We start from the raw sequence: 288,358 nt of genomic DNA on the forward strand, positions 1-288,358 counted from the left end.
TTCCTCCCCTAAGGATTCACTCTGCAAACGTGCCTGCATCATTACCCAGCACCAGGACCTATCCTCCCCTTGGACCAAGAGCTGGTCCTACACCCACTCGGGCAATATTTGATGCAGAAACCCACCCCTCTATAAAATCTGCACACACCCCATAAATTCAGTACATTAAAATAAATAAAAAAACCTTAGCAATGCAAACCCATGAAAATTACGAAGAGTGCAGCTTTCTCTCTCCTGGCCTCCATGATGCAAAATGTACCAAGAACAAATGGGGCAGAACAGCTGTTCTTTTAGGAGGTGTTCCACAATCCCCACTCTAGTCTCTACTGACAAGGCCTTGAATTATGTACCTCCATACCACTTCCCCAGAGGGCACCACATTATTAACCCCACAAAACACCATATTGGTTTCCCAACAGCAAGTGCAATGACTGGCACTGTTAGAAAAGGTACATGGATCTCGTTTCCTCCCTGCCCTCTCACCCAGTGGACATTAGAGAGGCTCTGACAGCTTTACAATCTGTTAAAATCCCCTCGTTTCCCAACATGGGTGCCTATCCTGGCAACTTGCTGATGAATTTAATCTCTTTTTGTTGTTTCCATTGCTAAAATGTTTACCAAGCTTCAAAACTAAAGCAAATTAATTTAGGTTATAGCAGAGTGCCACCTAGTGCTAAGCAGGTTTGACTTCAAAAGGCATGCTCTTAACTCTAAGACAATATTGACTGGAAATTCATTCTTCAGTTGTACTGGCAGTGTAAGACACCCTCTCTTAGATTACAATGAATTATAAAATTAGTCTGTGCTAATTATGTTCCTTGTAAAGCTGACAAGGCTCTGCCACTAGCGACACTCTGCAGTTCTAGGCGAGTGCATTTTCCCAGTTACATGTGCTCTGGATTGATTTACTTTTTGTCCCACCAAGAGAAAATCTAAACCCCATGGCTTAAGTGAGGACATCACACATGCCAGGAACATCTTCTGTATTACAGATGAAAGGCATTTACTGACCCCAGTAAACATCAGCCAAAACATTTATATGTCCCACAATTCCCTGAAGAGATATGAGGTGAAAACTCTGCTTGTGGGCTCTGAAAATGGGCAAGGACATAAACAGAGATGAGGGGCACAAATGTTTCCACTCCCTAAATGCATTTACTGGTGTTCCAAAGGGAGCTATTAGGTTGGCAGAATGCAGGAGCAGGAAGAAGTTCCCTGATAAGTCCAGCAGAGATTAAGCATTTCCTACTGTTAAGCTAGAGAAAATATTTCCCTGGTTTAGGATGATGTTCCCATGCTGAGACCAACAAAGGAAAAATTAAGTGTCCTTTTTTTTTCCTAAACCTTCAACACACCCAACAACAGGTGTTTTGTAAAATGAGATTTCCCAGAAAATGATACCCAGAGTACAGAAACATCACGCCCTTCTCTGGTGAGGGCTACATGTGGTAATGAACAACCAGCTCAGACAGATGGTTGGGGTGGAGCACAGATATTTCCAGGAAAACACAGTCTGAGGTAAAGTCTGTTTGCTGCTCAGTTCTGTCTTCCTCCTTGGGTGTGTTTGAGAAAAAGTTGAGATTAACTGACATTTATTACCAAAACCACGGCCTATATTTAGGCTAAAAGAAATGGGCAGAATGGAGCAAGAAATAATTCAATGAATTATTCTGAATCGCTTTTCCAGCTCTTGTCTCATCCTGTTCAGTGCTTTCCGACTCCAGCAAAGTCACAAAACGCCCCTGTCACTGTCAGCCTTGGGAGTCTGTCATAATTTATACTTATGGACCGTGGCATAAAACTTATCAAATCCTTCTGTTTCACAGGACCAACAAGACTTCATGGCTGTGTAGTAAACATTTCTAAATACAAAAAAATACACCCTTGCAGAACACGATTTGAGGAGTTGCTGCTTTTTTTTTTTGTTAAAACCAGTTGATTTTGAGAGGGATGAAACACAGCAGTGTAGGCATTTGAACCCTTTGTCTGCTGTGCAACTGCTATAGGAACAAACTGAACTACTTTCCTTGTGTGGCAACCAACAGCCACCTGCTCTCACCCAAAAGCCTCAAAAGATGTGAGAGGTGCCACTGTGCTGAGACAGTGCCCATTTTTAAGCTGTGGAAGAACTTGGTGCAAGACCAGCAGTGCTTTAGCAGGGTGTGGGGATGCCTTGAGGCCAGTGGCCTTGGGCAGACTTGCTCATAAGCACACTTTTGAAGCAATGAGCTGATCCCACTGCACACCTTTCCACCACACAAAGCTTGGGACAGGTGGCTCCAGCCAGCAAAATTTTTGTGCACTTGCACACTGTTCATACTGCACTCTGTGTGACAGAGCTCCTACCCCATGGATGTAGGGTATGAAAGTGCCCTGTCTTTTAAGTCTTAAAAAGTCCCCTCACTCAAAACCTAAAACAATAATTAAGATGAAAAATGAACTGTGGCTGATTCTAATTATTTAAAAAAAAAAAAAAGAAAAGAAAAGAAAAAGGCAAGGATGCACTCTCCCCACCGTTTCAGGATTACACCAGCATCCCCCAGAGAGCCTGTATGCTTCCCTAACCTCAGCAGCCCACCATCTCCAGCACGCTGCAAGAAATGAAACCTCCACAGCTGGTTCAGCTCTCTGGTCCTGCAAACCCTGCTTGAGGCAGAGAGAGGATTAACTCCATCCCAGTTAGAGTAAAACGCAAAAAGCTCCATCTCCTCCTACAGGATGCCGAGAAGGAGGCAAAGTGAGGTGCTGCTGCTCCCACATCCCCATTTTACTGAGAAGGAACCCACATCAGCCCAAGTGCAGCAGGTGCCACCTGCTCTTTCACCATGTGAGATTCTGTCCCACATGCTGGTGTGCCACGGAGAAACATGTGTATCTTTGCAAGTACGTGTCATCGTCACCACAAAACCTATTCTTACATGTTTTAGAACATATGAAGTAACATTTACCTTTATATCTATATGTATCTGGCAAGGCAGCACACCTCAGTTTTACAGAGGTGAGATGCCCTCAGGCTACCCACAGGGAAACCCACATGGGTGAAGCCCTTTGGGGGAAGCTTCCCCATTGAGCTGGGAGCAGCACTGAGGTCTCCAGCCTCCATCCAAAGTGTCTCCCCCCAGCCACAGTGCTCCCCATGGGGGCTCCTGAAGCTCTCTTTGCACAAGCTCAGCCACATTGAGCTGTGACTCCAGTTTAACACAAGCTCAGCTGCCTACCCAGGGCTCTGGTTTAAGAAACCACTCTCCGTAGGGAAGCTTCTGTTCTAACCAAGGACCTTTAAAACCAATCCAGCAACCAACAAAGAGTCCCATTTTACAAAACTGCACAGACAAAACAAAGGGACTGCGCCCAAACTCCCTGCCTGGTACCCACCAGTGGAATCCTCCTCCTCGGGATACTGCATTTGAACTGCTCCGTGAGAAATGCAACGCTCAGCTGTAAAATATTTTCTTTTTGGCAGCTCACAATCTTGTTCCAAAGGCACATGTGAAATACATTCCTGGGTAATCTTGGAGTGAAGTGGGCCAGATGGTAGCAGTCAGATGTGACCCAATTCTTCTTAAGCTCTCATATTTTCATAAATGTGTGCTTAAAGCCCTCGTGCTTCTCTCCCACAACATGTATGTATTTCAGACCTTGTTTTGGGGCAGCTGCAGACACATACAGAACTGTCACCTTCTGGCAGCCCGTGCCTCGGGGGTGAAGGAGCTGTGCACATCTGTAATGGAACAAACCATCCCCTTGCAGTTTTCATCCCATTTCCCATGGATCAAGGGGACATCAGGCAGCCTCCTGGTTTAAGGAGGGTGAGGGAGCGGAAATGCTTTCTTCAGACTTTACTGAAAGGAAACAGATAAAAGAGGGGTGGGAGTGGAAACTGGTTCCATTTGTTATATCAGCTGGAGGGGAGGTAATGGCTGTCAAAATGGCTGAGGGAATGGCTGTAGAGTCTTTTATCTTAAGGCTTAGGCTTGTTTTTCTCAGAAAGACTAAAATGCCTGATTTTTGTCCTATTAAACACGCATGCAGGCCCTCCCCTCCTTCCGGACGGTTTCCTTTTGGTTCTTATTTTATTTTCACTTATCTAGCCCAGGCATCTGAGTCATATCCCTGGTGTCTAAATGTTTCAACATTGACTCCAGTGTGGCAGAGCTGAGGATGAGTCCGTGTGGTTCTCACTAAAACCCATCGCCGCAGGAGGATCACTACTGAGGGTAGGACAAGGAAAATCCCTGCCAGCCCAGATGGCAGCTGTCAGAGCAGGGCTAGGATGGTCCTGGCCCTGCTGTGTGCAGGACTCCTCAGCCACCTCACAGCAGTTTAGGATGGCAGCTCTGATTTCACACGTTCATACAGACAGACCCCTCCATAAACCTTTTTTCCATGAAACTACAGTTTTTCAGGGCTGCTCTCTCTGACAAGAACCTTATTAGTACTCAGCCATTACAACCTCACATAATCATGGTCCCTACAGAAGAATAAACCACTTAATTCAGTAACAAGCCTGTCTTTCCCAGCCAAGGAGAAGCAGAGTGAGAGTTGTCTGTTAAAATGGCTTTTCTGCCCATCAGAAGAGTTCAGCAAAGGAATTCATACAAGCCTCCCTCCAAGGGCCTTGGCTAAAAATTTTATAGGTGCAGTATATTAAGAAGAAAACACACTATGTTCAGCAGGTACCTACAGCCTGCCCTGGCAAGCATGCCTGTGGAAGGTCTGTGTCTGGATTTTGCATTTGATGGGAAATGGGATGTTGGCAAACAGAGCCCACACACACCCGCTCCTGTGCCCTGCAGCCTCTCTCCTGGGACACCCCTGCACAGCCAGCAGCACCAGCCTGGCTGAAGCTGGTGCAAACCATGACAACATGGACATGAGCACATCTCACTTAATTTAGAGGGCCTAGCCTTCCTCCTTCAGTGGAAAAGCTGAATGGAAGCAACTTGTTCATTAGAAGTATATTGCATAAAGAAAATTCCAAACCAGCACAAACATTTGGCCCCACGCGGCGGATGATCAGTCTGAATTTAACTTCCACGGCAGAGTTCAGCCTCCCTGGGGGTGACTGGGAGCAGCTGCTCACTGTGGAAGGGCTCACACTGCACACACACAAGCCAGCTTTGGCAGTGAAGTACGACCTGAGGATCCCACACCTGCACCTCACCAGGGTAATGGTTTTTCATTGTCTGCAAGGAAGAGGCAACTGGAGAAAGAGTTTAGCCTGGAGAAAATAAAGCTCAGGGGGGACCTTATCACTCTCTACAACTGCCCAAAAGGAGGTTTTATAATGAGGTGGGGTTTGGACTCTTTTCCCAGGGAACAAGTGACAGGACAAGAGGAGAAGGCCTTGAGTTGTGCCAGGGAAGGTTTAGATTGGATAATAGGAAAAATTCCATCACTGAAAGAACTGTCAGGGAAGTGGTGGAGTTACCATCCCTAGAAGCATTTAAAAGATGTGTAGATGAGACACTCGGGGACATGGTTTAGTGATGGACTTGCAGTGCTGGATTAATGGTGGGACTCAATGGTCTTAGAGGTCTTCTCCAACATAAATAGTTCCATAGTTTTAGGAATTGATATGTTGCTGAAAGTATTTTTTGAGATTTCTCTTGCCCTTCGCAGTTTCTTGGCAAAGCTGGTTGCAATGCAGAGATTGGGCTGGAGAGAAGTGTTTGCTCACAAGCCAATGTGGCGACAGAACATGGTCAGTGCTAGCAGGATACCCATGGCATTCCCTCCCAGATAATGAGCAGCTGAAGCCTGAGAGACCAGCTATGTCAAAATACAACTTGCTAATTAAAAAATCCAACAGCAACAGCAAAAACCCAAGCCACCACCGTCACCACCACAAACAGCACTGCCAAAACCCCGTCTCTAAATATTCTTGAGTGGCAAAATCCTATTTCCACACATTCACGGTTTACTCCGGTGAAAAAGAGAAAGAAACACCTTTTTGGCAACTGTCTGAAGTAGAGATCCTGATAACTGATACCATTCACCATGGGGTCAAAGTTTTAGTGGAGAGATTATAAAATCAATTTCTACCTGAAGCAAATTAAAATACCAGATGTTCTGCAAGTGAATGAGAAATAAAAAATATGAAAAATATATGCAGAACATGATATATATATTTTTTTGAAAATACTTCCCAAGTTAAAATGTAACTGCGCAGCACTGCTTAGTTTCAGTGTTAGTACAAGCCTACAGAGGCAACTTAGGTAATCACAGCTGTAACAAAGGTACTGTAAATTAATCCAAGTATTTCACCAAGAATGGGAAAAATCTAATTTAAAAAATTTCTGGAATGTGTTTGTAGATGTAGGGTTTCCAAAGCTCCAACATGAGGAAGAAGATAGTCTTCCTGCATATCCTCCTGTCGTCAGAGGGTAAAGGCACTTCCCAGGTCTATGTTGGGAGGTGTGAGCATCTTTCCACCCAGGCAGATTTTCACCTTCTGGTAAGACAGACAGCAACACAGCCAGTCATCAGCCCAGCTCCAATTTGTACTGAGCTGGTGGTCAGAGGTGAATTAGGGACACTATAACACAGCTGGAAAAACGGGAGTGGTCACTGCTACAGAATGTCCAGGATCTCATGGGTGAAGGTAACCTGCACAGCCTGTATCACAGATGGGATGTTCAGGAGAGCACTGGATGAACAAGTCCAAAGGCTTGAATATGTGTTTCCTTTAAGGGCAATGGTCAAATTAACCATTATTAGTTTCTGTATGTTAAGGAAAGTGCTATAGCAGAGCCACAGAATACCTGAGGGAGGGAAGATATTTGAAACCTGCTTGAATAGAAAAGGAAAATAATGAAATCCAAGTCTCCCACAGGGTGCAAGGAAGGGAGAGGGTAGGATTTCTGAGGAGCAGAGGGCTTGTATCCACAGACTGACCCCACGAGCTCTTTTTTTAATAGAATATATTCCTGGATGGATATAAGGGAAATCCTTCAGGAAAGTCTGCCTTGTAACAGGTTGTGACAAAACACTGCCCAACATTCTTCCTACTACCTCTTCACTACTAGAAAAGAAAAGACCCTTTTGAAAGGTCAGATTCTTGTAGTTTAGAGAATGAGCATCACAAACCCACCATCTAGCCTGCAATGCACTGTACTGGCGAGCACACTCCTTTGCCAAGAGAAGTAGGGTAACCCATCCATGCAAACCCTCTTTTACAGCTTTCTCCCTCCTTTCAGTTTTCAAATTACTCAAGAATTTCAAACTACTCATTAATTTTATTTCCTAGAACATAATCACTGTTGAACCAACCCAGCTGCCTATGCCAGTGTTTGGAAACCACTTGTCTGCTATCATTAATAAAATCCAGGGGTATAAACCCCTCTTTTTCGTTTCAGTCCTATGAGATCACATATTTCCTTCCTGTAATCAACCTTTCCACTTCAAACTTAAGTTGGTACCCAAGACTCTTTTTTAATGCTGGATTAGAATTTGCTTGGTGTGAAATTTCCATATTCATGATAAGAAAGGGAGGATCTTTTTCCAAATGAACGTCAACAAAAAGCTGCAAGTTCCTGTGCAGCACTACAAGTCAGGGGGCAAGAACTGTAATTATATTAATTTACATTGTATATATATACATGGGCAGTGGTTGGTACATGTGAACCAAAGAGATACAACAATCAACATTACTCAGCCAAACAAGTGCTAAAGCCAAATGAGTGTAATCATCACAGCTAAATACTTGCAGCAGAAACGGTGTGCCTGTACTGCACTGGGCTTTTAGCTGGCACCACCATTTTGATGGGCTTTTTCTCACAACCATATCCAGTAACTGTGGAGCCTCACTCCTGCAGTGTTTCATCAAACCATCACCTGTAGCTGGAGTGATCCTGGATCACAGGACAAAACAATGCTATGTTTTACTGCTGTTTAAATGGGGCTCTGCCCTGAAAACCACTCTGAACTGAAACTCCTTGAGAACTACTGGGAACAAACCTCATGAAGGGCCTTTGAAAATGTGAAGAAGCAAAGCAAAACAAACAAATCAGGATAAGGGTAACAAAAGGGTTGCATGTTGGGCTGATCAAAACCTTGCTTATTCCTTTGAACACATGATACTCATTCCTTCTGTTCCACACACATTCCACTGAACACACATTTCAAAGCGACACGGCACATCAGATGTGCAGCAAGACCACGTGTACAGAGCACAGCAGCCCCAGGCCAAGCTCTCTGCGAACACAGCTCCATGCAGATGCATCCAGCCTGAAACTCATAAGCCGATTCCCATGATTTCCAGCGAGACAAGTTTTCAATTCAGCAAAAAGCTGGACTGTCAGCTAAGCCATTTATGGCAGCTCTCCCCATCTGCAGCCCTTCCCCCCTGCACAGACCCTCCTTCTGCTCTTTGCTGCACAGTTATGATCAGTTCCCACAGGGTGATTCTGGGGAGACAGTGCTTGCAGCGGGAGATATTATAATTGGCAATAATTCAGGACCTGAAAATGGGACACAGGCCATAGTTCCCCTTGGTCTTTTCTTACAGCACAGCTAAGCCAGAATTTCTATCACGCTATCTGTGACATTAAAATCTGTGACGTTGGTCAGGCTCCAAAGAGATGGGGGGAACTTAAGAATAAACTTTCCAGTCAAACCTGCGTCAGTCTTTGTGTCAATGTGTTCCTTCACTCATTTCCAGTCAAACAGATTTAAATCCATGGAAGAATGAAAGAAAAAAGTAATATCAAAGCGGTTAATGAGAAGGCTGCATACCAAACCCTCTTCTTCCCTTTCCGAGAAATTGATGGATTGCAATAGCCTGTGTGCTGCTGCTAAACTGCAAATACTCCAGGAGAAAGTAATCCAAGGAAGTGAAACTTCTGCAGGAACACCACTTACATTGGCAGTGATGAGGTATCATTTGGCAAAGCTCACCAAAACACCGTGACCTGGACAGTGCTCGGTGGAGCGGTGGGTGGGAGAGTCTGCACAGCCACCTCCTGCCACTCCCAAAGGGGTACACACCAGCCTGTGGACACAGCCAGCCCATGGAGCCTCCAACTGCAGCATCAGCACAGAGAAACATCACCTGGACAGCTGAAACCTTGGTCAAAAGTTCCAGAGACATGAATCCTAGGCAAGCTGAAGCTTCTCTCCTGTTAGGGAGAACGAATCTCATATAATTGCTGGAAATAACCTGGAAGGTTGTCCTGTTCTTAAGAGAGAAAAAACATTCTGAAACATTATGTGTAATTGAATGAAAAATCTATCAAAGCAAGAGGTCTACTCAGGGAAAGACGTTTCAGAGGTACAACCCCAGGAAAGCCACTGAGAGAGCAATTTGGAAGATAATTACTCAAGCAGTTTGTGTGTTTTTGTCTTTTTCCCAAAAGAATTATTTAGTCTAATACAAAATACTCCAACATAAGCAGAACTTCTATGAACACCCCCACAAAACACAATGTAAGCAGATCCATATGGTCCTGGCAAAGGGTGGAATGGACATCTGTCCTGAAAAATCCGTCATAGGTATGCTTTTTTGAAAGTTTAAAATGCTTCACATCTGTTTCCTTCCCAGCTGGCAGAAAACCCATGGAACTGCAGACCTCCAGATTTGTGAATCAATCTAAAAATGCATTACAGCTTTTGACATAAGAAACCCAGCTTTACATGCTCAATTGACATTTCATTTTCCCTTTGCCAGACTTGGGGCAAATGGGATCCTTTCAGGAGCCCTGTTTATACAACAGCCATTTCACATTAGACAGTCATGAAAATCTCTGTTTAGCATTAGCAATGGAGGACACCTGTGTCTGGACAAGATGTTGACTCTTCCTCTGCTCTCAATTCTGTGTTGTCTGGTTCTTCACGTAAAAATTCTAACCAACACAATGCTGAAAACAAGGTTTTCCACAGAAGTTCTGCCCAGGGTAGAGTCTGTAGCATCACTAGGAAAGAGAATGCCCACCCATAGATGGGTGCTGCTCATCCCCACCTCTGGACCAGAGGAAACGTAGCACAAGCATCTTTGGCATACAGTGGGCTACTCTGTGCACATGCTCCATAGCTCTGCTCCCTCCGCTTTTGCTGTCAGATGGAAAACTTTTTGCCTGCTTTGCTAAAGCCAAAAGCTTTGGCTATGATTTTGTTTGTTTGTGGGGTTTTTTGGCTTGTTTCCCTGAGCTATGAGGTGAGCCCCCAGGCCTCCCTGATGTAGCAACACCACCAGATTTGTTCCAAGTTCCTTTTACTTAAGACATACATAGTTTTGTAAATTCCCAGTTCTATCATCGGTGTCCCCCCAACACCAGAGATACTCACCGAGAGAGTATGAAATGCCAGGGATTTTCATACTTACATCCTGGATAGTGTTTGAAGCTGTATCCATTGTGTGACATACACAGCTTAGGACTTTCCTCTTCCAGGATTTTCCTGTATGCAGCTATAGGTGCATAGGAGGGTGTGAGACTTAAAAAGGAAAAAATTATTGCCAGTGCAAGGACTGATCTCTGTTAGAGCTGGGGGGGGGGGGGGGAGAGGGAAAGGGGGACACACACACACACACACACAGATGCTAAGTGTATTGACAAGAGTGCATTTAAAGGAAGCTGAGATAATTCTAAAGCAACATGAAAAGCAGATGTCACCTCTTGCTTGCAGCCTGGGAGGGCAGTGATGAGGGTGAGGAGCCTTGTGCTGTGTGAGAGAGGATTCAGAGCAAGGTCACGCTGGCAACACAAGCAATGCACGACAGTAACACAGCACTGCTGAAACACCCACAGAGGGGAACAGAGCAGATCAAGAGCTCTCTGGAGCACTTGTTGGGCTCACCAGACAAAAGCATGTTCTAGAAATAGTAACAACCTAAAGGCACTTACCAAAAAATTAGGCTAGGACAAGGTAACTGACTATGATTCAGGCAGCCTCCAAGAACTTAGAGGAAGTTGGTTTCTTTTACAAGGAACCAACAAGTGTGGTGGTTATCTGAGAGCAAAGATAATGTGACCCCCGCAGAGCTACACAAGAGAGGCTGCTAACAAGGCATGGACCTTGCTGGCCCTGCCAGAGATCACTTGGTTGGTGAGAGCTGGGAAGTGTCCAGAGGTGCCCTTCTGAACAGGATACTGGGCTGTAAAAATCACAAGGACATACATACCCCTTGGAGATGTAGACCATTTGTAGATTTTGGTTCCTTAGAAGAACTTTTTGGAAGGAAGCTGTTTTCTAGAATTGTTTGGTAAAACTAAAACCCAGCCAAAATCTCCATAAACTTGCTTCCTCAAAACCACCTTTTAACCATCCAGTACATCCAACAGAAGTGAAAGCTTTTGCAGGCTTTAGCACACAGACAAAACCTAGTGAGGGAAATTTGGCATGTGTGGTGAGGAACCAGTGTAGGAAACAGCTCTGGTAAAACCAGTTCCACCAGTGCCCCTCCTCTCCCAATCCTCTTGCCTTGCCATTCTGTTGGGAACGATTTTTACTCCGTGCTCCTAAATGGTCTTAATTGACTGTGAAGTCATCCACACCTCTCTTTCAAACCACAGAAAAAGAAAAAGGCCTAGAGCAGCCATATCCATTTGATGCTTGCATATGTGTATGTGCACACAAAGCCACACCATGCACGTTAAAGACATTAAAATGTGTACACAGGCCAGGGTTCTAAATGGTATAATCCTACTGTAAGCAGTTTTTCAGTCTCAGTTGATTAAAGTATTAGTACATAAAACATCTGTCAGAAATAAAGATTAGGCAATGGGCTCGGACTTGTTCAGGAGGAAAGCAAACATGCAGCACAAATATCACTCAAGGAAAATCCACCTCATGTAGTATTAACCCTTCCACTGCCAAAAGCCCACATTTTATTGGCATGAGGCTGTGGAAATGACAATTTTTTGTTTGGTTGATTTGGCCAAGCCTAAATTTCACAAGGACATTCTACTTACTTCATCCTGATTCAACTGAAATTCTGCACTGAACTGAAGGAAACATAAAGGGACGTAACACATCTTATGTGGTGAAGCACAAAGCAGAAAATACAACATACTGTTCAGCATAGACTGTAATCAATATAGCAATCAAAATATAATTTTTGCTTCCTCATTTTCATGGACAAAATCAGAATCTATGTTTTCTAGGGATGATTTAAAAAAGAAAGAGGCTAGAACTTGACATGCATCATACATAAAAACTAGTTCTTGTTATTTATAATGAGAATTCCAGCAAGATCAAACCTAAGAAACTCATTGTTCATCACTACCCATCCACATCCCCAGTCTGTTCCTCACCTATCCTGAAACTTCCATTGGAAAAAAACCCCATATGGATATGTGGTCATATCCACAAAACCCAGTACCACATGACATGATTCACCCCATAGGGACACAGACTGCAAGACTCCATAAGCAGGGCACTCCACAACTTTCCAGTATTTTACTACCACACTATACAAACATTTTAATGCAGACTTTGAATTAAAGTTTTCCATCATGTGAAATGGGATGTTGTTATAGTTTTACACCCTCAGTGGTGCTTCCACCCTGAACTTCATCTCCACAGAACAAATACCATCACTGCAGCTTCCTGAACTGACAGCAGCTGCTGCTGTCCCAGGTGACGAGAGTGAGGCTTGGAAGCCCTGTCCTGCCCACATCACATGAGAGGACTCAAAGACCAGCTTACCTACTCTTCAGGAAGACTCCTGCCTTACTGAGAATTCCAGGAGAAGAGGGAGAAAAAGCATCGAGCTGGAGAGAAAGGGAGCGGAGCGTACAAAAGCACAGCACTGCACAGCTACAGGCGTGCTGAGAACAGCACAGCAAGACCTTAGGACATCTGCTTGTTGCTCATGGTAGAACATTCTCCTGGCATCAGCATTCTCCTGACAGTTTGGTGGAAAAGAAGAGCCAAGGCTTCCAGACAGACTCAGGGTAGCAAGGATGGTTTTTGTTTGCCTTTCCTTTAAGTGAGGATAAACAGGAGGCATTTGTCTAGCTTGCAGGTTTCTTCCTTCTGTACCTCACCCCTCTCTTTTGTGAAGGACAGAAACCAGATGCAAGAAATGCAAATGATGCAATGCTTTTGAAAAGACAGAATCTCTCACAAGGAATACATTCAGCATATTGTGACCTTCTGCATCTGCAGCTCAACAGAGACTATGAGGAACGGGGAAACATTGTGGCATTTAATACATTATGGCCAAAATAAGCTTGTACTTCCCTCATGACTTCCAGAAGAAAGCTTCTGGGCAGAACCCTGGAAGGCAGACTGCACTTTGCAGCAGGACAAAAACCTATTCACAACACTCTGCCATCATCAATTAGCTACAGAAGGATAATGCCAGTAAGCTGTTCATTGAAAATGGAAAGGGGAAACATCATAGAATTTTTGAGACATAAACAAGAGTAATATTCAGGTCTGCCAACACATTCATGATGCTGAGTTAACTTAATTTTAGACAGCTTGGGAGGTTATCAAAAAGCACACGTTGAGAAAGTTCTTTCAAAATCACAGACCCAGACAGCAACTGTGATGACAGAATCCATTTTATGTGCAGAAGAAACCAGAACAGATATGGAGAAAGACACTGCAATATTTTATTTTTATTATTTTATTTTTTTTAATCTTCAAAGTTTTCTGCCTTGAGACAGGAATGCATGATAGATAGAAATGGCTCAAACATCTTCACATGAAACACTCTTAATCATAATTCATTCACAATTATTTTTCTAAAACATCTACAGTTACATAATCCCACCCATTTCCATCCATTATCACAGATTTAATTATTTGTTAAACAGTAGTTGCCAGCAATTGAAAGCTGTAAGGCTTTTTGCATATTAGTAGAGTCTTCTGAACTACACAAGAATATCACAACTCTAACTCTCACTTACATGGCAACCCCAGGTGACAGATGTTCCAAAGAGAAATGTGTCGCTTATGTGGAGTTCATAAAAATGACAGAGAGCTCTCTGTGCCTCGTTAGCTCTACTATCCTCTCTCCTTTACTAAGATTGTTTTCTAAACCTACAGCATATTCCTCATTTGTAACCAAGAACTTTGATGAGCTGATGAACTTTATCTTCCACTGCTGCTATTTGGCAAATTTGCAAGTCAGGCATACTAGAGCTCTCCAGTAAAACTCTTTGTACAGAGCACAGTTTAAACAGATGGGTTGCTTGGAATCCATATCTCCCTCCATCTGAAGGGAACTACTTTGAGGTTCTCTGGAACTGTTGTAAACAAGAGGATATTTTTTTTCTATATATATATGTGTGTGTATATATATATTTATATATTTTATATATAAATGTTCTAAATGTCCTTTGGGAGTCCATTTGTTTTTGTCTTTCCAAATGATGACTAAATACCTGATCTGTAGCATTTCTCCTGAGAAGATACTAGTAAGGGAATGACAGTTTTGATGCACTTTGGAATGGCACAATCACGTAAACGCTTGCACAATTAAGACTTATGAACTCATCCAAAGTTTCTAAACATGATATTCTAACTAAGAACTAAAATACCAGCACAATGCAGCAAGTTAAAAAAGAAAATTCTATGTAATCAAAATATAAACAAGTACATAGGAAATGGATATCTGCTAGTAAATCTATATCTTTTTTAAAGTAGGAAATGTATGCACTTAAGAAAAAATGTAGCTATCTGACAAGCTTCGTAAAAAAAGTACTTTCCAAATGCATAACAAATGCCAAGATATCCCGTAACTGGCCAGGTATAGCCACATGAGAGCTGCATGGCTTAGAGCAACCCGGGCAGGGGTGGGGTGGGGTGGAAATCAAATCACAAAAACAATAGATCAGCAAATCTAGGGAAAACAAAAAAATCACATCATCATCATCTAAATTACTGTATGCTTATATCACAACTGCTAAAGGAGACGGGAAAAAACAGAAAGTAAAGATTGCAGTTTAATGATTCTTAAGAATTACCTCTAAAAATTCAGAAGAAAAAAATTATCAACTTACTAATTCTAAGCACCAATTTAATAATTTAAGTTAACTGTATTTATATTTTTCATACTAGGGATGGAGCAAGTTCTGCTTGAAGGCTTAAAGTTTAACTCTGGAGCCCATCTGACTTCTGTGTTCTTGTCATGCTTCCTCTGCTGTTCACATCAAAGTCACTGTACAGATTCTCTCAAGTTTCCAACTCTCTAGGCAAGCAATTCTTTGAAGAGACAATTATGTCCTACAGTTTAAGTCAACTTTCAGGTCATGAAAAGTGAAACACCAGTATTTGGTTAGTCTGCTACTAAAGAGTCTGTGAAAATGGAATAGCCGACACCGTTCCTCGACAGGATTTGCCTTAGAACTAGCAGCACCCAGGGCAGACCAACTTTGAACACATCCAGACTCCAGGAGGAATTAGTAGTGTTAGAAAATTGCATATGTGTTAGATCAAGAAGGCATCGCCATACATGTGGCATTGTTACATTACTTTTCCTCTATTTTTCTCAAGAAAAAACAAAGGAAAACAGCCCTACAAAGAGCTTTTTGGTTGGTTTTTTCATTCTGTTTGTCTTTGCACCTGGAAAAAGCAGCACAGTGCTTCCCAGCTGGAACAGCTCAGCGTTCCCCATGAGCTCAGTTCTTCTAGAAAGCACTTTCACATAGTTAAGGTGGTCTACTTCAGCTAATTCTCAGAGCTAACCTTTTTTCCAGTATGTATTTCATGCCACTTCCTGACAGCAATTTCAGAACTGAAATCGAAATGGATCTATGGTAATGTCCACTACTAACTGCGACCAGATCTTGCTACAGACCATCAAGCCAGGCCCTTGGGATGGTTCCACACATTGAACTGAAGCTCAGACTAAAAATCTCACTGAAACTCAAAATCTGGAGTGGTCATGAATCTCAGCTACTCTTCCCTATTTGAACCCTCGCCCTTGTAATGAAAGCACGCACACCAAGGGAAAAGAACAACCGCCTGAGCTGGGAGCATTAAGACACCGGTGAGTTATCTTGCTGCTCTTCCGTGAGCGTGGACTCGCTGCGCTCCTCGCTCAGCTCGTTGGAGGGCTCCTCGTAGCTCGGCTCGGCGGGATCCAGACTGCTCCCCTCGCTGTGCTCCTCGCTGTGCTCCTCGCTGGCCTCCGCAGACTGCTCCAAGTTGCTTTCCAAGGAAGCCGGAGAGCTGCCAGTTACGCTTTCATTTTGGTTCATTTCGTTAAAAGGCTGTGGGAGGTGTGCAGGAGACTGCACAGCGTTTTCACTGGCAGGGATGGGCACTTTGGTGGCACCAATATCCAGGACAATGTCATTTGGTGGCAGAGTTACCTTCTCCACAAGTTTCCACTGAATTATACTCATGTCTTTCCCTCCAGTTGAAATCAAGTGACCGTCGCTGTGAGTGAAGCTGACATTTGTCACATGACTACTGTGAGCACTGTATTTGTGACTCGGGGCCTATTGAAAACAAGCAGAAAGATAAATCACATGTTGACTAGAAGAGATCCACGATACGGAAATTTAAAACTACTAATACTATTGCTTAGCCCTTCCAAGAGAGATCTTAGCTCACAAAAGAGTAAAGAATTATATTTATATTAGATTTTTCACCACAATACTTCCTCTCCTCTTTGCAACTTGGAACAGATTTAGATCTTTATAGAGAAAGTAATGGACCTAACACTAAGGCCAGCAGAGACAAAGCATCAGGCCTCCTCTCCAGAATTTAAGGATAACTATTGACACTTCACTGTTAGGTATATTGTTTTATATTTATATTGTTTTACACTTTCTATTTTATATGTAAAATTAATGGGGGTTCTTGGATATAAAAGGAGCATTTGCCTGCCAGGTTCCAAAAGCAATTGTGCTGGAAGCATGGAAAGCTTCAGGTAGTGTAAACAAGCACCTGGACTAGACTGATCTAGACTTACCTTTGGCTTGGAACAGGGATACTGAAAGAGATGGACCTTACAAAAATCATCAGCAACTGCTATCACTTTTCGGTTATGGGATCTGACAAGGGCGTTTATGTCTGTCCCATCTGATCCTTCAGGCCAAACTCCTAGAAAGGAGTACAGCAGATATTCAGTAATGGTGGTTTTGGAAACAAATCAACGGGTAATTCATGAACAAAAATAAAACCTATAAAGCTGTGAGAAAAGGCAAGATGAACAAAAGGTAAGACAGAAATTCTGCTAGAAAATGGAATTAAATGCATTAAATGTCATTAATATTTTGTTAGTCTAATGCTGCTTCCCCCACCTTGTTCTCCCAAATCCTGAGTTTCAGCCAGGATAATATCTTGAGCTTAAGATATGTTTCCTGTTCAAAACCTCAGTCTTGTTTAAACCTTATCTTTAGATTAAGTTTGCTGCTTAAACTGGTAACTCTTGATACTGTCATTCATGCACAGACATTTTGAAAGCAGCAGTGATGCTGAAGCATGGAACAAACCCAGGTACTGCACATTATGGTTCTACTGGTTTCTTCTCTGGTTTAATTCATTTCACTTCTTATATTTTAAATCTTAGTATTTGTGTAACTCAAAGAAGACATCTGATTGATGATACTCTGCAAAGAAACCCAGCCCATGCAAGTTTCATAGATGTAAGTGTTGTCAAGTGCTTAAGTACAATTCAGTCTGGTTTTAAATCAAAAGAATGACACAGATACGTCTAGACAAAAGAATAACAATGTTTGCTAGATGAAAAACACTGATCAAATTTGGGATAGGGGAGACTCTTAACAAAATTTTTTAAATAAAACATAAAGACCTTAGAGAGTCCCATAACAAAACGGACAATTCACATCTGGAAGGAAAGCTGAACAAAAGGTAAGCAAGGGATTTTAAGATATTAATTTATGCCAAAGGTACCATGTTTTTAAGCTCAGACTTGGGTTTCTGATTAGGTCTAGGAGTTACGAGGAGTTTTCCCCTCTCATTTTTCACCCCCGCCCTTAAAAACGCAATCGACCAAGAGGGATGTTGAGTATCAGATATGAAAATATCTTTTTCCTCCCTTACAGCCACTGACTTCAGTAAAATAAAAACCATATGCTGTCTATTGTTTTATACAGCACAAAAAGCCAGCTCAGAATTGCCTTATCTTCTTGTTTTTAAGCAAAATGGCAAATAGCATTTAACTTTAAAGCTGTTTTTTCCCATTCTTCAGTGGGTGGAGTAAGAACTTTATTTTCTCTGAAGAATAACAAAGGCAAAATTGTTGTTAAACTTGTTACAATGCCAGTAAGATGCACTGTCAGTAATTTACTACATAAAGATTTGAAGTGCTAAGGAAAGTATTCAGAAACATTTTAGTGTTCTCACATCAGTGAAATTAAAGTGAAAAAGATATACTATTTAAGAATTTTCAAGTAGTTCAACATGAATGAATTTTACCTTTCCTCATTCATTCTATATATGAAGTACTGTCATCATGTGGGAGTAATAAATGCCTGAAGTTTCAGCTACCACCTTAGGCAGACTCTGACAAAGAACTATGCAATTTCCTCTTATTTTTAATTTCCTCTTCTTTTTAATTTAAGATTAAAAGGACTAATATTCAAGATTGAAGCTTTTATTAAGCATCTTTTATGTTCACAAAGTCCTTTAGCAGCTCCAAAGGTAAGGCAACCTTTTGTCATGACAGCAGGATTTGCTTTCAACGCATCAGGCAAACAAGAAAAAAATCCAAGACATTAATATGGCTGAGTCTTGAGTTCTTAATATAACTGCAAAAATTCTTAATAACTGTAAAAATAACAAAACCCCAAAAATAATAGGACTTTATTATAAGGCACGAAAGCAGCACTTCAATTTTAATAAATTCTGCTAGACAGCAGTAAGCCTCTCAAAAGAATCTGTTCAGACAAAACTGTGGGAAATGTGCAGCAAACCAGAGAGTGACTTCAAGTGTTTGGGGTGCAGAGTGCTGACACTGCTGAGCCAATAGTAATAGCAGCTGCCAAAAGGAGGGATGCTATGCTCATCCAAACCACACTCTTCCATCCTCTTCCTTCTGCTGACAACAGCACAATGCCCGGTCCTATGGCACGATACCCACAGAGCTGAATTGTGGAACACATACCCCCCACCAAAGCCCAGATCCCACAAACTTAACCCTCTCTCTTGAATATCAGTGAGCAGCCCCTGGCTTGCCTGGATCCCTGAGCCAGCTGACCTTTGGGTCAAAGCCAGACTAGCTAATACCTGATAGGTTGGCTTAGCTGCACTGTCTGATTTAATGGGAAAATACTTCCCTTTGTCTGAGGCAAAACCGTAATTTTAAGATTCTGCAAAGGGTGTCAGACTAACAGACAGTACAAAATTAGGGCGTGATGAATCTTGGCTAGGAAGTTTAAATATATTCTGTTCTGCCCAGAATACCACTACACTATCAACTTTATCTACTTTATTCCCAAGTCCTCCAGCACACTGAAGATTTTGAGACTAGTTGAGACTAATTAAAAACTTAATTCAGAGTGGTTAAAGTTTGTATTAATCCAAAAGAGAATGCACACAGGATCAGGAAACTTACCCACTTTCTAAAAGCAAAAAGTAAAATGGGTTTTCAAAACAGTGGTTATGGGAGCTGTTCAAGCTCAGCCTGGCCCCAGTCAGTAATAGCAGCTTCTATCTAACAGCTGTTAAAAAGACAAAGCCAGTGGTCTAGATGTGAAACCAAACTCTTTCTGCACTCCCACATCTCACCTTCTCATGTCAGGAGTAAAGGACACTTCTGGGAAAGCCCAGGGATTCTGCTCTACCACCAAATGTAGTGGTAAAAGTTCAGCTGTAACAGAGTGTGCTACCTCCATGTTTCTGATAGATTTAAGTACTCTGCAAAAGACTGTAAAATGTTTCAGCTCCAAGCCTATTCCAGAAGGAATATGCAGTCCTTACAAAGTGTTTTCCTTGCCCCCATAGAAGTACATCATATTAGCATCAGTTTTGCTTTTCACTTTCTGTGGCATCTCCTGAATCTTCTGATACTCCATTTTAAAAAAGGCTTTTGTGCTGCACTATTATTTCAGTCACAGTAGCAAAGCCAGTGAAGAAATGACTGCTGTGGTCCAATTCCTTGTTAGCCTAGGCTAACATGAACAGAGCATCAGGAGGATACACCCATCCACCTTCTACTTCACCCAGACACACTGAATAAAAACACCTACAAATACACAGTCTGGTTCACAGTTCTCAGGCTAATGGAAGCCAATATTTTCATCAAACTAGCAATAAGCAACAGTACTCAGCTCCAGAAAGAGCATGCTCATGTTTATTTCTGCTACCTACCAAGCTCCAAAGAACTCAGAAATATTTATGCAGTCTATCAACTAGCCAGCTTCCTTCTCTGATCCCTTTATTTTTCCTACTCTGTCTCAAATCTTTGGTATCCAAAAAGGAAATCATGTCTGGTTATTAAGCAACAAATGCCCTCCACCCAACCAGTACGCCACACAAGTGTGCCAGTGTTAGCCCTCACACCAACTTCAATCCTTGCCCTTGAACATGCACGAGAGGGGTCAGAAGCTACAGAAAGGATTCACACTTCACTAATTTTCTTCTACCCTACATGTAAACTGGTATACAAAGTTGAACTCCTAGTAGCTGTGAAGAGAAGATTTGTAGACCTAATCCTCACCTCTAAAGGATTTGCTAATTCACTTGCTTTTGGTATTTCCATTAACATGAAGAACAGAGGCAGGTGCCTAATCTCAGTGGTGGAAGAGATGTTCAGCACCCTGCTCACACAACTTCACTGGGAGGCTGAACCTTACTTTTAAACCCCTCACAGAGGGGGTCCTCATTTATGGCCAACAAAGCTGCCTTCAGCAAAAGCAATTTGAACTGTTTTGCCACAGTCTAAAACAGTACTATTAAAACCAGATCTGTCAGCTTTTTAAATTGTGTTTGTACATTTTAAAAATAAACTACTAGGTAAAAATCTGTTTAAAGCATTTTTACTCTTTACGAACAGAGTATATTACTCACCTTTGACTACAGGTATCAAAGTGCTGTCATGATTTTAAGTTATGAACTATAACCTACACTCATACACTCTTGCTCCTGTCCCCAAACAAGGTAAGCAAAGGAGAATGCACATGTGCCATAAAACCTTTTTGCTTCAGCTCCTCCAACACTGGTAGCCAAAAATGACTGTGGGAGAGTCAATCCCCAAACTTCAAGAACTAAACAGAAATCAATTGTACATTGTCTATAGAACACTTGGTGCACTTTATCACAGACAAATATTGTGGTCAGTCACTTTGGTCTGTGATCTCAGCACCATCCCTTAATAATCATTAACAGTGTACTTCTAATGACAAACTGAAGCAAACAAACACAACAGCATAGCGTTAGTAGCTTAAAAGTAAGTTAAGCAGTGCTTACCAAACACCTGGAAGCCTAGCACACAAGTGTACGTTGTCCAATCTATATCCTTACAGTCAGAACGATTCCTGATTAGCTTACAGCCACTTGGAATGTCCCCTATAAAAAAAAAATGAATGATGAGTTATGCAATGCAAAATTTTATTTACATATGTGCTCTTTGAAGAGATGCTAATGGAGAAAAGAAATGCATCTTAAATCCAACCTGGAATTACATTGTAGGAGCGAAGACAGACCAGCACTCTTTTATCAAACTCCAGATACTTGAAGCTTTACTTGGTTTTTATGAGTCATATTTACTTCTCATTTCCTTCTTCTGATAGCATAACCTCAAAAACACTTCCCTGCAATTTAAGTACTCTGCTACTAACTCTACAAAATGCTTTAATAGAGTCTTTAATACAATAATTTCTTCTTCCTACCAGCTCCACTGATGTGCTAAAATTCAATAAATCATTCAGGAAGCTGTGCTTTTAAAACAGTGAGCAACTACTGCCAGAGAAGCCTTAGAGTACTTTTCAACTTTTAACTAGAAAAGGAAAGGTTGTCTTGCAATACACCAAGCCAGTAATAATGGGTCACGGTTCTTTCCTTCCCTACACATGAAATTATAAGCACCAACACTTCCTTTTGATAGTCTGCACTATCTAGATTTGAAACCTAAGTTTTTACAGGCAGAAAAACCATGTTAAGGTGACAGACATTTAAACTGCTGGCTATTCTTGCCTGTACAGGGAAAATACTACAATCCTCTTGGATCTAGTTAAAGCCATAGGAAGACAAGAGTAAAAAAACAATTTAAAAGCAGACTGACATGCACTACTCAGGTTGAACTTCTGGCATAACCACTATGTGTTATATTCATGTTTTCACATATTAAAAAAAGACAAACACAAAAACATTATTACCACTAACTCATTAAACTCATTACTGCTTTTCTTAGTTTCCACCACCACCAGCCAAGACAAAGTTTCAAACAAGAAACCCCAGAAGAGAACTGTGGCACAGGCCCACTGATTTTATTCCCCCAAAATAACTGGTATTGTTGACACTAATTAGACAACTGTATATATTATTTTCAATCTACAGAACTTTTGGCCAACATCAACCCGTAGAGCCACTTGTTCTGTAAATTCTATGCTGTTAAACTGATTTATGACCTTGTAAAGAAGTAAGCTATATTTGGCATTGCCATTAGGTAATACACAGCTCTGAATAACATCAAGATATCAGGTTACACAAGTTCAAATCAGTCCCTTTGTCAGTAAGCATTTTGTACAGTCGTGATCAAACACACTTTTCTAAATACTCTGACAGCTAATACATATTTCTGTTTCCAGTGTACTTAATTTCATACTTACAGTATAGTATTTCATAGTCTCCTGAGTTTGACATTATATACTTGTTGTCCGGGGACCAGTCAAGGTGTGTAATATAGCTGGAATGTCCCTGAAGAAGAATACAGTAACACCAGTGTGAAACACTTGATTTTAAAGTGAAGCAGAAGTTGCCCCCACAGATGGGACAGCTAACAGCAAAAAAAAATCACCTTCCCACCAACTCCAGGTCTGCTGCAGTTCACTTGTGCTCCTTTAAAGGCTCCTTACTCACAGTGCCACACTGGCTAACAGCTAAACAAAGGCAGGCTGGGCATCGTGCCTCTGCCACACTCCCTTGTAAATCCCAGCCCTCCTGGACTACAGAATGATTTACTCCTAGAAGGCATGATGCTAAACTACGGATGGACTCCACTTTATACTGGAATTAGGAACATAAGACATTGCTGCTAATTGAGAAAAGCAAGTAACTTGCACAGGATCAGTTTTAGATCCTAACAAAGAAGTGACAGATAGGACTTTCTCTATCCATTTAAAACAACTTCCATTAAATGCACACTCAGGCAAATAACCCTTGCTCATCCTAAAACCTTAGGATACCTTGGTTAACAACCACCATGCAGAAGTACAAGATCAGGGACTGGTGTTACAAGAATACACTTCAAAGCTTGGTGAAAGTTTCTGCTGTGCTTTTTACACTGCAACATGTTAGCACCGGCTTTGAAAGGTGTCTGTCCTATAGGAACTGGGTCATCTATATTAAGAATTAAAACCCTTTGGTCTAGTTGTTTAGTTATCACCATCAAGAGCACACTGAGGGTTAAACACCCCGCTTTGGTTTTGAGGAAGATGATAAATGCAGCTGGACAGAGTATTTTTTCTGTGCCCAGAAGTTTTTTGAAGGAAGTAAGAGTAATAATAATAGTAATAATCAAGCTATGAAAGGCTCCAGAGAAGCCACAAATTGATAAAAGGTAGACATCATGTGTAGGGAATTAAAAAAAGTAATGTCCATGTCACTCTTCCACCCTTCTGTTTCTTCTCACTGCTCCTTTTCCCCTTGCAAGACCATCCATTTTCTCCCCTTCAGTCATTCTGCCAGGCAAACAATTGCCACTTTCTTGACTGACAGGTGTCAATCCATGGCCTTCCCTCAGTGGGCATTATGAACAAGGTGTCCTTCAACCCTCACAGGGTCTCTTGGCCCAGCCTGCAGTAGCCACGCCAGGGCCATGCAGAAGCTCTGCCCTGGCTGCTGTGCCACCCACCATGCCAACTTCTTCCTCAGAGAACTCTAAGAGATCCTGATTGCTTCCAGAATTACATGGAGAAATATACCCCTGTCCCATCTCCCCAGGCCCAGATACTCTGTGAGAGACTGCAAAAACATTTAGGAGAAAAACTGCCCTTTATGATTTGTTTACTTATGAGGTAGCCTCTGCCTCAAGCAGAGGAATTGTGTATTGACATAACTGGTTTGCAGTCAAGGGTGACACACGTGATACTGACATGCAAACCTGGTATTAAAAAAAAGAAGTGCACAATTGGCTAGGATTTTCCTCTCCCCCCCTTATTTTCCAAGCCTTCCAATTTGAAATCGAACTCCAACATGGAAAAGAATTGGTCAGTCATTTATTAAATCCTGCCAGACATTTGGCAGCTGTTAAAATTCCTGGGGGCGGCAGTGGGGGGAAGGAACAAAGCAATTGCCCAGGGGGCTCCAGGCTGCAAAATCCCTTCAGGCAAGTGATCACCATATGATGAACTGGAACACAACATTGTTATCATATTTTCAGTAGGAGGATCCCGTTTTCTATTAAAATCTTTCTTTGGCAGCTGCCCACCAATAAGGCAACATTTTAGTCTCTCCTTTTCTGTACCTTTATATACAATGAATACAATTATTCATATTATCACCAGCTAAGAAAACTATCTGACTAAATGGAAACTCTTTCCTCCATTGGCAGTGTTTATCTGTTTCAGGCTTCAGTGCTGCGAAGTTCAAAATGCCTACAGCCTCTAGAACAGGCACACTGATCATTTCAGGTTAAATCCAGCGTACCAAGTACTTCAGAGTGGCTGTCTGTGTGGCTTTCACCCCACAGCCCTCTGAGTAAATGCACAACACTTACTCCTCCTTTGCTAAAGATATCTCTGATGCAAGGCAAACGGAGAGAGCACCAGCTACCGGGAACTGCTGACGTGCTGCAAGTTCAGCCCCAGCCCATACCTTCACACTGCTGACTGCATAGCTGGAGCCCTCAAAAAACAGCTGCACTAGTCAAAATGGTTGTTTTGGCTCATCTAAAGTTCTGATCATAGCCAACACTATCCCTCACTGTGGAAGCAGGCCCACAGGTCACAGATTTGCCTCTCTAGCAGCAGCAGAATGCCTGGTTGTGACTGAGAGGGGATTTAAACCTAACAGGGGGCATACAGCCCTTATGCACCAGCTAATGCTGGTTCAGTAGATAAAATCCTTCTGAAAGAATTCAAATAATGTATTCAAGCTGGAAGAAGCAACCAGAAGTTGACTACCAGGAGGACTGAGTCATACTATCTGGAGGTCACCCGTGAGGCTACTGAATGACAGAATGCCAGAAGGATGCAGTGCCAGGAGAGCGCTTCGGGTCCCGAGCATGCCTGGTTGTCTCCCTGCTTAGCATCAAGCTGGTATGGACCCGCCAGATGCTGGCAGGGAGCACAGGGGAGGCTCAGGGCAAGCAAAATGGGATCACCAGCCTCGCAGTGAGCTCCAGGCAGCTCCACGTGGCTGCCTTCTGCACTGGCTGGGAGGGGCAGGGAGCTCAGCTCTGACACTAATCATGCTGCTGCTTCTGTATTCTACATGCAGTCACTCACACTGAAATGAGAACGATAACAGAAATCTGCTCTGAAGCCTGGACACTTCTGCCTGGGTATAACAATGCTCAGTTCTCCCACACCAGTTTTTACAAACCCCTTTCCTGCCAAGGCAACGGGATAGAGGGACATACAGATGTTGGTTTAAATTGCAATATGCTCTGTCCACATGCATAATAATGATCTTATACGTCTTCAAAAAACTCACAGAGACCTTGAAATACATAGCAAGCTAAATATTATGTATGTTAGGATTAGCTATCTCCAAGTGATTTTATATTCTGTGGTTAAAAAAATAAGTGATGAGGTGAAATGCTGTACTGAGGTGCAGACATCCACTGCCATCCCCACCAGCCCTACTGGGGCCCTGGTCTGAGCTCCCTGTGGGCTCTGCCTTTTCCCCACTGCGTGAGCTCAGGCAGGGATAGGGCAAACCCAGTGCTGCTGCCTGCCCTGGCAGCCCTGTGCCCCCCACAACAGCTGCACACAGGCTGCTCCAACCCCAGTGCTCTAGCAACATGTGTCACACTTCAAAGGTGAACCTATTCTTACGATATAATTTGCAAATCCCATTAAGTTTCACTTTTTCGTTATGTACATATTTCTACTAACCTAAAGAGACGGCTGAACTTAAGGCCAGAATGTTAGATAACTAAACACCTATGGAAAAAAACAGTACGTCTTTTTAGCACTCAGACAACCTCATCCAAGTGTAACAATAACAACAAACTCCATTACCTGTGCTACACTTCGATCTATTTACCCTGGGCCATATCCCTCAAGTTCAAATTTTGTAGTAAGAATTACAACTGAAATCAGTGTATATTTGCAGCCTCCAAGACTACACATTCTAATGGAATTACACCACCCTAATATTATGTTGGTTCAAAAAGTACTTTACCAATAGGAGGAAAATATCCCCAAACAAATGTAGTATTTTCCTTGAACAAGTTGCAGCATATAGGTACAAGGCATTTCTCCAACTTACTGCTAATTTCCCATTTCAGAGAAAAAAGGCAATAGTCTGATAAATTAGTTATATCTGATGCAAAAGCAATCACTGCACACTAAGAGCTGCAGCACCCATCAGAGACTGAAGTTTAAAATCAATCAAATTCTGAAAAAACCCCTATAAAACATATAACCAAAAGGGAAAAACATCAATCTGGAGAGAGTTTTCACTGCTTAACATCTAAATGTATGTGTAACAGCAAAATGCATGTACATGATGCAATGATCATGTAAATGATTATACATGCTCCAAAACTTACAGTGCATTTTCCATATCTGCTATACTTTCTTCCATTTTCTGTTACTACGTAGAGGTAAATAAAGTTGTCGTGGGATCCAACTGCAAGTAAGGTGCCATCTACAACACAGAATATTTGATATAAATAAATAGAATATTTGCCTTGTGAAGTTTAATTATTTAAGGTTTATTGCTAAGACAACAGTCTCAGTTAAACTACTCCTTATGAATTGTACTGAAGGATTCATAGCTGTTTACACTACGTTGCTTTTCAGCTGTATCTGTTTACTTTGTGGGTATGTGTTTTGGACAAGTTCTTTCACTTCTGCTGTTTTCTAGAATAAGTGTTCAGTGGACAGGATATAAACCCTCAGACTGCATGGGATTTCTGAAAGCTGTTGACAAGAGGCAGACTTGAGTTTTATGCATCATAAAAATGCAGAAGAGTATTTACGGATAGCTTAACTTTGGAGGTGTGGACTGCATATAAATCAGCACTAGATGCCTAAAGATGTGGAACATTCAAACATTATAAGCATTTTTCTATTCTACTTTGTCTCCTTTTAAAAAATGTATGTGGACAAGAGCTGCCATAAATTACAATCAAACACCTCTAGTGTCAATGAACATCAGTGATATAAAATAAATTGCTGTGCTTGGCACATGTGGCAGCAGCAGAGGAACATTTTGCTCACTGACACGGCATGTGAGCCAAAAGCAAACAAGAAAAAGATTTACAAGGGTGTTCTTCCATCCTGTTTTAACAGAGAGGAGTCAGCCTCTGCTGATTTGTCATGTCACATCTAAAGAGGAGACTCAACAGTGGTTTGGACTCCATGTAATCCCAGAGCAAACACTTGACAAACAGCTCTGATTTTCAGACAGACACGAACTTAGTTTTATGGGTTTGCATTATTAAATTTGAAAATTAACTGAGAAGGATATTAAAATTTCACTGAAATATTAAGCTTTTTACAGACCTTTCTGCTAACCTATCAACCATTTAGTTGAGAACTTTTTTTTGGGGGGGAGCAAAGCTAACATTTATAATAACAGCAGAGTTTAACATGAAGAAAAGGCTGAGAAAGGTGATGGTGATGCTTGCAGTTACAAAATTCCAGGATTTAGCCCACACAAACAAATCTGCAAGCAAATCCTCAGTTACATATTAAGCATCTGAAATCATTTTTTCAAAGCTGTGTCTTTTCTAATGCCTGGGGACTAGTTTAAAACCATTTAACAGAACATCCATCTGGTTTATCAGAATTACTCTGACTGTACAAGTCTGCCTACCTACTGAGTAGCGCATCACTGAAAGCTGTTCGTTGCCATCAGTGTGTATTGAAACCAGATCCCTCGTTTCTGCATCCAAAACAAACCACCTAGAGAGAGGAGAATTCCAGTAAGTACCACTTCCACTAAACAAACAAAAAAAAATAAACAAACAAAAGAGCCTGCCTTCATCTTCTTATGGTAGCCCCTCAAGGGCAGCAGAGAGAACATCTGTTTTTAATGGAACACTTTTCTGGTTCACAAAGCAATACAAGTTTCAGTGAACAATACATAAAAGATTCTAAATACCATTCAATTTTTATCCCTTCCCTGAACACTGTAATAATCACCAAAATGTCCACTGGATAATAAACATGCCACTAAACAAATAATATGACTGCATCTTATCATCATTCAGCCTACAGCTGAATTTCATTCCACTTCTTCCCTACCTTGAAGATAAGTTTTTATATCAAAACTGATCTTTCAATTTTCATAAAGGAAAGTTAAAAAAAAAAATAGAAGTAGTAGATGGAAGTGTAAAACATTTCCATACTCATTGTAAACACAAATTATATTCTAGTCTGGTATTTTTCTCTCAATCCTTTTCATTTCTATGAATAATTTTATTAACCTAAGAAGGAATAACCAACCATTCACTAGAATTTGATGGTTAATAAACTAGCATTTTATTTTCTATTTCTTGCTTGGATGATTACTAAGGTGATTAATTGCATTTTTTATTATTTAACAATAACTTTTAACCTGCAGTTTATTACTTATGAGGCATACATGAAACGCCCACAGATGCTTACAAAAACTTACTGGCACATAGACCAAAATGGACAGCAAGATCTGCGAGACAACAGAACCTGAGCATTTTACCATGGGTCTGATGCCCACCTAACTCCTGAATACAGTGAACATTAGCAACACAGAGACAATGACAATTTAATAAAAATATGCATTCATACATGCAGATCACAAAACCAGGTGTCAATATGGCTGAATACATTGAAGCTGTACTCAGAATTTAATCTCTTTGCTCCAAACCTCTGGTCTCACAGCCATGTACATATGCCACAGGCAGGTTTCTATCCCTAATGGCAAATGGCAAGCTCACACACTGTGGAAATGAGCAAGGGGATTCCACCCTCTGTCTCCTAGTGAACTCAGTGGAACATTGCTAAACCTAGGACCGTTTATCCCATAACAAAGCTGTAAAATGAACTCCGGGAACAACATCACTCATTGCTTTCTGTGGGTGGGGATGAGATTCCAGCTTGTGCTCCTCCGGTGTCCGACAGCTAGGCATCTGGAAAGCAGCCTGGTCCCAATGGCTTAAAACCAGCTTGTGGTTAGAGAACCACATGAAAGAAATCAAACTGAACAACCATAAAAACACCCCAACCCCACACGCCACAGACTGCTGAAAGCAAGTAATGTGTAGCTCTATAGGCCTGGCTTACCTCCTTGTGGCTCTGGCTTACACTAACCTGGCCCTTCAGCCTTCAGTTTTCTTACCAAATGTTAGCACTTCTGTTAGAATCTTGTTAGTCTTTTTTTCCACAGTGCCTTTGAATACTAATATGCTTAGTACTCTAGATATTCTACATGATTAGACACAGAAAGGTCTACTTCCCTGCAAATAGTGCCACTGGAAGCATGGCAAAAGGATCTGAATACTGCCTTGAAAAAAATCTTTTTTAGCTTTCCAGCTGTGCCTTTTCAGCAAGCAGCAGGATCCACAAAAAATAATTAGTACTCCCAAACAACTGATGATCAGGTCCACAAGTGGGTATTTAAAGAAGTGGTAACAAAACTTGCAGTAGACCCTTTGCAGACAGCCCAAAAGGGGAAATGATACTAAAACATTTATCATGGGAAGAGATATGTGAAAAACCCACCAAAAGCCTGATGCTTGGCTGATAAAAAACACACTACTGTGAAGCAACAGACAAGAATGGGAAAAAAGGTAGAAAATTCAGTTTTCTTTTGATATCACAATTTTAACCATCAAACCCAACTTTCTTAGTGCTCCATTCCTTGCCCCTGTCTTACTGACCTCTGTACAGAAAGCTGAGCAGCTCTAGAATGGTAACAGACACATGCAAGGTTTGGGTTTACTGAGTTCTAAATAGATTAGACTCATTTAATACTTGCTTTAAGATTTTTAGGCTATTAATAAAATTATTAAAAGATGTGTTATGGGTTTGAGATTATTTTTTCCTATGTTAATCGAGATATATCATGCAGCCCTCATTCCTTGGGAAATAACTCCCTTGGACCAGATTTTCTGGCACAGAAAGCACTGCATGATGCTGCTGGGTAGGCAGTAATTTTAAAACTGTTTTGTTTATCTTGACTCAACTCCATTTATTTCTCATCCACTTATAAACTTACCAGGTCTCACTCCAGTTCAGTTTCATTTGTGTATCTCAAACCCATCATTGAATCATACAATTTCAGAACACACTAAAATATAATGGTGAAAATATAACTGCTTAAAAACCCTTTTTACTGAGAGTAAAGAAAACCCAAAAAAACCCCAAGGCCATCATCATAAACTTCTTGAATACAGTATAAACTGGTTGCCTCAAGTAAATTAAAAATAAGAATTTAAACTGAATGTACCAAACTTAAAATATAACACTAAATGCTCCAGGAGAGGGGAAAAAAAGTCAACCAAAAGCAACAGACTGAATGCTCTGGCCATGCAATGTGGCCTTGACTGTGCTTTAATGTAAGTTCAAAAGTGGCTGAAAACTCTGAAGAAACATAGCCTGACCTTCTTTTCCCTGTTTCAAGTACTCTTAGGCCTGTATCTTCTGCTCTGTTTAATGAAGATAGAAACACGTGTTCAATTTAACGTTTATAATTGTAAAATGGAAAGGTTCAATGTGGTAATCAAACATACAAGAGCTCAGCAAGGTTTTTACTAGAAGGTAAACTTGGTTTTATAGCCTGATATTATACCTAATGAATTTAGTGCAGATTGCATCTTCATCTTGGAGAAAAAAAAACCCTAAAAACATTTAGCATTTCTTTTTTTCCAGGAAATTTTAAGAGTGTTGCATATGCTCAGCAGTTTCTAAAAACCAAACTTCAAATGGTTTTCAGGCATGTGGTTAGGCATAAAAAACCTTCTAGTTGGCGAATTAAACACACACAAAAAAATCCCGATTTTCTTACATGCATTAGGCATTATTTTATCATCAAGATGTCAACCATGAGGTATAACTGAAAAACAGAACAAAAATGCTAGTAGCTTTAATATGGGCTCCTCTCACCTTTCTAATGCTAAGAACATCCTGTTTTTTCTTTTAATTGGTACATTGGTACTCCCTTCCTGGGAGATTTTACCAAGCCAGAGTTTGACTGTGAAATAACTTTTTTCCCCCACTGTAAGAAGCCCAAGTTAAAATGATTCAGTTTGTGCTTTGAGAGCTTGCAAAGGCACAATGACTTCAGGAAGAATAGGGACAGTTCAGTATCACTTCAGTGCAGCAATGTGCCATGCTGAACTCTGTCTTACACAGAAATGAAAATACCAGTCTGTTCACTTGCCTCTCCACCTCAGTTTAAAAGGTTGCAAGTGTTTGACCTGGGAAAGACAAGAACTGTACTGTACCTGTCTTACAAAGAAATGTAACATGCACATAACATTGAAATATAGGATACTTGGAAAAGACAACAAGGAGTTCTCATGGAAATCACTGCAAAAAAAAATGGTTTAAAAAAACAAAAATCAAGTTCTGGGCTTTCATTTAAAGAGTTCTTAAAAAACCAAACCAGTTTAACAATAATCAAACAATTCTTCTGTCCTCATCTAACGCATACAAGATGCTCTCCCCCTTCTGCCATGCTTTTTAGGTTCCACAACCTCAAGCAGAAAGAATAAAAAGCAAATGAATTCCAATTTTAAGGTGCACTGTATTAAACTGTCTCCTTTACACTTCCTGTCATCACAGCTCAGCTGGAAGTGGCTTACCTGCCCGAGTGTGTTCCTATGGCGACCACTGCTCCGCTGGGATGGAAATCTGCACAGTGCCCCGGTTCCTGAACAGAGAGGGGCACACACATTATTCCCCCACTGAGGGCCAAATGCTCCTTACACCAAAGCTATCCTAAAGTCTGAGCTGAGCTGACACAGGAAAACCAATCACTTAGCAGCACACTAATCCTCAGGCAGCTCATCTCTCAGTGCATCAGTGACATACACTGCAAGACCACCTTGTGAGTGAAAGGCCTAAATTTCTGTGTAAAAATAATTTTGCTTGGATATTAGCAGAGGACTAGCCAAACTATGAAATGAATGACAGTAAGGAAAGAACATCTAAAGCCAAATCTATGATACCCTCTTCAGATTGTTTGAATAACAGGGGAAAAAAAAAAACCTGTAATAAGAATAAAGGACTAAGATTTATTTGAGTTGGCTTGTCAAAATAACATCAAGCAATGGTAAACAGATTACATCTAACACAATGTCTGATGAGCCTTGTTAAGTTTATCAAAGCTTCCAGATAGCTGTTTTTAAAAGCATAACTATAGGATTTTTGTTTGCAATCAGGCAGGACAAGAGTGTTTCAGAAACTGAATGCTTTTTCCTACTTTCTAGCTTCATATTTAAATTAAAGGATTGACATACATCTAGCAGCCTGGTCCATTCCAGTGTGTGGTCCACAGAGTTCCACATACAAACTTGCCTATCTTGGGCACATGTTAAGAATAAGTCTTTGAAAGGATGAGATGCCAGTCCCCAGAGTTCATCTGTATGTCCCTAGGAAGAAACCACATGTGATTTAACAATGAATAAAATGAAGAGTCTCCAAATAACACACCAGCAGAAAAAACCTTTACATTTTTGGGTTATAGTTTAAAAAAACAAGTTATGCTCACCTGTACCTCTACTACGAAACCATCATTAAATGTTCCCCTCAAAACAAAGTTTCGTGAAGTACCCACTAAAAATTGATCAGCTTTTCCTTCTGCTACTGCTCTGATCGTTCCATACTGGTCAGGAACCTGGGAAAAGAAACATCTGTCAAACCACATCAGCCATCTTGATAGGTGCCTAATTTTGGCGGCCACAAAGAGCACAGCGACAGTACCAGAACTGGAGTTGTCGCAGCAAAAAGGAACAAGCCAACCATGTATAACATCAATCAGGGCATGACCTGAAACCTCCCTCATCTATTTGTTCAGTACAGGCATACAAGAAGATCTTACTCCAAGACAATCACAGTTAATGTCATTTAAATAACCTCAGTAAAAAAAATTACAACTTCTATTACATAGCTTTTAAGTGTCAAATTCACTAAACAAATGCACTCCACAGCCTTACAACTCATCTTAAAAGGAAAGGAATAATACACAGTTACTATTTACTTTCCAAAACACACTTTGAAAAACAAGAAGAAACTTGTAGCACACAGTAAATGCTTCCTGATTTTCTTAATGTTTCCTGATTAGCCTGAAGTAAATGTTCATATGCCCTATGTCAGCAATGACTCTAAATTTTAATGACTTTGTTTATTGCAGGCTTGATTTCTAATACACTGCTTTATTTTACAGTGTGCAATTGTTTGTTTTCTAAATGATTTATCTGAGAAAATACACTAATATTAGCCACATAAGATAGAAAAATCAATCTCTCAGGGTTCTGGTAACATAAAAATTAGCTTTAAAGTAACATTATTAACAAAAGGGAAACAGAGACACTGATATGAACAGAGTGTGTTCCTTAAGCCTAAGAATTGTATATGATAGTCAGTGCTCACTTTCTCAGCCATGTTTTCTAAATGTCAGCATTGGATTCAAGTCAGTAGCAAATTCTAGACTGAACTTACATAAGTGTTAAGAAAAAAATGCTGCTATAAATGGACAATAGGTAAGTGGAGTAAACCAGTGTTTAAGGAACTGTTTAAGGAGAACACATTATTTCAAGATAAGGGAAAAGAAAAAAGTTTTTTAAAATCCAAACTACACAACCTTTTCCAGTTCATCCCCACTGACCTAGCACTAGCATATAGTCAAATCACAAAGAACAGACATACTCACTGAACACCTGGTTTAGGATAAATTTAAAAGAAGTTCCTCATCATAGCTTATTAATAATTAATTACAGAATTCCAATATGTATCCTACCACTTGTTTACCTTATGTCAAATATTCTACTAAAAGCCTCAAATGCTGGTGATATTGTCTTTCACCAGACATGTAAACTTTAAAAAAACACAGGGGATACTGACATATATCCTCAAACATCCCCCCAAACCGGACGAATTAAAAAAACCCCAAAAAACAACTAAGGAAGGGTTTTGAAGAAGGAAAACCCTTAAAATTTCTGTTCGATTTAAGCACAGGAGAACTGAAGCCTCATATAGGCTTATTTATAGGCTAAAATTTAAACACTTTTCTAATAAAACATTGTGACCTACTTAAAAAACAGAAACCAGAAGGAATTCTTTCATCCTAACTACTAAGGGCAGGGAAGGCTCTGTCTTGCTAGCCAATACCTTGTTCAAGGCAATTTCCTTGTCACTTTTGCTTTCTTACCTCAATTTCCCTTTCAGGATTCAAATCATGATCCCACAGGATGATCTTTCGGTCTTTCCCACCTCCAGTTAGCAGCATTCCATTCCTCATTTGACAGAGTGTGAACACACTGCCATCATGAGCTTTGATTTGTCTGCTTATCTGGTATACTCCTATATGCACAAACAGAAGATAAAAAAGAACACTACTCATTTTTTTCACCTAGGGTTTATGAGAAGCTTTGCCTTTAGGCAGAAGAACAAAATAAGTATCTAATAAATACTTACATTTGGGCTGTCAGGCTCTTATTATTGCAAACACAAGGTGGTAGTGTTTTCTTACAAGATAAAAAGATAAAACAAAGGGCCTGCCTGCCTTTCTGAAGAAAAACCTTTTTGAGATTGACTGTCCTACAAAATGTGAAGGCAAAACCAACAATTGGGAAAATGCTTTCATTTCTCTGCTTTCCAAAGGAACACAGTTTTTCCAGATGCAAGAGAAACTGTCTTTTAGAGTCAAAAATATTTAGCAAGTCATTATTAAAAAAGAAGCAATGCTACTTTATTAAAAGAAACTAAAAGACTTGTTGTCTGTAGTCTTTCGGGAATAAAAAGACAATTATTTATAGCAAGGTTTCCAGGATGCATGAACCTAATATCTAATGCTGGATGTTGCCACACATAAAAATAGCACAACCAGCATTTGGCATCTATCAAGACAGCAGTCTACCCAAAGGAAAATACTTGGAAGAATGAAGGAGATGAAAAAATTAAACAACAAGGGTAGCAAAAGAAGCCTTTTGCATCCTAATCGGGTCTTCACACGAACTGCTGTTGGAAAGTAACTAAAAAAACCCAAACAAAACAAGATTCTGGTGCTGCACATTTTCAAACAGCAATCGCAGAAAAAGCCTAAAACACCACCCAGCTAAATATGAGCTTAACTTTGCTGACTCTGCCTATGGCTCAAGTCGCTTCAAATCAGCGTGCTCTCACACTGTGAGAGATGTGAGATCAAATCCTGTGACCAGTCTAATGTGATAAATCAACTAAAAACCCCACATTTAGTTAAGCCAACATAAATAAATATTCTATTTGATAACGTTTAGGATTATACTGGAAAAAGGTTATTTTTACACAAGAAATTAAAAAAATTAAACATCAGATAATTTGTTAAATTACTTTTCCATTGCAGTTAGCTTGAAAGACGAAAAAAAGATTTACCTACAAAATCAGACTTACTGTTAAAAATGTACTTTTTACATGAATGTTTTCCTGGCATACCAATTTAAACCAGAGCGTTTGAAATAGCTGCCAAGTAAAATGAATTATCATTGAATTTATGAGTTACCTTAGGGCTCAACTGTGCCAGGTCTGCATATGTTGGGTAACAAATAATTTTCCTTTCTTTTTTAAAAAAGCTTTGCTCTAAAGAGTTATTTTAATTTCAAATTTCAATTTTTTTTTTTTAAAGTATATCAAGATTTGAGCGTCTGCTAAACCAGAAACTGTTATTCATGTTATTCAACTGATACAACTAAGCACTGTAATTGTGTTTCATATACAGGTCCTACTAATGTCAGCTTCACCACTTAATGGTATTCCTCTGAGACTAAGCATGGTGCAATGTAAGCCTTAAGAGGCAAAGGCATCCTGCAGAATCCCCAAACTGATCCTACAGCCTTTTTCAAATCACCAGATCAAGGGAAAGCTGATTAACCACATTTTTTAAAAATGCAAAGCATTTAGATAAAGCTTTCATTTATTTCATGCACAGTCTCATTAATTATTAAGAAACTCCAGACTGCTCTTAAGTCAGCAAACTCATAGGACTTGCAGGACTTAAGTACCACCTGTTACTGATAGGAAGTGCATGCTCTGAGTCAGACCTGTTTCTCTATTCCTTCCCTAACGCCATCCTTTATGTTCGTCTTCTACAGACTATGTAAAATCTGTCATTAACTCCAAACATATCCTACCTTTAGCTCCTTTTCCTGGAGTAGCTTCTACAGTAGTTTTGCCCCATATAAGTATTATCCCACCTGAGTCTCCAGTGAGCACATCACCATTTCCCAAGAAAGCCAAGCACTGAACAAATTTGGGTTTCTCGTATTTCTGAAACAAAATAAGCAAGAGAAAGGAATAATTGCTTGTACTTGTTACGTAATTAGAACACTGCATCCACATTCTTACACCCTGCATACACACAAGCAGAATTTAGCCCTTTTTTTTGTATGTTTACCTCTCTGATCAGACAGTACATGGTAACAATGAAGCAAATGTATAGAAAACGTGATTTCCATTGATTTAAAACTGTCCTGGTATCAAGACATTATTACCCCAAATATCCCTTGCTTCCTTGATAATGAATTGCCGCTCCAGGTCCAGAAAAATATATGAGATTTGCCACATGTTATTATGGTATTTGCATCAGTGGGATGGAATTCTACAGCAAGAACAACTTCGTTTGTAGTCTGAAATAATAACAGAAATAATATTTATTCAGAGAGGACATTAACTACTAGAAATACATGCAAACCCCCACGTTTTAGAACAGAGATATGAGAAACTAGATAGCTCATTGTATGCTTGGAAGTATTCCTAAGTGTTCTGTGCTAAGTCAGCTATCTGAATGACTGTACATATAATTTTATATATATACTGATTTTTCAAATTCATAAGAGATCTTCATTAAACTTCAGTACACAAGTTAGGGTTTTACATTCCCTTTTAAATCACAAAAGCTTCTGCTCTCGAATAGCTAAGACTTCTGCCAAGGAAAATGAATAATGTATAAAAGACACTTTTTTGGACTGAAAACCCTGCTTAGTTTTTACAAAGACTGGTTTGCTATTCTGGATAACAAAGCTATGACAGAGACAAGTAAGACAATGATAATATTGTAGGATTACATCCATCATTCTCTTTCTGAAATTCTATAAAAATTCCTTTGAGTTCTTTGTTTTCCTTTCCTCCTCACAAAGAGGAAAAAAAAAGAGAAGCCTGCATAACTCAAAACTTTGAAACATAGGGTTCCACCTTTGGATTTTTACTGGCTGCATATACTGTTACTGAATTACCAACACCTTAAAGTATTCCATCCTTTACCAATAGATTTTACAAACATAACAAACTGACTGGTCATTTACTTAACTTCTAATGCATATGGAACCAAACTGTCCCTGAAGACAGATCTCCTGCAGGCAATGACCACAAAACAAGAAAGTAAATGCATTTATTTCTAGGGGATTTCAAAACAGGCTGCCCAGAGGGGTTGTGGAGTCTCCTTCTCTGGAGATACTGAAAACCTGCCTGGGCACAATCCTGTGCAACCTGTTCTAGGTGAACCTGCTTTGGCTCAGGGGTTGGATAGATGATCTCCACAACTGCCTTCCAACCCCAGCACTGTGATTTAAGCCCATGCTTTAAAGCACTATACAGAAGAGTGCTGTTAAATCACATCTTTGGGAGAAACTTTTCCTACTTCACCACTTTTGGCTTACGTTAGGAAAAAATATTCTTAAGTTTCCTTTTTTTTTTTTTCATGGCCATATTTATTGAATTATGTTTCTCACACAGTTTTCACATGAGCAAATCTGCTATGTCAAAAAAAATCATTTGGAACTTAAGGACTGAAAACATTAATGGAGTTCAGCTGAGAAAAGCCTTCTGTTTTGCACTTCAGCTCAAGGGATGCAACTCTGCTCACACCATCTTCCATGGAAGGTGCTTGAGATACTGTGAGACCAAGTCCCAGATGTGAGTAAGTACTGAAGGGCGAGCTGTCCCTGCCAAATAGTTTTTAGTCAATTCTGAAACACCAAGGAACTCCCCTGAGAGCAAAACCAGTCAAAACATAATGTCAGTGAAGGGGAAATACAAGGCGTGCACCAAATAGTTTCACATAAAATATCAAAAAGGAAATGAAAATACTGTCATAGAATTAAATTACAACTTATAGAATAAAGTTAGTATTGGTCAACATAATCTAAAGAAAACGGGTCAAACCAACCTGATTTTGTTATCTGAAATGGCAAGTTTGAAATGATATAGACATATATATGCTTGTAGAGCATGCTTTATAAAAATATACAAATACTCAGTTCCACATGCATGTAATATTTGCTTGCTTGATATCGGATAACACGAAGGATTGGGTGTTCCCAGTGAAATCAGCTTTACACAAGCACTGAGTGCAACACCTCTGAACACATCTCATTGGTCTGAAATTAGGAAAGGTTCAAAAAGAAACAGAAAGGCAGACAAGACTGCAATTTACAAAAGTACATACTGATAATCGATAATCAGAATTTGATTCAGACAAATTCGAAATAAGGAATGCCTAAAAGTATTTTATTTCTTTAAACTCCGACTGACTTAATCATCAGTTTAGTTTCTTAATGTTTCCAGGATTTATTTTTTTTAAATAAAGAAAACATTAGACAATTGCTTTATTTGCATTGGATCTTAAGGATGAGTAAAATGTCTTTACAAACCCTTCAATATGCAAAACCCTTCTGGAAAAGAAGTGAAGAATACATTTCTGTGGAACCCTTAAACAAGCCAGCAGTATTATACAGTTGCAGTTTCCAAGTAAGATCAAAAGTGTGTCTCACAAACTTATATTTATGGGAATAAAAACCACTTGTATTTCAGAATATTCATGTGCAAAAATTACCTTTATCTCTGCTATTTTTGATTTCCTCTGCCAATCCCACACAGTAAGCATATGCTCGTTAGAGTCATCAATTACACACAAATGAGTACCAGAATCCTAAAGGAAAAAGAAAAAAAAAAAAAAAAAAGTACTGACAAAGTACTATCATAACCATTTTAGAAACAGGGCAGGGCAGAGGTATTTAAAAAAAAAAATCCCCAAAGGTACAAATATAAATTAACGAAGTCTTTTTAAAGTAATTACAATCTCTATATATATGGAATTTTCCTTTTTTTCTTTCTTAAAGACAGACATAGATTTTTGTATAATCTCATAAAAAATGATCATGCTTCAAATAACATTTTAGAGAAGCTTTAAAACTATCTTACCAAGTCTTTAGTCTGGTATTGTTTGTTTTTATTGCTGGGTTTTTTGTTTGTTGTTTGTTTTTAAGTGTTTAGTGGTTTGGTTTTTTTTTTCTTTTATGTTCTTGTTTTCAATTTCATGCTAGCAGGAAAAAGATTTCTTTTTCTATTTTATAAATATTTTGTTTTCCTCAGGTCTCAGAGGACACACACACACAGCTCCACTTGTGTTTTTTTCCTAAATGCCACCATCACATACACACAACTACATTATCAAATTCTGTAAGCATGTCTCATTTTTTCCTTATGGATCATAAAGTACCAGCAGTATCATCATGCAGTTGGTAAAACTGCAGCAAAGGTAACACTTTCTGAATAAAACAATGCTTACAAAGCAGGCAGAGCAGCACCTACAGTATTAAATAACTGAAAGCATTTATTTTGAACAATTTTACAACAAAATGGTAAATATATGGCTACATGTAATTAAAGGAACAGAGAAAAAAATGTTAAAACAAAAACATACTTATTCCCAACAACACGTATTTGCACAAACCAGTTGTCTCAAGGACATTTGTAGAAAGATTTGGAGGAGCCTTTAATTATCTTAAAGTTGATTCTTGCCCTTCATTCTCTAACAAATTATGAAAATAGAGTTGGCTAAAGTTATTATTCCCAAGCACTACTCTGAGCAGTAATATGCAAATATACATGTGAATTATTCTGAGAAGAAACCCTGAAGACAGCATTGGTGATACACGCAGCTCTTGTGAGGGTTAATAAATCCTGTGGTAAAAACACTGTTCTAGATACTGCACACAAACTGTGTCAGTCTAGTGAGCAATCATGTGAGACTGTAATAAGGTATCAAATTCGGTTTCAGCTGCAAAACAGAACCAATAAAAACTAAAATCTAGTCCTCAAAAATTCCCCGGGTTTTTTGGTTTTGTTTTTAAAATGATGGAATGCATTCTTAAAAAGATCTGTACTCAAGTATGTAAATTTCATTGGTTTGTCAGTGACAGGAATACCACTATTCCTTTCACATTATTTACTGAAACACAAAACGTACTATATCTAACATAGCAACATTTCAATGCTATGAAATTTCTTTCAATTGCTTTCTTTCTTTCAATGGTAAGTGAAACTGCAGCAAGAGAGTGCAAGAATTTCTTTTCAACAGGTCACCAGAGACATTGTTGAGTTTCCATTCTTGGAGATTCCCAGAAGCCAGCTGGACCACAGCCTGACCAGCCGGCTCTGACAGAACCTGCTGTAAGCAGGACTGTGGATGAGGTGCTCTCCAGACATCCCTTCCCACCTCAGATATCCTGTAAATCTCTTCCTCTATTAGCAAAATACTGCAGACATTGTTTTTCTGCGTTTTTTACTTTTTACATGTATTAATTCTTCTTGACGGAATGCAAGAATCCAGCCTGGGTTTTCAGGAGGTCTGATATGTCTCAGTCTTTTGGCAAAAATACAGTGGCAGCTTAAAGATTAAAATATGCCCATATTTTACAAAAAAATCCCAATTCATTTCCAAATTTGGAATGAGAACTTTCCGAATGCCAAGTAGTGCATCTCCATCTGCTACCAATTTTTCTGATAAATTCTACGGGCCCAGTAACCACGATCTCTATTTCTTTTTCTTTGTAAAAGTAGAGGCAAAAAGTGAGCAAGCTATTCCTCGGGAAAAAAATAGTACAAGATAATGTGAGGTTTGTTTTTTTTTTTTTTAATTTCCTGTTGGTGGATAAAAACCTACTCCAGCTGTGAAAGCAAAGAAGTTAACCCTCCAATGAGAACTCACTGAAGTTTGTCTTCACAAACCTCACAAACAAATTTGTTTTTAACATCAAAATAAAAAGAACCAAGCTCCTCACAAACAAAACCAAACCACCAAACCCAGCATGGAGTTCAATTTCTAGTTAAGGTTTTTCTTGCCTGCTATCTATTTACCGTGCTAGTTTGTTACCGCAATTCTACATGTGCCATTTCCTGTTTTTCCAGCTAGTTTGCTGTCAGCCGGTTTTATAAAGTATACAGAAACTTTACCAACACACTTTTAATACCAAAAGAGATCACCAGCTAGACAGCCACATGCAAAACCTCCAGGGATTTCCTTCCCATTTCCGTAGGACTGGCCACAGTTTATTTTACACACCAAGGCACTGCGCCCATCTTACCGCTTTGGAAAAATCCAAGCAGCCCACTCCACGCTCAAAGGTGCCGAGGCCGATAACCTGCAGCGTCGCCAGGCTCACCGAGTCCCACACTCTAACATGGGGCTGCAGGGGCTGCGTGGAAAAGCAACAGGACAAACAGGTCACCAGCAGGGAAAGCACCGCGAGCCGGCGCTGCGCTTTGTTAAGCAGATGCTGCCTGAATCACAAACTGCAGAGCAAAATGCAGGATGACCTGTGCTGGTGATGCTGTGATGCTGCTGGGTACTGTCCTCAAAGTCAAAAGGGGAGAGCAAGGCAATGTTGTTCCTTATGTCTGGGCTACCAATGCGGCAGCGGTGCCGTTGAGGCAGGAAAGTGGCATTTGGTAGTTGTGAAAATACTTTGACCAATTGAAGTAATTGACAAATGATGGAAGAGTCATCTTGCATTTCAGACCCCAGACTAGTGATATTATGCAACAACTGAAAATAATGATCAAACCTGGGCTCACTATATAAAAATTAAGAAAAAAAGAAAAGAAACAAACCCTGGTGCACTGAGCCTCTTAACCATCACCAACCACTCAAAGAAAATGTCCATGGTTATATTTCATACAATTACTATCCCAAACTAGCTTAGAAACAATCACAAATAAAGTGGGAATTAACTTGGCTTAAGGACAGCATTCATCATTGAAGATATATTCACCATTGACAATAAATCTTTGCACTGGTGGAAAAACAAACCAACCAGCTCTAACAAGAGTCAGAAAATGCTCAGTGGAAATCACGTATACAAAACCCCCCACATAAATGTCTTACAAAATACAAAAAAATTAAGCTGAACATCTGAAAAAGAGTTATATTTAACATGTTTCTACATTTTATAGCATCTGTCTTTTTTTCCCCCCTCTGTTTATAACTTCATGAAAATAATCCAATTTTTCAAATCCTGACAGGATTATGCCAAGAGCCAGAGAGGAGCATTAAAACACACTTACTCTCAAATGAGCAAGTTTATAGGAAAGCTTGGAACACCTTCCATGGATTCTCAAAATTGGTTTCCTCTTCCATGAAACCTTAAGACTATACTGACCCACAGAACTGGGGATTTGCTCTCCCTTGGGAGAAGACATATTGAAAGTAATATGACAGAAATGACATGGCCTTATAAATCAATTACAAGCTTCATGTTTGCTTGCAGATAAAGGACTTTATGAGCTTCTGCTCTTTTTAATCTAGGGTTGAGTGTTTCATCGTTACTGTCTTTTGCTAGAGATACAGGCTGTTACCTGAGAAACTCAAAATATCTCAGTAAATGCAGTGCATAATATAAACTGCAGACAGAAGGTGATGATTAAAAAACCCCAAACCACTTTTTCCTGATTTTCAAAACAAGATACTACTGCTCAACAGCTCTATTACTTACCCTTCCATCTTTATCCACTCCAGCTAACTGTCCTGTTGCAATTCTAATTTTGTCTGGATGAACTGCAAGACTAAGACAGACAGAAATATGACTTGCTTTTGCTGTCATAGGTCTTCAAAACGGAGAGGTGTTTCGTAAATTTTTTTATTTGTTTCTCAACAAAAGCCCATGAAGACACTTATGATCCTAAATCCCACTTCTAAGGAGACAGCTTGAATGTTTCTCATCAGGTATTTCATTCCACACTGTATTGACTGTTTGCTGACACACAACCAAGAGTGCCAAAGAGCCACCTCCACATGTGCTCTGACACATCTTAAGGTTTGCACTACACTGGGAGTCCACTGTAACAAAATCCACATTGTCTCGTAATGAGCCTCCTACACATAGTTATGTGCCATATTTATGAACACTATAGTCTGTTTTATGCCTAAACCTAGAGATGTCATGAACCTGGGGAAAAAAAGGCAGAAAAGTTGGGTGAGGGCTCGCCTGTGCACCCAGGAGCCAGGGATTACTGCCACTTGAAATGAGTTACTGATGTAATTGTACTAATGAAGTGTGATGCACTACCAGTGGAAGTAAAAATCTGCCCTTGCTTATCACATTTTGCTTTGAAGCTGATGTGAAAAAACAGACTTCAGAGAATACACCCTCTCAGTCCTTGGGATTTTTTGATCTATATTCTTACTTACTTTCTCTGTGAAATTACAAAGGCGAAGAAAGCCATTGAAAGAATAAAGGGGGTCAAGGGCAAACCTGAAGAGGTCATAATGACAGACACCAAAAAATTTACAGCTCAGTTCAATTTTCTGAATGAAAGTGAAGAATGCAAAACTGGCAGCATTCCTCCCTCAGGAAGCAATTATACAGACAGGAGAAAAGAGCTTTAGATGACAAATTTTCTCCAGTCAGGTACAGCACAGTAGAGAGTTTATGATCATCATTATATTTTGTCCTACTCTTCAGACTAACATAGCAAATTCTGTAATTGCCTTTGCACCCACAACGACATTGACTTCAATTTTCCTGCTTCTCTAGGTTTTGGGTTTTTTTGCAGACATCTTTCTGATTTCCCTGACTCACTCTGTATGTGGACAGGGCATCTTTTTAAAAGTGAGAAAATGCTCAGTTTTCCAGTTTCGTAGTTCTCCTTTAAGATTGCATTTTTGCCATGCTGCCTGTAAGCAACGAAGTTAAGAGTAAGGCTAACAACAATTTTTTATTTCTGGGGTAACTATTTGGAATTATTTATGCAAAGAGCCTTTCTTCAACGTGCCACTCTTAGATTGTATACATATCCCCTTGTTTTACATTTAAACCAGAAATCCTAAGCTAGCATGGACTGCTCTAACACCATTTTTTTGTGCTGTGTTTACTACAGTGAAATCTACTGGGACTGACTAAACAGGAAATAACTACAACTATGACGACATTAATTAGTTTGTACATATAGTAGGAGAGGAAAAGAAATATTTCTGCATTATTACCCATACACTTACAGGCAAATGTTGTATACTAACCATTTAACGCAGTCTGTGTGACCCAAGTAGTGCCGCTGGGTTCGCTCCTCGTAGTTAAACAGTACCACCACTGAGGCTATGAAATACACTATTTCTCCGGTAGGAAGGAGGTAAACATTGGCTCGACAGTCTCTTCCACGATACCCATATCTATAGGTTTTTTTTTTTTAGTCAAGGTTTTCATAATCACTGAATACCAGAAAAAAAACCAACCGGCTTTTTTTTTTTCATTAAACGATTCCTCGGGAGCTCTCATGTCAGCAAACATGCTTTAAGTTTTTGCCTCTGGAACTACAGCACAATTTCACTAGTTTAAAAAGAAAACAAAACAAACCCCATACAACTGGACTTTAGGAAACCAAATCCCTTAAAAAATGGTGATCACTGATGCTAAAAATAAGATGTGGTAGAAGTAAAGCAAATGCAGTATTGCAGTTTTGTAAAAATTTCCATGTGAAATTTCATTAGGTAACAGCAGGACTCGCTATTCTAATTTAACATTTTTTACAGCAACAAAGCTGTGTATCAGCAGACTGGGCAGCAGAGTATTGCTTTCATTTGGCCTTTTAAAACAATTCCTAATGCCCTACAGAAAGAGGCAAGCTTCTGCACAGCAGCTGCCAAGTTCAGGAAAGATTTCTTTAGACTGTTTTAAAAGTCTTTTTTAAACAAACCAAACTGAAAAGGAATTTACACAGTGAAAAATATTCTATCCAAATCTACCCAAAAATACATAAAAGGAATTTTTTCTGTAGGAATATGCACAGCTCCTAATGACATTCAGAAGTTTTACACACTGTGAACGAGCCTTGGTTGGCACTGATCAAACGTTATTACAACTTGTTATTTCTTTGGAACAGGTGCAGTTTTTTCTTCGGAACAGGTGCAGTTTTTTCTTCCTCTAGACTGTGAATGTGGCTGCCTGCCTGTATTTCAGTTCCCTGCGTCACCAGGTACGATTAACATTGCAACTCAGACTTTAACATCTAACTCTGTAGCCCCAAAAATATTATTTTCCTGTTATGTCCTGCATTTCAGAGAGCTTTCCACTTCACTGCCAACTAATACACCTGCAACAGCAAGAAAAATACAGGAAATATATTAAGTAACTTTAGCTAAAGGATTCCAGGTTCAGGTCCTGGCTAATCAGGTAAATAAAAGGAAGTCAAAGGCCCACATGGAAAAAGCTGGATGGATGAAGCTGGCCCTTTCTCATAAATGAAGGCAGGTGAAGTAGCTCAAGTTTGGGAGTATCTAAACTGGTATCTCCTAATGTGATAGCCTGACCTCCATTCTTCATGGGAAAGGGCTACTGTTCTATCAAAAAGAGCACCGCACCCCCAAAAATGCCCTTCTACACTAGCCTTCCTCTTTTGCAGTCCCACCAGACCACAGGGCTGCCATACCAGAGGAACACTTGTAAAATTAAACACAAGCTATAACTAAACAATAGTTCAAAGAGGGACACTGCATTCAGTTGTCAATTACCCCTTTGGAGTGTGGAAAACAAAACAGATTTATATCTTGTTGTCTTCCGTTTAGTACAGAAGAACACAATGGCTCCCCTGAAGCAGAGATTATTCACTGGCTTGCTGAGCAAATGATATCGAGAGAAATGCTGATACAACACAATGCTGAGGGCAGGAAAAAAGGATGCCTCTGTTTCTCCTCCATTACTATTTACTTCCCCACTACATTTTCCTCTTTCTTCGTCTTTTAAACACTAATGGAACTAAAACCCCAGAATGGCCTTTTATAAAAAAAACCAAACAACAAACCAAACAACTGAACTTTCAAAAGCAATGGGCTAAAATCCAATGAAAATATTTTTTCTATCCTGAAGCATTAAGAATGCTATTTTAAATACCTTCTCAGAGGAGAGAGGCAGATTTCACTCATCTCCTGTATACAATAGGGAATGTATTGATAAGGATTTAGTAAGATTGACATCTTTGAACATTCATCCTAGAAAAGTATTAATGATTTAGACAAACATGTCTTTCCACAGCAGAAGTCTTCCATGCTTAGCCAAGCTAGAGCTAAATACTTTGGCACCCACCACTGAGCTCTGACATTCATGAAGCTGCAAGAAAAAAAGAAAAAAAATTACATTTTCTCAATACCTTCCTTTCCTTTACCCCTCCTACAAAATAAAGTACCAAAGAATGGCTGCATTTTCTAGAAGCACATTTTTACAAACATGTAAAGGAACCGCCTGTTTTGTGTGACAAATTTTTTTGCTTTCTTCATTCTCTATCCCAGACTATCTTGAGTGGAAAAAAAGAGGGGCTGTTGCTCCACAGCAGTTCTTTCCTTCTCCACACACCCAGAACAAAGCAGCAGATATAATGCAATACAATTAATGAAATAAAATTAATGCAATAATTGACTGTGTCCCTACATAAAAAGGGGTGACACAACTTTGATGCTTGATTTCCACTGAATTTCAACGTTAATCTTTCACTGAAACTGATGATTAAATCAGGGAAATTGAGAGATAGTTGCCTTGATATTGTGATTATTTCTCACCAGTTACAAGGACTGTATTATCACAACAGTTGATATGTTTAAAAACTTTAAGTTTTGGGGGTTTTTTGTTTGTTTGTTTGTTTGAACTGGCTGAAAATAGCTACTGCCCTCATGAAAAGTGATCCACCATACACCAGAATTCAGCAGTATATTTACCACTGTCTTCAATTATTCTTAGAAAGAAGAGCACTATTGCTAAAAATAATCTCATAAAACAGAGTCTGAAATACCCTCCTGAAGCTGAGCTACTATACACTGGGTGAAAGAATCTATAGTCACTGTCAAAAGCTGCACTGACTGTGACCTCTGAAACTACTAAATAAGCCAATTTCGCTGTTACTAGGAATGTCAGATATGCTTTAACCAGTTCTGAAGTGCAGTAGCAAAGATTGCACTACAAAGTAGGGATATTCAAACTAAATTATTTAATTTAGATGACATCACTCAGGAACCAGACACAGTCGAGAGCTCAGACATCCCCATGAGCTGCTTTATCTTGCCAAGCAGCTTAGACATTTCTTCAAATGACAGTAATCTGCAAGGCAGACAAAAGCTAAGTTTCCCGAGTTGAATCTACAGTACAGGGTATCAGTAGCTGAATAAATCTACAGGAAACATCTAAAAAGGAGACACCCCCCCCAAACCAACCAACCAACCAACGAACAAAAAAAACCAGCCAAATAATCTGTCTGCTGTTTCCTTGAAGTTGCTCGTAGCTGACCACCATTTTCCAAAAGAGGAATAACAAAGGAAAACCCAATTATAAAAAATCATCAAGAAGGCAGAATTGAATTCAAAATAAAATCTATAAATGGAACTATTCAACACTCAGTTGAGCTTTCAGGTGCAAAACACTGACATTAGTAAAATACTCAGTGAATCATCACTGTCCCCATGCCCTTTTAATAAGGTGTACAGGGTTCAGTTTGTCATCATATTTGCAAGTTACAGATGTCTTGCAGATTTGTTCCCCTTGCTAAACTTAGGCATAAAGCAGAAGATCGCTGCTGCTGTATTTTCCAAACTGAAGAGGAATTTTGTTCAAATTCATAGAGACCAACATTTAGTCCTCATACACTTTACTGCCTTTTCCTCATTTTCTTCACCTTTGCACCCAAAAGATACCCTGCACTCTTAAATACACTGGTCTGATTTGGAATGACATTTCCTTAAACAGATTCCAAAACACATGAACAGTCCGTTTAAACTAGATGTATTTCGCTTTAATTAGACCTGAGCAGCCAACTGGTTTAACCTAAACTTAAGGTTCTTGGACATTGAATGTGTCCACACCAGGATTTGCACCTACTTAACTGAGGGTGTGATTTCACAATCAGTTTTCATCAGTCCAAACTGCTCACTGATGTTGGAAAAGCAGAGCTGATGTTCCTCCAGTATGCCAGTTCCAGCCCTTGCATGTTTGTGAGGCGAATCAAACGAATGTATCGGTCCTGCTTAAAAATTAACTTCATAAAAACATTTCAGCCAGATCACTGACTGACCCAATTACTCCACAGTCATGAGTGCCAGCATCAGCAACCAAGAGCTGTGATGGTTGGAAAATTGGGTACCACAGCTTTACAAAGCATGAGAAAGAGCTCTGTTTTCCCTCCAGTCAGACTGTAGTCCGAAACTCTCCTCCTGACATTGATAGCGTATCATCAACATTCCTAAAAAATCTTCCTGCTTTCAGCAACATCAGAGCATCAAACTTCAGATTATTACAACTCAAGTGCTGCCTAGACATGTTATTTTACTGAAGCACTAAGAAACTTACACAGTCACAGCTTACTGGAAAAATCTGCAGAGATGGGGGAGTGACAGGAAGACCCAAACATGTGCAAAAGCACATCTCTTAAAATGAACTTAACGTCTGATCTAGTAAACTTGGAGAATTGTCATCAGCCACACACCTACTCAGTTCTTCAAATGATAAATTTAGTGCATTTAATACAGACTAGTTTCCAAAGAAATTAACTGCTTCACTTTGGAGCTGAAACAGAAGCAGTGCCAAGGATGGCAATCCTCACTCCATAGGAAAGGACAACAAACTCAACATCTTCCAGAATTCTTAAGCCTCCTAAAAAAGGATCAGAGATTGAAAACTAGCAATGTTCCAGAAGCCAAGCCTACATTAATATAGTGGGAGGCAGAGGGGGACATTTGTGAAACACTGTAACTCTCCAAAGACATGTTCTTTCACACTAAATATAAATCAGTTGATAAATTAGAATTAGTGTCAACAGCAAAACAAACAAAGAAAAAGTATAGTATTTCTGTATCTATGTAGTCTGCCATTTAAAGTTGTACTATTCAGGACTTACAAACCATGTCCATTGTTATACTGATTTGAACATTTTTCCTCACTGTTAATTTTTACCTCTTAACAGAGAAGAGACAAGACTGGACGCTAAAACGGAAAAATGCAAGACAAGACAAAAAGGGAACAGCAAGCAGTTATTAAGGATACACCCACTCCAGTTTTAACTTTTCAGGAGGCAGCTCTGTCCTAATATCATCATAGTTTTCTACATCAGAAGGAATGAACATCGTGATTGGTCGGCCTCGCATGAACATCTTGATATATTCTCCCTCTGTTGAAACAAAAAGGCACATTAATCATATGGCAAGTTTACACAAGAAATAAGCACAAAAGAAAGCAGTAATAAGCAGAGAGATGCAAATCACACTGGCCGTATAACATTTATTTTTGAAATGTGAGCTTGGTAACGGCCCAGATTTTATTTTTTTAAATGGAACATTAAACACACACAGAGTAAGCATTAGTCGAATTTGTGATAGAGCAGACTGAGCATGTAACATTTTAGACATGCAAGTTAAGTTATAAAGGCAAAATTGAAATTCAAATCTGAAATGGAATAAATAATTAGTCACAGAATTACACTATAAGGTATTTCAGGTTGAAAAAGACCTGAGGAGGTCTCTAAGTCCAACCTCTGCCTGGCCATGAAGCCAGACTAGGTTCCTCAGGCTTTTGCCTAATCCAGATTTGAAAAACTCCTAGGATGGAGATGGCACAGCCTCTCCCAGCACCTGACAGCACCTCAGGGGCCTTTTCTGCAGAGCTTGCTCCCTGCAGCCCCTCTGTCCCCAGACTGTATTCCTGCCAGGGACTCTTTCCCACAGGTGCAGGACTCGGTATCTGTCCCTGCTGAATTCTGTGAGGTTCCTGCCAGCCCATCGCTCCAGCACAGCCCCTGGGCCCCCGGTCTGCTGCCACTGTGACCCCGAGAACCTACTGTGCCACCTCAGGTCATTGTTACAGACACTGAGCAGGGCAGGGCCAGGCCAGAATCCTGCAGACCCCATGTGTCACCTACTGGCCACCAGGTACAGTATGACCCACTAACCACGACCCTCCGAGGCCAACTATCCAACTGGTTCCTTCTCCTACCCAGCTGCCCACCTTCCCAAATCCTAACGGCCAAGCTAAGACACAAGGCCACTGCAGGAAAAAGTGTCAGGAGCTTTGCTGACCAATATAATCAGGGATTATATATCATCACAAACTAATACAGCAACCTGAGTTATTAAGCATTGTATCCTGAAGAATGGGAAGAAGCAACAGCTCATAATGACTCCAGCTAATATTGCCTATAGCCGTGACAAAACACATGTCTATCTCTCTCTGGGGTCATCTAAGCACTTCACAAGCCTTTAGGAGTTCCTTTTCAAGCCAAGTGAGCTTACCTACCACCAGGGAAAATTACAGCTTCCTTTCAAAAAGCACTGATGACAAAGAGCCAAATATTTCACTAATTTTGCATCAATGAAGTAGTAACTTTTTATAGCTCTTCAACTTCTTCAGTAATTAATATCCATTTTTAGTATAAATATTAACCAAAGTAACATAATATTCTGCTGTGAATTTGGAACGCTGACACTTTTTTATGAGTGGGGATTTGAAAATCATAGCAGACACAGAGAACTCAGAGTTCAAACCAAAATTTAAATAGTTGAGTAGAACTGGAGTAGAAGAATAGCTGTAAATTAGCAATTGAGTATTAAGAAATCTCTAATCACATTTGACACAACTAATACTAAGATCTAAAATTAAGATTTCTAAACAATTACTTTTGTACTTCTTTAAAAAAAACCCCATGAAACAGACTTCCCCATAATGCCCAAGGAATGCTTGGAAATATTTCCCCAATTAAGCATAAGATTAATACTCAGACTGCAATGATTGTGCAATCTAAGTTTGGCGTTCCCTAAAACATCTGAAATTGAAATTATGAGAAACTCAGACTTATTTCCACAGAACCATAACTTAATAGCTCAAGTCAAACTTGGAGATCTAAAAAGGCAACAGAACTAGCTAATTTTGGTGACAGCAGAAACAATGTAGTCTCAAAAATAGTCTCTTCTGCTAACAGAAGCATTTTTAGAAGACACAAAAAATGAGAAATAATCAAAGTTGTGAGCTAGACTAACCTTAAACTAGGATTTCTACCCTTTCCTGAATTTGAAATACCCCTACTGTACAGACCACAGAAACATATTCTGTCCTACTACAGTTAGAGAATGAAAGAAGAAAAACTTGTAACTATTTTCATCCACTAAAGATATAAAGCAATTTTGTACAACGTTTGGAAATTAATTCCTGACACTCAACCTAGACAAGATGGAAAAAGAGCAAAAACCAGACTACAGGAAAAATGTGGTGAATATTTTAGGTTATTTAAAGAAAGTATTTCTATCATAAGGATTTTATAATTTCATTTATAGTGTTGTGTGAAAGTCTGTGGAATACCTCCTCAGGTCTAAAAACACCACAAAGCACTAACTTGGAATACAGCACTGATGATCCTAGCAGACAGCGATTATTTGGACAGCACTGGCACATACTGTGGTGACCAAATCATATATTGTGTTCAGTAACTCCTAACTTAGAAAGATCTACCCATGAACCTGTGCGTGATTTTAACAACGCTGCATTGCTCAGACTTAACTAGATCAATGAATCTGTACACCTGAACATAAGCTAGTTAGGAGTGTTCTTCTACATGTGTGACACTCACTGTGAAGATTTCCCAACACACATGGCTCAATTTGTCAAAAACTTTTGGTTTTTCTCTTAACACACTGTAGTTCTACAGGCTTAAGAGTTTTAAAAATTTTTGTTTGTTTGATGAAGCAGACCATTATCAAATTTACCAAGTTCCCAGACCTGAAAAAATATTATTAGTGTTTTGAAGTCAACTTTCTGAAAATAAGAATGTATTTTACTTGAATTTTGTGTCGCTTTCGATCCAAATAGAACATTTACCCTGTGCTGGAGGCAACAGCTCAAATACGACTGAAAGCTACTGCAAAACAAACCCCACAGGTTCCAGAAATTATTCCTGAACAGGAATCATAATAATTGAACAATTTAAAACTAACACATATATAAAAGTTTTTCTTATTTAGCATGTTAATACAAGGAAAGGTGAGCCATATAAGTCCGGTATGAAAGGAAAAAATATTGAAGAGATGAAAATCAGTTGTCTTGCTTGTTTCCAAGAACAAACATGGGTCCTTTAAACAAGTACCCAGTGAGTCCCTCCACTTAGAACACTAGAAAACTTGTCTCAGATAAAAAAGAACAAAGAAAATCACTCCCTGGTAGCTAAATTAGACAAAATAGTTATTGTACCAAATGTGCACTGCTTAATTGCATTGCTAAGAAAAGCTAAAGATTGGAGCTGCCGCTAGTTTGACATGAATGTTTAGATAATTACTCCAAACTAGTACCATGTCTCATATATCCACCAATATTATTTTTTATAGTATGTATATTCAGAGATAAAATAACACTGGCCAAACCCAAGAGTAATGTATTAACAAGGACCTTTCTATAAAAATCTGGCACTCACAGTCTTATAAATTAATAACTGAGGGTATTTACAAAAGGCTGCTCATTGTTAAACCGTAAATTCTTAATTTAACACTGAGCTTGACACTTCTGGTTCCACAAGATCAGTGCAAAATGACACCAAAAATCTAGGATCAAATTTCTCATTGTTGCTTAGAACAGTGGAGACAACCTGCAACTGAAATTCTTATGGATGGAGGCAGTTGTACCTGCTGGACTCTGCAGATGAGAGAGATGAAGAGTCCAAGAGGAATTCAGTCAAGTCTCTGGCAGCAGAGACTCTCCTGGAACTCAGGGAAAAGAGTATCTACAAGGCATTCAGATACAAATTAGCTCTCTGAAGTTTCCCATTGAAGAAAGAACATATTTTTACATTTATTGGCTAGATCAATTTACTCCAGATTACCTTTGAAGATACATATTTAAAACACTTGCTAGAAAGACACAGGCTAGGTAAAACTTGATTAAGCCTCTCCTGAAAGAAGAGGAAGGATTAGGAGAAAAGAAACAGCCCACTGGAAGAAATTTTTTTTTTTTGTCTAATACTGTAAATTTTCTTTTGTTAGAATAAGCTGTAGAGCAGATATAATATTAATGTAAAAATCTTTTGAAATACAAGAGAGGATGGCAGCATATCAACACTATTCTCAAATAGCAATTGATTGCCTGAGGCCAAATTCTTGTATTTGCAACTTAAGAAAATCAGTGATTTAACTCTTTCATACTATACTTGCTCAACTGAATGATCAAGAGCATTAGACTATGTTCCTTTGCTGCAGCCTCAATATTTTCCAGTAGAAAGCAGCATGTCTAGACTTTTTTTCCCTTCTTCTGGGAGAAAAGAGCCTTGGTCATGTTATGACAGATATGTATATAAGGGACGACAAGGAAGAAGAAGTCAAAAATTTTAAAGAGACTGGGTAAAAAATTCACCAAACCCCAACCAACAAAAAATCCTTGACAATTCTGGTATCTACCAGCCTGAAAACATTAGGTATGAAACTAAAAATTCTTTATTCTGTATAAAGAGATATTCAGACCCCACTATCCACTGTGCAGAAGCATCTGGGGAAAGTGGGGCTGGGGAATGTGTGTGGAAAGGGCCAGGTGGGCATACTGTGAAGAACCATTGGCACTTACTAAGTTAATTAATCTGCAGCCGCAGACATCCTATAAATCCTTTCAAATATGGATCACACCAACCAAAAAGTACAGTTGAAGCTCTGCAGTAGCACACCCAGGTGCTATGGATTATCCATGCCACACAAAATATAACAGCTCAGGCCTAGAGCTGCTACAAAAAGGAGCATCAAGTGGCTGCAGTGCCCTGGCTCCAGGGGCCAGCTCTTCACCAGGAACAGCTGTAGCTGCTTTTTGTGCAGCTTCGAGCTCAAATTCACAGCCCTTGCCAAACTCTGCTTGGCTCCACAATATTTCACCTCTGGAGCCTCAACAATCTCTTTACACAAGTGCCAGGGAACACGGGATCAGCACTCCCAATTTATGGTCCCAGGATTAGCTCAGGCTTATGAGCCTCACATAGCAGCCCTCTGGGCGTGCTGGACCTAAGCAGACTCCATGCAGGTCTTGGCTCTCCGTGGGTTCCCCAGAGGTTTGGGGAAATTATTAACTCGGTGTCCAAGATGCAGAAACACTTAATTTGACTAAAATGTGGCCGTAGTCAGCTGAAGTGACACAAAACACTGCTCAGAAGGAGAGACACAAAGAGAGAAGCCAGGACATGGTGAGGGCGCATGTAAAGGTGGTCTTGAGCATTGTTCAGGCATGTGGCTTTGAAAATTAATCCAATGAGCTGGAGAAACTTCATGACTTGTGTCAGCTCAGCCTAGTCCAGCCTGACAGATACCTAACATGCTCCCCCAGCGCCCTCTCTCTGCTTGCATCAATGTTTTTTACTCCACAGGATGCTGCAGCATCCACTTTGGAGAGCAGAGCCTTGGCTGTCACTGGAGAAACACAAATACACTCTGCTGATGTGTTTCAGAATAGCATCCAAAAACCTCCTCCTACTACCAGTTGGAAACCCCTCAACTTCCAGGTGACAGTAATCCAAGGCCAGGTTGTTTTCTTTCTGTGTGTGTGACAGCACAGCTGCTCTCTTCAGCACAGGTCTACCCTCAGACAGAATCTGCTGTCAGAAAGTGCATTGGGTGAGCATGAAAATAGCAACCCTCCCAGCCTGCATATTCTGAAAACATAAAATCATCCAGCTATTTAACTCTCTTTTTGCATAATAAGGGTTTAGGCTGTCCCTACAGCACTACAAAACTTACCTTTCATGATTATGGGTGCATGCAGTATTACAGAGGAGAACCTACCAGGGTTTTGATGCATTAACACTTTCCACAAGGCCTCTATCTCCATTAAAATTACTTCTGATACATCCTGGGACTGCTTTTGTGTTTTCTCAATAAGTGAGTGGTTCAATCTTCCTACAATTAAGTGGCATGTTATAGCCCTTTTCCCTACCATTTAATTCTGGCAAGCACCTATTTATAGCTAGAACATTGCTAGCAACTCCTGTATGTGTGATCTCTCACCATGAATAATTTAATTACGTTTTATACTACTCCAGCCTCAGGAACGTCTCGGTCTCACTGTATTAAAATCTCAGCTTCCAACTCTACCAGTTTGGACTCCCAGCTTCATGTCATCAGTGAAATTTCAGTGCTTCTACTTCCCTGTGTTAAGTTCATTAGTGTAAACACTAAGCCAAATAGGTCCCAGCAGGCTGAAGGCAGATGTTAGCAACCAAAGTATTTACAGCATGTTCTTTGGAAGTGTACAGCCTGACAGAGAAGAAAGGAATAAATATGTTGGTGAAACAAGGTGCTGCTAGTGAGAGGGAGCTCCAGAAGCCTGGCTGACCTGCAAGGATACGAGTGCATCTTCTCTGACAGACACTGTAAGCCAGCATAGCTACCTTGCACACAAGGAACCTGTTGATAAGGCATGGCAGTCCAGGACTAAAACTAGGGGCAAATAAAAACTTGTAGGCAAATAGTGGACTGGCTGAAAGTTTACTGCAAAGCCTCCTTGTACCAAGAGCAGATTCCTGTTAACATGAATCAGCTTTTAATCGGGCCTTATAAGAAAAGAAGAAGTAAGAAGAAGCAGCTCAGTAACATTTAAATTCAACTCCCAACGATTTCTATTAAATCACCTTTGGAAGAAACCTTAAAACCCAGCAATTCAGGGAAAGCAAGCTGGAAGGTAAGGCAAATGAAAAACCCTGCAGGTGATAACAGAGAGCAAAGATATTGCAATACAAACCATCTGAAAGGCTGAAATTCGTGCTACCAAGAAGCCAGCACAGAAAGACTCATGCAGTGGCACTTAAGCAATTTATTACTTTCTGTGAATCATATTTTTGGGGGAGTATGAAAGGCTTGCAAAAGAAAATAATAAAAATAATGGGAAAGGAGGAGAAAAAAAGATCAAAGAAGTCTTTGTAGATTAACTCAGAAGTATCTGGAGCAAAAAGCAATTCAGAAGATATGAAAGCTGCTACCCAGATACTCCAGAAATTTGAAGACAGTGACACTACAAAACCAAAATCTTCCTGTTTTCTAAAAAACGTGCCACAAAAAGAAATCATCAACTACTTTTGAAGAAGCACATGAAAAACCTTCACCCTCAATTAATGATTTCTTCAACAAAACTGGACAAAATATTAGAAGAATGTATTTTTTATTACACTATTCCTCATTAGACAAGACACTTTGAGGTTGCCCTGCAAGTCTGTGCTGTAATTAATTGCTCTTCAGCTAACAAGTGTATACATAATGGGATGTCTAACGAGCATACAGTAGATTACATATATATATATACACACAAGTTCAGTGCTAAAGGAATTATTACAGTAATTTTGCAAATTATGACTATTTTTCATTAGGTCCCACCCCATCTAGTTTGAAAGATCAACATGTGCCAATGCATTAAAACCCCAGCTCAGCTCTCTTTGTGTGTAGCAGCACCCTAAAGTGATTTACAAGCAAACGAAAAACCCCAAAAGACTCCCAACTAGCTTGGCCAAGCAGAACAGTCTAGTAACATACAATAAACTACCACATCCAGGGTACATTCATTAATCTGTCTTCACCTTCTAGTTGCTTGACCAGTGAAGTTATGCTTTTTAATATTACAAATAGCATCTTTCCCACAAGCCTTCTGCTTTCAGGCCTGTGTCCAAGAACTCTGCAGGACCACTAACCTGAGGGACAAGAGCTTATAACCGTATTTCTAACTCAAACCAGTGCTAACAGCACAGAGACAAATAACCAAATTCAGCCACCAAGCCCAGACCGGTACATTCTACATGTTACAGTGGAATTAAAACGTGGCTGCAGGTCTGCCATCTCTCAGCCCAAGCTATGATGTGCCAATGCCTGCTGACCCTGACAAACAGACATGCATTGCTGTTATTGAGCCCTGGTGCAACGCCAACAAAACACTCAAGTACAACAGATGAGACAAGAGACTTGCCTTGATTTGGAATGATTTTACAGCTTTGCCTTGAAATTTCTTAACAGATCTTTGGTTAATAATTTTGCATACTCTGATAAGTAACCTTTGCTTTTTCATCTATTAGGTGACATTAAGAATCTAGGTATTAACAACAGTTACCATTAGCACTGAAAAAACTGAAGTTAAATATTGAACTCCAGCTTTTCATTAAAAAAAAAAAAAAAAAAAAGAAAACCAAGGACTCGAAAAGGAATACTGGACACAAAGAAGCTCAGTAAGACTCTATCTAAATGCTTCCCGCTTTAATACTAAACTCCAGACTTCACCAAGAATCAATGACAAAAACTCCCAAATACACAATTTGGTTTTGTGACAGTACTGATGTTTTTTAATAATATGCACTGTGCCTGAACAAGAGCAAGAAGCCCAATAACGATAGACTGGGTCTCCATTTGCCCTCAGGTACATGAGCACCTTAAACAACCATCTGATACAAAATCTCTGTCTGATGAAAAAGTGATCTGAGGTAGCCACTGAATTCTGCACTCTCAGCAGACAGGACACATTGTCAGCAGGGTAAATTTTTTCCATTGAGTGCTCCATGGCTGTTCCGTCCGTGAAGCTAAAACTACAGTACAGTTAAACTAACAGAAAAAAAAGTACTGGAAACCAATAAAGCACGATTTTAAAAAACCCTAAAAACAAAACCCAAAAAACTTAGGAATGCAGTGAATGTTTTTCATTAATTCTTTCACATATGGTTTTTATTGCCACTCAAGAAGTTTAAGTGTCTCTTATTACTTTATAATAAGTGAACAAGTGATTCATATATGGAGCTGCTATCACTGAAAACCAAACTCAAACACACAATCTCAGTGAAATAAATTACCTTTTATCTTAAAATAAGCCAGGTCTTTAACTTCTGGGTATAAAAATATGAATGCCTTATGATTAATATTTTAAAAATGTTTCTGCTGAAGTCAGAAGCAAGATGGCTTTTATAGGCAATTATAAACACCTGCTGGTAAAGAATTTAAAAGAATAATTTTAGTTAGGGTCCTTTTAAGGTGTAGTAAGCACCTGTTCATTTCACCCATAGCTTTATTGGATTTTCACAGAATTTTAGTACTGGATTTTATTGTAAAAGGGCTGGTGTGGTTTACAAGGACAAACAAACAAACTGACCCTATTACCTCTGCTTCAGCACATACCCAGAAGCATAAAGCTCAGGCCTAACCTAACGTGAAGTACAAGCAATTCAACCCGAGTGGGAGAGATAAAGGCACCGAGGGAACAAAACTGGGTATTGAGAAGGTATGAGATGAGCACTGCAACACCTGTGGCTTAGGCATGGACATCAACAGAAGAAAATCAAGTGGCTGCACATAAGGCAGCTGCAGGCTGTGGCTCCCCATGCTGCTGCTGCTCCTGGCAGAAGAGAATTGCCTATGTCTTGCTGACATTTATATGCAACACTCTCAGGGGGACTCCACACCAAACCAAAGCCAATTCCGACACCACAGCTAATGCCATTCACTGCTGAAGCTCATCTAAGACTCTCACTTGCTCCTCGAGTCTTTCACTTTAATAGCTAATGCCAACACTAACAGAAACCACAATGGATCTACACAGACTATCACAAGACAGATATTATTGCAGTAACTTCTGCTGCTAGAAAAATTAGATTCCAAGAACTATGCATGCAAAATGTATTCATCTGTATTTTGTGGTACTATACTATACTAACACTTTCAAAGCTGTTTCTTTATTGGGTAAAACAAAAAATGGAAACAAAGTGATTCCAGGATGTTCAAAGCAACACAAAATTATCATCTTCCGTCCCATTATCCCATGCAAACACCTTCTGCTATGAAAGTCTGCAATTTCACAGTGATTCCAAACTTATTTTAAATGTGTATAAAGACACTGATGTATTTTTACCATAGATTTGCTTTGAAGCTTGACAGTTTGCACACCAGCAGTCTTCCCAAGAGCCTCCTTCACAGAATTCCTAGGTCTAGGAAGCACGTGGACACAATCCTTATGGGAGGTGAATGCTGGGGGCATACACAGTGTTTTACACACAGCTCAGTGAAATGAGCAGCTCAGGGGAGCTGCTGAAACTTAATTAACACCGTGCTAGAGACTGCTCGCCCCTAGAGGCAAAGACTGACAAGCCACAAAGGAGTGTTAAAGCAGCTGTAACTTCCTGTGCCTTTGCGTTCCAGAACAGGAAGGTTCTGTACAAACACCATGAGCAAGGGCAACTCTTCATCCCAACCTGTCCAAGACAACACTGTCCAAGTCCACAGGATTTACCTCAGAAACCTTATGCTGTCTGTGCAACTCTTCAGCTTCCTGACCAGCTGGGTCAAGGTGCCAACTGGAAATTGGTGTACTTATGTGGCAACCATCAAGTACAAAACAGGCTGAAGTCACCTCCCCTGACAGAGGAGTGACAAAGTATTGCTAAGCTTATACTGGAAAGGATGGGTGAACCTGCTGCAACACCAGTAACTTACACGTTTTTTTCTGTGGCAGTAAACACAACACAAAAGCTACCACAGTCACACACATAGAGACACACAGACATACTCTAAAACCTGTCAAAAAATATATTCAATGGTCCACATTTAAAAAAAAAAACTTTGAATTCTCTGACTGCAAATGCATCCATGTTAGAGGCAGTTTTGCAACTCCACGTGTTTAAAATGGAGCAAATGCATTTTCTATGACAAGACTTTCCCTCCACCTCCCATATATGTGGGGCCCTGCTATCTGCATCACGTTTCTCTTTCATTCCAATTAGGCTCAGGACAGACTGTGGCATGACACACTTGGAAGGTGCCCATTCATCACATCCTCAGCATAATAACACAGTAGATAGCAGGGAACACATCGAGGCTACTGAAGTTACAGTTCCCAGAATGAGAGAACTTCAGGATGGTCCATTTTTGGCAGACCACGCAGAGTTGTAGAAGCACGCTGTAAGGAAATAATTAGTACTGAAGGTATTTTAGCTATACACAACTTTGTTTTGTGAAAAGCTGTTTTTACTAGAAAAGGTATTTTTAAGAGAACAGTTTTATTCAAAAACTTGCAAAGCTAAATTGCAGCTGGTCTGGCCACTACTGATTAGCTTTCCTTTTACAGTAACCACTGCTGCACACATGTACTGTTCCACAGCTGGTGTTAAGCACTGTGGTATAAAGAAACATTTCTTCTTTGTTCTTGATACTTATTCATTCTCTTTCACACATCTTGTCTCTGAAGACGCTCTTGGTAAGCATCAATTCAGAATATTTTTATACCTGTAATTTCTCTGTGAACTAGAAAAAGATAAAGCAATTGGATTCAAGTTGATTTTTGCCTTCATTACAACAATTCGTACATTAACTTTCAAAAAAATCTGAGGGTTTTTTTTTTTTCTTGTTCTAAGGAACCAAAAGCAATCAAACTGTAAATAATGTAAACTTGCTGGGAGCACAGAATCTGAAGACTACAGATTTGTTAATTAGCAGAAAAAAAGCACGAGACAAAACCCCTGTACATAGATCTGTTGTGTACAGCATGCACTTGGGTTACATGCTTTAGTTTTGAAACTGCATGCTTCAGTACAGTTTGCAGGACATCAAAGCAGAGTAGTTTTGCAACACCAGAAGTGGACTTCTTTTGTTGTCACATCCCACCAGATCAGATAGATGGCTCCTTTTCCTTACAGAACAAGCCAGCAGCAGCAGGTAGCCACAGAACGCAAGATTCATTGGTGCAAAGACACAGACTTCAGAAGAGACTCATTTTTCATTTCAGGAGACTGTATTAAAACCTTCAGTCTCTGTTCTTGTCTAATCAGCATTTATATGTTGTAATATTGGCAAGACAGAAAGCTGAGATAAAACAAATCTTTTAGTTGGCAGTTCTTAATACTCTGATATCTTAGGCAACAATGCAAGACTTCCATTTGAACACATATTCCTCTCCAAGGAAATTATGTGTGCTGTAATTTATTTTAACTATCCCCAAATAATCCCCATATAGATTGCAATGTGCACATGCATATAAAGAGTTGAAATATTAAGAGAATATGCACTGATACTCTTTGATGGTGAAAAGCCAAATAAAAGATTTGTGAGAGTGCTAAATTAGAAGAAAGCAACCAAAGGGCATAGCTTAATTCTTACCTTGGCTGTTTTTTTCACGAGTTGACATTTTTGCTGGTTATGGGACAGAAATAAAATATCTTAAAACTATTTCTAAAATCTCACTCACACCTGCTTGGATGAAGACTGGCACATAGGTCAAAACTTGAGATTTTTGTTTTCATAACCGCTCTCTATGCACATACATATTGAGAAAATAATTTTAAAAAGGGGTTTGTAAATCAAATCCTCCCACCACCCACCTACTGAAAATTTCTGTTCTTACTAAAGATCCAATCTGATGAGGTAATTCTCCATAATTTCAAAGATTCATATACATGTCTGAAGTAACTTTTTGCCAAATGAATTCTTGGAGCTGATAAACACCATTTTACCTCTAAACCCCTGTTTCATATGCCTATGTCCCAACATATTCATTTACAGGATGTACTATTCAATCAAAAGCAAATATTTTCAACTTCATCCAATATTTAAAAATAAATGGTTTTACTTACCTTGGCTGACAATGACATCTTTGTGCCTGGGGAAAAATTCAAAATATTATCATTAATAATATGCAAAATGCTTATCAAGGCAATACCATCTAGTTTTTACTCATTATTGCATTTGGCAATCTCATCAGATTCTGTGTACAGTGTAACTGTAGTATAGGATGCTCAACAGCTAATCTTGATCATTGTAGTGCATTTTTTACTCATTCTATGCAGTTCACTGTATCTTTCAAGTAACTTGAAGTCTTTGGCCCTATGGCAAGGGCTTCTAAGAATTACTCTCATAATTACAAAATACAAAAAGCTTTGAAAAATAAATTACGGAGGGCATGTTCCTTGTGCACGGAAAATTCCATTTTGAGAGTAAGAACTTGTAATAGCCAAATGTTTTAAGCTGCCAAACATCCTCAGGCCTGCATGCAAAGCATTTAGCACCTGTCAAAATAAGCTGTCAGCATACAACAGCACAAATTTTTCTAGGAATTAACTCTATTGGACACATGGATTAAATGTAAGCAAGTTGCAGTTTCATTTAAACCAGATCCCTACAGCATTACTGGATGTGCAACACAAAGTCTTCAACAGACTGAAGGTGAGACATCTCTTCTTACCAGAGCAAGAAATTAGTTACTCATAAAAAAACCTCAGTCTTTTTTTTTTTTTGGTGAAGAGGGAAGAAATACTAATTTCCAGCATCAGATCAACTTCTTAATGGAATAACACTCCTTGAGAGGAGAATGTATTGCATGAAACACCCTCTTGAATTAATTTGAAATTCAGCAGAAAGATATGAGTGGCATCCAGTATTTTTAGCTGGATGGAGGTCAAATTTTTGTAACAGTGACAAAGGGTCAAGCATATGCATGAGGAAAGTCATCTCTGGCTGCTGGTGGAATCACCCTTTACCACACTGCCAAATGAAAAACAAAAAGTGGATTCCCAGTCTTGCCTGAAAACCACTGAATGATGGGCTGCCGTGGGAACCCTCTTACTTCTTACTGCTTTATCAGACTGATTTACAGCTCGGCGCTGACTTGAAGACTGAGCTGCGTAAACGAAGTTCATATCCTGAGCTGATAGTGTAAAGCATATGTAAAACATTTCTACCCTGGGGCCCACATTAGGGGCTGAATTCTATTCCCTTGCACAAGAATCCATAGCTTCAAGCAGATGAGGCCAATGTTTCTTAATTGGGAACAATAAATGCAGTATAACAATATGCCTTTGCACAATACCAACCAGTTCTTATGGAAATGTGGCACGCAGAATGCAAGTAAGAAATGAGTATTAACGTGTGTCCTTGTATGCAAACAGTGCCTCTGCTACAAATCCGAGCATAAGAACAAGGTGCACAACAATAAAACACCCAGTCTTCAACCAGGTGATGGTCTACAATTCACATTTGAAGCTCTGTTTTTGCCAAATATAGTTAAGATACAACAGCTTCAAGTTATGAACAACTTTCTCTAACAATAATTAAAACTAATCTTTTCTTGTCCACACTTTTGTTATATATCTAACTGTTTTCTGCATTAGAGACTGTAGAAGGGCAACATTTAAGGTCTCTCAGAAATAAGCATACTCGTAGAAAAATGGAATAAAATACTGGTCTATTTTGACCGTGTCTGAACAAATATATAAAATGTCAGTAAAAGTAAAACTTATTTTTTACTTTTAGCAAATTTGAAATACGTATCACACCATGAAAGGTACTTTTGCAGCATAGCAAAAACCCCAGCAAAAAAATCAAGGCAGAGGGTTTTGTCATTCCCAAATATTATCGCGCAGCACCCTGCTACAATCTAAATTGCCAAAGGGCTTTTAAATGCCAACAGTGAAAACCAATTATAAAAGGAAAGGAAATACTTGCAAAATATGTAATGCATAGTTCCCTCACACAGAGCACTCCACTGCTCTGCAGAACTCTTCAGGCTAAGCACAAAGCTTCTAGTAAATGTGCCGATATCCACACCCAACATTAGTTTGTTTTTGTTCTTCCCATTCCTAGGGAAGAAGGAATGCACTTGCACCACTCTTGACTATGTATTTGACAGTCTTATATGCAAGTGAGGGAGAGAACTACAGACATAATCATAAAAAGATTGGCAATTACTCTGAAAGGTCTGAAGTGCTTTGTTTGTCAGAATGGGAGGGGTTTTCAGGTAGTTCTGCCTTGGTCCAGTTAAGGGCTATTTGAATGACAACTAACGAGCAGATCTAGGAATCTGCAGACAACACCAAGCCGGAAGAAGCTGCCAGCATAATGGGGGGATATTGGCAAATAGGAGAGGGGTCAGTCAAAAAATCAACACAACAATTTCAGCAAAATTTCAACCAAATCAGAAAGAGAAACGAAGTGTGTGAATACAAAGCAGGAAGCCCAACTGGCAGAGAGTACTGAGGACAAGAGTGGGTCACAAGGGGGGTCAACAATGTGAGGTTACAACAAAAAGCAAACTCTTGCCCCTGTGCTGACAGGAGCAGGAGTAACTACTGAGCTATTCACCCCCAAAGGCCTTCACTGGAGACCACAAACCAAGAAAACCTGCTGCTGAGGAAGGGGATGAGAGGAATGGTTGACTACAGCCCATCACCTGCTGAAGGTGACACTGAAAACAAGATCCCTACCCATTGTCTAGAACCTGCAATCAGGAACCTGCTAAACAGTTAAACTGAGAGACCTATCTGATTCCTACTGTTACAGTCTACTTTGGCAACATACGCTATATGAAATCCAGAAACTGACTCCAAGGAAATACACTTGCATTTTCAAATCAGCTTTAATTAGGAAAAAAAACAGTTGGAAGTTTGACATCACTGGCATTAAGCCATAAAATGTCATAATTCTGCTAATCCAATCAGGCAATATTAAAACATATTTACACAAGAATTACTTTATAATAATCTTAAAATTCCATGGGCACCTGGAGCACCAAACTGGCAGGTTGTATAAGTACTCAAAATTTTGTAAAAACAAAGATGCAAAAGGTCCTAGCATATACATCAGTAAGATCACTAGAACTGTGTGATTTCATAATATTTTGACTCTAAAGTTCGCTTACTTTTATGTACCAAACCAATACATACTTGTCTGCATTCTTTGCCACCTTTGATATTAATTTAGATGTTGATGCTACTCTCATCAGCTTGTTACGACTGTCATCTGAACTCTCCCAAGCACTGTGAGGTTTTTCAACAGTCAAGGATTTCTTTATGCTAGAAGAAACAAAAAAATATTTTACAATTACAAGATAATAACGTAACAATAACTGGAACTCTTATGCAACGGACAGATCAAGCAGCAGGAGACAAAAGCAGAGCTAAATCTTCCTTCAAACTGCAGCATGAAACAGGGAAAAAAGATTAGTCAAAAAGTTCTAACTGGATGAATGAAAACAATTGAGCAAGACAATTTATCTATTCTTTTCCATTTCCAAATGCTATTACATAAAGACTTGAACAAAATAACTCTGTACTTCATTACTACATCACTAACAAATTACAATAGTGGAAAAAATGAGGCTAAGTATATACGCCGTAAAGAATAAAATATATTTTAAAATCAATTAAGTAGATAACAATGTAACTTTTTTCCCTGATTAACTGTTCACCAGCTTTAGCACATTGATTTCTGAGGCAGAACAGTTCTATCAGATTATAGTTTCATACGGAAGCTTTGCAGTTAGCACCTACTAAATCACATTAATGGCTTTAATCTTTTTGAAACAAATGTCTGCAAACCTCTTGCATGAGTAAGACAAGCTAGGTTTGGCCTGATACTACAGACAATTAAATCCATGAATTCTGATGTAATTTTTCAGCAATCTTATTGCAGCCAATTTACACTAATGGGAACTTGCAAATTTTGCAGTCACTAGTTCAATAATTTCATGCATGCCTTAATCATGGAATACATGTTCAAAAAGTCATCTAGCCCAAATTATCCTTCAACCAGCTGATTTAGAGTTTGCACATGTCCTGCTAATAGTATCACACTTCATCCTGTCAGAAATGCTTTTTGCAGGAGTTAAGTCCTGAAATGCAACCTTAGAAAAGGCAAGCTCCTTCCACAGCACCTCAAGAGGCTCAAAGGTCCTGCGACAAACAAGTTAATCAAATCAAGTTAAACCCTTAGGAGACTAAAAAAGGCATTTATTTTTTCCCCACACTGCAAAAGATTAGTAAGCAAGACTTCAGACATCTTTACAGCGAGATACCGGGCAAGAGAACAACAGGCCGCAAGTTCAGCTTCAGACAACTTACAGGTTTGTGCAAGACATGGAGACAGAGCCTTTATGCAGTGTTATAACATGCACCAGTCAAGTGGAAGTTTAAATACTTATTAGAGCTGTGAATTCAAGCAATGCAAGACAACAATCTTGTGAACTACAGTTAATTTTGGAATAATAAATTTCATTTTCATTTTGTTTCAGTCTCTAAATGCCAGAGAGTAAAAAAAAAAAATTTACACCTTCCAAAACAGTAAGGTGACAATAAATAATTAATTAAAAAACCCAAACCAACAGCAATAAAAAACCCACCAAAAAAAAAAACCACCAAAAAACTAAAACAACAAAAAAAAACCAAAACAAAAAGAAACCACACCAAGTGATCTGCATAGTTTTGAAACTCAGAAGATATCAGCCAAATCTTAAAATCCATTTTTTTGACTTCAAAAAGCAATCTAGTATCTCTAAAATGTACCTTTTTTTTTTTTTCCTGTGCCTAATTCCCACAAAAATGAGCGGGAATTTAAGAGGCAATCCTAAATAAACTTCTGCATTTACTCAAGTCAAGCAGTTCTATGATCTGGGTATAAAACCAGAACTTCACTCATGTAAAGAATCAAAGTGAGCCATCCTGCAACCTAGCAGGAATTTGAAAGGGAAGGGCCATGAAATAAAAAAAAAGCCAACAAAAACAAAACTGCAGTCACTTTATAGAATAATTTGAGAGCAAAAATTTCTGAACCAAGGGTTGCAGTGATAAATACTAGTGTACTTAAAAAATACTGTTATGAGATGTAATAAATGGTCATGTGGAAAATACACTCCATAATTCATCTACACAAAATCTATGAAGTGTATTTGAGAAGGATCAAGTCAGGGTGATCATTTAATATTTTAGAACCATGGCTGATTAGAGGTAATCTACTGTATTAGGATTTTAATCTGAGAACAAAAAACCTCTGTAATTTTAAAAATGTATTCAAAGAAAAACATGCATTTTTATGTATTTGTTCTGCCGCAATGCATATTGAATGCATCTTCTCTAGCAGAAAAAGAATCAAACCTTAAGTTGATCATGAGATTAGAACTATTTCACATGACTTGTTGTCAAATATGAACTCAGTATCATTACAATCATTTTCTAGTTCTGTACTGTGGTACTGTGAAAACCTTTTAGCTGGAGCAGAACTCTTGCTTTCTGGAGTTTGCCTGTGTGTTTGGAGAGTCTGTGAGGAGGGCTGGGGAGAAGGTGATGCTTGAGTTTGTGCACTTTGATCATTAGAATGAGAGTCCTCTTTTTTTTCTTTTTGTCCTGGAGGTTTTTCCTTCTTTTTTTCTGTACCGCTGTAAAATAAAGTGTAACATAAGGAGGGAAAAAAGAGAACAAGCAAATAAATTAGCAAGGTGGGAGAAAATGTCCTCTGTGAAAAGACGGGAGAGGCATTTAACAACTTACTGTAAACAATCACCAAAAGAACACTTTGATTATTTACTCAGTCTCTTCACGTTAGCATTTTACTGAAATAAGGTTTATCCACTAGCTCCAACAATAAAAAACAGTGAGAGAGGCATGAAAGATTATTTGCATATTTCAGTTGTACTACATTTACTATGATTTTAAAATGAATACAACTTTGATTTGAGTGTGTCCTTCATTCATGGGTGCTCCTACAGCATTTAAAGCTGACACAAATTGATGCTCCACAAGTCTGCAGTCCCTCAGGAAAAAACTATTCCCTGGTTCAGAGCTCACTGACCACCTTGTTGCACTGCCAGCCAAGGCTCAGTGCAAGTGAAAGGCAGGACTGTGACTTGTGTTGTCTCCCATTAGGGTAAGTCCACCATGAAACTGTATTTGTGGACGTACATGCTACTGTCTTTGAGCTGCCACCAAAACCCTGGAATGCTGGTGCTGGTCCCTGGACTCTCCCTGGCTGCACAAGAGGTCAAAGGAAATGGCTATTTTGATCTGTAGTTGACTAATATCAGATTGTCTCACCACTTCTTTAATACCCTCAGCCATGTCAGCTAAGAACGCATCTTTATTTTCATAGTGCTGTATTTATAAGGTTAATATGTGAAATAGATTTAAATACATGTCATCAGCAACCTTAAATCTATTAAGAACCAAACCAAAGGTTTGCGATGTAAACAGAAAGATTAATTAGAAGGCTCTTCTATGAAATTACATACTTTGTAATATACTGAATCACACAAACAATACCAGGGCCTGAAACAGAAGAGTACTCTCAAGTGCATAGCCTGCTTCTTTTTTAAGGTAAAAAAACTAAATCTTCAAAGATAAGATTTCTCAGTGAGGAAATAAAACAAGATACAAACATCAGCTAAAAATGTAATAGAAAGATATTTCTCTTGGGGTAAAAGTAACCTGCAAAGTAAAAAAGCAAGTATCTTTCTGAACATGAGAATCCAGATTTCTGTTCCCTCACAACAATTTCCCCCCGCCTCGAATCCTTGTATGACCTTAATTATTTGTATTTCCATTCACCTTTTCCCCAAACACAAAGCAAACAGTAAAGCAACATTCAAAATAAATAAAAATGGGCATCCAATTTTAACATATTCTTAAAAACCTCTTTTTGCATCTTTCGTTATTTCAGTTGAAATATATCATCTACCACTGAGATTTACATGAGTTCAACTTTTCCAACTGCTTTCAGAGAAGAAAAGCATTGAAAAACAGGTCAAAACATGAATATGAAACCCGGACACATTTGTAAGGATCACTCAGGATTTCTACTGTGAAACATACTAACTAGTTTAAAATGTCAATATAATCCATCAGAGTGACATTTTTTTTTCAAAAAAATCAGATGAAAACAAAACAAGAGCTTTCACATTTCTTGAGGGCATATACGTGATCATAGAGAACAAAGCTTGGAGAACTGACTGGGGTTTTGATTAATAATTTATAGCCAGAAGTCCTTAATTAACTGGTAGCATGGAAATTTATTATTATTTTTTAATCAGAAGACTTAGCTTGCACTGCTGGATGCAAAGCACACTACATTTTTTGCAGTCTGTTGCAAGAAATGCAGTATAGTGAAATAAATTGTTGGAATCTCTTTTCAGTGAAGAAAACAGAAGTCCTCTCTATCCCTACTACAACAGGTACACCCCCCCACTTTTTGTAATGTCCTATTTACAATGACACATCAGCATTCTGCAATTCACCTCTGCACTCTCCTGGCAGGCTCAGGTGAATGCCACCTGCTGAGAGCAGTCTTATATTTCTTTATACAGTCTCATATTTCCTGTGTTCCTACCCAAACTCATTTAGCTCATCTCATCCGTCTCCTAGAAACCACAGTTTCAGTGTGGGAATTTTTTCACTGAGCTTGTCACTGTGGATTATCCATTTCACTTCTTCGCCATTAGGTTCACTCCTTTTTCATTGGGCCATGAGAATCTCTGGACCACTCTGGTTTCACTCTGGGTTGTAGCACAAGATATACCTTGGATTCTACAAAGTGCTTTTATCTACCACCAGGTTGCAAGTAGGCTTCTTTTTTTGACTGCCATTTCAATTTGGAAGGAAATCACGTAGCTATGTGGCAGTCTGAGTACTGAATATCTTTATTCTGAATTTATTTGGTTTGCTCATTTCTGCTAAAATCTTCAGTTTAATTGTATTATGACTGGCTAGCACAGAGTGGCTCTCCCACTAATACCTCTTCTAGTAGGTCTTGTGTAACTGCTGAAACCAAAGCAAAACCAGCATCTTTTCCTGTGGGTTTCTAAAGACTAGTTGTTCTGGGAAGCAGTCATTTAATGCATCCAAAAATTCTTTCCAAAACCCAATTTGATGAGGCATTTCTTCAGTCTACAACTGAGTAGTTGAGAGCTATTACTATCTGTCCTAATTTTGCAGCTTCTCTAATTTCACTTAATACAATGTTTCATCCTTTGGACCACAGCACACTGGCATCTACTGTGAATGGTGGTCACTCTGAAACATCAAGGCTATTGTTATCAGATGCTGTCTTCAAAAGAATGCTTAGTCCTAAGGAAAATGATCAAACAGGTCTCTGACAGTCATTGATTGGTTGGTTTTTGTTTGTTTGGACAAAGTATAAACCTGTTTCTAGTCCAGACTATAGGGTTGAAATTTTCTCAACACATCCATGACTTCATCTCTGTTAATGGGACATCATCTACCTGCTGTTCAGGGAACATTCGTGGGCTCTGATTGCAGTGATTGCTGGTATTTTAGCATGCCATTGTTGAAATGAGACATCCTGCTGCTGTGGAACTACTGAGGCAGCCGATAATTTCCATGATCTCAGTGTTCAGGTTCATAGAACAAGATGAAACAGTCCAGGAAATGAAACTGCTCATTCATAGAAGAAATTCACACACTAAACTTCAACACCAGCAACAGTTTGTACACAAGTAGGCCTTCTAGTTATTTTGGCTAGGTGTATGGCTGCATAGAGTCAGAACATGAAAAGCCATAGGCAGGCTTTGGGGTCCATTCAGAACCTAAAGGTTAATTCTCTATCAACAGATGACCATGCCCACCTGCTGCACCAGTTCAAGCTTCGGCCTGAAGAAGGGCCTGGAGAAGCTGGGGTGAAACATTCCAGTCTCCTTTGGCCTCCCTCCTTTTCACCATGACAAGTGTTAGAAAAAAACATGGTTACCCTACCTTTGTAAGGAGATGGGACTACTGTTGACATTTACTTACGTTTCCTTTCACCTTTCTTGAGCTGGTAATTTTACAAAAGGGCAAGTTTTATTTCTTCCAAATACCAAATAAATTTAAGGAATAAAGACATGACAGTGAAAGAACTACTGGAAAAAGAACCTTCCTAGACCTTTCTAAAACATTTCTTGACCAAGGGAGTCGCGTGTCTTCAGCTGCACTGGAAGCACCAACACCTCCCCTGGACAGTTATTTGGGGGTCCAGGGAGAGCTGCCCTCTGCATATGAAGATTTTCTCTCTTGGCCTATCCAGGTCTCCTTTTAAAGACCTTAACTCAGATGAAAGGGATGCCAGCCACTCCACTCTGCTCTTCTTATGTAGTCAAGTGTTGAGCAGCCAATGAATCAAGAAGGTGATTCAGCACAAATGCGAGCTGAACACCACAGGAACTGGACTGGCTCTCATCAAAGTGCCAAAAGCCACAGGGCTAAGATTAATGGAAAAGTGCTAACTAAGAAATACCTTCCTGCAGGAATGTCTTTTGTGCCTGTGCCTGTCGCACTAGCAGATAGAGACATGCACTGATCACTGTCTGACTTATTGTTGAACAGTAAATATAAGAATCCAATAAAAAGAAAGATATGCAATGTTACACAATGTAGAAGAGCGAAGGGTGGGGCACAACGCTCGCTTTCCAAGGGGCACTAAAGCTTCTTCTGGTTTGTTCTCATACAGTTTATATTTGCATGCAGCATTTTTATTCTCTGAAGTATATAATTTCCCTGTCTTGTTGTACAGCACAGTATTTACATCCACTCTAGAAGATAAACCAGCCACTGGAGCTACCAGAGTACTCTAGGGAGGCCAAGAATTTGTTCACATAACTTACCAGAGTTACACATTAGAGTATTCTCTGCCCCGTGGCTATATCTGGCAGCCTGCTCTTCACAACAAACAAGAATAGGTACAAAACCTACTGCTCAAGAAGCCATGTCTGTCTAACAGACCCACAGAAAAAAGCAGTTAAGCAAATGCTTTGTTTACTGTAAGAAGCTGGAAGTACTACATGGAGGAAAACCACTATTGTTAGGTTCTTAGCTCATTCAACTTACAAATTACTCAAGCAATGTTATTTCTTCACATTTGAGATCTGATAGAGTCATTCTTCAAAAGGACTAAGTAGCCATATTTTGGGTTAGATTTTCTACCCAAAAATGTAAACCTTTATCTTGCACAATTCACTATTGTCTCACAGCTATTTTGCTATTGCCTACTATTTACACTCCAGACAATGAAGTCACTTTTGCCCTTTAATTTCCTTGAGGGAAGGAAGGACAAAAAAAACAACAACAAAAAAATAAGCGTATGAATACCAGAAGGAAAAATTTTCCATTTGTACTGGAAATACATTTTCCTATTCCCTCAGTGAGAATTAATTTTGGACACTACACACTAGAGAAATACTCTCCATTTTTGAATTCTTTTTAGAACTCTTTTGTACACATCCCAACAACATGGTAAATCTCCAAAGTTTATCTGTGCCTTACTGGAGTTCAGGCAGCTCTGCTAAGTGCTGCACAGAGACAAAAATCAAACTCTTGCTCTGTTCGGTTTTGGGTTTTTTGAATATCAAAAAGTTTGAGTTTTAGTAACAATTCGGTACCTTTTTGCAGCAGATGAAAGTGTTTCTTTTCTGGCAACAGAAACAGATGAGCTGTGGCTAGTTTTCCTGCTTCCTGTACTCCCGTTAGTTATACATGACATCGAGATAGCTTCTCGGAGGCTTGGCTGACCTAGAAAAAAGCAATATTGAAGAATGTAAGGTTTTATAGATGTATCCAAAGGTCCACATGAACAACAAAAAGCTCTCAGTTGTGGACCTGGTATCACACAGCAGCAGCCTGAGTATTCAGGACAAACATCCAGTGACATATATTCATGAAACCTTAACCTAGGCAGCTGGACCCGGGAGACCTGGGACACTAAGGCAGGCAAGAATATGGTCTGATAGAGGTCAGTTTCTCTACTGCCATGATGTCATGAAAGAATTATTAAGTTATTTAAGGGTTGTGATTCTAAGGATTAAAAAAAAAAATCAAGATTTTCAGTTTCATTTCAGCTGCCCCTTCCATCTTAGAATACCTTCCAGTATATGCTCTATGGTATAGCTATTAAGTTTCTGATACTGCTCACTCTGTAGAACATTTGCCACATCCAGTGGACATTACAGACTCTCTCCAGGGATGAATCAAGAGCGTATATGTGAAGAAGGCTGTTGTCTGTCAGATGCCCACTTCACTCACTGCAGAAGTTTAAAACTATGCAGTGAATGTGGGAGGGGATTGCAAAGAAGACAAGGGGGAGCAAAGGCTCTTCTATTTTCAGAGCTGAACACTAGCCTGGCCATTAGCTCCCAGACCTGCCTCTTCCACAGAATGCCAGTGAAATACAAGGCATTTTACTCGAACCCAACGTTTCGCCCTTTCCCACTAACTGTGTCTTTTTGTGTGCCTGTTTTATTTCCAAGGTCTTGCTCAGAGGAGAGTTTTGTCCCTTCCCCCTTTGAAGTACTAGACTTGTCCTTTTCCCCTCTGAACCGTGACATGCCCTGAGAAAGATCCCTGGGCTAATCTCACATTAAGCATCCAAAAATCAGCGGTCACTTTTGAGCCCCTCTGCGTCACATCCCCATTTCACAGACAGCAAATTGCTACTGCATCTCATAGGGTTGTGATGGCCAGTCACTCTGACTTCAGCAACAAACACGGAGGACAGGACTGACAGAAGAATAACAGCTCTGTGTTCACGGCAGGCTTTGAATAGTGTGAGATAGATAAGGCATGAGGCCACACACTGAAGATAAAAGTGAGGAGTAAAATAGCAGTTAGGGAGAATCGACAGCTCTGTGCACAGAGGACAAACTCACACAGATGACTCATTTGAACAATACCAGCCATGTGTCACAGCACAGCTCTTCCAACCAGGTTTAGAGGCTAATTAATTCATTCTTATTTTAAAGTACCACATTATATACAAGAGATACCCATCAAGGGAATATTAGATTTCAGAACTATTTGGATGAAGGCAGAAATGGGCTGGCCTACACAAACCAAATACTGCTTCAAATGCACTAAGCAGCATGTGGTCATATCTGAAATTCAGATCAGGAAAGCCAAAAGGGGCATGCGGAATATCCCAGGCAGAAATGAGAATAAAGGAAATCTGAAGAAAGTAAAGACACACTTAAAATCCAGAAACACTTCAAAGATCATTGTTTTTCCTAAATTCTGTATATATCAATTTGGTGTGGTTCCTCCCCGCTGGTACTTTTTAGAGACTGTTTTATTCGCAACACAAACATTTGGAATACAGAATTTATTTTAGAAATTACAAAAAACTCTACAAAAAACTGTACAAAAGCTCTAAAGCTCAAGAATTTTTTTACCCTATGTAACTCAGATGCAAGAACAAAAGCGCACGAGCTTAGAAAGCACATTTACTATAGAAGCCTAAAAAATCACCTTCTTTTATTTTCAGGGACAAAGTAAGTCATCTTCTTTGTGGAGATGCATAATATCAAGGCCTGTGATTCACTCTTGAACTGTATATGACCTTAACATCTCCATCAGCCCCTCGTAACAGATTAATGCCTCTCCAAGCAGCTCTAGCATGGCTTTCCAGAAATGTGAATCAGGAGACATAACTGCAGTAATTCCCAGCATGGTGGGTAAGGCATTCAGTGGGATGTGTAAAGGACAACAGTGCTACAGGCACAGGAACTTAATTAGATGGGGAACACACTCTCATGCGCAAGGAGCACACTGCTATTTTGTTTACTGACGACATCTAGAATAATTCCCCCTACTAGGTATGCAAAGTGTTAGTTACTGCTTATGTCCAGGGACAAAACTGATTACAAATAAAACTCTACATCAGTCTGTACTCATGACAGGAATATGCACTGCTCCATGCAATGATGAATACAATAAAAACAAAAAAAAGGGATCCAGACAGCAGCTCTGGGTTATTTGTTTTCCAGTAAAGTGGACACTGATGGTAGATCAGCAAAGTACTTCCCAGTGTCAACAAGTGGCATACAAAATTACATCTGAGATTAAGATTTTTGAATTGAACTAAAAACTATTTTTGCAAAATGACTAACAATTAAACATAACCCAGATTAAAAACTGCAGTGACAATTTTTTTTTCAAGTGTCAAAAATATATCAGGGTTTCTTACACTCCAGAACAAAATCTCAGTTGAGTGTGCCACCCTCAATGTGCAATAAAATGCAAAAAAGCAACAAAAGCAGCAAAAAACCCCCCCAACAAACAAAAATCCCCAAATCCCATACTTAACACCCCTAAGAAACAAGAACGCTTCCAAATTCTCTATATATTGCATGTTAACTCTCTATATATTTTAAAGTGACTTTTAGAATACCTACTTTTAAAGGGAAGAAAAAAATTCAATTGATCATCTGCAATTATATGTAAAGTAAATGCATTTATATTTTAAACCATGAAAAGGAAAGGCAAGTTTAAGTCCTGTGCACATCCCAGGCAGTGAAGCCTGGCTACCCACAGAGACAAACAAGGGGGACCTCCCGAGCTGGGTCAGAAGTCCAAGGAAGCTGACCCACCAAGTCCAAACCACACATCTCTCTTAATGACTTCTAACCAGAGCATCTCTGCAATCAAAAGATGTCAAAAATTAAAAACACTATAACCTTCTTCACTGCAGAGATAGTCCTTCATAGTAATCAAGTGCTTTTGCTTCAGAGACCTGGAAATAATGAAGTGGCACAGGAGAACACAAATTCCAGATCAATACACTAAAACAATGGAGTTCTCCCAGCACTGGGCTGCACATCTCTGCCAATATCATGTCATACACCACCTGCTAGCATAAACAGTCTGAAATTTTTCAGACTGAATAGCACTTAGCTTTATCTGCTAGTTTGGAACAAAAGCCAGACATAAACTGAATGTAGAATGAAAGCCAGTGTATGGTGACCAGGATTAAAGCCAAATTGTCAGAGATCAAAGTGGTAAAAATGTCTTTTATGGATAACAGATTCACCTCTGTTCTGATAATTTTCATAGAATAGTATCTGCAGAGCTCAAATGAAACATTTTATTAACATCTGTCAAGTATACAAATGTGTGCATGAAAGATAAGTAGGATTAGAAAAAACAGACCACAATAAACCAAAAATCTATTTCCAATTCTTTATCAGCCTTAATTAGCTAACTGGGGAAAAAATGAAGCCAAGCTGTTAAAGAGAGTGGTAAGTTTGAAAATGTGTGTCCTGTGATAACATGATAGCTTTTTCCTCCAAACATATTTACAAGGTGCTAGAGCTGAGAATCAATTAGTAATTAACTTTTCTTCTCAAACCCAAAACTTAGAATATTTTATGCTGAAATGTAGCTTATTGTGTTATCAAATATATTTTCTGAAACAATTTCCTCAATATCTTTGTATTTGCTGATATTCTGACAGGTAAACTGCTTTTCTTACAAAGAAAAACCAAACACTTGTTTCTCTTCTTCAGGTAATTTCAATTTAAAATAAGTAGCTGCAGCTACATTAAAGTTACTTCTCTGGGCACTTAATTCAAGTGGATTTAAAAGAAAAAGTTCAACAAATGATACCTTACAAAAATTTAAAAGTTGTTTTTTTAAAGGTAGATTTTTCTTTTTTTTTTTTTCCCCATTAAGGCATAAATCTCCAAATCCTTCAACAACCTTTAAATACTTCACTTTCAGCAAAACATGAAGAAGACTTCTATATTTCAAATATTTTACATGCCATGGGGTTTTCTTCAAATAAAACTGATGCTTGGAAGGACAGGAAACCAATTTAGTACTCTTACTAAACAAGTGTACGGTGTGGGTAACTCACCAGAAAGCCCACAGAGAGAGCTGCGGAAAACCAGACAGAAATAGTTATAAGTGTAGCAGAACATAAGATTTTATCTGCGCTTCCTTCCTAATAGAACAACATCAAAACCAATAGAAATTATGACAAATCCTAGACTTAGTTCAAGGCGTCACAATGAATTGTATAAAAGCAGCTAACTGTAGTCACTGCTCTGCTTCCAAACTTTTCAAAGGATGTCAAGTCTCTCAGCCTATGGAAGATGCTGGCAAAGAAATAGCCTGGGAGCACCAAAACTCTTTTCAAAGACTACTGTATTCTGAAGGGTAGGGAAATATTTCTTCAGTATTCTGTTTTATTCAACTACTTCCCTTACATACTAAGAATCAAATTTTGATTAAAACTTCTGAAGTAGAAAAAGTTCTCTTCTTCTATCACACGAAGACAGGTCAGGGTGAGACACTATATTTCAAATAATGAACAAAAAATATCAGGATAAATAGTTCAGTTCACTTCCTATGGGTTATGCTGCTTCTTGTTTAACAATCAAATTATAAGACAGAACTAAGTTTCAACAAACTTTATTATTCTTATAGTAATTACAACTAGCTGAAAAAATAAATATTCTTTCTATACTTTTTTTTAATGGAAGCCAAATTTCACAAATTTCAACAGACAGCTATTAAACATACATTACTTGTAATTTCCTATTAAAAGGAAAAGAACTATCTAAATAGAGGCATGTTAATAGGCAACAGTTTGAGAGTGTATAGCTAATGCATAAACAACCTGAGTTCTAAGTGAATCTCTCCTAGTAGGTAGATAAACTAACTTAGATGTTAAGAGTAATTAAATATTTATTTTGAGACTTCCTACGAGATTTTTATAAATAGTGACTTAACCTATATATTTCTAACTTCAAACAATCCTCATAGGGATATAAAACTAATTTTTCAGGTGTTAGGGGAGCCATGTCTCTGTTCTTTGGGCAGGCATTTTAAAACATGCTACAGGAAACTGAAGACTTCTTTGGCCAATTGCTTATTCAAGCCACACAGCCCTTTTCCTTCTCTTCTCCCTTCTATCTTATTTTGCTATACTTTCCCAGAGGCACCATCTACATGTTCAACCAACTGCCAAATGGGCTAATTCCAAGCAGAGGAAATAAAATTTTAACTATGGTAATTTGAAACAATTTGATATACTCTGGAAACCAAGTGATGAAAAAGCTACTCAAGCGTTACAAACAATAAGGAGTTTTCATTTGAAAAAGTTAGTGGCAACACTGAACTCTTCCAACATTGCAATTCTTAGTTTGAGAAGCACTGTGGAGAACAGCAGAGTACCACTCAAGAAAATTTGCCCACACTGTTCTAAAAAACGTACACAGATGCACAAAACATACCCAAAACTTTGAGAAGCAGAAGGAAAAAGAATAAGGATACTTATCACCACAACTGAAAATATTCCTCTACAATGAACAAGATTATTAGGTTACAGAACTACAAAAAAACCTCTGAACTTTGTTCTTCACTTCTCCTTCCTAAACTTGGTTTAGCTTGTTAGTGACCCTTAGTTCAATAATGCCCTCTAGATCCAAATTCTTTGAATAAAGGAAAATATACGAAGAACATCAAGAAGAGTAAGTACAACAGAAGAAAAAGAAAATATCTGCTAAGTCAGAGCAGAAGATAGGAAAAATAGGAAAAAATGCAGAAAGAACAGATGGCACTTAAACCAATACCTGGGAAATGCATTAAGACCTCAAGAGTATCATTATTTGTTATGTGAGCATGCAGCCTGCAAACTTCAATAGGACTTTTCCCATGAGTAAAATGACCCACATACAAGCTTGCTAGGTTAGTTTTAATATTGTGGATAAAACACAAAAATTGTGTTCTACCACTACCATAAGCATTTTCCTATTTACACTTCTATTTTCTGTTTCTTTAACATTTACTGATTAGACAACATAAACATGTACTCAGTTATTAGAATAACTCTGCTTATTGAATAATGTAAAGACTGAAAAAACAAAACTCAAATCTATCTTATGCTTTCATTAATGAAGCTTGTTGAACACCCTGAAGTCAATTTTTGTTAACATAAAACAAAATGACTTAATGTTATTGAAATGAAACCATTGTTGAGATAAGGTAAAAATTACATCTGAAGTACCTTGCTTATATGAGTGCAATGAGATGGAATTTGATGAGACACACTGTTTCATACAAGGGAGCAGGAAAAGAAGGAAAACTCAATGGGCTCCTCTTACAAAAGCCCACTGCACAAAGGAAAGGAAAAAAAAAAAAGTAAAAAAACCCCTACCAACTGCATTTCCAGTACATACCTGCTTTTGCAGGTCCACAAGATCACTGCTTTAAGTAAAATAAAATGCCTCTCAGTCTGCCACTCTTCATTGTCATGGGAAACCCTCTCTGCAGACTGCCATCCACTATTCCAATTTCACTTTGTGAGTTGAATTTGCATATGAGTTATTTGATATCAATTCCTGTCAAAGCAATAGGAAATGTTCCTCCAAAGGTTTGACTTTTGTCAAGTCTCCTTATTATTTCTGAGTCCACAAAAAGGACATGAACTCTTTGTTTCTCTACAGGCAGACATCAGATGTACTTTTTCAGGCACAAGCTCATACTGCAGTGAAATGATTAGTCTGAGAGATTTTACTGGTGCCACAGTGTGCCACAAACTTGTCTGCACACCCAGAGCCTGAGGGATGAATTCTCCTGTTACACACATTTTGACACCCTGGAAGGTTTTAATAGGTTTACCAGGCACCAGCTGTGAGCCAATCTATCTTGCTGGCAGCCACAAGTAACCAGACTGCTTTATGCTTTCCTTTTCTTCAATGTCCAGGTAATCTTTGTTTTTGGAACTTTTTTGTGAACGTTAACAGCATCAATCATGCATCAACAGCAGAGGCATGTGGCAACAAGAGTGCAGAGCTGCCAAATGCAAATAATTTCCCACCAAAGAAATTCTTCTTACCAAGCCATCTATTAAGAAAGAAAAGAGAAAAAGAAAAGAAATAAAATCCATAAACTCACCCCCACACTATGATCCCTACAAGCCCTGTAGCTGCTGGGGATCTGATCCCTTACCAAGCCCTTTCACATTTCTAATCCTCAACACTATCTTTGGACCTCGTAATTTCTCCTTTGTGTAGTTATTCTTAGCTGTGTGCAGATGGAGAAGCACTATCATAGTCTTTTTATTTTGAAAAGATTTGCTCTGTTTAGAATAACTTTGCATTGAGAAGTTACACGTGAACCCTCCCAGCCTGCTTTTCACTGTGAAATACAGACAAGTGCTAATCCTGTTGCAATCCCTGCTAGAGGTATTTTCCTTATACAGTATCTCCACTTCACGCTTTACTAGGAGACACTAAGGTGCCTAAAAAATCTTGCCCTTTATCTTATCTTCTACAGTTCAAAATCCATGTATGAAGAGCTGTTTTCTTCTGAGACAGAGCTTCACACACAAAATCATATATAGCAGCCTCCTGACTGAGAGCCCACGAGTTAGAAATAAAAATCTACTCCTGACCATGTGAATTTTTTCACTGGAGACTGGACTAAGTTCAAAATAAGCATGTGACAGAAATGTAGGGAAAAAAAGAAAAGCAAAGACTTAAAGGTTAATGCAAAAACTTTATCTTCAGCTACTGTTTCAATCTGTCAATCTAAAATAAATTAAGAACAGAATGAGATCACCAGATGTGCAATGCAGACAAACGATGAAGAGATCACTTTTTTCACTAAGTCGAGCCATCAACCTTAGAATAAGAAAAAGTAGTGCAAAAGCAATCGGGATGGATTTATCCCTTTCAGTGTAATTCACAGTCTGCTCACAACACTTATTTTTAGCCTATGAAAAATCTCTCTTCAAAAGACACTGCTGAGGTGGCAACAAGAAAAAAAATGGAGAGGTTTTAGAAAACTCATTTCAGCAAAAAGTAGAAAAGCCACCCTTCAAACTAGGTTAGTTATTGCCTTGTATTAAAACTCCTTTGTTTGATGGAAAGATTCAGGAGGGCTTTTTCTGGTACTATTATTCTTGCTAAGTTCAGTTTGTTTTAAAAGTATTTATCTCACTGTGTTGCCATACTTCAGATTAAGCACATGACTCCATGTATTCAGAAGTATATATACACATCTATCCTCTTTACTTATTATTTATGTCAGAATGTATTTAAAAGCTGCTGCAGAGGAAAATACTTCAATGATTGAAAGCTTCAGCTTTTTTTTTTTATAAGATAATTTACCTATAATATTTTCCATGAAACTGCAATTATTGCAATGCAGAAATCCAGATTTTTCACAGGATCACAAACACCAAAATGAGTTTTGGGGGAATACAGTTACCTTTGCAGCAATCATGACTTGACTAGTAAGAGTCTGCTATATACATACGTAATACTTCAAAGAAAACAATTACTTTTTGGAATATTATTTTTGTATGGCAATTCAGATCATCTTCTAATCCTACTTATTCAAAAAATAATGCATTTATCTCTGTTAAAACATTTGAAGAGTTTTTTAGCCATTGAAAAAACTTAAAATACAGAAATCAAAAGCAGAACCTAGGATATTGCAGAAAGCGATATATGAACTTGTTTTAATCCCACGTTTACCCTTCAAGTCTAATTTTACACTCTTATAAAATTTCAGTCTCTGTATGTAAACATTTTCTTCTGTGAATTCTATATACAGCTGATGTCATGATTAACAGTGAAGTTAATGTGTTGTCTGGCGGTACTGGGTAACTGAACACAACGGGAACACATTCACCACAAATTAAATACAGTGCCAATTAGTCATAATTCATTTTAGTTCAATGAATTAGATCATACATATACATGTTCCTGTTCCCAGCTCTTTTTGCTCAGTTCCCAGCTCTTTCTTCACAGTCCCATGCTGTTGCCATTCGTTTGTAGAGATATAATATGACTGAGCTGAAGATATTTATATATTCCACCCTCCCTCTGCTCTGCCTCCCCTAAATCATTAGTTTATTTTTCACTGAAGAAATTGACCTAGAGAATTCAGTATGGTCCCAAGACCCCCAGAAAGGAGATAGCCCAAGGCATTTTTCAGAACACAGGAAATTTTCCCTGCCTGTACACAGTTTGCTGCGTGTTAGACAGCTCCAAGCCAAAGGTTTCAGCCGTGTTTGTGCACATCCCAGCTGCTCTGCATTTAAATAGGAAGAATAAGGAAATATGGTGCGCATGTTTTGCCCACAGTTTTTCACTTGGACATTTTCTCATACTGGACAGCAGACAGCAGAGTGATTTAGTCAAAATAGCTGCTAAAGCTACAGTTAAAAAGAGTTTGAAAAGGAAGCATTAGTCTTGATGAGACCAGACATGTAAACTGGGTAGATAAAAACTGCATTTATAAGCAGAGATGACAACAGTCTACCATTTAGCAAGCAAGAGAGAATGGCAGGATTCAGAGCCCAAGCCAATTAAGCATCATGACTTCCTTCCATCTGGCAGAGAGACTGCAAAAACACCTAATTAAGGAATTTGATCTCTCTGTCACATCTAAAATAATTCAAACTTTCAGCATTTTCAGCCTATACAAGGCAGTCACCCAAACAAGCAGGCTACATTGTATCAGTTCAGGGTTATACTGGCACTGGTGTAATGCATGCACTGCAAGGCTGAAACACAGAGATTGTGCTCCCAGAGATCTCTGTGGTGCATGGTTTGATGGGGTTACATGCAATTATGGTGAATTAAAACCATGAATTATTTGAAATATGACCTAACCTTTTATATAATCAGAGACCTCATATATGCCAGAAACATACAAAGCCACAATTCTTTTCAAATATACAACTTTAAGTTGGAGTAAGTTCAAAACTCGATTCATATACTTCTCCAGAACAGAAAATGAAATGTCCTCGGGGGGGGCGGGGGGAAGCATATAAAAATTAGTGCAAAAAACATCTAGTTTCTTTACTTTCAAACAATCCTACATATTTCAGTGCTGCAATATAAAAGTTACTAGTGACTAATCAAAAGAGAGATTGCTGATACATGGCCATTTCTTACATCAGATCTACCGGTGGTGAGTTCTCTCTGTACTGGAACAAAAATTAACTATATTCAGAAAGCCTTCTTATTTGGTGGTAATGTATTTTGGTTTTTGTTTTGGTTATAATTTGGGAGCAAGAGGAAATGTAACCTTTAATATGCCCTTTCAGTTGAATAATTTCTAGGCAAAGTGAAAGCTGAGACTCAAAACTGTCCATAAGCCCCAGAATCCCCAGCGGCAGGTTAACATTCTGCCACTGAAATTAAAACAGGAACTTCTTTTAAGCAAGAAGTAAGGACAATTTTCAGGGATGTCAAGAACATAAAAATGTTAGCAAACAGCAGAACTAATAAGCATATTTTGGATATCTGTTGGCCACTATTATAAACCTAACTCCTCCAGCCCAAAATAGATCGGCCCTTCCAAATGAGACAGAAAAGGGAAAAAGAAAGTGACCAAGGGAGAACATTCTAACATGATAACACAGTGTGATGCTAGAAAGAGTTGACCAAATTTGGGCTTACCTTTACTTGGTGCTGATTTTCTCACAGAAGCTACATGGTCTTCGGAGATGGCAAGACGCCTTAGCACATCAGCCAACGCTGCTTTTAACACAGTGATTTCATCCTCTTGTTGCTGCACTCTCAGCTCCAGGGCTGAAAGACGGTCCTGGACATCGGAGGTGCTCGCAGCCGAGATGCTGTCATCTGTACAGAGGTAAAGCAGAGCAGAAAGAGGCACTTAAATGCTTTGTTCTGAATTAAAAGCCACAGAAAGAGGCATGTACAGCACGAGTACGTCTGTAGCATCATTTTGAAATACTGAAGACATTCTAACAAACGTGTTCAGGCAAATAGGGAATGGATATTACAGCAAACATCAAATTAATGCTTCCAGACAGAAATCATTACTAATCATTAGTTAAGACAAAGCTTAAGGAGCATGGCCCGATTAAAATCACAAGAGGCAATGTGCTTCCTGTGAAAAACATGCTTACAAGTAGAAGGAAGACTGAAATTAATCTTATTTAAACACCCAACTGAATTAACCAAAAAGGTATACAACCATGGTAAAATTCTGCAATACATTCTTGTGGAATTGTTGAAGAATTTGAACTATGACCCTTAATATTAAAGCAAGTTTCAAAGTTAAAAAAAAACAAGTCCACAGTTGAGCAAACAAGTACTGTTAACAATGACCTAATTGCATCAAATGACAATCTCAATTTAAATGGTCTAGATCAGAGTTCTTAATTTCAATTCCTTCTCTTTAACTTTTTTCACATCACCGCCCTGTATGTGCCAAAAAACATACAACATTATAACATTTGGCCTAGAGCGTAGGGAAAATAAATGCACTACAAAAAGGTTCCAAAAATCTGTTTGGCCACACAGAGATAGATTAGCATTGAAGGCCTAACCCAGCCAAATCTGTTCTTCAGTGGTAAAAAGGAAATTACAGCTTCTGCTTACTCTTTGCCTTTGACAGTTCTTTGCATTATTTCTGCCAAGCCAAAATAACACGTAACAGAGTTTTGTATTTGGCTGTTCTAATAAATCATAGGCCAAACACTTTAAAAAAAAAAAAAAATCTGTAAAAGAATATGTTGCTCAATCACAAGGCACTGAATTCCTTATCCATCCTGTTTAAGGCTTCCTAAAAACTCAGTAAAGAACTTCTAATACAGGTTTAGAAAAATTCACCTGTATTACACAGTTCATTTAAGTTCATATTCTACAAAATAAATACAGCAAATTTAAATGTAAGAGTAAATAGCTGGTATTATTACTGTGATTCTACTCAATCTAAACTTTAGTTTTCACTAATCTTAGGAAGACATATCAAGGAGAAAAAAGTTAACATAAGCCAGAATCCTAAAACTCTGATTTTCCCTAAAAAAAAGTCTTTGAAATACTTGCATAGGGGCACTTTCAAAATACATGTAAACAAGAAATACTGAGCCAAATTCCTACAATGAATTCACTATTAAGAGATTAATAAAGAGATTAAGGAGTTTAATGCTGACTTCGTTCAGTTAAAATATGATACTCACTACTGAAGGACCAAGAATTGAACCAAACAAAATAAAGCAGCATAGTTAATACTTTCACAACACAAACAAAATTCCTACTATGAGTTAGTTAAAAAACCCCTAAAAACCCTTTAGTAATGAAATGTATCCACAATTATTATTGAACTGAAAGGAACACTTAAGGTTACAATAACAAAACAGCCCCTAGATGACAATTTTGCACATTAATTTGCAATTTGGTTAAAGCAAAAGCAGACGTGTATACTTCATGGTTAGTACTCTATTCATTCAGGCTGATAAAAAGAACTGCAGGGAAATTAATTAATTAATTAATAAGGCACATAATCAAAACGAGATCCAGAGGCAAGAGATTAGAACTCAACACAAATTCCTTTAATACCACCATCCATAACTGTACCTCTCTATCTGCAGAAAATTTATTCTAATGACTCCACAGCCCAGCAAATCCAATGCTCTCTCAGCAGGACTTTACAAACCCAGACCTGTGACAGCTACCCCGGGCTGGGAAGGACTGTGTAAGATTATTTTATTAAAACCCTCATGTTCAAAACATAAATCCCCATCTGTTTTAAGGAGCTGGTAAAAGTTCCTACACGCGCACATACCCATGCGGCACATAAAAAGGAACCAAGGTAAATGTGCATTAATCCATAAAGAAAAGCTTTTACTTCAGTTAAGTAAATGGACTTAAAGTACCATCTAATTCATATTTCTACTATCCTTGAATTATTAGCCTTTAAATAGATGCAGTGGACGAGTCAGAATGAACACTCCAGAAAACAATTATTTCAAAATATTATTTAACTTCATAACTTCTCTTACACTGGGTACCAGTCCAAACAGAAAAAAGCAGTTTCACCTCTCCTTAAAAAAAGAGGAGGAAAAAAAGTGGGGGGAACCCCCCCAAACTTAACTTTTTTGCTTTTTTGTTTGCTAAATACTTCAATTAATAGCTATTATCCATTAAAATGGATAAAATTATGGATACATTCCCAGGCTGCATAAATATACAGCAGATCACAATGAAACATTTGTAGAAGGAATAAGTAGCTATGTCAAATCATCATTTTAGAAGCCAAATATTACTGTGTTCCCTGTGTAGAGTCCAAATAAGAGGAATTACCAAACCAGGAAAGGCTCCACTGTTAATCAGTCTCTCTGATGATCACAGAAGCAAGTGCTCTGCACATTTCTGGACATCTTTATTTCCCATGAACTACTTACATTGACCAGACTGTTGCTGTTGAACCCCAGCACTGCAAAATTGGGGCACATTATCCCAAATCCACAATTATGACACTAGTTAGAAACTTCGAAGAACAACAGGAGAGCAAATCCTGCAGCCCTGTAAGGGTGAGCTGCAAGGCTTCGACCCCCTCAGCATATCTGATGAGATGGCAGCAGAGTTGATTGGTGTTCTCCTCTATGAGCTAGGCCATGGAGGCTCAAGCCTTGAGCCAGCACAGAGAGGCAGAAGGACCCTCAAACTCGACTTCAACCCAACAGCACAGCTATAGAAATGGGGCATGAGGAGAAGGCCAAGAAGGTTAAGCCATTCAGCTGATTCAAAGCCAGGAAAAGCAACGTGCCCTGTTTTACAGGCTGAGATTTCAAACCACCAGTGGCTGCTTTGCCTTGCAGAGAGAGGGCACAGGAGACACAGAGACTGAAAGAAGCTGGAGAGAAGGATATCACTAGGAAAGCAAGAATGCTTTGGTTGATCAAAGAATACAGCAGCACACTGGGAAGACATTTCATTGCTCTTTATCATTCTACAGAAGTGGCGTCTGTTTCAAGCAATGACAATCATATATTACCCTGGCAGCTATTAGAGAATTAAAACGAATTATTCCCAACCCAAATACCTTGCCCATTACAGCAAATATTCAACTGAATTCCAACATGCCTTTCTTGGCAGTGTCTTGAAAAGTAACTCAAGAGGGATTATCTTAAAAGAAGAAGCCCTAAAAGTAAATAAAGCTGGAACCCGTGAGATCATTCTAACAAATCTGCACAATTACACCTTTTCTTCACAGAAGTTTTCAAAATCTCTTCCAGATTTCTTCTTTCATTTAAAACACATTTTATAATCTAAAGAACTACTTCAAAAGAAGTTCAAACAAAAAAAAAACCCCTTCCTTCAAGGACATGCCCTCTCCCTTCAGAGAGGAAACAGCTCTTTTGCAAGAACAAAATCAGCCGATGTGAAGCAAAATTCCATCTCCTCCCTTCCCATTCTCCCACTCCTAAACATCTGTCCTTTCCCTCGTGCTGACACAGACATACATCTATCCAGGCCTTCCATAACCCACTCTTATTTAATTAAACCAGAGGAAAATTTATTTAAAGACAGAAACCAGTTAAGCAAATAGAGCAAGAAAATTTTAAGGGCAGTTGACTATTGATTAATTAATTTGATTCATTTTAAAAATACCTTTTTAGTTATCTGGTTATTCTTATTATAACCAAAGAACACAATTTCTGATGCATTGGTCGTGTTTCCCAAGCTGTTGATGACCTACACCTTTAAGAGAGCCACTGGGAACAAGATCCATTGAGGGAAAAAAGCACCATCTACAGTGCTCACTGGTACTAGTGAGGAGACATCTACCCAGATGTGCATCTAAGGTATTTCAGTCTTAAAAACTGTTTAAGGTAAGAGTACTGGTACTCAAATGACAGCAAAAACATGCTAGGTCTAACCATACAGCACTATAACTTTCAAAATAAGATGTTCTGTTATTTTTCATAGTTCATTAGTTTGATTTTTAATTTTAGCCAGGAAAACAATAATTCTTCCCTTGCTTTTGGAGTAAGAAGAGATATACATGGGATGCTTGTATTCAGTACTCATGTGACACAAGGATGACCCTAATAATGAGGGTTCATTTCTCATAGTCAATGTACAGCATTGAACAGACACGTTACTCTGTGTGGGACTCCTCAGAGCCACAGACATCAAACCCATTCCTAGCAGATCAAACAAGGCAGCAATTCAAACTGCCCCTCAGACTTGGGCCAGGAACTCCAACAGGGTTATACAAGACATAGTGATGGTACTTAACAAACCTCCCAAGCCACGTATCACTCCTCTCCTCACATGTCCTTTAGCAGGCATGTGAGGGTAACAGTATTTGAAAAGCATCACCCTTCATCATTCGCTGCGTAGGAGAAATTTGAACGGGCTACATTTGAAAAAAATATATCTTACTACTGAACCGTCTATTCTGGGTCCCCTCAACAAATCCAGAGCATCCATTACTACTCCTCTGAGTCAACTCCTCCCGGCTTTGACTAAACCTAAGTAAGGAATTAATTTTAGACATAAGCAGCATTTCAGAAAAACAAATTTTACAAACTCCAGCACATGGAAATTTAAACCACAGGGTGGAAAATCCTATGTTTTATCCAATAAAGCCACATAACCCACAGGTAATTTTAAACCCCTGGCTGTTAAGGCACCCACTGCATTTTCTGTATTTTCCCCAGAGTGGTAAGAGTCTTTTATTAGAGAAAAGAAACAGAAATTACTGGGACTGGTATAAAGACCTGGCTGACAAGTTCAGGAGATAACTGTCCCCAAAGAACCTGTTCTCATCAGGACCATGATCTGCTCATGTGTGAAGGAAAGTATGTATCTGTACAACTTCCAATTTTTGTTCTAAAGACCACTGAAAAAATTGACTCTGGATGAGGCTTGTATTTCCAGAGAGACATACCTGACAAATTTAATTTTCCTACCACGTTATGAGAAAGAAAACTCACTGCACTTTTCTGCAGATCACCTGTCTTAGGAGTAGCTTATAAAAGGTGCAAAGATCAAGAACTGTGTTCCATATCTGTAATTTGTAATTTTCAACAACAACAAAAAAAAAAGTAGAATTAAGATTCCATACTTTTGCTCACAGTATGTCCTCTGAATGACAGCACAGGCACAAATTATCCCAGTTTTGTAAAGTATGTGAGTCATGGAAAGAACACAAGAATGGGAATTAAAGCACGCAACATCAACACAGAGGATTCAAAGAGCTCCCCCCAACACAAATGATATTTAAGTATCAAGTTCTAATTTGCCCCTAGAACCTAGAGCTAATGGCATGGAAGTGGAGTGGGAAGTTCTCCCCAAGCTCTCCCTTCCTGCAAGACTTCGGCCTTTAACTCTCTCATTTACCCTTTGGCTTCCTTTGCTAGTTTTTCTTTCTTTTCCCTAATCAAACAAAAGGATTGTTCTGACATGTAAGATGATTTACCACTTCATGCCTAATAATTAGTAGCTCTATTTGTATATGCTAAACAGATTTGTGCACATAGGCTTTCATATAATTTTTTCCTGACATGAAAAAGCAAAGGAAAGATTAAAAGATGACACAAAAACATTGTGACAAAAAAACCCAAATAATAACCACAAATTACAGAAAATAAAAATATTTTTGTAATAAGCTTGTGTATCTGCTGCTGTAAACACTCAGTTTTAATGCAGATAATCTAGAAATACATCATCATGAGATTCACAGGGCACAGCTCTGCCCATGCTGTATTTGACCAGCATGAGTGTTCTGCTTGCCTAAGTTTCCAGTAACTGCGTAACTCATTGGGCACAAAGATTTTATATTTCATACTTGCTGATACCAGCTTTGATAGGCAGACTGCAAAAACAGAACAAACACTTACAGAAACTTGTCATATTTGACACTGGTATCCATATGATTACTTGAGGAAGCAGATAATTATGCAGGCACTGTCTCATATCCTTCCCCAACTGCATACTTCCTATCAGCTCCACCTCCACTGAGATGCATCTCAAGAGTAAGACCATTCACGGGTTTTTCCCCACTCACTGGTTAAAAAGCCTTGTGGTTTTTAAGCACTTTTCTCCACCTAACATTGCTTGGCTCTTGATGCTCCTGATATTGTTCCTGATGCCGCTCTTCAACGCTTGGCCTTCAACCAGCAACACAAGCCCTTCCCCTTCCAAAATATTGTTTCTGATACAAATTAGCAACCTCTACACTCCACAGACAGAATTCACAGTGGCTAAGGGCTAAGTGACCCTCACCTGGCTCAGCAGCAATCCCAGCCATCCCAAGCTCTTACCAATACCTGGTGCCACTCCATTTTCATGTCACAGTAAGGAGAGGGGCAGGGAGCACCTTTTCTAACACAGAGGCTTGGAAATTCACACAGCAACCAGAGACAGCTGCAATAAACTGCTCTGCTGTAAGTCACACATGCATTAACACTTTAGCACACATAGATTAGTATTCCTTTGCTGGAAATATTTCATGTTGTGCTAGAAGCGTTACAACCTGTCCATGCTAAAATGCTAATTTAAAAGTAACAAATTAAGCAAGCATGAAATGATGTAGGTTAATCCCCTGTTCTCCCTAATGCCCAAATTGATCTAGCTAAAATTTTTAAGGAAACAACTTTTCCTAAGCTGAAGAGGCACTGCATCCCTGAGGTTTTCCTCTTCACCGAGGGCTCAGCCACCACTCACCTCCCTGCACCAAAAGCAGAGGGCACCCAAGCCACACTATGGAGAAACTCAACAGGCTTTAGCTCTTCAGGAGGAAGGCAAAGCCAGGCACTGCCTGGGGCTCCAGGGTGGCCACAGGAGGACACCCAGAGTAGGAAAGCACCTCTCCTGCACTCCCAAAGCCTCACGGAGAAGGAGCCTGCATGCTGTGCCTAACCCAAAACACCAGACATCGGTGCGGAAAAGAGCTCAGCTCTCACAGGTACCACCAGAAAAAATCGGGCTTTTGACATGTACAGGGCAGCCCTTCCTATGCACTTTGACAATCAAGCCTTCCTAGTTTCAAATTAGGCAACTACTTAATTAGAAAATTAGGTAATTAGCAGATGCTTTTGACCTTAATCTCTTTTCAACTTCACTCCTCATCTGTTAAATGAAATGAAATTCATCATCCCACACTGCATAAAGGTTAATTAACACTTGTGGGCTTCCAATGAACTACCCTAAGCGCTGCAGCAAGGTCAGTGTTTAAATGCATGCATTTTCTTGAGAAGCAAGATTAAGAGCCTTCCCATAAAAATAACAGAAAGATACACAAAGAAAATAAAGGTAACTCAAAATACCAACCAACTGCTTTATAGGAAGAATCACCTTTTCAGAGTTCTAACTTGGAGGAGACTACCACCAAGTAATTAAGAGCTGCATCTTAACATTTATATGATCCAGAAAATTCAATACAGTCTTGAAGGACAACCCCAATTCTGACTTTTAAGTTCAGTCTGACTTTCCACCTAAAACACTCTTTTTTTAACCTTCAGTCTTTAATGCACAAATCTACAAAAAGACAGCAGCATTAATTGTCACTGATCTGCTCAACACAACGAATGATGATAACCACAGTCAGGCTCAGACAAAAGTACTGCTATCCAAAACATCCCAAAGTCCAGTGAATGCACAGAGTTCATGGAGAAACATGGGACTATCTGAAACAGTGGTTTTCCTGGAGTATTCTGCAAACTCATTTGCACAGACAGGTACCAGCAGTTATGTGGGAGGCAAGGAAGTTGGTGTGGAGGCTTGTAAATGGAAAGGGGAGGAGAGGAAGGAGGGGAGAAGGGGGGGGGCGGTGGGGGAAAGAGCACTCACAGTCATCTCAGATTCTCCACCTCTCTGCATTCTCCCCTCCCTTCACCCAGGACCACTTATTTTTTAACTGCTCTTGTCAGAGTGATGGCGCTAACTCACGTTCAAAGTAGTGTCCATAAATTTAGAGAATTTTTTTTTTTCAGAATTTAAGCCCCAATTCATATAGGTTAGCTCTGATTATCCAAGCTCTATTTCCAAAACATATTTCCAAAATACATACTTTCCTAGTAACACGTGAATAAAATCCATGTTTGCAAAACATTCAATCTTTATATTACAACAACACAGGGAAAATCCAACATTCCCCATCACGAGCAGTGCATCTTCTCTGCTGCAAAGCATTTCAATTCAGTAATACCAACATACTTTCAACTTATGGAAAGCTTCCAATACCTTAAATATTTATTGCTTATTTGGGCAACTAACTTAACTGGGTTTTTGTTTGTGGTGTGCTTTTAACAAGTACTTTTTTGCCCCAGAGGAAGGAAGTTTCTACTCTTAAGATTGCTATATTCTCATCAATTCTAGAGCATCACTTCAGCAGCAAAACAGAAAAGCACTGAAATCATTAAGTGAGATAACATCAGGCAAAGCAAAATACCCTCTTCTTTTATGGATACATTTTATTTTATACCATGCAATGTTTACTCACAAAATTCTACTCACCTCAAATCCTGGCACACAAATGAATAATATCTAGTTTCTGTTATCTAACAATCAAGTTAGACATTATCTCTGTAAATAAGTGTTGGAACATTTCTGAAATTTTTTGTACTGGCTGCTTCATTGTGCTGCACATTTCTTCCCCCCAGGACTCAAAAATATCTAATTAGTAACATCAAAAATACCACTGAACAAACCAAGTTTCTTTGATCTCATTCTGTGCTATTCTAAGCCGATGTATCGTAAATGCCACTACGCCAAACTCCAACAAGAAAAACATAATCCTGGCCTATAGTATTAATTTCCTTTCCCAAAGAAATACAGACCTCCTTCTCCCGGAACACCCATCTACCCTGCAGGGAAAGCCTTCCCTTTCAGCTCAGCTGGAAAAAGCAGGATCTGAGCATTTTTGTGCTCAGCAGAAACATACTTACACCAGAGCAGGGGGAGGCACCAGCGCTGGCGTACACAGCGTGTATTTCACGGCTCTTATCACACCAAGTCACAGGACACAGTGATTTCAGATAAAGGGAAACATGTTTTGAAATAGACTTACCAACTCACTGCCTTATCTTAGTTTTCTCGTATTTCAGGTATAGGAATTCCTTCCACTTACTCACAGCCCTATGTGGCCGCTGCTTTATTACCTCTCCATACCGAGCTCATTCAGTAAATGCCAACTTTCAACTTCCTCTCTGACAAGCTAAAGTGACCTTGAAGAGTTATTGTCCTTCTTCACATCTTCTTATCCAAAACCTAAGGATAACAATACACTCTCTCCCTCGTAAAAAATAACCTCTAACAGACAAGCCTTCATTCCAGTGTTAGTTTTTCTCTCATGACCATCCACCCACAGCTCTGCCGCAGTGGGGCTGGAGCAGCCAGTTGTGCTTGCAAGCCCATCATGCTCCATCCGTCCCACTGGGCAGCATCTCCTGTGGAAGGCAGCCCTTATCCCAGCTCTGCCCTACAAATGTTACCCTTGCTGCTGCAGGGGACACCATCTCGCAGTCCTTCAATCTGCCCTCTGTCTCATAAGCAAGAACAGACATAAGGTTTGGCATTTTTAAAAGCCCGCTGCTTCTCGGGAATGCGAGACTTAAAGCTCTCTAATCACAAGCTCGCTCCAACTCAACACTTAGAACAGCAGCAGTTAAATTCCTGCTTTTGTTTACTTCCACCAAGATGCTTCCACAGCTTCTCCAACTGCTTGCAGTTTTGGTACTATAAGAACACCTCTACAACAGCTCATGTTTACTCCGGGTGGAACCAAATCCACAGCAGTTTTGGTTGGTTGGGGTATTTTTGCATATTGAAAAAAAACTAACCTCTCTCCATACCAATCATACTATAGACACAGCTGAGCTATCTGCTTGATTTCAAGGATAAAGCACATGGCTCCCACACAGCCAACCTGGAAGGTGGTATCTGCAACTACTCATCACACATTAGTCACAATCTCCAATTTGGTTACTACACAGGAGGAACTGTTGAGAAATAAATGGAATATGCGCACATTGTGTGTCATAGAAAACATGGGCCAGAGAGCAATAAGAAGTATCTCTGTTGCTGAAAGTCAACAGCCACTCTCAAGAACAGAGACTGAGTATAAATACAATTAAACTGACTAGTTCTTTAGCTAAGCTCTTTTCGTTTTGTTATGTTAGCAGTTAAACAGCCTCGGTGAAGTAACAGCTGTAAACAAGGTGTGGGTGGAAAGCACCACTCACACCTTTCCTGCTGCTGTGGCTGCTGCTGCCTGACAGGAGAGACTGACTGTCCTGCAACACACTGCTTCTCAAGAGCTGTAGAAATATTTAATATTAACGTTTGTTATAATATTTTAAACAATTCAGACTGCAGATCGATCATCAAGTGTTGTCGCACTCTCCTTAGCAAGGACACTATCAACAAGTTTCCACAAATGCTCTAAAAACAAATGTAATTGTGAAATGAAATGGATTTAATTCATGAAAAAGAAGAACTCTTGAACAGCATGGCAGACATCTGTATGTGTGACTGCACACATATTTCATAAAGCTGCGGTTAGGCTGCTTCCACAGAAATGAATACATAAAAATGGAAGCAGTTTCAACCATAATTCCAGTTGCTAATCCTGGCACTATTACACCTGAAATGGAAAACTCCCCAGAAAAGGGAGGAATTAGGTCTCACCTTTATTTAGGCCAAACAACAAAGCAGGTTTCAGAATTGAAGCAAAGGAAAGCAAACACAAACACTCGGAAACAGTGTTACATGATGCTACAACTTCCCAGAGAAAAATCAATTGCTGAACAGAACACTTTGGTTGACACAGGCAGGCTAAGATCCTCTAGTATTTCACCTTGACTGCATTTTATGTAGAAGTCCTACACAAAATTGAACTATCACAATCACTGTTGATAAATCACGTGAACATGTGCATGGAATTTGCTTACATGGGGAAAATGCCCTTTCGTAGGGATACTTTTTCCTTTTTTCTCAAAGGATCCCATAGGAAAACACACGTCTGTGTGGAATGTTTGCCAAATTTCATCCACTCAAAAGCGATATGCCCATCAAAGTTGCTTAAATATAATCACATTTTGTATGATAACCTGATTACTTATCTGATCTTTCTATAGATGGGGTCTCTGAAGCATAAAAAATATTCAGCTTTCTTTTCCCACTATTTCCTACAAAGCAACAGTTTTTAGGTAAAAACATAGCAAGGGAGATGTGACTGATAACGGATATGTCCAGTATTACAGATACTACAAGTGCTACAAATACTTGATAGGAAAACGAGACTTGAATATGGTTGGGACTAAGTAACAGCAGTGTCACAAACTACAAATAAGTTGCATTTTTTCCAATTTACTTCCTTCTTCCTCAAAATTAAGGCATTAATGAATCAAGAACTGATAACAATCAAAGCCTCCTCAGAAAGAGAAATTTTTATTTGCTTAAGTACACAATTTCAAAAAAAAGCAGGACCATTTTGCTGCAAAAGTACACGAGCACCAATGCAACCAGAAAGCCTCTGAATTGCCATTCAACCCACCACTGCTGCATCAGGTGTCAGTCCCCTGCAGACCTCAAAGCTCTGCTCTGGCTATCACTGGGTAACACTTTCAGCTTCTCATAACAGATCAGGAACAGCAATGCAAGGTTAGGCCTGCCCGAACCCACAGAAATAAAGTTTACAGATTTTTTTTCCTAATACACTCCCATTCCAAAAGTGAAAAGTATACTGGAAAAAGCTACATATTGTAGGTCTTTAGTGTTTGCAATTCAGTTTTATTCTCTTTTATAAATCCTGGAGATTTCTATTTGTTTGATAACTGTGGAGGGAACAATCTAAAGCCAAAAAGATAATAGTTACTCTGAAAGCAGCTATTATCTTAAACCACTGGATTATCTAGTTTATACCACTAATGCTTATGTTTTAGAACTGATTAATTCCACATACACTTACTAAGCATTGGCTATGCTAATTCAGCTATTTATACATATAAAAGAACCATCCAGGAGTATACTATTTCCACATAATACTGCCAGCCAAAACAACAGGATCCTTCATGCATGAAAAATATTCCTCCCACCACAACACAATACATCAACAGGAAAAAAATTATTTTGCAACTTTTCAGCATCTTCTAACCTTTCCAGTAATCTTATTTGAAGACTTTTATTTTTATCAAAATGTATTTTTTGGGCTGCAACCTAGGGTATGGTCATATAAACCAGCAGGGAGCAAGCCCAAGAGAGAGTTAACAGCATCACAGCTTCCATGCAGTAACTACTCAAGCACACTGCTCTTACTCAAGACTGAATGCCAGCTTGTTTAACCTACTAATCCACATTTACTAACCCACTGTGTCAACATGCTCCAAGTTTCCGCCTTCACTTAGCCCTCTGCAACTCCTGTGCAAGCCCACGCTCTAACTAGGTGTGACCATTCTTGCAGCCTGCAAGTTGCAAGGGATAAAGTTCTCATGCCAGAGCGCTCCATGGCACGCAACCTGTACACCTGGGAGAGCTGGGGAAAACCTTCCAGAAAAGTGGAGAGGACAAGGGACCCTGCCACAGCAGGGCCAGGAGCACAGCTCTGCCCTTACCAGCTCCTGCTAACCCCCTGCCCAACAGCCCTCAGGGCCACTCTGCCACCAGCCACACAATGTAACCCCAGTACAGGCACTGCACACCATCAGTGCAAGCCACTCAGGGTGACACTTGCAGCTCTGATTTTTTCGCCTCTATCATCTAAGAAAAGCAACCTCAAAAACTACCTTAATGTTCAAGACATTGTGCCATTTATTTACCAAATAAGTAAAATCATCCAAAAACCTGAAGGGTCAACTCAAACCAGGTTCTTGTGGAAGTGAACGCTCCCTTTGATGCATTTCGTAGGTATCAGAAATTAGACTGTGGGTATTACCATTGTTTTAAATACTTCTGAAGAGCTTCACAGGCAAATAAGGGCAAACCCCAACAAATTCATGCATTTTTAGAACATACAAAGAACAGAAAAGGTGCTAGAAGAGAAGAGCAATGCAAGAAGACGTGTCATCTAAATCCAGTTTTTATGATGCATAAGGGCATCTTCTCATCACACAATAAAGAACTGTGACTAATGTCAGTCATGTCTGGTTATTCCTTCTTCCCTGCTCACAGGGCAGCATCTGCATGTCCAGCACTTTTTCTGTATTTCTTTGCAAGTTCTGCTCTCAAAGCTGCTCTGACCCTCTGCAGAAAGAGCAGGTTGAAGAAGCCTTTTAGCTGTGCAAGCTGCAAGAGGGAAGTTTCCAATGCTACCTCTTTCCTGCTGAATTTGCTTCTCTCTGTGAAGCAGGGGTGTGATGTCGGGTTCATAAAGATACTTTCTTAATCAGGGCATTACTCAAAATTTGAGAGCAAAGACTCGGTGCTGAGAAAGTCTGCGCAGCCTGAACCTTTCTGTCTGACCTTTAATGACAAGTTTGCTGCATCAACTCCACCTCTGACATTTCACCAATTTTGATACTTCAGCAACTTCAAGTGTGGCTTGCAGTTGCTTCAACTTGCAATTACTTTATGCAGCTGCTAAAAAACACTAACCATTACCCTGCACAAGTCACTATTACCTCCTCAACCCCCTTCTGATGACTAATACATGTTCCTAGAACTGTTAGGAGCCAGTCAGAGACCTGAACTGGCAAAACAGAAAAAACGTTACCCAAAAATGATACCACAGCTTTAAAAGGTAACTATGAAGTTAAAGAAAGGAGACTTCCACTGAGTCAAGGTAGGAACCTTCTAAATAGTGTGAGATGAAAATCCCTGCTGACCTTCACAGTATTTGCAATTTTATGTGGTATACACATAGCACTGAATGCACTGGAAAGAAAAAGGCTCTTGTAACACCCAAATACTTACAGCACAGTCCCTTTTGTCAGATACCAGCTCAAATTAAGTACTTTTGCACCAGCACCTGTGCAGCGAAGCAAGGCAGCAGTCTGTGCCAGCCACTGTCACTGCCTGCCAGCGAGGCAGGTGGCAAAGCCACTGCCAGTCGAGGTGACCTCCAAGCACAGCGACAGCCCCTTGCCAGAGGCACCAAGCCCAAGGCAGTCTCAGTGTCACCCCCAGAGAAACTATGCAGAGCCACGGCCACAGCCCCACCTTTACCATCAATGTCCCAGCAACTGGCAAACCCCCACTGTGAAAAAACCCTATGCAAACTCTCTACTAGTCCTAACACTAAAGACAAGTGCATACAAATCAAGAGTCTGAAAGCAATCAAGCCTAAAAATACCGGGTTTTGGTATTTTTGTTTGGTTTTCTCCCCTTTTATAAATACCAATTTCAATGCCAAGTGTCACTGGAGGCCAATATTTAGTCTAGAAGCATGCCAACTGAAGATTTGTTTGCAGGTAAATATTTCCCTTGGTCAAACTCAAAATTCTATCCTGATCTGTATTGTTTGAGATAAATTCTAGCCCATATCCAATATGATAGCTATGCTCTTCCTAAGGGACATGCCCTTACCTTAGCTTTAATTATAAAAGGCTAATTAGAAAAAGTAGAAAAAAAATAATTGTTTCCTACTGACAGCAGACAAGCTTTTTTAAAAATTTGATTAAGCTGCCTATCAGCACTTGTACCCCATAAGTTAAAAGAAAATGCTAGTTCTTTACTGCTGAATTAGGAACTAATTTTTAGCTTTGGCAAGAAATGGGCAATTAGAGGTATGTACAATGAAACCTGTGCACAAGACAAATCACAATTAAAGGTAGAAAAGTTCCTATAGAAAAGTATATCACTATAGGATATTTATTTTTTTTAAAACATTAAGCTATACCCAAAACCCTCACCTGAAATACTTTAGTACAAAGCCTTAAGCTCTTTTAAATAAAGCAAGAATGAGCATGTATGACCCAACAAAAAGAAGAAGAAAAAAAAAACTTTCTACAATTAAATCTCAGGCTTTTCCATACTTGTTACCAGTGCAAAGTTGCTAAAAGCCCTCAAGGCTGAAGTTAGAAATTTCACAGGAACAAAGCACTTGTTGATTCTCCATCATACCAGTTTCTTATCACTCTAACTTTACACACAAGTGAACACACAGTCATTGGAAAACTTGATATAAAGGCATATTAGGTTTAACTGTACAAGTAGGAATCAAGTTTTAAATCAACAAAACACACCTGCTAAGAATAAAACACACACATTCTGCTAAGAATATCCAAAGCCACATTTTCTTTTAATTAAAAATGCTAACTCTTATCCAGCAAAATGTTCAGTCTTTTATCAAGATTTTAGTCAAAGTAATTTCCTAAGATGCTGAAAAAAATTAAAATAGAACATATGCACCGAGAAAAGAATGCATTTCTTGCATCTTATTTTGTTGGACTTCTATACAAAGGTAAGTCCATTAAGTCACACTCACTTTAGAACTTCAAGATATGCCTCAAGCTGAAGTTTGAGACACTGCTACATTTTTTACAAACAATCACAGAAACTCTTGTAAAAGGTCATTAAAGTCAGTGGAAATGTTGGTCACATACACCTCTTCATACTGGTAACAAAGCTCCAAGCTATAGCCATAAAAAATGCTGTTCTTTCGAATTTTGTTCTGATGACAAACAGCTAAACATTAGCTTTTCTTTTCCTACAGTAAAACTCCTTGCAAGCCTGCAAAAAAATCATATACAGCACTTACAGTGTTAACACTTTCAATTTACCCTCCCCTCTTTCTTGAGGGTTGCAACATCTTGAATTCTAAACCAAATGCTTAGAATTCTGAAGCAGATAAAGTACAGTGCACATCGCTCACTTTAACAAAGTACACTATAGCAAGGTCATTCCTTTCTTCCACTAAATGCCTTAGAAATCTAAGCGTTAAGCACTTGGCTCTTTTTTTTCTTTAGCAACCTTTCCTGTGGACCATCGTATTTTCGGCCACAATTGGAAGGTTTGACATGCGAGATGCTGCATTTGTATCCGAACTGCACGGCATGAATCAGCTAACAAAGAACGGGTGCTCGGTGACGTCTGTTTCATTCGCAGTAAAACACTTCCACACCGTGTACAAGGGGAACACGCTTTATCTCTGATAAGATTTCTTGGTTAGCGGTATTTGGCTGGTCGGTCTTTTTAAGACCATATACTTTAGATAGCCACAGTCAGAATGCTGCAATTTATTACCTGATTTGCACTCAAGAGAGACTGTTTTGACAGCAGCTGTTTAAAGAAAGGAAATATTCATTGAAATGTTTCATTTTTACTACGAAACTGGTAAAAATAAAGGGAGAAGGGGAAAAAACCCTTAGTTCTGAAGGGCAAATACAGGTTCCCCAGAGAAAGCTGCAGCAGGCACAGTTCTGACCTCCCCACGCTGAACGAGCCTTTGCTGCCGCCTGCCTGAGGCCCCACGAGTCCCACCGGGGCTTCCTCCGACTTTTCCTTTGGAGAGCGTCAAACCGAGAGGTCCAAAGGAAAGGCTGGACACGCAAGAGCCGCCCCTCCACGCGGGCTGCGAAAGGTCCCTTGCACGCAACTCTTCCCTGTCCCAGCCCCGGGCCGCCGGGACCCACGCTGCTCCGCGCCTTCTGTCCAGCGAGCATTGACTTCATCATTATCGCCGCTATCCACACACGTGCCGATATTATTTAGTTATCTCTTTTTTGTTAATTTTGTCGCGGTACGGATGCCGCACGGCAGCGAGCCCCTCAGCCCGTGGGCAGGAACACCTTGCGGGCTGCTGACGGGGGCGCGGAGCCACCCTCACACCTCGCAGGGCAGAGTCTACCCCGGCACTGACAGGCTTGCCCTTCTCCCCTGCGGGGATGGGAAATGCGGAGCGGAGAGCGCCGGGGTCACTCCGAGCGAGCCCTCCCGGCGCGGGGCAGCGCGGTACTTTACCCGTGCAGAAAGTGGCGAGCGCCGAGGGGTCGCAGGCTGCGGCCAGGCAGGACAAGCCTTCCTCCATCCCCGCGGCCGCCGGCGGCTCCGAGCCGGCCCCGCCGCCCTCCCGCCGCGCCCCAGCAACAGCTCCTGCGCCCCGGCCCGGCCGGCGGGCGCCCAGCACACGGTCCCGGGCCACCGAGCCCTCTGGCTGCGGTCGGCCCCGCCGCCCGTGCCCGTGCCCCGGAGCGAGCGCGGGAGGCCGGGGGCGGGCCCGGGGCCGGGGAGGGGCCGCCCGCAGGCGGCGGCCACGCGCTCGCTGCGGCACCGGCCAGGGCCGCGGTCCCCCGAGGCCTGCTCGGGAGGGAAGCGGGGCTGCTCCCGAACGGGAAAGTGGCAGCTGCTCGCACACGGGCACGGTGCTGCATCCTCCCCATAGGGAACGGCAGCAAGCGGGAAGCGACACCCCCGCCCCGGTGCCACCCCGCGCCGCACGGTGCTCACGGCCGGGACACAAGGGTGCGTGGGCTATACACGGCCCACAGCGATCCGTCTGTCCGCGCTTTGGGCATAAAGAACCGCCACAAATGACCTACGGCAATACCCTCGGTGATGCAGATAAAACCATTATCGTTTCAAAGCATGTCTGTCTGTCTGTCAGGAACGGCACAGATCGATCGTCAGTCACAGCGCGACATGAGGAGGGACAGGAGCAGTGACACGGGGAGTTCACACGGGGGGGAAGAAGGGGGCAGCAGTTTGCTCAGTATTATATTGGAATATTTTTCACATGACATCGTTTCGAGACGAAAAAGCAATGACATCACTGGCAATATACTCATATCCATTATATGAAAACTAAGCAAAATATCATGGCTTAAAAGCAGCAGCTTTGCAAAGCTATCATTCTGCTCAGCAGAAGGCAACTCGTATTACAAATGCATTACAATCTATTTAATGTGATCATGATTTTGTCTGTCTTGCAAGACGAAGCACAGCCAGATGAGAACTAATGAATGCAACATGTGTTCATTCTTTTGGTAGCTGTGCCTGAAGCCAATTGGCAGAATGACTACAGCAAGATAAATGTCAAAACAAAACTATTTGTGAGTATGTACTGCATGTATTTTGACTCTTCTATCATACTTGAAATAGTTTATTATTTTCAAGATTTGCAAGCATATTAAATAACTCTGGATTAAAGTTTAGATTTCCAGCAGGATAGTAAAAAAATAAAAAGGGGTGGGGGGAGGAGGGGAAGTCTGTATCTCCATTCAAAAAACAAGGAGGGCAGCACTTTTTTTCCACCATTAGAAATGGTTGATGAGAAGGTTAAGAGGTCCATAAGAATGCATATAATTAAGACAGCACACAACTAGTTTTGTGTGTTTCCCCCAGGATTAACAATCTACTTAACTACAGTAGGATATTTCTTTTCCAGCAGCTCCTGATTGACTGGAGGAATCGACCTCTGCAGTGATCTAAAAAAAGAGATGGCAGTCAGCTGAACACAGCTCTGCAGTATGAAGTCAGCCAGACAACTACTGTGATTAATAAAAGGGGAAAGGACTAGGAAACTGACTGGTGGAAGATGATAAAGTGTAAAAGGCAAGGGCAACACAATTAAGGGCCCTAATGAAGCCATGGGCCTCAATACACAGCTGTGGCACTGGGATTGACCAAGAACCCATGTTCCCAACTTATCCCAACCCCTATGTTGCATCACGTCATTAAACAATCTTAACTGCAAGATGAAACACTGAGTCTTATCTTGGGTGGGTTGGGCAGACAGAATAATTTAACACACACACTTTGGTATCCTTTCAAACTGAACGTTCTTCCCAATACAACTATGAAGCCTTGGAAGAAGTGATGGGCAAAATGCCCCATGAGGCCAAACAGACATTGTATGTGCTGGTTAGGTCAGTGCCAAGAGCAGAAAGAGGCTTAATTTGCAATCTTAAGCAGCCATTAGTGCTCTGAACAATGACAGATTACATACAACTGGCAAGAAGCACACAATGTAGTTCACACCAATACATTTCTTTTTGAATATATCAATTTTAAAGTGAGTAAAGCACATCCTATTAAAAAAGTATCTCCTACTGTAAAATGAGTGTGAAACTCTGCTATTTCTGGGCATCTTAAACAGAGCTTAGTGCCTGCTCAATCAAAAGCATACAGGATGAGGCAGAAGGAACCAAAGAAAATGTTAGAGCACCATCAGAATGATTCTCTGAACTCTAACTTTTGAAACAAGATTTCAGAAGGCCCAGTGTATACGGCGCACCCCGAAAACAGCAGAGGCCCTCTCAACCCACCCATCTCCTGTTCCCTGATCAGCTGAAGACTTGATCAAAATTCCTCAAGTTGCCTTTAAATCTCTCATGAAAACCTTACCTCCTCGTTAGGATTTTTCACTTCTCTATCTCTGGCCCTTCTATCATACCTGTCCTTCTAAGCAACCTATCTTCAATAGCTGCCTACCTCTACACTTTTCAAGCTTAAACACCATCTCAGCTCCCTCTTTCCTTGCTGTTACTTAACATGAATGGTGGGTGATGGGGAGGTGCGCTTTTTAAGTATTTTATATAGGCACAAATAATGAAAAAATACTTAAAGTATGATACAGACCAAAATAAAAAGCATACACAATGCAAGTCTTTGCTTAGGAAAAAACTCTCAGGTTATTTGCAGTGCAAAGTACATTGCTATACCATAAAAAAACCTAACAAACACTCTTCAATCTAACAAAATAAAGCCTGTTAAAGATCAGGAATGGAGCTCTGCACACTGTACAATTACAGATGCATTCACTGCTTGTTTATCCCCAACACAGATATTTAGGAACACCACACATCTGGTGCTGTTCAGAACAGTGAATGTCTCAAAGACTGCAGCAGCATCAGATTATGACTGTACAAAAGGAATGATTTTAGAAATACTTCAGATTTTCCTGAGTCAAAAACCACTCCAATGTGCCTCTTCTTCAGAGGTGGGAACAAATGGTTCAAGAGAGCCATAGGAAGGCATGAACTCTTTGGAGTCACCACTTCCATGTGAAGAGGAGGATGAAGCAGGTCCCCATGTCCCATACACGAAAAATTGCCTTCCAGTCACCCACAGCTAACTGAGGAAATTAGGGGTGCCCCCACCAAAGCCACCATGTCCCCAGCTGCAGAACAGACACTTGTCCCCAGGACATCTTTAATACTTTAAAAAAAAAAAAAAAAAGAGGAAGATTATTTATTGAGCTTCCTTGGCAAGTGACACTGCTCCTAAGAAAATACCTGAAATTTGGAAATTGGTTTTCACAGAACTAGGGTTTCTTAATTTCTTTCAGATTTAGGAGATTTCAGATGCAAGAGCTGCTGCATGAGGCAATCACAGTGTTATATCCCATCCAGAAGATTACTGGAAGCTCTCCCTATCTACCTTTTCTTCATGAAATCTGTAACTGTACCTAAACATCACAAAGAGGTAACTGTACTGACACCAGTTTAATGCCTGTCGTGCTGTTGAACTGCAAGAGGGCAGCACTAGTTAATTTTGTTTCCTCATATATATGAAATCAATCATGTTTCCACCAGCAAATGATCCTTCAATTACTTTGCCTTCTTCTTTCTGAAAAGAAACTGGAGCAGTGTTTCACTTGGCAATTAACCTCACTGCCAAACGGTATCACCCTTCAGCAGCTGCATTCATTAGCTTTACCCCATAGAAAAGAGAGAGTACAAGTAATTTCTTTAATAACTACCCAATTCCTAAAGACCTAAAGCCTTTTATTACTTTTTCTTTAGGGGGGAAAAATTTCTTTCAGTTTGTTTTTAAACCCATTTTATATCTGCCATGACCTAGCAAGCACAACAGACCAAAACCATCTCATCAGCAGAGACAAAGCAATGAAACAGAGTTTTAAAAGACACATTTTGGTTAAGGATGCTCACTGCATCAAGCCTGTTTCCAGCAGGACTTGAGAGGTGTACAGAGGTTAGTGAGCTGTGAAGGACAAGTCCAGCAGGATCCAGTGCTCCCACTAACACCTGCGGGATGTGGCAGCCTCTGCCTGCTCCTCTTCACTCCAGCTGCTGGGCACCGTAATAAACCCTAATAAAGTCCCATTCTCTGAAGGATTATTTCCAAGAGTGATGAAAGGCAGGACCTTTGACTAGGATTAAGGTCACTCAGAGTTGACATACGGCAGCACTACTGCTAAAATAAGCATCCCTACCCTTCTCCTGCATCCTCCCATTCTCACTCTGCTCCTGCCAACACAGCTCATGGGGCTGCACAAGGAAGCACACCAGGAGACTGAGCAGCATGAAACTTAACTCACCAACATCAAAACAGGGCAACTCACCAGGCCAGTCATATGGTGTATGGCACAATGAGCCATGCTGCAGCAGCAGGGAGGTGGCAGCACCCTCTGGAAAGAGTGGTGGGAATCGCGTCTGTCAACAGCAGCTCAGCCCGTGGGTGACTTAGGGAGATTGTGAAACAGCTACACTTGTAAGTCACATTTCATTGCCAGAAAACTGAGAAAAATAAGAACTGATACAGAAGAGAGTGAAGTCCCCAGCCAAGCAGTGCCAGGGCAGGATGCAGCAGAGAGCACACGGCAGTGCCTGAGGCCCTTCCCTTATCACCCTCCTCCTAGACCCTAAACTGAGCTCCTTCATCCTATGGCTTTCTCCTCACATGGAGACAGCATGCAGAAAACATGAGAAACAAGAGACATACACTGGATCCTAAAAACTGTCCCGAGGCTGTCCCCCACAACTAAACCACACCCAGGTTTGAACTCAACTATACTAAACCTAGGTCAGCCAGCCTAGGAAAGTCATCTGAATGGGAAAATTTATTTTATTTGTTTTCCAAAAACACACTGCCTAATTTGAAAAAGAAAGCCTGCAAACAATACAAAGGCCTCCAAACGCAAATGCATATTTTAAGAATAACCACAGGAATGCCTATTTTTGTCAGGTGGGTTTTCTGCTGCAGCAGCTGCACCCACACAACAGAGGTGCCAGCAGGCTGATGTGGAGCGCAGGCAGGGTGGCAGTGGGTAAGGCTGGTATTTCACTGAGCATAACATCAAACCACAGCTGTAGCATGCCTTCCGCTGCCTGCCTGGAGCACTTGCACAGCAGACTGCTTGCAGCTGCCTTCCTGCCTATCCAGTAGACAAGATGAAAAAGCACTAAATCTAAAACACAGACACAAAAAGGTTTTTCTCCTGAAAGTTTCATGTTGGGCATATGTTCAAAACCACAGTCCAGACCACATAACCTAGGTGGCGGCCCATGAAACTGTGTCCCGTCCGTGAGGAAAGGAAGAGTCTGAACAGTAGCATCCTTGTTAGATACAGTCTGTATCTTTATGGAGATAATCACAGTTTCATCTCTGGTCAAGAACTGAGCTCCAAACACACAAGATTTGCATAAGTGGTATTTTTAAAAGTACAGGTAAATTGTACAAAGTTGTTCAATATGACACATTTCCATTCTCTGAAAGTGATCAACAAAAGTTTGATTATTAATAGTAACAATTAACTGGTGGTCTTAGTCATAACAAATCTATGGTTATAGACTGGCTAAGGTGAAATGACTGCTGTCTAATTATTTAGCTCATGCCAACAGAAAGAAAAATATTGCTTTTGCCATGCAGCAGTGGGGAAACAGCAGTGCAGAGACCATCTACAAGCTGTTTTCTAATAAAGCACTTTCAAAATAAAATACCTACTTCTAGAAACATGACACTGCTTAAGAGTTATGTATTCTTTCAGAAAATTATTAAATGTCATTCTTGCATGTCAAAACATCTCCAGACGTTAGCTGTTTCCATTAATGTATTGCTGCAATGGTGAGCGGTTTTATACTTTTAAAAGTAGTAAAAAATAAACTAAGAGTAAAAAACCCAAGAGAATTTGAAAGAGCACACTATTTATGACAGAGACAACAACTTCCTCTTTTACTATGCACTTGGAGATGATGAGGAGGTAGAAAAGCCTTTACAAAAAAAACCCCACCAAAAAGCGCAATCCCTCCCACAAAACCAGCTCTTGTTGAGGACATCCAGCACAAGACTTGTGGATGCACAGAGGGCTGGCACAGTGGGTGACCAGCCCAGCTGTGCACTGGAGGGATGCATGACTGCACTGCCATCACCCTGCCCCATCCCAAAGGGTGGCTCAGACATATGGCAAGGCATGTAGATGAAGAACAAACTTCACTGATGCCAGTCTGGCTTCATCTAGGCTGACAGGAACACCTTTTGGCTTCCAGACTTCTGCATGTGCCAGCATAACCCAAACCTTCCACCCAAGGGGTGGGGTGATTATCTGCATTTGTGACCACACAGCAGAAACACAGCATCTCTCATTTAAATATTACCTAGCACATGCAAATGCCATGTAGGTGTCAGACCTTATGCTATTACTCCACTTCAGAGTCTGGCCTTATAAAAGGATCATATACAGCCACACAGCTTTGACATATTATATATAGCAGCTGTACAGTCCATAAATTAATTACCCTTCTGATGGCACAGACTACTAAACAGAGTGGTTTAAAGGGAATCTGTAGAAACAGTTTTATATCCATGTCATTCCTTTAAATTTAGTTGACAGCAGATTTTTGTACTCTTAAGGAAAATGGGTCACAATAATTAACATCATGGTTTATTTACAAATGTAAGATTGAACTATTGTGAAATCCTCAGGCAGGGTTTAGGACCTATGCTATTGGAAAAAACACCCAAGATATACATTTGTGTTTTTTAAAAAGACAAATATGGAAATTCTTGTTTACTTCTCTTGATTTACGATAGTGTTCTCAATACCCTAAAACTTGGTGAATATAAAATGGGAAGAAAATGCTATTTCCACAAATTGCTTGATAAAAAACTGTCTTTAGAAGCAATCACTTTGATTCACACACAGAAGTCAAAAGAGACCTTTCACCTAAAGTAAAAAAAAATCTGCCAGACTAGAAGTCATGCTTATTCGAAACTCTGAGTAACATTATGGACATTAACATTTGGACATTAACATTATTTCTTCCTGCAGGAATAGCAGCATTACGAAAAATCTGGCACAACTGATACCTTTGCCAGCCTGCCTCTCTGGAGAATAACCAAAGGACAGTAAGAAACAAGCACCATTTTGACTGCTAGCTCTTTCACAAGAGTTGAGACCAAGGTCAACTTTTGACTAGAGAGCTGTGTTGGTGTTGCCAGAAAATAAACATTCTATAGGTCAGAAAAAATAATTTCTTCCTCTGGATCACCAATCCTGTTATGACAGCTAAAGGTCAAAGCAAGGAACAAACAGGCTAATGTGACAGAGGGAGAAAGAGAGGGAGGGAACTGTGATGTGCAGTTCTGACTGACTAAACTGACAGACTAAACAGCTGTGTGAAGACAAGGACACACCATTCCACAGGGGAAAAACGTCACACGTGAAAAATAGAGAAGGTTCTTGGTGGCTTTAAGAAATGCAGTTGTATTTTTCAAGAATACAATTTACCAAAGATTCAGAGTCTGACTAAAGGTCAGAAGCAGCAGGAATTTGATGGTATCACATTACCTGAGAGGCATGTCCATACACTGTGGAACCACCAGCCCTAAGAGGTAGGGATGGTTATGGCAACATGTGATCAAGCTCACTACGTCCTTACTTCACCACAAGAAACTCCTGTACTCCAGATCTGCCTAGTTGTCTTCAAGTAATAAGAGCTGAATAATAAGGGAACAATCTAGAACACACTGAAATCACAAGTTTTAAAGGAATTTAATCAAGCCTCAAATGAAGAGTTTACCCATTTGTTCCTTGAGAAGGATAAAGTCCATGAGCTAAGTGAATAAAACACCTGGGGTGATAGGGCTACAACTAAAAGCAACTTCTTTGCTAGCAAAAGACACAACAGACTTAGACTGCTCTAACCTCCCAGCGTCTTAGGATAAAGAATGAACTGTACATATTTGCATACAAAGTAAAATAATAAAAACTATTTTCATGCCCCGCTTTTTTTTTCTTTTTTTTTTTTAATACAGACTACAGAAGCATTTGTATTTTTTTTTTTTAATACACAAGGGTATGAAGCTAGCAGGTTTTGTCAAACTCACTGCTAACATGCAGGTTTACAAAATGAATCACAGAATGGCCTGGGTTGGAAGGGATTTTAAAGTTCATTTAGTTCCAACCCCCTGCCATGGGCAGGGACACCTTCCACTAGACCAGGCTGCTCAGAGCTCCATCCAACCTGGCCTTGAACACTTCCAGGGATGGGGCATCCATAACTTTTCTGGGCAACCTGTGCCAGTGCCTCACCACCCTCAGAGTGAAAAATTTCTTCCTAATACGGAATCTAAATCTACTCTCAATCTGAATCCATTCCCCCCTTGTCCTGTCACTGCATGCTCTTGTAAAAAGTCCCCCTCCATCGTTCTTGTAGGCTCCCCTTCAGGTACTGGAAGGCCACAATTAGGGCGCCCAAAAAATTTCTCATTTCTATGCTGAGCAATCCCAAATCACTTAGCCTTTTCTCATAGGGGAGTAATGAGCACAATTCCACCACAAGATTTTTAGACAGAAACCTGACGAACACCTTTACACAAAGCTCCTTTTAATCCAAGTTTTGGGGATTGTGTGTGTGTTTCTTTCTAAACATTAGGTTCTGAACACACAACTTCCATCTGAAATACATATTAGTTATGACATGGACTGCAAACACTTTCTCTCACATCAGCTTGTGATGTGAGAGAAAGCACTCCACAAAGCCAAACAGAGAATTACAGAACTCTTAAATGCACACGGTTACACAGATTTTAAATTATGGATAATAATAAAGCATCAATACATTTACAGTCTATGATGTTCTCTAGGATTCAAATTTTTTAAGTAAGTGACATTCGATCTCAAGACAGTCTTGAGATAGAAAAGATGTCCAAACCTTAGTGAAGTGATCTAAATTAGTTAACAAATATTTAAGTCATACACACCAGAGGTTACATTTGACCATTGAAATACTCAGTCCAATATAAAAGTTCTCCACAAAACCCACACTCTTCCTTTTTCTGTCCTCAGGCCAAAAGAAGTTATAGCATGTTCAAGAAGTTTTAGTCAAAACAAGACAAGATGACAAACAGTAACAGTGATTTATTTATCTGTAACTCTGTAATCACCACAGAAGCCTATAGGACACTGAGCACCAGACAATGTTACAATTTCAATGTAAGTTTTACTTAGTAGCAATGTTTTGCTTGTTATCTATATAAACAGGAAGACTCAGCTATTTCCCTCAACTGCTAGTAACTTACTATATTAACACAGCCCACAGGAAAATCTACTTGAAAGTAACAAATCCACAATGCTGGACATTTTATTTCTCCATGGGTTGTACTTACAGCATGAATATGTGTTGGTTTGTTGGGTTGTTTTTGAGGATTTTTTCCAACATTAATGAAGGCTTCTACAGGAAAGCATGCACTACCAAATTATATTGAACAAAAGCAATGGTATTAGATAGCAGTGACAAAACTGGCTTAAATACCAAGACAATTCCAGTCCCTGTTTCTGAAGTTTTCACTAAATGTTGCATGTTTCTTCAAGCACCATTTGAGGATGCATCCCACTGGCAATGTAACAGATTTGAAGCAACATCAAGCATGTTCATCCCCAGCAGAAATACAGTTTTTCACTATTCTGTCAAACGGCTCAATATTCTGCTACCCCATATGAAAATAAAGTGCAAAATTTTACTACAGCAATCAGGAATGAATGAATTGTTGCAAGTCACTTGCGCAGCTTTCCTACACTTACACAGCTCAGATATGAACAAATTTACATAGACACACTTGTATTGCAACACTAACCCTCAAGACCACCTTGTTGAAAGTCTGTCACCCTGCCAGGTGGCTCACAAGGAGGCAGCTCCTCCCAGCTCCTTTAAAACAAAGTTAAGAGAGAGCAGTTGAGGACTGCAAATGTTTATACTTCTTATCTTTCATGATTTTATTAACAGAAGATTTATACCTCAGTATTTTCCTTTGCTATGCTCTTGACAGAATTCAAATCACTCGTGTTGTCTCACCACAGGAGAATTGGTGGATTTAATGAGCAACTCATTTGATGGGTAATCAGGCAACTGATTTTATCTGCTTCATTGCTACCCAAGAGGTCAGCACTATCTTACATTAAGGCAAATTACAGGTTTTCAAGCATACTTGCAATCAGATGAAATCAAGTTTGTTATTGCAGCATCCTCAAAGCCCATAGAGGATATGTGCATTGGAGGAACGCGGGGAGAAGTGGAAAGAGGATAATTAAATTAAACAACCATTTGGAGGAAGCATCTTACTGTTTTCACTGATGAAATCAGATCTATGGCATTAAAAAAAGGACATGAGAGAATAAGGCTTATTTGCATTGTCTCCTTCCTTTTCTTATTTATAAACCAATTGCTATTCTTAGGCAGGATATACATTGGAAGGAACATACTAGCAAACAGTAAACTGAGGTTGTAATCCAATCTTAATCACTTATCTCAAGAGCCATACAAAATGGTCTGGAGTTATGCTACATCTGAGACCACGAGCAAGGGCATCACATGTACACAACATATAATGAGCATTTGGTCTACTTTAAAAAAAATCTTTTTTTTTACATAAAAATTGTGTTCATCTATAGTCACAATAATTTTTAAATGACAAACAGCTGTTAATTTCCATGAAGCCCTCCAGCCTGCAAGAACACGACTCAGAGCCACACCTTGGGCTGTCTGTACCCCATGCACACATATGTGGTGTGGAGCACCTTGATGCAGGTGGGGACAGCAGAGTGGCTTTCCAGCACAGGTCCACTCCCCTGCAGACAGGATGGAGTCAGGCAGTGGCTGCGGGAATGGAGCCGGCCATTCCTGAAACCAGGCCAGCAAGCACTTGCAGATAACTGCTCGCAAGGTACTACTCTCCACTGAAAGGATTAAGAGTGGAAAGAGCACGTACTTGGCACAAACAAAAAGTCAGGAGTTTGGTTTCAATCATTAGCAAATTAGCAGTTTAAACTGGATTCACTGCTGGAAGATTTGATTTGGTAAGAAAGCTTTAGATCCTGCTGCACAATTTAGCAGGGTGGCTGACAGCTGCACATGGGGAGGAAGGGGAACACAGCTCTGAACACAGACCACCTCACAAGTGAGGTAATGGACAGGCTAAAAACCTGGGAGAAGCTCCAGCTGACTGAAATGGGAACCAGGACTCACCTCCAGACTATCGTACGCTATGCTCTGATACCATTTAACATAACATGGCAAATTGCAACAAGTTATTACAGCAAAGTATCCTCATAGATACAAAAGTCTTTTGAAAAACAACATTTTATCAAAAATACACCCTAATAGCATTTGGACAACTTAGGCTATATTAAATATTAAATATACTGTTAGTGCGTCATATAAGACATCATGTTCCCAGTGACTATCAGAGTTACTTCTGTAAAAAAAATGGCTATTAATACTGTTACTCTGTCAGTTAAAAAAATTGCTTTTGCAAATTATTCAAGTACTTTGATTCCCCATACAGTTTTTCTAGGGAAAAAACGTTTAATAAGGATGACACAAGCAGTAGTATGCTGACTTAATGGAAATACAGACAAAAAAATCTGCTCTAGAGTACAGTACAGGAGATTGCAAACCTGAGAAGTCGTCCATTATTAAAATTTGAAACACTACTTACTAACAGACATTTTCCTTAGGAAGACAACGACACTGATTTGCCATTTGTGTTTTAGCTTAAACAGAAAAAGACAGTGTAATTGTAGCTTTAGAAATAAGTATCTTTGTAGGTAATAACGAAGTCATCTCTTCCCCCATAGGTTGCTGCCCTAGTACTGTTGTAGATACCATCCCTCATGCTATGGAATAATATAAACTCACTCCCTAAGCAAGGCATTCCATTTTTAAATTTTATTTTTTTTCAAATGTTCCATTGCTTACTGTTCCTTTGCAATTTAGCCTCGAGCAGCACAGCCAAGACAGGCAGCATCCTACAAAGAGCATTAACTGACTCAAAGCCTTCTGCTGCCTTCCCAAAGCATGGGAGTGGTGCAGGAGAATCAGTGCTTGAGGTTCACCTGAACTGAACACAGCCACATAAATCACTGATACATCCAGTACTCTGGATTTGCTTTTGAAATGGTCTGATGGTAAAAGAGAAGGGGTAGGGGAGGAATATCAGCCTCCTATTGAGAGGTGGTGATGGGAGTTTATTCTACAACTGCAAAAGTATTTTTCAATATTTGAGGTAGCTGGAGGAGAGTGAAGTCTCCCATAGGTGAGTGAGGTTGTCTGCTGGGCAGAGCCACTAGGCAGCAGGATCTGTTCACAGAGATGAAGTTTGAACAGAACAGGACCGACACAGCATCAGGTTAAATTAACTATCTTTGTTTAAACTGTATTCTGAGGCCAGCCTCAGAACTCGACTTACTGGGAGAAGGGCAATTTTTTTGACCTCGTGTCAGTTAATGCAGGATTACTTCCTCCCCACCCACTGTAGCTCACATATGGCTGATTTTCATGCTTTTTCCTTTTGTAACCTCGAGGGCTGCTAAATTTCCGGTTTTGTTAAACACAGAAATTCTCTTCCTTATACTTCCCAGCTTCATAAGGTATAGCCTTGAAGAAAACCAAACTCAAACTATTCCCAATGAAATCACATCCATTAGCAGTACAGCTGATGATGTTTAAAAAAAAAAAAAGAAAACAAACTAAAAAAATCCCACCAACACATCTGGAGCTGTACAAAGCCTCCTCTACCAGGAGGATTGCAGAGTTCAATTCCTGGATATGCATCTCTTGCTAATGTTCACTTCACTTTGGCTTACTTGAGCATTCATGACAAAAATTAACAAAAGCCTCTTATTTTTATGGGCTATATCGATTGCTCCAGTGCAGGCTGATCCTATCTTCTACAAACAAAGCCAGGATTTAACTGCACTGGAGCATTAAGTAGAAAGCCTTTAAAACTCTTCTGCTTAACCTATCTGAACTGCAAGTGGCTGTATCAGAAAGGACTGAAGCACGTGCCACTCTGAAGAATAACCCACAGTGACAGATATGGGCAGGTGCGGTACCAAAGTCACTTCAAAACACGTAAGTGATAAAAAAGAATTATGAGCTTGCCTTTCCAACCTCCCCACAGATATACACGATTTTAGGTTCATAAAAAAGTAACCACATACCTTGCTCTAGGCATTGCTGACATTGCTGGATTATTCCCAGCACATCTAGGAGGGGCTGCACAATGACGGCAAATCCGCACGTCGGAATTAGCAACGTGAAATTCCTAAAGTTCCAGTTTAAGCCAGACAAGACTGTGTATTTTTTGCTTCTATTCATTCTTCTAGATGTAAGCTGAAATTCTGTGCCCATTACAGTTCTATAATTCCATTGTAGATTATGAAAACAAAGCAGTAAAGCATATCAATGAAAACAAACTCACGTTTTTTCCATAGTAAGAGTCATATTTCCAATCCACTGGAAAATCCAGCAAAGTAGTAATTTATTAGCCATGCTGAACAAATCAGAGGTACACAACAGGATTCAGACACACAAAGCAAAAACCAAAACACAAGCCACATGAACACAGACCACCCTGCAAACCCTCCCAGTGATGGGATGGATTTCCTTACTTCAGTCAGTATTTTATTTCCCAAAGCTCACACTGAACAAGGCCCTTCCTAAGGAACCCTTGGCTGCATTGATTTTCCAGCCAGAACAAGACAAGAGCTGCTTCCAGCTCTGTGCCAGACACGACACACCAGCCCCATGGTGCCTCCAAAGCAAGGACAATCTCCTGGGGGACCCATGGAAGGAGAAGCCACAAATTCCCAGCGGCGTTTGCCCAAAAAGGGTTTGTTTCCAAATTCCTCCAGGGATTGCCTTTAAATAATGACACTAAAACGGTTTGCTCCTCTTTGACATCATGCACAAAGGTGCTAATTCCACAGGTTTGGGAATACAGAAGGTGTAATATTAGATGTTTGACACTAAGGACCAAGCAGGAAATAAAACTGATGTTAGCAAAAAGGGGGAACAGATGGCCAACAAAATACCTTTATTTCCTTTAAATATTTCCTTTTATCCTGTTTTTGCTTTTCTTGCCTATTTAAAGCATGAATTGTTGATGACAGGGACTGTTTTGAGGCACTTACTATGCTAAAAGAGGTGCTTAGATGTATTGTGAAATGATATTTCCTAATTTTTTAATCTAGTAAGTTTCTCTTAGTATTTCTGCCTAGAAACAAATAACCTTAGTCCAGGATTTTTTGCAACACACACAGTTCCAGTCCCATCTGCACATCAAAAGGACAGAAAGAAATAGATTTAAAATGTATTCTTCATTTCACTCTCCAAAAGCACCTTGACAAAAATGAAACCTACCCCTGGAACAGCAAAGATTAAAAATTTATTTCAAATCATTATTTCTTGCTTTTCTCTCTCTTCCTTAGTCCAAAAACAGAGTTGAAAGATCAGGAAACTAACCCTTCTTTTGTCAAGTGGTAAATAATAGAACCCAACAAGATGTGCGCTTCTCCAAAGAAGGGCTAAAGGCTCCCTTTCTTGACAAAACAAGAGCTGATCACAATACTCCCTGGATCTCAACATGAACTCATCTTACAACCAGCCTGCTGGTGGGGTTAAGCAGCTTCCCTGGTGATAGGAGCAAACAAGATCCCAACTGTACACAGGACCAAAAAGTGGCCTTGAAGATTGATTGTCTGTGTGCAAAGCTGCGCCTGTGACCCACAGAGCCAAACACTGACCTGGCCCCTCAGAGCAGCTCACTGAGGGTCATAGAGGACAAAGCAGCACCAAGGCAGAGGGTGCCTCACTATTCAGTGACCATAAAGGAAAGGAATTACTGTGTCAGGTGAGATGACAAAATGATATTTATTAACGAGTTGGTTTTGGATTCAAAACTTTTGAGATCCTTTCTCTGGCATAGGGATATTACATTGACATTAAATACATGCTCACCTCTTAAGGGAGCAGCAGCAACAACATGTCTGGGGCTACTTGAATACTTAAATCTACAGACAGTATGAGGCAGAAGTCTCAACAGCTGACTGAACATTTTTCTGAACATTTTTCACATACAAAATAATCTGAAGAGTCTCATTGCACGGGCTGCAAAGATAAATCGTGGAGCATTAAAAGAATTTGCTAGACAGGATGCGTCCCACTTCCTCTTCCTTCTCATTGAAAACTAAACAACACAAATCCCAACCAGTTATTTCAAATGTAATCAACCCTTGCCAGGCATCACTACTTGCTAATGCTTTCCCTCTGCCCATCTCTCCTCACCATTAACTCGGAAGAATTAAAAAAAAAAGAAAAATCAAGCAGAAAAATCCCCCAACCCTCTGCACACCCCCACCTACAGACCCATAACCAGCAGACCTGGCGATGTCTTCCCCTTCTGGAGCTTAAGAAAAGTTAAACAAAAAAAACCCAAACAAAAATTAGAGAGGAAAAAAAAACAAAAAGGGGGGAAAATGGGGGAAAAAAGCATGAGAAAAGGGGGAAAAGGAAACAAACACACAGAACAAAGCCACAAAAACCCACCAAGCACGGAAGATGGTCTGGGCAATTAATTGATGGGAGCACTCTCAACAGTACAGTATCTGTAGCAGATCCAGATATACAATTAAAATTTAACTATTCAAAGCTTACACGGTTTCCCATCACCATTAACATTTATCATCCCTCTTTTGGAGGGAGAAACCATGCAAAGCTTACACAGTTTCACATCACCATTAATGTCTGTCATCCCACTCTTACAGTGAGGAACCATGAACACTTGCCTATACAGCACAAGCACCTTCAAGCAGATGCATTACGGTGCACACAGAATTAGAAAACAACCAGAGTCAATAACTGGTGTCATCAGACATTTTATATCAGTCTTTCCATTCCTAAACCTTCTCAAATCCTAAAATTGCAATTAAAGGTAAAGGGATCACATCTGGAAAAAGACTCATACAACTTCTTGCTTTTAGACGGTCACATTTCTCATATGGCAGTTAAAAACCTGCCAGAATTTCCCCTATAAACATGTTTCCAGCAATTTCAGCTCTCCCACGCAGTCCTCAGTCCTGAAGTAACAGTCTCCTGCAGAAAAGGTTGTTTTTCATAAACACACACACACACACACAAATAATCTGGCCACGCATTTCTCTTGCATGATGCATTGTTTTCCACATGCTAGCACCAGACTGTCCTGCCACAGCTGACAATTAAGAGACTTGAAATAAAAAGCATTAGTCTCACAAGAAAACAAGTCTCTGCCACATTATGAAACACAAGAAGTAGGTTAAGAGAAACATAACCTTTGAGAGGCAGCCAATACTTACACACACAGGCCAAAATTGCCAGGTAGGGTAGTGGACGAGGGAGGAGAAAGAAAGAAAGAAAGGAAGAGAAATACTGAAACATAACAGACTTCTGTCAATTATCACTTTGGAGAGCAACTGGGATCCTACAGAGATTCACAACTGTAGTCCACAGATTCTCTCTCATAAAATGTCAAAGGGAAGGGTGAACTGAGAAACTAACATATTTCATTTTTTAAAAAACCCAAACAAACACGAATGATGGCAATGACACGGACATAAGAGCTGAAGGATTCCTTTGGTCAATGGTCATGGTCAGTCACAGCTCAATAGGGATGCTGTCGCAGCCAGTTCACGCTGTTGGACAGCAGAGATGACCAGCAGCTCATGCAATCACAACCCAATCCTGACCATTCCTGATCACTTCCAAGAGACATCATCAAACAGTCTGGCAGAGGATATTCAGTTTCTTTTCCAAGCTAAGGAACAAATCTGTTGAGAAACCCAGACTACCTGGATGAATAAAAAGCTGACCTGTGATGCTAAAAATAAACACAGAACAATTTTTTTCCATAAGTGAAAAAACATTCAAGAACGAAAAGCATGCTTTGGAGGTTACAAGGCACCAACAGAAGAGTAAAACCAACTGGGAGCCTGCTTGAGCTGAAACATGCAGAAGAAATACTGGGGCATCACTGTTACTACACACTGCAGCTTCAAAGAAGGGGGAGAAACACAGCTACTGCACACTGTGGTGTAAGAGATTATTTAGGAAAAAAACAAGCAGGAACAGATACCAAAGAAAATATTTTGCCTTCTGTTTCAATAAAGATGACCAAATGACACACTGAAAATGAGGATAGGGTAATGGTTATTGCCACATACAGTGTGGAAACAAAATTAGACCATTTACGAATAAAGAAATAAGGGGATCTGGATAATCTCCACTCCACTGAAATAACTGGCACTTGCAACAGTGACAGATATGCCAAAAATCACTACAAGAGCGAGGGGGAAAGGAAGTAGTCTGGGAGAGAAGGAAGAGCAAATTTGGTGCTACAAGTGCAAAACCATGACCTTGATAATACAAGATCTGAACAAAAGAAATCAGAGTAATGTAATTGAGCAGTGAAATGAAGACAAGGCAGATTTGATTCTACCTGAGTAATTTGTTCCTCAAAAAAGGAACCAAAGAACTTACACCAGTGAGCTTAATCCAGAATTAAAAAAGAACTGATGTGATAAACAGTAGTATTTATGATATAGACATAAAACATCTTAAAGATGAACAAAGCACTGGCTTAAAGACAGGCAACAGACAGATAAGAAACCCAAATGAAGAGAAGATGTGTGTTTCTTAGGTTTTGTGACATCAGGGTTATACATAAGTTACACACATAGTGACCATACGAAAAAAGCAGGTACATAATAACAAATTCTGGGAGACCAAAGTTTGGAGAATTAGCTGTTCCCAAAGGGATCTCTCAGAAGCTGGACAGTCTTTTGGGCTACCTGGGGCAACAGCAGTGCAATGAAATTTAAACATACAAAGTGAAAGGCAACTCTGAATAGTAACTTCTGCTATGACCCAGTAACAGGAGGTGAAGGGGAGAAGGGAGCCATCAGAGCATCAACTGCTGTTTGAGACTGATGCTTTGCAGTAGTTCTACACACTCATAATAAATGGGTGTTTTCACCAGAAAACCAGAATGACCAGTTATACAAGGTGTTGGCAAACCACTAGTTGTAGTTTTATAGACATAGTTGTGGCTACCAAGTCAAAAGCAAAGCAAAACCAAACCACCTGCCTTTCCTGAAACCAATTTAACTGAAATTGATGCAGAGAAGACAACTCAGAAGACAGAACACAGAAAAAAAACCCGGTTTTATAAGGGAAGCTAAAGCACTTGGGATTCTCCAGCTTAGCAATTAAGTGCTGAAAGCAACAGAGCTCTGTAGGTATGTTTATGTAAGGCAGGATGGACCTCGTAGGAAAAGGAAGGCTTGTTCTGGGCGTGGGGGGAAGCACCGGCTGCTGGAAGGGCTCCCACTGCCCCAAAGCTTGAGGTATTACTCCATCTGGACTGGGAAGCTGTACTTCAACAGACTTGAAGACAAACTTCAGCAGGGTCTGCACAGCACCTCATTTATATATTCTCTACAGTTTGAGTGAATTTTTCCTGGGTGGGACTTCTGTAGCTTAGGTATGGTGTGTTCCCCCACTCAGCCTGGCATTTACATTTAGTACATTCCCTGCTGTAATAGAGATGTAGGAAAAATGTCTCTGAACTTCTCTGCTGCCTCCCTAGGGCAAGCTATGCTTTATTCACGCTTTGTCATTTCATAAAGGCTTTAAATGTGTTAGAACACACGGGGAATGGGAGCAACAGGCCCATCTAGATTTAAATTTTTCTTTTTTACACGATTGTTTGGGGAAATGGTCCTCTTCAGCCCTCCATTCCCAAGTCAGCTGTACTTTAATAGTCCATTACAAGAGAAGAAACAAATCTCAATATTTACTTTTTGTGGAACTATCAGATAAACGCTGGGTCTATTTCTGTTCTATTCACATTCTCCCACAATTTCCATTACAAGGTATGCACTAAGCATTTTGACAAGAAGTTCCCCACTGCTAAAAATCTCAGTGTTAAAAGAAAACGGAAATGTTTATTTAGGTTTTGCTTTCAAACTCAAATAAATTTCCAAAATTAAACTGAAATTCCCTCCAGCTTACCCCACTGGAGAACAGGCTCACACAATCTAAGAGCTCACAGACACACACTCTAATGTTGGAAAGTGAACTTCAATCCCATTTTACTGGCAACATCCTTCAGCTTAACTGTCTCCTGGAATACCAACAAAATGTACACATCTTTTGGATTCCTTTGATTAGAAATGCCTCATGATGCCTTTTGTTCTCTTCCCAAGTTTGCAAGGCATCCAGCAAACAGGACTGCCTGCATTGGCTGTAATACAAAATACAGTACCATTTAAAATTCATTTTTAATCATTAAATTGTTAGGATATGCACATATGCTGTTACTTGCTTTAATATTCTGGGTAAGGAAGGCATTAAAACCTAAATAGGGTATCTTCATGATACTTCAACAGAAATCATGTGCATGCCCAAAATAATTTGTTTTCAGCAAATTTACATATTCCTGTGCATGTATCATACCTCAAGTCTCTCCCGTTACTTGAAAGCACGACATTATTCTGGCAAACCAGCTATCTTTCCCCCAACCCCCCTTCTGCAGCCTCTCTTTGCCTTTCTTTTTTTTTTAAACACAAGATCAGCTTGCCATAACCTATAATGTTTTGGAGCAACTACCTTTGAAAAAAGTTACCTTCTCCAGCTGGCTAACACACCCCGTTTAAGAAGCAGCAGCCTACTCCCAAATGTAAAGCAGCAAGATGAGCTATGAAAGGAGGAAAGTGCTCTCGATTTGAACAACTGATTATGATTTTTATCCCCGCTAAACAGTGAGTTCATAGTCAATTAAAAAAAAAAGCTAAGTGAAAGGGCAAAAGTTATATAAAGCCTATTTTAACTGTAAAAAAAAATTTCTTATTCTTTACTATGTATGAATGATGAGGTCTAAACTTCTCTGAACAGCTCTGGCAAGACTGGTATATAAGAAAAGATAGCGTGTGCATATAAGAACCTGAAACTACAGTCCTAGAGTTAACATCTTCTTACATTTCAGTTTATTTCAAGTGTTGCTGTTTGCAGGTCATCTACCTCTGTCACATTTCTAAGCAAAGACACAAAGAAAAGTAGTTGTGTAGGACACACAGCTTAAAAAATACATCAAGATATTCTATCTGCAGGAATTAGTTGGGTTTTTTTTCTTGCCTTTTAGTAGAAGCACTATAAATGTTTCACAGAACTTTACTTGCACAGCAGTGGTGCTACTTTGCTGATTTTTTATTAGGAAAAGCATAAATAAGGACAACATACAACCTAATCAAAACTCTTCAGAGCATTTAATATTTTTCTCTAACCAGCTTTCTCTGCCTTATAAGAAAGCAGTTGGTCCTGCTAACACCAACTTTGTCCTTTACTTTCTTTTCTTTCTTCAAAGGAGCATGTGGCTGTTTTGGAGAGCATGTTAACATGTTCTGTCTGCTATAAACCAGCTTTGAAAATATCCTACGATAAGGTAATTTTGTTTGAGGATTACATGTAGGCAATTACACAAGCCCCAGTCCCCCCGTCCCCCAAAAAAACCCATCCTGAACAAAGCTGTTGGTTTCACATAGCTGTAGGAAAAGAAGAAAAATTCAGTTGATACTCTGAAAATTTTCACAGAAAACTGATATATAAATTTTGTTTGAAGTCAAGGGGCTAAACATGGGATTTATTACCACCACTGTTTAAGTATCAGTGACATCCAAACTCACTCTAAGCCAGGGTTCCCACCATTTCTTCCACAAACATAACGAAGCATCCTTCAACTGATGGATTTGGCAGGTTAAGGAAATTAAGTTGCAGAAAGCACCACCTCAAATCCAGAAACCTCACAGAGGATCCTCTGCCTTCCAGCCTGAGCCCTGGGGGATGCACAGGTCCTTGGCTCCCGGCAAATACAGCCCAACCAGACAAAAAGAAAGGTCAGTCAGAGCTCTCATGGGCCACCTGGGAAAGTCAAGTAACACCAGGAAGCCCCCAGTCAGTGGACTTGGGAGACAGTATTGACAAAAGAGTCAACATCCTATTAGTGAAGCTGCTGAGCACCTCCCTCTCAGTATGATTAGTGTCATCGTTTTAACTAAATTATTCTCTTCAAGGTTTCCTGGAGCCAGGCCCATAAACCAATGACCCAATAGTCCACTAGGATTATTTCCTTTTCACAAATTATGTACACAACAGAGATTCTATCAGTCAGGACTGGGGGGGGGGGGAAATCAAGATTTTTTTCTTTCCTTTTATTCACCTCCCCCTGTTCTTAAATACATAAGCCCTCAAGAATTGAGAGCAGTTTCCTGCTTTTCTGTATTTGGCACATACTAGTCTGACTATGCTAAACAGAATGCTTCCTCATGCATAAAGCATCAATTCTCTCCTCCTCATGCTTGTGCAAGCTCTATCCAAACAACCTGAAGAGACAGGATGTTTAAATTCAAAAATCATTCCCTGGAAGGCATAGAAAAAGGAGCTTTTTCAAGAGCATCACCTGTGCCTGAAAAGCAACCCAAAGCATTATGCTAGCTTTGCCTATCTCTCATGACCCTGTGTAGCATTTCAGAATAACACTCATCCTAAGCAACTTTCATTTAGGGCTGTGGTGATAACACAGCAAACCCTCAAAAGAAATTCTTCTCGAAAATACTTCTGACAGCAACAAAACATTGAGACATAACAACTATTTCAGGAGTTCCCCCATTCTCCTCCCTAGAAATCAAGGGTAAAACTCCAAAAAGAGCAGGATCTCAGTTTTTAGCCTCAACTCTAACACTATTACTGAAATTGAAGCAGATTTGACCACTGGCACTACAACAACCTGGTGAACCAAATGGCACCATGTGTTTGTGTTTGATGGTGGTGTTCCCTTCTTCCTTGTGCACTGCTCAGACACAGCACCTCTGCTCCCTACCATGGCTTCCTCAAAGCTAGAGGCAAACCTCATGCTCCTTCTCTTCAAATTTTACAAAAATGGTTTAACACCAGTAAAAAGCATTCTTAATTGTTACTGAAGTAAGCTGGCAAAACAATCGTGTATATAAATATTTATCTTTTAAAATAAATATATACACTTATATACATCTATATATATATAATATATACACATTTTATATGTGTATTATATATATTTCATATGTATTATTATAAAGAACCAAACAATGTCTCACTTTAAAATACTCTCTTCCTATTCCTGCCTCAACTTGTGGGTTTTTGGAAGTTCAAGATTTTCAAATGAAAAGTTACATCATGGGATGCAACATTCAAGAGGGTAAAAACATTTGTAAAAGGGAAGCATACTATTCTTATTAAAGCACAGAACATATAGTAAAGTAATAAATTATCTGTTCCTTTTTTTTTATTTTATTTATTATGCAAGTAAAGGAGAAATGACATTTTCCAGAAGCCCTATAGGAAAGAGAAAGGAATCTAGCACATGAATTCATAAAAACTGGGCATTAGCCTGCTTGAGCCTTCAAAAGCCTGAGATCACAGATAAATTAAACAAAAAAATTTAAAAACAGGAGACAAAATTGTACTTGCTACCCCTTGACTCACAACCTACACAGGTCAGCTTACCACGGCCAAGGCTTTCCTCCCTCTCTCCCATCCTCACCTTGCAGGTAAAAAAATATGATAAAAAGATGCTGTTCCTCCAAATACTAAATTCAACCCACAGTCAAGTTTTTTTTTAAATTTTACGAAAGAATATTTTGCATCTTGACACATGTAATGCCAGCAGACAAAGATCCCTTGAGCAGGTATATTGATCAGAACAGATCCTCCTGTTGAGCACTTCCAGACATGACACACATCAGCCACTTCAGAACTGTGCACTAGGTCTTTAACAAAAGCCCAGTTTTGTACTGACACAGCCACAAACTGTGAAGATCTCTAAAGTGTTTTTTCAGGTCTCATAAACACAGACTTACATGCTATTAACAAAAACGTCAAGAATTCCCAGTATAGAGTATGCATAAAGCACTTCCTTAGCATTGTCTTTTGTGCGCCCAAGCACCAAGCCTCAATGCATCACAAGTAGCAGAACAATGTGTCACAGCCCCAATGCCACAGAGTACCTTTTTCTCCTTGTACACACTTTGTAAAATGACCCAATCCTCTTGACCACGATGAAAAGGTGACTACTTAAATTATTAGATGCTTAGCATTGCCCTAGCAGCCCAAACACACACCAGCATCATTTTAATCTAGACACATGGAACAATACTGACTCAGGGAAATGTTCACCCTGTAGAAGCAGCAGACACGCTCACACAGACTCCTCCAAATGTATACACACGTGTGCTCTCAAGCAACCTGCCCTCCCCACCAGAGGAGCTGACAAGATGCTCCTAGAAACATAGTCTCTTTGCCATTTCACACATTGAAATGTACGTGCTGAAGTAAACGCTCCTTTCCCAGGAAAAACAGAAAATAGTTGTTCTAATTAACTCATACCTTAGAAATCCCGTTCACTAGCAGCAAAACAGAATAAATTAGCTCTTCACCCACGATCAGGCAGTGAAGAAAAGCTTTATTTAAAAGCCAGGTATATTGTTCCAGCGAAGTGCAAGCCAATGACTTCAAGTGACATTTACTTTGGCAACCTCACACAAATCAAGATCACCCATTCTGCCTTCAAAAAGGGATTTTGGATCAACCACAATAATGAGACATTGTTCATTCCAAGTATGCCAGTTCACACAAATCTGGTTTTCAATACAGAAAGTCACAGACTAAAACTATTTCAATCCTCCTGGGAAGAAAATAAGCTTTTTGTGAAAGTTGGCAGTGTCCCTTGCCTTTTCTTCAGTTAAGAGAACAAAGTCGATGCAGGAGAGATGGAACTCACCCTGCAAGAAATACCGTGAGAGCACAGAACAAACTGTGTTTTGCAGGGTTCTGTGAAGCAGAGCAAGTTGGGTGAGTGAAGCAGCATCTGCCTTCCCATTAGTCCCTGAAACAGAGCCCAACCAGCTCTAGCTCACACCACACTGGCTCTCTCAAATCCTCCTCCCTTCCAAGCCCAATATGCTGTGTGCTGCACTTCTCCATTTCTGAGGAGCTGTTTCACAACCAATCACAACTCTGAATTTCAGGATTAGAAACATTTCAAAGGCAGTTGGGTTAAATCTTCCTATCCTCTCCTATTTAAAAATCAGCCTTAATCACTGCTTACACACAGTAAGCTTTGGTAATCTTCATGCAAATGTATTTGGGTGTTAATTCCTGGGACAGGTAATAGAGATGGATGTTCTTTCGGTAACTAGAGAATTTTCCTTGAGCTAATTGAAAACAGGCATATTTTGAGAAATGCATTCTACTGCCAATAGTCTAGCAGGGAGGCAATGCAAGAATGATTTATGAGCTGTGAATATCACGTAAATCTGTCGTCAAGTAAAAGGTTCATCTCTGCACAGAATAACTTCAAGTACTCAATTATCAACACTCTTAATTTTACATATTTCCTAACAAAGCAAAAAAACCCACTGCATACCCCAGCCCTTTCACAGAGGTTATTACATACCAAGTGAATGGGTATCACTTATATCTAAATGCAGCCAGAAAACCAAGGTTCAATTAAAACATTCTTAAATTAGATTATTTCATGTTTTCTCCAAGTCTTTTACCGTCCCATTTTCACATTACTTTAGCATTCACCACTTACTTTGTGGCCCAAGGGGAAGGCAACAGTTAGTCAATCCTGGAAGCTAAAAGAGCTTTTTCATCTATAACAGCTGCTGTATACCTCCTCTTTTTACTGCCTGTTCCAGCAAGCTTTTTAAAATTCATTTCAATTTGAGGCCTGCATATTACAGAGACAAGAAAAAAAACCTTTTTCTAGGAAACTTTCAATAAGTGTCAAGCACTTGAACAACTATCCTGATTCTTGATGGAATTACATTCCCCAACTTCTTCTGAGGCACGCACAGTCTTCTTTTGTTTTTCATTTAGGAGAAACTACTCTTGAGCATCTGGATCTCTCAGGTATCTTGTGTCTATCACAACTGTACTTCAAGTAAAGCTGAAGCTATTCTATCTGCACATACTCAGTCTCCTAGCCAGATGCAAGCTCTGACCACGCTGAACACAGCAGATGACTATTTGTATAGCTGCAGGCAAGTCTGCATATATCAATGGCTGAAAATCCATTCAATGAGGAAATGAATTTTTTTTTCCCTAATGAAAAACCACACTAAATACTTTAGTAACCATATTAAAATCTTTAATTTAAATAAAAAAGTTTTGGTATTTGGTGACCACCAAATTGGTTGGACAGCACTGCCCATGAAAAAAACCTGGGCTTGCAAGTTCATTTTCCTTGTTTGTGCCTAGTGGAAAGTACAGTTTAGTCTCTCAAGGTACAGAATATGCCTAAATCCTTCACCAGCACCTCCAAGAGACTTAGGAAAGAAGTGGTGCTGATTAGCTCTGGAAGTCCTGTCAGAAAGCAGGCACAGAAGAGCAAGAAACACAACAGAGTATTAGCAAGTTGAGGGGGAAAAGAAAGTCTGTTTTCGTAATTGATGAGTTTTGCATGCCCATTTTAACTCATAAACAGTGGGCTGTGATGATGAATGTGGCATTGTACTCAGCATGGTAGGAGATTACAAACTGCTTTAGTGAGGGTCTTTGGGAGTTGTCCCATAATTTGGCAGTAAATCAGGCAGGACGAAGATGAGGCACGGCTGAACGCAGCAACAAACAGACTAGAGAGGCTCCACACGCTACTACTATCATTTCTTCACAAGTCATTTGTAAAATGACTGCTTCATTTACTTCTGCTGTAAACAAAGATTTGACCCTGGCATCATATCTGGCTGAAGAGAAGTATTAACAAAGCTCTGAATACTCTCCAAGACCATGACTCTTGATTTCAGCCCTCTACACTCAGCAAACATTCAAACATGATGCCTAAAGCACTTTGGAGCTTGACAAGAATTGGAATTTGCATCCAAGAGTCAAATTTCAGAAATCTCAGTACAAAACTTTGGTACTAGATAATTAAAAGCCACATGTGTATGCATGCACATGAATATGGATGGCTCCAGGCAGAAATGGACAGATCTGCTTTTGAAATGCTGATCCTTCAGGATTTAATTTCAAAACTGTTGGGTTTTTTTTTTCCCCAAAGCAGTTAAAACAGCTAATTTGTAATTAAATGCTCGCTTGCAGTTTGCTAATGGTGAGAAGTTACACTCGCCAGAGACTCGGTCCTGAGAAGAGGTCAGTGTACACAGCCAGTACAGCACAGGGACCAACTCAGCAACTCAGCATATTAACAGCAATATACACTTCAGAACTGTAATTGCTATCCAAAACCTATTAATTTTGAAGGGATTCTTACAAATCCATAATTACAGAAAGGCAAATCCTCATCATAAAGCAGTGAAAACTATATTCACACAGTCCTAGAGGGAGCACTTTCAGCGGCTTGGCTCATTAGAAATGTATTCTTGCATTAAACACGAATATCAAAGACAAATATTAATGCAATACCTCAGAGCCAGGCTGAAAACTGCATTACAGCAGGGAAGATGTAGCTATTTAATTGGATCTTCTATCCCTGCACAGTGGAAGGCAACTGGAGCCCAGTGATGGCGTTTTGCATTCCTTTTCAGGTATCAAGCACAGCTCATTATGAAATCCTATTCTCCAAAACCCACACCATCTATACCATGCAACACCTGAGAATATTGTGCATCAACCTTACCACAGTGATCAGGAAGAGAATCCATTTATTCTTCTACTATCCAGTCGCCTGAGCACAAAAGGACTGGAAACCTCAACAGTACTTGCTGCTGCTTTTCCTTCTAACTTGGCATTTCCTTAGCACAGCTTCAGTGCAAAAGAACAAAGCAAACCACCTCAGATGTTTTGCTGGAAAAGGAATATGGCTATGAACAAAGGTTAAAACTGAGAACTTGAAACTGCTCAGCAGAGGTGTGGCTGCTGAAACCTGACATAGTTGCGTCACCAAGATTTTACTTTGGCAAACACAGCTTCCTGAATTCAAACAAATCATAGACAGAACTATCTTTTGTTCCAGCAATAAGCAATTATTGCACAGACGTGCTTTCAAGGTCACTAGCGGGAAGAGTAAACTACACCAGGATGTGTCAGTCATAAGTAATGCTTTAAAAAAGTTAACACCAAGCAATACATATTTAAAGCCTTCCACACTTAGCAGGAGACAAAGTGCTTACTTCCTTCCAACTGACCATGCATAAACATGAACAAAAATACCCTTAAAAAAGGCAATTAATATTTCATAGGCTCATATTATTCTCTATTACACCTAATTTTTAACATTCATTACAACCAAAATTACTTTTTATTACTCTGGCAAAATAAAACAAAATTAAATGTATCTTGTTTTAATGACTTTGGTAGAAGAAAATGTTGCCTTCAAAACCATTTTAAGAGAAAAATATTAAACAGGGACTTATTTTTCTTCAGAACTCTACTGCAAAAGAAGCATTTTTGTATTTGTTAGTGTAAGGCTATGTAAGCTATATCAGTACAATTAAAAGCACGAGAGCACTTTAATTACAAGTACTGCTGTATTTATGTTAATAAAAACATTTACTTCTAAAAAATGTAATGTCAAAGGTTTCAACCGTTCCTAAAAATGTCACTTAATTCTTTTCAGGAGGGCAATAAATGCATTCAGATTACCATTGACAAAAACAGGCCTAAAGAAAAAAACCACAAAGAAAAGCCAGTTTTAAAAACAGACATGGCACAGAGAGCATAAAGAAAAGAAACACAAGAGCTTTAGAAGAGATACAAAGCACCCTTCTTAAGGATGTTAAAACAACTTAATTAAGAATGAGGAGGAAGATCATCCCACTTTGGTCTGGCAGGGAGGTCTTACACCCTTCTTGAAGTAGGCTGCTGATGCCTGAGGTTAGATAAAAGACACTGGACTAGACAGAAAACAGCATGTTCTCACACTGAAGGTCACTAGGTGTGTGGAAACTCCTACTATGGGCATAATATTAACAAAATGGTTATTAACGTATTAACAACATAATGGTTAAAAACAGCAGTTTCTTTTAACTCACCTGCCTTGGCATCCTTCAGTTACAACAAACTGAATATTGTCAACTGAATACCTAGTGAAAATGAAGAAAATTATGTGATTCCTGGGGGCTTTTTGCCTTGGACCAATGCATGAGCTGTCACGTCTAATGCTTTGATAGATGTAACTATATTTCAGAATGTACACCCATACATCAGCTTTACTGTGCTTCAGACAATGCACCACTACCCAAACATTACAGGAGCATTTTCTTAAGACACTGTTCACCCGTGATTGCTATATTTAAAAATGCTTTCAAAGCACCTAACACGGGCAAATCATTACTGAATATCTCACAGAGTACCAAGCAGAAGAAAACAACTTGACCTGTTAGATTTACTGCCTTCAGTGAACACACTGTCTCTCAATGCACACACACACGTGAACAATGATTAACTCCCGTAATTCAGTGCAAACAGTAATAAAAGACAGGTTTCTTCCCCCAGGCAGAAAAGTCCAAGTTAAAGCCCCTTCCTTTCGCAAGCCTCAGAAACATGTATTGAGATAACACTTTGGCACAGGGCCTCGCCTTGCCCCAAGTACTTTACATACAGACTTTGAAGTGTGGGGTTTCTACTTGAACACATCTGCAGAAGCAATTCACACATCAAGGATTTACACATACCCCTCTAGGTAAAAAAAACATCACTAATTCACTATAAATGCAATAGGCATGTAAACTGCTTTGCAGATGTGCTCGGTAACACACAGTGAATGAGAGAAGAATACTTGTTAAGTGCATTATAAAGTTTAAAGCCCATCTGAAAAAGTATCTCATAGCATTTGATGCTTACTAATAGGATTTAACCTGACCATCAAATATTTAAAAAAAAGGTTTATTTCACAGGTATGAATTACAGAACTCCCTGTGCCACAGGAGGGAGACACAACCACCAGCCACCATCTGCCCTAGATTAGATGGAAATCTCAAGGAGCGACCAGGAAATACAACATGCTCAACCTGATTTCAACTAACTTACATTTCTCTTTAGTAAGAGAAGAAAAAAGCCAACACTTGTATTTGACAACTTCAGGACTGACTCTCGTACACCACACTGTGCTCAGCCCCCAGATTTTTATTTGCATATTTGAGATGGAAATTCATGTGCTATGGGGCACATCTCAACTCCTGGCAAGTTTTTTCCCTGGTGACAGCAGTGGCTGCAAAGCAGGCAGAATTGGGCAGATGAAGGCATTGTGGCTCCAACAGATACCAGTTCCTGGAAGCACTTGAACAGCTAAGGCAGTTCAGTTTCCAGCCAGAGCAATCCCTTTTTAATTCTGTTTATTTTCACAGAGATAACAGCCCACATCATTTCCATTGATGCTACAGCCTCAGAGCAGCTTCTTAAACGTTGGAGAGACATACTCATACATTCATAAGACAAACAGTCCCTAATGATTTTCCCAAGCACAAGTCAAACAAGATACGAGTCAAAGCATTTGATTTGGGCGTTGTGTTTGTCTGTGTGTTGCAGGGGGCAAGGTTGTTTGTTTTTATTGTCTGCTTCTTTAAAAGGAAGTAAACGAATGTTCGTCCCATCACCCCTGACACACACTGAGGTCACAAGTTGTCCATGTGGTAGGGCTGTACCTCAGAAAACCATTAAATCTGGTGAGACTACTGGTGAATCTATCCTACACCATGTATCAGAAAAGGGGAATGAATTTTCTTCCTCATTTTTGTTGGTAACACATTCAGACATACTTTATTCTGGAGGGGGCTGAGAGGCAAGAACAACAAAAACTAAAAACCACACCTCTGAAATTGGCCAACGCCCAAACTCATGATAATTCCACACTTTTCTAAAAGCAAAATGTTGTTTACTGTAACACCTCCTACTTGCCACTCATACAAATGTCTAAATCGTCTGAATTCTCAGAAGAGTTCTCAGCTTCAGTGGCCTCTGAAAGTGGCCTTGTTCAATGTAAACACTGATTCTGTGAGAACAAGGATAAGGAAAAAAAAGTGGGTGGGAGTATTTCCTCTTCCTTGGATTTAGTTTGTCTGAGTGTCCATTGTTCACAGGAGATGCTCTACCTTTCCATTGTCTCATACATTTTCCCCACCCCCCCTTTTTTTTTTTTTTTTTTTTTTTGATACCTTGGAGACAAGCACTAAGATAAAGCATTCAGTTTTCCTCCATGTACTTAAAATTTGACTGCCCAATTCAGGATTTAGAATCTACATCAAGGTCCTCTTTTATCTGTAAACTCATGTTTGTCCTGCCCCCTTGCTCCACAAGTTAAGACAGTAATTAAGCCTCTGTAAATCCTATTAGTCCAACATGCTGTCCTTGTCTCCTCGTTGCTCACTCACACTGCTTCATCAGGTTACTCTATATTTTCTCATAAACTTGCCTAGCTTTAACCAAATAACTAACTTTTCTTATTCTTTTTGTTCTTTCACCATGTTGCTCACACTGACAGCAAAATGGACGTTTGGAACAAAACAATCTCATCACCCCTGACTTCTACCAGAATTCTTTGGCATATCCAAATTGGTCACAACATTTGGCTGTGTTTCAAGTACCAGCTTGAGTATCGTTTTATTCAACAGCCTAAAGTATGACAGTGATTCCCTCTCATTGACAAAAAAACCACCACACCATCAAACAAACAGAACAAAACATCTCCACAGAATTAGATAGCCCCACATAACTTTTTCCTTTAACTATCTATTGGAGAAGGAACTATTTCACTTCCTATTTTTGTACAGTAACACATTGCAAAGCAGACCATCTGCTTCATAGACTTCTCACCCTTCTGATTTCCTTCCCATACATTTGCCTGATGTACTTTATGGCTTTCTGAATTGGTTTCGTTAGGGTTGAATTCCCCTTTTCCGAAGGGCGTCTGTTGACTCAGCCTTGATGTGCTGCTCTCTCTTCCTGCTTCCCTTTTGTCTTTTTTTTTTTACCCCCTCCAGACATATGTATCCTTTCTGAGACCGGATGTTACTTAAACTTTTATGACCTAAATTTAATTATTCAAGGTTCTTTGCTTCCCAAGTCAAACTGTTGATGGCACACTTCTATCTGAAGGGGTAGGCAGACAGGAATTAAGCTCCTTCCTCCACACATCCACTGGGCTTGTTTGGGCAGTGCAGGGCTGAGTTGTCAGCTCAGGGTGATCACTTTAGCAGTACTCTTTTATCTCATATTTAGGAAAATATCTAGAAAAACTTCTCACATATTAAAAACAAACAACATGTCTTAATTTCCTCTAACACAAAGATTTTAGAAATATTTTTGACTCAGAGATAATCTGCTTTTATTTTAAATAATGGACAGAAGATAGAAGAGGAAGACCTTCCCAATTTTTTCCTCATCACAGCTGGCATGTCTAAGTTTAGATAATTACAACTGATGTAGCAGAACCTGGCCAACCCCAATCAGCTGCCTCTGTACTTACTGCATACGAAAGGCAGGCATTCAAAACTGCAGGAACCTGTTAAAGCAGGTTGTGCAGTTCAGCTCATCTTTCCAGATAAGTACATACTGCTGAAATTCCCTAAATAACTTTTAACACAGGATTATATAAAACAGTTCTTATACAGGCAAAAAAATACTGCTCCTTCATACTCAGTGTGGTAAGGAACACAGAGTAGCAGAACACAAAAAATGAAAAGTGTCATACCAAATTAAGAGTTCTAAAATTCTATGGCTAATCAGAATTAAGTATGAGAAAATGTTCCATTAACCATAAACAAAAACAAACAAAAAACCCAAATAAAACCCAACAAAAACAAAAAAACTCACCCCAAACTCTAAGATACACAACTCCAATTATACCTCTGATACTCTATGTTTCAATAACTAGTTAAGGCTGGGAACATTCATTTTGTAGATTAAGTACTTTTCAAAGACTCTGCACTATACATTATAAAATTGAGGTAAAGAGCAATGGGCTCATGATTAAACCCCTTGTAATATAATTTGATGTAAAATTCAAACCACAACAAAAAAAATTAAATAAATATGAATCAACATTTGATTAACTGTAGACCAGTAAAGTTCATGAGAACATCAAAAGCCAATTAGATGCATCATTTCTACTCTGCACATTTATAAATGAATTTGGTTTTAATACAGTTTAACAGAGTACGAATGGTAATTTCAGGCTCCTGTACATGGCAGTATCCAGACACCTTTAATTATTTAGAGACAAAAATCTATTTTGCACTTTTGAATCTATTCTGTGGATTACACTTAAATTGAAATTTTGATTCAAGTAATGAAAATAATTATCATGAAATACCCTCAATTCTTTGTCTCAATTCACTTTGGTAGATGTGCCAGACTTTTACAAATGCTCAGACAGCAATGTCAGCTCTCTATGCAAGTTTTGAAAGCACACACACATCTTCCTTAAAACAAACAAACAAAAACCCCAATACCAAACAAACAAAAAAACACCAAAAAAAAAAATCTTATTCAGAGTTAGTTTCTGTTTAACATTTCAGAGGGTGAAGACCACCTGTTTCATGGCTACCTACTCCCTGATTCCAAGACAGGAATAAACCACCTGAGTAAAACTGCAACTGTGCCTCTTCTGTAGTATTAGAATCATACTCTAAAACATTTCATTCAGCTGTTTCTTTTTTTAATCTGAGTTAAATGTAGTCCTGTTTATTCAAGCATACATATTCCACAGTTCAGTACCTCCCCAACAAAGTAACATACAGTACAGCCTACCACTGCTGTCTACTGATGCTTTTTAAAGCAATCCTACTCTGCAAGTTGTGTTTGCAGTGTATTTCCAGCAGCTGGGTCACTCAAGTCAGAGTTCAGATATTTGTACACATTTCTAAACCCACTTCTGTCATCCCAAGAAATGCCAGATGAAGATCACAGCAGTAAGTACTGGACAGACAAAAGGACACAGGGACTTGACAGAAAAGGTTTAGAGTTTTGGCCAGTTGCCACCTGTTTTAGAAGAAATGAGAGAAGCACAGGAACGAGCAGGGATGTTCCACCCTAAGCAAGGTCCAACCAAGGCGATGAATGCCTCAAAGGAAATACGTGCATGAAACAGCACAAGCAAACTTGTGTGTGCATATGACTATCTTAACAGACATGAATGGCATTTTCATTGCTTTCTCTTCTTTTAATTTACACCTAAAAAAAACCCGCAGTGAGAAACAGAACAGAAAATAAATACAAGTCTCGAACACTGAAGCTGACAGTTCATTTATGGACATTATACTTTCATCTCACATCTCCAAGCTAAGCTTTAAACACTTAGGTCAATAGCTACTTAGCCTACTGGAAACCCCATTCATGCTCCTTTTTAAGTATTAATTATATTAAGGCAACACACAAAATTCACCAAAGCAGAGAACAAAAAATATTATTCTACAACTAAAGCAGAAGAGAAAAAAGGAATGCACAGTTACTTTTAAGCACCTCTGTGGAAGTTGTGAAAGATACTACATACTACAGTCCCTTAGTCAACTTATGAGCAAGTACAAGCAATAATGTATAATTGGTATTTGGGATGCATTTATTGCTGATTTTCCAAGAGATTGTCTCTAGTATACAGAATTAAAGAGACTTGTGATTTCAGATTAGTCCTGTTAGAGTAAGTTAAAACGAAAAGTATCTCAGTGAGTCCTTTCATGAAATGGGCTCATTTTGCTCCACTGCCAATATAAAAAATATTAAAAGCTGTATCTCAGCATTGATTCAAACATCAACAAGTGCAACAACCCATTCAACTTGGAAAAGTTACAGTAACACCTTTTTTACAAGGTCTCTCCTCCCTTAACAGCAAACTTAAGTCACACAGTGATCTTTCCCTTACCCTGTACCAAATTTCTTAACTTCTTTTTTGTCCTGCCCAGTAAACAGGTAATAAGACTGCATCATGTCCAAAGTAAGCAATAAAATAAGCTTTGACTTTCCAAAACTCCAAAACATCTATATACAACTTCACTTGTAAAAAAATCCAAATACACAAAAAAAGGAATCAATGCACACCCATTAAAAAAAAAAAAATTCACATGACACATTCATTCTCCAATTCCCCTCCCTGTGAAACAAAGAAACCCAAGAAAGTAGATGGACACATAAATAACCTTTCCAGAAAGCACATATTTAATTAGACCAGCACTTGTGCTGAATCAATCAAATTCAAAGTACTATATTTTAGTTAAAGCTAACGCTACCTCTTCTCCTCCACACAAACAATCCAAATTCCCCCTGAATTTAGACCAGTGCATAAAAGTAGATGTGATATTTTATAAACTGAATGATATTATTTGTGTGTCCATACATGGGGGGGGGGGGGATGTGGCTCAAAAGTTAAACTCGTCAATAGTCTTTAGGGAATCAGCTGAAGGACATGTTCTTGCACAATGCATTATTTTAAGCTTGCTGAAAGCTGATGCAACACACAAAATGAACATCTTCCTTTCTTATTTTTAGCATGGGGATCCAACTGCTGCCCCACGCTACATCAAGGGAACATGAAAATAATCTTCTAGTAAGGAAGAATTCTGCATGCTCACTAGACAGGATAATTACACTGCCTGTACAGTACATGCTAATTGTACTTGGCTACAGACAATTAAACAAATACACTCAGAGGCTCTCCATCTGACTTTCAAGCCACATACAGTGAAATTCACATTTTATAAATATTTAACTGGAAGTAGAAATGGTAAGGCTTATCACAGCTTCATGCAACCAAATCAATTAACAATAGAAACCCTTAAGACAATACAGGTAAGGGAAGCTTGCAATTACTCACAAAAACCTAACTGGAACAGACTGCAACGCAATTTCCCAGCTTCTGGAGCAAGTGCCCACATGATCTCACCAAATCTCGCCAACAAAGAGGAAGAAGCTGCTAGTCCCTGCCAGGAGCTTGTTTTAAGTACCTGCCTGCACCTGGGGAAACAAAAAGATTCAGCAGCCAAGCCAGAGGAGCAGAGGGATGGAGTAGAGCAAGAGACAATGGTGGAAAAAATGCCAGCATAGCACGGGAAGATTTCCAGCTCTTCAGTTCTGATGCTACAAAGTATTACTTGCAGTCTGACCTTTATTTATATGTAGTCACACAAACGTTCAAACTTCAGTTAGCACTTAAAAACACTGAGGAAAGTAGTGGCAATTTCTGTGTTTCTCTTTTGCTCTGTGGTAAATGCACAGTGACTGCAATGCCAGTTGGATGAATCTCAGGGACTGAAGCTGAATTGCTTTGTTGCTACTCAACCCCACCAACTCCATCTAACAAACCCATAGACCAGGATCAAATTTTTATCACAAGCTTTTTGTGCTTATTTCTAACAGCACAAAAGACAAATTAACCAAAAGCTTGATATGAGTGTTCCTCAAACTGATGCAGCTGCACAGTAATGACCAGGTGACTAATAATTATTATAATAGCAATTATATTCTCAAAAATTATTTGATTTTTAAATTTCACTCAGACTGACAGACTAACATGTTTGAAGCACTTTTTTAACTGCAAATCTAAGGTTGTACCCAGGGGCACAGATGAACTTCAGAACTACCTAAAGGTTAGTGGTTTCCTCCAACCTAAAGTTACTGACTTGTGTCAGAAACTCAAAGATTGCACTTGATCTTTACTAGGTCACCACAAAGACCAAGATTTCCAATGATTATGTACAGCGAAAACAGAACACATGATTTGTCCCTGGGGCATCATAAGGGAAATTCCCAACTCCGTGCAAGCTTTTCCTTCTCAAAACCCTGCCCCAATTTTCCCCAACACCAAAGTCCTCTCTCACTGAAACAAGAGTTTAAGGTGAGCTTGCAGCTCCTTCCAGCAGATACACCTTGCTGCTCAATTCCATATTCAACTACTGCAAGGTGAGTTTCAGGCAACATGTACAGAAAGCGGGGAAAAAAAAAAAGCCCCTCCCAAAAGCACCAAAACCCAAAAAGAAACAAAACAAAGAACAAAACCAAACAACAAAAAACAACAACAACAAAAAAGCGCAAAACCCACCCACTTTCCACTGTCAACGATGGAAAAAGTTTTAAAAAGATAAACATCTTCCTTTAGGTTAAACTAGATTGCAAGTTGACAGCTGTCACTTTTTCCCTGTATTTGACAGCAGATTATTTTCAGAAGCATCACTGCTCCTCAAGGTATGGTGAACAGGCTTCTACTCAGAACTGAAGGTGTTCTTTTTATTGTAAGTGCTCCTGCTGGCATCAATCCAGCACCTTAAACAATTGATCCAGCACCTATACATCCAGCACCTTAAGCAACTGATCATTATTTTCTGTGCTTCCAGCAAACTTGAGTGTTTAAGAATAAAAGGTCAATGCACCTCCACTTGCATTTATATTTTTTTACATTTGACAAGTCAATGTCTCTAGTACCATGCACAGCTGTATAAATTCATTTCTGGAATTTTTTCCACATTCATTCCAATAATTCTTAGGTTTTTATTTTCCTTACACAAAAAAAAAAAAAAAAAAAAAAGGCTATTTGGAAAAAAGTGTTCCACAGCTCTTTATAACCTTCAAAAACATTGTAGCAACACTCAAGAAAAAAACAATCACATGCAGATTTTCAAGAACAATTTTTTGCTCATTTCCAGCACACTAGTTCTGATCTCTGCCACCAAATTTTCCTTTGCAGGTGATGTTCTGACCATTACATTTATGGCATACTGAAAATGTATGTTCATTCATCAAGGTGCCTCACAGAAGATACTTTTCTTTCCATTGATTGTGTGGAATTTAAATCATCTACCAAACACTTGTCCACTAGTAAAGTCAACATACTCATGTATTTTTTGAAAATCAAAGCTGCTTGGCTTAATTAAAGGGCAAGCAAACGCACCTTTGGTTGTGCAAACCTTCTCAAGTTCAAAACAAACAAGAAAAGGAAAGAACATGTAAGTAATAATGGAGTGAGATTAGCAAAATTAATGCACTAAGGCACGATGTAAGGTTCACCTGGCTAATGCAGAGCTATGGGTATATATTTTAAATACAGTATACCTGTTTGAACACCCGTCTGTCAATGCAGCAGATTGTGGTGGGCACTGGGTGAGCTTGACAAGGAGGGGAAGGGGGTGGAGAGGGAGGTGTTGGGGAGGAAGAGCAGGAAAAGAGGTACAAAAATCTGTGCAATCACCACAACACAGGACTATGATACTAATCCTCCCTTAAGACGGGAGTGTTGGACTGAAGTATTTCTGCCTTAAGCTGCTGTGCAAAACTGGAAGCCCTGCTTCTGCCCACACAGCATTCTCCCCTATTTGCAATTCCATTCCTCACGCTTACACAGCGGGAAATCCTCCCCAAAGCTCAGCCATCCCTTGTTCCCGAGCTGGAAACACGCTCCCCCATCCCCGTTTTCCCCCTAGCAAGTTCACAGCTCCATGGTGTTCAGCTGTGACTCCCCAACACTCACTCAAGTTGTCTCACTGCCCTGTAAAACAGGACCCCTGCCCCGGTCTCCAGCAAACCCTGCCCAGAGCCGGATCTCACAGCTTGGATGAGCCCAAGTGTTTCAGGACGGTTGTGCTTATAGACCTTGGGCTTATCCAAGCCAAACACAAGCTCATTTTCAGAGGAAGAACAGTTTACAAAACAAATTCTGAATAACAAACAATAATCTGCCATCACGTCGAGAAGAGAGTCTCACAAAGTGTAAAGAAAACAAAAAAGAGAAAAAGAAAAAAATCGTACATTTAACAATTTTAAAACTTCAGTGAGTTTAAAGTAAAAATTATCTGAAAATAGTTCCAATATGCTGAACCCTCCTGATACTTTGTGGTTTTACTGTCGTGCATTCTCCTTAAAATCCCTCTTCCTCAACTGCTTTTCCTATACAGGGCCTCCACAAAAAGCCAGTGCAATAAAGCTTAAACAATGTAAATTAGTACTGAAAAAACCAATTGCAATTCTCCCTTTAGTTTCTTTTCAGTTCAAATCACTTTGAATGTACCACTTTCACAAATCTATACTGGTTGAACACAAAAAGATTCCTCTGCTGGACTGTTGGCTTTCCACAAACAATTCCCAATTCCTTCTTAAATGCAGTAATGCATTTTTAGAAGTCTACAATATTAACAATTTCCATTCCACTGTAAAGCTTTCCACTAATCTGTTTATTAAATCTGCATTGCTCAAATGTAAGGATTGGGTGAGAGAAGAAGATGTGTGATTATTTTTAGACATAGGATGAAACACTGGCTGGGTCATCAGGCTTCAAATGGAGTGGTTGTGGTATAATGGTCCTACTGGCAGCTGATCCCAAGTGGTGCCCCTCATGGGTCAGTACCCAGGTCAATACTGCTTCATCTGGTCAAGGGGATGGACACACCCTCATCCTATTTAGGAGAAATCAATACCCCACTCCCAATGCAGTTTAAGGGAAAAATTCAGGTCACACACTGCATAAATAACTTCTGGGTTGAGTCACCAACCCTGGAGGTATTTAAATGCCATGTAGACGTGTCACTAAGGGACATGGTCTAGGAGTGGACCCAGCAGTGCTGGATCTATGGTTGGACTCAACCTTAGAGGTCTTATCCTACCTAAACAATTCTATGAATCCATGACATCAACCTTGGGGAGGACTGAAATGTTGGGGCGTAGGGCTGCTGCTCCTCCTCAGCATCAGGACAAACTAGAAAACTGGTTTGACAGAAGTCTCACAATATTCAGCAAAAACAAACACAGATGCAGCAGAGCAGGAAAATCCCAATGCAGATGCAAGCCCACAGGAGTGCAGGCTGGCACCAGCACAAAGAAGCTGAAGATCCATGTAAATGAACTGGGAGGGGTCAGCAAGGGACCCTTGCAGCAGCCAGGGCCGCCCACACACTGGGCTGTCTGAGCAGGATTGCAGCCAACACGCTGGCAGAAATGATTATTCCCATCTGGGTGGCAGCTAGGCACATGTCCAGTTTGGTATCTCCCAGTACAGAGATTGCCCAGCTGGAGAGTCAATGGTAAGGAGGCTGCAGCACATCATGCAAGACCAGAGGCTGTGAGAAAAGTCAAAGCAGGATCCCATATAATTCTTCACTACAGTGGGGAGCAGGGACTACAGGAAAAAAGTGCATCAAACTCTCTTCAGAGGTGTAAAAGGAAGGGGCAACAAAGGAAACTCCAACTCAGCCACCTGTTTCAGCTTTTAAACACCCTCAATCCGGTTTTTTTTCTTTGTAGCTAGGTAAAGTTGTAACCTTTAGTTTCTTCTAGATATTCAATACTCAACTGGAGCAAGACCCAGAGTAACAGTGTCTTTGAAGCCATCACTGCTGGAGCTGGAGGGTGTTGGACCAGATGACCTCCAGTGGTTCCAACCTACATTTTTCAGTAATTCTATGATCTATTCTAGGACAGTATGCATGGTATAGGATTACAAATGTAATAAACCAGCAAGCCAAAACACATTGCCAGCCAAAATGCAAGAATAGAAGATACTACTCTACACTCTTTTGACATACCCTTGTCAGCAGATGCTCCAAAATGCTGTGTCAAAACTCATGGGAAAGGGGGGGAAAAAGGGGGAAAAAAAAATCCAGAAAAGCAAACACAGTTGCTTTGACATATCTGTACATAAGGACTTCTACCTTAAATATGGCAGATCATCCCTTCCTGTGGCTCACCTTTGAGCAACACCACAGGTAACACAAATGCTGGTAGCACTGATCTGGCTCGAAGGGGAAAAAGCATCTGGGACAAAAGGCAAGTGTATTGCAAATGGAAATTTTTAGAGATTCCAGTTGCTGTTTTACTGCCACTAGAACCTACTCTGAAGTCACAATTCAATGACTGCTTTATTGATGTGTTTGAACAAATTCTGATGTCACTTATTAAATACATATGTATCACTCATTTTGTCTCAGTCAGAGGTACTTCTCTGCAGGACATCTTGAGGAAAACTAGGAGAAGAAATTTGTTTGTTTAAACAGAAGCATCTGATAGCCAGCCAAAGGCACAATGAACAGTCTGTAACAAACAGCCCAGGGAAAACAGATTTTCTGTAACACAGCTGATACAACAAGCTCCCCTTCAATATAAATGTGGCACTGGCGTCTCGCAGAGCCAGTATGGCTGTGTTTGGGAATTGAGACCACTGGACATGCTGGGCCAGAAATTCAGCTGATATTAATCCCAGCTGATAAGAACCCCATCGAGAAGAGGGGATCTGGCCTGCTGTGCTTTGGTTGCATATGTTGAAAAAACTCAAGTAGAATCTGATGTGATAACTTTGATTTACGCGGATGGACAGTCCTCCCGACAGAGTCTGTTAAGAACAGGGTAAGGGATTACTTGTTTCAATATGTGATAGTTAAAGCCAGAAGCTGACAGAATTTACCATCTCTCTGAAGAATATGAAACCAGTCCACTCTACACACATAGAATACAGAAGTAAAAATTACTTTTTGCTAATAAAAATAATTAAGATACTGTGTGTCTAAAGTTTAAGATAGCTTTAGAAATCTAACTGAAATTTACTATGAAGGCTGGAACCTGGCCATAATTTAGGTGGAACAAGACGACCCTACACTGGTGAAAAGTAGAATCCAACAGCAAGATAAAAGCCATTAAAAAGCTGTCTCTTACACACACATTGATCTTCCTTCTTCCTGTAGTCACAAAAACATCTCATCTACTCACTGAGAAGTCTATTTTCATTTGAAAACTACTATTTTGGAGAATTTAGTTTTCACTGATGGCCTGTGGGGAGAACGAAGGGAGACAAAAGAAAACAGGCTCATCCAGCACTACACCTCACTCCATATTGCTTAAAGTTGTGGGCATTTACAAACCAGCCCCCAAGCAAATCAAGAAGACTGAGGTGAATGGACTTGGGTGAAAATAACTTTGGAAGTTAAAATACTGGAGAATTTATGCATTAATATGTAATTAAAGAAGAGAGGTTGAGACGCCTTGCAGACACTCAACCATTACTAAGAGCATTCTGAACATTTGGAAAACATAGCCTGTATTGAAAGAGTTTCTGCATGAGCTGTACAAATAGTTCTTGAACTGAGTGCAATTTCTACAAGCAAACTTGTGAGAAGAAGAAAAAAAAAATCATAAAGAGAATGGAACAGAAGGGGAAAATTATTTCAGTAGAAGATTCCCTGCTTTGCTGGCCCAAACATTAAGTCTCCAGAAGACTTCTGATGAACGGAGTACATTCAAACGTGTTGAATAGGTACTGCAGGAATGCTGGCAAAAACATGGCAAAAATGCTAAATGCTGAACTCCTCACCTGCCAAGCTGCAAATTACCACTCTGAGTATGCATCACACTGCTGCAAAGCAAAGCCACCTACACCAATAGCTACACTAGGTGCAAATACACATCCACTCCAACAGCTTTTGTTAGCTCCCTGATGGCAAAGAAATACAACACAAAAATAATTCAACTAACGTGGGTCTGCCAATCAGCCAACAAGCAAAGAGTGAGCCCTGTATGAACAGATGTAAGGGAAGGAAACAAAAACCCCGTACCAAAAAACCCTTTGTGAGGGCATGTGTGGCAGAATGTGATCAGTTACTAAAGATGCCAACACTAAGTTTCTAAATTCCTGTCTGCTGGCTTGTCAAGTGTCATTTACAAAAATGCAGCCTGAGCAAATGAGACTTCATGACTCAAGATAGTGTAGCATCAGAAATACAGGATTCAAACTGGTACATCTGGTTAATTCATTTATAAAATAGAGAAAAACTGAATAACCACTCAGACATTTGAAGAAAGTATGCAGTTGCATCTAATATTGGTACCACTTTTCATTAAACTAGGAAGGTTACATAAGTAAGAGGTTTAAACACATCTACTAAAAATATCAAGAAAACTTAATTGTCCAATTGCACTTTTTTGACCCCCAGTTGTCTCCAGGTCGCTTTAGATGTGCTTATTTGGACAACTAAGGCAAGCAGATTAGACCACCAAAAAGAGCTGGAGAAGCCATTATCTATCCAGTCACAGAAACATAAACCTGAAACGTTTATATTTACACATTTTAACCAGAGAACACCTGTACAGGTAATTCTTAAACAGTTACAACTCCTCGTTAGCAGTTTTACTAGGGACCAGCAACATTTGCAGAACCAAGAACGTGCCTACCATTTTCTTCTTCACTCATCTCACACTAAAAATTTCAAACATACCCATACAGAAACACCAAAGTGATCAAAAGGTGCCTTTGAGACCAAAAAGTATCCATTTATAAACATATCCACGCCAAAAGCCATAGCATGTTTTTTGAGTAATGCGGAGGAACTTCTCTATGAAGAAACTGTATCACAGAGTTTTAACATTCAACAATACTCTAGATTTGTATGCAATGCATCACCTTATCTTTCAACACATTTTGGTTATTGCAATCGCCTCTGCTCCTAAGGCATCCTGTCCTCCCCACAACTTCTGTTTTAATTAAAGGTTTATGTGTTTACTTCAAGACATAATGCTGTCTCCTGTCTTCTGCTGGCCCACATTTCACCTGAGAAAACAACATTAGCCTGTGTGAAAGGATATGCTGGGGGATAACCCTCTTTTTTCAAATCTTAAATCTTCATACTTGCAGCAAATGACTTCCATATGGGCCTGTGCTATTCATGACTGATTTCTACTCAAAGGCAATTCCTGCTGAAAGACTGAACATAACCAATTCAGCCATGTTTTAAGACAATTATGCTCCCACCCCACACCATGCTCCTCGTGCTGTACACAGAAAATTGCTGCTGACATAACTGAGTGATCTACACATTTCTGCTCCAAAACACGGTTTCTGTAGTAATTAACTCCGAGATCTCACACACACACCCCCAGCCTTCCATCCCTTGCAAGGGCACAGGTGGGCAGGCTTTGCCAGCTTGCAGTGGTTTTTCCTCATGGGCTTCTGACTCCCAGGCAAAAACTGATCACCTCATAGAACAAGTGAAACAAATGCTTCTGAACAGCTGAATCTCACAGGCACCATAGGAAATACCAGGAAAAGGAGTCCCCAGAGAAGAGGGAACTGTTGGTGGGTGTGGTGACAGTGTCCTCCTGCAACCCTGATGCAGAGGAATGATCACAAACCTTAAAAAATGCCAGATGGTGCCTCACTGCTGCTACATCAGCGATGTAAAACTAAAAAAAAGCAAGCAAAGAACACCACACCATGCCCGCTAATGAGCCTCACATGTCTAGGCAAGTTTTCCAGGTTAAACGCTCACCAAATAAAATTCATTCTAGAGTTAAAAATAATTAACAGCAGGTAGGGTGCCATTTATAAAGCAGCATTTCTGAGGGGATTGTTATAACAGCAACTGAGCAAACAAGCCTGATATTGCACAAGCTCATTCATTCCCCTGTTTGCTCAAACCAATTGCAAGGAAATACCCTCCTCCTTATACACAAAGGCTTGTGAATATGTTTAAACTTACTCTGTGTGAGAAACAAGCCAGTTAATGGGAATTTCTAGCTGCAAAGGACTGTTTTCATCTAAAATGCTAAAGGACCAGGGTAAAGGTTTCATAGAAAAGTGGTAAAACCCTTTAAAATATAAAATTTGAACCAAAAAAAAAGCCTAAACCACAGATAAAGATGACCACAGAAGTACTTGAGCCTAGGAGAAATATCACAATATCGCTCTTTAAAAGACTCCTGCATAAAAATGGTACAGTCACAAGCATGAGAAAAAGCTTACCATTAGCAATCCCAGTCCTCCATCCTGCTAAATTTTGCTCCCCTTCCAATCCTGGCCTCTTTCCTAGCAGTATTTCAGAAATAGCACTGTACAGTAGGTCCTGTACTCCAGAAACTATTTTACTTGGGTTGCACTTTTCAGCAAAGATGATGCTTCTTGAGAAACCAAGATGATTTCTCTTGAGTTGCACATACTTGTAACATCGTTGAAACTGATCTGATTTTTTAAAAAATTACATTTACACTCATTGTAAAAAGGACATATCACTTTTCCCTCATTACAAAAAGAAAACCCCCATTTTGCAGACACAAACAGTTAATACCTCAGCAAAGCACATGAAGAACCTCTTTAATTATATGGCCCATTGAAAGGCATTGGGGCAAGCTTCTAAAGGCTTAAAACCACGAGGCCCTGAAGCATTTTGTATTTCACGTGACTCCTGACTAATCAGTAATTTCATCAATATTTAGCCCCAACTAATAGCAAAAGAAGGATAAAGTTTCCAGACACAGAAATAAGTTTCACTATATTCTTTGTGATTGCCATGGCCAAAACTAAATCCCACACCTTCCTCTGACATGAAGCAAATACAGTACATAGCCTTTCTCAAAGCCCTGGAATTTGATCGTGGCAGCAGAAATAAAACAAGGGAGGATGTAGATGAGAAAACAACTTGGAACAGGCACTTTTTATGCCAAGCTCATCATCTGTGTTATTAACACATTGCACATGGACCCCATGTAATGTTTTGAGTTAAATTAATCATAATTAATCTATTGACATGGGTACACATAGTACACAGTTATTATTTCCTACAACAGAGACTTATAAAATACCTTTATAAAAAGTTATAAAACTGTGTGAGAAATTAGTATATAAAAAGATCCAAGGAAAACACTATAAATAGACACACATAGTAAGAACTGAAATGATCATCCTGAATGAACTTGGGACATCCTAGTGCTCTATCATAAAGAGTAAGCAAGCAAGGACAAATAAGGACCAGAAACACGATTCAGGCATTCTACATGGGGATCAAGAATGCTCAAGCTGCCCAGGGCAAGAGGGTAAGAGGATTACTACAACCCACTCCTGAAGCAAGGGAGTCCCAGGTGACCTCCCATACAGGAACAATTACAACTTCATTAACTAGAACCTAGAATTACATTTTTCTCATCTTACCATGAAAGTGCAGTTGCGATTACTGAGACAAAATATTTAACCACTGCCTTTGACAACATGAACCAAGGTAATGTTTATTTCTAAGGTTCTTTTCGTAAAACAAGGCTGTTTTAAAAGGGGACTCATGAAAGAGAGTAAGCTGACAAGCTCTCAAGAGTATGTTTCTTTCAAAAGGAGTTGCATGCTGCACTATTGCTGGCAAACAGAGGCAAGGTTGCAAAACCACTTCCATTATAATATTGTTTACATGTTTTTGGAGGTCTGTAACTTTCTCAAGCTTTTCCCTTTTTATTTGAAAGGCTTCACATTCATTCTGGGAACTCTCTCAATAAGCATCTGAATATGCTTCTTAAAATACATATTAAACAAGAATTGTACTCTAAAATGTAATCACTTAGGGACTACATAAGAGTGTCTGAAAAAGCCTGTATGACCATTCCAAACCTGACATCCCTGTTAGCTCAGGTACGCAATCAAAATGTTGGGGAACGGGATTTACACACCTAGCAAGTGGAATAGAATCATTAGGGTTGGAAATGACCTTTAAGATCACCAAGTATGACCATCAACCCTCCACCACGTTCACCACTAAACCATGTCCTCAAGTGCCATATTGTTTTGTCAAACACTTCCAGAGATGGTGACTCCACCACTTCCCTGGCCAGACTACTCCAATGCTTTACAACCCTTTCTGTGACGAAGTTTTTCATAATGTCCAACCTAAAACTCTGCTGACAAACTACTATTTTGCACTCTTTATTTTTTTCTGCTTGTAATATATCTCTGGATTCACAACCTACGTTCTCAACAACAACAAAAGAAAAAAAAGAAGCAAAGAATTCTGAAGAAATGTAATATAAACCAACAAATTACAAACCAGCAGCCTTCCATCTGGAATTATTCAGAGGCACATGTGGTCATATTTTTAACGTAGAAAAGTGTTGTAATCTGATACTTATTTGCCTTTCGTATGATTAGCTGCTCCACAACACACTAGCTTTAGAATATGAAGCTCAAAATCAGGTCTTATAAAAGAAGTATTAAGTTAAAATTATTGACTTCTTAATTTCAGATATTTCCATAAAATATATATTCTAAGGGAATTAGGTTGGCTTATTTTTTCATTTAGCATATAGCAACAGTAAAATGAAATTAAATCACATTTTCTCATCTGGAACATATGCATAACTGCCTTAATAAGGACAGCAAGACAAATAATGATAATTAAACGGGATAATTATATCATTAGCCGGTTTCAAGTTTGGGGTGAGTTTGGTTAATAAACAGTACTATGTTTGTTTATGTTTGATTTTTGAGAAGACACAATGACACAGGTGGATGCGTAACATTAGAGTTTCTCAGAAGGCTTTGAAAAGGAAAATCCATTCTGTCTTTTCATACACCCTTTCTGAGGATGGCAGGAGAAGGACAGGAAGAATTGGAGGAAAAGCAGCAGAGGGAGAAGAAAGCTGCTGGGATTTGTAAAGTACTGGGATGTTCAACGGCATCCAACTGTCTCCCCAACTGCTCTACTACCACACCAAGTTGTTTTTCCTCCCTCATAGCATCTGTCCTGCAGCCACGCATCAAGGAGGTATTTTCACCTCTGGGGTGGGCAGTGAACCACCTCCACCCACAATGCTGGCAGACAGGAGCTCCACAACAGAGACAGACAGGTCTTTGCAAAGGGGAACTGGACCACAGGCTGGCCATACTGGGCAGCACACACCAGCCAGGCACCTTCTTTAATTTCATTGCCCTCAATTCAAGAGCTCTTCAAAGGGGCAGAGGCACAGTGCTATCTTTAGTTTCCAAACCAAGTTTTCAGACCACGATCTGCCCACTCACTTCCCCACATCTTCCATCCTCCAGAGACACGGTGACAAACGGATTCCCCCAGTAACCTCCCACAGAGCCACTAACAGTGACCCATCAAAATCAAAGGCAGCCGTGACACTGGTGCAGCCGCCTGCCCCTGGGCTCCTCAGGGAGGGCAAAGCTGAGCCTACAATGCTCAGCAACTTAAAACTCCTCAAAGGGCTTCTCCAACATGACTGAAAGAATAGAGTTTCTGCTGTCACCCCTGGACATTGGAGAAAGTGGTTACCATGAGATAAACCATCTAGCCTGGCACCTCAGATCAGGAATCAGCTGATTTCCTGCAGAAACATACCCATTATCATGCTAATGGGCACACAGCTAATCCTAAACATTTTATACAAGAAATCGTTTGGGCTTCAAGTGCTCACCTTTTGTTTTTCTCACCCTCCTGCCCTCAAATATAGTCAGTACTCAGTATTCACCTGAAGAAGGGTTATAAAAACAGACTAAAAAAAAATTAAATAAAAAATTCTTTGCTTCCCAAGACAGTAGAGTCACACTCAGGAGCCTGCTGTCCTCTACTGCCAGAGCTGTCTCTCAGCAGCCCCCTCCAGTCCTCCAACACAGCTTCATGCACCACACGGTTCGAGCCATGAGACGGGTCCAGCTCTTCCCCCAGCACAGCAAGGTACCATGCAGATGAGCTTACATGCACAGAGCAAAGCAGTCTCCCCAAGGCAGCAGTGCATTGTACTTCCTCCAAGCAGGGAACGCAGTGAAAACACCACCCGAGCTTGAATCCATCTGGTTTGCTCTTACTGACCCTTTCAAAAATGTTTTTATACAAACAGGAACACTGACCTACTAAAGGACTACAAATTAATGCCTCAAAACTAAAACTGAGGGGTTTTTATGGTAGGCAGAAAGTAGCTGAACTGCTCAACACGCAGAAAAGGGAGTAGAAAAGTGAAATGCAAAATGAGAGCAGAACACCACACACGGCAATAAAAAGATCACAGTATGTAACAGAAGAGCTGCAATACCTCTTGGTAATTATAACTGCTCTATACCACTGCTACAAGTCACTTGGTAGATCAATAAGAGGCAGCACTAGAAAGCACCTAAATACAACTGTGTGTTCAATTACAAAACCAAAGTTTCCTACTTATTACATTGACGCATGTGAGTTCAAAATAATACTCCCAGTAATAAAGCAGATACAATATACACTGTGCATGTGAAACAGTGTGCACAGCAAGAAATCATTAACTTTAACACCGCAAAACATAAAAATTAGCTGTAAAAACAGCAGAGAATCTCCAGTGATCTGATGCTGCACTTCCTTCTAAGTTCCATGTTGTACGTGTGTAATTGCTGCAATAAAAGTCCTTGGAAAAATGACTTACGTCAAACAAAACCATCAAACCATAACGATTAACAAATAAGTGGAATGTATCTCAGAGTATAAAAAGCTCTAATATAAATGCCTTTATGATTATTTGCTATACGTTAAAAAAGTGTAGCTCTATTTTGCAAAAACAAGTTGCTTCCTATTCCCATGGTAGGTTATCTTAAAATGCATTAACCATTCTGCAAACAAAAGAAAAATAACCACAAAAATACAAATAGCAAAACAACCTCATACATGTATGAGTCTTCAGGAACTCTAGGAGTCTATCTTACAAATATCAACAAAACATTTTCTTAATTTATAAAACTAGGAGTAAATAAACTATCCCTAAAAAGAAGTAGAAACTTACCTACTTTCAGTGTTTTACTAGCATAGAAGATGGTCCCCCTGATGCTTTTAGTACATAAGCACACATGAAAAACTAGACAAAGAGAAGAGGGTAATGAAGAAGACCATATGGCAGCCATTATCTTATTAAATAAGAAGGATAATTCTTGTTAGAAGAGAACTGAGCAGATCCTGGTTGGACTGAACAGCCAGTATAGTGCAACAGCAGCAGCACCCTCCTGCTCCAAGATCCCTGGAAGTGGCCCAGCAACACAGCAAGTTAGCAGAACATCAATGTGATTGAGTTTTCCATTTTGAGAATGTGAATGGTTCACATAGCACTAAAGGTAAATTACTAAAACCTATTCTAACACCTGTTTCCAAGAGAGAAAATTGTTTCTATAATGCTGAAACCACTAGAAGTCAGCATCTGAGGAGAGCACAGATTAGAAAAAGGGTGACATGACATAAAGTAGCCCATGACAAGCACGGTGAACATGGCAAGTATGTTGTACACCACCTCAAGAGTTTTCCAGCAAAAACTTAAAGTGAAAAACAGAAAATAATATCACACATAGAGTAGAAGTTTTTAAAAAACCCAAATAATCACAAGAAGTCACCCACAGAGAAACTGGAGAGGCAATGGTAAATACTACAAAATTACATCATGTTGGACAATCTAGGTATTCATAGTGAGGAGCACATGTCACAGTAGTCTAACACAACAGAAAGAAACACCATTTGCTCTGCAGAGCACCCCTCCAGCAGCTGCAGCTCGTCAGCATCCCTGTGAAACCTCACAGGGAGTTCCCCAGGGTGGCTCCTGCAGTCTCCAATTAGAGGCCTTTCTTCCAGGAGCAGACATTTTCCTTTCCCTTCCCTGCTACAAAGCTGCTTGTTCACAGAAAGTCGTAGCTATACGTGATACGTAATTATTAACATTAGCCCTATTTTGTGCAACCACACGGAAGTCTCTGCTGTCACACCACCCAGCTTCCCTACACATCACTTAGGACCACATCTCCAGCGGAATTAGCAAAGAGAAGCAGAGATGGTTCCCATCTCCAGGGTCTTGATCCGGAGGGGTTACCCCAGATCCCAGTGGGGATCCAGCTCTGCTCCCCAGCGGGACAGCGCCCACGGGCAGCACGTGGCTCAAGGCCACCAAGCAGCTGCTCTTCGTGGATCTTGGAGGAGAACATAGGATACAACATGAACTGTGCACAACACAGAAGGGGGGATGTTAACACACACACATTAAGGCTGATGAGGCAGATGAGAATCACTATGTGATTCTCAGCCTGTTCCTGCACCCCTATTTCGCAGCAAAGAAAGACACAGATCAAAGGCAGGAGCCGGTACCTGAGGCTGTTAAGCCAGTACTGCGACTCAAGGGTTTGTAACATCCCAGAGTAATTATGCTGATGAAGAAAACTTGAGTTAAGAGTCAATAGGCAACTCTTAGATGACATCAACCCTACCCATTCCTCTTCCAAAAATACATACCCAAAAATCACATGACAGTAGAAGAGCTGTTTGCCAAAATGCAGCTTCTTGTTCATCTTAGGCAAGTCACTTCTTTCTAGTAAAGATTTCTATCTTCTTCTGCCTGCTAATTAGTTTCACTTTGAAGGTATTTCGAGTTTTAACCCATACGCTGTATGCAAAAGACTCTGCAAATAGCAATATGGCAATAGACCAAAAAAAAAGCTACTTCAAAGGTAGCTTAAAGTTTTTTAAAGCCAAAATACATACTGCAATGCCTAAGATAGTCAAGATCCAGCAATACTGACAGGAAACTAAAATGTGCATTAATCGCACATCCAAAAGTAAGTCCAGATAGGGCTGTATTACATAACAGATATGTTGTATGTAAGGTGGGGGTCAGTCTCCAGGGAAACAAGTGATACAACAGAGGAAATTGCATCAGGACAGGTTTGGATTTGATATTGGGAAAAGTTTCTTCACTGAAAAAGCTGTCAGGCATTGGAATCAACTGCCCAGGGAAATGGTGGAGTCAACACCCCTGGAAGTATTCAAAAACCACCTAGAAAAGGCACCTGGGGACATCGTTTAGTGGTGGGTTAACAGCTGGACTCAATGATCCCAGCGGGCTTTCTTTTCCAACCTTAACAATTCTCTGATTCTATAATAACAATGTTTCAACTGAAGAATGCATCTACACTTTAAGGAGATTACAGGAGCACTATGTAATGATTTTGTGCAGTGTTTGAAGAAGTCAAAAAGACCTGTAGGAGATGCTGCTGAAAATGTAATATACCACCAGTTCCAGTACAAGCTGTAATGGCATTCTCTGACATGTTCAGTTATGGACTAAAAAAGGCCAGACTTTGATTCCTTTAAATAAAACTGGGGAAGCGGGTGGGGGAATGTCAGTGGGTGTACGACTATATATATACACATACATACATATATATATACATATATATATATACACATACACCCAGACACCAGAGTCTGGAAATTTCCCAATTAGTTCTGGAAACTCAAATAAGGACTATTCAAATTTTATCTGTTTTAAATTAACTTCAATTAAAGGCTGAAAGGCAGATGTAAGTGATCTTATCAAAACACAAATCTGCACAAACTGACAAATACAACTCAAGCTGCAGATACTCTATGCAAGTTTTCTTGTCAATTCTCTTTCACTTTCCTGCAATTCCCTGTCATTTTATCTATAGCTTTGAAAAAAAAAATCCCTTTGTGGTCTGTAGAAAACAAACAGCAAATGTTGCCAAAAAAGCAGCAGCCAAGTTAGAGCCCTTTGGCTGGTCAAGCTGCTGTAGCTATAGGAGCAGGAAATTGAAATGTCTACTGCAAATAATAATTAAGTAAATGCAGATAATTAAAAGCATATTAGCAAGAACCTCTACAAGCAAACCTGTATTATTTAGCTAGGCAATAACTGACCTGATAGGCAGAGAAGGAAACAAGGTAAAATCTCCACTCTGACAATGCTTCAAATACCTTAACCCAGTAGTAAACAGCTTACACTCTTCATTCCTGAGGTGGATGACCACGCCGACATTTGACTACTAAAAGTCAAATCAAATGCTCTCCCAACCTCATATTCCTCTACCATCAGAACACTATACGCACATACAAATATTCCCGTAGCAGAGCCACAAGCTTGGCACACACACACAAAATGAATGATCAAAAATCTCTTCAAAACTCAGATGACATGATATAATGAAAAACTGGTCTCCCATCTCCAGTTCAGTAAGCAGGATGCCAGGTTAGAGTCCCACACAATACCACATCAGCTCACTGACAAATTATGCCAATGAAAAAGCAAAATCAGTTTCCTCCAAACAAATGTTTTCTGTATTTGCTAATGCACACCAAAATATTTTACCCATAATAATCCATTCTGCAGTACACTAAGATCAGAGATTGGTAACAACCACCAGTCTGATGCCCACAGCTTGAATTCCTCCAAAGTTTAAATAGATAACAACTATTAACATCTAAAGGTTTGGCATCTAAAAATGAAAAATGGAAGCCTATTTCAGAATTAAATTTGTCATCCGGTGAGCCTTTGAGCCACCTGGTCAAATGGAAGGTGTCCCTGCTCAGGGCAGGGGGCTGGAACTAGATGATCTTTAAGGTCCCTTCCAAGCCAAACCATTCTGTGATTAAACAATAACTTCTACTCTATATTTGTCCACATCATGAATAAAGTAGGATTGTTTTTTAGTTCTTGGCTGGGGTGGTTCTAAACTTCAGAGTTTACAAATTTGAAGATTGCCAGCTTCTATCTGTTTTCTTTGCACCTAAACCAGCTAGCATGGAAAAGCTTGCAGCGTGATGTTAATTTCACACAGGAATTATCCACACTTTGACAATTTTCCAGTTGAATCAAAAATGTATATCAGTTCGTAATACCATTACTGACTAATATGCTGGGTGGACTTTGGAAATGCACCACCCAAAGTTCTACAGCACTTGGGGGCCAGCAATTGTTTCTTCCTAATTCAGATTAGTTACTCTAGCAAACAACACAGGAATAGTGCCATACTGGAATATCACTTCTAATGAACAACTAGCAAGCCCAATAAAGTGTTCAGGGGGAAAAAAAAAAAAAAAAAAAAAAGTGTTTTCCAAGAATCTGATACCCATTTTTCTCTATGTATAAGAAGAAGAGAAGCAATTTATATTTTTAAAGCTCCTTTGAAAATATTTCAAATCACCCAACTCTTTGTTTATAACCAACACTTCATCCCTCCAAGCATCTTTCAGAAAATACTACAGTCACATATTATAGAAAATACAGAAAAAAACCCAGATCTGGAGATCAGCACTGCCAACATGTTTTTCTTAAATATGTCATATAATTTTCACGGAAAAATGCCATCATTAAACGCTCAGAAAATAGACATGCAAATGGACTCAGTGCTGCTTCATGCTCATCCTATGAAAGAATATAAAAAAGAAAATAAAATTATTTTTAAAAAACCCAGAGTTTGTACTGCCTGTTATTGTCCCTCTTGCCTCATGGCTTTAATGGATACATGTAGAATTCAGAAAGCAAGCATCACAGCCACAGAAACCACTGATTTCCTGCCAGGTCTCTCTGATGGCATTTGCACAGCACATGCTGGGAGAGGAGGAGAGAGCAGCTCAATGCAGAATTTCATAGTTAAACAAAGTTGTAATTACCTCCTTGTTAGAGCTCGTGTTTAAAGAAGCTAAGTGATACTATGCAGGCACGAGTATTGCCATGTCTCTGAATCTTTCAGCTGAAAGAGTTTAATTTATGGCTCCTACTGCTGGAGGTTCCTCCTTTCCACACCTCTCTTTGGAAACAGCGAAAAGCACATTTTTAGAAATGCTCTTCTGAAATTCCATTCAATCAAACTGCATCCAAACAACTCCCAAACTGTACCGGTCGCAATGCACTTTCACACATCTGAAGTGGACTCTGCTTCCAGATGGATGTGTGCAGCAATCACCTCAGAACTGCTCCCGCTCCAAGAGTGAGTTCACCACAGCTCCACCAAACCAGAGATGTGCGAGACAACCTTTCGCAGCGACCCTTCTCCTTCCATTCCACGTGACCAGGTCTCCAACACCTACTGCTCCTGGGAAGGAATTCGGTCAGTTGTGCCCTACCTGACAGATTACATCTACACTTCAAAGCCACTCCAAAGTCTGCCTATTGGTTATAGAAGCCAGAGCTGCTGTAAGATATGTAATAAACACACAAAAAAAGTTACTCTGGGGAGGTGGCATCCTTCCTCAAAAACTGAACTTGTAAAACTGAGCTCTACTCTGCCATGTTCTAACAGAGCTTGCCAATGCAAATCTTGAGTTCTAATGAAGGAAAGATCCATACAATGCACACAGCAGGAAACGCCTTAAGAAAATGGCATGGTCTGCTTGTGACCAAGAATAAGGGGGAAGGAAGCAAACTCAAGCCCACCCTACTGCTGTTCTTTTCTACAGTGATGAGCACAAAGCTCATCAGAACTCTGATGTAAAAGCAACATTTTTCTTTTGTTCTCAAAAGAGAAAAAAAAATATAGTAAACTGTAAGGAAACAAAAAGTTCTACCATTCATCTTATGTATGTTTGGGACTGTTAAATTAGTTATGCATGTGCAGGCTTGCTTACCTCAGCCACTGACTGAATTTAAGCATTTTAAAACAATTTCTAGTACCCTTATGTCATCATTTCATTAAAAACTATAAAAAGTGGTGAAATCATTACCTCTTTGTTTGGACAGCAAACATAAATTTCTTGTCAACAGCCATTTTCTCGCTTTTGTGTCTCAACTCAGAATAAAGAAATCCAAGTCTTTTGTCTTTAAAATTATAAGGCTCCCACGAAAACCTATTTTCATTTACTTTAACTAAATCATATTTCTAGATCTAACTAATTTACAGCATCCCTTTAGGGAGCCAAATCTGGGGCTTAGAACCATTTTTTTTCATTTATCCGCTGGGTTTCAAACTCCCAATTTTCCCAGAGGATTATGAAAGCCTGCCAATTTAGCTTGATGCATTAAAACTGTTTACACAAATCCAAAATACAATCAAACATAAACCAGTCTTGGTTTCAGCCTTCCCCTGCTGTATTTTCTAAGTCCAGAGAAACTGGCCAGAGAAATGGGAACCAACTCCAGGCTGGAGCACTGCATTTACAGCTACAAGTAGGGCTTCAGTGAAACGAGAGAACCAGGTGACAGACAGCAGTGAGTATTTTTCTTCAATTTAATGCAACATTGGAAATTCCATGTAATTGTACAAAATATATCATATCCAACAGATAGCATACCCATTTACAGTGCATAGCTGTTGCTCCCTCTCTTGGCCCCTCACTCTGCATTTCTATTATGCATAAGAGTCACTCACAAGAACAAGAAGAAGCTCCAGAAAGTTAAGAAGAGGTATTTAAATACAAAAAGTAAGCCTACTTCTACAATAAGAGAGATTTGCACTCAAAAATATCTTGCTTAAAAAGCTACAAAAGCATGCAATCCACATCACCAGATGGGGCAGAAAGCCAGTGTACACCACCAACCAAAGAAAGAAACTGGATTCTCCAAGCAATTGCTAAAAGACAGTTGTCCTTTCCAACGAACAGCACTGTCATGCAGAGTAGAGCAGTGCAGCCATTAAAGAGTCAGGAACGGGGTCGAGAAACCAGCAGTTAAACAACAAGACACAGCTATATTTAGTAAACAAGTTAGGCTGAAACTGCTAAGGATGAGCAAAAGAGGCAACCCACTGAGAGGCAAAACAATCAAAAAACTAATTAAGAAAACCCTAGTTTATTCAACCCAGTAAAAAGTCTTAGGGCAGAAAGCTTAAGAATATTGTAGCACTCACTGATGGTTTGTAGCGTGAATGCTTATATCATAGAGCAAAAAAAAAAAAGTTAAATAAAAATAAGAAGGGGAGCAGGAAGGAGGAAGGAAAGAAACAGGCAAAACGAGAAGAGAAAAAAATTTTTGTATGTTCCAAGATTTAGCAATAAACTCAGGCTTTTAATGATTATGGTGCTGCTTTCCACATCCCACCCTTCCATGAGCACCACCCATCTACTTTCTTTGAACGATCAGCTCAGACTCCAAGCTGCTCCATGGACACAAGCTTTTGCAATCTGAATGCTCACATGTGTACTGCCTAAAGAGCACTCAAACTCTCAGAAAAAACTGCACATCACCATGTGGTGTCCAGTTATCCATCCTTCAGCATTCAATGAAAGGAAAGTCCAGAAAACTAGAATTCTGCATCAATTTAAACAAACAGATGAAGAAAAAGAGGCAAGTAATTCCTCTTTAAACTGCTGATGCTCACTTGTTTACAGAGAGGAAAAGCGAGGTGAGCAGTCCTTCCACCTGAGCTCCTAAGTATCCGCAGGAAGATTCCTTGAAAAGGAAGTCAGTGAAGCTTATGAAAAGTTGTTTATGATGTGATTTTCATGTCCTAAACAGAAGAATGTCCCTACTAGAAATACTCAACACCAGCAAGAGCAGTCACTCTGCTGGTGTTGAGTATTGCACTGTCATCATACATGCCATGTGCTATAAAATTAATTATCCTCTAACACCCTTCCCATTACATTATGTGTGGGTAAAACAGCAACAACATTCTTGGCCTTACAATCACATTCATTAAGGATTAGGTTTAGCAAGAACTTAAAGAGGGAAGGGAAAAATAAACCTCAGTAATTTATACAAACCACACCAGGAAGGGAAGCAACTCTGAAGAGCAAGGAGTGACATGCAGATCACCCTGTACTTACTAACAACATGATTAATAACAACGCTGCTTACAGAACAAAATGCTGCTTCAGAGAATTTCTAGGAACACTGTTCTTGATCAACTTTTCCCTCTTACATACTTTATGATATAAAGCATAGAAGGAAAAAATCCTTTCAGAGTAGGTTCTTCAGGCAAGAGACAATCCTGTCAGATAACTCTACTGCCATATCAGAAGTATTCAGTTGGAGAGTAAGAAAAACACACTGTAAGGCCAGAAATTATTGTTAGGATCCCAAGCACGAAAAGCCTTTCTAAAGGAAAGAGAAGTTCTAGGAGAGGAGTTCTAATAGACTACTGTGTTAGAGATACTGTTTCTTTTTTGTTGCTGTTTGTAAAAGTGAGTGTTACTAACAAGGAAGGCAAATATTGCCAATTGCTCTGTGCAAAAATAGGACTGTTTTTTTAAATACAAAATCCTTTGCTTTTCAGCTGGCTAGAGAGCAAAGGGTTCCTTCTCACTGCACATGAACTAAAGATCTCTTCAGCAAAAGGTGAGCCGCCACCACCAAGTTTCTAAAGCAAACAGCCTGTTCCCTCCTTGCTGCTGGAGTTTACTCTCCCCTGGCACCAGCCAAGGCCATCCTTTTCAGGCAGGGGAGAATGATGTCCTGCCAAAGCTTTTATTTTTAAGAAGACCAGCACAGTGACAATAGCACAGAGCAATCCCACGAGCAGAGCCCTGTGAATTAGGCTGAGCTCACTGTTGCTATGAGCAATTGCGTTGCAGCACCACGGCCACTTCTGCAGTCTAGACGGGCAACGATAAAACCTAATATTCTAGCCCAAATAAATGACAAATACCCCACACACTCATTTTTCTCGGTAGTAAGCCCAGCCAGAGATGAATCATGATGCACACACGCTTTCCAGGCTCACAGCACCAGTGACCACAAGATCCTCTCTGCCTGAGCCCTGTAGCAGCTCTGCCCCCACGCACCAGGGGCTTTGGAGAAGCCTTACCAGGTTTTAGCACAGCCACAGGTTCAACAAGCACTGCTGGCTCTTCCAGGGCTGAGAAGCAGCACACATTCATAACGCTGCCTCAGAACCCACCTGACACAGACAGCTTCTGCACAATAAAGGCAAGAAGTGGGGGAAAATGGTATGAACTTACCTCCACGTCACCCCTCCAGTAAGCAGTTAGTATATAAACCACAGTTAATAGCAATACATACACAGTGACAGAACAAAATGTAGATACTACACAAAATGATAAAAAAATAGCTTCTTTTATTGTCTCCAGTTCTTCATCCAGTAACAACATCAGAAGAGCAAAGCATTGGTCTCCACTTCGTAATCCCAGCTTTCCTTTACTTTCTATTTCTCTGAAAACAAAACGCAACGGCTCAAACAATCTTTTAAAAAAAATCCTAAATTATTCTGCTTGCCTGAGACTTCAAGACAAAAGTGATTTTAACTTCTCTGTGAAAATATCTTCAGCCATAGAGAATCCTTCAGTAAAGACTCCTTCTAACCTTCAGGGCATCCTGCACAGCTGCACAGAAACCACAGTTTGAAATGAGAAGTTGAGACTTCTCCATTTTTTTATGAGTTACTATTCTGCCACAGACCTCAATAACAGAGAGAGCCCTTTTGAAATGCTTTCCTCCATGTTGTTATCATACACTAGTGACAAACTTGGAAAAGGCTGTAGCAATTTTTTAAATATAATCTGATGAATGCTTCCATATCTTTGTTTACCATGAGTTATTGTTACAAAGCTCAACTAGCAGAAGCTTTCTCAGAAGGGAGAACGATGCAGCTGCTAAAAGCCATGGAAAACTATCCACCAAGAGCACACCTCACCAGCCCCAGGCAGCCTGTCAGGGCTGGCTCTTCCTAAATCTCCCAGCTTAGACACGACACAGCAGAGTCACCCTAAGAGCTGACAGCTACGCACAGCGCCACCTGGTCCCACCTACCCCCTGCTCCCACTGCTTCCCTCCCACCACCTGTCATGCCTCTCCTACTCGCTAACAAATTTAGGCAGAAACCCACCAAAACAGCAGGGGCAAGCAGCAAGGCAGTAAAGTAATACAATCCGTGATGATACCTAAAAATCAAAATTACTGTTGGCAAAACTGTCAGTCTTCTGCAGTCCTGCAGCCGGCTCTCTGACGGGCATGTCTGAACCAGCTCAACCCGGGCCCGCAGGCGCCGGTGTGAGAGTGGAAGAGACACGGGGCAGCAGTGCAGAACAGACAGGAGCGAGGGATGAAGCAGGATAACGTTTCCTGACAGCCTTAGCTGCACTATTTCCCACACGGGCCTTTTTGTTTCTTTGCCTTTTTTTTTTCCTTTTGCTAGAACTCTCTGCTTGACTCTTTTGGCAGAATCAGCAGTGCTTTCTCTGCCCTGATGCATATCTTCAGGCTGTTTTGATGAGGACCCTGAGAGGCAAGGGAACTTGGCAGCGTCAGAGCCAGACGCCCATGCTGTGCTCCTGTCTCAGCCAGGGCACAAGGCAAGAGCCCAGACACCCAGTCCAAGCTCACAGACTTCTTGTTCCCATTCAGAAGCACATTCTTTGACTTCGAGGGATGCATCGGGAAAAGCAGATGGCCAGAATCCATTGAGCCCTCTGACAACCGTCATGTTGGAAATGCCAAATGTAAGATACGACTGTCCTACTTGAGACAATAAATGGGATTCAATTACCACTGGGATATTCTAAAGGTATTGAAGTCACAGCAAACGGGAAGTAACTCAGTGCTTTATCAAAATAACCAATACCTATTTTAACTGTGCAAGTTAACTCATAACATATAGATTTTTTTTACTGTATATAGTAATTCTATAGTCTTAAGTAGAGTGCTACATAAGCACTTACTAAGCCAATAACCAAAACAATTTTCTAAATTACATATAAAATGGTTTCTTTCATCTGTTTATTCTCATAAAAATTTCAATGTGGAAGCCAAAAGAAAACAGCTGCGTAAAGTATTTTCAACTGCAAGAGACATGCAAGAAGGTATTTCTGCCCGTGCTAGAGGGCACAATCTGTAATAACATTTCGCCTTCCAGATAATGACAAGAGGCATTAAAAGGACAACTCGCTCTCTAATAAGCTTGCTTGACTGGTTGAGCATGCACATACATAGATAGCACAGTTTTGCCAACAATAATTTTAATTAATTTTTACATTTCATTCTAAATTACATTAATTTACGGCCTTCCTAAAAGACATTTAGCAGACAGCTAATTAAATTCAAGCCATTAGATTTTAATTAGAGATGTTTAAAAAAAAAAAGGTCTCAGAACAATTCACACATCTTTGTGAACACTATGTGCTCATTAGCAGCTCGAACAGCCAACAAGTGATTATAAATACAGAAGAGGACTAAGCAGCATGATTCAAACCTGGAAACAAAAAAGTCACGTAAAGTTCCACACTTCAAAGCTAGAGATTCTGGGAATGCCCTCTCCTCAGCCCAAGTCCAGAAAACCTCTGAGCACCAGTGCTTGCCACAAAAGCAAAATCAAAGGCCAAACAGCAGTGACTATCATAATACACACTTTAAAAGGTTGAGCTGAGCTTAATCCTCATTAAATTCTAATAAAATCACAGTGCCTTCCTGAACAAACAGTGAAACAAATTAAAGGTCCAGATGGAGCCCCCCTTAATAAGACACATGGGATGCCCCAGTGAGCCCATCACGGCTCCAGCACAAGGTGCTGGACCACCTGATGGTCCCGTGCCACTGCTCAGTGAGCAAACTCCGCGCGAGAAAGGAAAGCTTTATTATTTCATAACTGAGTTTTTCCTACTTCCAACAGAAAACAGTTATTTCTAAATATCGACCTCACGGGGCCAATACTGCATGAGTTAAAAGCAGTATCTGTGTGCTTTGATATGGTGATTCGTTCCTCTGCTGGGTTAAGAGGTTCATAAATATTAACCATGCCACATTTGCATATGTCACCCACAGGCACAATCTTCCCTCTGAAAACAGGGAACAGAACCCGTGCAATTCCTCCATGTGTCGCTTTCTGATCGCCAGATCTAAAATGGCCATGGCAGTTACTTGAGCAAGGACAGTATATCTGGCAAAAAGCCAAACTACCAAAGCATACTGTTAATTATGGTGCACCAGTTTGGTTTGGACAGATGCCCAAAATGCTGGAGTTGACATTTCAAAAACTTGAAAGGTTAGGATCACACTCAGAAGTATTTAAATGAGTCAATTTTTCCAGAAAATTGAGAACTATTCACTGTTACTACAGATTTTATGGGAGCGATGTAAAAATTATTAATCTTATTTTTAAAAGGCACAGATTTATTATTCTACAAAAGATGGAGTGAGTTTGATCACCAAATGCCTGCAATAGATGCAGCGGCACCAAACGATGAGAGCAGCAGGTAGGCAGCACTGCAAAGCCAATGGTCTTATAATGTGCAGAACTAGAAACTTACATGGTTTACAACTCTTACATTTGGATACATTTTCAGTTCACACTTGTAATCAGGACAACTTAGTATTACATGCAATCTGTCCCCCAAACAAGTAAAAAACTGGGCTGGTGAAGTATTTTTGCTTCAAGAAACTGATGAGAATTTGCCGCAGCCTTCACAAAACTGGAGGGAGCGCAGCCTATCAGTTTTCTGGCAACATTACATGAGCAAGCAGTAAGTATTTTCGATCACGCCACGGCTCCCGGCAGAGGAACCTGCCGCCCAGGCAGGCAGGAGGGCTCCTCGGGCGCACGGACGGATGCTCGGACACCGGGAAGGCGCCGACTGCCCCGTTAGCATTCCCACGGATGCCGCCAGCGCCCCCAAGTTTCCAGGGGTGCTGCGATCCCCTTGGAGCCGCCCCGAGCCGGGACAGGGTAGAGCTGCCCGCGGCTCCCGGGGCGCTCCGGGGCTCTCGCTGCGACACCGGGCCCGCTGCGCCCGGACCGACGGCGTCCCTCCCGCCCCGGAGCAAAAGGGAGAGACGTAAAACAAAATAACATTTAAAAAAACCCGTAACAACCTAAGCCGAGCCATCAGCCCAAAGCCAAGCAACTAGCTGGGGGAAGCGCAAACCCACGGCGAGAGAAGAACAAAGAAGGCAAGTGCAGCCGGAGCTCTCGCAACAGATGGTTTGAAGCTGACCAGATTTCGCGCTGGCATCCCCTCCCCTCCCGCCGCGGGCGGTATTCGCACGCACCGGCCCGGCCGGCCCCGGGCAGTCCCAGCCCGCGGGTCCGGCATCCCCGCCGGCCGCAGGTGCGCGCCCCGGGCCCCGCCGCACCACGGGCTGCCCGCACCTCGCCCCGTCCCGTCCCGCCGCCACTCACCCAAACTCCCGGCGAAACCGTCCATCTTGTACGGGGGGAGGCTGGTGCCGGAGCCCGAGGCGAAGCCGCCGTCGTGGTCGGCCGGGACAGGTTCATTCACCCGCGCAGCGGCGGCAGGCAGCGGCGGCGCCGCAGCCCGGCGCTCGCAAGCCGCCCGGGGCAGCGGCTCCAGCGGCTCCCCGCGCTCGGCGGCGGGAGGCGGCTCCGGCGACTGCTCCTCCTCCTTCTCCTCCTGCCGCTGCTGCTGCTTCTGGTGCTGCTGCGGGGCCGGCGCTGCCCGGCTCCGTCCCTGCGCCGCGACCCCAGCACGGCAGTGAGTGCCGAGCTGCTCCCGCCCCCGCCGCCAGCGCCGCCCCAGCGCCCCGTGCTGTCGTGCTTCCGACTCCGCCCGCCCTGGCAGCCGCCGCTTCCCCTGCGGGCGGGCCGGCCGCGCAGCTCCCGCCGGCGGGCGGGCAGCGCCCAGCGCCGCGGGCCGTGGCTCCCGCGAGAGCGGCGGGCGCGGGGCTGCGGGGAGCGCGGAGGGCACGGAACGCGCTGCGGGGCGCGGCCGGGGCAGCGGCAGTGCCGGGGCCAGCGTGCCTTCTCCGGCGTGGGCTGGCCAGGAGCAGCACCTCGGATCACCTTCAAAAGCTTGTGCTGTCGGGCGGGCTGTGGGAGAGTTAATTGGGCGACTTAAAAGTATTCACCCCAGCAACCAAAACAGATTTTCTTAGCTGAATCTCAAAATGCTCGCTCATACTAGTTCGGGGAAGTTTTTCCTCACTGAAGTTAAGCCAGAGGAACTGTCACTTCTGTACCCTCGCATTTCTTGCAGCCGGGCATAAGCCACTCCCGGCGCTTCCAGCCAGCCGGCTTCCTGACCGTCTCCTCTAACTTCCCGCCATGTGCTTGATGCTGAGGGGAAAAAAGCAGGACCAGAAATTCAAGTCAGCCATGCTGCATACTATCTAATCGCCCAGCCAAGGCGATTTCGTGTGTTAAACAACATCATCAAGTTGCATGACGCACTTTCTCCTTGGTCAGGAAAAGCTCCGTACCAATCGCAACATCCTGTTTTGCTATAAGTATTTCCCTGTAATGCACTCAAGGCTAGTGCTGCAGTTACACACAGACGTGGGTAATTGCCTCACGAGCACGTCCCTGGCATTTGTAGCTGGGCCCTCTAATGACAGGCTGTGGATGTTGTTGAACAGGACTGGGGAGACGGCGGAGCTGGAGAGCAGCACAGACCTGCTGGGAGCAGCCCACATTTCCCAGCACCTTCCATCCGCTTAGGCAAAAGCATCGTTATCTTGCTGATCTGCAATATTAAATAAACCCAGGAGGTTTATGCTCGCCCACATTAGAGAAAAGCGCCTTGAAATTTTTCATCAAAACCTAATCTCCACTGGATTTTCCAGCAAATTTTACTGAACAGCTGCCACAGCAATGAATTTGAGTGCAGCTGCCTGCAAAACTACATTAATAATCCAGCATCATGCATCCTGTAGTCTTGTCAAAAAAGATGCCCTGCAATCGATCTGCTATAAATGAGCCACCATTAGCTTCTAAGTTCTGGACATAATTCCTAACAGGTGTTAGAGTACCTACCTGCACACAGAGTATGTTGTAGAACAGCTGTATGTAGGCTACTTTCATGGTCTTTTAGCTATGAGAAATGGCTCCTGCAGTCAGTATAGTCCAGTCAAAATTCCCTTTAAAATGCTTCATTTTACAAACAAAAGCAAGAAGAACCAGGCACTACAGCTCCAGTCCTCTCTCCCCACCCCCTATTTATTGCCTGCCTCAGGGCAGGTTTCCAAGATGCTCAGAGCATTGGGAGTACACGGAGAAATCTCTCAAGCTAGGAAAGGAAAAGTGCCCTGAGAATTCAGAACCTGTGCACAATTTTCTTCAGAAAAAAGTCCCTTCCCTGGAGGCAGAGCCTTATGTAAATTCTTCACGTGGGACTTGTGTGCATCAGGTGTGCTGTTTTGTTAAACAAAAAACCCCAACCGAACAAAGCAAGTCCAGCTGCTGCCTTCAGCTCTTCAAAACCATCCTTGAGATACACCTGTAACTGAGGTATTGCAAACATCCTTCAGTTTTTAAGTGTTGCCTCTATTTTATAGACTGGAAATGGAGGTTCAGAACTGAAGATGGCATCATAGATCCTTATCTAGATGTTTAATCCCTACTGAAATTGGTTAGGAGCCTAAATTAATACCTTTGATTAGCTGTGTTGTGCAGAGCTTGCACGGAAGTATACAAAAAGGTTAAAGAGCTGCAAAGAAAACCAGTTCACCATAATCTTATGTTGAACATGAATATGGAGTACTGTTGAAAGCCCAAGATTTGGTTCCAGTATTTTAAAAGTAAAGCTATATCACTGCAGAGTTAAGGAACAGAACAAAACTGAGGAATTTGAAAAGGAAGTTTATCTCAATGTGACTTGTTATAGGAACATGTGAAGAGCAAACATTATGCAGAACTTAAAAAATAGGACAAACTCCAGCTTTTAAATTCTTATGTTTAATTCTTCAGTCTAAGCCAAGTTCTGCATGCTATGTAAATTTAGGTAAGGTTTTGACTGAAGCATTAATTTATTTATTGGTTGTCTTTGTGGTGTACACAACAGATGTAATAGCAGTATAGATAAGACACAATCAGAACTTCAGCAGAAGAAAAATCTCTAGTAAATACATATATGGCCACGTGTATATAATCTTAAACAATTTTACTTAGCTGATGAGCAGAAGAACTTATAATTACAGAAAAAATACTCTTATTTATGTAGGTTTCAGACAGGTACTGGCAAATTATTTAACATAGCTGTAAACTGATTAACAGTATGACTGTTCCAGGTGCAAACCCTCAGAAAGGGTGATTTCTTACCTCCAGTATGGTACTAATGTTTGACTTGGAGGAGGGACGAATTGTATAGTGCTTTAAGGGGTTTAACTTCTCTTTCTTTGCTGACAGTGATTCAAAAACATGACCCAGAGTTGTTACAAAGTTTAACAAGCTCAGTGATTGTCTCTGTCTAATTTATGTTTTGATGCTAAGGAAAGATAACGCTATTCAAGATTGGAGTAAACTTGGAATATCCCATCTCAATTTTCAAATCAGCTAAAAATCCAGTCCTTTATTGCACATATAGATAGCAAATAGAGGAAGATAAATGTGATACCACAGGGCAGGAATTTTACATCAGTTTGACAGATTCACAGTTTGGGAGATCTAAATTCTTTCCTGCAGCTTTCCCTTTCCCTGCATTGCAGCCCGATCCATTGTGACTCCCACTGGCTCAGGAGGCAGCTGGACCAGTGCTGGGGCAGGCAGAGCCTGAGCTCTGCTTCTCAGAATAGCTGGTGAGCAAGGAGCCAGTGCCTCAGCTGCACTAAATCAGTTTGGTGGTGCTGACTGCAGCAGGCACGGCTGACAGACCCTAGCTGGGCACCTGGACGTACACACAGAGTCTCTCTCTTACCAGAGGGAAGTTATGGAAAATGCAAACCCCAGCACAAGGTCACCCTGAAGTACACAGTGGAGGCTACACACATTCCAGATATATTTACACAGCCCTTGAAGGAAATAGGCTGTTTTTTCCCCATTGTTTCATTTCTCTGGCACATTTTCCTTGGACTGCAAGTTTTTGAAAAGTACTTCTTGAAAGAATACCTGTGTTTGTCTTGGTGGTTTTTTGAATTGACATGGTTTGGCAGCCTTCAGCCTGGGAATTGTTTATAACCTTTTGGTGGCTTGAATGTAAATTACATTTAAGCATTTTTCCACTGAGCAAACATAAAAATTATGAACAACTGAAAATGAAATTGCTGAGATTCTTGTATATGAAGTTGGGAGTCTGAACCTGAGCCACTTCATCTTACTGGTTAGAAAGAGAAATGTACTTCCCATAGGACTCATCGTCTTCTTCCTGCAGCTTTTCTGGTGCACCTCTTCAGGGTGAGTAGCAAGAGCCCAGATGGTAATGAGCAGTCAGAAAGCCTGAAGTCTGATCCAGCCCCAGAAGTCTGATCCTGCCTCTCTCCTGTTGTACCTGCAGACCTGGGAAAAGGAGAAGAGGTGATGCTATTTGTAACCAGCTGTGCCCCACAGCTGATGGTCTAATCGGTGTAGGATTTCTCCCCATGCTCATTTGAGATGTTGTCCTTTGCAGATAGGTGGGGTTCTTTATGATGCCTTGTTTTGAAGATCAACGTTGAGAACAATTTTTTTGGCTTGCCATAAGGTATTGGATATTTTTAATTCTCTCAAGTGAGTCTCAGGTACCCAGGAGTCACTGATGTAAGGGAAAAGATTTGATGCCTGACCTAGAGGAAAATTAAATTACTCCTTCATGATTTATAGAGGTTACTTCTCTTACCTCCAACACAGAATCTCTGCTGTTTTTCTTTCTGGGCTGGGATTTTGCCTCCCCCAATAAGCAGCCAAAGATTCAGTCCTTCTAAATCACCCAGGAGCATGAATCAGCACCTGTAACACTGAATGGGCTGGAAGGCACTAAGAGACTTGTCAGGGACTTGAGAACCGAGAACTTCCATTAAGGCTTCTAATTATGTGTTTAACAAAAAGATGACCTAGGATTTTTTAAATGTTAGTTAATTCATCTGCTGTGTCTATCCTCATTCATTTGTTAAAGACACCAAGCTGCTCCTGTAGAATGCATTTTAGAAGCCAGTCTTGATATTGCTGTGTACGTGCTTCACTCAATTTTTATAAACTGTTCCTAGAGGTCTAATGTTAAAGCATGCCTAAGCATCCCCTGGTCTTCTCCCATTGTCTTAAAAAGTAAGAACAGAAATTGTCTTCCAAAACAAAAATATCAGTTTGCCAAAAGCTTTCCAGTGGCTAAGTTCTGTTTAGGTAGACTTTTTGTAGTAGGAGGAGGATGGATCATAGTCTTATCTCTATAGTGCTACTACTTCATTGCTGATTAACATAAAAACTCATAGAGGTTGACTTTTGCAGCTATGTAGAGCTGATCTTTGTTTCACTTCTGCATATCTAGTTTCTCAGTTTATTGCAAATAGATTTTCATCACAGTTTGCAAAGTTGTTCCCAAATGTTCGGAGATGTCTTCATTTAATAGCACAAATACAATTTACTGTCAGTCCAAAAAGCCAAAAATTTTTTAAAGATACTTATGATTTGTGAGGGTCTCCATAGTGGAAACTTAATAGAGATGGCTTCATTTCGAGGATATGCTAAGCATCCATATCCTGAAAAATCCAGCTTACAGGTTGCTTCTTTGTGTTGATTATCCCAAAATTTCAGTTCCAAGCCATTAATGACACTTTGGCAAGGACCGTATCATTTCCTGAGGTCCTCATTAAATGCACATTTTGGTTCAGGTGTAGAACCTACAGATCTCTCTTAGCTTATGCTAAATTTCTCATCATTACAGTAATGTGTTAAAAAAATAGTAGTCTCCTACAAATGTGACTACTGAGTAAGAGAAAAATAGCAGAGCTCTAGTGCTAATTCATTCACCAGCCCTGGTGGGGAATGAGCAGATTCGGTGTGATTCGTAAGCATTTAAAAATTGGCAGAATTTGAGCAGAGATAGTTAAAACCCTGCATGCACAATACCTTTTTTCTCATGAGGGGAAAGGCTTAGCATTTTACTAGAGAGCAGCTTAAAAATTTTATTCTGCAGCTTTGTATCAAGCTTGTATTAAATGAGGAAATCTGAAAAACATTTCAGAAAGCTGGAAAAATAGAATTTATCTTCCTTCATCTCTCTCTAATTGGATAAGTGGTCTGGTTTGTCATACTGAAAAGCACACAAGTTGTTTTCTCAAATTAGTGAGCTCCTCATGAATTCCTACCTTGGTCCAAGTGCTATAAAAGTCTAATGTCTTACATAAGTGCTAAGTTAAGGATTTAGCTGAGGCATAAATTGGTGTATTGGCTTTGTATCAGCCATTTACATTAGGGTGCAGTTTATTCTCTGCCTCAGGAAAAAATGTGCTTCAGCTTGTACTCAGGAGCACTATGATGATCTCTGGAACAATCCCTTTTCTGTTCTTCTTTCTTAGAAAAATTAGGAAAATGTAAGGCTAGCAGGTTAGTGATGTTAACAAGGAGTGCTAACTAGTAAGTCTTAAAACTGCTGGAAGAGGAGCTGATTTTTGGCAGAGAAGTTTATGGACATCCCCCTTGGGGACAGAATAAATGTGGAATTTGTTTTTTTTTTCCCCTGAGTGTTAAAACATCTCCCGTAGCTTTGCATTTTATACAGCTCATTTTCCACAATAAGAAGCTGCTCTGCACAATAAGCTGTGTGCCTGTGTATGTGTCTGTAAATAAATACAGATTTATTTCCTATAGATCCTTCTCTCTCAGTGCTGGTCGCCCCTCGGTGCAGTTCTGGTTAAGCGATTACTGTGCCTGAACCATTTGTCAGGGGAAGGAAGTGCCTGCAGAGAAGTGATACATTACTGTGTAGTTTCTTGCTGTGAAGTGTTGATTTTAAAACAGGCTGGCAGTCTGCAGCCCACCCCATAATAAAAAATGAACAGATGTGGTTTAGGAGATTTTGTTTTTCTTTTATCCTGTTGTTCTGTCCAGTTTGAGGAATCTTTTATTGTCTTTCAGCTATGCTGTACTCAGCAACAGATTTATCTCTTATGTTTGGCCTTGTCACCTCTGGGAGTTCGGGATTCTTTCCTATTTCCATTTCTACCTTTTTAAGCTGTGACAACCACCCTATTGCCTGGTTATTAGCCACCAGAGCAGGTGTGGGACGTTTTCCTTTAGAAAGGATAATGTTAGCACCCTAATTCTGTGAGCAGCACAGTGATCATCTTCTGTTCTCCAGGCTGAGAGCACCAACAAGATAAGTGTTAGTGTAAGACATAGGCTGGAGAATGAAGACCAAAAACGGGTCAGCATGGGCTAAACTGAAATAAAGTGGAAAAAACCTATTGCCATTTAAAGATAATAATTTTGCAATAATATCTATCTGTAGATAACTTTGATTAAGGGCAAGGCTGCTCTCTGGATACCAACAATGTACAACTGGGCTTTCAGGCATTGATATCTTCCATATCTGCAGTATCAGACATTTACTTTACTGCCCCAGGAGAAGATGTAACTCTAGGAAGGAGCTTCTGCCCAGTTCAGGGACACACACCATTCAGATGGGTCATACAGAAATGGTGTATCACTTGCAAAGTCTGATGAGGCAACTGATTGTGTCTTTGTGAATTAATAAGATTAGGATCATCACAATTAATCAAGAAAATGCAATTCTAATTTAATGGTTTCTTAATGGTCATCAAAATGATACAGCTTACTATCTCCTGCTTTGAGAAGATTTCCAACGTCAGTCAGGCTCATAGTGAAACAGGGGCAGTGATATTTGATCTTTCTGTGGACCAAAATTGTAAAAGCTCAAAGGGGAAACTTCAAACCTGCCTTGCACCGTGATTCCTAGCCATGGATCCCTAACAAATGTAACCAGGGGAGTTAGATATTCTGTAGTCAAAGGCAGTAGATTATTACTTTATTCCTAATTAGGCTGTCTCAGGCATGCAGTGCACAGTTGCAGTGAATGAACTCATATTTACCTGTGCCTGAAGAATAGTTAATGAAGCCCATTTGTTTCAATTTCCTTTACCTACCCTACATTTACTAATTATAGTTCCTAATTAATGACATCAGGAGTTGAACTTTGGCTTTTAAAGCACTAAACCCATGCTGTGCTCTAGACAAATTTACATTCCATTTTTGCAAGTCATCCAATTAAAATTTACTCATAGAAAGTATATAATACACCCAAATGAATACATTATTTCCCCTATTAATCTGCTTTCTTTGCTTTTCTGCAGAAGTGGACAACCTTTTCCTTTAGCTCAAATGGGAATTAATGTAAAAAAAAACCCATCCAAAAAACCCCAAACCCAGACCTGAAATAGGCAGCAGAAGTAAATTAAAGGAAAATTTCTCAGGTCAATTAGTAAATTAGCATTCTTAAATAAATAATTGCAAAAAAAGAAAGCTTTCCCTCTAATCTTGCTTATATGACTGCATTTAAAAATTGAAAAAATGTGGTAGGGGGAAAAACTGATTTGAAATTTTTCATGTTTCCACGTGAAAACAGCAGATGGCAGCAACACGGACTGTGCATACAAATCCGGGGTTTGCCTTCCTCACTTGGGTGGGTAGGCTTTGAATCATTTACTGGCTAACATCTCTTCAAGTTGGTCCTGAAAACATAAGAAAGTCAAAAATTCTACCTTCTTTCAGGCATATGATCTTCAAATCTGTGATCTTCATCCTGGAAAGGTGTTTCTTGGTTCAGGTCTCTCTGGACTGGCACTGAAGTATCCTTTGTCCTTTTACGTGGTTTGTAATGCTTGGGAAATTGTGCTGGAGGCAAAGGTGAGTGCCCAGAGCAACTTGGTCTTTTTATTTTGTTTTACATATAATATTGGTGAATAAGGACATTTGTCCTTCAAAAACGTGCTGGTCTGACAAAATCCTTAATGTGTCAGAGCCACAACTCCCAGGTTGTACTCTGCATACAGGGAATGTGCAGACTGAAGACAAGGTATGAGAAAATAGCTTCCTGAGCATCATGTGATGCATAAATGGTGTCACAGGCAACGGCAATACTTCTCAAGAGAGGAAGAAAAATGCCATTCAAAAACTAGTGTTGTTGTGAGACAGGCATTGAAGACAAAAGTTTCATTTAATATCCAGGTGCTCATAAATTCATCCTTTGAACAGCAACCAGGGCAGGTAAGATTTCCACAGGTAGTTCAGGGCATTGGCATTGGGTTCTGCAGCTCCACATTTTCAGAGGTATAATATGTTTTAAGGAAATAAAGCTTGAACTATGAAGGGCAAGTTTCCTTTAGGACTTCATAGCTGAGGAAAACAGGAACAGCACAGAGTCAAATTTGACAGAAATGTCTCAAGTTAACCATTTCTGTAAGATTATGAATGGTGTTTCATGTGCTGTACACTCCTTCACCATATTGCAGAACAGAACACTCAGTCCTCTTCAGGGGACATTTCTAAATGTTTCTAAATGGTTTATTTTCCTCTGTACTCTGCTAATCCTTTCAAAATCTTCATTTTTACAGTGAGATATAAGAGGTTGTTTGGCTCAGATGGCTCTGCCATGTTGACTGTCTGTTCCAGTCCCACTTCACAACTGACAGTGATATTCTGGAGGTTCTTTGTTTCAAATTAAAACAGAAAAATTTCTAATGGCTTCATAGTGACTTCAAAGTTCCACTGCTCTCCGTTTCTGTGTAAGGCTTTTAGAGGTTTCCTCTCTCATTCTGTATCTCTGCCTGCTTTGGTTGAAGTAGGCATGACACCAAATGACATTTTGGTTTTGAATAAAAGATGCACCAGACAAATTATATTGGCTATACACACCATTTTCCTCTGCCAAATCTAAGGATTATACATGTCGCCAGCATTTTTTTCGTGCGGAAAACCATTGTGAGCTGTTCCAGCTGTTGCAATTTATGAAGATCAAAATCTCCTTTAAGTGTTCTTTCTACAAAGTCTGTCAAACCAGAATCTTGCTGGGAGAGGACAGGTGGCAGCATAGGAAAGGTGGAATTGACTCATCTCTCATATTTTTCTAATTTCAGTATGATTGCTAGTGTATTTTGTACTTCAGGTAATGTTCTGAAGCCCAGGAGATCAGAACTGAATGTCCTTTTTGTCATGTCCCTCCCTACCTATGTCAGCCTCCCAGTATCCTTCAGAGCAGGGAGTACCAGTTACCTGCACTGACCATAAAACTGGAAAAAAGAAAAAAAGCATTTCCATGGTACACCACATCAATAGAGTGGATTAAACAACAGAGTCTGCCCAAATCTTCTACCAGCATGGAAGAAGGGGAGGAGCATCCAGTCCTCTGGTTTAAGAGGAGACTGTGAAGGTACCAGATAAGTGGAAAAGGCAAAAAGCATCAGGCACTAGTAGACCTTAGTTAATAGTTCACATGAAAATACCACTACACAGACTATAAGGGTTTCAGGTAAATGAAGCAGTAGAGGTTTGATTGTAATAGCAGGTGTTTGGAAGAGCTTTTAAATTATTCTAGCTGGTTCCATGTCAGTAAAAAAGTGATTGACTTTGAGGACTGCAGAAACTGTATTGTAAAGCTAATAAGCATTAATAAGATGGCAAGAAAAATACAGGACTGTAGGAACAGGGAGGTAAAAAACCCCTAAAACCGTGGAGGAAAACTTATTAATTATGCCTGACAACTAGAGGAATAGAGCAGCCTCTCTTTAACAGACATGGAGCCAAGTTAGTAATCTTTTTCTTGATTTCTGTGCCTTATGGGTTTACGTACATAGGAGGAATTCTGCTGAAAACATGCTGCTTTCAGCAGAAAGTGAAGAGCTGCATTTGAATAATCTTTGTATGTAGCCAAAAAAATAACTTGAGGGCATTTTGAGTGTTACTCTCTTTCCTCAAGGTCCAGAGAGGAGTTGGTGGGCAGACACCAGTTTCATACTCTGCTCATCCCTCCCTTGCATGGACAATTGCACCAAGAAAAATCAAAACACTGCCCTACTCCAGCAGCAGTTCTTTATGCTCATTCCTACTCAGCTATCTCTCACTTATATAAATGTGGGGTAGTGAAAATCCTGCTCGATAATATGTGTTTCACAAACGGAGGAAAACTACGTGATGCATAAAGGGACTTTCACAAAAAGAATGGCATTTCTCATGCAAATTCATTACCTTTTAATAAAACAATCTTGGGCTTTTAAAGCACAAACTGTTGTCTGTAAATGTTACTGGAACCACATTATAGCTGGAGTGCGAGAGTATGGAATGAGCACATGAATGTGCTTATTGAATGTAATGTGAATATACAATATGAATAAAATTCTTTCGGTGTACTTGGAATTGGCTGTGGTTTATTTTTTCTCAGCATTCTTCCTGCATTTAGTTCCTCTATTGTCTTTACTGGTTATTTAAATAAATTTGGTCTGGATTTCATCTGAAATAAGCCAAGGAGAGCCATATATGCCTTTTATACCTTTTTAGGATTCCTACTGCTTGCTATATGATTGCAAGTACAGTTTATCCTCTCATTTCAGCAGAAAAATTTGAATCACCACTGGAATGCATGTCTCAAAGAGAGAAACTCTACCAGCAGTGAAGCCCCTCATCAAAAACTGTTTCTAGTAGTTTTAAGAGTGTATTAAGGCTTGGATTGATTTTGTGGTGACTTTGGTTTGGTTTCTTGCCATTATTCCAGAAAATAGAAAGATCAAAGAAAGAAAGACATATTGATTGGCTCGGATCTGGTCAAAAACTAGATTTGCGTCTTCTAATGTAACTAACATTTTACAGATGGCTTGGTTCATGTTAAAGCTAGGGATGCATGTAGATTGAATTATCAGAGGATTAGAACCAGCTGCATTTAGTATTTTTTTTGCATATTCTGTCCAGCAAAGCATACAGAGCAGACTCTTCTTGAAAGAATTCCAGCAAATGCCTAAAAAAAACCCCACGGTGAATAATTGAGAGTCTGCCCCTGTTTACCACTGGTTAACTTTTCTTCAAAGAAACCACATTGTACATGGCTGAGCTCTTGAGTTCAGGTCCATATATCTCCTTCTTGACTGTGACTTGACTGTGAATTAACAATAAAAAGGATCAGATCTGAAGAATTTACTTGAATAAAATTAGAATCCAGCCAGTATCCAGGGGAGATCCACAAGACACTGGGAGTGACTTTCCAGTTTCCTGCCTTACATTTTGAGCATCTTCATAAACGGATTTGGAAAAACCTGATTCTAATTTTGTAATGTTTTGCACTGACTCTGCACATCTCTAAATGACTACACCAGATGCAAAACAACGAAGTATCAACACCACTGAACAATGAATTCATCTGCTAGAAAAATTATACTTAATGATTTATATTCTGAATATTAAAATATTTTCATAATATTTCAGGACATACAGAGACACACAACAGTATTAAAACACTCAAGATTTTCAGATAAACTAGATTTACTCCATTTTATTCAAATTATTTAAAGCTCTTTGAAGATACTATTAAAATAATTCTCAAACTGTAAAATTTATAATGTAAATATAATTTATTGATACATGTCTAAGATATGTATCATTAAAATACTGGCACCCACATTCGCAGCAACGTTGCTACCGTTAACTAGATAAAACAGAACGAGTTTTGCTAGCATTAGTACTATATAGTTTGTTCTGTTCCAGGTTCTTAAGATTATTACTTCTGAAATACGAAAAACAAGGATAAATTCTTGCTTAGTACCCTTGAAGGCTTTTTCAATGATACCCACTCACACTGAAATTATTCCGGATGCTCATCTGTAAGGAAAATCATTTGCCGCAAAATTCAGAATTTGCTTGCTAAGTTAACCTCTATTTGCATATATGTGTTAGATTTTAAAATCAATTATTAGTGATGCTTAGTAAGACCAGTTAATTTTTAAGGGTGATTCTTTCCAAATTTATTGCATGGGATAATCCCAACAAAAAAAATTTCAGGCTTACTAGGAAAAAATGCTTCATATTTTTATTGAGTTCAGGGGATATTTCTTTGCAGAACTTTCTTCCTGAAGCAGATCACTTACGGTAAAATCAGTATGCTTCTACAATGCATGTTTTTCCCATAAACTACAAGTCCCTTTACAGCTTATGCTGATGCTTCTGAGAAATAAGGCTTTGTCTTCAATACAGAGCCAAGTCAATGACTAACTTCTCATCCATAAAGTTTGTGATGGGGGCCAGGCTCCTAAAGTCGAGTGCAATTTTGCCTCAGTTATTATAGCTATAGGACTTTATTAAAAATGTAGCTTTAATCTTGTGTGCCTGTATTTGTATATCCAAGGAAAATACAAAGCAGTCTTAAGTCTGTCTTCATCTTGTCTTGGCAGTCTTTTTGGATTGCATATGAGCTGTACAGATGCAATCCTGTTCATCCAGTTAAGCATCTCTGCCTGGTTTTTGTTAATTACCTTTTTAATTCTCAGCAGTAGCAAGTACAGTCTGACTTGTTGCAGCAAACTCCAATGAAAAGTATTATTCAACTCCCAGGAGATTCTTTTCTGACGTCCTATTGTATTTTTATTTTTGAGTATTAGTTTAAAAGGAAAATGTGGCTCTTAAAATTTCTCAGCCATACCAGAAAAAGCTGAGAGGCATTTGGGCCCAGGGTTCAGTAACAGCATCCATACTTGTGCAAAGATTTATTTCAGTTTTTGCTTGCTAGCAATTCTTATTTTTAATCAGGTGCTCATCGACTATTACCACGCTTCTACTCACAGAATGAAATCAGCTTGCAGCAGCCTTTAACAGCGTGTATTTTTATTCTCTTTTGGTCTGTTCAGTTTGCATTCAGCTTAGGTTTTTGAGCTTTCTTTACACCTGGGGATATGGATATAGCTTTTGTAATATGGAACATGGAACTCTTTTGTAATCAGATGTCTTATTTTCAGGACTTTGGAAAATACTTATAATTTAGTAAACAATTTTACTGTATTAATAGTTTATAGCAAGAATAATTATATTATTGTATGTAAATGCATTGAGCCTTCTGTTTTAATATTTAATACTCTATTACATACACGGTCTTTTAATACAACATATTCCAATAAAAATCTCTAACTAGGGTATATAGTCTTTTTTAAAATGCTGATGTCTCAAAAAAATGTGAGTAAATAATTAGACATCCACAGAAGTGCAGCAACTTTCAGAAGCTGAAATTGCCACCTGGTGTTTTTATGCTGAAATTAGTGTACTTTCTATTTAAAAAAAAATACATCTATCAAGACAATAGATCTGATCTAAGATTTGATTGCAGACTGCTTAGAAAGAGAGAGCAGGGATCAGTTAAGTGAACACCAACCTGGACCACCAAGAGCTCAGCCCTCCTCAGCCTCTCCTGGGGCACCCTGAGCAAGCAGCCTGACTTCCCCTATCCAGATCCAATGGGGGTATTCCATCTCTTCTTCAAATAACCATGACAGTGCTGCATGAAAAGTGATCAGCAGCAAGGAAATACATCTTGGCTCACCAGTGTGTTTTTAAGAGCTGATTTGTGGAAATAATCTTCGTGATTGGTTTTGGGGTTTTTTTTCCATTTCCAAGCCATTGACTGTTACTGACAGGTCACCTATAGGTCTAACAAACAACTAATGTAAATTAAAATATTGAAGAAAACTACTCATGATATTTTAGCTTAGTCTGCTAATGTGAGTATAAAGTAGTAATGAAGAAATTTAATTAACAACAAAGATGTATTAAAGAGAGAAGTCTAGGCCAGCTCTTCCTGTATTTACTTGCCAAGACTGGAAGACTGATTTCTTTTTGTTTTGTGTGCACTAGCCTCCTGGGACAGGGTCAGCTAATCATGTCCATGAACCTCCCAAAACCTGGCTGACATACATCTACATCCCAAGTGACCCACACCAGAAAATAATTGTGCAGAGAGGTGTCAGTGAACATGCAAAACACATTTCTACTGCCTCAGTTTCAGGACTAGCCAACATCTTCAACGTATTAACAGTAATAAAGAGATAAGTCTGATGTTAATTAACTAGAGGTTTTGTTATAAAATAAGGCATAATGATTCAGAATAGCCATGTTCAAGAAATTCCTTCACTGATTGTTTCACTAAGAGAGAAAATGGAGCACAGAGAAGGCCAGGTTGTACAATATAATGGCTTACATAATTAATATATTATTAAATAGTAGTATATTATTTGATGCAATTCTATATTTATAAAATGGATCCCAAAACTCACTGGAAACTGGTAATGCTTGATAGCTTGATAGCTTGTACATCTGATTATTTACAGAGCTGTTCAGTTATGCCCATAAGAATTTAGGTACTCCTTTGCTGTCACTGGTTTTTTTGGGGTTTTTTTCAGTTTGTTAAATCACAATGTGAAGTTTTCTGGAGCATTCACAGATTACAGGTATTTTCCTGATAAGGTTATAATTCTGAAGGCTGTGATTCCACCGGTGGATTTACTGATGAACTATGCCTGCAGGATACCCTATGGCCTTACCTGGGAACCAAGGCAACAGAGATAAATATCAGGAATAAACTGGTAAGATCATAGTCAAAGAGAACAGGTAGGAAGCAAGAAGCATCAGGAGTGTTACTGGGGAGCAGATAGGTGGTCTGGAGAAGGAAGTGTGCTCATTTCTGTGGCAGTAACACTTCATCTGCTTTATGGGCAATGTTGTTCTGCAGCTGAATCAGATCTGGAGAGAGTGTGAAAACTGACCTGGGAAAGTCTGGAGGCTGAATTGAGATGGGAGCAATCAGCAGAGCAACATCCATCCATCTCTGCTCACTGGTGCCACAGCTCTGAACCCTCCACTGACTTTGTGGTCCTGCAACAATATCTGTTGGAATAATTTAACAGGAGCACAGGTGTATTTTAAAAAACTAACTGGAAATAAGAACAGCACAGAATTTTTAAGTCCTTTGCAGAAAGACCAAATGTAAGATCAAAAATGAGAATCTGTAATATAAATATGGTAGTGAAACTCTTCCATATGGCTTGATCCCTGCTCTCCGCTCCCTGAGATCACTGACAACTTCCTTTGTATTAACTGAAATGGACTTTGGATAGGACCTGGTAATAATTAGAGTTCAAAATGTCTGGCACTCTTAGGAAAACAGGTGGATGAATCCATAACTAAGCAAAAAATGAACTTATGCATATTTATTGTGGACAGCTGCAGGCAAAATCCCAATGTTTTAACCCTATACAGCCTTTGTTATGTGCCTACATTCCTTTGCACTGACCACCTGTTATTTATCAGTTGCACCATACCAACATTGCCTTATGAGGAAGAATTGGCCGTGATTGATATGGACACCATCCATGGCCTTGCCTCAGGGACTCCCAGGGAAGTCAGGGACATCTGGTGTGAGAAAGGACTCCAGGAGTAATCTGGCTGGCTGCAGGAGTGTAGCCCTTGAGTTTGGATCTTATTTGGAATAAACACGTGTGGCTCTTCATCACCTCTTTGAAAAGAAGGACAAATTTGCATGGTAAGAGGAAGAAAAACAAGGACACCAATGTCTGGTACCACACCCTCCACCCATGAGTGTGCTTTTCCAGCCTCTCTTGAACCAATTAAAACTGTCAGGTGAGCATTTAATGGAATGTGGCTTAATATTGTTTATCAGTAATTGTTTGAAATAAGCATATTCTGCAATAAACTACATAAAAAAGAAGCAAGGACTTTGTCTAGCACACATGAATAGTTTTCATGAAAAAAACTTGCCTTAGCAATACAGTTCCATATGGCTTGGAATATGAAATACTTCATGATATGAAATATTACATACTGACATGGAATTCCAAATATGGAATACATGATATGGAATATGAAATACTACATGAAATACTTCATGATTTTCTCTACTTTGCTGCTTTATAAAAGACCTAGGACTGCTTCCAATAAAAATGGGAGGCAAAACTTCACTTACTCCAGAAGCAGAAGTCTTGAACTTTAAAAAACTCCTTTCATTTCACTCAAGCTTACTGATATAAGTCTCAATAACCAATATACTATACAGAATTTGAAGTAGACATTCTAGAAGATTTGGAAAATATTCTTGCATATTTTCAGTAGCTCCTTTATGCATTGTTAAATTACCACCTACTCCCACTAAATCCGCTGACATCAACTAGAGTCTTTTGTTCTTATCTTCAGAAGGTTCTGCATTAGGCCCTAAAAATGCACTTGAAAAATATAATTAAGGATGAAATCCTTATTTCTTTGATGTTAATAACAAAACTTCAGTTTTATGTAAGTGTTAATGCCGATGATTGCAAAGAAATGGAATTTAATTAAATTTAAATAATTATATCCTTTTGTACGAAATGACTAATATTTCCCTTTTATTGTCTAAAAGAGATTCTTTTTTCTTTTATTCAGTCTGCCAAGACAATGCTGAGATGGCCATCAATTGTCAAGATGATCTGAATCTGAGTCTTAGTAAAGACTAAGTTTCACATTTCAGGCACTGATTTTTTTGAACATGAGAAAAAATATCAGAGAAAGATTTTAACATCCACCTCCTAATCTGTGTTAGTTTAATTTATTTCTCTAGGTGTTTACCTCTACTGAAAAACCACCGTGACTCAGCCTATGCCCTTTCATTGTTTGAATAAATTACTTGATAGAGTACATTCCTTCATTCTCTTCAAACTTCCAAACTTCTATTTATCATTACAGTTCTACCTGTAGTTGGTAGGATAAGTAGTATAGGTTTAAAATGATACCATGGAACTTTAAAAATTCTTATCCTTTCTTCTTTCCTTCCTTCCTTCCTTCCTTCCTTGGAACTCACAAATAAATACCAGGTTATAAATTTCCAGTGCCTGTTTGTTTATATTAATATTCACAGTAATCCCTGCAGTCCTTTGAGTGTTAATATTTTGGGAGGAAGAACACTCTTCTTTCTATGATGGCTGTCAAGTCAGGTTTTCCTATCTTCTTTAAAAAGAGGAATTTATTCCTCACCAAGAACTATAAGATGTATTTTTAAACGACATAGAGTTTGGTTTTAGTGGGACAACTTTTATTTGGAATAGGGTTGAATTAGAATAGGATTTGCATGAAGAAGACACGTATGATTGCTGAAAACTATTGCTGGGTTAATTCTGCGCTGAATTAAGGAGTTTTGAAGTTTTACTACTCTCTGGGAAAATTACCCCCTTTCATATCTTAAAGCTCTGTGTTCCCACCAGTTCACATTACCCAGTCCTTTCTCTTCACTGCATCATACTGAACCCTCCTCAGGACCTGCTGTGGCCACTTGCTTTCATCTAGGACAAGGGTGCCATAACTCCAAACTGTCTCTTCCCTCCCCCCCGCCCATCACTCTGTCATGGAGGGCAAAGTCTTGGATTTATGTATTCACAGGAAAGCTACCACTTTTACTTTAAAAAGTGGAATAAGGTATGTCATATCCATTATGCATTAGGGGTGTCTGGGCAGAGACCTAGTGCTGGATAATTGGTGCTCTGTAAATTCACATTCTCCATTACTGTCCATATCTTCCCTTTGTAGCCAGGCTACAAGTATGAAATCTCCATAAACATTTTTCATTACAAAGTCTTCTGCCTAAATGTAATAACAACTATTTGCTTGGCCATATCTTAACTATTTAACATTTTCCTAAAGCTCCTGTTCCCAAAGTTTTCTTTTTAAATATAATGACTTCCAAGGCCTCCTAAATATATCCTTAGTTTCACATTAAGGCAGGTCTATCTGTTATTAAAATGGTGCTATAGAGTTATAAAGAGAGAAACAGATAATGCTACCTGGCATACAAAAAATGTTACCTGGCAGAAAAAGCTGGGGAGATAATGGGTAGATTAAAATCTCTTTTCCTCTTTTGCATTGTAATGCCTTAATCATGTCAATGGATTCCCTGCAACCACCACCCAGACAGCAACCTGAGCTTTATTCCTAATCCACTGCAGGAAGTGTGGCTGAACAATAGATCCCTTGTGCCTGCTCCAAATGGGCAAATAGATGGGAACAACACCATCAGATCTGCCTTGCCAGTTAGCTTCAAGTAGCATTAAAAATTACCGGAATCTGGATCCACCTCTGGTGCACACAAACCCGAGTGTATTTCAGCAGCACATAGTGCCAAACCAAAGCTATGTGTTTATTTGTACTCCCAATGTAATTCTCATTTCCCTCATAGACTGTGAATGTATGGATTGTTCTATTTGTGAAGAAAATATTTTGCAAGAACTATTTCTATGCTAGCAGAGTAACCACAGTTATTATTTAAACAATGCGATTTGGAGTTTAGATCTGGATGAACCAGTCACACCATCAATTTGTGTTTTCTGATTAAATGGATAAAATTATTGGAATTATTTCTTTCTTTTAGTGGTCTTTTAATGGTACCTTTATTATTTTGTAAAGTCTAATGTTTGAATTTGAGGAACTTCCTAAAAAATAAACTCCAGTCCTGCTCACTTCATGCTGGCATCCTTTGGAGTTTTCAGTGTTCCCTCCTGCGAGCCCTTGGAGAGCTGTGTAATGTGTTTAGCACAACAGAGGCTTTTCTTTTTCCTGTGCTCTGCTTGTCAACTACACATTACCTTTCCATGTCTCCAAGCAGATGCATATGTAGTTTAGTGCTCTGCTCCTTATAGTTTTCCATTTGTTACGCAGAGGAGTCAACAAATCCTTCCCTCACCATGAGATTCTTCCCTTGTCAGTCATGTTCTTTAGTGGTGTTACTTGTAGCCTAAAAGGGCTGTTGGTCTCCCTGAGAGGCAGCAGAGTTTATTTATGGCTCAGCCACTCTTCCTTTTCCACACAGTCATGCTGTCTGTTCACTGCAGGTGCAGGAGGTGGATTTCTGCACAGGCAGACCCCGAGTGAAAGAGGGACACCCGAGCACCAGTTCCTGGTCTCTCTTTAGTAATGCCAGCCTGGCACCTGGCTCCTGGCCCAGCAATCCCTGCCTGGGACACTTTTGTCTCAGCCTACCCCATATTCTCTGCAAATCTTCAGTTACAAACCCCCACATCGTCCTTTATGAATTTCTACAACATTTTTCTTTCAAGACAAGCAGTCTCGAAAAGGAACTTTTTAGATGGATTTTTTTCAGAAAGAAGATCCAAAAAGCATGTGAATATAAAAGAGGCAAATTTGATTACTGTTTGGAAAGTACATCTTGGTACAGTGTATGGCTGTTCTTATCCAGCAGTGTCATGCACAGACAGAGGGAAATCATATGTATTTACAGAGGGAGAAAAGTATTTGGCTGCCTCCAATGCCTTCAGCAGACTTTTAGGTATATTAGCTAAGAGTGTGCTATATTCCTTTCCAATTTTCTGTGGACCATAACAGCAGCTCCCTTGCTGTTTCATGGGTGAGCTGTGCTGCAGGCAGGAGATCTGCATTCTCACAGCTGCCCATAGAAGCGTGCTGGCATCAGGGGTCCCCAGGCACCTGGGAAGATAGGAGGTTGGTGGGGAGCCCACGGTGCTGCCACTTCCCTCTGCCTGAGATCCTACAGTGCCAGGGGCTCCCCTGAACTTCCCTGGCAGCCCACTCACTGCTCAGCTGTGGTGAGGCTGTCCCAGATCTCTGCCAACACTGTCTCCATCATGCCCATTGCCTCTGGAGCACTTGGCTCTGGTGCCAAAATGTGCTCCTGATGATCCTGACACCAACATACATGTGAGATGAGAGAGACACATCCTACTTCTCCAACCCAGAGCTTTTAGAATCTGATTTTGCTCATACAAAAGTGGGGGTTTTTCCCTGTTTTTTCTTCCCCCCAGCCCTGATGTCTATCAGAACTGAAGCATGAGCAGAGACCCTGCACAGTCCCAGACTCGCAGGGCTGAGTCTCAGGACATGGACCCTGCAGCCTTTTGACCCCACCATTTTTCAGAGACATCATTTCATTCACAAGAGACACACAAACAGAGGAAATGGACCTTATTCCTCCTCTCTGCAGTGCACACATGCTCCAGAGCAGCCAGACTATGGCCTTCTGGTTTTCATTATGACTAAATGTTGGAAATGTGGTGTGCACTTTCCAAAAGGGGCACATTGTATATCTAATTTATGAAAGTAAAGAAGAAAGGAAGAAAGACTCTTTTTGATTCTAAATATGAGAACTGGGGTAGTGTTGTGCCATGTCTTCCAATGGTTATTAGCCAAATATCTGTGTACATGCTGTTAAAAAATATGTTATAGAAAAGAATTGTGATGCCATTTTGTTTGTAATGTGGGTGTGTACAAAGTCTTATTAACATTTCTTGATAAGAAGGACATATACCTCGTGGGAAAAAAAAGCTGTTGTGTGTGGCTGCTATTTCAGTCCTGAAATCTTGATATGTTTAGCACCTTTGTTTTTGGAATAACTTCTACCAGAGCTGTATGAAACAGAGATACACAATACGTGCAGAGAATGCAGGAAAAGTTATTTGACTTCAACTGTGCATTTGTCCTGGGCTGCATAGTACAGTGCGTGTATTGGGAACTGGCTTAGAGCTGAGACTTGGCAGTGCAGGGGTGTCCACAGCACAGATAAACCAGCAGTTTGTGCTGACAGACCCTGGGCTCTGCCTACAGAGCTGTAACAAGACCTTACACGTCAAAAAAGAACTCAGGAGAAACATAGGCTGTGATAAACTCAATTCGTTCCTACTTTGTAAAGATTTAAATCAGGAGTAAGTTCTATTTTGATGCAGTGAGGTTAAAATCTAAATTGCAGAAATGGCTTATCCCTGTCTAATAAGTGAAAACTCATGTCTGCTCTGTGTAAGCTTTTTGCAGTGCAAAGGCAGGGAGGTAATGGTTGAGGGAGCAAAAAACCAGGCAGAAAATTGATAAACAAAAATCCATCTACAATTATTGGGGGGAAAGAGAACACTTCTCTTCCTTCAGCAGGATCTTCTGTTGCCCAGCATTTGTTCCTTTCTTTACATGGGCAGCATCCTGAACTACAGGCAGAGTTATGTTTGGAGAAGATTTCTTCCCTAGGAAGTGCCAGAATTTCAGCATGTGAAGAGCATGTCCCCTCAGCACAACAGGGACTGAAGCTCAGGCAGCAGCCCTATGTATTCAAAAGTCCAAAAATCATTAGGCAGGTCTAAAATTCACAAGATAGAAAAATACCAGCTGTGCAATTCTTTCCATTTGCTTTGTATTGTTGGAAGTTTTCACTTCTGCTTCCACTTTTCTCTGTAAGCCGGGGGCAAATTAATTTTCAAATGAAACTTACAGAACTCTAGAAACCAGAATTAAAAAAAAAAAAAAAAAAGCCCAAACCAACAAAACACCGAACTTTCAAATGGTCAGAGTTAGAAATATTACACCCAAAATACAACAAAAATATCTGAAAAGGATTGGTTTATTACAGTAAGAATGGAGAAAGAGGACATCAAATTAGTTCCAGAAGCTGATACTGCTGACATGATGAGGGAAGGTAAAGGACAATGTAAGTTACTAATATGACACGTATGTGTGCAGTGAATATATTGTAGTGATGGGAGGTTGCCAAAGACTTAAAAAAGCGTAGGCAAACACACAAAAGCATTTCTATGAGAGCAGAGCTAAGCATCTCTCTGCAAATTCTGGAACTAATCATGCAGATTGTATTTCTTTCTTCCTTAATCTTGTGGTAAAGTAGATTGGGTGTTAGCTTGGGAAAGAAAGCCTTACTGCCACCCTGAAATAGTCTTGGGCTTCCTTTACTCCTTTACCTCCTTCTTCCCCTTTCGTTGCAGGAGCCATAGATACAGACAGTGTTTTTTCTTTCTCGTTCTTTCTTCCCACTGCTTTGTTCTTAACATTTTATGTGCACATTCAGGGATGTTGAAGGTACATTTTGTAACTAGGGGTGAAAGTTCTTGAATGTTGAGGAGATGATGGGAGTATGCAATCTCTGCTCTATTTTGGAGGGAGGATCAGTTGTTGTGCCCAGGTGGGTTTACCTCTAGTCTGTGCTCCCATGAATTTTATCTGCTTGTCATTTTAGTGACAAAAGTAATTTAATAAATTCAAGTCAGGGCACTGATGCTCTTTGAAATGAAGGGACCATGCACATGCAGAGCCAGGGGGTTCCCCTGTGCCAGCAGACACCTGAGCACAACACAGACATAGCTGCACCAGTGATGCCAGAGCCTGAGCCACAACACAGTGAGCTGATCTACCGGGCATCACAAGGGTACACTGGAGCAGGGAGTGGGGCCTTTGAGGAGCAGATAGCCATATATCCACTCCTACAGGAATAACCAGCGATGCTTCTCAGCTAGCAGGGCTTTGCTGGGATAAATTGGGAGCCCCAGGCAGCCAGCAGAACCTGCAGATGCTGTTTTCCCCTTTATGAGCAGCCTGTGGATGTTTCTGCAGGACTCCAGATCTTCTCAGGCAAGAGGAGCTTTAGAGAGAGCAGAAAAGAAACATACTTTCACAGCAGGGAGGAAAAGAGAAAGATGAGTGTGGCACTAAACAAGGAAGAAAATCTCCTGGGGGAAAAAGAAAAGTTGGCAGTGGGGAAAGCCAAGTCCAAGTATTAGTCTGTGGGTTGCACGAGTTATCTGTTCAATTAGGATAATAGCTTCCATGGCAGTTACTGTGGAAGAAATAGCATAAGACTCCAAGAGACCCAGCAGAGACTCAGCTACGGAAAAGAAAAACAAAATGATACACAGATGAGAGATCTCTATTCTTCAACAGACCATGCTCCAGATTATGTGGTGATTTTTTATGTCTTCCTTATTTTTCTTTCCCTTTCTAATCAAGAGTTCTCTCTCAACTTTTTTTTTTTTCCCTTTTTGTTCTGTGTGCATAAATCATTGAGGCTGGCACTGTCTTGCTGACTTCATCTGCACTAAGAAATCTTGTGCAAAGTAATATATTATATAGTGGCAGCATCTGAACCATATTTCACATGAATGTTCATATATCATTGTTTGTAACATTGCAAGTGCACGACTGCTGAAGACAATTACAAATTACCCTGCTGGAAGGATAGTGAGACTTCTATTGTGTTGTTGCCTGTTGTTCTAACTGGAAGTTTTCTTCACTGGTGCAAGTATGACCCCTTCCGTGAGCACTATACTGCATGGCCAGACATATGGATTCTATCCTTTCTGTCTTTATGGTGCAATACCAAAATATGCTACAATACCTGACATAACTCCAACTGAACCAGCTCCAGAACTGGGAACAGTTCAGCTGCATCAGCACAGTGGTATGCCTAGGCTAATTAAAATAGGGCAGAGGCTGCACTGATACAGCTATATTGTTCCTGAAACTAAGATACTATCTCAGCCAAGAGCTGCCCTGTGCAATACAGATATACTCTCTTAAGACTGATGAGAGATATATGGATATGTTCTTTAAGATTCAGAGACAAGCCCCCATGTAATAACTTTCACCTTACCTACCTGTTTTAAATATTGGCACAATCCTAAAAGATTTTCATCTTTCCTCCCAGGTTTTCCCCTACATTCCAACAGCTGTTGGAGAAAAACAAAAACCCAGAACCAAAAGTGACTCAAGGAGGGAGTTCAGAAAAGTTCTCAGCCAGTTCTTGTATAATTCTTTAACAGAAATTGTCCAACTTTCCCACCAATATCAGACATTCTCCCTTGTTCATTAGTATCAAAAACTTGGCCATTCTCTCAAAGTTGACAATTTGTTCCAACATATGCACTGACTTAGTTGTTTTAGTCCTACTCTATTAAAGATCTCTTCTCACTGTTCTTATCTCTGCTGGCCCTAGTGTTTTTTGCTCCTCTTTTCAAGATTTTACAGTGATGAATTTTTAATGCATATTTTTATCAGAAACTTTCTTTTTTCTTGCACTTGTTGTTTTTAAAATGTCAAGGCTTCTTTCTACATACTCTGTGCTACTGATGCTACTGGAGGCTTCCAGCTATGTGGAATTTTAGTCAATTCTTTTCCCTTTCATGATCATGGCTTGCTGGCTATTTTCTGCCTTCCACCCTATGAAAAGTTGGCTTATCCTCTTCCATGTACTAGATGTAAATGATTGAGCCTCCCAGCTCTTTTCACATTGAACTGAAGCAAGTGATGCTCTCCGAATATGTTTGTTCAAGACCCCATCAGTTTCTCTGTTAGTCTCAGACAGCTGGAGCTTTCCAGTGGATCCAGGCTCAGCAGACTCAGCAGAACCAACAGAACTGGCTGCGGGAAAGAAAGTACGACAGGCCAAAAGCACTGTTGCTGTCCACTGTGCAACTGCCTGTAGAAGCCATTAGGGAAATTTAAAGCAAATTAAAATACCTGCAGAAATTGTTCAATTGGTTAATTGTTTGGTTCAACCATTAAATGAGACACCAGAGTGCCTATCCAAAAAGCTGATATTTCTAACAAATCTAATTAGGATCAATAGCTTTAGTCTCAGATGAGAGTTGTCTGCCAGGAGATGGTACACAGGAAAAATCAAAAGTAAACTGAACTGTTCCCCATCCATTCCAAATTTGTTTATCTGTACCAAAAATCCTTTCCCATTATTTGCACTCAAAAAAGAAAAAACGCAAGAAATTCTGGTTTTAGATTTGCTCTTTGCAACATTCTAGCAGTGAAGATTTACCAGTGTTTAGATGCACACTTTTTGAAGGACTGAGCTTGTTTCTAGAACCTGACCTAACAATGTTGATCTTCTTTTGAAGCTTGATCATATCCTAGAGCCAGCAGACAGAAACTCTGCACTGCCCCACACAACTCTATCTGGGCAACTCCACAGGCATGGCACCAAGTATCAAATAGGAGATGTACTGAGCAAATTGATCAATAAAACACTGTTGGAAAAACTGGCATCTGGAAATGGATAGTATACAGGCAAAAAAATAGGAAGTGAATTCAATAAGCTAGGGCTATTCATCTTCACCTGCAATACTTTTATAGGCACAAATTATGCAAGTGGCATCTATCAACACAACAATGTGGAGAGAAGAAAGGGAAATACATTTCTGACTCAGGTGTAGAATGTATCTTATAATCATTAGGCTATTTCAGGGGAGCAGTTATGTAATTGCCTAATTGAGGAACCCCTCAAATAGGCAGCGTTACCCTGGCAGCAGCCCAGGTCTCCTGGACCATGCCTTGCTTGTATGTGTGTTTGCATGCTTCTAAATTTAAAAGTAGCACAGGGAATTGCATCTGCCTGTACTTTTACTTTCTTGAGAAAGGTTAGATAGTCACACCATGTGCATGAGAAGGTAGGGGCAGAAAGGAATCCTTTTCCATGTCAGTTACAATATCAGATTCTCCCACCACATCCTGGATGCCACCTGCACCCAGGGGAGCAGGAAGGGCCAGACCAGTGCTGGAGGTCTGCTCTCACAGCTTGTCAGCTGAGATGCCATGCAGTACCTCTCCTCAGATGCTCCCACTAATACAAGTCTCCTGGGGTAAGCCCTCGGGAAGTAACACAAACCAGTATTCCCAGGGTAAAACATGCATATGTGTAGCTTCAAGAGAGGGAATTTCCTGGGGCTTGACTTGCCTTGTCTCTACCACCAGTCCAGGCAGAAAGCCATCTTTCTACCTGCGTTATTGAAATGGTAATTGTTGCCTTCCTTCTTCCTGAATGGTCCTGTACAGAATTACTCATGTCCTCATGCTTTACTTCATTGCACATGAAATAAAATCAGGCATTTTCATTTCTTTTCGTAAGGAAGGCCCACAGATCTGTAAAAAATTTCATTGCCCTAGTCTGAACATTTCCCTTTTGTATCCTTTGATTGTATTAAATATACTTCATTAACAACATAACACACCAGGACACAAGAGAGATATCTCCCATCATGCATAATAAATCTTGTGCTCATTTCCAAGTAGTTTTTCCTTCCCTTCTTTGGTTTTTTTATTGTTTGTTTTGTTTTGAAGTTTGGGTGGGGTTGTTTTTTGCTTTGCCTCTTAGTATTTCTTTTTAAACTTAATTGGATTTTTTGGGGGAGGGAAGGACACTTTTTGGTGTCATTCTTGCAATACAGGTCTTCATTAAGAGAAAGAAAAACAAAAAAAAGGCTGCCTAAAACCAGCTTTGCAGATATCTTTGACCTGTTTTGCATAGTCACTGCCAAAAGTAACTTCTGCTGTGCAGCTCAGTAGTCACCCAAGTTAAAATTGATCTGCAAATGATGGGTAAGAATAAGTGAACTAGACGTAAACACAGAGGGTGAGTGAAAGAACAGGCAAGAGAGAGATGTCCTCAAAATGATTATACGGGTCAAGTCATGCAAGTGCTTTTATTACTGCTGATTAATTCTGTCAGCTGTTATGTTAATGTGCTGCATGGCATAGGCAGGCACTGAGCAAAAGTACAAGGAAGCTGAGACTATTTTCTAAATAAGGATGTGGCCCAGACTGCTTGAAATTGTGTGTGTCTGTGCCTGGCAGAGTGATGATGGATGATAACAGGATGAGAATGAAGTCTCTATTGCTGTGCTTTGGCAGTGCAGATACATGTCTCTCCAGACTCAAGGAATGAGAGGCAAGTTGTTTTTTTTTTTATTGCCAACCCCAAGCCTTTAGAAATCTTGAGACCATCTGACACTGTGTATTTTTTAATAATAATAACTATGTATTATGGTTTAGGTTGCCCTTTATTTTCCAGACTGACAGCATTTCTTCTTCAATCATCCTACTTCCATAAGGGCTACAACTATACTTAATAAAACAGAAAGCCAAAACCTTGCTGTGTGCCAAGATCTGGGATGTTGGGAAAATTACAAACTGCATGAGTTTCTGATAACATTATGCATTATGTAACTTATCTGTAAGGTCAGACCTCAGGACTGGGAAGCACAGTGAGAAGGATGTGTGCAAGCTGGGACAGGCTTCACTTGGGCAGATTCAGCATGCAGGAAAAGAGCGCCTGAAAGGCTTTGGGAGGTAGTTGCAACACGAGCCTGGCATTTCAGCCAAGGAGGTGTTTAAGAGAAGGTAAGGATTGTCAAAGGCATAGGCAGAGTGGTGCATGGGCTGCTGGAAGCAGCTGCCAGCTCCCCTATGAGAAAATCTCCCACAGACAGTGGTGTGAAAGCTCACCAGAGTGGCCTCTTCCCCAGCACACTGGGAAAGCAGCAGCTTTGTTCCCTGGGAGCTGCGTCCCTCCCTGGGAGCCAGGCTGGGAGTGAGGCACTGGCACTGTGGCACCTGCCCCAGGCTGTCTGTCACCCACAGCCATCCGCACACACATCCTCCACTCCTCTCCTCTCCTGAAAAACAAGGCGTGTGCAATGCTGTAGTGACAGGAGCTCTTCCATTGCTAGAAGCAGTGGGGGTTTTATCCTTAAGGAAGCAGTTTTCCTCAGCACAGCTCTGACACAGCTCGAGCCAGCACAGCCCACCTGGCTTTCCTGCGATGTCGGATTCCCCTGCAGCTGAACAGAAAAATTCCCCACTTCAGATATGTGATGGGGACTTGAAGTTCTGCCTACAGGGCCCTGAAGGAATTGAACCTGGTGAGAATTATGGCGTGCTGAGGAGGGGACAGCCTCTTAGGGCTAGGAGAGGCTCAGGGGTGGGTTTCCCTGGGAGCTAGGAGGAGGGTGATGCTCTCTCTGCCTCTGCTTTGAAGGGCTGCGAGTGGGAGGCACACAGAAAACTCCCCACTGTGCTGGACCACTGTGCACAACTGTCCCTCAGGAGCCCTAGAGAAAGTCCTGAAGGTAACAGCAGGGGAAAGCCACAGGATGTGGCTTGCCTGTGGGCTCCTGAGCCAGGGAACCCCCTTGTCATGCCAGCATCGCCCATCTCCTGTCTCCATGGGTTCTCCACTCCTGCTGCAGTCTCCAGGTTGCACATTGCTACAGCAAGGCCACAGTCCCAGCAGCCCATGGCTGGGTACGCTTGTGCGGCAATAGCCCAGCTGGGAGCCTGTCCTGAGGAGTGAGGAGTGGCTTGGGTAAGAACAGGATGAAAATGGCTTCAGATTGTGCCTTTGTGTTCTTCAAAGCTTGTTCACTTCTTCCAAGTACACCAACTAGTCTAATAAAATGATTTGTCTTCCCCTAGAAGCCTTGCCTTCCTCAAAACCACAGTGATAACCACCTGCTATTGAGAGACACTCTTGCAATGAGTATTGTGGCATTATTTGGGTGTCTGTTACTAAGAGCACCTTGTTGCCACAGGAGACTTCTCTCTTGCTTTTAGTAGTAGGTTGCATGGGCTCATGGGTTTGTGAGGGAAACTCAACACTGACTAATGCCTTGCTACCTTTTCAGTTGCCATTTGCTTTTTTTTGCTTCAGTTGCCAGGTTGCATTTCAGCCCCAAGAAAATATTTTTGGTCAAGTGGTGCAGACAATGTGAACATCAGGTCACTGGAATCTATTTTCATCAACACTGGTGCTGTTTAATTGGCAATCCTTTTTTTCATTTCCCTGTGGCTATTAGGAATATTTTTTTTGCCTGCTTAAGTATGGATATGGTTGTAGATCAAAGAAGAATCACACTATTTTATATAGATAAATTTATATATTTATAAATTATTTTAATAAAAATATATAAAAATTATTTTTGTATGCAAATTTATATGCAGGGAACAAAAGAAAGAATGAGTATACAGCTGGAAATGCAGATGTTGCAAAAAGTCCCCTTCTTTCGGAATTTTTCTGAGATATTATACATTGCTGCTCAGTGTGCAAGTAAAAGCATGTCTTAGATGTGAGTAGTTTTGGTGCCTGACACTTGGTAGATAAGTTTATTCTTTGTAAATTTGTGAAAGGATATTCTCATAGGGTTTTTTTCTCTTTTTCCTTCTCAGAAAGGGGGCTGGAGAGACTGGATTTGAGTGACAGGAAATGAAAAGCAGGCTTGAGGGAGAAGGCTGGAGACTGAGCAGCTGAGAATATGACCAGAAGGCTGAATGCTGACAAAAATGGGAAGTAACCCCATGCTCTGGCAGATGTTCGAAGAATTAATTTAGCAGCTTTCCGTGCAGCTAGAAGTGGTGTTAGTTTTTCTAAGTTGTTCAACAGGCTGGAGCCATTCAATAGGCTGTGGGGGGAGGCAACTCCAAATTGCAGGAGCATGTAGCACTGATGGGACACAGCACAAAAGAACAGGAGTGAAGAATTACAGGGTGAGAGACTGCATTGAGTAATGGAGATGCTGGGTGTTATCAGGAGACTGAGTCAATGAATTACTCAGAGGGTGGCCTTGTCCTCCTCCTCATCTCCTCTGTCTGTGATGTTTCTCCAAATTCAGCTTCACAAACCTTCAGCCTTTTCATGTCCAGTGAAGGGTCAGTGAGTAGGCTGAGGACGGAGCACATCCCCTCAGAAGCTGGTGGAAAGATAAATGACACCAGTTCCCCAAGCTGTCCTGTCCTTCAGAGCGCTCATCCCTTCCAGAAGAGTGGTAGCCATGAAACTTGCTGAGAATACCAAAGATCTTGGCACTGCCAAACCCTACGTCAGCAGCAAGTGATCTTTCTGACCACTTGACTTCTCTTGGGTTTGGCAGAAGACAGTCAGAAATACCTGCAAGTAAAAGGAAGGTGAAAGACATTTTGTCTCTGACAACAAAAGCCGTGTCACTGCTGATCATTTTTGCAACTAAAAATAGGCTCTGAATATGTGATAGCATGAAAACTCTTTTCAATAGATACCATGCCCTTTCTGGGTACTTGACCCCTTTCTTCTGGAAAACCACTTCTGTCTTTCTTATGCCCCCTTTGCAGCCCCATTTTTAAGGGAATGAGGCTTAGCTAACCTCAGATCTCACATGTTTAGGAGAAAAGCCTTAAAATCTGATCTGCCAAAAGAAAACATACCCTAACTCTTAGAATTCATTTCAGAATATGGACTTCTCAGCCTGCCAGTGAAAGAGTAACAGAAGCAGAAGGGAAAATGCATGTTTTAAACTGACAACCTGTGTATTTCATTCCTAATGCAAAAAGACAAATTGCTACATGGGTGAGCATGCACCAGAATATGATTAAATCTAAATCCAGAGCACTCACCTTCTTCACAGCAGAGGCTTGCACAGAGTTCTACTCTGATTGTTCGTGTCTGTTTGTGGAAAAAATTGTTGGTATCTTGTCAGAAAGCCAGGCCAGGGAACACATGCAAAACCTTTTACCCAGATACCTATTTGTTTCAATCTTCTGCAATATAAAATTTGAATTTGTAATGAAACAGCCCCAAAAGCATCCAGAAAATATTTGGAGCCACACTCAGCTCTTTCACTCAGCTTCAGAAAGCATAGTGCCACAGTGCAGCTATGTTTTGCTAGCTTGCAAGTGTGTACAAGGGCTCTGACACTTTCTCTTCTCAAGGAAAGGCTCTTTCAAGTTGATCAAAATAAGATTTGTTATCTCATGCAAAAGGAAATAAGACTTTGGAATTACTAATGAAAAAAGTGAAAGAGAATTGTAAAAGAGAATCTGCAAAATGCAATGAACTAATGCAAGGGTTCATTTTTGGTGCATAGTCATGTAACAAAGTAAAATTTGGCTCACCAGCTGTCAAAAAAAGGCTTCCAGTTTCCGCTGTAAGCAATAAAATACTAATACATAAACAAAGTAAGTAGATAAACAAAAATAGATAAACAAAGTAAATAGATAAAAAAATAGATAAAGTAAATAGAGCTGTTAAAAATTAACATTAGTATAAACAAAAGCAGAATCAGGCACAAAAAAAGAAACAGTAATTTGCCTCTGCAGACAAAGATGTAAAAGAATGGCATCATTAATAAAAAAGTTTTTAGAACACTTTCACTATTCATCATTAATGACTATTTAGTGATGTAGAGCTTCTACAGTATGTATGGAAGGAAGCTGAATCTAGACAACTACAAATCTCGGAAGTCTACTGAGGCCAAGGGATACATATCACAGAGGCTCTATTTGTGGCAATGGCCATTAGCAGGATGACCCCATAAACCTCAGACTAAGATTATTTCAGTGAAAAATCACAGTTTGGTTTGCAAAATACTTCAGAGAAGCACCAGGCAAAATTTTCTTTGACATTACAGTAGCTTAGCTGAGTAAAAACTGAAGTCTAAATCAAAGACCGAAAGTCCAGTAAGCAGATCCCATTTCTCATTCTGTGTGGTGATGCTTGTCTTGCTTGATTCCTTACCCGTAAATTGGTGAAGCTCTGTGTGAATTTTTGAATGGGAGTTTTCAGGGAAAATCCCGGGTGCTGCAAGAATAAGTAGGTGGCACGTTTCCCCCTGAGTCAGCCCTCAATCTTATCTCCAGAAAGTCTGCAGGCATTGCTGATGACTCCATCTTTCATTCAGTGGTGGCCCAAAGCCTGCCCACCTCTGAGCAGAGGGACCAGGAACTGGGTCACCAGCCATGCTGGTGGGCACCTTTTCCATGTCAGTGTCCCCAGTGCCAGCGAGGGGCGAGGCCCTGGCCCCCTGCCAGGTTTAGACGTTCCTCTGCCTGAACAGGAGTGGCAATGCTGGTAGCCCAGTGGAAACTCTGATTCACCCACTGTGGTTTTGCTTGTGGAAAGTTTCAGATCAAGCTGTAAATTACAGTTCAGTGATCATTGTATTTGTATTTAGTGCCTTCAGCTGCCCTTTCAAGAGTAAGGCTGTGCCTTCTTCACCTACCACAGGTTATGGCTGAACTGGGTTTTAAACAATTGCCAGGCAAGAATTTCCTTCTATTATTTTGCTGCATCCTTTAAGTTTCCTTAGTATTAGCAGAAGCAAAGGTCTTGGCCAAAGTTGAAAGAAACAATGTGAGAGTCCGTCACCAGTGAGTATTGGTATCTTGAAATAGTTTCTTTCCTTTTACATCTCTGCTTGCATGTATTTCAGAAAAATAATTTGAGAAATCATGTAGGCTTACAGATTGCTCAAAATCAAGAATCTAAATATTTCACATTTGTGATGGCAATTCTGAATTTCTACAGTTATAATGCTTTGGAAAATAGATCTTTACCAAGATTTAAACAGTAGCATAGGATGTGTTGGGCAACAACTAGAACTAGCAGAAAAGGATGGGCTTTCTCCATTTCTGGCACAAATAGTAGGGCTGGCAAGCAGCTTCTGGGCTACTTGGTTTTGACAAAAATCAAAGTGATAAGTCAGAAATATGGACTGGGCCATATTTCAGATGTTAAGGCCTAAGGTGGAGTAAACAGACCATGCTTGAATCCAGGTTCTTACTTAACATCTTAACATTTGAAAAAATGGTTAATATATATAATATATATATATGTTTTATTTTTGATGGAACCAACTTTGTCCTCTCATTTTTACCTGTTGTTTGTTTAACCTTCCCCTATTACGTAAGATGTAAGAACGGCATGGTTTGTAGAGAAGCAAAGGTAAACAAAAGATGTTTAGAAGATGTTCAGTGCACACGAGGCCAGAATTTATTTGTTTCTTCCTGTAGCAGCAGCAAGACTAATAAAATGTATTTCTTCTGCTTATAGACCTTGTCTCAACCGCTGCATAGTTGCTGCTCTCTAAATACCACGTTCTGTGCTCTGTTAACATCATGGCCTTGGATGCTGTAATTATTGAAAATAAGAGATAAGCATAGAGATAAGCTATCTCAAAAGTAGGAAAAATACATGTATTCTTCAGATCACACACAGTTTTTCTCAGGCTGGTCTTGGCATATGTATGTGTTTTTGAAGTACTTAATGCCAGACAGAATCTGGATATATCTGACTTTCGTCAAGGTGCCATGGAAGAATCAGTAAGTTGAGATACTGAAATCAATACCACCCAGAAAGAGGCAGTTTCCCATCTCACAGATACCTACTGAGGCAGGTCAAGTTCTCTCCTGCACATCCCTGCACTGGCACACAAGTCATCTCCTGCTGAGGACAACCAACCCAAGTAATAGTCCTGGAGGATAAAAAGGAATTTCTCATTAGGCTGCAAGTGCTACAGCATTGTCTGAGATGGTGGGATTTGGTGGTCTGTTCCTTAGAAGTAAGTTGGACTCTGATCTACCCATTTATGTTTCGTTATTAGCCTGGATCAGGTGTCATGTAAACTTTGGCTGTAAGGGCCATTCCACCTGATTCAGTGTCTTAGCTCATGCTTGGGTGTTGAATGTGACACAGTTACAGTGCTGCTAGGTTGGTAAACCAGCTAGAAAACTGGCTGAATGGTGTGGGGGTGATCGTGAAACAAAGCTGGGATCACTGTGGAAGGTGATGGCTGCTGATGCCTACCTTCCCTCTTGCTGAGGGCTCCAAAGAAAGGGCTGAACAAGACCTTTGGAGGACAGTGTCTGCTGCTATCCTCCTCTCCTTGCAGAGGGAAATCCACTCGATACTCACCATAACTGCAGCTACAAATCAGTTTCATAAATGTGTTGTCACTAGACAGGGCTTTTTAAAAAAGTAGCAGTAATCAATTTGCTGTGTTTAAGCTTGACAGACTTTTGTGGTCAATGTGTTCTTATGGGAGCTGGTGTTTCCGGGATGTTGTTACTGGAATGCTGCAGCTGTGCTTTTAACTCTTAGAGTACTGGAATTACTTTACTTTCCTGTTCCTTACCCAGCAGGTTTCGCATGGGATGTCATAACCAAGGTGCTGGAGAGCCCTCTGGCTTAAAGGTGCAGTAGAGCTCTTAAGCTTGGTGCTAAAGTGCTGCATGGGGTCAAGATAATGTCTAATAACCCCTTGGGGAATCATATTTTAGCTGCCCAAAGTTTCTCAGATAATAAACAGCAATTCAAGAAAGTGAAGATTTCTGTTCAACATCTGCCTTTTAGCAAGTTTAGAAGGTTACTACGCACCAATGTATTCATGCATTGTGGAAATACCACAGGTTGTGGGTTCAAACCATAAGCAACTGCACCATAAATGAACTAGTAATTAGTCACTCTGGCTTATCAGTTTATTTTTCTTTTTCCTAGAAGCTGTAGTCATCCAGTTGTCCAACAGACCTTGGATCTCACTGAATTTTCAGTTCACTGAACCAAAAGTACAGGCATTTCTTTGTGTAAAAATGGATGTTATGCTTTCTGCCCACTCTTGGTCCTTGAAATGGAACCTTGGAAGAGCAGGCTCCATTTGAAACACATTTCTCTAAGAGAATGTGCTTGATCTTGTTTTTGATAAGTTTCAAGTCATTACAGATCTACCAAAACGGAATGATTGTTCACCAAGCCATGAGACATTCTTATCATTAAATTGCATCTTGAACCCTTCTGGAGAAACCTGGGGCAGGAATTGAAAAATTAAAGGAAAAGTCATAGAAAGGTTTGCAATTTAAAACAAAGCCAGGCACTCTCTTGTACCAGCTCCTTATAATGCTCGTTCCCCTTAAGCAACACCAGTGTTCTAGAATTATTTTTCCCATTTTCAAGTTAGCAAAAACACAACCTTGTTCGGAGGGCTATTCATTTAGGGCTTGTCAACAAATCATATATTTTAAAAGTGAGCTTGAATTTAATTAAAGAGTGAATTCTGAAATTAATTAATTTAATTGAAATAAACTGCGCTGTGAATACTGTTAAACACACCTCTGTGGCTGCCAGTACTTAATCCCTTTGAAAAAGAAAAAGCATCTATGTGAGATTTTAATTTAATTTAACCAATCCACTTTAAAGAAAAATAAGAATTAACTTTCCTGGGTGTCCTCATTTGTACATATTTCCTTCCTTGGTGTTTACTGTCTTCACTTGAAGCACACTCCCCTTTTGTGGCACAGCTCTTATGCTGTTCAGATCCAGCCCCTTCCAACAGGGAGAAAGCCTGTTCTGCAGTTACATATAAACATTGCAAAATGTGAACATTGCTGGAATTTTTTTTTTTTTGCAAGTGCAAAGCTTAACATTGAAAGCCATTCTATCTGCCTGTTGTAGAGTTCAGCTTGGGGAAGAGCGGCAAATTCCCTGAGCAGCCCATGAAAAATGGAGGTTAAGCTCTCAAGGCCACTTCAGCCTTACCAAAATGAGTTTCAATAATCTGTGAGACATCACCGAAGAATGAAAGAGGGTTTCAAAATAGCCTTACTTTAAATAAAAACATACTTTTTCAATGCTACATGAAATGAAAACTGACATGCTTGACCATCATTTTGACATGTTCATCACACCCTCAACAGACTGCAAATTTCCATGCAGACTCAGTGCCAAAAGATGGAGCAGACAACCAGATGTGGAGCAGGCTGTGGCTGAGACTGCTCACCCTGCAGGGATGGGGAGAAGCTGCTTTGTTGGGGCTACAATCCATCAGTTCCTCTCTGGACAACCCCAGCAACAGAGTCAGAAGCATCCCTTCTCCTTGTGGGATGTTTTGGGGGAGAGGTTTTCTTCTGCTGGCTGATGGAAAGCCCACTAGGGAGAGTGTTGTAGCAGGAGCACAGGGAATTTTAGGATGGGGAGTGGCACTACAAAATGTCAATTCTCTGCAATTATTCAATGTCATACAAACATGTGAAGCTGAGCTTGTGTTTACTGGATGCAAGTGTTCCAGCACATTCCTTGATCAGATGTCTGTACCTCAGGGAACTGGGCTTCTACTGAGATTTTGCATTGCACCAATTTAAAATGGACTTCTATTAGAGCCACTTCTGACTTGTTCTACTTAATGACTATCTGTGCCAATAAATTTGCTTGCTAAGATAATGCCAGGAAGCAACAGTTAGTCCAGTCCTGAGCAGCTTTAAAATCTGATTTTTATATATATATATTTACACAATGTCTGTGAGCAGATGCCAAGACACAGCTCCGGACTAGCACAGGAATAATAGACATGATTATTGAAAACACACTGCAAGCAAACATGATTAAAAACCTCAGAGAAGAGTTTTTTAAAATTTGTATTACAAAGGCCCCATTCTGCACAATGTTTTCCGAATATAGTGGATGTTGGGAAATATGTGCACCCATGCAGATCACCAGGTATCCACGACCCACAGCGAATGTGCCATTAGTCATTGGCCACACTTGTTTGGCTCTGAGTAATGATGAAATGATACAAGAAATATTTCAATCACCCAGTTACAGTAAAATACAGGCTAAATTTTACATTGGTCAAAACAAAGGGATTGACAAGAATTTAGTGATACAGCCAGCTTAATATTTGGGCAGCTAATGGTGTGTAAGGATGTCATTTAGCTCTGCAAACAATGTACAGCCCAAACTGAAGCTCTGGGGAAGCTGCACCCTCAGCCAAGAAGCCAGACTCCTCCGCCTACCCCCTTCCTTAAAGCCCACAATTCTGTCAAGACAGTTTATGTAAGAGTTGAACAGTGGAAGGTCACTGACTTTCTTTGTAAATCACCTGAGAGGAAATAGGATGGGTTTGGAAAGTAAAGGGAATGCAAACAAGCCAGAAAGAAAGAAACAAAAGAACTCAGAATGATGACTCTGAGGGAAAAAGGAACATTCTGGGTAACAACAATTTTGTGATTGTCAAGAGACGGGTAAATAATGTTCTGTAAATATTAGTAAACACTGAAATAAGGCTTCAGCCCTGAAGCACACAGTGCACATATGAACATACTGTGTTTAATGAATCAGAAATACCTATCTTGACACACACTTAAGGAGGGGAAAGTTTGACCCAAACAGTAAAAACCAAGTTGAAAAATTGCAAACTGAATTGTGAACTGAAGACTCACTCCTGAGCCACTCAAGAGTGGCATAGGGGACTGTGACACATGGGTTTATAACTAGGGAAATGAGTGACATTCCAGTTTCACTTCACAAAGCTGTACCACTCCTACCAGCTCCCTGTTGAATGAGGTATGTGCTCTCCTTTGTCTCACAGTCTCAACCTTCTCGTCTGCTTACACTGAAAATTCTTTCAAGTGTGTGTCTTTTCACATAGTTTATATTAACCTCTTCCTTAACTTCATTTAGCTGCTGCTTGGAATCATTTGGTTTTGATTACTCTGAAAATTGCATGAGAACAGAAAATATCGCAATAGAAACAGGAGAAGAGAGCTTTTTGGGCCAGAGCTGCTGTTGTGCTTTGACATTTTTCCAAGCACAGAAGTGCTTTGCTTTGTCTCAGACCAAAAGCCACCTTGCCCACATCAACGTATGCTCCCAATGTAAAATAGGATCTATTTGCCCCACAGACAGCAAGCTGAATCAAGAGTCACCACAGGGACAGTGATGCTAAAACGTTTAATTGTAAACACATTGTTGCTCTGTGGTGAGTCTCCACACTGACAGCCTGGGCTGGAGCTGACCTGGAGCACAGGGAGCTCCCATACACCCTATGTCCCCCTCCCCGCCATGGGTGACACATCCCTGCTTATCCGGGACCAAAGAGCAAGCGCTGGCTCCTTAGAGGAGAGGGGTGTTACAGATCAGCCACTCCCAGAGCCACCTTGTCACCCCCAGGAAATGCTGTCATGGGTAAATGAGCCCCACCAGAAGCTGGTCTGATTCTTGGTAATTCGTGGGTGAAAATGACGTTTCCCCAGCCCTGCAGATAGCATGGGGCTGACGTCCAGACACAGGGAGCAAAAATTACTCTTTCAGAGAACTGCAGGCTTTCCTCTTGCCATGAAATCACAGGCTCAGCCCAGCTATGCAGGAACCCAACATAATGGAGGTATTTTCTTGCACTGTATTATAAAGGAACAGCTGAGGGTGCAGATTTAATAGTCAAAAGGAGTGACATCCTGCTGTACTGTGGTGCCCCTACTGCACTCTGCTCTCTGAAAAATGGCTCTTGAACATGATCACTGCTTGAAGGGTTATGGAAAAGCATTTTAATGAGGAAATGCTACTCACTCATATTATTCTGCACATGGAGGTGAGGGTTGATTTTTAAAGTTAAAATGGGTTGCTCACCTCATGATTCACAAAGGGAGTTGGATGACAGATAACACACTTCTCTCTGCACCCAAATTGTCTTACCTACATCCTTTGTGTTTTAAAAAAATCTGACCCTGAGCTCTTCTGTGCTATTTAGACTTTGCAAAAGACAAAAATAGACACAAGAGCTATTTCTGCCTTTCACAAAGCAATTCTAGTATTTCTTAGCTTGAATCTTGAGACACATTTTCCCTTCTCTCCCTCCCTGCTCCCTCTCTCTTCACAGGATCCACACCATTAACTCTGTGGTTTGAAACTGCATTTTTCTTCCTCTCAGATTATTCTTATCCATTGTACAAAAAAATCCCTTTAACTGCTCCCCAGTCTTTCAGGATCATCTCATAGGGCATATTTGCATAAATATCACTGTGGTGGTGCAGGAGCCCTTTCAAAGGAATTGGATTGCAGAAGCCAGGTGCTTAGCTTCAAAATTTAAAAAAGATTTTGCATTTTCATGCAAATATGGCAATTTTATCATTCACAAAGCAGCTTTTTCAATATAGCAAACAGTTAAGAAAATCTGCCTTTAGAATTCTTTTCCACCCTTTGTATTACAGCATGCTGTATTAAAATTGATTGAAAATGAAAGCACAGAGGCATGTACCTTTGCATATGTATGTTTGCATGGTCTGCTCTAATATTCTTTCAAGTGAGTATAATACCATCTTCAAAAAAATTGCAGCTAAGATGCCAAATGTCAAGTATTGATCATAAAAAGTTTATTAAACATTATGACAACTGTATCAGGAAAAATAATAAAAATAAAGTCAACCCAGACCTATAAATTTGTAAGAAATACATATTTCTATATTGCAAAATGAAAAATGTACTCTCCCCTTCTTCACTTTTATATCCTACTTTATCCTACTATATCCTATAGTTTCTCCATAAATTATAAGTGATAAAAGGTTCTGTCTGCAGTGCCCATAATACATTTTATCATCATATAGTTTCCAACGGGGAATATTCTAACACCTTCTTGGGTCTGAGTACAGAATAATAAAGATTATGAGATGAGCTGTTTTTGTTACAGATTATAGTCAGGCTTGGAAGTAGAGGAGATCAGAAAGCCCCTTCTTTTTTCCTACTAGGACCTCCCTGGGGACACCTCCTTCAAAAAAACTCCAGAAAAAGGAAAATTAAGTTCTTTATAGCACTTTTTAAACAGAAATTTTTGTTATGGCATGACAATATTCAAACTTATGTCCATTTAAAAAATGCAAAACTGAAATAAAACTTCTGTTTTGACTTAATGCCACTGAATTTTGGCATTTAGAAATGTAAAGGTTTTGACTTTTGAATTCACACAGTTTTTAGAGAAACAGGCCCCTCCTCTTTTTCCCCCCACCTTGAAACCTCAAATCTGGAAAATATTTCAAGCAGCAGGTAAATATTCTCTTTTTCCCCTGCTTCCCTCCCAACCCCACTTTCCTGCTGTTTTCTAACCATTTCCAGTTGTAGGGAAGATGTGCTGGTTAAACAGAATGGAAAAAAGTCATTATATACAATAAAGCCCAAAGAACATACAGGTGTTTGCACTTGTGTGTCTGTGAGAAAGATCTTCTCTAATCTTCACATGTCCTCTAGAGATACAGACTTTGAAACAAAATGCCTCAAGCCATGTATTCATCTCCCTTGCATGTCTTGGTCCAAATGCATCACTGGGCTGATTCTCTTTATAGTTAGAGCTGCACCGAGGAAGCATTTCTGCTGTCTGAGGGGAACCTGTGGTGTGGTAACTACATCTGTGAAATAGGAACCATCCACTTTAAATAGGAGCAGCAGTATTTCCCTTCCTTTCTACAGTGCTTTGAGATTCATGAAGGAAACAGAGCTGTAGAGTAAGATTGCATGGCATGTTTGCTTTGCTATTATTGATGTCCAGAGTACAGAGGGTTTTAGCACTCACAATAAGGTGCAAAGGAAGAATGAGTAAAAAAACATGTTTTTGTTCTACGTAGGGCTGTTCCTGAAGAATTCACTGCTCTTCATACGTGCCTTGTTAACCCGTTGCCTTTCATGTGAGAATGGCATGACTCCATTTGAAACTGTGTTGGTTTGGGATGACCCGAAGTCCCCAAGAAGAAGCAGTGGTCACCAGGAAAGTAACTGAGGCTTGAAATATTTCACTTTCTCTCTCCTGGCTTGAGCGTGTTCACCTGAGTATCTTTTGCTTTCCTTAAAGGAAAACACTCTGGGTTGTTGTGTGTGTGCAGGTACAAAGGTATCAGCAGCCTTCGGATCTTCCTAACACCGCTGAATTACACCGGCAGAGTGCATGGGGGATGGTAGGAGCCAGAGCTGCTCTTCATGCCGTGTCTACTTCTGCAGTGGCCTAACAGGACTTCTTAAATAAAAGTCTGGTCAAAATGCATGATCAGAGTACAGTAAAAGGTAACTTTTCTGTTATCATCTCATTCCATAAATGACTAAATACAGATTTATGAGTAATTGCATATAATTTTTCATTGTTCTCTGGTTGTCTTCTTACTCCCTCTAGACCAAGACTCCTCTTGCCAGTTGACTGTGCTGGTATCAGAGCTCAGAAGGCATGCTTTGTGCTGCGTCTGGGAAGACACTCACCCCCTGTCATTCCCAGAGAAGCCTGTTTGGGGTAACACTATAACTGGGAGGATTGGTAGGTCCGTGGAGCTCAGTGTGCCATCTGCAGTACTTGAAGGAAATTCCTGCTGTGTGTCTTTTGGCCAAGGAAACTGACAGTACCCTCTTCCAGGAGAGAGATCACTCTTGTTAGCAGCAGAATAAATGTAAATATGTTGCACTAAATATTTCCTACAGCACAAAGAGCTGAAAGGGTGAGGTTCTTACTTAGCCTCTTGGTCAATACCATGGGGTCTTTGTACTCTGTATAACTCATTTCAGAACAGCAGAATGCCATGTGCCCCCCTTTGGAGGAGCATTTTAGCAGTAATACTCCTGGGCTCTTTGTTAGTCTTAAACTATTTGTGGGAATATTCATAGCACATTTTACTTCAAATGCAAAATTATTCCTCTGCATTGCATAATCTGTTAGTACTGAACTTTTCTTGACTACGCTGGGAGGGCGAGGGGAGGATGAGCAGAGATAGCACAGACTGTAGCTTTCCTTCCTCAAGTGGGATTGTTCTTTTTCTTTTGTTACAGCTGAGATAATTGGGACTTCTGTTCCAGCCTGTGCTAGCAGCCAACAGGCACAGACGGACAATCCAGTACCTAAAGACTGGTGGACTGCAAAGGGGAATTAATCATATTTTGTTTCTTTTTCATGGATCCACAAGGCTTATAGAGAGGAAAATATGTGGCATGGCTCGCTGTGATAGCCTAAGCTCCTTCCCAGTAGGTTCTGCTTGTTGGCTCTACTATTGTGTGGACTTCATGGTTAGTTTCGGCTGGAGTGGTGTTTGGAAGTTAATTGGTTTTAATTCAAAGCAATTTTATTGTGCCATGACAACTATTCATAAGCTGTCTAAGATGGATTGGTGCATTCATGAATATTCTGTTCCAGGGAAGTTTGTGTTTTACGGTTCAATTCAATGAGTCAAGCTTCAATCCACTATTGCATGAGTTTTCATAACAGTATGGACTGCAAAAGCCCCACAAGGAAAACAGCCACTTAATCTAATGGTAGCTGAATACATAATACTGTGTAAATGGCCAGTTCTCTCTGCAAATTAGTGGCAGGTAGTAGTGATTTTCACCGGCTGTAACTTTCTTGAAAGTTAAAATGCTGCCTGTCAAAAGTGTCAATCTATGTTGCCATTTAATATCCTGAAATGTAATTATTTTCCCAAAAAAGGTTGTTCAGTTCTAATCATCTTTCAACCCCTGTCCACTGGAGTCAATGGCATTCCAGAGAGAGAGACTGAGATCAGGATTTTGCCCACAATCATGATCTACCTTAAAATGTCACTTGCTGCTGCTGGTCAGTGTCAGTAAAGGCTGCCACTGAACTATCTCTATATTTAATATGACTTGCCACAGTAGACAAGGACAAATTATTCCAGAAAGAGTGGCTGAAACATGCTCCTGGGGTTTTTATGGTTGCATGGTGTAATCCAGCCCTCGGCAAATCTGTTGCCCTACCAGTATTTTTCCAGTTGGCAATTCTTACATGGATTTGTTCCAGCTCCAAACAGAGGTGAACTAAGATTGGAAATAGTATATTGCACATATATCTCTAAATCTGAAAAGGTAATTCTGCTGGATTAATAGCCTGATGTAGAAGAAGATATGGTGTTTTTCTGTAAAATTCTAGGTGATGGTGAATTCAGTAGAACTGCTCTGTAGAAATTAAAATTTTTAAGGCCCATTATAGTTGACAGAAATTTGAAAAAAAATTATTTCTAATTTTAGATTGGAAAATATGAAATTACATATTTAACACCTCCAAAACTGTGCTGCAGACAGATACATTTGTGAAAATGCAGACAGGTGCATGGTATAGGGGCCATGGCATATCTCTTCAGTTAACCAACAATTGTGCATGCCAATCTTCACAGCATTTGAGTGTCTGCTTTGCAAGAGCCAGAAGCAGGTATTGAGGATGTGGAGAGCCTGTACTTTCTATTCCTAAGGCTTTTTAAGGTTGAGTGCTTGGAAATCTTGTAAAGCCGAGCCTTGGAATCTCAAGTATGCCTTTTTGTGCCTCTGAAGAGTTTGAATATACTGGCTCCCAAGCTGTGCAAGCAGCTGGGTTTTTCTTAGATTCCCTCATTACAAATTAAACTTTGTGTGTGTATTACTTAAAATTTGTGAACTGACTAATCAAATATTCATGCTATTTTTTGAAAAATAAAAATAAAACCTCATGGTGTAATTCTAGATACTTTTAAATAGTTTGCAAGCCTTAGAGCAAGCAGCTGCTGAATCACTGTTGCAATGAAAAGACTAAAAATTGAACCGTCATTAAAATATAGTCAAGGTAATCCATATGTTTAAATAAACTACTGAACACCTTGCTTTCAGTATACCAACTTTTAAGACATGGAGTACCAATCTAGCAAACATGCATAAGTTTGCTTTATTCTCATTCTTCTCTGTGTGTCTGTGCCAAAAATAGAACTGCTCCTTGTGGCAAAGTTAGGCAGTCCTATAGGGGCTTGTAGGAGTCTGTAAGATCAGTGTCTTAAATGTGAGGTGTTTTGTTTCATTTCAGTGACACCTAAGTGGATAAATTGTAAGAACTTAGTTTGCTTGGCTGGTAAGCAAGAACCTTGATATTTCTCAGTTCTTTGTTATTAATAGTTACGATAAATTCTGGGGGAGGTAGATGCATGAAGATTTATATCTGGTGGTGAGACCTTGGGATGGAAACAGCAATAACCACAACTGTGCTATAAATGTGTTTAGAAATAGTCAGGTGTTTATTAACTTCTCATAAATTCCTGATACTGGGGGTATGTCTGTTGTATTAACAGGATATTGATTCTGAATTAGTGATCACTGGTTAACTATGGGCCATTAGTAACTCTACCAACCATTTCAATACTGATTTGGTTTAAAATGCATGAGCTGAGTAGTTGTTCCAGGTGATGTGATGCTCTTGCTCTTGATCAACACATGGCATAGCATGGTTTGCACTTGACTGAAAAAAACAAGATTTTTGATCATCTACACTGTGTAGTACTTCTCATATAAATTTAAAATTAATTTTATCCAATAATTCTTAAATTTATGATCAAAACCTAATCATTCCCACATAGAAAAAAAACGTAGAAGATAACAAAATGAACTTTCTCCATGTATGGCTCCATTTTCTACTTCTTGCAAGTGAAAACTTCTCAGCAGTGAACAGTGCAGCAGACAACCAAAAGGAGGAACAAAACAACCATGATAGGTTTTCTCAGGAATTAAAACAAAAATTCTCACAGATTACCACTCACATTTCACAAGTGAACATTGACTTAAAATATCTGTGCACTTATTCTTCCAACCCCCTGTGACATCATTACTGGTGTTTTCATGAATACATAGCACACCAGAGAATAAAATCTCTTTTGAGAGCAATTTGTGGAGTTTCATGAATGTCAGTGATTAAGATCTTTGCTGTTCCTGTGATAATCTCAAAAATTTTACATCAGCAATATTTGAATAAAAGCAAAACAGGAAATTAATAAAACCCCATGAAAATTTTTTCAGGGTATGTTACTTAAGCTGTGAATCAGATGAGGAACTTGTCTAAACAGATTAATTTCAACAGTACATAGCTTGTACAAAGACATAATGATGTACACATACCTTACCACAGCCAAAGCACTTTTGTTCTTTGAAAAGCTCTATTAGAGGTAAAAATCTGTAGAGACAAGTTGGTGAGCAGCCCCTTAGCCCCTGGGATACTGCAAACACCACTGAGTGCTGTTACCAAACTTTGGGTGCCACACGTGGCCACACTGGCTGGAGAAAGGCGTAGCCTCTCCTCAAAACATCCCATCTGAAAGCAGAGAGTGCTTGCTTGCTGCCTTTTTTTTTTTTTTTTTAATGGAGATTTGGATGATTCAAACTGCAGACATTTGAAGAAAATAAAAATGTTTGAATGCCTTATGAATGAGTCACAATGCAATTTTAGATCCGTCTTTTGGCATGACAAAGTATCCATTGTAGAGAAAGGATTTCCTGATCTCAAAAATGCTACTGAATCATTGGCTTATAAGAGCAAACTTTTTTTTTGCAAAATCTCTGCCATTAGATAATATCTTTTTAAGCTTTCCATTTGAGACACAGCTTGGGGTATTTTTGTCAAGCACTCTCAGGAGTATTTACTCTGCATTTTCACTGTTGTAAGTTCCTATTTTCAGGCTGTTTGGAAAGCAGAAAGAAGCAGCAACTAACTTTTCACAGCAGGCAGGTAGAAAGATTTTGAATTTGCTGCCTGGAGACCATTACTCTTAACTTTCTTGAGTTTCTGACTTAAACCAGCCTGTATTTCTTTTCCACTAAGTCCTATTTTTATGATGATCTTGCCTAGCTTTAAAAAAAAAAGGAAAGAAACGTAGAATGCTTACCTATTAACAAATGAAATGACAAAATTGACAAAAACAAAAGTAATAAAAACAATAATAAACAAGTAAGCAGAACAAAATCTCATTAAATCTTGTCCGTATATTTTAGAATAAAGGGAAAAAAAAGAGAAAAAAAAGAGATCTTGATTTCCCTTCTAAAATTGCCCAGAGGTTGCAGAGTGTGTCATACATTAATTGTGTACTCTATTTTTACACTTAAAACATATATGTATGTAATGCATGCATGTATTTTAATTTGAATATTCAGAAAGTTTGGTATGTTCAAAACATTAGCATTGGATAGTTTTAAAAATGTCATCCTTTTTGCCTGTTGCTCATTCTCAAGCTAGGATATGGGAAAAGCAATAAAGTGATTCTACCACTCTGGGAAACACTGTCAATATTTTTGCTCAGTAAAAGGCTGGCCACTCCTCTCCTGAAATAGGTTTTCTGGGTTTTTATCGATACATTTCTGCTACTTTATTGCATTTTTTGCATTTTGATTTTATACATTTAACATACCAAATAATGCATACATATCAAATAATGACTTGACTTACTGGTGACAAAGGAAATCAGTTTTATGGAGTCAAGACTTGGACGTCAGGGAAATCTGAGTTGGAAGTGCATTCATAGTTGTCAACAGAAATTTGCTGCCTTATTTCAAGAGCTGAGATGGCTGAACATTGCTTCTTGAGTAGGAAAATACTGAGCAGTATGTGAACCTTAACAGGTCATTACAGAGTTCTGCTTGCTACCTGTGTACGTGCTGTATCTAAGTGTTTCCTAGTTTGGACTAATTTCCAGATTCTAAACTATGGGAAAAATAGTTTTGAGTGATCCATGGATCATTGCATATTTTTGGTTCAGTGACTACCTTCATGCATTACCTTTTCAAATATATAGGAGACAGCAACCAAATCAAGATTTGTTTATTTTTAGCTCACATTTTCAGTTGTAAAAGTCACTCACACTTTTAGTTGTGCCACAAGCACAGAAAATTTAATAAGGCAAATGTTGTCATTTCATGCAAAATTAATTGGTGAGGCAAGAAAGAAGGGGAGAAATATTTGTTCGTGACAGACTCAGTATTGTGTTACATTCATCCATGAAAAGATTTCAAGTATGATGTACCTTTCGTTCCTACATCAAAGAAAGAATATTCAAGGCAAAGCCATGACATGTAAAGTTTTCTTTAAATGAATGGAGATATGATATAAAAGCGTTTCATATTTTTCTCCCCAAATAACTATAATTCTGAGTGGTTTAGGGGTATAAAGGACCCATAGCAATTCTTCGGATAAGGAAAATTAATGTGGCTTTTATCCAGGCTCAGCAATATTCTAAACTTAAAACAACCTTGCATCTGCTTAATTTTGTCCCAATAGTATTCATAACCATAGACTGGCTCATGGGTGCTGCTGGACAGACTGTTGGCACTGAGCACATCCCAGCCTCAGGAAGGTTTGCTGGAGGACCATCTCAGTCTGGACCTTCTTTGGCTACAGAGCCACGATCCCACTCATACATCAAGGTGAGGGCGAATAAACTGATGTCAGTAACAAATAATTCCAGCCTCAGAAGAACAGGAATATGAAATGCCAGGCATATATTGTGGACCCTATGCAGAATCTCTGAACCATAAGAACTGCTTGTTCAGCACCCTGCCTCCTCCCTTAGCAAGGAACTGAAGTCACCAAACAAAAAGGTATTGATAGAGCCAGAAAAGCCTTCAGAAAGGTTGACATGGTCTCTTCTCCCGAGTGACAAGCAACAAGACAAGAGGAAACAGACTCAAGTTGCACTAAGGGAAGTTTATATTGGATAGTAGGAAAAAATTTTTCACCAAAAGGGCAGTGAGGCATTGGAACAGGGTGCCCAAGAGAGAAGATGAGTAACCATCCCTGGAGGTATTGAAATGACATGTAGATGTGGCACTTAGGGACATGGTTTAGTGATGGACTTGGCAGTGCTGGGTTAAGGGCTGGACCCAATGGTCTTAAAGGTCTTTTCCAACCTTAACAATTCTGTGATCCTATGTCCACCCTCAGCAGATGCTGGCAGCTGTGCCCCAGTGGGCAGGTTTTCCATGTAGTCTACCACATCTGGCAACCCTGTCACTTCTAACTGACCTGAGAAAGATCTGCTTAAAGTCCTCAAATTTTCCAGTGGTTCTCATACTCTAATATTTTATCACATACTTACCAGTAGGGAAGCTTGGTTACAGACAATTCTTTTTTAGCCATGTGTGGATAGATGAATTCTGGGGAAACAAGGCAGGCAGCTAATGAAGATTTGAGAGCAGTTTCCAGCTCTTGAGTGTGCAGCTATAAGATTCTCCTTAGCTGTGGAGACACTGGTGTAAAATATGATGCAGTTGTAGGATTTCTGCCTTTCTGAGGTGAAATGCCAAGTTTGAAAGATACCCTATTAGAACAGCTTAACAAGCAGACAAGAGGGAGCCTGTGGGTTTGTGGCTGCTGTCCCACAAACAGCCACGGAGCACCCCACAGCTCCTGTACTCCTCTCTTTGCTGAGCAGCCCTGCACACACCCCGAGCCTGCCCCAGCAGCATTTGGGTTAATGCCCGTTGTTCAGGTGTAGCATTAACCAACAACCTGCACAGAGTTTTGTGCCTGTGGAAGTCAGAACAACAGAATTAACTGCAGGGCAAATGCAAGGGACAGCTTGTGTTTCCTGGCAGTATTTATGTTGGCAATGCTTTTGGAAGCCAGCGTGCTTCAGCCAGTGTTTACCCTTCTGCACATAAAAGAAGTAGACATTAGATTTGTTTTCAATGAAGGGGGAATATGATATTTCAAGCTCTGTTATTTTAAAACAGCATTTTCCTTGTTTATTTTTTCTTTCCCATTTGTTTTATCCATAACCCTTTACTGCATTTTTCCTGAACTTTTCTTTCCCATTTTCTTTTCCACTGCATACTTCCACTAAAGCTTTATTTACTTTTGAGCATTTTAGTTTGCTCTTCTTACCTTGGTCATAGTATTTTGCTGTTGTCAATCCTTGTAATTTTTTTCACAAAATAAGCTCTATTTTTTGTTCACATAATGATTACCTGCCTCTAGTTTATTTTTTGTTTAATTGTATATAATTAGATAACTATGGAATTGTATAGAGGAATTTTGAAAATAAGAGTGAAGCATTACAATGTGAAATTAATGTATTTATTGACATTTCTTTTCTCTTACTATTTCTTAGTTAGAGCTCTTCGTTTTTCTAACCACAAAACTGGGGCTATCATTTCTTTTTAAGCTGATTGATAAATCCTGAAGGAGCAGTAAAAAGATGCTGGAACTGTTGTCAGTTGGTATTTCAAATTCATAAACGCAGTGAAAACAATTCCTCTATTTTTAGCTTTTTTATCCTTTTATTGATGAACAGAAGGCACCTGAAATACATAGGTCATTGAGAGTACTTGAAATACTTGATTTTATGATGCCACGTTGACAAACCTGAAGCTGACATTCATGTTTTTCATTGGGGTCCAAGCTTCTTCCTTTCCAAACGGCAATATTATCCTGATATGTTCCGACTGGCTTCTGAGATAGATCAATGAGCACCTTCCACCCTTTAAAAGTACAGTTTCCTTCCTGTAGCAATCTCACAACTCTCAGCTGACTAGCAGATATTAGAGTATTTCAGTGATGATAAAATAGAAATGCTCCTGATGAACAGGCTGCAATGAACGCTTGTAATTCCATAGTAATTATTACAAAATAATAGGCTTCTGAGCATTCGAATTTTTCCTCTGACACGTGCTCTGTTCTATAACCCTTGGGGTTTCATTAATCAAGACATTCAGTGCTGCATATTATAGAAGCCATTTAAAGATTTATTTTTTTTTTCAACAGGAGAGAAAATATACTTTCACTGTGTTGTTGTTTGAAGAAACAATTTTAAATTATTTATAGCCAAGTTCTTCAGACTTACTAATAAAGTTTATATAAGATGCTATACAAAAAAACATACAGGAGACCTTGTTGAACCATGTTATCACTGTTTTTCTGTAAAATGGCTAAAAACCTTAAACAGCATTAGGAGGTATAGAAGTCTGAATTTTGCAAGTGTCCTGTTCAGCACTGAGCTGTGTCATAGGGATAAGTTTTCAAGGGTGCCAAGTGGGCTTTCACCTTCCAGCCAGGGCTGTTGGGTACAGCACTGGGCCCCCATGAGCCATGCATACTGTTCTTGATCCAGCTTTTTTCTCCCACATCGGTTGGGTTGGTCCCATGTGATGCTCATTGGTTTGGTAATCTTTCTTCACAAATATTTTCTTTCTCTTTACTGTTATTCATCAGTGTTATGACAGAAGAAGACCTGGTGTTGTCTGAACATCCCCTGATCTTTGTGTGTCAGAAAGTTTATTAACACTGCTGAGTCAGGGGAATGATTGTTTTAGTACTGGCACAATCACTGCAGTTTATTTTGGAAATAAATTGCTGGGAAGAAGGCTGTAAGGAAAATGTTTGCTGATGCTGCACACAGCTCCTAAAAACCTGACCCTGTAGTTCCTGAAAAACCTGACCTTCCCCTATGTTTTATATCACACTTATAAAGTCAGCTCGCATTATCTGGTGGCAAATTCCAAACTCAAGAAATCATACATAAAAGGCAAATAAATTTGGGGGGTTGCTCTAGTCAGGGGTCTGCACAGTATTTCCCATGAAGCAGAAACTTTATAGAAGACTGAAGTGCACACTTTGTTCCAAGCACTCTGTCAAACTACTACTGACTGTGGCACAAAGTCTTCCTGGGCAGCCTTGGGGTCTGCACTGTCCACCCTGATATGGAAAAAAAAAAACATTGTACAGAAAGGGGAAGGGTAGATGAAGCCACATGGAAATTTTTAAAGTAAATTATTGAGCAATGTGGGGTGAACTAAAGCACTGATTAATGCCTCAGAATGAAATACTTCTAAGTATTGCATCTTTTTCTTGACCTTGAAGGAGCACAGAATGCTCTTAAGCCTGATTTCCAAGCCTTTATTAATCAAGGGAAAAGAAACTGTTCCTTGGACTGTATCCTTTGCTGTGATGTACTTAGGCTAAATTATGCATCAAGTTTACAATGAGTATTTTGACAGTCCAAACAGATACATTAGTCATTCTGCATTAACTCAGTTTCTAGGCAAGTGGGAAAATGCACTATCTGTTCTTAACAGTATTAGAAAATATGCCTACAGAGAGTTCACATGATACAAAAAGAATCATGAACTTCCTTTTCCAAGGCACTCTTTAAAAACACTGAATGGATCTGATGTGGAAAAATCACTGAATGGATTTGCAAAGATGTGGTCAAAGGGGGTCACCTGAAACTTCGCATTATTGAATCCACAATGTGATGACCATTACTCCTCTGAATGTTTGTCTCCAGATTATATGGTGATCTTTACTTTAGCCAAATCCCTTTACTAAACTTGAGAAAAGGGATTTGTGAACTAATTCCCACAGTTACCTGTAAGGATCACGTGTGATGGCGCAGAGCATGAGGTTCTGTGCTGCCCTGATGTGTTGGCTCAGTTCCTGGGCTGTTATAGAGGATCCATGACCATCTCTTCTTCATTTTACTGAGTGCAAAATGGAGAGGTTTTACAACCATTTGAGTAGCCTGGGGAATCTATCACCACAGCCAAGGGATATAACTGAGGTGGGATTTAACTGTACCCAGTAAGGATGGATTTTGCCTTGGTCTTGTTCATGTTTGCCCTTGTAACAGTTCACAGGAAAGACACTGGTGCAGTTTTAAATACATCAAAGAAGACTCCAAATAGCTGCAAAGCTGTCTATTAATTAAAGATACTTACGCTTATGATCCCAGGCAGCCAACATGGTTGCAATGATGCTAACCTCAGCTTTGCTGTAGAATTGTAATGTAGATAACATCATTTGGAGCACCACATCAGGTGTATCCTCACTGAAGTGATAAAAATAGTGCACTATAGAATGTGACTTTATGAATGCATATTTTAAATGTGCTGTCTCTGCATGGTGGTGTGCTGCTGAGGGAGTCACTGACATGCTGCTTGACTCTAGAGATCTGTGCAAAGCCACAGCTGTCTGAAACAGACTGAGTTGTAGGATTGAGCTAATACCAAAATGGCTCATGTTTACAAAAACCAAAACTGTTTGGTTTTTTTCTCTGCCTGAAATGAAACTTAGAAACCTGTTGCATGCTTCAGCTTACAGTATTCTACTTAAACTGTCACTGTGAAGCATATCTTCCAGATCTGAGAACATACAGGGAACTGTAAAACATACAAGAGGATGACTTTATATAACCTTGGTCTGTTTCCTCACAGAATATGGCTGTTCAGTTTTATCAGCCAGCTTGCCAAAGACCTCATTTACATTGGTATAATTTGACAAAGAAAAGCCCCTAACTCAAGAACTTCTTTTGATGAACCTTTACAAGACCCAGGTAAGAAAGACTGAGACTTAAATCATCCATGAGCTTAGACAGATTGGGCTACACAATTCTATTTTATGTTTGACTTCTTTAGGGACCATGTTTCAGTTTGGAGCTTTGAACATTGTCAGGATTTTGCACTGTAATGGATTCTCCAGTGTACAGAACCAACTTTAGTAATGTAATTTCTATCCACCAATCAGAGCTAAATGTTCTAAAATCCTGGTGATATGAGTGAACTCTGTGAAATATTTTGACATTTTGTGATAATCAGCAGCAAATCTAAGCCTGCCTTCATTAATCATTACACTCACACTGCACTCGAACAGAAGTTCCCACAGGCTGCAGTCCAGCCCTTCACCTGGTGCCAGTGGATGCGGTTCTTTTTGTGACATCCCTCGAGGCTGGACCCTGATATCTTAAGTTTTTATACAGTTACTTAGCAGATGAACCAACACAAAAAACAATTAATTAATGCCCTTTTCCTAAATTCTAGTACACCATTCTGTGCATGTCTAATAACAATAAACCATAAACAGGAACACTAGTACCTTTTTAGTTATGAAGAAAAATGTGTATCTAAGTGTTTTATTCAGGAATAATACAGGATTTTCCCAGTTTTCTCATGGTGACTGATCAGTATTTCTGCTCCTATCAGCTAAAGGCTGGACCCAGCAACATTGTGAATGGGAGAGACAAGACTCATCACAGCTTCTTCACTGTCCCTTATCAGTGAAGGCACATTGACCCAAGCTGTGAAAATGGAGACAGAGGAAAGAGATAAGTACAGCTTACTCTGTCTCCCTTCACTGTCTTCAGAAAAACCATACAAGGCAAAGTGAAATCTAGGCACAACTCCTAAAAAGGGCTTTGCTAAATCATTTTTATCTTTCAATCACTAATTCTTCTACAAAAGAAATTCAACAGCACTACCATCCAGAGGAACTTCTGTAAGATACAAAGAATTAATATTCTTTCAAGTTTGTTGCTGGAAAGTGCTGTAGAAATAGAAAGTGACAATATTTAGAACTGATAAAAACTAATATTAGTTCTGTAGCTGAATTCAGTGTTTTGTTTTGTTTGCATTGGGCCCCAAACTGCTATTAAAAAAAAAAAAAAAAACCTTTCCAGAATATTTTATTTAGGCTTTATCTGAATACTTCCCCTTTGATAAGACTAAAATACTTGGTTTTGACTCGGTCATAAAGAAGGCTGAAATCAATATTTTGGTAACACTATTCACACAGAAAAAAAAAGTGAAAAAATTAATACATCCCTGTGAAATGTTTCCTGTAATCCTCTCATCCATATGGATAACAAATCATTTAACAATTTTGACTGCACCTCACTGTCATAATAGAAATAAAAATGTAAATATCAAGAGAGTTACCCCCAAACTAAGTTCTTTTTTATAAAATAAATCCTACTATATAAGGGACTTGATGTCTTTGACCTACCAATTTCTCTGGTGAACTAAACAAATTTCAGCCATCTGTTTTCAGTTATCTGGCACAAGTACGTATTTCTCGTAGCTTAATCTTTGATTAAGCTGAGAAGGGAAATGAATAATTTAATTGAATTGCATTTCTATTTGGAAGATTTATTCCCAGGATTAGAAGCTGTCTACTCTCCCAGGTCACAAGAGCATATGAACCCTGTGTCCTTAAGTCTACCCTTCTGTGGATGTTTGCCTGCATCATGAATGATGTACATAATGTGATACCACTGATGGAATTACATGAGAAGAAGGATCAGGGCTAGAAAAGCTTAGAGAGTAAAATGTACTCAGAGCTGCATGGGATACTGATAGATAACTTGCTTCCTTGTAGTTCAGTCTGGTTCTAGCCAAATATGATTAGTTCTCTTTTTTAATCTCGCTACATTTTTTGCTAAATTTGAGAAAAAAAAATTTCTTTTTTTTCCCTTGTAACCTTTCTAAAGCTGCTAGAAGAGTGCTGAGTTGTCTCAGATAACCAAGGACACATGAGAAATTTTGGGCAAGCCAAAATCCACCTACTAGAGGAAATTATTTGAGATTTCTCTAGAGATAACACTGAAAATTCAAAATGTGGTTGATTTACTCACTATTGCTGCAAGGTAATTGAGAATGGTCTCCAGACCTTCAGGCCTTGCAGCTTTTTCTTCTTCATAGCACACGGTGGAAGAATTTATCTGAAAACACTCCAGATCACTCAAAGACATGTCATTTCCTCAGCTTCTAGGGCAAGAACAGCCGAAAGTTGTTTTAATCTTTCCAAGTAATATAGTTATGCAACTTTAGATATTATGAACTTGCATTCCTTCCAATTAGAAGTACTATTTAATTAAACATAGGAGAAGACTGATAACATTAATCAAGGGAACATGAAAATAATTAATTTGTCTCAGCAATATTGAAATTCCTTCAGCAATAACTCAGATGAACAGATGAAGAATGCCACCTACAGTTAAGGACAGGAATCTTGGTCTCTCCCAGAGTACCTGTTTTCAGGTTTCTACCCTGTGATCAAAACACTAAAGAACATTTACTAAGTCACAGCAATACCAAGCAAAGTAATTAACTGCTGAAGCTGGGTGATATTGCTATATACAAACCTAAAAACTTTAGAAAGTTATTGTCCTGTAGGCATGGGCATTCAACTCATTTCTTTCTTCAAAAGCATATGCAGCTTCTTCCATGAGCTTATATGATATTTTTTAAAGCACAGTAGTTAAGTGTTCTGGCATCCAGGCTGTCTACATGGAAATTTGCAGCAAGGATGGCGAGAAGTTGAAATAGAGAGAGGTGCTTTACAGCCTTTTCCACTATTATGCTACAATGCAGAGAAAGAGAGTGCAGAGGAATGCGATTTAAGCTGAATGCAGTATGCTAGAAATGGAGGTTTATCTCTTTTCTAGCCAAACAGTTATTAGACTATGCAAAATGTCTCAATACAAAGCATTCACTACTTTGAGATACTTTGGAGCAGTGACAATAGCTGAAGGCACAGTTTTGAGTGTTGATCAGGTTGTTGCAGTAGGCAATGCTAGAGCTAAAAGAAATCTAGAGCTAAGTATTTTATTCATCTCTCTTGTCTGAGCAGCACCACTGGCTATTTCAACCTAATCACCCCAGTACAGTGAGTGTGATTCAATTGTTCAGATACTGACTTCTTGCCCTTCTGATACCGTCCAGCTCTGAGCCCTCTGCGACTCTGCTTTGCTTTCCAGGCAGAATGATGCATATGCTGCTTCAAAAAGATGGGTCACACAAAGAGTATCCAAGACTGTGCTCTGGGCAAATGAACACAGTGTCTGAGCTTTTGGTCTGTGGGATGTTTTCCAACTTTTGACAGCAAAACAATTCTGAGCAGAGTTTGCACAAACAACAGTCCCTTAAATTCTAAAGCTGGCCAAGCTACGAATTCTTTGGGCATTATTAAGGTGATTAAACTTGTGTTATACACCAGCACCAGGTTGATGTTTTTTGGAAACAGCTGAGAATAATGAAACTGCAATTTTACTTTCTGTTTTGGCTATAACTTTGACTTTACTTTAACTGTTGGTTTTCTAAAACCCTTCTGCAAATTGTGTAGAGAACTTTGAACTTTCCCTGCAACCTCAAGCTGAAGCTCAAAATGCTGCTCTGCCACGATGGACCCATCCACCACAGACCATCCCTGACTAGGGTTGAATGACAGGCTGAAGTCCACGGTCCTAATCATGACTCAGACATCAGCTCCTGGCCTTGACTGTAGTGACCTGATTTCTTTCCCTTTCTCTAAAATGGAGAGATAAAGCCTGCTTTAAGAACATCATGAGATTTCAAGTTTATAAAAGGTTAAACATAAGAACAAGGAAGTGCAGTGTAATGATTTAATAGACTTCCCCATAGCATATAAAAGTCTTAGAAAGTAAATCTGTCCCAAATAATAAAAACAAGATACAATGCAAAAAGAATAAAAAAAGTAGCAGTGACCTTTTGGATCATTGATTCTTTTTTTTTTTTTTTTGTGAGAAGGTCTTTACTGACTGGGTGTTGAACAGCACTTTACCAATGGTTCCATTGCCATGAGTCAGGTAGCTGGCACACAGATCTGGCTTCCTGTTTTGCTTTGAAAGGTTGGCTTTTTGTAATCTGGGTGTTGCTAAACCAAATCTTCTGAGTCTTTACACAATAACTCAGCAGAGACTGCAAGGCTATTACAAGATATGCAGCGCTCTCAGTGTTATCAAGGGTACTGTGAACATTGTGACCTTTTTGGTTTTAGCTTAAGGCTCCATTTTTTGGAAATCTGGCAGTAAATTTCTTTAAAAATGAAAATAAGGCCAACAGTTTCAAGATCAAGGGCAAACAGAGCCCAGGATGTTTATACTTTGACAAAATGCTACTCAGCAGAGCCTGGAGAAACCATGAGTTTGTAATACTGATTTGACTATTGATTCCACACGGAAACTGGGAGAAGTCTTTCACTTGCATTTGCTTCCTTCAGAGCACCAGCGAAGAGGATGGGTCGAACTGTTAGGTTGCCACTATACAAACAACCAAGGAAATAAGTTTATGCTGGAAACTGTGGACACCTCTTGCTGGCTGGTATCAGCTGCCAGGTGTGTGTACTTGTTGCCTGCCAGGCTGGAGTTGGAAGGACAGCTCTGTCTGTCAGCTGTCTGTCCTTCCATTACTTCTTTTCCCTCACAAAGCAATACACCGGTTTCATACAAAGTCAAGTCCTTTGTGCTTATAATATTATTTAGGTCATTGTGATCTGTGTCAGAGGCTTGAACTCAAAGAATTACTTCATTGCCAGTCAAGATATTTCTCTAAATTTGTGTGGCTTCTGTTTCCTTTGGTGCAAGAATCAGGAAGAGAAAAGGTAACACCAGCAGAGGTTTTGGTAGTTCCTCTGCAAGACTGCAGCTGCGGTTTTGGCTGTGACCATGCTCCCTTTGAGGCAAGGTCATTTCCTTCCTCAAAAGGCCAAGCATGCCAATGCCTGAACGCAGCAGATAGGCTTGGGGAAGGAGCTGTGGTGGCAGTGCTCTGGGACAGGGCTGTGTAGGCTCTGCTCAGGAGCTCAAGGTGCAGAGTGTTTCCTACCATGCTGGCAGCACAGCCATAGCTGCATTATCCTGATAAGAACTGAGTCATTTTTCAATGGGCAGTTATAGTGCTAAGCCCTCAGGGTTTCTCCTTTTCCCACTTCTTTTAGTGTTGGGGTCCCTCCCCCGCCGTGTAGCCCTGGGAGAGGGGCCCTGAGGGCACAGACACGGGGTTTCCCTGCCCCTGCTCAGCCTCGTTCCCATGGGTTGGTTTGTGTTCCCTGCGCGGGCAGAAGGACCCTTGGGCCCGTGACTGGAACAGTTCCTCGGCAGAGCTCCGGCCATGCGGCTGGAGAAATAAACATCTCTGAAACATCTAGCAAGAATCTGTCTGTCCATATATATTTCCTTTCCACGGGACTCCTGGTTTGATATATGCATGTTGCAGGATCCCCACTGCAACGAATGGTGGAAAATTGAGAGCAGAACGATCCCCGATCCCTAAGCGACTGATTTGTGTGAGTAAACCCTGGAAACTTTGGATTCCTCTTCTTGGTTTTGCTTTGCTATTCCATATCTAAACTATGGAGGAACCGTGGGAAGACTCTTGGCTCTCAGAGCCGCATATGGACATTTATCTTAAACTTAAAATGATTCTTGAACAACGATTTGTGAATTTTAGCTTGATTCAAGCTCAGAAAGAACTGAAACACTTCCTGGCATGGTTGTTTAAGAACTTTTTCTATGTTTCTTGGGATTTAATTCTTACGAAGGGCTTTTGGAAAACCGTTTGGACACAGTTAATACTGGAGTCAAAATATATGCCGATGGAAGAATATTTTCGTGAATATTATTTAGTTACCGAGACTGTTGAGCAATGTCAGCTGTGTCCTGGCGAAGGGAAGCCTGGCGCAGGGACCGTGCGGCCCAGGCCACGTGCACCGAGCGCTCTGCGAGCAGCAGCGAGGCAGTTCCCACGTGCGGGTGGAGCCAAGCGAGCCGCAGCGTCGGCGGCGGAGCGAGGCGCGGCGGGAGCGGCGGGACCCGGCGGTGCCCACCCGGCCCCGCGCAGCGCGTGGTGGAGCGAGCCCCGGGAACGCCCGACCGAGAGGGGCGGCGCGCGGGCGGCGGCTGGCGGCAATGGCGGTAGAACTGAGCCGCGCCCAGCCGAGACGCGCGCTGGAGCGGAGCGCGGGGGCGTCATCGCTCGGGGGCCCGGCCGAGACGTGGGTGCAGCGCCTGGCAGCGGCAGCGAAGCTGCGACCAGAGGAGGCAACGCACGGAGAACTGAGCAGCACGGCCCGGCCCGGCCCGCGCAGCCCCGAACGCGACCCCGGGAAGAGCGCGCAGGCACCAGCAGCCCCGACAATTCCAACACGGGAGCGACCGAAGGAGAGAGCAAAGACGCAGCGAGACAGAAAACAGCAGCCACTCGGAAAAAGGAAAAGATCATAGTAGCTAAGATCTTAGGGATAGTAAAATGGTATAATGTTAAGCAAAATTATGGTTTTATAACAAGGTGTGACAACCAGCAAGACATATTCGTGCATAGAACTGCTATTAAAAAGAATAACCCTGAAAAATGTATCCCAAGCTTGGGAGATGGAGAGGTAGTGGAATTCAAAATTACACGAGGTAGAAAAGGGTTACAAGCATCGCAGGTCACTGGGCCTGATGGTGTTTCTGTAAAAGGCAGTATATATGCTAAAAATCATAGTCATGTTAGACAACATCTCCATTGTAAACCCCCCCTACAGTCTCCCTTTCCTAATCCCACCTTTCCCTTTTACCCTATGTCCTATTACCCCCAGTGTATTCCCAATCCGTTTTTTCACCCATGGTTTCCCTCACAAAACCATGCTTTTGCCAATTGTTTCCCCAAAAATCCCTTTCCAATGCCGAGTGGGGGATGAAAAGGGGGAGGGAAGAAGTTAAACCCTCTCCTGCCTCAGTTTCCCCACAAAGCATGCTCAGAGAGTCCTGTCTCCCTTCTGTCAGCCCTAAGATGTTCCACAGAATCTGTTTGGACATTTAAAGACTCAGGAGGGTGGCTTGTTTTGTTTTGAAACTGTTCTTGTTATGTTTATCCAGTTGTTTTCATTCTCCTTTTATTAAAATAAAACGGGTGAGGTGTTGGGGTCCCTCCCCTGCCGTGTAGCCCTGGGAGAGGGGCCCTGAGGGCACAGACACGGGGCTTCCCTGCCCCTGCTCAGCCTCGTTCCCATGGGTTGGTTTGTGTTCCCTGCGCGGGCAGAAGGACCCTTGGTCCCGTGACTGGAACAGTTCCTCGGCAGAGCTCCGGCCATGCGGCTGGAGAAATAAACACCTCTGAAACATCTAGCAACAATCTGTCTGTCCGTATGTGTTTCCTTTCCACGGGACTCCTGGTTTGGTATATGCATGTTGCAGGATCCCCACTGCAACATTTTAGCAGGTTTTTCTATAGCTCAAAATTTATGTTTTGATTTGAGCAAGGCAAAAATTCTGGGGAAATGTAACAGCATCTCGAGGACTTTTTGTCTCATTGCAAGCCACCAGCAAAATACCCGCATGCTGAAAGTCAGTCTGAGAGCTCACACTAGAGGCTGCCCCATTGTTCTCAAGAATGGGAGCAAGACAAAGGCTGCTAAAACCAGGGAAAACCAACACTACCTTTTTGCAAAAATTGAGGCTGTCATCACAGATGTGTTTTTCTGATTGAAGTTTTTGGAGATGGTGAAAAAAAGAGTATAAGTTCATCTGTATCAACATAGGAAATGTGGGTTGACATTTCTTATACTGGTTTTTACCCTATGTCAGTTTTCATTTAGTCAGGGTTGTGGTCTAACACATATTAAAAGGTACCTTCAAGGAATACTTCTAAAAGTGAAATTCTTTTTTTGTTGTTGTTTTTTGGGGGTTTTTGGTTTGTGTGTTTGGTTTTTTTAGAATCAGTGGCTATTACTCAAAAACCTTTGATTTGGTGAATAAATGAGTTCAGCGTGGATGGTCATAACCTTCCTGGGAAAAACAGGGAGCTTATAGAGGGAAAAATAAGAGCTAAATGTGGAAGTGATTAGTATAAGACCATGAGGAGCACTCATGTCTTCAGGAAACCATGTGGCCATTTGCATTTACATCCCATCTAATACATTCATTGTGGAAGCCTAGAATCTGTCAACAGCATAAATCAATCCCCTGCACATAACACTGAGTTCAAGTTTATTATACCATCAAGGTGGAGCTCAGCTATCCCTGCTGTCATGCTGCTTTAAATAAGCAAATAGATGAAGCTAATTTAAATATCATCTGGTTTTCGAGAGGACTGAGCTCTGTGCTTATATTGCAAAGAATTTGTGTTGGATTGGATTGGAAATAACAGATCTGAGTGGGGAATTTTTTAAGTGAGGCAGAAGTGAAGGGGAGTGAAAACTGATACTGACTTTTTGTATAAGGCATCAAAATTTGGCATGGTTATTGGCTTTATGAGTGTGCAACTCTATCTCCTAATGTGAATTAATTTCACCCTCATGACAGAGCAGTGAGTGTTGTGCTGCAGAGCTGGGCATTATCTTTTGGGCCCTTGTTCAATGAGCCCAAACTGGTATGACAGACGTATCCTGACTGATGGGTTTGCTTGCTCTTTCCCTAGAAGAGAGAATGGGCCAGCCATTTATGTCGTGGTGTGACTATATGAAAAGAATTACACAATTCAAGTAGGGATAAAACTAGTGCCATTTTATAAAGACAATTTTAGTATAGTTCATAATTCCCTCTATGCCTGCTAGAAACTTCTGTAATTCCTCCCCGCATTTTATAACAATTCTGAAATATCAGGTGGATGTGAATGTTTCACCTACAAGTTTCTGCACTTCTGAACTGGGAAATAGTTTTAATTTTTTTCCATTTTCTGCGGATCAGTTTCTCAACATTCCTGCTAGGCAGATGGAAAACTTTCCATTCCTTTTTAGACACCATGAAGCAATAGAACTAAGAAAAAGATAAATTGTATTATTTTATTTTACAAATTCAACATTAAAATTAATGGCAGACCTGCTTTTAAATGATTCAAATAAAACTCTGTGTCTACAGTTAAGTATGGTTCTGTTTGTCTGGGGGTTTTTTAAACATTAAATTGAAAAATACCTTTCATCACCTTAATTCCATTGTTCTTGGGCTATGATGAAAAATTCAGTCCCTCTTGGCTGCTTACATATCTCAGATGTTCATGGTAGTGTCTGATGGTAGATCCTCAGCACAATTAACTATTTATATTGAAGGGCAATGAGCCCATAGCCCCATATCCAGGACATTCAGGTGGGAGACCTCAATCCCTCCCCATTCTCTGGTTTGTATCTTAAAACTTCTACCTACAAACAAACAAACCAAACAAACCAAACAAACAGAAACCTCAAACAAACAAAAATTTCAGCAAATAATCTAACACCGGTTCACCACAGACTTGATGACAAGAATGAGAGGTGAGACTGAAGTTCAATGTCCTGCTCTTAAAGAGCTGCTGGGCAAGCGATTTTAGCTGAGATGTCCCACTATTTAGCTGGTTGTTGCAGTCATTCAAGAGCTGATGGCTGGATGGAGAGGGAGGAATGGGGAAAACACACTACTTCTCTGTCTGTGTTCACTGACTATTATTAGAACATGAATAGCAAGGAAATGGGCCTAATCATCCAGCTGTGAAAGCTGCAAAGCATTTGGATGTTTCAGTGAGCAGGTCTTGTGGCCTTGTGTTGGACACTGCAGCCAGAAGCTGATGCTGAGAGAATATGGGTATTTGAAGGGTTTGAGAAGCAGGAGAATCAGCACTGTGGGGCTTTGGCACCTGAACTCAAAGCCACCTGTTTGTGGCAATGACACACACTCCTCACCATTAACAAAACCAGGTGTGCTGCGCTCAGTGTCCACTTCCCAAACTCCGTAACAGAAAAAAAAGCTTCATTTTTGTTTTCATTGCACAGCTTTAGCCTTGGCCTCTGTCAGTAGTGACAGAAAGTTCTCTCTTTCGGCACGTGAGGATTTGCTGCTGCAGACCTGTGTGCTCACCAGAGCTCCCCATCAGGAGCAGCATTAATCAGCACTTTGGCAGCTCCACAGAGGATGCCAGTGCGGAGCGAGCAACCAGAGGCACTTGCAGCTGGGCACCATGGGGCTATCCCGTGGCTGATGTGGGATGAAACTTTTCTGGGAGCAGGAGCACACACCAGGCTGCTGCCAGCCCCAAGCTGCTTGTGTTCAGAGTGGGATGTGGGATGGGCTCCAGCTGCACCTACTTACGGACACAGAGGAGCCGTGGTCTATTGGCCACTGCCTGCCAATGTCATCAATCACTTGCTAATGTGCTGCGTTTGCTTAAACTAGTACCAAAAATAAAAATGAGACAATGACTGATTGGAAAAGGATTTTCTTTATCCTTAATGAGCCACATGGAAGAAAATCTCCTGAATAATTTATCAGCTGGCTAATGACTGAATACAGCTTTTATAATGCTGACGAAATGGTGCTAAATTCATCTCTGATGTACTCTATGGAATTGCACCAGGGAGCAATTTGGCCCAGTCAAGAAATTGCAGACATTTTTAACTGTTTCAGTATCAAAGGGGCAGTGAGTAGGTAGCAGCAATAGATGGAGTCTGAAGGACTCTTCAGATTGTTTGAAATGAGTGGGATTTTTGATTTGCTCATTTGTGACATTAGACCTACAAACAATACCAGAAAAACTAATGAAGATTCTCATTTAGGAACGATTGCATGTAGCCCTTCATTCCAGATAAACTGCAGTCACAGGAAATAATAACCAACAAAACTTAAAAACAAATTACACATGATGTTAAAGTATAGCTCTTTTCTGTTGAATTGATTCACCTTCTAAAAGTAATTATTTGTTGTTATTTCCCTTTCAAGCACAGGGAACACAACATTTCATTAAAAGGAACTATTTTGATGATTATAAACTTACAAGAAAAGATACTAAACTTTAGTGATATAATACAACAAAATGAAGTAAGAAGCAAAACCTCTTCTTGATCCTTACCCCCTCAAGATCCGGGTCCATATTTTGTGAAAAAGATGCATTTGAAGAAAGTAAGGGACCTTAAGATAAAAGAATTGAGTCAATTCTCCTGCTGCTTTTTATCAGTGAAGGAAAAAGAGCCAGGCGGGATTTAGAGAGGAAGGTGTGGTTATGACTGCTCAAGAAAAGTGTCAATGGCAAAGAGACCTCACTAGCTAACTGGGAACAGTGAGAAGTCCTAATGTTTGGGCTTTGCTGTAATAGGAATTGAGTGCACAGTAATTTTAAATTTAAAATTGATTTCCTGGTAGTTTGTTCTTAATAAATACAAAAATCACAGCATGGGGGAAAAGAAAAAGACATACACCAAAATTCATCTTCTGAGCAATTAGGATATTTCCACCCCTACTGTGTCATGCCACTGTGTCTTGAAGTGTTGCCATATATCAAGTACAAATTCTGGAAATCCGCTGAGTGCTTTGGAAGATGATGGCTATTTCTGCTGCTAACTTCCATTGCCATAGTATTTCTGCCGTAATTATCAGCATGTGCTAAACATAAAGGCCAAATTTCATTTTATAATAAAACAGCATATTTTCTGGGTTCAGAGTGAACAGAGAAAAACCGCTGTTGTGTAGCACGTTCTGCAAGCACTTTGCAGCTGGCATTTATGGGATCAGAAATGACGCTTAGCACATAAATTCGGCGTGACACAGACAGCAGGTCTGCCTCACCTCACAGTTGTTTTATGAAAGCCCCAAATCCTCCAAGTTTACAAGGATAGTAAATTCCTAAAACATACCAGTTACTAAGCCGAAGAATTAGACATTTACAACTTCTGTTTCCCCACGGATATTCCCTGCGAACATAAATCCGGGCGTGCGTCAAAGCTGCTCCCCTCGTGGGAGACTTTCCTCTCCTCTGCGCACAAAGACAGGGCAACGACAAATTGCTCCATCAGCTCCATCAGCTTCATGGCATCCCTTCCAAATGCCACGGGAGGGGCTTGACCGGAGCCACCTCCTTGCGTTCTTATGCCCCGGTGCCCCGCGCCGCTTCTGCTTTGGGTGAAAACTCCCGGCTTTCGGCGCCTCCGCTGCGCCGGTGCCTGAGGGGGCGCGGGCCCGGCGCGCGCGGCGCGGCGCTGCCCCCTGGCGGCCGCGCTCTGCGCACGCCGCTGCCGTGAGGGAGCTCCGGGGCAAAGTCAGCTCTGAGCGCGCAGGGAAGGGCCGGGGACCCGAGCTCACAGCCACCTGCCCACGGTTTTCGCCCTGGGCCCCGTGGCCGTGTATTCGATGTCAGTCTGGGGGTGTTTACGTGTGTATTTACCACATATTTCCCCCAGTGAGCCCCCTCGAGAGCAAGAGCGTGGTGCCGTGTGTCCTCACAGCGCCGTGCGCGGGAAGGGCCGCGGGCGGAGCTGGGGCGGCTGACACTGCCCTGGGCGCAGGGCGAGGGCCCCGGGGCGGAGCGGCTGGTGCCGCCGTGCCAGCGCTGAGGCTCCGGGCAGCGGTGCTGGAGTTCTCCGCCTGTCCATGCACAGAACTGAGCAAAGGGGTTCATGAATCCATAGACGGATTTTTGAGGCCAAAAGCGACCATCAGACGATCTTGCCTCATTTTTTGCATAGCAAAGGCTACAGAGTTTGGCTCAGATCTGCACTGAGCTTCTAATTTGCTTACTGAAGTCATCTTCCCTAGAAAAGCAGCTACTCTTGATGTGACAAGCAACAAGAGTTGGGGCACTTACCACATCCTTTGAAGTTTTGCCACAGTAGTTTATCACTGTCACAATTAAAATGCGCTCCTGCAATATAATTTGATTTTTTGTCTGGCTCCTGTGGCTGCATACAGGTCTCAGTCATTCTGTCTTTAAAGTGAAGAGACCTTGAATTCCTGGTTTTGTCTTTTCTGAAAGTTTTTATGTGACAATCAGCTCATCTTTCACTTTTTTGATAACATGCACAGATTGAACTTGCCAACTCTCACTGTATTGTGCTTTCTCCAGCACTCAAATCACATTTGCAGCCTCTCCAATTTATCAACATGCTTTTGAAATTATTCTGCTGAGCAGTGAGTACACAGAGAGGAATGTGTGGTGCCACTAGAGTTATCAACTACCATTAAGAAGCTGGAATTTGTTTACCAGATGTTGCACTTTGTAGTAGCATTGTCTACTACTAGGTTGGTAGTAGTTTTTTGACCTTGAATTATAAGTCTTGCATGTTTAAAAGCCAATATGTAGGATAAAAGCTTCCTGCCTAGGCTTGGACTGCTGTGTCAGAGAGCCCTGCAGGTGTCTGATCGAGAGGCTTGCAGACAAAGAGTTGTTCCTAAGGGACCATAGACTTTGGACTACAATTCAGTGCCTGAAATAACTCAATGCAGATGTTTGATATGGTCATCAAGGGCTTTTTAGGACTAAACAGAACCAGCAAACTGTGGTCTCGGAGCCAGGAGATTTCCATTGCTGTCTGATCTAGCGGAGCTGCTCTGTTTGGTTTTGTGGGATGATACTCAAGTGCCAGCAGCATTCAGGTACAAGGTTTGTCTTAAAGTTCATAGGAGTACAAGCCTACAGTTTGCTGTATAAGCTTTAAAGTTTTAATTTGCTTGTTTTATCCCACTCCTGCTGAACAACCTTTTCCTCCAGATTTGCCCTGCCCTTTCTGGGGTTAGGTCTTGTCTTGTCAGTGGTGCTCTGGGAACATGTTAGCCATCTCTTGTGCTGATTTGATTTCCTTCTGTATCTGGTGCTTTTGCCCTCCTTGCTGACCCATGTGTATTCCTCTTGTTTCACACATTGTTCAGTGTATGTTGTTCTTTCTCTTTCTCCTCACCAACCTGTTTCCCATTCAGCTGTGGCACTTACTTGGCTGAGCCTTAGATGTCTGTTCAAGCCTATTCATCCTTCTTATTCAAGGTCATGTGCTTAGCTTGGTCTTGTTTGAAAGTTTGCTTATTCCTTTGAGGCAGAAGCTCCAGATATTCCATAGCTCCAAGACGTTAACCAGACAGGGGGCCATTCAGGCACCTGGATGCCAATAGCAGAACTGACATCCACAAGCCATCAGGAATAGAAAGGCATGTATGCAAAAATTTGGGCAGTTGACTTGTTGCAGGACTTTGCTGAAAATCTTAAGAGGCTGATTAGCAATTTCAAAACGTATTTTTCAGCCACTCTGCTATTGAAAATTCCCACTGAACTCTCTATGATCAGATCAATGAAAGCAGCACTTGGGATATTTGACTGACTAGATTGAGTGATTTGTCTCCAAGCTGTTCCTGCTAGTTTGGGTCTATGTGTTAAGGGCAAAACGTTTGAAAATCTGCTCATTTCTGAGTCTTAGTCGTACCCACAGATTTGCAAAAGAAGAGGAATCAACCCCCTCCCTTGTGCAGCATAAAAATCAGATGATAATGCGATTCCAGTTAAAGACCTGCCTAGATAACTGCCTGATAACACCTCACTGGCTGGTGGTTCCAGCCAGAGCTGACTTGTTGGTTTCAGCAGTGCTTTCTGATGTGATGCTATTTGTGCCTAATTGCATATTGGTTCATGGCTTGAGTCCAGGCTCTCCCACCATCCTCACTTCCTGTTATTGGCTCATGTTTCGGCTTGGCCGCAGGCAAATCAACTGTGTTTTCTCAGGCAGGAAAAATCCAACCCCACATGGGGATGAGCTTGACTCTGAACCGTGCCCTGCCAAGCACTCGGACCTCCAGGCAGTTTGGACCGGTGACTTGAGGCCACATTTGGCCATGTCTAACAAAGACACTCTGGGATACAGCTTGTGCAACTTCAGTGTGTGGCCACTCCCAGCTAACCAATTTCCTGAGCTGTTTATTGTCTACTTAACAGAGTTATCTCTTTCCATAAGTATTTCCAAACTTTAAATGCTCCCTTCTGCACTGAAAAAATCAGAAAAGTTGTACTTTCATAGCCTTCTTATGCTTTCATAATTGATAATTTTTATACCATTTCAGACAATTCTCTCATTCTGATATTTCAGTGAAACACAGAAGACCAAATTGAATAACATCACATCCTGGGGATTTCAGACGATAAATAAGCTGAGGCATAACTTTTGTAATTTATTAGGTCAGCAACCACCTGATGTACGTAATGTGCATGTGATTAACATCAATATTTGAATATCCAGATAGCCTATACCCTAATACATACGATTTGTAGATTGCTCTTATGTCAGCTGACTGATAGTACTCTATGCCTACCCATCACTATCTCCTCAGTCTCTCCATAAAAATAAGTATAATAAATAGATTTGCAAGTCCAGCTTCTCATTATGTGAAAATCATGGAAAAAATCTAAAGATCTTGTATATGTGGGCACAGGCAGAAGAGATTATAGAGGGCTGCTGTGTAGCAGCCACGCAGAGATGGGTAGGAAAGGGTCTTGTGTTTGCTGCTTACAGTGATTGCATCCTGACACTGAGGATCGGATATGGAACAGGATAGGAGCCTGTTGCTTGGTCTTGCTCTTTTTGCCCTGCTTTGTCACTAAGGTGACAAAGGTGGTGTGATGGAAGTATGCCAGCATTACAAATGAGCTGTGCCACAGCTAGAAGCACAGACCCAATTAACAAATAATGGTAAACTTATTTTACTAGGGCTCACCACACTATTAGGGCAGCATCAAGTCCCATGGCATAACCGGGCTGAGGTGGGTAAGGGCAGTGGCAGGAGTCTGGAGATGGAGAAGGAGGCTGAAGGGAAAATCAGAAGTGCAGATCCAGCCTTCTGCCTGCCAGCTGTGCCTACACCTCTGTACCAGTAAGATCACCTCTGTACCTGTAAGAGAAACAGCAAGGTGAAGGTTTACTTAGTGTGAACAAAAATCAGATGTCAAATGGAAGGAGTATTTAAAAGTCTTGTGCTTTTAACTGCTTACCTGGTGAACTGATTGTACCCAGAGCAGATCTTTAGCTTTTCTCTCCCCACCCTCTCCATGCACTCCCACCTGCATACAATGACTATAAAGTCTTCAAGGTGGGCACCTCCTTGTACTGAACCCTGTGACCCCTGCTCTGTGCTTTGGGCTGCTGTGTCATCAGCTTTACAAGGCTGTTGATAGTTTTGGTAACTTGGTTTTGATTGAATCAAGAATAAATGAGCCAGATAAATATATGCAAAATGTTATTTGAATTTGCAGGACACAAAAGAATTCTTCAGTAAGGTCAAGCAATCCATGCCATATTCCCAGCTAAATGTAGAATCAGTGATATTTTGAACAAAAAATAAATCCTTGTAAAAGGAGACTGATAGTAGCGCCAGATCACTCAAATCCCAACAACAACAACAAATATATTACAAAACCCAAAAAAGAGCTGGCTGCGGGAGCTGGGGCCCAAGGAGAGCTGTGATTGTTACGCCTTTTCTGGAGATAGCAATACCTTTGTGTCAGAGGAAATAGAGCAGACATTCTTTGTAGCTGATTTCCTTCTGACTTCCTCTGTGCTAGAGATGCATGTTTTCCTAGAGCTTTTTGACAAACTAAACCTTTCTGCAGTGATTTCGCAATTCAGCAGCTTCAGTCCGGCTAGTTCTCAATGATATCAAATTTTGCTGATGTTAGCAAACCTCCCTCCAACACTCCCCCCCCCAAACCCTACCTAAACTTCTCTTTACTTTTCCTAGCAGACCATTTCACCCACTTCAGAATATTCATGCACTCCAGCCTGTGCTTTCCTTTATGACCAAGCTGAATTCTTAAGTTGCTGGTGGCAAAGTTCATGTTTGCATTGTTTTCTCCACTGTTTAGTCTGGCATCTGTTTCAATATCACTGCTTTGTGTTAGAATTAGCAGGGAAAAAAGAAGCATATTTATTCAGTACAATAGGTTTTCGCAATCATTTCCAGATGGCAGACCCCATCCTTCCTTTTCTTATGATTCACTGAAACTCAAAACACTGTATGGAGTGGTCTTGAGGTAAAGAAATAGGAATGAAAATTTAAACAGGGAAAGGTTGCTATGACTTGCTTTTCATGAAAAATCTGTCAAAGGAAAAAGAAACTTAAAAAATAGGATCTGAATTGGTAATCACTAAGGGAGGAATTTATAAATCACACTGAGTGCAGAAAATGGACTAGTAAACAGTGTGATCATAAGGTCATCATCACAATATCTTGAAAATGGACCAATTCCAGAGTCTTTTCTTCAGACCTTGCCCAGAACCATTTAAAATCAAATGTATTAACATACTTGTTCAATGTAATTTTTCTCTCTTTTAAGGAAAATACTGAATTTCTTGAGCTCACAGCAAAGCATTTACCCAGGCTGAGTTAGCCAGGCCAGACAGCAGCAGCTCCTGCTGTAAGATCCAGGGAGATGGGCTCTGTTCCCATGTGTAAGGATTCATCCACAAAGTGCTGTTGTTTGGATGACATCTTTCCACCATGCTCAAAGCTGCCTTACTAAGGAGTTAGTAAAAATCTCTTCCAGGCAGTGGAGATGCTGAGATTCCCAGCATCTGAAGAAGCAGATTACAAAGCCATATACAATGCTAGAGGCATTCAGCAGAGTGGGGTGTCTGGGTGGAAAGAGGGACACAGGTCCCTCTTCGCAGTTCTGTTTGATAAAAGCCATTTAAGAAAATGTGTACTTCCTTACTTCCAAATGTTAAAGAAGTACTATCTCTTGGCTGTTCTTGTAGCTCTTGGCCTCTGACTTTCGAGCATTGATGCCACAAGTGAATTTCTATTGGCCAGTATAGTGCTAAGAAATCAAGCTGAAAAAGACTTTGTGACAAAGTTGATTTATTTTTCCAATGAAAGTCATCTCCATGAGCTTCAGATGATAATTGACGCACAGTTGCCATCCTACTATTTGGAGCTGGCAAGAACTCTTTTACTGATGTTATGAAGACGAAAAATGTATTTATTTCTACATGTGAGATTTATTTATTCCCTTTCACTTCCATCTCCCGTTCATTTATCAGTCCAGTAAAAGAGTGTGTCAGTTTAAAACAAACAAAATACTTGATACGTGGGTGGCTGCAGATTCACTGCAGATCCCTACAGAAGCCTTCATTGTGAAATACGCCTGTTTGGATGTGGTGAAAGCTGAGAGTTTCGTGGATTCCTGCTGCCGTCCATTTGGGTGACAGTGCTGTAGTCTTTAATTGACCAGTATGATTCAGTATGTTTTGATTTCTGTCTTGTTTCTTTTCGTGCCTCCCAGATCCTCAGTAGCACTATCCTCTTAAGTATAAAAGTACCTCCCATTTAGCCTGCAGATGTATTTTGCTTTGCCGTCAGTGGGATATTCAGAGAAATTAAAGGCCTCGGTGCTTAACTCTTTCATAATCTCACTTTTGCACAGGGGACATCATGGGCTAATTGATGGATAATATTATAGGAAAATAATCTCAGTTAGCAAAGCCTGATTTGGTGACTTTGCAGCTGCTTGTGAACTGGCCATTTGCAGGGTAGAGAACTACAAGCCTGAAAGGAAAAATAAAAGGAAATGCAAATTCTGTACCATCTTTAGTTGTGGAACAGATGATTTGCAACATAGGCACAGTTGTCACCCAAGAAAAACTCACTGTTTCTAACTTCTTGAAAGATACTTACTTGATAAATTTGCGGACTGTGTGTGGGTTCTTTTTGTCTTTTCCTGGCACAGATCCTGTTAAATACACAGAGGGTCAAATGCTTCTTTTGGTCTCCCTGCACAGAGGCCAGCTGGAGAGCTGTAGTGTAGCAAAGCACACTTCTCCCTGCTGCCAGTTACCTCTGCAGGAACTCACTGGGGGCACTTGAGACCTGCTCTGTTCTCGCTGACTGCAGCCTGTGTCTCTCTCCCTCAACATGCTGCCAAAGGGGGCTTTTCTGAGCAGGCAGAGAAGAGCTAGTATTGAACAGGTCTGTCTGTGCCATAGTAGAGTTATTTTCATCTCCATGATAAGAGGCACTCGTGTGTTTCGATGTTATTTCAAGTCAGGTTACTTTGGGGTATTTCAAGTAGATGAGCTCATAGAGTAGTTTAGTGAAAGGAAGCATTTGCTAAAAGTAGATGGGGAAAAGACATCCAGTAGTTAGCAATTCTTGGATGCTGTGGAGTATATGCAGGGTTATCAGAAAGTAAAAGGAAAAACTAAGGGAGAAGAGAGGAGCACTTTTGTGAGACTGGGTCAACTGGCAAGATGCTACTGAGTGGTTTGGTGGGACCTATTGTCCCTGGACAAATTACCCAAGTGTAATTTGAGGGTATAGCTGGTATTTTTCAGCATTTAATGTATTATAATGGCTGCAAGAAGTGTATCTTTCTGTGAATGCACCCTGCTACCAACTGTGAATTTGCCTCAGAAGTAAAAAGCATGTATCAAAATGAGGGCAAGGAGGAATTTAAGTGATACGGTAAAAAAAAATTATTCACACAGATACAAAGACTTCTGTTGTATGCTCTTATCTTGAGTATGCACCCTTCTATTTCAGATGTCTTGGTTGTGGATTTCTTTTTTAAAGAATGGCTGGCCACTGTCAGTTACCCAATTTCTCAGTATCTATCTTACAAATTTAAAATGGCATCAGCAATTAAAGAAGTATCCCTAGAACGTATTTGTGCAGCCCACACTGGTTTTAACAGCTTCCACAAGGAAAGGTGATCATCTTTTCACAGTGCATGTATAGACACATCCAAAATGCAGTTGTACAGGCACTTTTGCTTCTCAGGGCATGCCAGGGGTGAAGTGTGTTGAGACAGGAGAATCTGAGATCTTTTGCTGCAGTGTATCGTTGATACTTTTTTTAGCAGAAAATCTTTGAACCCTAAATTTAAAACTTCAGTGATGGAAGGCTGAAGAAATATAAATATTCTCTATTAAATAAAGAATTCCCTGAAGTCTGCTGTGAATAACAGTTGTGTAGGGAGAGACTATCAAAGCATGAGAGGGATAAGTGCTTCTGAGGAAACCAGGAGGCTTTACGGTCTGAGACTGCTGCAACAATAAATATGCAATCAGTTCAAATTATATGGCAAACTCTTAAATAGCGTCAGTGTGTTTTGGCATGAGGGCTGAGTTTAAATGCATTAAGCTTTTCAGTGAGTAGTAATAATATGGCATTAGAGCATTAAGAACAGGGTGAGCTTTGCCAAACCTTTGCTGTAGCTCTTTGCCTAAGGGCATGTTTAAAAGGTAATTTCAATGTGGTTTTAACTGGCTGCCGTGCTAACCCAGGAAGGGCGAGGGAAAATCTGGCGAGGGCTCTTGAAGTTTTGAGGTCTTAGATTTTTGGATTACTGTCATAGTGGGATGCAGCTGGATAATTATGTGAGCAGAGCTTTGTTGCAGCTTGCATGGCTGTAAAGTGAAAGGAGTTTCCCAAAGAAAGGGAAAGCAACAAAATAGTATCTGTAGTACTGGTGTGCATATGCATGAGCCAGAACCATTTACAGAGCAAAAGATAGCCCTTGTACTCCAGTACCTGCTAATGCTCCAGACTGTGACTCTGCCACATGAAGCCCTCTTCAGTTTTAGAAAATACCCTTTTAGTCATTAGTTGTAGGCAGGATCCAAGTAACCTCTGGATCTGATAGTGGACAAAAGCTATGATTCATCAGATGGTTAAACACATAAATTCTCAAATGAATAGGGTCAGAAAGACATGGAAAAGAGGGTCATGAGGGGGAGGGAGGTCTGGCCTTCATGGCACTGTGTCTACTCGATGTTAAAGAGAAGCAGTTTCCAAGACATTTTTTTGCCGGAACCTAACACAGCCTTAGGCTTGAGGCTGTGATTCAGAATGGCTGGCGCTAGCATTGGTAATACTACTCTGGAAAATTCTTAAATTGGAAAACCAAACCCCCAGCTGAGAGCATGTTTTGACCTTTTTTTTCCCCCCCAAGTGTTCCTGTTTGAGAATATGGGAGAACAGGCTTTCCATCAGGTTCTGCTGTCAAAAGTCATCTAAGGGTAATCACATCTGCTGTTGTGCAAAATTTCAAATTGATGTTCTACATTTTAAAATTTAATCAGATTCAGGTTGTGGTTTGGTTGGTTTCCAGAGTGAACTGTCTCGTGACCAATGCAGTTGTTGACTGCTTTTTCATCATGATACTGGTGGATGTAGTACTGCTGTCATTCAAAGTAATTTCCATGGTCTAGTCATCTCAAAACTATGCTCAAAACAGCAACTTCTCCAAGAAATGTTTTCAGAAAATCAAAGTAAATATCTTTTTTTCTGGCTTAATGAAAATACTGTAAATTTCTTAGTTAATGGTCCCACACAGAAGCTCTACACCCAGCATTTGCAGCTGGCTATACCACAGTTTGAACTATTTGTTCTGATTGACAGCTTCTTTGGGTGTTGTTTTTTAGCTGACTTGAATAAACTACTCTACCAAGGCTTTGAAATGTTGGAGAGGGACCTAAAAGCTACCTCAGCAGTATCAAATTAGACTTCCAGCCTGCACACTCAGCAAAAGGAGTACCAACACTTCCAGGTTTTATCCATTTAGATCAATTTAATTTAATTTAATTTAAAGAAGAAATTCCATTGCAGCATCCAAATTTCCATATGGGCTATTGTATTCTGAGTATTGTATTCCTCCTAGTTGTCAACAAGATGAGATATTTTTGTGTTGTCTTGAGGAGTTTTCCTATGTGTGTCACCCCACAAATGGGCAGGCTTCACCTGGGGTTCCTTTAGACAGGCTAAATTAAATGCTCAATAACACTGGCAGAGTGGTCCTCAGGACATAGAGTCAAGAATGTCTCATAATTTCTAAAATTATTTTGGACTCTTCCAGGATGTAAAACTCTATGGAAATATAGGCCATTTCGGAACTGTTAAGGCCATGTTGTACATAAAACTCATTTTCAGATACTTTGGACTTCTTAGAAAATTTTCCATTATCTGAAGGTGAATTAATGTGGAATTCTTGCATTAAATATTGGATGTATGTCTTTATAAAAGTCTAAAGTCGTGCCAAATACTTTTTTTTAAGCAAGCTGTTTTACCTTGCTTGAGAGAGCTCAGGCCTTAGCCAATGCCTCTAAAATCTACAGATATTAGGTATTTCCTTTGAATTCTAATCCAGAGAATAAAATGTGACTTTTGCAGTGCTCTTCTATGGTGACATTTTGAATTACTGCTTCTGTATTGAGGAGTCCCTTGAAAAATGTCCCTACAGTCCCAGAGCATTAGAGAATAAAATAATAATGGAAAACACAGATTAAATGATGATCTCTCCAAGCCTTAGCTTTTCATTTCTCCACTTTGAAGTTAGTGTTTTAACATTGCTTTTTTTAGTGATAGCTATAAAGATCATGTTTCTACATCCATCTATCTATCTATCTATCTATCTATCTATCTCTCTATCTATCATGATTGGTAAATCAAGTATGCAAACACTTGATTTGAAAAGAGAATACTTAGATATTTCATGGTCTATTCAGTACAGCCATAAGAAAATTTCATACAACATATTGTTCAAAGCTTTAAAAAGAATAACATATCTCACAGAATGACAGAATAAGGGCATTACTACAGAATCGACATGAAGAAGGAGGAGGATAACATGCCAGAGATGATGTACAGATACCAGAACTCTGCTGTAATGGAATTTTTCTTTTGCCTGATGAACACCATACACAATTTTTTTCCACAAGATCCGGATTACATTCCTTTTCACTTTTTTTTTTTAACACCATATCTGGGTGGACAGGATGTTTTTAGAGAAAAAATGCTTATTTTTGCTGGAAAAGCATCTAATGCCTTATGCTGCAAGGAGACTTCTGTAGCTATGCATCTTTGGTGACTGTGACCTCTCTGGGGCAATGTCTCTTATCTCTTTCAGTGTATATGATATACCTTACACAGTGGGGCTTTGTTCATCATTGCTCATCTTTTGCTTTGTCTACACTGAGCCTTTTAATGAAATATGGAGTCTGCTTGTTTGGTGTGCTGTGGAAAGAGCTGAGATAGCCTGTTCCAAAAGAAATGTGCGAAACAAACTCTCTCTTGGGGCCTCTGATACTTGTTCTTTCTCACATGCTCCCATTTTACCTAAAATGAGTCATTTGGAGTAAAAGCACACAATGGTTCTTTGTGTATGAAGAAATCAATAGTTTTCTGGATTTTAACTTCAGTGAACAGAGATTTTTGCACTCTTTTTTGTTTTGCAAATGAAGCCAAAGCAATTGTCATGTATTTCTTAGATTACATCGTAGAGCACCCACACTTTACCCTGTAATTACCTGGAAATGATTATACAGGTGAAAGAACCCGTCTGAAAAGCCTGAGAGTTGCATCATAATGATGGCCAAAACAGAAATTCATGTGTTTCATAGGTGTGTGGCCTATCTGTGAAAAACACAGCAAATTCCTGATTTTTCATGGTATTTTGTCTTTATGCTCAAGTCATTAAAAAGTGCTCTTTAACTCAGTTCTTCTCTGGTTTCGTCCTTAGCTGTTCATCAGCAATTATGTTCCACTTTTCCCCAATTAACCTGAATTCATTGAAGGCAGTTGCTTTCTAGGCTGTCTGAATCTGTATACTCTTCTTAGGAAGAAAAGCCCCTTTTCACAGCTTGCTACCCAAGTTTTGGCAAAAGGTGAAACTGCAGCCGTGAAAGATTTTCATGAAAGCTGTGAAAGAATTGCAGCCTCCAATTTTGTTTTGGCTACATGCATTCTGCTCTAGGACACTTGCAGAAGTTACTGAACAGCAAGTGGTGGATCAGCTATTTCAAACCTGGAGATAAAATAGGCAAGGCAACATTTTTTGTGAGTGTGAGAGATATGAAATCAAACAGACATTAAGGAGGTTTCAGCAACGCTCCAACACAGCCACGTGGAACAGTGTTTGCAGCAAGCAGCCAAATTCAAGGCAAGGGACAAAGATAAGCAGTGACCTGGTGGTGATGGGTGAACTCTGGTGAAGTTGGTTTGATGCCTATGTACAATCATCTGCTATTGGAGAGATTGGAACAAGTAAAGAAACAAACTCTAAAAGCAGAGACCACTACGAGGTGTTGAAACACTCCCTGCAAATGCCCCATTTCTCTTCCTGGAACTGCTGTGCTCCCAGTGTAGGTGCTGACAACGATGGCAAAAGGCACAAGAGCAAGGAAGCCTTGGCTTCTGTACAGCATTGTTCTGTTCTGCTTTATCCTCATGCCATTTCCAATGCTAGTGAGGTAAATCCCCCTTCTGAAGATGTTGGCAGAATTTTTTTCGTCCCATTTCTTCCAATTTGAATCTTCTCTGAAGACAGAAGAAATAACTTCTGGAGGAGGGGGGAGAGAGAGAAATGAAAATGCACATCTGGAAAATCTTTCAAAATTTTCATGAAGTTTTCTTAAAGAAGAGACAAAGTGATGAAAGACAAAAGGGTGAGGACCTGGTGTGGACTTTAAGTGAACAGCACTCAGATATATTCTGGGGAGGAATGTCCAGGTGGATGTTGAAGCACTGCATGAAATAAAAGATATCTGCAAGTGATTTGCTATCTAGTATGCAGGATTGAGCTTTATTCCTCTCAGTGATGTATGGGTAAGGACACCTGGCGAGTGTCTGGAAAAATTTAAAACAGGAGGGGCTCCAGTGCATTCTTTCAGATACTTTTTGCCTATTACCAATTCCCCAGAAATTGTTTCCTGTGTGTGCTTTGTTTTTAAAGGCACAGAAATAACAATTCACTTTCCAGATCTCCATTTTGGCAGTTCAGAGAGAGGAAGAAGGTGTACAAGAATAGGTTAATAAGAGTCAACTCTGAATCTGCTCTTTAGAGCTTCTCAAGTACCAAGCAAAACACAATGACATGAACTGATAAGAGGACATGAATGAAGTAGGAATGTTGGCACTCACAAATCCGAGATATCTGTCCGATTAGGATTAGAGGAAGTTGTCTTAACTGGGGGTATCAACGTGTCCTACTTATAGCAAAATGACAGATGCAGGGTTTGGAGACTTCCTTCTATAGCAATATAGTAATATTCCTACAGGAGAGACATAACGCAGCTTAGGAAGGCCATTGTGCATGCAGTTGGTGCAGGTTTTTAAAGAAGCTTAGTTTTCTGATGCAGTTAATGTGATGTAACCCTGCAGAGAGTGGGAAGGAAATAAATCTCTCCAGGTGTTCTCCAGGAGAGCTTGTTTCTGGTGGCATTACTGCCTCTGACCTAGGAGCTACTGTGGCAGTAAAAGGGCAGGGTGGTGAAAATCTAATAGAAAAAGCTTGTTTGTTCAGAAAAACAGTTTGTGCAGAGAAAGTGTCTTCTTCAGCACTGAGATTTTCAAGGCATGAGTCTCGTCCATTCTTCAGTTGACAAAACTGGGCACAGGACACATGCAGCACTTTGTCCAAAGTGTCTCCTGAGGCACAGAGGTGGCTTTTGTGTTAGCTCCAATTATGTTGGCAGAACACGGGGTTTATGAACAACGAGATTGCTGTAGGACAAGAAATTTTATTTAATGCAAGTATTTAGTCCCTGAAGCAATTGTCTTGTCATTGCCTGGTGAGGACATCTTTGCCCCAGAGCTTTCTACTGGAAGGCAGAAAGAATTCTGATTTGAGTGGTAAATACCCTGCTGTAAAAGACTTGACTTTTGCTCAGTTTTTAGGGGTCCTGTGCTTTCAAAGTAAGGCTATGTGTCTTTCATAATGTTATGACACACAGAAGAACTGGGAACAAAATTATCTTTATTTTCTGGCCATAGTAATGTGACATGGGCTGAGGTTTCAGCCAGTTACACTTTATCCAGTGGCTCTTATTGTTATTGTTATAAAGTTTTATCCTTGCTATCATCAGGATGGTCTTGAATTAATTTTTTCCTATTCTCACAGTTGCAGCCATCTAGGCTCTATCATTCTTCCAGACACACTAGAATTGTATTGTGTGGTTTAAAGCAGATTCTGTGAGAACCTTTAGCCCACACAGAAAATTTTGCTTAGATTTATTCCAATACCACTGTTCAAAAAAAACAGAGTATGCAGCTGCATGTTTGCAAAGTGAGCACAATGTGCATGTGTTTACCAAGAATAAAAAAAAAAAACTCCCATCATTTTACTAAGGCTGTATTTACAGGCTGCCAGGCACTTTCCTCTCTCCTGAGAGTTTAGAGATAGTCTTCAAATGATCCTTAGCTTTACAAGGCATAAAAATAAATTTGGAGCTAATACAGGCAGATCCCTGGCAGGGTTTTTCTTCACTCTGCCCTACGTAACTATGAGTGCAAACCAAGGCCAATGTTTTTGGCTGTGAAAAGGAGAGTTTATGAAAACAGTACCACAATGTTTTGTTCAGGGTGTGTGGCCATAGTCAATTTAGAAGAATAGTACAAGTATTATTACAATAAGCTGTCTATACAAAGAATTTGCTGAAGTAAAATGGTCATTTTTTAAGGGTTAACATTTGCAGTAGGACTGGAATAATTATTGCGTTAGGTGAGAAAATGAAAGATCAACCACTGTAAGGGATTTCTGAAATGTTACAGTCAAATTCCCATCTCTGTTTGTGTATGAACTTGTTCTGACAGATGAGAGCAAGGCAGGATCTCTCCTTTTGCAGTTCAGGTAACATCAGAGCAGCTTGCTGAAAACCAAGGCATTTTCCAGCCTGCAGATGTCTGAACCTCCATCCACCAGGATCCAGCAAGCACATCCTTTCAGCCACATGCCATAACAGTCCTCTTCCTCAGGGGTCTGCTGCAATAAGGTGGTGCTAAGCAATGCCCAAGTTGCACCCTTACTGAAAACAGGAAGAAAATGACTGAGAAAGGAAAGGTCCATATTGCTCCAGAGGAATAGCAGCAGCTCATTTATCTCCAGGGCCGTCTTCAAATGTTGGCATTTTAAGTAAAAAATTTGTTCTTCCACAATTAATCCAATCTTATAAACAACCAGTATCAAAATCTGGTGGATAACTCTTGTTTTACAGTACAGGAGAATTCAAGGAAAAAAGAGAAATTGGGTGAAAAGATTAACCATAATGGTACCGTCCAGGGAGAATGAATAATTGAAATATGGCCCAAAATATCCTACACTGATTAGTAGTGAAAAACAGAGTTCATTTTCCTATCACAATGATATCCTGCACCAAGAAATTCTGTCTCCTGATGTGGCAATTAGTTACAGTGGAATAAAAGTTGCAGATGCATTTAAAGTGTTCTCTCAGTGGTTTGCACTGAATTATTTGCTAGAGTGAGTAAAAAAATATCATGCTAGCTCTCATCCTGTCCAAACACTTTTTGTCCTGTTTGAAACTGTGTTTCCATTCTTCTTAGAAATATATCAATTTTATTCGATATGAATTCTTTGCTATCCACCATAAGACCTTCTGGCACTAGAAGTTTATTTTACAGAATGATTAATAAGGTTGAATATTCCAGTTTTTCCACATAGCAAAAGGCAATACCCAAATTTTCTTCAAAGTGCACAGGATCACACAGCAAGTAATTTCTGCAGTCTTCTCTGGCTGCTGCTAGGCCAGCAAGGAAGCAGGGTAATGTTCATTAGACACTTTTCACCTGCCTGCCTGAGGACAGACACACCAATGCTCTCCTAGAACCAATGACATCTGGATATCTGACAGATGGAAATGTTTTGAAGATATGTGGCGAAGTGCCCATCAGACAGGCAGCAAAATTTTACTGATATCAGGCTTTAAGTCCCCTTGGACTTTTGCAGCAGCCCCAAAATGCAGCAGTTGCAGAGACACAGCAAGAAGCAGCACACCAGGCTGAGCGCAAGGATGGGAAGCAGCAGCGCCCCTGGGTACTTGGAGGCAGAGAGGAAATGAGGGAATGGTGGGCAGTTGGAGGTCTGGACATGCTGGTGCAGCCCAAAGTGATCTTCTCTTCACCAGGACTGGCCTTGGCTTCCTTCAGCAATGGCAGCTTTCAGAAGGACATTGCACAAAACCCATCCTTGGATCAGGTTAACTTTTCTCATTGCTATCTATAGCAATAAATCCATAGGAAGATCTTGGGGTAAAAAAGTCATGAGATCCCGCTCCTGAAGGATTGTACCAAATATGCCTCAGTTCAAGGAACAGTCATGGGGATCCTGGTGGCGCTAGTAGTATTTGTTTGGCTACATGTTTGGGAGAAAAACAGATTAAAACATTGTTACTTTTAATATAAAACAAGAATTTATGTCTCTTTCAAACTAAGCCAAAGCTCTTTGAAACACAGAAAAGTCAAAATAGGTTTTTCTATGATTTCCTCTGTTCTCTCATTTGAAAGCAATGTTTCAGTTAACTTAACTGTACTTGGTACTTGTATGGATAGGAGCCAACTGCCAAGAATCTGTAAGGATTGACAGCAATTGGAGGGAAAACTGGGAGGAAAAAGAGAACTATTCTTCTTCAATATTTTTAATGAAGTGCAGCAAATTTAGAATGGCAAATGCATGTAGAGACTTGTTACTCAAAAGCCTACACTGACTAATTAATAGGAAAATCATGATTTATTTAGAGAAGCAAGATTGGGCTCAATTGCAGTTCAATATCTATGTGTACATTGTTCTTTCTGTTCAGTGGAAGTAATTTCTATCTGCAATAAAAATTCGGTATAATTAGAAAATTATCTTGTGCAATCATTTAGGTCCTGGTTTATTAGAACAACCCAAGATGCTTTTGGCATCTGCAGGTGTTCTTGGCACAGAAGAACCCTGGCCTGGTTCATACCTTCCATTGCCCTCCTAGCAGATGTCTTTTATGGAGGCAGCAATATCATTGAGGGAGTTTGGTCTGCATGATCTGAGGAGCAGTCAATGAATGCTCCGAGATAAGTGTGTGTGAATTGAGTAGTGCGGTGCCCCCTCCACAGTAATCACAGTGCCATGAGCAATGTCCTGAGATATAGATTAATTCAAGGTGGTCTTGCAAATCAGTCTGGTGCCCTTCACATGGATATACAGACTAATAACAGTTGCTCTAGCTGCTACAAACCCGTAGTTTTGCTTTACGCTCTTCTGGACAAAAAAGAAGTCATTTACCCCCTCTCTCAATGGTATTGGTTTTGCAGGCTTTAATCACAGAAGAGCCTTCTTGGAACAGGTTGTCAGTCTCATAGAGGCTGCATCGTGATAAGGGAGCTGCATTCCTCACCTTGGGCATGTCACCTCTTATGTCTGGTATGGTGAAGGTATCCCTTTGAGTGGAAAAGGGACGTCCCTTCTTGGCTGGAAAAGGACTGCACCACATCTGTGGCTTCCCATATGTTCTTGTGTACAAAATGTAAAGAGAAGAAACACAAAGTGTTCAAAATGACCTCTGGAATTGTCAAAGGGAGCAACTCTCAGTCAGTCAGGAAACAGTTTATTTGTGTGCTCAGGGCTTTCTCTGTCCATATTGATTTGCACTTCAATGGCTTGAGTCCAGTTCCAAAAGAAGCAGAGGGATGCACCACTTACAACTGCTTCAGAGTAATGGGGACAACTGGGAGTATTAACAAAAGGAAAGTGGGAAGGGAAGGAAAGTAAACCCAGGAAAATACTATAACAAACTGCTCACTCCCCTCTACCATGATTGTTTGTGTAAGCAGAGTCTAAAAAACTCACCAAACCACATTTACAAAAGGAAGTGATGAAGTTATTCTATTGACATTCAGACCATATCAAAAGAACTTTTTCTGCATTTCCATGGGGGTTTGTTTTTTAAAGGAAATTTTAATGAAATGTATTGCAAACATAAGGCCTGCTTCTGCTTGAACTTTTTCTGTGAGCATGGATCTGTTCCAACACTGTTAAAGTAAATGGGAGGAGTATCACAGTGACAGGACGGGTCTGGACCTGCAGGAAAATACAGCAAGTGCTGGCAAGTTGACAGGGGAACTGTGCTTAGTAAAGTCATTTGTAACCACTCCATGATGTGGGCAGCTGTGCAGTAGCTCTGCTGCAGAATCAGATCTATAAACCAGACATTATAAATATAGTGTAGGTCATTGCTGGGAGAAGAGTTTTTTGAACTTTCTGGATTTGATAATTTACAGCACTTAAAATGGTTGTGCGTTATTTCATCAAACTGTAAAATTGTAGAATGTATTGTTTTAGAGTTATTATCATATTTATTTAGAGTTATTATCATGTTTCCTGGGGTTCTTCTTATGGTTTATTATCATAGCCATGATACAAAGGAGCATTTAGAAGATGTACTTTAGTGCCTGCCTTTCCAGCATGTTATTTAGGCTTAGTTTTCAATGTGGTTTTTTTGCTAATTGGAGATGCAGATACGAATTAGGGCATATGGGCTGTGTCCAACACTGTTGAGTTCAAGTGTGAGACTCTGACTTCAGGGGATGTTAAATCAGTCACTTTGACCAAACACTGAAATTTCAGTGTTTTCTTGTGAAGTGTTGAAACGCAGGAATCAGTCCCAGATCAGATCCAGTCCTCTTGATTGTTTTTCGTCCTTGGCTAAGCCTTTGAACAGCTTCTGTCAAAAATAAAAGGTTTGCTACCATCTCCAACATGAACAGAGCTGGTTAATTTCTGAGTAGTTGTAGTATGAACAGTCTGGAAAATGAAATTCAGAAGTGAATATTCTTTTTGTGTTGACAGTCTGCTTATAAAAACACAGCCTTGTGTGAAGAAGTGGTGTGCCATAAAAGTAAGCACATACACTATGAACTGTGGTTGGCAACATTTAATAAATGCTGTGGTTTAGGCAAGGAACATATGCTTTGTGTGAGTGATTTTCCTTTAGTCCTAAATTAAACGATGCTATTTCTTGTGGACTTTCAATAAGAAATTCCCACAGGGTTAAAACTTTCTACTGATTGCTGTCTTTTTCCCCCTCCATTTTCTCTGAAGAATGAGCTTCAGAGTGCCTAATTCTCATTCCAAACAAATTAAGAAAGGAAAAAAATGGCCTTTTTAATTGCAGATATTTTGTAGCCCAACAAGCATTCATACAATAGAAGCATTGGCTCAGAGAATTGGGAAATTTGACCAAAATACCTGGTAAGAGGTGAGCAACAGTAATCAACTAGCACATTATCTGAAAAAGTAAATTATGTGTCCAGCCAGACTATGTTAAAATGAGTGGCAGGAGAAGATGTCAAGACTTTTTTTTCTTTATGACCCCCATTGGTATGTGTTGATTTTTTTGGCACTGCCCCAGGCCCCAAGTGTATGCAGTTGAACAAGGGGAAAAGGCAGCAGATTTTATTGATTCATAATATGGCTTGCTGCAGTGTTCTGAGGGAAAACAAAAGGCTTATGTTAGCTATAAGGTACTGTAATATATATTTAACTGGTATAAATTATAAGGTTGTCTCTCCTTAAGAGTATAATATATAAGGTTGTTTCAGAGAGAGTCTGAAGTAAAAAAATGATCAAAGCACTGTCCAAAGTAGACAAATTCATCAAACAAACCCAGTTATTAAAAGAACACAAACTTGTGTATGAGTTATTTGCTCCTGCTCAGTTTGAACAAAGGCTGCTAACCATTCCCAGTCTGAGATGAAGGGTAATTTTGTACTGAAGACAAGCACCATGGCACATGATGGATTGCAGAATGGATCAGGTAACTTGACTCAGTTTTTCTCCTTGGTGCTGTTTCCAGCCAAGCTTTCTGAGGCTGGGAAGCGTCATTTTCTATAAAAGTTGGGTTCCTTTTGACTTAATAAATATACTGTGGGATTTGTATAAGTCCAGATAACTTCCAGAAATCCCTGTCTTTCTCTCTCTCTTCTGTCCTGAAACTTATCTCTTGATGTCCTTGAGCACCAGCAGAGCTCCATACAGCGGATGCACCAAACTGTCATGGTGCATGACAAGTTTTATGCTTGGACAGATCACTGTGTCAGGTCTATCTTTGACATTGATCAAAGTAGAAAAATCTTTTGTCAGAGGGAAGCTGCAGCATCACTTCTGAGCTTTGATGGGTCTTTACAGTGTTTTCAGAAGGAGGCAGCAAAGGCTGAAGACTGGAGTGGAGCTGCCATGTAGCAAACAGGATCTTGGTGTGTCAGGGACCTGCTACGTGGGTACAACCAGTGGTTACTCTGCGACAGGCAAAGGGCAACCGACTCCATGACACCAGACAGAAGCCCTTGGTTGTGTAAAGTTCATGATGACTGTGGGGTACCAACATCTTAGAGCTTTTGGAACCATCCTAAAACCTGTTACCTCTTCCAAGCACCAAGGAAACAGTACTTTGTAGGAAAAACTGCAATTTGTCCCGTGCGCTAATAATTTTTAGACTGGAATTGATATGTGACCAAAGTAAAAGGGCTCAAACATAATCAATTGAATAAAAATCTTGAAGTTATACACATGGCATGAAATGTGGTAGAATTTGCCAAACTAGCTATCTAAAATGTAGCTAAAAAGGATTATGAATATCTAGGGTGAAATTTTGGCTCACTGAAAAGAGTGGGAATTCTGCCATTGATCTCAACAAGGCTAGAATTTCTCTCTCCTTAGACTCCCTCTGCTTCTTCTCATTTTATTAGCCATTCTGCTTGCTGATTGCATGCATTTTTATTTTACATGGAGAGGTTGCATAAAGTCAGAATATAATATTTCACAATTGGCAAGACACCCTCCATCCTGCAACTGCAGTTGTAGTTGCCTGTGGGGAAGCAGCGAGCGGCTCAGGGCCAACACACTGCAGTATCAAGGAGGGGTTACAAGAGAAGCAGAGCAGCAATGGAGCAGAGAAGGAAAGGGGCCCCTGCCTTGCATTCTTCTGTGTGAGAGTCAGGAAGAAGTTGCAGCCATCTGTGCTCCTAGATGCTTCCTTTATGTAATCTGCAATGTAAAACTGGCTGCTGCAGGGGTCATTCAGGCTTTTTTTCCCCCAGTCGTTATCCAGCGTGAGCTGCCACTGTTTGAATCTTCCTCAGCCTGCTCAGGAGGCTGTGGAGCCTAGAGAGGCACTCCTAAAGCTGAGTTAGATGATCTGTGCTCCTTCTGCTGCCACCTTTTACGAGGGCTCTTCCATGCACAGTGTGTGATGCTTTGCTGGTGACTGGGGAAAACCAGCTAGTAGCTGCACACAAAACACTGCTTCTCTGGACAAAGTCCAGCTTTCCGACTTACTGGAGCAAGGCCCCATCTCTTCCTTCAGCAAATCTTCCAACCTAATAATCCTTACTTCTTTGTAGGGAAAAGAAGAAATCTTATGAAAAATACACTCGGTATATTTATGGCTCATGTTCCTCTGCTAGCTTTTGTTAACCATTTCAAGGAAGCATTCTCTGAAGAACCAAAGGTTTCAGGCCAGCCCCTCAAAGGCAGTGCCTGGAATGCTTTGTGTACCCCTTTGCTAACAGCTCTGGTCCCAAAAAAGCTGCAGTCCTCAGTGGCATTGCACTGTATCGTGTTATATTTGCAGTCCTTCAGGAATGCTTTTTTTCCATATACTTTATTCAGATTTAGGTCATATATTATCTGCCTGACAACTCGACACCTATAAAAATTTATGAATTTGTATTAAAACCAATACTTGATTATGTCAGTGTTTATGAGGCTTCCCATGAGTCCTATATTCTTCAGTTGAATCTAGCTATAGCCGCTCATAATAATAATAAAACAGGCCATATTTCACCATTTCTCAGTTAACATGACTCACTGCTTGCAATTACAGTAGCTACCAGCTCACACTTTTGTTAATTTTAAGGATTTTCTGCCTTGTAAGGGTCTTTGCTGATCTAAACACACATAGACATTTATTCAGTGGGCCTCCTTAACTGGGCTAGAAATAGCTGTGGGTGCATTTTTCCCTTTTCAGAAAACAATGTCTAACTACATTTGTTCATGCAGAAGTGTGTAGTGACTCATAATGAATGTGTAATTGTGGGTTTATGTACTGATAATAAGAGAAAATTGATACCACTAGGGCTTTTGTGTTTGCAAATGCTCTGGATATGGAGACCAACTGAATAAACAATAAAGAAAATAAAGAAAATATGCTTCTTCCTCCCACAGTAAGGCTCTTCTTATTTCCATCCCTTACTTGCCTGGATTAGCCTTAAGTACTTCACTCTGGGGCTTGATGGAGAATTTGTGTGGAGTGCCAGCTGCAGCAGTCATCTTCTGAGTTTTGCAAGGGAGGGTGTTTCACCTGAAGTTAATATTTGAGAGTCTGGTTTTGGTATTATGCAGTTCTTCTATCTTCATTATCCAGTTTTTAAATCCAAACCAATGTATACAGTAAGATCATAATGACTAATAGGACTCCAGCATTTTAAACTGGACATCAGCTGGGGGGGTGGATTTCTAAGCTTTAATACTAGCAATGGTAATATTCTAGTGCTGCTAGGGTAGCAGCAAGCTGTACAACATGCTTGCAAGATAGAGATTCTTACATCCTGGGAATGATAAAGATGTTTTGAAAAATGAATTAGGGAAATAAATTTTATATAGATAATGATGTACATAAAATATGAACCACATCCATGGTTTCCTAATTCTGAATAACAATATTACTACAGAGGAAGAACGTGGAGGTACACAAATAGTAAATGTGAAACACAGGAGCAAATTTCTTTTAATCCCCATTTTTTTACTTCCCATAACATAGCTATAATATTTCTGTAATATGAGAACTCCAAAGGGGTAATTTTTACTGGTTTGAAGGATGCGCTTGATAGAAGTTGGTTCCAGAAATTACAGCTATACATAAATTTACAGCTCCCAGCAATGAATATGTAACATATACACAACTTCTAGCCAACAGTTATATAGCATTGTAACATATTTTATGGAGACATAAAGCTGTTATGATTCTTGAACTTTTTAGCTCCTTCTGTATCAGATTGTATCTCCAGGAAAAGAACAGATGACTTATGCCTAAGTTTAAATGATTCTGAAGTTATAAATTTAACAGATGTAGATAACACCAGTACTACTCCCCAAAGATGTTTTTCGTGTCTCAAAATACCTTGAATGACTTAATTGCCTCAAGATAGTGATGTAAAAACTGTTCAGGATGATAGGTTATACTTTTTCCAAGTCAGATTAAGTTCCACTTCTGTAGAAAGCATTTATTGCATTCAGAAACCTTGAGATTGTTGCCAACAGTAGTATGTTGCATTTTGGAAAGTCCTGCAGGATATATCTCCATAGCCTATGCAAAAAGCAGGGATTTAGTAAATGGACTAAAAGGGGAAAGAAATTGGTAATTTCTAGAAGTTCTAGTGTATCAGAGCAATCTTACAAACCTCTTCTGATATTTGTCCTGCCAAAAATGTGGGCAGTGAAAGATCAATGTTTTTGAAAATGAGTCTATGAATCATATAAAAATAGGGATATAGATGCACAAGAGCAATTAAAATTTATGTAGGTCAGGAGAAGGTTACACAAATTGCAGTAGAATAATTAGACCATCTTGCTGTTTTATTCAAAGCATGGTTTGGAATCTGCAGATTTCATTTTATAAGGATATTTCCTAAGTGGTTGGACGGTCAGAATGTCATAGTCAAATTTCTACTTTTAAGATTTAAGGAAAGGAGTTGAATGCACGTTTTCACTGCCTGCACGGCGTTCTGACTACTGGGTACAGAATATAAAAAGGCCAGTCTTATTTCTTTCTCTTCCTTATCCTTGCAAATGTCATCAGTTGTGAAACTTTATTTCTTTTGAAAGTTTCCTGAGTATGATGCGATTCTTACCCACAGTTCCTATGGTGAGGATATGGCAAGAGCTGGTGGCATTCCCTCATACAGATGTGTACATCAGAGCTAAAAAACAACACACTCCAGCTTGTGTTTTCTCTCTTCTACTTTCCCTCCTACAGTTAAAGAGTTTCTGCATGGCTGTGCAAAGGCTTTAAGGGATATGTGGGTGACTGTGCAAAGCTGACTTGCAGTCTAGATATATAATTATCAAATACACAGTTTATTTCATGAACATAAATCATATTCCTTTATGGAGAGAAATAATCAGGTTAGTGTCATTAAATTTTATAAAATATAAGGAATTAATTTCAAGGTCAATACACAAATGGCCTTCCTTTTAATTATTTTGCTATTACAGACTTCCTTTACTTTTATTGCACTGTAATTGTTAACTGGAGACAATTTTAATTTAAAATATGATCCTATTTCCCTAGACAAAAACTAGAAAAATCACTATTAGGCACTATGCTTCATATTTGCCACTAAGAGCTTGTAACATCTCCACCTTGTGGTTGTTCATCGGAGTGATGAGCTTAGACTGCCACATCTCGCACCATGCGTATTTTGGCTATGGGACTCCAGGTTCTCTGAATATACATTTCATACATTGAGGAATCTTAGCTAAGAGATTCTTGTATTAAAAAAATACATAGATTTAGATAATGTAGATTAAAATCCGTTCTTGTTCCATACTTTTTATCAGACATTGGTAAAATTTTGTATTTTAGACAGCATCAATAATTAAATTCAGGGTTAAGCAGCTACAGAGGCAATAAACATATAGGATAACTGAAACTGTTCAACTTGAAAAGAATTATTTCTTGCATAAAAAATGCCATCAAATCAAATAAGATGACCCAAGGGCTGTGTCCAGATGAATTTTTTTTTTATTCATCACAATATTTGCAAATATCCTCATAACTGATGAAAAGAATGCACATTACACACAATGATTCTCACTCTGTGGAATGGGAGAACGTTATCGTCCCTGTTTCACAAGGGGAAAGCCAACTGAAGAGGGAACATGCCCTTTCCCAAGGTCACAGAGAGAGACAGTGATGGAAAAGGAGAGTAGCCCAGACTTTCTGGTTTACAGTTCATGGCGTTTTTCTGTTAGACCTTCCATCTCTCATCTTGATTTGCTTTATTAATAATATCAGGAAATTGTCTACTCAACTCTTAAGAAACCTCAGGACACGGGTATTAACTCAGCACTAGTTGCAGAAGTGAAGCTGCTTTTTTTTTTTCACCTTTTAATTTCTTTTACTTGCAAATGTAAGAAAAAGGTCCTTTGATATTTCGGGTATTTCCCCAGTCACAGTCATCCAGAAAACTTAAGACATAAGATCTTCTGTGGTATTTTGTCACTTCCTGCACACCCCAGAATTTTAAAATGCAAATAAGGTGAATAAGTAAGTGTAATTGTGTTACCTGGGCTTTCTAAAGTGCCTGAAATACTTTGGCTTGATATTCTAATTGAAGGCGTCCCAACCTCTTATTTCCAAGTTCCAGCTCTCACTGTAAGCGTGATTTTATTTTATCTTTATTTATTATTTATGGCTACTTCACCTTTCTCGATAGAAATTTTATTGTAGTCATTGTAACTTCCTCTATAGTGTATTGTTTGTGAAAAGCTACTCAGCACCCTCTTGTAGTGCATTGTATGAGGGGAGTTTGAGAAGTCATTTGACACAATGGCACAAATGTAAGCAGCATCATTCCTTATTTCTCCATTTTGAGAGGTACCTTACAGACAAAAAAGCTGCATTAGCTCTGCTCATTGATCTTCTATTTTTGTTTAGGGGGAGTCAGCTACCCCCCTCACCCCACTAAAAGCTGTACCTTTCCTTAAAGAAAAAGTGCATCCTGGAACTGCTGTGGTAGGGTCTGAGGCGCATACCATGAGGTCTGTGACCCATCCTGAAATAGACAATGGTACCCGAAGTGCCCTTTCTGTTCCCCATTCCTACATGGTTGTGTCCATTCCCTGAGCTGAGAGGAACCATGAATGAAAATGAGTACTTGTCTGTTAGCAAAAAGAATGAGACTTCTTCTATTTTCCTTCTATTTTTTCCATTGGAACTCATTTTTTCCTGTCCTATTGTATATTTATGCATAGAACATTTAACCTAGAAGGACTCAAAGGCTCAAATACATCTCTTCTAGCTGCAGGCACTACAGATAGCAACAAAACTGCCTCTAGTCATAAGCCTAGAAATTAGATTTCTTTCCTATCTGAATATCCTTCCATAGGCACCAAAACTTACATGGTGCAATTCTTGGTGGCAGCCTTGCAAAAGCATCAGTTTGGGTACAACTGTGGTTCAATACTTTGAGAGCTGATAAAGAATAGACAGAAGTGAATTGTCCCAGTGAGTGTGTGAGTAAGATTTTGGATAGCTGAAAATGCTCAATAATGACAGTCCAAACTGGTCCAAAGTCTCATATGAAATGGCACCCCATGGGGAAGAGACTGACAAAAGATGAAGTCTTGGAGTGCTTTTGTGAAATTCAGAGATCATCAGAGATATAAATCTGACAGAGAAGGAGAGGAAGAGGTTTTGCCAACAATAGCAGGTGTGTAATGTGCATATGTAATCTGTGCTTCCTAAGCAGGAGGTGGAGTTTTGAGGAAGGAGGAGCTCTGGGGATGGTGGTTGATGAGGAAAAGTGGTGAATGTGGCCAAAATGGAACAGACTAATCTAGCTCAATAAAATGTCCTCATTATAAGTGTCAATATCTGAGCTAGTCATCCCAGCCTCCTCAATGGGGCATTCTCAATAGATCACTCATAAAGGGCATATTCCTCACTCATAACTTCACATTACTTCTGTCTATACCTTTTTCTAGTTTATTCTAAAATAAACCAAACCAAAACAAAAAATCTCTTTTAGAAAAACATTATTTTTGAAAGAAAATGCTTTTCTTATCAGCATGTGAACTAATCATGGACTTTCTAGACAATGGGCACTCTGAGGGTATGGTTAATACCCCCATGAAGTAGAAGTATAAAGTAAATCTTTTTCTCTATTGACTACAAAGTGAACCCATATTGATGTCTCAGATACAATATCTGAAGAGTCCTAATCTCCAGAGGATCTTGTGGTCTCTTTTCAGCAATGAAGAAGACCTAGAACTTGCTGAAGAACTTCAGTTCCAGAGCTGCAGTTGCACTCACCCTGTCTGCCCTTGTCCCCAGGTGCTGGTTGTGTAGCATGATGTGAATCCAACTCTGCTGTTCAGAGCTGTCCTGACCATTTCAGTCTTCTTAAAACTTAGGTACTGATGATTGGAGACTGAGCACCATGACACGTTTGGATTTCAGAAACAAAACGCCCCAAACAGATTGTGTGATTCTGGTGTGTGTTCCTTCATGCTCAGTAGGGTTTTGATCACCATGTGGTGACTAACCCATACTGTCCTGCTTTGCCAGCATGATTTCAGAATGCCACTGGATTAAATAACCACGGAGCTTTGAAGAGTAGAGCTGCTGAGGGATGGTGGGAAAACTTTAAAAACCTAAAAAGTTTGTTCAAATAGCACATTGAGATCCTTATTGGGAAATAATTGGTCTGGAAATCAAACTTCAGTGCCTCCTTGTCTCAGACGTTTGCAATGCTGAAGGAAAACCGCACCTTTTAAACGTCTGATCTGCTGAAGTTTCAGTGAGGCTCCAAAGAGTTTTTGAAATGTTAAACTTTTCAGCATTTTTTCCAAGAGGAAAACTTTCACCCCATTCTGTTTGAAGAAGTCTGCCTGTGACTAATTAAAAGCAGCATGTGGCACGCGTTGCAACAGTGCCGTTGTTGCCAAGCCCCCCTTGGTGGTCCTGAAGACCACAGGCATTTGCCTGCTGCGGGCACGGACTGGCAAGGGCTGGTGGCTACAGTCCCACGAACAGGGACACTCTGGCAGCCCTGACTCCAGCAGCACTGCCACTTTAGCCAGCTGGAGCCATGCCTAAACACTTCCAAACAGGACAGATGCTTCAACCCAGGGAAAGCTCTGTGCAACCGGCCGTCATTCCCAGATCCACTTGATCTTACTGGGATGAGGATACTGTGTTAATCTCCTTCCACGGGGCAGAATAAAGTTAATGTTAGTGCCAACTGTAGTTGCTTGGCCAAACCCTGCTCAAGTTTCAGTCATCCTGTAGACTAAGAAATGCTTAGAATGGTCAAAACCTAAAATGCTTATTTTTGTCAGTGAAAGCGTCTTAATTAGGTTTTAGGGGCTTGTGGGCTGTGTGCACATACACCCAAAATTCTATTACGCAGAGAATGAGTTAAGGAAATAAGAAAAGTCAAATCTCTGGTGTTCAGTATGATCTGATGGAGAGCATAAAAGGATATAGCTTGTTCTCTGACTCTCTTCAGCCCTCTGTAAAGTAGCAGCAACTGCATTTCCCTTCCAAGCTGCTTAAGCTGCTGGTCACCTTCTATAGCACAGCCTGCACTACTTATGGTCTGCAATATTAACTGGGGAGGGCAATACAGTGACTAAAATCTGAAAGCAGGCTTTTTCTTTGGAGTTGAAGGGAAGTTCCACTTAAAACAATTGCTAGCATGACATGCAACTGTGCTGATTATGGGGATTTAGATCTATTATCTCAGTTTTTACTGAAAGCCACTTCCTGCAGCAAAGAAAACACAAATACTGGTTTTTGATGTTTATCTTAAATTCATACTACTTCTGCTAGAATGCATATCTGGAAGTATTTAAATGAACAGTTAAAGTTCAGAATCTGAAATTTAATGAAACAAGATTTTTATACTGATGATGCAAGGACTCTAGAAGAAAACAATGTTCCTTTTGTAATTAAGCAGAGCAGCTATTTATACTGTCGGCTGCATTCCAGTACAAAGTGCACTCATGGCATCAATTTAAAGGGCATATGTTGGAGGCAAACACACAGAAGTGGTTTGGAAAGAGGCATGGAGTAAAAGTTTCTGAAGTGCCTAAGTCTCTTCAAGGAGTGAGACTTCAAGGACACTCATTTGATTTTGAAAGTTTTACCCAGGCTTACCAGAAACAACTTAAAATTGGCCATGATCCTCTGTAGCCACAGAAAATTCCTTTTGCAATAGCTTTTATTCCAGTAACTCCAGATGTACTTGCCCTACTCCTGTGTTAGAAGGAGGTCCAATTTGATTTAAATAATTTACTTTGACTTCAACCACAGGAGGATTAAGTCCTGAGTCTTTTGTCAGTAGAAGACTCAGAAATTTCTTTACCTCTTTTAATATTATTATTTTCTTTCTTCTTGAAGCTTTTAGTTTCCATACTCGCTTCTCTTTAGACACGTAAGGTGCATTACTAAAAAAGCCTATCTTGTGACAAGCAAAGCATCTTTTCTCTAACGTTTCCAGTTTCCACCAGCCTGAAGAGGGAAAAGCCTAAGTGTGTAGATTTTACTGCATAGTTGAAACCAAATTCTGCATGGAAACATTTTATCAAGTACCATATTTTTCTACACATTCCTGGAGGACCTGCAAAGGAGGAGCTTGTCAGCTAAATTGAAAACATACTAATAAGTTAAAAAGTTAATGGGAGACATTTGCAATTTCCCAATAATTTTCCTAGTGACTTAAACTCGAAATAACTGTGTATACTTCTGCTACTGTTTTCCTTACATCTTTGTATCGAATGACATGCAGAAGAATTAGTGCCGGATATCAACCATTTGTCGCACACCTATCAAATTATAGTTTTCCTAGGCAAACTTACAGTTCAGGTGGCCAGATCTCTGTTTGTCTGGGAGGCTATTTTCAATTACTTCTAAGTAATAATGTGTGTTTTATAACTCAAACCACTTGTATAAATAGAGCTTAAAACCTTGTGACTGAGGCAATAAAATAGAAGCAAAGGTTTAGCTGTTATAACCTACTATGCAGTCCATCAAGGGCAGTGGCTGAAATACAATTCCAGACTCTGGGCCACTTTTGTGTTAACTAGAAAACATAAAAATACTTTTTTATTTTTTTCCTCTTGTTAGGATGATTATTATCTTAATAAAGCACATCTAATGGTTGCTGCTTCTTTCCATGAGCCTTAGCTAGTTATTTCAAACCAAGACTTTTCCACATGCCCTGCTAAAGGGTACGGGCCGACAGCGTTACCTTTGCCTTATATCTCCAGACTTGCAAAAGGGAGCCATTTAAAGATAAGATTTTCATTTAAGGATACACAGAAGGGTAAGTCTGTGGGGCTTGGTTAATTCTGTCCTACTCTTCTGTATGTTCTTTCTGCTCCTCCCTTTACTATGACTAGACTATCATGACTAGACTAGAATATCACATGGCCAGTCTTGTATTTATACCAACTAATGCTGCACATCACTGGCATCCTGACTAAAAGGTCAAGAGAGAAAGAGCTTTGATGGACTGATGAGCTATTTCAAGGGATATCTTTTGTTTTTCATTCCCTTCAAAATAAAATCTTCTGTTCAGGCACCTATTATATAAAATTTGTGTATTTGATAGATCTTTTTGACCTCAGAAAAGAAAAATATAAAGTGATATCTTATTCCTTTATTTTATCTGCCTTAAGCCTCCAAGAACATTCCTCTGCATTCTTGCCTTTACTGATAACATCTTTTCTAGCTGCAAAAGAGCTGACAGCATATTATAGGGGTTGTGCAGTGCTGAACCCTTCTCATTTAGATTTGGCCTGAATGCCAAAAATGTTGACCTTTTCTGTATTTAATATGGCTTAGAAGAGGCATCTTTCCAAGTCTTAATATAATCTGCTGCTGAACCTTCTCATCCTCCTCCACTTCCCCTCCCCTTCCATCTTGTAGCACTCCTAATTCAATGTATGGGATATGGACGCCCTACATTGCCTAGCATATCCTTTTACATATATCCAGGGAATTCAGGAATTCTTTTGAATTGCTTGAGTGCTGCTATATTTGTCAGAGTCTCTTATCAGTTTCTGATATCAGTCTCTGTTTATCTTTAAGGATTTAATAGTCTGTTAGTGTGAGTGGCTCATTTCTTTCCCACATGACCATTTTTTTACCTGTCAAGTTTTGCCCATCAGTTCTTTTGGAAGAATTTTTTTGACTGAGGACTTGATCTTTTCATAAATAATACAAATAGAAACATAAATGTAATTTAAATTTTTTACTTCACTCTGTTATGAATGGGCACATCCAATAATATCCCAGGCCAGCTATCTTAGTTCTGCTATGTCTATTTAAATATTTTTAATATTTAACAGGCAATATTTTAATTAAGTTTTATGATCTGGGCTGTTTCTGAAACATAGAGGTGATCTGTGAAAAGGCAAACATTTTGAATAGCTGCCTTTGGATTTGCTCATATTTTGCAGTGGTACTTGTGATCATTGTAAGTTCCTTCCAGCTGAAATATTCTATTCTATTCTATTCTATTCTATTCTATTCTATTCTATTCTATTCTGTTCTTTCCATTCCATTCCACTCCATTCTAGCAATGACCAGGTTAACATTTTGGGCAGTATACAAGGTGAATAACATACTAATTAACTTGTGAAGCCTTTTTTTCCAGACTATGAAATCAAATTATGATAAAGTTATAGATCAGTTTTGAAAAGTGGCATGTAGCATAGCAAATTTTGTAGATAGTCTCTATCATTTAGCATGTGACTTCAATTGTCTTCACAGTTACAGTATATTCACAATGATTTTGCATCTCACTTGAATGCTAAATTGACACCTATTTTGAAAGCAGAATCTAATTTTTAGCTTAAAGAACAATTCCTATAATATTCCTTCATAAAATTGTAGCTCACAGTGGACAAGGTGTTATAATTCTTATAGCTTTTATCTCACAGTCTTCTACCTGATGTTCCAGCCATCCTGGAAAGTGAGGAAAGTGGTTTTGTGAGCCAACAAAAGAGAGCTCTGTCCTGGGCCAGATGGCTTCCAACAGCTGTACCCCATGAAAAGAAGTAATGCCTCCCAATATACTTTTCCAGCCATAAACACGCAGTTCTCAAAAGTCAGCCCCATTAAAACATATTCTTTTGAGCCAAGCCCAAACCATGGCATTGCTGGGTGTGTACTTTTAGGCCACCAGCACCAAGCCTATTCTTATTCTCTACAGGGTTGTGGAAAACTCCCCAATAAGGGCAATAACAAAGCCCCATGGGCAAACTATGCCAAGCAGATGTGCAGATATAATTTCTGATGAGAAGTCTTATGGTCCCTAGGGATCATTTCCTCATTCACTCATCAGATTCAACCCTACTGATGGAACAAGCAAATAAAATACAATGGAAGGGGTCTGCCCTTTTCTTTGTACTCAGTGCGAGTTTGCCCTATTAAATCCTTAAGAAGAAGCTCCTTGTGAGGCACAAAGACATTCAAGGGGAAAGACATCCCTTATTCTAAATTACTGTGTTATGCTTTAACTTAGAATGGCAGAGATTTGGGACATTTCAATCTAGTTGAAAGTGGGAAATGTAACACAGTGGAGCTTCACTCTTTCAAATTTTCTTTTTGTTACCTATCATACCTACCTATCACTACCTTCACATATCTTTATCTCTTCCCTGTCCTTGTTTTCTTACTCCACCTATTTCCTTTCTTGTAATGCTGATTAAAAAAATCTCTTTCTGGCTAAGAGGGAGTGATATCCCATGCCAGCCTTCTGCCAGTGTTGCACCAGTAAGGCTGACAACAGCAAGGGATAAACTTCCCAAAGAAAATTCAATTTTCAATCTGTAAGACTCACAAAATTATTTCAACAGATGGAGAATCCAGCCCTATGTATTCCACATAACCCCTTAAAGTGGGCTACTTTAAGGTCAGCAGTTCCCCTTACAGTGACAGACAAGATATGTCTAAGTACTGGTGGATTCAGAATTCATATTAGGCACTATCAAGACATTTCAGGTGTATTTCTCTATCAGCTGCCATCAGGGTCTGCTCCTTATAAACACAGAGAGCAGGAACCGGAAAGGGAAAGCTCACTTCTATCTATAAAGTCTACCTTTCTAATCCCACTAACCCATGATTATTCTTCCATGCTGGGCAGACACGTTTCTTTGAATGGTGTACATCACATGATCAAAACCTATGGAAGGCCTGTTGCAGTCCACAGACACTGAAAAAAAAAGACTATAAAAATTTCCACTGTCTTTACACCAAAAAGCAAGGTCTTGTACTAGTTAAACTCTGATGCACCATTTGGATTTAATTACAGTAGGCCAAATTCTGCCCTCAGATACACCAGTCAACTTGGGTAAGACTTGGCAAGGAGGGAACATTTTCAAACCTAATATAATGGTATTTTTATAATACCATGCCAAATAGGGCATAATATATTTTTAGAAACTTTCTCATTTATAATAATAAAATGCTCTTCAAGATGATTCATATTAAAAGAAACAATTATTTTGGCTTGCAGGACTTATTTGTAGCTATGTGTAGACACTTATTTGGATGCAATTCAGCATCAAATAAATTCAAAATATGGATGTATGCCAGTGACAGGGATGAAAAAAAATCTCAACCAAGTGAGCTGTTACTCAGTAGCTTTTGCAGTTTCCTTTGCCTGCTAGCTCAGAGCTCCCCATAGCTTCATAGAGATGAAGAACTGGAAGGGACCTCTAGAGGTCATCTCATCTATACTTCTGCAAAAGGATGAATTCAAACTTACAAGGGCAGAGATCTGTCAGTGGTAGTTTAATATCTATTGAAAACATTTTAAAGTGGGAAAATCCATGCCCTCCCATGCTCTCCAGTATTTTGGCAGACAGACAAGCTTTTTCTAATGGCTAATTTGAATGGATTTTGATTAAATTAAGATTTTTTTTTCCCTCACTGTGGTCAGGAGAAACAGCCAGGCATGTTGTATTCCTCATTGGAAAGTTGTCAGTTTACAACCTTTCAATTTCCTCTTTTAGAAGAGACATGGTAGGGAGCCGTCAGCTTTTCCATCTCATTTATATGCACATTAAACCCTCCCTATATTGCTGTTCTCCTTGGGGTCCTTACCCCAAACCGGGGTAAGCTCCCCTACAAACCACCCAAGATGGGAAGTTATTTCCACCTCTTTCAATTGGAGTGCCAAAAGCAGTAGCTCAGGTCTAACCAGCAGACAGGACACTACAATAATCACATTCCATATGTTACACATAACTTTTCTCAGCTTGCAGTAGCCTCACATTGCTGACTCACATTTAATCCGTAATCCACCACGAGTTGCCCTCAGATTTTAGACTATTTCCCCCACTTGTCAAGAGCCTTTGAATTCTAATTTAGTCCTTCAAAAGGGTTTGTGACACCTTTCAGATTATAATACTGCAGTCCTTTGTCCAAAGCAATAACTTTTGTAGAAAACTGGGCTTGGGTAGATGTTGGTGCCTTTCTATATTTTTAAGACCGAAAAATGGCTAGTTTCTATTTAAAAATAGGATTTCACTCATCTATTCACTTCCAATATAACAATTTCGCTATAATCTATTTTAATTTATTTAATACAGCATCAAAAGCTATTCTAAGGACAGATTTATTCTGTGATTTTTTTGTAGACAGCTAAAAATCAATTTATTTCTTTCCCTGGATATATGCAACATTTGCAAGGCAAAATTTAAAAAGCTTTAAAGTTAAGGTTCATGCTCCTTAGAAATAACACTGTTAAATCAAAGCTATTATTGCATGTACTTTGTTAACTTAACTACAGGCAGCCCATTTATTAGCATGGATGAAAAATTATTACAGTTATTAACCTGCAAATCACTGGGGTAATATGTTATGTTATTCCAATCATTCTCTGGAAGGGAAGGGGAATGGGAATGGTATTTTGGAACTTATTTGTAATGCAACTTGCCATCTGTCTGTCAAAGTGAAGAAGAGTCTGTCAAGAGAACAATTCTGATGTATCACTTTTTATCCCTTTTTCACCAACCTGAAAGTAGGGATCACTCTGGGCAGAAAAAGTAGTTCTGCCTCAGGCTGTGTTATCTCCCCTCTCCCCCTCTGCTTTCTCACATCATTCAGAACAAAAGAAGCATTTTTAAGCCATGTTTTAATGAAAACTGCTACAGTGTTTTGCTGTGGAGAACATGGTTTGATGTAGCCCAGAAGATCACAGAGCTACCAAATCAGCAAATGGTCTCTGTTTGATCCTACAAGGCTTCTGTCTGAAGTTCTCTGACTTCTGCCAACCCCCTCCACTTCATGCAATCAGCTTAAAATATATTTGATGAGGATTTGGGGTTAGGGTTTGGGGTTAGGGTTTGGATTTCTGATGACTATCTATCAAATTTATCTGCTGACAGGAGGGGATAAGATGGTCCTGAAGTTGTAAATGCAAGGAGATCCCCTTATGTGATGGGTATGTCCTGTTTGCCAAGTGTGCCTTGCATTTTGGACATTAAATTAACTTTCCCAAACTTGTAGGCTTTGGGGACAGAAATCATCACTGTGACTCATTTGGAGAAATACCTAGCATATTTTGACTGCTTTTGTAATATAAAAATAATCCCATGGGCAGATCACATTATCTAGAGCTAGAAGTTGTCATAAGAAAGATTCAGTAAATGTCTCAACATGTAGAAGTGAACCAGACAAACAGATAAAGATGAGAAACAGACACAGTGCTTTGTATGCAAGTGGAATGCTTTTTAGAGTACAAAAGAATATCTTTTGAGCACAACTGAATGGGCTTCAGCAAGATTAATATTTGATACCTTTCAGATTAGATAAGAGTAAATTATGAAATAATAGCAATGGGGATATAACATCCATGGATGTCATTTTAGAATAAATTCCATCTTAGGTTATTGCATGAGAAAGAGCTATAGCCAGCAGGGGTTATTATCAAAGGTGTAATTCAAGATAGGGAAGAACCACAAAAAAAAACCCAAACAAAAAACCCCAACATGATGACATTTAATGAAAAATGGTTTTTAATTGGCTAAAAGATAATTTTCTTCAAAACACTATATGTTCTTTACATATTTTATTCCCTCTACACTATTTCAAGTATACCAGTGGTCTAGATAAAAGAGAGTCATCTCACTGAATTTATGTTGCCTTTTCCGTTTGAACTCAGCAGGTCTTTGCCATAAAGTGAAAGTTCTAAAAACCCTTTCTGCTTCTCCTGAAGAGAGAGAAAAGAGAACTTTATAGTTGGACCAAATCATACAATGTGGTTAGTATTCCCTGTCTCCCATGTGTTGTCATCTAGCCAACCAAAACAAACATCCTGGGTCACTCAGAGGACGTATTTGTCACAATAAGTCTATGATCTCAAGCAAGCTGAGGTGGTTTCATAGGATTCCTGATTTGCAAAAAGCCTGAAACAAAATATGCAGACATCTTACAGTTTATATACAGGTATGTATAGCACTGTTATGTGGGTTTGCTGATACAGCTTTCCCTCAAAGACTTATAGAAAAAACACAGATGAAAGTACAGATTGTTACCTTTCTTGATGTACTGGCTTTTGAAATGAACAGTGGAAGGATCCTAGTACAGATTTCCAGCCTACAGGTTTTTAAGGGATTTTTGGGCTTTGTTGACCCCAGGGAGGTCACAGAGTCACCATTCCTGGGCAGCTTCTCTGCATTCCTGCCAGGGAGAGTGACTGCACAAGCACTGTGCCATGCTCTTCCCTACTACTTCTGCCCTGCCATCACCCTATACTACTACATTCCCAAAGTCGGTTCCCAGTGGCCACAGGCTGAGGGGGGGATGCACAGTCCGGCTGCAGCTTCCTCTGGACCTATCAATCTCAGAGAGAGAAAGCCTCAAACCTGAAATCCAAAAGAAAGGATTTTTCTTGGAATATGGCTGTATTGATAACCACAACATAATAATAAAGCCCTAGAGTTTTCCCCCATGTTTGTGCTTTTCAAGGTCCCACAGGATGTGTGTGGTGGTGCAATCCCAGCAATGCCTTGCTGGAGCCACTGGCTGGCGTGACTTGGCACTCATTGCTCAGGACAATATGCCAAGGGCTCGGCACCCTAAGTTTAGAGTTACTCAATGAAAATGTTGCATGCTACAGTCTGCCAGTGTCTTGCATAATCCTAACAAATTCCAGTATTACTGTGGAAAGCTACAGGACATTGAAGAATTTTCTGGAAACTTTACCATTTTCTTTTATATTCAGCTTTGGTTCTCTGTAAATCATCTGGCAGTTCTTACATGTAAGTTTGCATTACCTACAATTTTGCCTTGAAATTTACCTAGAATTTTAAATTTAAATCAAGGAGTAATTGAATTCCTGGAAGCAACAATCAAATAACAGATCCTTTTTTCTTGTGTGTTTGCATATGTTTAGACAGATACTTTTATTGATAGCCAAAGGCCCAGCAAGCTGGTTGGTAGAAAGAAATCCAATTATTACCTGTTTCTGGAGCTTTACCCCTCTCTGAAATAACATCTGGGCTAAGGTCTCATTCTTGGCTAATTGTTACACAATACTTTTTATTGTACTGCTTTCATAGTGAGCAGGTCTCTCACCCATGAGTAGCATCTAAAGATGAGAAGTATCAAAGAAACTTCCCTTCTTACCATTCAGGGCGTGGGCTCAGTTATGCTAACCCTGTAGGAATTAATATTGCAGGATTACAGTAGCAATAGGAAAGCTGAAGCATGAGACTTTGCAGTTGGGAACGGAATCTGACCTAAACCCACACTGTTTTCACTCACTCACACTCTGTCACCCTCACACTCACCAGATCCAAGTTGTGCATGTTCACCTAATCCGGCCAGCATGCAGGCACCAAGGCACACGTGGCCAGGTGGTCTGGCTGGGGTTCCTGGCAGTGACCCAGGGGACAAGAGACATCAGCTCTTGGGCCTGCAGGAGATTTAATGGTCTTTAGACAGCAACCACATCTACCAGCATGGCCTTCTGTAGCAACAAGCTGCACAGACTCTGTACCTGCCATGCAGAGAGGCTGCATTCACTGCATGCACACGTAGGGGGTTTGTAGTGACAGGCTGGGTGTTCCTGGGTCATTCCCAGCTCGTTCATGCTTGGGAGACTGTTCTTAATCTGATTCCCAGGATAACTGCTGCAATAAGAAAAAAAATTAAAAGATACTAGATATAAGTCTATAAATAGATATAAATCTATAAATCAAGATATAAATCTGGAGCAAATATGCTGGTGAGTCTGCATGTTTATGTTGTTTTTCTAACCTCTCCCCTTACAGTTTTGATATAGTTCTGTGTTTTGCCTGACGAGACCAAGAGTGGATTTTGGTTTCTAGAAGAAATGCCAAACATCAGCAAATGGATCTCTTTGTCTTCTGTTTAGCATATCGGTCTTGAGAATTGATCTCATTTAATATTCTAATCAGGGTTTGAAGTTCTTCAACTTCTGATGGATTTAATGACCCTTCTGAACTTTAAATAACAATATTATATATGTGAATCAGACTCTTGGATTTTGTAGGCGCCTTTTGTTACCATATTCCATTATTTGTTTGTTTGGGTTTTGCAGGAGGGTTTTGGGGTCTTTTCTTTCGTTGGTTTGGTTTGGTTTGGTTTGGTGTTTTCAAGAGGAGCTTAGCTGGAAATAAAAATCCCCCACTAAAAACTGCATAGAGCTACACACTCTTTCGTGTAACTTTAGAAGCACTTTGTCCTCCCCACAGGCCTGACAGAGTTTGCCGGATGCCACCTCTAAGTGAGAGAGTCCCTAAACTACCGCATTCCCGCAGCCTTTCCCGGAGCCGCTCACTGCCCACGGCACACGTGGCGCGCTTGCTATAAGGCTGCCAATCTGACTGGTACAGCCACACGCAGGGGAGAGTTGCTCTGTTAAAATATATTATTTGAAACTCATGACGGCCTCCCAGGCCCTTCCGTGGCTTCCAGGTCAGATTCCGTAGAGAAGCAGGGCGGAATGTCCGCGGGCTGCGCCAGTGGTTGAGCGCTGCCCGGGAGCGCTTTGGTTTCCATCCCCGCCGAATGCGCTACTGCCGGCCCTACGCCATTAGATGGCAACAGCTGCCCGGCTAAACCCGGCGGCGGCAGAGCCATGGCAAACACAGTTTCCCTTCCCGGGCCCGCATCTTCTTTCTGGTTTGGGAGCGGGGAGCTGGAGAGCCCCTCTTCCGTGGGGCTGTGTACCCCTCCGTTCCGCGGGATAGCCCGCAGCAAAACACGGGGGGCGGCCAACAGCCCCGCACCTCCCTCTGAAACAGGCTAAAACTGGACTTTTGCTTAACTGGAAAACACATCATTTGAATTTTGTTGCAATAGGAAGCAGGTTTTCAGCACGTGGAAGCAACAGAAAGTAATAGCTTTGAGGTATCAATTATGAATATTTCACTCATCAAATAGTGGATGGAGGTCATGAAAGGTTGCATTAGATGCTTTTTTTTTTTTTTTTTTTTTTTACTTGCATGACTTCAAATTCAAACCACTAAGTAGCATAGAGAAAATCCAGTTGGAGACAACCAAATACATCAATACATCTTAGGTATTCTGCTCCCATTCTGATTGTCAGATCAGCTGCTCCAACATCAGTCTCAGGGGACGATTCTCCAGTTCTCCAGCCTGGTCTTAAAGGCACAAATGTTCCATAACCTCCAGAGTGGATTGGGTCTTCCCCTTGCCAGCAACTTAAGTAGCTCTTGAAAACACATTTCTCAAGGAAAGGTCAAGATCTGCAGATTAAACTTGCAACCAAGTTTGAGTTTCCAATGTCAGCTGCTCTGGTTCTTCAAAACTGCATAATCACAGAATATTATGAGTTGGAAGGGTCCCATAATGATCGTCAAAGTCCAGCTCCTGACCCTGAACACCCTGGCCCAAGAATCACATCGTGTGCCTGAGAGCATTGTCCAAATACTTCTTGAGCTCTGCTAGGCTTGGTGCTGTGACCTCTGCTCTGGGGAACCCGTGCCAGTGCCCAACCAGCCTCCGGGTGAAGAGCCTTTTCCTGATAACCAACCTAAACCTCCCCTGACACAGCTTCAGGCTACTCCCTCAGGTCCTGTCACTGGGCACCACAGAGAAGAGATCAGTTCCTGCCCCTCCTCCTCCCCTCACAATATCTTGGTTTCCAGTAGTAAGATATGCAGATGTGTACAGTGAACAAGCATTTTAAGCCTATACTTTATTATTAACAGCTTTGTGCCATTGTGGCTACTGCTTTCCCCTTTGACCCCTGAAAACAGTGAGCATAAGATCGTCAGAAGTTCCTCATTTTCAGTGCTTAGGAATTGTATTTGCCTTTCCTATGCTATAATTTATTCATCATCTTTACTTTCAGTGTTGCTGGGTAATTATCTCTCTCTTTTCAATGTTTTCCCCCATTCCCATACTCTTGCTTCAAGGCTGTACTTGAACGTCGTTCCCTTAATGCTCAGAGACATTTTGCTGCTCCCTGGTAAAACTCAGTTTGTGTTTGCAAGCATTGTTTATAATTTCAAGGATTTTCTGAAGCAATGAGATGTTTTTAAAATTATTACCCACAGCCCTTTCACTTGGAAAAGGGTAAATTATTCACCAGATCTCACAAGATCTTTTAAATCATCAAACAGAAGTGCCAAATTGCAGAATTATGTGATGGCACAATATGTATTTGCTTACTTCTGTTGACACAGAAATTCAGAGCTTCCTGTGGAGGAAATGCTTCTATGACAATTTTTATTACGTGGTGTTACACGTTCAGTCCTTCCTCTTTTAATTTTTTCTCAGACCCAAGGAGGCCAAGCAGAGAGCTGATGGTATAAATCCCACTTCAATCAACAGGAACAGGCTATGTATTTCAGCTAATTTCATTGCTTGGGTTAGCTTCGATTCTTTGTGTGTGATATTTGACTGCACCACCTGGATTTTGGATCTACCAGCTATCTTCTGCAGCACCAGCTGACCCACCCCAAAAGAGAAACATAACAACGACGGAAATAACAGACTGGGGGAAGAAGAGGCCCCAAATGTGATGTAAATATTTAATTTCAGTCACAGCAAGGAGGGCAAGAGGAAAGTGCACTTGAGAATTTATAAGTAATACTGCTTGCCTCTGAGCAATTTAATAACTTTATAGAAGTTAATCATTAGGTCCATTCTAATTAATAATAAACATTCAGTTAAGCATTTTCTCTGCATTTAAAATGGCACTTGCATTCCCTAGTAAATTAAAGTACTTCTTTGAATGTGTTCCACAACATTTCAGCAGCCTTTCATAAAATTTGCCTTGCTGCCATACTATGGAATGGCTTTTATGGAGTCATTAACATGTAGTTCCTCCTGCAATTAATTATTGATATGAGATTGCCATAACAATGGAAATAAAACTGTTCTTTTTATAACAGCAGTTAACTGACCAGAAGAGTCATTATGACCCAAAAAACCCCCAAAACCCAAAAAAGAGGCACCACTCATGCATCTCAGGACAGAAGAGATGCTCACAGAGCTGTGCTGAGCGGAGGCAGCTCTTGACTGGGCCAGGTAGAGGACTGGCATCCTTCCAGATGATGCTGAATTACAAGACTCAGCTAATTCTGAGCAAATCTCAGGATGAGGGAACAATTATTCTCATATATTAGGTGGTGGCCCATTATTTAGAGTGTTGGGTCTTTCTTTTGTGTGTGTACTTATAGAAAAGCCGTAGAAACAATGAAAGTCTTGGAGCGTATCAGGACTTATTTTTCCAGACTAAAAATACTGTTGCAACTGCTGGATTGACTTTGCCTTATTTTTGTTTTTGCTGTTTTTCTTGGGTTTTTTAAGTGTGCTTTCAATTTATTTCTCACCAAATAAACATAAAATCTTGTCAGCAAGTTTCTCTTCCTCTATCCCGAAATCTGATGTAAGGAGAAAACAAAAATGTCCCATACTCCCTCCTGTCTTCTGCTTCAGAGATGGCATAAATCTGAGTGAACCAATAATTTGCAGTGATTTACTCGGCATTCTTCATTGCATGTCCAGGGGGGAATTGTCCATAGAAAGCCTGTGGTTTTCTAGGATATATCTGTTTTTCAGTCCTCCCTCTGGCTGTCTGGCTGTGGCCCCCTACAGCTGTGGCAGTGTGGTACATTTGCAATTCCTCCTTGTGTGTGCCTGGCTGCCCCCAGCCTCTCCTCAGCTCTCTCATGTGAGTCTCTGCCACCACACCAAGCCTCACAGGGGGATGCAGCCTCAGGGAGGAAGAGACTGAGGTGCAGCACCTCCTCTTCTGCTGTCTGTGCCACCAGTGTCTGCTCTTGGCAAAAAATGGAGCAGACAGGGAAGGAACATGGGTGGCAGCAGGAAAAGCGATAATGCCATAAAATACATAACCACTTGCTGCAGCAGATGTGAATCAGAGATTTCCGCTGGTTTAGTGGAGAGCACATTTTTCTGAATAGTCTGAATTCTCCAAAGAGTCATGGTATAATAAATCCATTACTTATAGCACTGGAACAAAGATACCACAGCCATACAGTGCAAATTGCTGAATCCGTGTAAACTCACTTGCTGTTTCAAATTTGTTCAGTAACTTTTGGTGATTTAACTTTGCAATAGAGGACTACACAGAAAAGAGATTCCACGTCCTTGTGCAGCCCAAATAAAGGCATAATGCTGGCTTTATGCATAAACTTTCATTCTCGTTACTTCAAGAGAAATATGATTGTTTGCCTGTTTCCAATGTCAGTCACATCTGTTGTGCTGTGGTCGAATAGTGCCCCATATCCAGCATCAGCAGTTGTGGAACTCCAGCCAGAAAATGCTGGTGGGAGCATTCTGAAGGCTTTGTTCAAAGTCTCTAGACAACACGTTCCATCTGCTCTTGCTTTCAAATTACGATCATGAAGAGTCGGTTTGTGGTTCTTACTCTTGTTGAGAGATTTCCTATGCTTTGAAGCAGCCTAATTACATAGTAAATTCTCTTCTGTAAGTGATGACTTCAGAATCCGACTGCTTGCACCAGGTCATCAGAGGATGACCAAATCAGGCACATCTTCCTGCCTCCTTCACTGAAAACTCGTCATTCCTGTGCATCCACTTGGAGCATTGCTACAATGGGAAGTCAAATGTTTGGGTTTTTTTAAATAGTACCAAACACAACATTTTAAATAATACCACGATGCTGTGTGCAGCGTTTTCAGCAATAATCATGCATTTATTACCTATTAGCAGTATTTTCTATTTCTAACTAGCAAGAAGTAAAGACCAATAGAAGCAGATGTGTAGAGTGAAATAATGGATGCCAAGAGCTTGATATCCAAGCTATCCATGTTCCAAGCTCCTTAATTTCACTTTAACTCCAGCCTGCTCCCATTGACCTAAAGACCAATCCTGGCTGTAGTAAATTAGGTGCACTCCTACAGCACATCTTCAAGAACAAGCTCAAGAACTCCAGTTCATACATGCCAAGACTATTCTAAGGTGTGAACAAAAGCCCAGTGACTGGTGTAGGAACCCAGAGTGCCGAGAATATTTCTCTGCCTGTTTTTAAGGTTTCTTACCCCCCTGAACAACACTGTTTTAACCTCCAACCTTGGAAAAAATTACCAATGATCAGACAAGAACTAGAAAATACAGTGGTGTGAATTAGGTGATAGACTACTATGTAAGATTGTCACAGGGTGAAAAATTTAGAGGTTTTGGGCTTCTCTTTGTAGTAAATAGATAAGAGTAAAAAATATCAAAATGGAGGATTGTTGTTGTTCTCTAAACCTTCTTCTCCTTCTCCTCCTACTCCATGTTCTGCAGTAAAAGTAGTTTGGAATGATTGGACAGAGAATTCCGCAGTTCCTGCCTGTGTTACTGAATAATTGGTAGGAAAGTGAAAGTAATACACGTTTTTAGTAACTATTGATTAAAATATCTTTAAAAGGCTGTGTAAATCTTGATAATTAGAGACTTCACTCCTGCTTTCCGTGCTCTATGCTGTACCTGGGTCATGCTAGTGGCTCTGTTCCTCTGATAAGACTTAATAAACAACTATCCAGCAGCATTGAAACTCCAGGAAAAGCCTCTTTTTATCTTTGAAACTCCTTGCAAGGACTTTTAGAAAATTCTCTCCCATCAGGAGGGATTTGGTTTATGGCACGGTTCAGTGTCAACTGGGAGCAACTCTCCTCTCAAAAATAGTCCTGGCTAGAAGTGAAATACTAATGTAGAGGTACCAGCTCATGCCCATGATGTGGGTCTTTGAAAACATTAGTAACATTCTGAGGTGTTCTATTGGGGTCATTTGCTTAATATGCAGCAAATTGTTGCTATTGTTCAATTACTTTAAATCATTTATCATTACTTTAAATTCTTCTCCAAGCTTTACCAGCACAGCTGCATGTCTGCTTCTAGATAAAGTGCAACTTTCTCTCCTTATTCAAGTTAGGGAAGGATGAATAGCTTATAGCTTAGGAAAAAGTGATATTTTGCTTTTATCATTATGTAAGAGGTTTAAAGATTTTTTAAATTGTTCTAGCACCTCTGCAAAAGGTAGTGGAAACTTGAAATTGGGTAGGTTTATCTCTCCAATACTGGAAATTCTCTTTGTTCAGCCTGCAAGTTAACTGCATTACCCTTTTATCCAACACCTTTACAATATGGTCTTTTACTGAAGGGATCATGAGGTATTTTTCTCTTCCAGGAAAAGCACTGTCTCATTCACTCCATGGCAGTACCACATGTTCCAAATGTGCCAAATGTGCACAATGGCTAAAGAGTAGAGAGTCTGAGGAAATAGAAACATATGTCCAATACTGGATTAAAAATTGAAGTATTTGGCTTCAGTTTTATTTTCAGACATCCTGCCTGGCCTTGGACATGTCAGTTATGGCTGGCTCCTGGTACCCCCTCTGTGTGGCTAATGTGAGGACTGGGAGGGTGGCTGGGTGGCGGGTGTCCTCATGGTATCAGCTCCTTCCTCAGCCAGAGCTGCACTCCAGCCGCAGACACTGCTGTCTTCATAATGGCATCAGGTTCTGTGAAACTAAATCCATTCCAGTTTGCCTGGTGTTGGGCCCGCATGGACAACCTTGAAAATTATTTTTATTCAAGCCAGACTCTGATTAATGTGCACAGATCATGCTCTGAACAGTGAAAATAAAATGAGGAAGTGTCCATTAAAAAAATTCCTCAATGTGTCATCATCAAAGCCGAGATTTGTAAAAGCACCTGGAGTGCAATATGCACAAAGATGTAGCAGCACCTTATCTGTGTTTGTAACACTGTAAAGCTGCATCACACACCTCTGTTATATGGACTAGTTTTCTAGGACTATCCTGTACTTCAGGGGAAAAGGGATTAAGCTATATTTTGAGCACAGCAGGAATTTGCCCACTTCAGTGGTTGCATCAGCACTGCTGCCTTGGGAAAACACTGATTTCCCTAATCCAGCCCAATCATACAACACGAAGCAGAAAAATATTCTTTCCAGGGACTTCTACATTACCAGATGATACTCAGAGGACAGCCGCTTCCTCCTTGGTGTTACAATTACATCCTGTTTTCCCATGAAAGAACCTGATATTAAAACTTCATTTCCAGGACAGGGCCAAGGAGTTGTCCTGAATGTGATAGGTGTCTGTCTTGTTTCTTGAACCTTACAACGCTGAATGTCTCGTTGCTGAAGTATATTGATGGATCTACAGGTTGATATTTTAAAGTGCTGTGCCTGTCCACCTGGGGCTTTTGCAGGCTCTGGGCAGGTCTTTCTGCTACAGGTGGAAGAAAAGGACCAAGACCAAGCTAAATCTCTTGACATTTATATCTTCATACCACAGTCTGCCCAGTAGTTAAATTTTTGCCTAATAGAACAAAACCCATGCTGGAAATCACACCACAAAAACATGTAGGTGGGAAGGGACTTCTAGAAGTCTGTAATTCTCTCTTCCTACATAAAGTTTAGGGTGCTCAGCACTTTATCTCATACTGACTTTCATGTATCAGTAAGGATGGAGGCCACAGCCTCTCTCAACTTCTGTCCCAGTGTCCAATGATCCTAATGGTAAATAATCTTTTCCTTACATCTAAGGAGAAATTCTCATGTTCCAACTGCAGTTCTGAATTTAAAATTTAAAATTTAAAATTTTATCAATTTAAAATTGATATGGTTTTAGCTTTTATGCGGGCTAATTAAAATAAAATTGATACCTTTACATACTGCATCTCAAAAACACTATCATGTTCAATAAATGCCACTGCTGGTGGAAAATGGAAGACCCTCTAGAAGATAGTCACGGAGACAGAATGCATTCTTTGTCCTGGAATATCTTCTATCACATGGGATGTATGCTGTCAGACAGATTGCAAAACTTGTGCAAAGGATGTGAAAGTTTAAGGACACCAACCAAAACAAATTTTTAGAGGACAATAGCCAAAATAAAAATCCACTTCTTAAAACTGAAGCAGTTTACGTTTTGAACCAGAGAGACTTGGTGTATTCATGTGCCAACTAAAGTGCCCCTTTTGAAGTTCGTAATGTTCCTTCATGAATAGAATAAATTTCCTGTAGCACCCATCTCCTTCCCGTCTTGCTGCATCCATATTCCAGGTAGAGCTGACTTTTTTGAGTTAAATGCCACTGGACAGTCACGGCCAAAACCAGAGAGCATGATACTCACATTTGAAAAAGGGAGGAACCAATTTTATATAGAGCAGGTGGAAGCCAGATGTACTTGAAACTGGGGTGAAAAGAAGCAGAAGTGTCCTGACAATTGAAAATGATTGTTTCCATCAGGTTACACAGCTCTGTATTTCCTAGATCACGTATCCAGACTTGATTAGCACTTTTCAGAAAGAACATTGCTCTTTTTATTCCACGTTAAAAAGAAACAAACTTAGTCATACTATTTTACCAGAAAATTGTCTGATTTTTAACTTTTTATTTCTGCAGAAATGACTGGAAAATTTATAGATTTCCTGGGATTCTTGTTTAAAGCCTAGCTGTTGATTAGCTTATGGATCTGTGCTTTGTGGGAGAGTAGAAGCTCTATTGTAGTGTAAAAAACCCTTCTCTTTAAAATGCAATTTTTTTTCCTGAATGTGTATTTGCAGCTTGTTTTGACATCTGGTGACCTTGGAGATGTTCTTGGTCCCAAGGTGACAGTCCCAGGGCTGCAGTCCCAAGGTAACTGGCATAAAACCACTCGCTCAGAGGTACCTTGTGATCCAAGCCATGGCACAGTGGGACACCAGGAAGCCACGGGGACGTGGTGTTGACCTCGGTGCCATGTGGGGCTGTCTGGCCATTTTGGTGAGCACTCCTGGGCAATGTGGGGCCAGGGGTGGGCTGGGCAGTGAACGATGGCTATCGGGTTGTCTGAGGAGTGGTCAGGAAGCTGCACCCCACCCAAGCCATATATCCCACTCCACTGGAATGAAAAGAGCCTGTCCTGGGCAGGGACAGTGCAGGAGGCGGAGGAAATCAAAGCTGCCCTCTACATTTCCTCTGGGTGTGCCAAACTCTGGCAAAGCCAAGCGCCTTAATTTGTCCTCAGCATCTCTACTTCTCTCTGGCTTCTCTATCTGGCAGATAACCTGCTTTACTGCAAAAGTTACCTGATGTGCCCGCTTGATTTATTGTGTCTGTTCTTTGTGGGAAAAGTGATGAAAATGGAGATAGACAGGAGGAAGGGACTGACTGACCTTTGAAGGTCGGAAGAAGGTAAAAGTGACCACAGGGGCAAAGACATATTTGATGAATGCTTGAGGGTTTGGTAGATCTTTGCTGAAAATAAGTGCATAATCAGTCACTCTGCACACCTGCAACCAGGCACTTTAGATTTTGAGAGATCCAAGAGGCCTCTCTTGTTGCCCATTCCCATAACAGAATAGCATTCCAGTCTATAGTCCACAAACAAGGGGTTTTGTAGCTTATTAGTTCAGGCTCTGTTCTCATTCTTAATACTGAGTTTGCCATAGGCACTTGAAAAGAACTACCTCACGTTAATAAAAGCTTAATATTGGGAACATTCCTTACAAAGAAATGTCCTTCCATCACATTTCTGGAGTGATAACCACAGGTTGTGATGTAGTTAGAGCATCTAGAGAGAGCTTTTGTGCTCTGCTGTGTGAGAAGAGTCCCTTTCTAGCCTGTGAATGTGGAAGAGAGGGGCGGGGGGAAACAAGGGGAGGAAAAAGACAGATGCAGACGAAAGGCAGAGGTGATGCTAAAATGCTGTAAGTGACCATTTGAAAGATTGTATTGCACTTACTCTTGTGGAGTCAAACAGTTTAACTGTGACCTAAGGAACCACCATCACTCTGGGTAAGAGTAGGAAGAAGGGAATTGTTCTGTGGACAAAGCACTGGGAAAACAGTGACAGATAAAAGCAGAGAGCATATTTGTAACTGTAAACAAAAATTAATAAAAACTCGCTGTGGAGGATAAGTTCTGTATTTTTATTCACACATACTCTTGCAATTTCTCTTTTTAACTTAAACTTGTTTCTATGATTCACCCAGAATTTATGGTTCCCCCAGAAAAGCAGTATTAGCCTGTAGGAAACAGCAAGCAGCACTAAGCAAGATAATATACAACACTACCTAGGCTGCACAGCAAAAAGGGCAAAAACTGGGGATGTTTTGGAGCTGGACCACCCATGGGGAGGGAGAAACAGATGTTCTGGGATTATCCATAATAAATAGTTGTATTCCTGGCACTCCTTATTCCTTGCTAAAACGTGTACCTTTTTTTTCGTGCATGACTGGCTTTCTGCTAACTATGAAATTAGGAATAACTTTCTCATTCAGTTACAAAAAGGAGGTTGTCAGTCCCATAACTGGGTAAAGCTGTGGCTTCTCAGTAATCATCCATGGAGCAAAAGTAATGAAGCTTTTGCAAAAATCATGTCAAAACACATTTGGTAAATGTGTCCACATATTCTGTAACTAATATATTTCCTTATGTACATGGGACTGAAGCTGACATCTTCAGAGAAAAACTAGAGTTCCTTGTTCTCCCAGTTACATCAGGAATTTCATTTTAAAAAAAATCTTATCTTGTATCAGTAGATTAATCTAAACTCTGATTTTTTAAAAAATAAATACCTAGCCTGTATGAACAATTGAAGAGAAAATATTGAATATACACCACCCTGGACTCTTTGCTCAAAAAATATGAAGTAAATGAAAAGGATCTAAAAGCGTGACCATTTTTAAAAATAAACTCATGTTTTTTACTGACTGACTAATGCCTTTTGAAACCCAGTTCAAAATAACAGCACTGAGAATTAACTGAAAACTTAAATAAGCTCCATCATGCAACACAGATGAGTCACTTTTAATGCTATTTTCATAATATGATGGATTACGTCAATTCATGGAGCCTTGCTCTATTCCCCAGCTCTCTTTCACTGCTCTTCATAAATGTTATTTTGTCATGATATTGATGAGAACTGTTTATTCCAGAAACTCGATGTCTTCTCTGTTTCCACATTACTCACAAGACACTGGCACATCAGTATCTGGTAGATTTTTTTAGTAATTTATGAACTGCATTCAGATCATGTATTTCCTACTCATTTTTTCTTACTTGCGAAGTGTTCCTTAGTTTTTGCTTTGAGAATCTGTTGTTCATTACTTGTTTGGTTGCATTATTTCTGGTGAATGATTAAATGGACTTTCAGAAAGCCTTGAAAGTGATGACCTATTACTTTGGTTTCTGGAGGTAAACACTCCCATGTATGAACATTATGATTAATTTTCTCCTTGTATGGCAGCACTTGCAAATGATATACTGAATTTATATGAACTTTTGTAGGCTGTGATAAATTTCACTTCCTGCTCAGACAAGATTAATGTACTTTCCCATTTAGAAGAATACATATAAAATCAAACATGCAAACCATCTAATATTTGTCTTGCCTTAGCTGCTAGAATACCAACTCCTGGGAGTTCATCCTCTGATTATGACTTCATAGTTAAAGAAAGTTGAATGAGAGAATTGCTGTAACTGGAAATTTCCATCTTTAATCATCTGAGAAGCTCCATATGGTCACAAAGAATATTTTTGGAAGGTTACAAGGTATAGAGATGAAGAAAAGTGACCCATTGCTCTGATCAAAAAAATCTCAAATAGCCAATTTATTTCTTATCTGTGTTTGTGACTGACTGCTGCAGTTTTCCTGAATTTGTTCTTACTCGTTGTTTGTGAGCAACCTCAGATTATTTTATGAATTCCAGAGTCATTTCAGAGTTGCAATTTTCTAGGGAAAGTCTAAGAGAGAATTTATGTTTTGTATTTCAAAGCTTCTCATATTCTGGCAAACGTGTTTTACACTTGGATATTACAAGACTAGAGGAGGAGAGTACTATGGGACACAGTTGCTGTCCATGCCATCTAAAGGGCAGATGACAGAAATGCCCTGCTCTTTCTCAGTAAGTGCCCTGATGACTGCAGTCATTAAATGCTACTTCTTGTCATTTGGTAGCTGTCAGTAACTGAGAAATTCTGCAGCCTGCTACTATGGCTGCTCTCTAAACTCTGAATACGTTCCTTAAGTGAATCTCAGGAGATGTGTCTTCATAAATTGTGGTGGTTCACAGATGGAAGAAAGAAAACCTAGGATTTTTTTTTTCTTTTTCTGGAACATCCTTTAAATCTCTGAGATTACCCCAGGGATTCTCACCTCTTGTGTAGCTGAATTAATCCCTCCTAACAAAATAGATTTTTCTTCAGATCCCCTCCAACACATGGCCCAGTATTTCAGCAGTTGTTCTCTTGTTAGTATACATTAAACCTCATGAATTTCATGATGGATCATCTCCCCGGCAGCATGGAGTCCACAGCTCCATATTTGTTGATACAGCCTGTTGAGATCTAAGCTCTTTAATTTGCAATTGTAATGTGTAATTTTCTAGAAATAAAATGCAATTCAGTCACAGGACATTCAGAATCACTCAATTCTAATCTATAATGTCAGCAAGCCTATTTCACTGACATTATTGTTTTGACACTGAGTGTAATAGAAATGATTAAGCCAGGAAGAGAGCAGCACTTACTTGACTGCTGTCAGCTACTGAACCACAATAGCCCAGCACACAGACTCTATTCAGCTGATGAAATGTGAAACTTGATATGCTGCTGCAAAATGTTAGTAACCACAAAGCTATATTTCAATCCCTACTTGATTTTATAAATGTTTAGTCTCACTCTGTTAGACCCAGCCTCATACAAAAGCAATTCCTGTTTCACAACTGGAAGGAATAGCAACCAAACTTCTTTCTTCTAAATTCACTGTGCCCAGGCAAGTGTCAAGGCCTTTTTTTTTTATTATTTTTTCAAATGGAAGAGTATATTCAGATGGCGGATGAAAAGGGAATGGATATGAACAATAGTAGCCCTTGTGACTTTAATGTGAAGATTAAGATTCATGACGGTAGGCATGTAATGTGATAGAACTATATATCATGGCCCTTCCACCCTTCCAGCAGAATGTATACTTTGTTCTGAAATAATTTGTTATTGCTAAGCTTGGAGATGCAGGTACTTAAACTGAGTGCTAAGTGGGTATTTCTTCAAAATAGGTGTTTGCTTTCCTTTACATTTCATATAATTTTGTATCATTATGCTGTCAAGTGTCCTGTGGTATAAGTGTAACAAACTGGGCACAGACAAGGCTCTGCAATGTTGTAAGTAAATACCTCTGTCTCTCTTCTGTGCCTGAAGAGAAAACTCCCTTTTCCTCTCACCTATGTGCACAGAAGACCCACAGTTTTACATTTAGATATTTCAAATTTTGCTTACAAGAAGGCTTAACACTTTTTCTTTCTGATTTTATAGTTTAAAAAACTTTAGTTTAGACTGCTCAGTTGTTCTCAGAAGTGTTATCTGAATGTGACCTAAGGCACTGCAGAATAAGTATTTTATTCATAGAATCCAGATTAGATTAAGAAATTGGATATCCTATGAGACAGAGCTGATTCAAAAGGTGCTGAGCATCCTCTGTCCCCAGTAGAGGTAGGGGGCATGGCACAGTCTTCAGAGACCAGTTCTTGCCATCACTCTGACCTGTGGTGCTCATCTTCTGCTATTGCTGATGGAAAGAATCTGTCTTTGTATGAGAAGAAACCAAAGATTTGAAAATGAAAAGGCTGCATACAAAACTTCCAGCAGAGTAGAAGCCCTCAGGTTTCTTATAAAGCAATTATATAGTTACCTAAATGGTTTTATAAGTTTACCTCTTAAATAAAACATCACCTCAGGGAAGAGTTAGGTTTATTTTACTGCTTCATAAATATCAAGTGTGTTTGTATTAGTTAGATCACGTATATAAAAACAGCTACGATTGTTGTCTCTCCATGTACCATAATATGTTCAATATTAAAAATATCCAAATATTTTCTTCTTGATGGCAGCATAAACATTTCCTACTGACATGCAGTCTCTCATAATGCATTTTCATTACTTCAATTCTTCCTAGCTTTGTTGTCTCCTCATTACCAGTACTCAGCTAGACAGCTAAAACACTGACTAAGAAGAGAATGCAGAAAAGTTCACATCTTTTTTGTTTTGGTGCATTTTTACATAATTTGAGCAGTGTTGTCATAGGCTTAGTAGGTTTAGACAGATATAAAACTCAGGATTAAATGGTAATGCCATAATAGTGTAAATAATAAATTTATTTACAACTATCAGTTGCAATAGAGAGACATACATTCAAGCGGGCAGGGGTTTATATAATTTAGGATATCTAATATTTGCCACTATTTAAATATTAAAGAAAGTAGAAAAGAACTGGCTAAAACAGGGATGCAGCATGAGTGGGGCATGAGTTCATGCTTTGGAGCAGGGAATTCTGGGTTTCATCACTGGCTATTGCAATAGTTTTTGGCATGCCAGAACTGAATAACTTAATTTTCTGTTCTGAGAAATTATCCTGTTCAATTTCCAGGGCTGTAATGAGACTAAAGGAACTGATAGTTACAAAGTGATATAAATTCTTCACAGTGAAGCTCGTATAGAAAGGATCTTTCCTTCCATGACAAGTGGTTGTAGCAGACCAGAAGAGAGCTGGGCTTCCAGCAGAGGAGAATTTTGTGCGAGGGGACAGTGGGTACCCATGCATGCCGTGGTAATGATCTGGTAAACCCTGCTGGGACACTCAGCCTCCATGTGGCTTTGCTGCACAAATCCGGGAACAGAAGAGAGAGCTCAGTCAGGAAAGGGGCTGACTAGAGCAGGGTAGGAAACCCTTTCTTCTTCCCTTTCATCTTGCAGTAATTTTTGAGGTTAAAACAATGGATCTTGTCCCACATGCAACTCACTCTAAAAAAGAGAACAAAATGCTGAGCTGCATGTTTGCAAAAATGATCAGAAATGCTGAAACGTTTTATACTCACAGCATTTGAAGATTCAACTTTTTCAACTTTTAAAAACATTTTCTGCATTTTCTGACTGTAAATTAACTCACATGTGATGACTCATTCTGAATGGAAAGAAGAATCTTCTCCTGTGGCGGGAATAGCTATGAGACAGCAGCTACACTTTTCCTCAGCAGCTTGTGTGAATTTCCTAGCTGGGAACATACCAATATCTGTGTAAACACACACTTCTGTGCATGCTCCATTTCCCAGCCATAATATATCGTTAGTAAAGGTTTGGGGTTTTGTGCTTTGGGCTGGCCCAGCCAGGAGTGAAGAAAGGAAGGCTTACTCTGTGGTTTCACAATTGGCTAAGCCCATCTGACTGTGGGCTGTCACCGAAGGCAGCGTTCCTGCCCTTCCCCGCTGTGGGAGCAGGTTGCTTTGCAGCCAGCTCACAGCGCTTTCATCTCGCAGTATCTGCATTTGTTCAGGCAAGAGATTAACTCAACAGCTCTCTGGTGGGCACAAAGCACTTTTCAAGCAGAGAATCAGTAATATCAATATTGGCCATGGCTTTGTTGAATTCTGGAGGGATGAAAACAGGCACCAAACCAACCACAAAAAGAGAAGACTGTTTTTTCTTATCCTGGGCAGATTGTTTTTTACTGGTGGCATAGACCTGATGTCTCAGGACAGCTCTGTGTGTGTGTGTGTGTGTTACTAATATCAGAGATTTTACGCCATAGAGGAGAACATAGGCTATGGTCAGAGTGGCTTAAAAGTGGGTATTGAGTTTATTTGAAACAGGTTATACACAGGAATTGTCAGTTCTAATATATGAAAAGCAATTCTAAAAATAAAAAGCATTACATGACCATATAAGTGTGGTGGCTTTATGAGGTAATAATTGATGTCTGAGTGATAAGGATGATAGAAGTAACGCTATTTTATTGATACAATACAATAAAATTTTAAAATAAATAAAATAAAATAATATAAAATTAAATTAAATAAAATTAAATAAAAGCTTCCAAAAAGAAGAAAGTGACAAACAAGATAAACTGTGAACTCTCTCATAATATGTTTGCACATATGTGTTTGTTTCTTTTTCTCCAAAGAAAAACACATGATTATTTCTAATGTAGCTTTTGAATTTATAGTCTAGTTTCCTTGGGCTTAGCTGCAGTATACTGTTTGTGCCATCTCTATTTTCAGAATTTGTCTTTTATCTCTGCTTTGCAGCTTCATGTCAGTATTTTATATAGTATTTTAACACTGGCTGATTTCCCATGATACTAAAATATCATGGTGTGTAATAGAGGATATGATTCTACTTCTTATTTTTATTTTTGCGTTGTGCTTTCCATATGTCTTCCTTTAATCTTGGCACAAGTGAAATGCAGGGATGGGATTTTCATGGAAAATTGCAAAGTTGCAGTCAGCACGACTGAGGCCGTACTCAACAAGTCAGGCACTATAGAAAGTGAACGTCCCCTGTCTTGCAAAAAGCTCTCAGCATCTTGCAGAATGTATTGTGTATCTAATACTACACAGAAAAACTACACTGAATTTGTACTGTTTAGCAAAAGTGACCATCAATGTTTGCAAGTCATCTATGACAAAATACTCCTGTCCATAACTTGATAAAGCCAAAGGTAAGGCAGATATTTAGTAAGAAGATGGAAAATCTTGTTCTTTAGAGAGCAAATTGCCACTTTGGTGAGTTGAATTCGGTCCCTTGCCCTGCTAGTGAGCTTCTGGCAATGGTGGGCAAATTATGCACCAGCACTTTCACAGGTGGTCACTGACTGTGTTACTCTCAGACCTGAGCACCCAGTTCAAAATACCTGAGGTCTGACTTTTAGAAGTGCTGAGCTCTCAGAAAGGCAGCTGAGTCAATACAAGGTGTGTTATAAAAATGCACAACTACAGCATGCTATAAAATGTTAACTACTCCAAAAAGTCAGTTCCAAGTTGCCTGCTTTTAGGTACTTAGCCACTCCTGGTTATTTCTGTTTTTAAAATAGAAACAACATTTTGCCTTATGTTAATAAATGCTGAAAGACAGATTGAATCACGCTCATGAAATATCCAGATTCTGTGACAATAAGCACTTCAGAGGGGAAATAATAATTCTTCATTTCTCTCAGAGCCTAACACACAGTTAAAACCAGGAAGGGTGCTCCCACACTGGGTATTTTTTTGATGCACAAATGATCCCAGTGTCTAGGAAGGCACAGAGTAGATTCCTAACTGTGAGCAGAAGGATGACTCCATTTCATACCAACAAGAAATGGATGCTTTTTAAAATGAGAATGTGAACATTTTTAACTGAGATTTTTACAATCTATTGCCACTTACACAGTTGTGATTATTATCGATCAAGGATTAACAGGGGATAGCTTTATGTTACAAGTTTGTTGTAAGAGGTAGGAGTTACTTCTTTTAACTTATGTTTTAAACTGAGAAAACCCTCTTTCAAAATATGTACATCCTATTAGTTGCTTAATATCAAACTCTCAGCACAGTACAGAATATCTAGGACCTGGTGTAATAATACCACCTGACCAGTGATGATGTTCAGTGATGATACTGGCTTAAAACATTCCTTCCTCACCCTTGTTCCACCCTTGGCTGCCAGTGGCACCTGTGCACAGGGAAGCAGTGTCCCCCCTTTGGGTCGTGCCGGTGCAACTGTTGGTGCAGGTTCTCTCTGAGGTAAATCTGATCTAGCCCAGCTGAAACCAAAACAGGAATCTTTTTAACTTGCTTATAGAAATGAAACCCAAATTACTGAGAAAGAGGATCTTTTAGGCAGGGTCTGTTAGTGTATCCTACATTCACGTTAACTGTATTTGAATAAAGGCTTTTCTTCATACTGACAGGGATTCACATTTTCAAAGCAGTCTCTGTGCTCTGGGTAATTTATTTTGCATCCTGTTATGGACAGTAGGTAGTGTCTGTATGTGGAAGTTATTCTTTTGTTACTATGTATACAGCTGTCTGAACAGATCAGGCGGAATATTGCCTGTTTGCTGCATATGAAGGGCAAAATGATACACAATCAAAGCTCCAATGAACTTGGAGCAAGAACTGCCCTGAATCTTTGAAGGGCTTTGTAATCAGTAACTTATTTTCCTCCATTCCATTGACTCCCATGAAATCAAAAGCAATTTTGATTTCACAAAGCATTGCTGTGCACTGGACACCTAATTGCCTTGTTTACCAATTAGCTGTTTCTTTTTCAAATAACACTTTTAGTTCATATTTCATTTTTTATCTCTGTGACCCACTTAAATCATTCATAAAACGTAGCAGCAAAGCATGCTGTAGAATTTTCTAAGTATAAAAGCTAAATACAAATGCCCTTCTCCAATTATTTTCCATACTCATGTTATGTGTAGCTGTTTCCTTGCAAATGCTGTAAGACAGTGTACAGGTTTCTTTCTTTTCTTTTCTTTCTTTCTTTCTTTCTTTCTTTCTTTCTTTCTTTCTTTCTTTCTTTCTTTCTTTCTTTCCCTTTCTTTCTTTCTTTCTTTCTTTCTCTTTTTCTTTCTCTTTTTCTTTCTTTTTCCTTCCTTCCTTCCTTCCTTCCTTCCTTCCTTCCTTCCTTCCTTCCTTCCTTCCTTCCGATAAAGCTCAATTTGAGTATAAAGATTTACATTTGAAGGGCATATTTAATGATGTATTAAAATGTCTCATGCATTCTAACTGGTTTTCATAATCAATAAACAGTTTTTGTTCTCTTAACAAATGTATATTTTGCTAAAACAAGGGCAATCCAAAAAAATCATCAGTGTGTTTAAATGACAACCTTCTTAAACCTTTCCCTCAATATTAGCACTTTAAGGCTTGCTAATCTCTATTTTAGCTAGCAAATCAAATCACGGATTCCTCTTTGCATCAAAAGGCTCAGTACTGTTTCCTAATTTAGTAAGAATTTATATGGGGCAATGCTCACATCTGTGTTCCCATAAATAATTCAGACCTGAAATAGGTAGATAGAAATCACACATAAAAGGGAATTTGTTTGGGATAAACATTAAGATACTTGTAAGATGTTCTTTTTTTGAGAAGCCAGTGACAAATGAACTGCCATTTTTCTCATTTAAGTTAAAGAAATTTCCATCAAAACTATTATTCATTTTGCTGAAAGCAGAACTGTTTTCCCTTTAAAAAAAAAATTAAATTCAGCAATCAGAACAAAAACATCTTTTGAAGACTCAAAGGTGCCTCAAGAATACTGCGTCAAGCATGTGCAGATTTTTTGTATTGTCATCGCTTGTAGTGACTGGTTACAGGGGGGATTCTTGTAGATTCTTTAAATGTTTAAAGGAAACAGATAAAATACAGATGTTTCTTCACCATAAGATTAGTTACCATGCCCGGGTCATTAGTAGGGTCTGATTTTTTTAGATATACACTCGTGCGCAAATCTCTGTTGCTTTAATGAACTGTATAAGTGGAAACAAATTTTGCAACAATAAGCTGTTCTGCCTGAATGATTTAAATTTAGCAAATTCATAAATATTTAAAAACTGGTCCTTATAATGGGAGGTATGCAGGAACTCCAGCTCCTGTTGATTGGGCAAGCTCTGCCTGAGGAGCAGAGCTGATGGTAACCACTTGCGCTCAAACTTGACTCTAGCTGTCATTCTCCGGAGCTGTGTGAATTCATTGAAGGAATTTGGGTTCTTATTAGGGTATGCAATCACAATGAGCAGATGTACCATTACCATATTTTTCTATCAAGAACATAGCAGGGGGCAATTTTAGACCTAGTTTAACCAAATCTAAATTAATGCTAAACTCCTTTATCCTTTCTCTGAATTGGCTCAAACAGCTGGAACTGTGGAGGGCTTCTTTATCAAATCTGCACATTTAGGCTGCCGTCTTAGTAGCCGAGAGGCTAATTTCTGGCGTGATGCTGGCCAAAGTGTGGTTAACCTCACAGAACTGTAACATTCCAACAACAAGAATTCATTTTTACTCACTGCTGCCACTAACCAAATGCTAACATTTTACTTTGGAGAGCACGATATTATTCAAGCTGTCTTGCTATACTCCAAATGTTTGTACCATTACAAACTGATGACAAACTGATTTGTTCATTACATCTTAAATGTAACTGCCAAATATTCTATCCCCAAGTTAAATTCTGTGTTTTGAGGATCAGCTAAGCCAGACTGTGTATATAGGTAGGTAGCCAGAAACAAGCACAAAAATCTGGCTTCATTCTGAAAAAAACCTGCTTTTTTTTTTTTTTTTTTTAAGCTCTGTATGAAAGGAAAAATGCGTTTTCTGAATGACTGTGGTCTTTCAAAGAGTCCAGAGATGCATCCCTGGTCAAGGCTCTCAGAGCTTATGTTGGAAGGGTACAGAATGGGCCATCCTGGGAAATACTCTGGGAAAAGGCAGTGCAGTTCCAGGAAGCACAAAAGGGACATTGACTCTCTTCTCCTTCTCAGAGGTGGTCTGTGATTTCTTTCCTCTCAGACAACCTTGAAAAAACTAAACCATACCTGGAGCTAATGTGCGTAGACCCCACATTCTCAGGTAAGAGAACCTGAGCAGTGAGAATACTTTAGCAGAGCAGGGATCACAGGAGAAGAAAAAGCTCATGTTATATTTACCATTTTCTTCTGCGTTGTTCTGTCTTACCTGATAAAAAAGTGACAACAATCCTAGCAAAGCAAAGGGATGCCTTATTGGCAGCCCCTGAGAAGCCGTCTTCACTACAAACACTATCTGTCTTATATACCTCATTTATTTCCTACTCTTATAATAGGGAAATCAGTTTCTGCAGAATGGAATTTGATCTTTTAATGGGAACGTCTTTCTATATTAGCTAACCTTGTAAGGCATTTCAAACATTCCATCTTTTCACCCAGGAAAAACTTCATTCAGCAATTCTTAGACTCCTTTGAACCTTGCACAGGAAACCACTTGAAAATATATGATAAAATGCACAGTTAAAGCAGTGGAAAAAGCAAAGCACACCACACAGCCTGATATAGTCTACTATCAACAAAATGTTCTGTGCATGGACAGTATATGCTTTTTTTTTTCCCTCAGGGAGTTAGGTTAGGCCGACCCACCTGTGATTTCACCTTTCACGAATAGACCTGCCATTTCCTTAATAATATGCATGTATTTATGTTTTCTGGATAAAGATGAGACCCAGCAGAGTTCATACTTATAAAGCTTGTGTTCACAGTTGCCATTCAGGTGCTCTCTCTGCTCTGTACTGCTGTTAACTCCTGTGATTACTGTCATCCTGCTCTCCCAGGTTGTCCTACAGACTGGAGAGTCATCCTGCTCAAGCCTTTTGGGAAGACTTAGTGTTAGTGATGTGTCAGGCTCAAATCTGCTTCACTGAAGCTGACAGCCAAACACCCGCTGGATTCAGGCTCTGTCTCATAAGGAACATTGTGTGACTGTCTTAGAAAACATTTTCACTTCTTCAACACATAAAAATTTTGCATCTTTTAGATTTTTCTTTTATTCTTTACCTGAGAAGAAGATAAAATGTGTGGTCAGGTGTAATAGGGCTGGCTAAATACCAAGCACACATGCACAGCCTTTCCCACTTTGACTTATATGATGGGGCCATGTTAGAGACCAGCAACAAGATGTTGCTCAGATAAAATGTGCTGGAGCATCTGATGGCCAGCTGTTGATAAACAGAGGCCACAGGGTCATCCTCTAGGCTGTCCTAGCTCCGGGATGCACACTGAGCCCAGACCTTCCCAGGCTGGAGCTAAGGGACTCTTGAACAACCCCTGAATGCTATTTCCACCTGTGAACCCTTCCTATCCTCTCTGAGGTATGTGGGGTGTGTTTTGTGGCTTTTTGTGTGAGGGTTTGGTATGTAGTTTATAGGCTCCCTGAAGGTTGGAATTACTTGAGCTAAGATCTACTTATATGTCCTTTCTTTTAAGAAAAGTATCTTCCTTCAGGATCATGCCAGGTTTACCACCACATGCTTTTCCAGTTCTGTCACTTTATGCAAACAACACAACATGTCTGATTGTGAGCAGAGGGGATGGGACATCCAGCACCCCTGGCACCGAGTGCCAGCTTGGACAACCCTCCATCCATATGGCCCAGGATTTGGTGGCTGCTTTGCTGAATGCCGCTCCGAGCTGAAGCATCTGCTCTGGCTGCACCAGCAGTGAAAGTTTTCACAGCTGCCAGACTGGGCTCCATTTACTCTGATTTTGCATGCTTTTTAGGAGCTGGCCTAGCTTGCAACAGCACATAACTTTAACATTAGAATCTTTGATTCTTTGGAGTTCATGTGTATATTTTCTCCTCAGCAAGGAAGGAAGATCTGAACAGAAAGCTCAGGCTGGTGGGCAGTATTACTGAGAAACTAATATGTGTTTCACACATATTTCTGTCTGTTTCATAATGTTTCCAAATGGAAGAAACAAATTATTGATATTCACAGCAGAAAACTGAAGCAAAGGTTATGTGTCTCACATAAAAAAATGAAGCTAAGCCATGCTTTCCCAAAGGCAGAAACTTTTGTACACAGTTTTGTTCTGCCCAGAACGAATTACAGTTGCTGAACAAAATATGAACATGGTACTTTAATTTCTATAGGGTAGAACTATCATGGTGAGTGCAGGAATATATTACTTGTAAGTAATTTCAGAAGTGTACAATTCTTGCCTCTAGTGGTACAATCCTTTTATTTTTTGTGATAGTTATGTTGAAGTGGACACCAAAGATTCCATGACTAATCATGTATTTAGCATCTGTTACCAATATCTCCATGTGAATTAATTAGCAAGGGCCTGAGAGTCCTCTGCAGTCTTCCGTGAAAGTAATACTGATTGGCACTGACACAGTATTAAATTGCTTCCCCTTCTAATACAGCCTTTTTGACAAAAGATTAGGCCTGCCACCTGTCCCCTTGGCTGGTAACTACTTTTTTCAAATACGCCTCTTCTGAGCTGAAACTTAATAAATACAAGAACATTTACCAGTGTAATTGTTTATTGATACCGAGAGCATTCAGATGGTCCTCACTGTTGTTGGTGTCTCATTCTGTGACTCCTGGTCTCTTAAGGAGAATTGAAGTCAGAAAACACTTTCAATAAGATGTTAATATGCCTGCCAGCCTATTCTGAATGCATTACACTGAAACTGGTTATTGTTTTATCTGTAGGGCAAACAGCAAAACACTCAGCACTGAAGTTGCTTTGAGCAGACACCTAAAATCTTCTGGTGTGTGGATAAACCTGATTGCTCTGAGTAGTTTCACATCTGAATGCTTGTGGTCCTGAAACTGATGTTCTGCAAATATCCTGTGATACTCATTTACAGCTTACCACTCTGGCAAGTGCTGCTGCAATATATTTCCAGCAAATGAAAAAAGGTCAAAAACACAAGAAAATCAGGTTTATTATCCGTCACAACACCATCTCCTCAAACACCCCCTCAACTGAAATATTTAGGTGACTTTCAGAAAATATTTTTTGAAATATTCCTTCACTTCTAATCAGATGGAAAAAGTGTTTGTTTTATTTAATCATGGTTGTGAAATGGAGCCTTTATTTTTTTATCTTCCTTTTTTCCATAAGGACCTTTTTGATTTGCCTCCTCTCTTCATGACCACATAAAATTTGGCTTGTGATGAAAAGAACAAATGGGCCTCACTGAAAACTTTCAGAAGATGCTGGAAGAGTTGCTGATTAACCACTACTCAGCTTATATCCAGGAATCATGCCCATTTCAGGATGTGCTGTTACCTACTATGTGTAAAGAACCATGAGCAATCTCAGTAGCAGGAAGGGAAGTCACTGTGGTCACACAGGTGACAATTTGGAGCTCAGGAGAAAGATTATTTGTCTTTGAAAGGACTGACTTCTGAGAACTGCTTTTGCAGAAGGAGAGGTCACAGTCCTGAATGAAGTCTGGGATGGGAGCAAGGTTGGAGAGAGCTGTTAACATGAAAACTCTACCTCCTGAGTGCTCTCTGCAGGAGGCACCTGGTTTGGGGTCCAGCTGCTTAATAGCTCGTCTGGGTGCCAAAAAGCTGTTTCGTGACATTCTTGGCATAAGCACTGCAAAAGCAGTGGAACATTTTTGCTAAACAGAGCCTGTAGTCTTTAAATCACTGCTTTCTGGATGAAAACCCAAGAAAATTGTGAGCAATGTCAAAATGCTAAAACTTTAGTGTTCAGTCAGACACAGTTTGTCCTGAATCTCAATGGCTGGCTCCAAGGTTTCCTGATGTCTACGTTAGCAAATAGTTGCCCTTTTGTATGGAGAGAAATCTGCCGTGTCCTCTGAGCATCATGGATGAGCTCGTGTTCCATCAAGTGCACCTCCAAAAACTACTTTAAGCTCAGCTAATGAATCT

The 288,358-nt window shown here is 40.0% G+C and overlaps 1 protein-coding gene and 1 long non-coding RNA gene across 9 annotated transcripts; both read right to left on the reverse strand.

Moving 5' to 3' along the window:
• Positions 1-13,537: 13,537 nt before the first annotated feature.
• Positions 13,538-162,822, reverse strand: EML4 (EMAP like 4). Of its 7 annotated transcripts, none has more exons than XM_032102867.1 (24): positions 100,305-100,569; positions 83,642-83,824; positions 72,833-72,962; positions 67,673-67,846; positions 65,361-65,489; positions 62,277-62,302; positions 61,804-61,836; positions 49,727-49,850; positions 44,728-44,877; positions 43,205-43,274; positions 41,798-41,908; positions 39,265-39,360; positions 36,926-37,060; positions 36,566-36,701; positions 34,609-34,760; positions 32,950-33,075; positions 32,699-32,830; positions 32,042-32,109; positions 28,072-28,160; positions 26,801-26,898; positions 22,692-22,779; positions 21,331-21,429; positions 16,871-17,001; positions 13,538-16,394 (listed from the first exon to the last, which is right to left on the reverse strand). In XM_032102867.1, exons 1-24 carry the CDS (start codon positions 100,552-100,554, stop codon positions 15,930-15,932), a joined length of 3,195 nt encoding a protein of 1,064 aa, XP_031958758.1. In that variant the 5' UTR covers positions 100,555-100,569; the 3' UTR covers positions 13,538-15,929. The 7 variants fall into 7 exon arrangements, with proteins under 7 accessions (XP_031958758.1, XP_031958760.1, XP_031958764.1 ...); XM_032102873.1 differs by lacking the exon at positions 100,305-100,569 and adding an exon at positions 162,446-162,822 and having other exon boundaries at positions 15,930-16,394; XM_032102874.1 differs by lacking the exon at positions 100,305-100,569 and adding an exon at positions 127,610-127,649 and having other exon boundaries at positions 15,930-16,394.
• LOC116441220 lies at positions 158,375-159,415 on the reverse strand. 2 transcript variants are annotated; one of them, XR_004238968.1, is made up of 2 exons: positions 159,216-159,415; positions 158,375-158,487 (listed from the first exon to the last, which is right to left on the reverse strand). It is a non-coding gene; the product is annotated as an uncharacterized LOC116441220 (long non-coding RNA). The 2 variants fall into 2 exon arrangements; XR_004238969.1 differs by having other exon boundaries at positions 159,161-159,415.
• Positions 162,823-288,358: the final 125,536 nt, after the last annotated feature.

The sequence above is a fragment of the Corvus moneduloides genome, chromosome 3 (genome assembly GCF_009650955.1).
Source record: "Corvus moneduloides isolate bCorMon1 chromosome 3, bCorMon1.pri, whole genome shotgun sequence".
NCBI lineage: Eukaryota > Metazoa > Chordata > Aves > Passeriformes > Corvidae > Corvus > Corvus moneduloides.

What these genes read in the sequence shown, in the direction of transcription:
- EML4 (XM_032102867.1), bottom strand. Translation starts at nt 100,554, where the DNA reads ATGATGAAGTCAATGCTCGCTGGACAGAAGGCGCGGAGCAGCGTGGGT. An exon ending in GGAAGCAAGGGATATTTGGG is followed by an intron (nt 36,702 to 36,925) that starts GTAATAATGTCT and finishes ATTTTGTTTCAG; the next exon opens with AAATACGAGAAACCCAAATT. An exon ending in GCAGATATGGAAAATGCACT is followed by an intron (nt 22,780 to 26,800) that starts GTAAGTTTTGGA and finishes ATTCTTCTTCAG; the next exon opens with GGACATTCCAGCTATATTAC.